The sequence below is a fragment of the Oppia nitens genome, unplaced genomic scaffold, assembly GCF_028296485.1.
Source record: "Oppia nitens isolate AA-2021 unplaced genomic scaffold, nextdenovo-longstitch-racon4-pilon3 scaffold15_pilon_pilon_pilon, whole genome shotgun sequence".
NCBI lineage: Eukaryota > Metazoa > Arthropoda > Arachnida > Sarcoptiformes > Oppiidae > Oppia > Oppia nitens.
This window is the reverse complement of record NW_026533194.1, coordinates 820,001-1,090,000: the sequence shown is the minus strand read 5'-3', so window position 1 is coordinate 1,090,000 and position 270,000 is coordinate 820,001. Positions and strand designations below refer to the sequence as shown.

Here is a 270,000-nt window from a genome sequence, read left to right as displayed (position 1 = left end):
TGGCGGTCCCTGTATTGGTAAGTCGTACTCAAATTGAAACGGTCCGGTATTTCGCCTAAAGTCGTTGTCGTCGAGCTCATCATACATGTCTTCAAATTTGAAACCCTTTCCCGTACCAAATGGATTGGCCGGTGGACCCGGTTTCCAGAACTGCCAACTTTTTGTTCTTACTCTGCCCTTTCGTTCATCATCTAGATATTTAAGATATGCCGGACTTACCTGATATGTCATTTTTATTGTTGTTGTTGTTGTCACCTACCAGTGCTGTCTCTCTAAAGTAAAATCTGTGAATCTTTCTAGAAATTTTTGAATTATTTAATATTTTATTTTTATTTTTTGAATAAAATTTTTATTTTATTCAATTTTATTCAATTCTCCAATTGTTGTATTGTGTAGTTTTGATAATTCATATCATTTTATTAATTGTTCTAAAGTTTTATTAATTTAATTTCTAAATCTGTCTAAACTATCCCATCTCCTACCAAAAACTAACATTTTTTAGTTAATAAAATTACAGGTATTAAATATAGGATAACTACTCTAGTAATATAGTTTTTTAATGTTTTTTTTTTAAAAAAATAAATTGGTAACTGAATACTTTAGTCACAGCACTGGTAGGTTTTTGAAACTAATTTAATCTCTCTCTCTCTCTCTCTCTCTCTCTCTCTCTCTCTCTCTCTCTCTCTCTCTCATTAAAATTTAAAGCAATATATTTATTTTACAATTTGAAAACAATGTGTGTTTTTTCTTTACCTTTTTGTCTGTTTGTTTGTCTCATAGATAGTTGAGTTGATCGGATAGTGTTTGGGCGTCGGGACGATGTAGCGGATCCTGATTTATCATTTGAAGTATCAGATCTTTGAACGGCGTACTAATATTCTGGATATTCTGGAGTAGCATATAAACATTGGTACCCTGGTAGATATTGTTGCCAACTAGACAGTTGACTACACTGGCACCAAGCGAATAGATATCGGTCGGCGGTGTCTCTACAGGTGTTCCCCATTGACCAGCGTTGCCGAACGGATTGCCGTGCGCCTGTACCCATTCGGGTGCCAAGTAGTCCATTGTTCCGCCGGGAAACATTGTTTCCTGCATCGGTTGGTTCTTGTTGTAGACAATGGCAAATCCAAAGTCGCCCAATTTATAGAGCCGTTGACAGCAACTGAAACCGACTTTTTTGTACAAAATATTTTGCGGTTTGATGTCCATATGGACCATATATTGTTCGTAATGTAGATAACAGATCGCTGAAACAATCTGTTTGAGCCAACCTATTGTCTGTTTTTCATTCATGGTATGCGAGCCTCGTATAAAACTATCGATATCGCCGTTACATAACTCCATGAGCATCAATATCCGCGAATAAGGAAATCCAGTTTGCGGATCGGGTATACCTATAAAGTCGACATATTTGACAATGTTTTTATGCTCGATAAACTGTAGCCGTTGCAAATCGGCTAACATTGTATTAACACTATTACGGACGTTACCGAATTGGCTGTTTTTGTAGGTCATCACTTTGCAGGCCAGTCGCAAGTTTTCCCATTTCTGCCAAAACATGATTTTTCTCAGACCATCCTTTTTGAGCTTCTGTCGTGTACGCACTTCCCATACGCTACCAAAACTGCCGGATCCCATCTGACGTACAAACTCTATGTTCTGCCATTGGTCGCTATGTCCTTCATCTTTCACATACTTGAGATGATCGTCCAGTAATGCCTGTCCCATTGGTATAGTTCTTTGGTGATCCCGGCCAATCTTGGTCTGGTCAGTAAATACTTGATCCCAATTTTGTGGAGCATTTGCCATAGTTATGTTGTTGTTGCAGTTTTGGTGATAATGGTATATCTGTACTGACCTGTGATGGCTAGGATTTGTGTGATTTTTTAAATATAAATTTAAAAAGCATTGTTATTATCTTTTTATTTATTTTTTTTAGTTATTATAATTATAAGTACAGCACATGATTTTCCTCAGACCATATGCTACCAAAAGATCCGATTTCCAGTTGTCGTACATTTGCCGTATGTTTTGCCATTGATCTCTAGGTCCTTCATCTTTGACATACTGTACATACTTGAGATGATCGTCCAGTAATGGCTGTCCCCTTGGTGTATGAGTTTATAGTGCTCTAGGCTGCCCTTGCTCTGGTCAGTAAGCACTTGATCCCAATTGATCGGTCCAATTGCCATACTTGTGCTACAGCTGGCTGCTGTGGTTTTTGACTATGAGTTTATTTATTTTTAAATATAATTCAATTTTATATATAATAACTTATATTTTACTGTATAATATTTATTAAACATTTAATAATATGTCTAATTATTGATATGTACTGTATTACCTATTTTAAAATTAAATTAAAATATCATACCTTTTTTTAGTCCTAACCCATTTACATTTGAGCCAACCGGTTGCATACTTGTTCAATGGTCGGCCGGTTTTGTGGATTGATTGCAAGCATATTAATCGCCAAATTGTATAATTCACGGGACAAATGTGGACCTGAGATCATCCGTTTGATAAGCATTGGTGCACTTTCACTACCTCTGGTGAAATTTATTCCGAGTAGACTGTTGGCTACTGTGCCGCCCAACGCATATATATCGCACGCAGACGTATCAACCGGTTGATAAACTGGTTGATCCCAATTGACATTCAATTCGTCCGGATTGAATTCATCTGTACCGGCTCTGACGGCCGAAACCATTGGATCGCCTATGTTATTGTTGTAGCTGATGGCCATACCAAAATCGGTCAGTTTGTAGATCCATTGTTCGATGGGAAGTCCGGCCCGACTCACGTACAGTATGTTCTCAGGTTTGATATCCAGATGAACAGTACGCTTGTCGACGTGCAGATACTGAAGCGCTGAAGCAATTTGTCTTAGCCAGGCTATGGTTTGCGTGTGATTTAAACATATATTTGGTTTTTCATTAGCTATCAAAGCAAATAAATTGCCATTACACAGTTCCATAAGCATCACTACAAAAGCATAAGGAAAGCCAGTCTGTGAGTCGGGTATACCAATGATATCGTAAAATTGGACAATGTTTTCATGTTTCAAATACCTGAGCGCATGCATGTCGGCTAACATGGTTTCCACATTACCTTGCCAATCGTTAGCCCAATTGTGTGGACAGATCATCACTTTACAAGCCAGGCGCATCTTTTTCCAGTTCATCCACGGTCTCGGACCGCTATCAACTTTATGCTGTAAAAGTGTCGGCGCTTCCCATCTGCTACCGGTTCGTCGTTCAGCTGTCACATCCCAAACTGCACCGAAACTTCCTATTTCTAGTTTTTTGAAAAACTGTATATTACGCCACAGTTCACCCGGTCTCTCTTGTTTCAGATACTCGAGCTGAGCATCCGGTAGTGCTTTTGGTTTGTTTATCGCATTCAATTGCGGCCGATTGTGTCGATCAGTGCCCATATCGTTCTCCTCTGTCCATATTTCTGACCAATTGGCCACTGACGGCAATCTAGATGTTTGTGGTCGCACTCCGTCAAGCGGTTGATAATAGTGTTCGGCTCCTTCAGGCAATATTGGCCGCATCACTATTGGCCGCATTGGAGCAAATGGTGTCGGCTGTCTCTCTGATACCGGCCTTCGTGTAAAGTCTGGCAATCGGTACATAGGTTTTCGCGGATCCATTTCTACACCTGTACTTTGTATGCTTTGTTTAACTAATTGTTTGTTCCTATTTGACTATCTATTACTCTTCCTCTAACTCTTTATCTTATCTAATCTGATATGAGTTTTGATTTTGTGTTTTTGGTGTGTTTTTCTGATTTTAATTGAAAATATTTTAATTTTAATTGTTATTCAAAATAAATTGTTTAAACAGCAAAAAAAATATTAATATTAAAAAACAGCGAATATTATTAAAACTGTGAGTTTGCTGTAGTTTTGGTGTGAACTGTGAAGAGTCAGTCATTATATGAATTACTGTATATTATTAATAATATTTTACTAAATGTGAATATTTGAGTGAATTTCCTAAATTGTCATTAACCATGAATTATATCTAAAAAAAATTAACCATCATTTTAGGGAAAGTTAACAAATAAGATAAGAAAAATAGTAGTGAAAGGTTAGGATAGACGAGGAAAACAACTGTAAGAAAGAGATGGAGAGTTGAATCCATGAAGAGAGAGAAAGAGAAATTAAATTACTGTAGTTTCAAAACAGTGCTGTGAGTATACAGATAACAGATACCTTTTATTAAAGTATTATTTATAAATAACAGAAATATATTTATTAAAGAAAAAATCTATCAATTTGTTATATTCAATGCTATTTATACATATATTTTTATGTTTTGATTATTAAAGTATAATTACGAGAGAGAGAGAGAGAGAGAGAGAGAGAGAGAGAGAGAGATTAAATTAGTTTCAAAAACCAACCAGTGCTGTGAGTACAGTATTCAGTTACCAATTTATTAAAGAAAAAATCTATCAATTTACTTTTATTTTCTAAAAAAGCATACTTAACATCTACTGATATTTTTGTTTTAAAAAAAGCATACCATTACTCCTAATCGATTATATATAGTCCAAAATGGCGCACACTTTTTCAATGGTTGGCCTGGCCTGTGGGTCGGTTGCAAGCATCCGTATTGTCATACTATATAGATTACGAGACGGTTCTGGCATACCTATCGTCATTCGTTTGGCCAGAATTGGAGGACTGAGCCGACCATTTTCGAAATCCATATGTCCGAGTATACTGTTGGCTACTGTGGCGCCCAATGCATAGATATCGACAGCGCAAGTGTCAATCGGTTGAGCAACTGGTAGACGACAATTGGCATTCATTTCGTCCGAATTGAATTCTTTGGTACCGGCTTTGACGGCCGACACCATTGGATCGCCTTTGTTGTTGTTGTAGCTGATGGTCATACCGAAATCGGTCAGTTTGTAGATCCATTGATCGATAGGTAGTCCGGGCCGACTAACGTACAGTATGTTCTCAGGTTTGATATCCAAATGAACTGTACGCATGTCGACGTGCAGATACCGGAGCGCTGAGGCAATCTGTTTAAGCCAGGCCACAGTTTGCGTGTTAGTGAAGCAATAATTTGGTTCTTGTTCATCAAGCAAACCATACAAATCTCCATTACACAGATCCATTAGTGTCACCACAAATGCATAGGGAAAGCCAGTCTGCGAGTCGGGTATATTTATGATATCATGAAATTGGACAATATTTTCATGTTTCAAATACCTGAGCGCATGCATGTCGGCCAACATGGTATCGACAATACCTTGACAATTGCCAGCCCAAGTGGGAGGACAGCTCATTACTTTGCAAGCCAGGCGTATCTTTTTCCACAGCAACGAATGTCTCGGACCGCTGTCCACTTTATGCTGGAACAGTGTCGGCGCTTCCCATCTGCTACCGGTTCGTCGTTCGGCTGTCACATCCCAAACCGCACCAAAACCTCCTTCTTGTAGTTTTTTGAAAAACTGTATATTACGCCACAGTTGTCCCGGTCTCTCTTGTTTCAGATACTCGAGCTGAGCATCCGGTAGTGCTTTTGGTTCGTTTAACTCATTTAATTGCGGCTGATTGTGCCGATCGGTGCCCATATCGTTCTCATCTGTCCATATTTCTGACCAATTGGCCACTGACGGCAATCTAGAGGTTTGTGGTCGCACTCCGTCAAGCGGTTGATAATAGTGTTCGGCTCCTCCAGGCAATATTGGCCGCATCACTATTGGCCGCATTGGAGCAAATGGTGTCGGCTGTCTCCCTGATGTCAGCCTTCGTCTAAAGTCTGGCAATCGGTACATAGGTTTTCGCGGATCCATTTCTACACCTGTACTTTGTCCTCTTTGTTTAGCTGATTGGTTGTCCCTATTTGACTGTCTATTCCTAAATCTGTATCTTATCTAACCTTTTGAGTTCTCACTGATCTTTTGTTTCTTTTGTATGAAATTGATTTGACCTTTGATTTTGTCAGACGTTTTTGTGTTTTGTGATTTTAATTGAAAATATTTTAATTTTTTTAGTTATTAACAATTGTTTAGACGGCAAAAAAATATTAACATTAAAAATCAGTGAATATTAGGCTGGACTCCTAATTGTGGGCTTTGTTTTTGTTTGCGCGTGCAGTACAACATTGTATTAAATACATTGATTATATTATGCGCGCGTGAAATAACTCAAAATTATTTATTTATTTTAAGTTATAGACTAATATCTATCATATGTTTAGTTATTTCGATTATTTACTATTCCATCCATTCCCCACAACCCCCCCCCCACACACCACTTCCTAACATCACACCCCACCCCACCACCACCTAAACTAAACCAAACAAAGATATTATAAGACATTTATTGCATTATAAAAACGAAACCCACAATAAGGAGATGAGCCGAATATTAATACTGTATATATATATATATATTTGTATAAAACACAACAGAAGTTACCAGTGCTCGACAATGTAATCCTAAATACATTACATATGAATTATAACCATCAGGTTAGGGAAAGTTAACAAATAAGATAAGAAAAATATTAATGAAAGGTTAGGATAGACGAGGAAAACAACTGTAAGAAAGAGATGGAGAGATGAATCAGATACCAGTGCTCTCTAAATCACTAACCATTTGTTATATTCAGATACATATATTTTTATGTTTTGATTATTAAAGTATAATTACGAGACAGAGAGAGAGAGAGGGAGGGAGAGAGAGAGAGAGAGAGAGAGAGAGAGAGAGAGAGAGAGATTAAAGTAGTTTCAAAAACCTACCAGTGCTGTGAGTACAGTATTCAGTTACCAATTTATTACAGAAAAAATCTATCAATTTACTTTTATTTTTTTAAAAAAAACATATACTTAACATCTACTAGTATTTTTGTTTTTAAAAAAAAATCATACCATTACTCCTAACCCATTACAAGTCGGCTAAAATGGCGCATACTTTTTCAATGGTTGGCCTGGCTCGTGGATCGATTGCAAGCATCTGTATTGTCAAACTATATAGTTTACGATACGGTTCTGGCATACCTATCGTCATCCGTTTGGCAAGAATTGGAGGACTGAGCCGACCTTTCTCGAAAACCATATGTCCGAGTATACTGTTAGCTACTGTGGCGCCCAATGCATAGATATCGACAGCACAAGTGTCAATCGGTTGAGGATCTGGTAGACGACAATTGATAAGCATTTCGTCCGGAATGAACTCTTTGGTACCGGCTTTGACGGCCGAAACCATTGGATCGCCTTTGTTGTTGTTGAAGCTGATAGTCATACCAAAATCGGTTAGTTTGTAGATCCATTGTTCGATGGGTAGTCCGGCCCGACTGATGTACAGTATGTTCTCAGGTTTGATATCCAAATGAACTGTACGCATGTCGACGTGCAGATACCGGAGCGCTGAGGCAATCTGTTTAAGCCAGGCCATAGTTTGCGGGTAAGTGAAGCAATAATTCGGTAATTGATCCGCAAGCAAACTGTACAAATCGCCATTACACAGATCCATCAGTGTCACCACAAATGCATAGGGAAAGCCAGTCTGCGAGTCGGGTATATTAATGATATCATGAAATTGGACAATGTTTTCATGTTTCAAATACCTGAGCGCATGCATGTCGGCCAACATGGTATCGACAATACCTTGGGAAGTGCCAGACAAACTGGGAGGACAGCTCATCACTTTGCAAGCCAGGCGTATCTTTTTCCACAGCAACGAATGTCTCGGACCGCTGTCCACTTTATGCTGGAACAGTGTCGGCGCTTCCCATCTGCTACCGGTTCGTCGTTCGGCTGTCACATCCCAAACGGCACCAAAACCTCCTTCTTGTAGTTTTTTGAAAAACTGTATATTACGCCACAGTTGTCCCGGTCTCTCTTGTTTCAGATACTCGAGCTGAGCATCCGGTAGAGCTTTTGGTTCGTTTAACTCATTCAATTGCGGCTGATTGTGCCGATCGGTGCCCATATCGTTCACTTCTGTCCATATTTCTGACCAATTGTCCACTGAAGGAAATCTAGAGGTTTGTGGTCGCACTCCATCAAGCGGTTGATAATAGTGTTCGGCTCCTTCAGGCAATATTGGTCGCATCACTATTGGCCGCATTGGGGCAAATGGTGTCGGCTGTCTCCCTGATGTCAGCCTTCGTGTAAAGTCTGGCAATCGGTACATAGGTTTTCGCGGATCCATTTCTACACCTATACTTTGTATGCTTTGTTTAACTGACTGGTTGTCCCTATTTGACTGTCTATTCTAAATCTGTATCTTATCTAACCTTTTGAGTTCTTACTGACCTTTTGTTTCTATTGTTTGAAATTGATTTGAACTTTGATTTTGTCAAACGTTTTGGTGTTTTTATGATTTTAATTTGAAAATATTTTAATTTTATTTGTTTTAAACAATTGTTTAGACGACAAAAAATTAACATTAAAAAATCAGTGAATATTAATACTGTATATACTATATTTGTATAAAACACAACAGTATTTGTAAAAAAAAATTACCAGTGCTCGACAATGTAATCCTAAATAAGCTTAAATCTATATTATAGACAGCCATAAAAAAGGTATTATTTTTTATGCAGTTATGCATATATAAAATGTTAGTTTTATTAATTAATTATTATTTAGTTAGGTTATTTTGGGTTGAGTGTGAGGTTAGATTAGGTTAAGTGGTTGGGTAGGTGGGTGGGTAGGTCGGTGGGGATGTGTTTTTGTGGCAAATAATTTTCAACTGGCTGTCTATAATATAGATTTGTTTCTTAACTACAATTACTACTTACTTGTACAGTGAACTGCATACTGGAAAACATTACTATTTATTTTTTTCTAACAATCATACCTACCATCCATCCATTCATTCATTCATTTATTACATCTCAGCCAACCTGTTGCATACCTGTTCAATGTTTGGCCGTTTTTGTGGATCCGAGTCGATCATTTGTAACGTCAAACTGATAAAATTCCTGGTTCTCGATCCATGTTTCTGTTCTTCCAGTCGACTGATAAGTTGCTGATAACTGTTTTCACCACTAGTGAAACGTTTGCCGAGCATACTATTGGCCACTGTTGATCCCAGTGCATAGATATCGCACAATGATGTATCAATCATCGATGGTACAAGATTAAACCAGTTATTGTACATTTCGACCGGATTGTAAGGCATAGTACCGGCTTTGACGGCCGACATCATCGGTTCATCTTTGTTGATGATGTTGTAACTGATAGACATACCGAAATCGCACAGTTTGTAGATCCATTGGTCGATGGGCTGTCCCTTACGACTATTATACAGTATGTTGTCTGGTTTAATGTCCAAATGAACTGTACGCTTATCAATGTGCAGATACCTAACGGCTGATGCAATCTGTAGAAGCCATGCAAACGTTTGCGAATCACTCAGACAACGATCTGGTCTCTGTTTTTTGAGCAAACTGGACAAACTGTCGGTGCATAGATCCATCAGTATCAACACAAACGCATAGGGAAAGCCTGTCTTCGAGTCGGGTATATTAATGATATCGTGAAACTGGACAATGTTTTCATGTTTCAAATACCTGAGCGCATGCATGTCGTCCAACATGGTTTTCACACTATCGTGCCAGTGACTTCCTCTTCTATACGGAGAGCTCATCACCTTACAGGCCAGTCGTATCCGTTTCCATTGCATCCATGGTCTCGGACCGCTGTCCACTACCCGCTGTAAGAGTGTCGGCTGTTGCCACTTGGTATCAGTTCGTCGTTCGGCTACCACATCCCAAACCGTACCGAAACTTCCTTTTTTTAGTTTTTTGAAAAACTGTATATTACGCCACAGTTCACCCGGTCTTTCCTGTTTCAGATACTCGAGCTGAGCATCCGGTAGTGCTTTTGATCTGAATGTGGAATTCAATTCTGGCAGAACATCATAATCGGTGCCCTTATCGTCGTCATCGGTCCATATTTCCGACCAATTGGCCGCTCCCTGTATCGGCCTATTTGGTTTCCACGTTACCTGACGTCGCAACCAACCTGAATCCGGATGATGACCCGGGGCTGTGCCAAACGGTTCGATACCTTCGGGTAAGTCCTGTCTTTGATTCTTAAAGAATCGTTGATATTCTGGATCCAATTGATTTGCCATTTGTTTTGTTGTTCTTTTAGCTGTAGTGTCCGACTAAGTTGTTCTCAAAATTTATTTAATTTACTTAAAATTAATTTAATTTTAATTTAAAAATTATAAAAAAAATAAATTATAAAAGCTAAATAAAAATAATTTTTATGAATAAATGCCATTTTAAATTAAAGTAGAATTTAAAAAAAAAATATTAATTCCTATTGAGAAACACATTTTATAAATAATTTTTTTATGTAGTTTTTTTTGTAACTTAATTTATCACAGTTTGTGAATTGGTATATAATTTCTAAAAAAAAATAAATATTTTTTTACATATTTTTGTTAGCATATATGTTTATAACAACTTATTATTATTATTATTACCTATTTTTATATATAAATCATATCTGTTATGCCTACAAACTATTATCATACCCATTACATGTACTACTACTGTACATTTCAGTCAACCTGTCGCATACTTGTTCAATAGTCGGCCTGTTTTGTGGATCAGTATCGAGCATCTGTATCGTCAAATTGTATAACAATAGCGACGATTTTGGCATACCTGAGATCATACGTTTGTGAAGCATTGGCGGACTAAGATTTCCGTCTACAAAATGTCCGTAACCGTGTCCGAGTATAGTGTTGGCCACTGAGGCGCCCAACGAATAGATATCGCACGCAGAAGTATCGATCGGTCGAGGAACTGATTGATGACAATTGGCATTCATTTCATCGGAATTGTAATCCTCGGTACCGGCTTTGATGGCGGAAATCATTGGATCGTCTACTGAGTTGTTGTAGCTGATGGCCATACCAAAATCGGTCAGTTTATAAATCCATTGATCAATAGGTTGTCCATCACGAATGACGTACAGTATGTTCTTGGGTTTGATATCCAGATGAACAGTACGCTTGTCGACGTGCAGATACCGAAGCGCTGAAGCAATCTGTCTTAGCCAGGCTATGGTTTGCGGGTCAGTAAAGCAAAAATCAGGTTTCTGGTCTTTGAGCAGTTTTAACAAATCGCCATTACATAGATCCATGAGTATCACTACAAACGAATAGGGAAATCCTGTCTGTGAGTCGGGTATACCAATGATATCGTGAAATTGTACAATGTTTTCATGTTTTAAATACCTGAGCGCATGCATGTCGGCCAACATGACTTCCACAATACGATGCCAATGGCCAGCAAATCTGGATGGACAGCTCATCACTTTACAAGCAAGGCGTATCTTTTTCCATTTCATCCACGGTTTCTGACCGCTGTCCACTACATGTTCTAACAGTGTCGGCGGTTCCCATTTGCTACCAGTTCGTCGTTCGACCACTACATCCCAAACTGTACCGAAACTACCTTCGTCTAGACATTTGAAAAACTGTATATTACGCCACAGTTGGCCCGGTCTCTCCTGTTTCAGATACTCGAGCTGAGCATCGGGTAGTGCTTTTGGCAAGTATGACACCGTGAATTGCGGCTGATTGAATCGATCGGTGCCCCAATCGTTGACATCGGTCCATATTTCTGACCAATTGGCCGCTGACGCTGGATTCGGTAATGTAGAAGAGTGTGGTCGCACTCCGTCAGGCGGTCGATAGTAGTATTCGGACTCTTCGGATAATATTGGCGGTATGACTATTGGCCGCATTGGGGCAAATGGTGTCGGCTGTCTCTCTGATACCGGTCTTCGTGTAAAGTCTGGCAATCGGTACATAGGTTTTCGCGGATCCATTTCTACACCTGTACTTTGTATGCTCTGTTTAACTAATTGGTTGTTCCTATTTGACTGTCTATTCCTAACTTTCCTAACTCTTTATCTTATCTAATCTGATCTAAGTTCTGACTGATTTCAATTGATTTTGTCAGACGTTTTTGGTGTGTTTTTTCTGATTTTAATTGAAAATATTTTAATTTTAATTGTTATTCAATATAAATTGTTTAAACGGCAAAAAAAATATTGAATTAAAAAACAACGAATATTATTAATACTGTGTGTTTGCTGTAGGTTTGGTGTGGATAGTCAGTCATAATATTGTAAAGTTATGTAAAATATTACTGTATATTATTAATAGTATTTTACTTAATCTGAATATTTCGGTGAATTTCATGTTTTTTTTTAATAAATACACTACAGTACTACTAATATATTAAATAATTAATTAACTGTAGTGATAAACTAAATTGATAAAATAACATATATTTTAAAAACATATATTTTATATATTATATGTGTTGAAAGTTTGGATGGTTTACTATGTTTTAATGCATTGATTTTACTATTAGCGCATGAAATGAAATAAACTTATTTAATTAAAAAAACAAATAGTAATATAAATACATTAAAACATAGTAAACCATCCAAACTTTCAACACATCCTAACCTCACTCCATCCCATACCATCACCACTTCCTAAACTCACACACCCCACCCAACCTAACCCCAAACTAACCCAAATAAAAAGGTATTATCAATATAATAGTATAGCATATAAAACCAATATTAAAAGCGAAGCCCCCTAAGGTAACTAAAGCCAATATTTTTTTATGTTTAAATTGGTTTGAATTGGTATCTAATTTCTAAAAATGTATTTCTAATTTACTTACTTTATTTTTTTTAGTATACATGTATAACTACTGATTACCTATTTTTAAAAAAAATCATATCTGTTATGCAAACAAACTATTTTGCCATACAAACTGTACATGTACTACATATCAGCTAACCTATCGCATAGTTGTTCAATAGTTGGCCTCTTTTGTGGATCAGCATTGAGCATCTGTATCGTCAAATTGATCAGTTTCCACGACAACGATCCCGGTTGATTTGTGGCCATCCGATTGACTAGTTCTTGAGGACTGAGTTTTCCGTTTATATAATGCAATTGTCCGATTATACTGTTGGCTACTGTGGCGCCCAACGAATAGATATCGCAGGCAGTAGTATCGATCGGTTGAGGAACTGGTTGTTTGCAATTGGCATTCATTTCGTCCGAATTATAATCTTTGGTACCGGCTTTGACGGCCGACACCATTGGATCGCCTTTGTTGTTGTTGTAGCTGATGGCCGTACCAAAATCGGTCAGTTTATAGATCCATTGATCGATGGGTAGTCCGGCCCGACTAACGTACAGTATGTTCTCAGGTTTGATATCCAAATGAACTGTACGCATGTCGACGTGCAGATACCGGAGCGCTGAGGCAATCTGTCTTAGCCAAGCCATGGTTTGCTGGTCAGTGAAACAACAATTTGGTGTCTGCTGTTCGAGTAGACTAAACAAATCGCCATCACACAAATCCATTAGTATCACTATAAAAGCATAGGGAAATCCTGTCTGTGAGTCGGGTATACCAATGATATCGTGAAATTGGACAATGTTTTCATGTTTCAAATACCTGAGCGCAAACATGTCGGCTAACATTATATTCACAATACTGTGCCAATGGCCAGCCCAACTCCTAGGATAGTTCATCACTTTACAAGCAAGGCGTATCTTTTTCCATTTCATCCACGGTCTCCGACCGCTGTCCACTACATGCTCTAACAATGTCGGCGCTTCCCATCTGCTACCGGTTCGTCGTTCGGCTACCACATCCCAAACCGAACCGAAACTTCCTTCTTCTAGTTTTTTGAAAAACTGTATATTACGCCACAGTTCGCCCGGTCTCTCCTGTTTCAGATACTCGAGCTGATCATCCGGTAGGGCTTTTGGTTTTCTTAACGCATTCAATTGCGGCGGATTGAATAGATCGGTACCCATATCGTCCTCATCGGTCCATATTTCTGACCAATTGGCCGCTCCCTGTACCTGTCTTTTTGGTTTCCACGGTAACCATCCTGAATCCTGTTGATGACTTTGGTCTGTGCCAAACGGATTGGTCCCTTCGGGTATGTTTTGTCTTTGGTTTTTCAAAAATCGTTGATATTCTGGATCTAATGGATTTCCCATTTGTTTTGTTGTTCTTGTAGTTGCAATGTCTGACTAATTTTTTAAAATTCTTAACTTTTCATTTACTCTTTAATAAAAAAATAACTCATAATTTTTTTTTAAAATTAAAATTATTTAAACAATTGTTATTTTAGAAAAAAATAAAAAAAAGTTAAACAAAAGTCAAATTTTTTGCTGGTTGTCTATATTATAGATTTAATACAGATATTAGGACTTAAGGAACAAATCTATATTATAGACAGCCAGTAGAAATTTATTTGACCCAAACCCACCCCCACCCATCCAATTACTTCCTAACCTCACACCCACCCCAAACTAACCTAACTAAATGATAATTAAGTAATAAAACTAACATTTTATATATGTATAACTGCATAAAAACAATACTTTTTTGCTGGCTGTCTATAATATAGATTTAAGCCATAAAATGTTAGTTTTATTACTTAATTATTATTTAGTTAGGGTTAGTTTGGGGTGAGTGTGAGGTTAGGAAGTGGTTGGTTGGGTGGATGGGGATGGGTTCATGGCAAATAATTTTCTAATTGCTGTCTATAATCTACTTTTGTTCCATTGGATCATAGAAGAATACCACCATCAATGGATTAATATTAATAATAATAAATAGATAACAAAATGATTTTTTTTTGTTATTGAAGACAATCTGACAAATACCAGTTACGATTGAAATTAATTAATTAATTAGAAAAATTTAATTAAAAAGTATAAACACTATAATATAACAGTTTTCTCAGGTAAATAAATATAGTAAGACAAAACAAAAACAACAACAAAATATAATGACTAATAAAAGTTTTATTACAAAAATTATTGTTGTCATTGAATATATTATAGTTATTTTTGTAAAGTTTTATAATTTTTTTTTGCACGTTTATAGATGTCTACTACTATTATACAACAAAATAATCATTTATTTACAAAACATACAAAACAAAAAACTTTGAAATATAAAAAAGCAAAAAACCATTAATTTTTTATGTATTTATTTATTTATTAGTTATATAAAATAATTTCCTTTAATAAACAACAAACATATTATATACAGTAAACTACAGTTTTTTCCACATTACAGTATATTTTGAATAAAAAGATTTTTTTAAAATGTTAATTCAAAATATTTGTTGTTTGTTTCTATGAAATCAATTAATTGGTTAAAATGTTTGGTTGTTTGTCACGCAAACGGTATTTTTTGCAGACAAGAGCTCCGCCGTCGAGTGGCACAAGACTTCCGGTGACAAACGGTGCCCAACTGTCTGAGGCCAAGAACTCGATGGCTTTGTTGATGTCGTCAACCAATCCGGGCCTTTGTAACGGATATGTCATTTGGCAAAACATTTTCATATCGTCCTGAGTGATGGCAAACTGTTTAATTGTATCAATTAGTGGTGTCAATACAATACCAGGACTGTGGGGGTGGGGGGTGGGTGGTGTAGACAATTGTGACAGTTAATTAGTTAATTAATAATAATTTAGTAAAAATGAAATAAAAAAAACATTTACAGAATAGCATTGACACGAATGCCTTTCGGACCCAATTCCATGGCCAGACATTTGGTGAACATATTGAGACCGCATTTGGATATACCGTACGGACTCCATGTTTTTGCCTTTAATGTTTAATTTTTAATAATTTGTTTAATAATAAATGTTGTAATTAATTGAATAACATATTAATCAATAAATACCGGAATCATTGATGAAATACTCGATATATTAACAATACAGCCTTTGGTCTGTTCGAGATAGGGAATCACCAATGATGTCAATAACACGGCTGACCTTAAATTAGTATTGACTATACCATCAAATAGTTTCATATATTTCAGATCTTTGTTGTTTTCGTCGTCACCGATGTACCCGTGATCTACAATTCCCGCACAGTTAACCAAAATGTTGATTTTACCGAAATGGGCAACAGTTTTGTCGACCAAATGCCGAATCTGACGGTCGTCCAGAACATCGACTACAACTTCGAGAGTTTGTTTGCCAGTGTGTTGTTGTTGTTGTTGTCGGCACTCCTGTGCCACTAATTTGACTTTAGATGAGTCGCGTCCGGTGACCACAACATTGGCTCCCAATTTTGCAAAATAAACGGCAGCTCCGGCACCAATTCCCGAGCTTGAACCTGGATTAAAATATAGATTAATTAATTATTATTTATTGGACATTATTGTTTAATTTTCATTACCTGAAATTAACATTACTTTATCGTTAAAATCATTTTCCGTATTGATATTATTTGAATTCATTTTTTTTTTTGGAAAAAAAACTGTAAGTACTGTCAAAAAAGTTTGTCTGAAAATATAAAGTTTTTATGAAAGTATAAATAATTATTTTTATTAATGTAACCAATATTTTTATATACCATTTTTTAATAAATAAATATTTAATTATTAGTGTGTTTTCCACTTTTGTTTGTTTGTTATTGTTATTTTTATTACATCATATCAAGTATTTAATATTACATTATGTAAATTTATTAATTTTATATAATCATAAATAATAGTCTATTAAAACTATTGAAAGTCTATTTTAAAATAATGTTGTTGTTGTTGAAGTTATTACTCTTAAGGAAAGAGAGAGAGAGAGAGAGAGAGAGAGAGAGAGAGAGAGAGAGAGAGAGAGAGAGAGAGAGAGAGAGAGAGAGAGAGTTATAAATTTTTGTAGTTATAAAGTGTTAGAGAATTTTTGAATTTAGAATATTTTATGTTATAAAATACTACAAAAAATTCTCTGATTATATCAATTAATTAAAATGATATAATAATTAAAATTACTGTATATTTAATATAAAAATTTGATATAAATAACATTTGATTGAATTCATAGAAGAAAAAATTGATTGATTGCAACGTTCAGTTCGCTATTTCAACAATTAATTATTTATCTGACAATAAATATAACCACAAAAAATATGTTAATTGTCTATCAATTTAGAAGATTATAACTAAATATCCTTTTTTTACGATAACTTATCTTTCAATTGTTGCAACTCTTTGTGTGCCAACTCATCCATTATGTTATTTGTAGGCAAATTGAGTCCTTTGTTAACCCATTGTCTGGCAGTTGTCTTTTTTCTTAGTCTACGATAAGTTTTGGCAATCCATAGATAGTTGTCCTTCCAGTTTGGTTTGGATTTGTCGCTATCGAAAAACTTTTGCAACGCCTCCTGATAGGTGGCCTCCGGTATCGGACCGTACAGAGCGCGGGCAATGTTACGCTCGATCCACGACAAAGCGGCCAACTCGTAGGCAAACCGGCCGGCCATGAAGTGCAACATGTGATCGTTTGGGTCCAGCTTATAGGCTAAGTCCAGGTGCTGTTTGAATTTGTGGCCGTATCTGATCTTATCCTTGACACCGACCAATTTGGTTGCCCGTCCCAGTGCTATGCAATACCATTTGTGACTGTCCAGCGATTTTGGGTCCGCCTTAACCGATCGTTTTCCATATTCCAGTGCCTCGAAAGCCAACTGTCTTTGTTGATTGGTTTCGATATCGCTTGAAATACTGAGCAAAAGAGACACTTTGTTCAGTCGCCACAACACTTCGCTATTGTTTTTGTTTGTCTCATTGTTGGTCAGTTCAGCCTTCATGTCGTCATACAGTTTACGTTTACCGTCCAAATCGGTCGCATCTGTGTTTATCGTACGGTCCCATTCCTCGAAGTTTACTGTCATTACTGTAAATAGATTGGTTATGGTTAAGGCACCGGTATGTGGCTATCACACTACAGGCTATAGATGTTCGGCCCGTATATATCACTGAATGTGATGGTGACCTAACACTGTCGGTCTCGTATGTGTGCTCTAGTGTCCGACAATCTAAATAAAATTATTGTTGAAAAATAAAACTTTATCATAAATTTAAAAGTTTTTATTTTATTTAACATTAAAACATCAACAGAGAGGACCATTTGTAGGTTAAAAAGTGAAAATTATTTTTTCGTAACAAGGAATGGGATCAACAAAACAGTTGTGCTGTTGTCTATGCCGGACACCATTTGATGGACCAGTTATCGGCAATAATAATGTGGCCAAACTAGGTGTTAGCGGTGAAAAGCGACAACAATTGGCACACAAACAATGTCTCGTCGATTATCTTCAACACAGTACAGCCGGTATATGTAATGGCATCGGAAGACAGCACTTCCGCATAGTATCAGTTAATCAGAAAAAGACATTCTTCGGCTATCTTTGCAAAAGTAACATCTTTTGGACAATTTTAAGTCTGTTGTCAACCGTACTGACCATTATATGGAGTATCAGAGACGCGCGCCGACAGTTGCTGTTGTTGTTGAATACCTGTCAAATAAGACACGATTTGCTGGCCGTACGTTTCCGGCAAATCGATACCTATTGTCATGTATGGGAAACGGCAATCAAATTGATGCCATTATTGACTATAGTGTTAGCCATCAATACGTTGAGAAACTTTTGGCTTACATTTCAAGAATGGAAACACCAGTGTTTGGTCATTGAATACAAACATAAATAAAAAAAAATGTTTTGTTTTTTTTTGTTTAGTTAATTACTAATAAGTTAATCACAAATTAGTAATTTATGATTAAACAAAATATAAGACAACCTAAAAAAATAAATGAAATTAAGCCCAGATTTTATACGATAAAAATGAATACCAGTATAATAATCATCGCGCGGTACACACACACACACACACACACACATACATACCTACACACACACACACTCACACATATGTATGTAAACGGGTTAACCAACAAACGGTCGGGCGCACTTCGGGTCATACTTTTATGGTACTCTTTAGTAGTTTATTTTTAAAAATATATATTTAAAAAATAAAAATTTCAAAATATAACAATGTTTTTTAAAAAAATAAAAATAAAATCATAGTCAAAAACAACAGTAGCCAGCAGTAGCACAAGTATGGCAATTGGACCGGTCAATTGGGATAAAGTGTTTACTGACCAGAGCAAGGTTGGTCTGGAACATTATAGACGTATACCATATGGACAGCCATTACTGGACGATCATCTCAGGTATGTGAAAGATGAAGGACATAGCGACCAATGGCAGAACATAGAGTTTGTACGTCAATTGGGATCCGGCAGTTTTGGTACCGTATGGGAAGTGACTACACGACAAAAACTGAAAAAGGATGGTCTGAGAAAAATCATGTTTTGGCAGAAATGGGAAAACTTGCGACTGGCCTGCAAAGTGATGACATACTTTTATAACGGTAGAGGTAATATCAGATCCTGTGTGAATATACTGTTGGCAGACATGCAGAGGCTACAGTTTCTCAAACACGACAACATTGTAAAGTATGTCGACTTTATAGGTATACCCGATCCGCTAACTGGATTTCCCTATTCACGGGTATTGATGCTCATGGAGTTGTGTAACGGCGATATCAACAGTTTCATCCGCAGCACAAACTATATGAGTGAAAAGGAAATAGTCAAATGGCTCCGACATATTGCCAAAGCACTTGTCTATCTGCACAATGATAATCGTATGGTTCATCTGGATATCAAACCGCTTAACATTTTGTACAAAAATCGTTTCGGTGGTAAACGGATCTACAAGTTGGGCGACTTTGGATTGGCTATTGCCTACGAACCGGGCCAACCAATGGAAGAGACCAACTTTCCGGGCGGTACAACTGCTTACGTTGCACCCGAATTTTTTCCCGCTCCTGGTCAACGGCACGGTCCGATTGGTCAACTTGGAAAAACAGTAACCACTCCACCGTGCGATATCTATTCAGCAGGTGCCACCGTTGTCAATTGTCTAATAGGTAATACATTCTATCGGGGTAGAAATGCTCGTAACCAACTTCACCAGTTAGCCAGTTCAGTTAGCCCGGAGTTCAGACAGTTGATTGATGAGATGTTAGCCGTAGATCCGCAACAGCGTCCCGACGCCCAAACACTGCTCCACCGAATCAGACAACTATAGAAACAGACAAAACAAACCCCAATAACAACAACAACAAAATAAAAGGTATATATAAAAAGTTTTTAATTTGTAAAAATAAAATGTATTGGTTTTTTTAGATTTGATTTTCATTATATAGTACTAAATATCAATATATCAGTCTATATCAGTAATAGTGATAAATTGATACACAACTACAACAACGGGTTGATGTCAACATACTTATGATGTACTTTCGGCTATCAATATATGTTTGAAACCTCTTATTGGTATGTATACTCTATAATCGCTTATTTTTTTAATATAGAAAAATTACAAATTTTAATTATTTTTTAAGAAAAAAAAACATTATTATCTATTAATTTAAAATTGATAAAAAATTATTTACAACTTTACTTCAAGACAGACAACACTAGCACTAGTAGGTGACAACCAAAAATGACACATGAGGTAAGTCCGGCATATCTAAAATATCTAGAATCTGAACGAAATAGTAGTCGATGGTGGCAGTTCTGGAAACCGGGTCCACCGACTAATCCATTTGGTACCGGAAAGGGTTTCAAATTTGAAGACATGTATGACGAGCTCGACGACAACGACTTTCGGCGAAACACCGGACCGTTTCAATTTGAGTACGACTTACCAATACAGGGACCGCCCAATTGGGATCAATTGTGGCCCGACCAGTCAATGGTTGGCACAGATTACCAGCTGGCGAATGCAAAGGGACTGCCGTTACCCGATCAACAGCTCAGGTATGTTAAAGGCCAGACTCCGGACAATCTGTGGCGTAATATTCAGTTTGTTAGCGAACTAGGATCTGGCGGTTATGGTTCAGTTTGGGAGATAACGGCACTAAAAAATACTGCCCGCAGAGACGGATATTTTAAATGGAGGAATGTTAGGTTGGCCTGCAAAGTGATGCGCTTTACTTCAGGCAGTACTTCTAATTTTCTAAACAGAGTAAAGTCAATGTTGATCGATATGAATCGGCTCCGGCATCTGCGACATAACAACATTGTCCAATTCATTGACATTATAGGTATACCCGATTCGCTGACAGGCTTTCCCTATTCGAGTATATTGATAATGATGGACAAATGCGACGGCGATCTCAACAGTCTTATAGTCAGCCGAGCTATGTCTCAGCAACAAACCATTGCATGGCTCCGACAGATTGCCGAAGCACTACGCTATCTACATGTCGATAAGCGTACGGTTCATTTGGATATCAAACCGGCTAACATACTGTACCAAACTAATGGTGGTCAACCGGTTAATAAATGGCGATACAAATTGGCCGATTTTGGACTGGCCATTGCCTATAAAGAAAATTCCAGTATGAAGTCGAAAGTCAATCGGGGTAGTTTAGTCTACAAAGCACCCGAAATGTCAGATCCACCGATAGCAGTGTACACCCCTTTGTGCGATGTCTATTCACTGGGTGCTACTGTGGCGTGTTGTCTACTCAGTCGACAACAGTATCATCAGATATCATTTCGCCAACAATTAGCACAGTTGCACATCAATCAGCCCAATATGCCGGCCATAACGTCCGTACTCTACAATTTGGTCATCGATATGACCCAAGTGTTTGTCCGGCAGAGAGTAACCATCCAAGAGGTTTGTGACAGAGCGGCACAATTGTAACGACTGTTTTCGCTTATACAGGTATAGTAGTGTATATATTGTGTATATATACCGTATATAGTATAGAATTGAGACATTAGTTAAAACTAATGATAAAATTATTTTTTTTGTTTAAATAATATAATAATATTTTTAATCGCAATTTTTTTTAAATGATTATTTATTGATAATTATAATTATTATTTAGATTTTATTGATTAATAGAAAAAACATTAATCACTGTTTTCAATATCTAAATTTACTGTTATATATTATAATTAGAGTAAAGCCAATACAATACAATAAAATTATTAGTTTGAACTATAATATTAAAAATACGAATATCGTTTAAAAATAATTTAATATAACTAACAATGTATTTTATAATTTTTATTAAAAAAACTCATTGTTAATAAATACAAAAAAGATACAAATAATAAAATTTTAAACAATTATTTAAATTAATACTTATTTTTTAAAAACTATAATATTCAACAAAAAAAAAATAATAAATTCATAGAAACAGACAGACAGACTAATTACAGGACTAGTAAGTAACAGATAATAGACAGACACTAACAAACAAACAAACAAAAAGATGACATATCAGGTAAATAAGATATATTTGCAAAATCTAGAGTCTGAACGACAGGGTCGTAGAGTTCCACCATTGCCGCCAAATGTACATCCGTTTGGCAGCGGAATGGGTTTCAAATTTGAGGACATGTATCACCGGATCAATAAAAACAGCCCCTATCGGCGCCGGTACGGACCGTTTAACGAGTACTGCTTGCCTGTACAGGGACCACCCAATTGGCATCAATTATATGTCGACGAAAGTAAGATTGGCCAGGATTACCAGCTGGCGAATGCAAAGGGACTGCCGTTACCCGATCAACAGCTCAGGTATGTTAAAGGCCAGACTCCGGACAATCTGTGGCGTAATATTAAGTTTGTTCGCGAACTAGGATCTGGCGGTTTTGGTTCAGTTTGGGAAATAACGGCAAAACAAAATAAGGCCCCCAGAGCTGGATATTTTAAATGGAGGAATGTTAGGTTGGCCTGCAAAGTGATGCGCTATACTTCAGGCAGTAGTTCTTTTCGACGCAGAGTAGAGGCAATGTTGACAGATATGAATCAGCTCCGGTATCTACGACACAACAACATTGTCCAATTCATTGACATTATAGGTATACCCGATTCGCAAACAGGTTTTCCCTATTCGAGTATATTGATAATGATGGACAAATGTGACGGCGATCTCAACAGTCTTATAGTCAGCCGAGCTATGTCTCAGCAACAGACCATTGCATGGCTCCGACAGATTGCCGAAGCAGTTCGTTATCTGCACTTCGATGAGATAATGGTTCATTTGGATATCAAACCGGCTAACATACTGTACCAAACTAATGGCGGTAAACCTGTTAATCAATGGCAGTACAAATTGGCCGACTTTGGACTGGCCATTGTCTATATGGACAAATTAGATATGCATTCGAAAGTCAATCGCGGCAGTCCACTCTACAAACCGCCCGAAATGTCAATACCACCTAAAGAAGTTTACACCCCTTTGTGCGATGTCTATTCACTGGGCGCTACTGTGGCCAGTTGTCTACTCGGCCGACCCTATTATAATGGAATAACATTTCGCCAGGAACTACCACAGTTGCACATCAATCAGCCCAATATGCCGGCCATACCGTCAGAACTCTTGAATTTGGTTAACGATATGACCCAAATGTTTGTCTGGCAGAGAGCAACCATCCATGATGTGTGTGCTAGAGTACAACAATTGTAACGACAGTTACAATTTAGATTATATATAAAGTTTATTTTATAGACATTCACTATAAGTAAAGTACATGTAGATGTATACTGTAGTTAAAGTGCTGAATTTGAACATTAGCTATGATTGTGTAATATAGATATTTAAAAAGATATTGTAGTTAAAGTGTAATATAAAAGCATTAAACATCTTTATAATTTGGGGGGTGTGGATGGGGTAGGATGTGGGAGGTTAGGAAGTGATGGTGGGGTGCATGGGGGTTAGATAGTAGTGTGTTAGTTAGGGGTGGTGTGGAATCATATTGTGATTGATATTTTTTTATACATCTAAAGTGAATCAATCGACTGATTTCAAGTGCTTGTAATATTAGTAATACTTTTAATACATTGTTGTAATTTTAATTTAAAAAAATTTTTTCGTCTAAACAATTATTAATAACAATTAAAATTAAACAAAATTTTCAACAAAAATCACAAAATATAAAAAACGTCTGACAAAATCAAATCTATTTCAAGCAAAAGAAACAAAAGGTATGTCAGATTTTAAAGGTTAGATAAGATACAGATTTAGGGATAGACAGTCAAATAGGGACAACCAATCAGTTAAACAAAGCGGACAAAGTACAGGTATAGAAATGGATCCGCGAAAACCTATGTACCGATTGCCAGACTTTAGACGAAGGCTGACATCAGGGAGACAGCCGACACCATTTGCCCCAATGCGGCCAATAGTCATACGGCCAATATTGCCCAAAGGAGCCGCATATTACTATCGACCGCTGGGCGGAGTGAGACCACAATCCTCTAGATTGCCGACTCCAACACTTCGGAGGACACAATCGCTGCCAACTGGGTTGTCCAGAATGGGTAGTGACGAACCACTCAATTCAAGATTGCCTTCACCTCCTGGTTCGCCAATACGACGATATATTTCGACGCCAATAAAGCCAGAGCCGCGAAGATCACTGAGACCTCTAACATTTATGGAGCCGAGAGTCGACTATGACAGCGAAAGTACCTCTGATGACGAAAATGATAACAGATCATTGATTGGTCGCCCGGTTTCTCCAAAACAAGAGTGGGGATCAAACAACAACTGGTCGCCAACGCCTCCTCAATCGCCACGACGATCACCGCCAACACTACCAGCGAACAGACAAGGACCTTCCTGGCCACCAGAGCCAGGGTCGCGAAGATCACTGAGACCTCTAACATTTATGGAGCCGAGAGTCGACTATGACAGCGAAAGTACGTCTGAAGAAGAAGACAACAACAATCGGAAGCCATTGCCACCCAATTCTTTTAAGTTCAGCAGCAGTAGTGGCAGCAATAGTGGAAGAAGTCTGTATCCATCGTCCAGTCCATCGTCGCTAAGTTCAGGGCCTTCATTTTCTGGATTATTCCCGCCAACGCCTCCCAGAACGCCTCCCACTACGACGAGAAGTCGATCGAGATTCAGTCCCAATACATCTATTCAACGCATCGAACCGATACCAGATATGACGTCTTTCGATCGGATCAATCAGTTTGAATCATCGGATCGCCGATCATATCCAATGTCAGACGCATTGCCGCGAGACCGGGGTTACTATGCTGGCCGTGAGTTCGAATCGACTGAATCGCGTAGGTCTCCGTTTTCCAGGTCCAGTGCCGACGCCAGTGGTCAGTCGTCGGGAAGTTCCAGAGCTGGTGGTTTCAGAAACACTTTCCGGCGCATAGGTTCGGCTATTAGAACTCCGTTTAGACGAAGACGTCGTACATATGATATCAACAGCGATAGTCAACAACAACAGCAACAACAACACGAAAGAATGAGTTATCTGAATGAAGAAGAAGAAGAAGGATCACCAAAAGGTAATGTTCCGTTGTGTGGATGCGGACACACATACAATGATTGTAAATGTAGACTCATCTGAAGTATAATCAGTCAGTCATGTATGTATCTGTCTGTGTGTGTGTGTGTGTGTATGTGTGTGTGGACAATGTATATACTGTATCTACCGGTGCGTATCGTCAAAAATATGATTATCAATATTATTATTATTATTTGAATAATATTCATACTTTCAAGTATTCAAAGTAATAAATATTTTAATTGTTGATGACTGAGATGTAAATTAAGTAAATGGTAGGTATGATTGTAAAAATTTGTATGTTTTCTACAGTAGTATGCAATTAAATATACACTAAAGTAAGTGGTAGTTGTAGTTACATAGGCTCTACCATAAGCCTAAAAATCAATTTTAGAAATCAATTAGATATCAATTAAATCTATGATAATTTGTTTGAAATATATATATATATTGATTTTTTAAATATAAAAATGGCAAAATTTTTTATTTTTTCTATTAGTTTAGTTCATCAGTAAGTTTAGACAGACTGAGATCAGGACTTTTTTTCCAACCGCTATGACTACAGTTGTACCCAAAAGACTCGGATGGCGATGGCGTCCTATCTATGGTTAGACTGTTTGCTCGATCCTCGGGTTTTGATAAATATCATAACAATTAAAATTAAAATATTTTCAATTAAAATCACAAAACACAAAAACGTCTGACAAAATCAAAGGTCAAATCAATTTCAAACAAAAAAAAAAGTTTAGACAGAAGTCGAAAGATTAGATAACATACAGATTTAGGAATAGACAGTCAAATAGGGACAACCAATCAGTTAAACAAAGAGGACAAAGTACAGGTGTAGAAATGGATCCGCGAAAACCTATGTACCGATTGCCAGACTTTACACGAAGACCGGCATCAGAGAGACAGCCGACACCATTTGCTCCAATGCGGCCAATAGTGATGCGACCAATATTGCCTGAAGGAGCCGAACACTATTTTCGACCGCCGACGACCCGCGGAATGCGACCGCTGGGCGAAGTGAGACAACAATCCTCTAGATTGCCGACTCCAACGCTTCGGAGGACACAATCGTTGCCAACTGGGTTGTCCAGAATGGGTAGTGACGAACCATTCAGTTCAGATTGGCCTTCACCTCCTGGATCGCCAACGCCTCCGCATTCGCCACGACGATCACCAACAGGTTCACCAACACGACGATTTATTTCCACGCCATTCAAGCCATCAGAGTCAGCGCCGCGAAGAGCACTGAGACCTCTAACATTTATGGAGCAGCCAATCGACAGCGAAAGTACGTCTGAAGACGAAGACAATAACAAATCATTGATTGGTCGCCCGGTTTCTCCAAAACGCAGTTCAAGTAGTTCTAGTTTTGATGTAGAATTGGGATCAATCGACAATAGGGCGCCATCGCCAAGTTGGTCTTCACCGTCCGGATCACGACAAGCGTCGCCACAACGATCATCTTCCAGATCACCACCACGTGATGCGCCACAACAATCTCATTCGGAGCCAACACAGCCAACGAGGCGAAGACCACTGAGACCTCTGACATTTATGGAACCGAGACTCGATTTGGACAGCGAAAGTACGTCTGAAGACGAAGACAATAACAGCTCATTGATTGGTCGCCCGGTTCCTCCAAAATACAGTTCGAGCAGTTCTAGTATAGATGAAAAGAGGGAATCATTCAGAAATAGTACGCCATCGCCACCCGATTCTTTAAACTACATCAGCAGTAGTAGTGAAGGGAGTCTGACTCCATCGTCGTCGTTGACATCCTTGACTTCCCGGTCATCATATTCGCCATCAAATTCTTTTGGGTCGTACAACAGCAGCAGTAGTGGCAGAAGTCTGACTCCATCGTCCAACTCATCGTCGTTGACATCAGTGACTTCTCTCTCTGGATTATCATCAATACGGTCAACGCCCACTACGTCGAGAAGTCGATCGAGAATCAGTTCCAACACATCTATTCAACGCATCGAACCGATACCAGATATGTCATCTTTTGATCGGATCAATCAGTTTGAATCATCGAATCGCCGATCCTATCCAATGCCAGACGCATTGCCGCGAGACCGGGGTTACTATGCTGGTCGTCAGTTTGAATCGACTGAATCGCGTCAATCGCCGTTTTCCCCAAGTGGTCAGTCGTCGAGAAGTTCCAGAGCTGGTGGTTTCAGAAACACTTTACGACGCTTTGGTTCGGCTATTAGAACTCCGTTTAGACGAAGACGTGGTACATATGATATCAACAGTGATAGTCAACAACAACAGAAAAGAATGAGTTATCTGAATGAAGAAGAAGAAGAAGGATCACCAAAAGGTAATGTTCCGTTGTGTGGATGCGGACACACATACAATGATTGTAAATGCAGACTCATCTGAAGTATCTAATCAGTCAGTCATGTATGTATGTGTGTGTGTGTGTGTGTGGACAATGTATATATATACTGTATATACCGGTGCGTATCGTCAAAAATATCAATATTATTATTATTATTTGAATAATATTCATACTTTCAAGTATTCAAAGTATTAAATGTATTAAATTGTTGTCTGAAATGTAAATTAAGTTAATGGTAGGTATGATTGTAAAAATTTGTATGTTTTCTACTATGCAATTAAATATACAGTACAAGTAAGTAGTAGTTGTAGTTACATAGCCTCTACCATAAGCCAAGTAACCCTTAAAATCAATTTTAGAAACCAATTAGATATCAATTAAATCTGTGATAATTTTGTTTGAAATACAGTATATATTTTTTTATAAAAAAAATGGCAAAAATATTAATTTTTTCTTTTAGTTTAGTTTATCAGTAAGTTTAGGCTTAAATTTAATATAGTATTAGATTAGTAGAACTGATATGAATTTTATTACAATTAATAAAATTAAGTACTGTATATATATATATATATATACAGTACAGTAGATATAAATTATCATCTACTGAATCATATTTTCTGATGATAAGCACCGGTATGTTTCTATACATTTGCCAGACACGCATACATGACTACATGATTACATCATCACTCGATACCACAACTGCATAAACAAGGTGTTAGTCGACACCTACACACAAGTTCTCTGCCTTTTGATGATCTTTGTTGTTGTTGTTGAGTTTGTCCACTCGTTGACGAAAACTGTGTTCCCAGCGATGACGGCGGTGGCGATGGTGTCCGCGAATGAGACCCATTTGGTGATTCTTCTTGTATTTCATTCAACGATTTCATTGATATGTTTTCACTAGATATTTGACCATTTCGGCTCGCGCTGCTGCCACCACCGAGGTCGGCACCGCGTCTACGATTACGACTGAAGAATCGTTTGGTCCGCGTACCGAAACGTGAGAGACGTTTACCTAAACTTTTGCGACCGCTGCTAGCCTCTGTATCACTACTGGGCATCGGGAACGGCGCCCGACGAAAGGCTGTTGGTTCGCGCTCGCGATATACACTCTCTTCGGCATCTTTCGGAGCCCAATAAGTATGAAGACCTGACGTTTCAAATCTGTCTATTCGATCGGATGTGGGATCAGTCCAAAAGGGATCTTCTGTGGCCACAGCGTCTGGAAGACGATTTGGTGGATTAGCAGGATTATACTGAAAAGCTCGTTTGCGTGTTTTTTTGCCTACTTTGTCCCACACATCCCATCCCCGCCAACCGCCCCAATATGGATCGCCAGGTATATGTGTGACCTGTCGATGTTCAAGTTGTCCACGACCATGTCCTCTAAACTCTGGCAGATCGGGATCGTATACAAGTTTTGGCGGTTCCCAGAATTCTGTCCGTTTTGGTGTTAAAGATTGAGAAGAAGATCCACCAATCGATGATTTTTTGTCATCTTCTAGAATCCAGGATTCGTCGTCAAAATTCATTATCGGCTCCATAGGTGGTCCCGGCGATGCTCGTGACGGCATTGGTGGTGATCCGGGTGGTGTTCGTGGCTGTTGTGGTGGTCCCACTGATCGTCTTGGTATTAATGGTGGTGTTGGATGTAGAGAAAGCATTCGTTTACCGCGCCATAGTGTTGTGCCTTCATCTGAACTCAAGGATTCTCTATCAATATTATCAGCAATTATTTTCGGCTCCATTGGTTGACTATGTGATAGTCGTGACGAAAGCGCTGGTGATCCGGGAGGTGTTGGTGAATGTTCAGATGGTAACGACATAGTTCGGCGATTCGGCGACGGAAACTGTGTGCCCATCGAACGCCTGGATGGCGACGGAAACTGTGTGCCTAACGAACTCATAGGTGGTGGTGTCCGCACACCAGTTGAACGACCACTATTGCTGTCGTATGATAAAGATCGGGATCTTGTCGGTGATGATGTCCTACTACCAGCAGCTCTATGCCAACTGTCCGATGATGACGATTCGCCACTACCTACAGTTGGAAATCCAGTTGATTGCGATTGTGTTCTTTGTTGAATAGATGGCAACGGCGAAGACTGTGGTCTAAAATACTGTTCGGCTCCGTTGGGCAATATCGGCCGCATTACTATTGGACGCATTGGGCCAAAAGGAGTCGGCTGTCTCTCTGATGACGGCCTTTGTGTAAAGTCTGGCAATCGGTACATAGGTTTTCGCGGATCCATTTCTGCACCTGTACTTTGATTTTGCTGATCTATCTAGAGTTTCTGTTGTTGTTTTTTTTGTATACTAATTCTTTGATGTATTTAATCCTTAATCGCTTGAATTATTGTCTGTTTTTTTTAATACTAACCTCTTGAGTGTAAAACTGTTTTAGTTTTTGTTTTTATGATTTTTTAATTTTAATTTGAAAAACTATTGTTTGGTAATTATTGTTATTTTTTTTATTTCTTTCAAACATTAGAGGTCAACAATAATATTTTTTTTTGTTGATTGTTTGATCGATAAATAAATTGATTTATTTATCCAGTATATAGATAATTGATAAATTTTAAAACTGAAAACATTTTAACCAAAAAAAAAACTTATCATAATTTTAATTATGTTTACCTATTTCATCAATAATTTTACATAAAATATATTATTAATTCAATGCAATTATTTTTTTTTAATATTTTTGATTTGATTAGAACGGTAGGTATTTTTTGAAGATTTGTTTCTATAAGATACTGATATATTTTTTTCATATAAATTTATATATACTATCCAAGTGTTTAAAATATATCGGTGTATTACTAGTTGTCAATGCAATTATTAATTAGAAATATTATTAAAAACTTGTCAAAAATATGTTCAATAGATAATCAATTATGTCATAAATTTTATGATAAAAACTATTTGAATACTTTTGTATAGTTTTTATTATAAATATAAGTCAATTTTATTATACTATTTATTTAACATTTATCCATACAAACCAATTGTAATATCTTTACAATAAATCATTAATTAATTTATAGTACATTTTAAATTAATTTTAAATTAATTTGTATTAATATTACTATTACCTAATGATTAGTGAATTAGAGAGCACTGGTATGTGTTTTAAGCTCTTTACTGTTTTTCTAATCTAACCTAACCTTTCACTACTGTTCTTCTTCTTCATATCGATCATACTGTCCACGTCTTAGGTTACACGACACTGCTTTGATAACCGAACTCATGAGTTGGAATGTATTGTTTTTGTTAGCACCACCACCACTACCTCTTGTACTGACAGACCATTGGTGACTGGGGTCGGGAAACGGCGATCGACGCGATGCAGTCGGTTCGGGATCACGGCGAACATACTGCTGCTGCTGATGATTCACTACTGACCAATCGGCTGACAATTGATACGATCGGCGACCGGACGTTTCAAACTTATTGATCTGACCAAAAGACGACTTTCCCGGTATCGGTTGAATCGGTTGGACTTTATGTTTAGGTATGTCGTGATAGCGTATAACCGAATCGAATCGGACAACCGATCGCTGTTGTGTCGGTCCTATCGAACGAATTGGCGCCGATGGTGGCGACGATGATGTGGACCAACCGTTTATCCACTGGTCAGCCATAGTCAAGTCGGTCGAGCCTGTCGTTGATGATGATGATAATGATAATGATGATGATGGCTGCGACAGTTGCGGCATTCCGTATGGCCACTGTTCTTCTTCTGGCACAACTGGTCTCAATACTAGATAGCTTGGCTTTGGTTTTTGGAGATCCATATCTACCGGTGCTCTAAATGTGTTGTCTCAACTAACTTAATGATAATTTGAAATTAATTTTTATGTATATGTCTTGATCTCAATAATATCCAAATAGTCTGTATACTTATCATAATCTTCTCTATCCTAACCAACTAAGTCTTATGTTTGAAATTTTGTTTTCATAACAAAAAAAAACTTATTTTCAACTGTTGTCACAATGTAGTCATAATGTCATGAAAACATTTTTTTAAAAATCAATTGAATTTTTAAAAATAATTTGTATTATGTATTTTTTCCTATTCCGTTATATTAAACATAAAAAATTATAAATTAAAAAAAATAATAGATTAGTTTATGTATAGTTAGTTAACTGTTTTAGTGCCAATGTTTTCTAAATTAAATATTATTTAATTTTTTTTTTTAAAACTATAACCTAAAACAAATCGGTCGGGAAATCGGAAGGAAAAATTGGCAAAATCGGGAAATTAATTTTTGTTTTGTTTTTTTTTCTTATAATACTAATAATAAATAGTTTATATGTCTAAAAAATCGGTTATATTTGTTAGAAATAATTTATTTTCAGTTTTTAATTGATTATAAAAATGCATTTAGTTTTAGTTTATAAACTACACATTCTTTTATTGATTGAAAAAAATATTCACTAATTGAGTACAGTATTACAGTATATACTGTATGTTTATAATACATATAAAACTACATTTTTAAAGTGTTTTAATTTTTTTTTTAATAAATATCACATTTATTGATATTGGTGGCCATTATTGGGGAAAAAACAACGCAAAAAAACAACAGACAAAAACGTTGTTTTTCTTACGATTATAATGATTGCGACAAAAGTTATGTTCAAATAGGTTCACTAAAGCGCCACCAAAAAAAATTACCATGGAGATTTCTATTTGTAATAGTTCAGTTAGGACAAGTTCAGAAAGTTTATGAAACGACATGAATATATTGTGGATCATTCATCTCAATCAAGTAAACGATCGACTGGTACTATGGATTGGAACAGTCCATCACTGGAAGTAATCATAGATGTAATCGTATTGTGTTATACCATAGAGTATAGCTTCGGTCTCGACTTTCTTTTTGACTATTGTACTATTTTCTGTAAACTAAACAAAAGCTAACATCTATAGTAAACTTAGGCAATTTATTATAATAATTTGCTAGTAATGACAGATTCAACCTTTATACTTTTTAATTAAAAATTTTATTTATTTAATATTGACTAATATATGCAACAACTGATAATAGTTGTTGACAACTATTATCAGTTGTGCTTATTATGCAAAAATTATAAAATATTTTTATAAATATATTTTAATACAAAAATAATAATGATAAGGTTTTTAAATACTTTTTTTTAAAACCTATAATTTACGGGTTTTAGTATACATTATAATACTGTTTTTAATACATAAAATTAATACTATTTGTTATTTTTTTGGGTTTTATTTAAAAAAAACTATTGTTTAAATAATAATACTGTAGTTTATATAATACTATTTTTAGTTAATACTAATTGTATAATTGATTAAGTAGTGATAATACTAAGTGTTATATTACATATTTGTAATACTGTTTGGTGTGTTTGTGTTGTGTATAATAACTACTACTACTATTATTATAACAACTACTACTACTATTACATTATACTACTAATACTGTAATTGTTACCATAAATAATACTATACGGTAAATGAAAACTTTATTGTACTATTGTAATACTGTATTATAATTATAATTATAATTATTATAATTATTATTATTATAATTATTATTATTGTAGTTATTATTATTATGATTATTATTATTATAGTTATGATTATTATTATTAATTATTATTATTAATATTGTAATTAATGAATACAGTCAGGTAAAGACATGCAATTTGATGTCGGTGGCGCCATCTATTGATGGCCACCGACACTAAATATATTACACTAGAGTTGAGAACGGGACTCCCGGTTTCGGTCCCTGCGGGATAAACCAGGAGTCCCGTCCCGAAAGTTAAATTTATACTTAGACGGGATAGCTACCCGGGTAAACCGGATAGTTGTCCCGTCCAACAAATATACACTACTTTTAGAAAAATAATACTAAATAGGGAATATTATTATTTAATGGGGAATAATACTTTTATTTAATGGGAAAATAAGTAAAATAAGTAGAAATACATATAAGTAGTGAACATAATACTGTAATAGACAACACATTTGCACACCACACTATTAGTGTGGAGTGCAAACAAAGAGTTGTCATTCATTAAGTAGGTATAAATACTGCTGTAATTCTCATTGTAAAGCCATTAAGTGTTGAGTTAAGGACTTCGAATAGTCAGCTCTAATACTGTGCTACGGTTTGCATCGAACTGCAAACCCAATACTACAATAGTAATACTGTTATAATACTTATGTAATAATATTTAACAATTATAATACTTAAATAAATAATACTAAATAGGGAATATTATTATTTAATGGGGAATAATACTTTTATTTAATGGGAAAATAAGTAAAATAAGTAGAAATACATATAAGTAGTGAACATAATACTGTAATAGACAACACATTTGCACACCACACTATTAGTGTGGAGTGCAAACAAAGAGTTGTCATTCATTAAGTAGGTATAAATACTGCTGTAATTCTCATTGTAAAGCCATTAAGTGTTGAGTTAAGGACTTCGAATAGTCAGCTCTAATACTGTGCTACGGTTTGCATCGAACTGCAAACCCAATACTACAATAGTAATACTGTTATAATACTTATGTAATAATATTTAACAATTATAATACTTAAATAAATAATACTAAATTTAATACTTGTGTTCACTTAATTGAATTACAACTACTCAACGGTGAGTCATCTGGAGTAAGGCGGCAACTGCCAGTAGGCAGACGCCGCGTTGTGTTCATCGGTTCGTGTGGGGCAGCTTTCAGGCCTCTCTCTCTCTCACCGGTGTAAAACCGGCGACACAACACAATATAATGAAAAAAATAATAATATAAAAAACATTAATATAATATAATATAAAATATATCTGAAAAAATATATGTAATAAATTTTACTGTATATAATGTCTAACATAATAACTACATTATAATAGTTAATTAGTGGTTAAATGGTTTTTTACAGTATTTTTATGTATAATTATATTATTTGTTTGTTTTTAATAGAAAAGTTTATGTGTCTTAAAATAATATAATAAACAAAACAATTGTTTATATTTACAAAAAATAGATTTCTTTAGCTAAACAATTGTTATTTATATTAGAAATATCTTTAAAATTTATTTTGCTCTAAATATTATTTTTGTTAAATTACTTATGATATAATTATTACAACTGCAATGAAATTACTAATTATATGATTATTAAATATTTGGCATTACAATTTTAAAAAAATAATACATTTTATTGTTTGTTAATTTAAATAATTAATTGTCATAAAGTCATTGTTCTTATAAATACTAGCGTTATATTTATATGTTAATTGATTAAAAGTTTTAAAGTGAGTTTTAAAAAAAAATAAATTAATTTTATTTTTTTAATATTTTTATTACATTATCTTTTAAAGTTGTCTGTTTACATATTACTGAAACTAATATTATAACACATTTGTTCATAAGTATGTTAACATTGTATTATGATGAAAAAATAATTTTGTTATTTATTTTAAATAAAAATAGTACTTTTTAAACAATATCGATTAGTTTTATATATCGATTATTGTTAAATATTGATTAGTATTATATATCGATTAGTTTTATATATCGATTATTTTTATATATCGATTAGTTTTATTTATCGATTAATGTTATATATCAATTAGTTTTATATATAGTTAACTTTTCTGTACCGATTAATGAAATGTCGTTATATACACAACTAATATAGAGTATATATTTCAATAAGATTCAATAATATTCAATAATAATTGTCAGGTATGCCGAGTGAAACATACAGTTGCTTAACAATATAAAATAAAATATTTATTTAAAATTTGAAGACGGCTTACAATATAATATTTAATACAAAAATTACTATTGATAACAATAATATAGTGGTATCCTATACTTAACTAAAAGGTTAGGTATATAGGGTGTATAGTAATAGTGGTATACTATGTTAGTCCAACTGAGAGTGATTTGTGTTTGTGTGATGTTTGATTTTGAGCTTTATAATAATATGTTGTATGCTTGTGTAAACATTAATGTCCAATTTTGTATGGTTTATTATCTATATTTTTCTTGTATATACTGGTTTATGGCAATTGTGTTGTATAGATTGTACAATAAGTATATTGTATATGTATTGTATGTGAAATACAGTATATGTATTTATTGTATTTAAATGTGTTATCTATACAGTATATGTATAGTAATATTTTTGTATATAAATGTGTTGATTTCTATACAGTGTATGTATAGTATTGTTGTGTATGTGTCAGTATCTGACATAATTAAGAAATTCACTCAGATATTTATTTACAAAAAAAAAATAATTTTAGCTAAGTTTATGTTGTTATTTAAAATTAAAAGTTTTTTAAAATACATTTTTTTTACTTGAGATCTGTAGTAAATGAATAATAACTGTACAAACAATATATTTTTATTCTTTTAAACTATATCAAAATAAAATAATTTTTAAACTTTGAGGTGTATTAAGCACCGTTATTGTTAAATCATCAACCATATTTATCGTAACTTTATGTCTTAACAATATTGTATTTTGTTACGATTTAATAAAAGTACATTAAATGTACAAATTATGTCTGACGGCCGACAAACCTCAGATTTTTATAAAAGCCGATTAATTAATTTTTGAAGGACAGTATTCGACTATATTATATCAGTAATAACCTCTACATACACAGAAATCGCTTAAATCCCACCGCTGTCACCATATATGATGTAAAGCAGACAGGCTAAGATTTTGATTCTGGTCGCGCAGTGGCCTCTATCACCCTCATCGGTGATATGTCATCATTGATTTTGTTCATTTAAAAGTAATAAATAATTCCGTCGACTACGGTGGCCACTACCTATGGTACTACTACTTAAATAACCTTACGACAATAAATTACGTCCAAAATTACGTAAAGAAATAAAAGGTAACTTATAATTATCTAAAAAAGTCTTTACAACTTCAAATTCTACTGATTTTTAACCTAATTTGACTCGACTTATATATGACTCATCTCCGGTATTCAAGTTGGCTAACATATGTTAGCCAATCAGTTTATTTTTATGTGATTACCGGGACCTTGTGATATAAGTATGTTTTATTTTGTATATATATTTTAATAATTTTTATTTTCTATTATAATTACTTTATCTGTGATAATATTTAGTCCTTTATTAAAATATTATATTATATTAAAAACAATAAAATAGTATAAAACATTAATATTATGATTATAATAACATTTGTAATATAATATATTAAAAAATACCTTTTCAAAGTCATATATAAATATCAAGAATATAAATAATAAAAAAATCATTAAAAATAATAAAAATTAAATTTGTAAAATTACCTTGCACATTTAGTTCTTCAACCTTAACACTTCCCTATAACTCTTCTAAATGAGCATGATAATTTTACATTACAATTAATTAAAATATAAATATATATGTATTCATATAATTGAATACATTTACAATAATTTTATAAAAATACTAAATTTAATTGAAAATAAAAATTTATCTCATCATTTACGATGAGGAAGGCTCTCTTTTTATGCATTATATTGAAAATGCCATAAGTACAGATTAAACGTTTAGGCTGCTTATCCATCCAAATGAATTCCTTGAACGAAATGTCAATAGTTTGCTCTCTAGCGACATCAAAACTCGTCAGCATATCTATAGCCAATTCATCGGTGACAACAATTTAAAACGATAATCGTTGTCTTTCATTTTGCTTTGCAATAATTTTATAATGAATGCTTTTATAATAGATAATAATACCATACGCTATCTATAGAACAATATCTACAATTTGTGATCGGAAAAGCGTAAAGATTTGTGTAATTGAATGATAATACAAAGTGAATGTTGTAATTCACAACATCTTTGTTTTTTTACAGCATAAAAACTTGAGAAATATGTTATTGTCATAGTTGTAATTGTAATGAAAAATGTCTTTAAAATTGAATGGACTATTGATATCTAATATAACAAGTTATCTGTTTTTGAGCTCTTAATATTAACAAACTGGTCGGCATGTGTTTCAAGTGTCTCATACATTGTATTTAATATATTAGCAGTTACAAAGTTATTTAGTGTTGAATGTTATAAATCAGTTATAAAATATATAAAATAAACTTTATTTTTAATAATCAATAAAAATGGGTCCAAGCCAGTCGTTGTATCCTTATTAATTAAAAATCTTATTACACCAGAATCACGTAAAAGCAAACTTATTCGGTTTGTATAAAATTTGTAAAATAGGAATATATTGTATATTTCTGCCGATTTCAAAACAATTCATTGATTTTATAATAAAATAAATATTTAAAAAATAGCTTACCTATTTTCCAGATAAAGGTTGAAAATACCATATTTGTGTTCCAATAAAATCATATCGTTTTCATTTATCTGACCATGATAATTTATCCGGGTCAACTTTTATTAATTTAGAAAAATAGGGTTTATTTTTCTTATTTTTCATTTTAAAAAAATTAAATAATATTTTTTAACTTATATAAAGATATTTTAATAGAGTAATTAGTTTTCAATAGAGAGAGAGAGAGAGAGAGAGAAATATAAGAATAATAAAAAATTTATTTTTAAAGTTTATTTTAATTTATTTTTAAAAAGTTTATTTTAATTTATTTTTTAAATATATATTTATAACAGATATATAGTATAAGAAAGAGAGAGAACAGTGAGAAAGAGACAGAGTGAGAGATAGAGAGGCGATTTCTGTTACGTTGAACGCGCCGGCAATCGAGCGCCCGAAGATTGGCCGAAACTGGTGGTCCGTTTCATCTGGACGCTGGTTTCGGTAGCCGAAGTCAAGAAGGTCATCGAGAGCTTTGTTGACGCGGGTCTCCCCTTCGTCTTTACCGAAATCCGTTCCAACGAGGCTTTTGTTTGGCTCTCCGGGCCCGAGGATGCGGCTATTTGGGAGGTGACCGCTTTGCGGGGCGTCCGCCGCGTTGAGAAAGCCTACGACCGATGTTGGAATATCTAAAACGGGTGGGAAATGTCGACCACTTCATAGATGTCTCTATTTCTCTCTCTCTCTCTTTCTTTAATATACTATATTATTTTCAATACTGTATTATTTTCACACGTTTTGTATCATTTTTCGTATCAATCGCTTTAATAAACGTTATATTTTAACGCTAAATATAAGCGTTTTTATTACCGAAAATATCGGTCACTTTTGGCCGACAATATCAATGTCGAAATGGACATATTACTTGTAATAATTGTTTGCCTGAATTAAACAATAACTGTCCGGTTTGAAGCGATATAACTTAAATTAATAATATAATTAAAACTGGACATTTTCTGGACATTTAAATCTAGCTATTGAATATAACTGTACAAAATCGTCGATTAAATGTAACAAAAAAATAAAATTCACCATAAAATTCTTCTACAAATACAGCTTTGCACTGTTATTTTTTAAAATAAAATTTATTTTTATTACAAGAACACTATACTATGTTACAAATATTTCTTTATTATAATTTATTTTCGTTACAAGAACGCTATACTATGTTATTATAATTTAATAATTAAGCATTTATATAATAAAATAATAAAAATTATCTTTATCTTTATATATTATTTTAATATAATTTATTTTATTACAAGAACACTATACTATGTTATTATAATTTTAAATATTATAATTTAAAACTGTGCGCTTTTGATTTTTTAGTCGACAATTGAACGTCAAAAGTGCAAATCTGTAAGTCGACAAATATATTACATTATTTTAAATACACTGTAATATTTAATACAAGAACGCTATACTATATTATTATAATTTAAAAATTAAAACATTTATATATAATAAAATAATTCAATAAAAAATTTATAAAAGACAAGAACATAATTATTATATTTTTAAAAAATTTTATTACAAGAAATCTACACAATGATCTATATTTTATTTTAGAGAAATGTTAAAAGATTAATTTTATATTTTCTATTTAATTTTTTTATATAAATGAATTTTTAAAGGTATGTATTATTAAGATTCTTTATTAAAAATTATATTTAATTACATTATTTATTATTATTATATATTAGTAATTCTAATTAGTTATTAAAAAAAATAAATTATAGCTTAAAATTTTATAATTAAATTACGTAATTTAAATAATAATTTTTTTTATCTATATTTAAGACTTTATATATGAAATACTTATAAAAACAAATGTTATTGATTTATATATAATATTAATAATACTGTAATAAAAAGATTGTTATAACTGTATAAAAGACAACAATTTTATTATTAGTTATCTATTTAAGACATAAAACACATGAATAGTAATCACATAAATAAAGTTGTGTTGTGTTTACAAAATAAATCATTTTGTAAATAATTTAATAATTTAATATATTATTTATGAAGTGATAACCCCTCGGATTGTTTACAAAACAAACCAATTTTTTTGTTGACAATTATTATATGTTTTTTAAATTCATTGATAAATAAATTATAAATTATTTTTTTGTTTTGATTTGAAAACAATGGTTAAGAGGAAGAAGAAACCAATTACTAAAAGTGATTCATTGATGGCTGACATTGAAGTCAATGATTTGTTTAGTGAATTGTTGGCCGAAAATGAAAGACTTGTTAATGTATTGAATGAATTGAAAAGTTATTTGAAAACAATTCACACGAAATACGAGACAATGATTACCGACGAAGATATTAAACAATGGCAGACATTACAGCAATCAATGGATACAACTGTCGAGGAATACAATAGTAATAATAATGTAAGAGTTAAGCTGAAGAATAAAATTGATTTAAATAGGAAATCAAGTGATGGAAAACAATCGGCAAATAATGATAACAACATTGATGTCAATGAAGAAGACACCAATCAATTGTCTGCACAATCTCTGTGTCAGACAACTATCACCACAAGTGAAGTGTCAAAAACAGAGACAATTCGTAGAAGTAGTCGTAACACAAATAGTAAACCATGCGATGACTATCAGAGACGCAGCCGCCAGCCATACGATTGCCGACACACTGATTGTGGCCAACAGTTTAAACTGAGGTCACAGTTAACTCGTCATTACAGTGAATATCATGCGGACAACGACGACGACGCGTCACCTGAGCACACGTGTCAAGTGTGCGACAAGACATTCAAACTGGCGGTTCAATTGCAACGACACGTGAATAGACATGAAATGAGCCGACGGTCGGCATACAAGTGCTCGGAATGCGGCAGATATTTCACTACTAAGAGAAATCTCGAAAGACACCGACAGACTATACATTTGATTGTTAATGTCGGCCAAACCACTGGTCGTACGCCAGATACCGAACCCGACAGATGCCTGACTGAGTTTACTCAGCAAACGTTTGACCCGAAAACACGAAAATACATTTGTCCCGACAACGGATGTGGATTGCCGTTCAATACGGCCAGAGGTGTCTACAATCACTTTATCGAAACGCACGACACGACCACTACTGACTGTCTACCACTTGATGATAATAATGATGTTTGTAGTAGTGATCGACAACTACTAGTACTGTTGAGGCAAAACAATTTCGATGAGTCGACCGAACGATATTTGTGTCCATTTACCGACTGCGACCGTACGTACGCAACAAATCGTAATCTTAGTCTTCATTTTCAAGCGGTTCACTACAAGCCAAACGATAGACCGTATGTTTGTCGGGTGGCTGACTGTGGTAAGGGATTCAAACGCAAGTATATACTGAAAGAGCATATGAAGACACACGACTCGGATCGGCCGAAAGCCTACCAGTGCTCGCATTGTCCGAAATCCTATTTCAAAGAGTATCAGCTAAGACAGCACATGAGTTTCAGACATCTGAACGAACGTATACTAAAGTGTGCGATCAATGGTTGCGACGAATGGTTTGGTACAACACATCAGCGGGCAGTTCACCGACAGTCGGCCCACAACATGAACTATGCATTGAAATATCCAACTGATCGGCACCGATGCCAGTGGCCTGGCTGTGACTTTACCGGTAACTGTTTGGCAGTTATACGTTATCATACCCGTATACATACTGGTGAACGGCCGTACGGGTGTCAGTGGCCAGAGTGTGACAAACGATTTCGGACTAAAAAAGACTACAATCGTCATTATGTTTGTCATGAAAATCTGAAACCCTATATCTGCCAGTGGCCCGGTTGTGACTATCGGGGCAATTGTAGTGCCAATCTAGTGGTCCACAAAAAGATACATCAAAGACAACAACAACACCTATCAAGTGATACTACAATTATGACAACAATTATCAATCAATAGTTAGAATTAGAAATAATAAAATTTTATAAATGTATTAACCTATTAATATAACTTCAAAAAAAAGTATTCAAATTATGTACAAAATATTTCAAATAACTTTACCGGTAATTAATGTAATTTATTTTAGTTTATTTTGAAAACATTTCATATCGATTGTCATATGAGTGTTGTTTTAATAAGTTTTAAATTATATTACTATATATTTTTATATTGTAATATAAATCAATGACATTTTTTTTTAAAAAGAAAATAATAAATTATATAAATAGTTTACTAATTAAAAATATAATTATTACAGGTATTATCGTGTATTACCGTAAATGAATCTTTTTATGAACCGATAGATTGCCACTACAATTGCCCCGATAGTCACATCCGGGCCATTGGCACACAAATGGCTTCAAATTTTTATGACAAATTTCATGTTTGATTAGATGTTGTTTATTTATGAACCGTTTTTCACATTGTGGCCATTGGCACGGGTACGGCCGTTCACCGGTATGCTTACGTGTATGATTATTCAGATCTGTGGTACACGAACACTTGTAGTCGCAACCGGGCCACTGGCACCGGTGCCTTTCGGGTTGATATGATCGATGATATTTCATATTATGGACAATCATTCGATGTTTGGATCGACTATTATAATTATAGAACAGTTGATCGCAACCATCGATACCGCATCCGATCTTTTTGTGTAGATGTCTGCAATTTATGTGCAGTTTTAGTTGTGAGCTATCAAAGTACGATTTGTCGCATTCCGAGCACTGGTAGGTTTTCTGGCGAATCTTGATGTGCACTCTTTTTGTATGGCCTGTCAGCAGTGGCATCCGTTTGAATGATTTGCCGCAATCGGGCTCCGGGCAGACATATGGCTTACAATCGGGTTTATAGTGGACACTCATAAAATGGTTTTTCAGTGACTGTCGACTACAGAATTTGAGTCCACAGCCGCCAAATGGACATAAATAGCGATCAGATTTGTTGTCGTAATTGTTTTGTTTCAGTAGTTGTAACAGTTGTCGTTCGGAATCATTACTGGTGATAGTATTACCGGTCATATTGTTGTTGTTATTGTTATCAATTTGTAGATAATCTTCAATACTTTCGATGTCGTGAATAGTGTTCATATGATTGTATAGTTTTATGGACGTATCGAATGGCATTCCACACCCGGAATCGGGACATACGTATTGTTTGCTATTCAAGTCATAGTATTTTTGATGAAATACCGATACATATTTGTCGTCGAGTACTAAATCATTACCGATTAGCCGATCATCGCTGGCGCTGTTGGTGTCGGTAGTTGTCGTATACATTAACGGATGAATCACTTTATAATGTTTTCTAAGAGCATCTTTGGTCGACATATATTGTCCGCATTCGGAACATTTGAACATCCGGAACACCTTCTTCTGGTTCATGTCGTGTGTCTTCTCGTGTTTTATCCATTTCTTAATCTCAGTAAATGTCTTGTGGCAGACATAGCACTTGTATTCACTGTTTTTATGACACTGACTGTAATGATGATGTAAATGGGCTTTCATTTTGAACCGTTTGCCGCAATCTTCGTGTCGGCAAACAAACGGTCGGTCATCGGTGGCCATACTATTTGTTTGCACCGACAACAATGATGTCTTCCGATTCTTATCATCGCTGATGATGACGATATCATTTACCGTTTGTTTTATTTTTTCATTTAATTCGCTTTTATTGTGATTTGTTTTGTCAGTTTCAAGACTTACTGCAGTATTGTAGTCATCGATGACTGCAGTGTCCATCCATTTCTGTTGTAATGTTTGCCACCGATTTAAATCTTCGGCGTCAATCAGCTCTTCATATTTCTTGTAAACCAAATTCATCTGATCTTTCATTTCAGTCAAACATTTGTTTGTAAACAACAATTCATTGACGAGTCTGTTGTTTTCAGCGGTCAGTTCATCGAACAGATCCTCGACTTCAATACAAACAACCATTGGATCAATTTTGGTGATAATTTTTTCTTTAAAATAAAATAAATACTTTTCTATAGATATGATATTGTTTTCAATCATTTGTCACATAATTATTGTTTACACAAACATAAACAATACATTTTTTTTGTGGGGGACTTTTCATATATTGAAATACAATATTAATAAAATTAAAAAAAACTATTATTATATTCAATATTATTAAGTAATAAATTAAAGTTATATATAAAAAAAAAATTATAGGCTATAAATAATTTATTAAACAAGTTTTCAACGTAATTAGCAAAAAGCAGATAATTTATTAATTGTAAATATTATTATTTATTTATATGTATGTATTATACAATATAATTTATATGTTAATTTATATACAGTATGTTTAATTTAATTAAAGTTTGATATTATTGTGTGAAAGTAATACTAAATTTATAAATACTATTACTAATAATAATATGATACAAATATACAGTGTATAGAAAAATATAATATAATTAGCTATTAGTTGTTAATGTTGTAGTATTAGCTGATTCTTGTTGTTGTTGTTGTCTTTTATGTATTTTTTTGTGTGCATAATAATTGCTACTACTATTGCCCCGGTATTCACAACCGGGCCATTGACATACATAGGGTTTCAAATTTTTATGACAAATCATATGTTTATCGTAGGCTGCCTTCAAACGAAACTGTTTGTCACACTGTGGCCACTGACACATAAACGGTCGCTCACCGGTATGTATACGCGTATGATCTCTCAGATGGGTAACAGTACCGCACCGATACTCACAGCCGGGCCATTGACACGAATGTTTGTCCGGTAGTTTTCTCAGTGAATACTTCATATTGTGAACAGTCTGTCGATGGACTGTCCGCTGATGTATATTAGTAAACATCGACTGGCAGTCATCGATACCACACTTTATTTTTTCATCCATATGTTTGATATTAAAATGATTGGTTAGATCGCATTCATTGAAGTATGATTTGTCACACTGTGAGCACTGGTAGGATTTGCTACGATTTTCATCGTGTGTTTTCATATGTTTATTCAGTGAACTTCGTTTATTAAATCGATTACCACAGTCAGGATGGGTACAACTGAACGGTTTATAATCGGGTTTATAGTGATTGTTGCGAAAGTGAACCTCAAGACTATGTTTATAGCCGTAACTGCGATCACAGCCGACAAATGGACACAAAAATCGTTGTTTTTGGTCGTCAAACGTACAGTTCTTTAACAGTAGTAATAGTTTGCGATCGGATTCGCGAATCGCCGGTAATATTTGGGTATCATTTTCCTGACAAACTTCCTCATCATCTTCAGTGATGGCGTTTTGTCGATGAATTTCCTGATAGTGTTTGTATAGACTTTTGGCGTTACTGTACGGCAGTCCGCAGCCGACTGCAGGACATATGTATTGTCGGGTTTTCAAATCAAAAGTGTTTTGTCTGAACACAGTGTAACCAAAATCAGATCGTCCGGCATCAGTATCGTCGGTTTGGTCCAGACTATTGTACATCAAATGTATGGTCCGCTGGTGTCGCCTAAGACATAGTTTATTAGCAAAACATTTGTCGCATTCCGAGCACTGGTATGATCGGTGACTGTAGTAATGTGTTCTCAAATGATTTGCCAGATGTGCCTTAATTTTGAATGTCTTTTCACACACATGACAGCTGTTGATGACTGTTGTTGTTGTTGTTGTTGTTGATGATGATGTCTCGTGACATCTGCGTGAGTGTTGATTCAATTGGACTTTCAGTTTAAACCGTTGGCCACAATCCTTGTTTAGGCACTCGTATGGCCGGCTCTTGTAGGCATCACATGACTTATTTGTCTTACGTTTACTAGTCTTGAGTTTTGTCTTCAACTTTGACACTTCACTTGTGGTGATAGTTGTCTGAGACAGAGGTTGTACTGACAATTGATTGGTGTCTTCTTCATTGACATCAATGTTGTTATTATTATTTGCCGATTGTTTTTCATCACTTGATTTCCTATTTAAATCAATTTTATTCTTCAGCTTAACTCTTACATTATTATTACTATTGTATTCCTCGACAGTTGTATCCATTGATTGTTGTAATGTCTGCCACTGTTTCATATCTTCGTCGGTAATCATTGTCTCGTATTTCGTGTAAATTGTTTTCAAATAACTTTTCAATTCATTCAATACATTAACAAGTCTTTCATTTTCGGCCAACAATTCACTAAACAAATCGTTGACTTCAATGTCAGCCATCAATGAATCACTTTTAGTAATTGATTTCTTCTTCCTCTTAACCATTGTTTTCAAAATCAAAACAAAAATAATTTACAATTTATTTATCAATGAATTTAAAAAACACATAATAATTGTCAACAAAAAAATTTGGTTTGTTTTGTAAACATAGCACTTGTTTTTTGAGGGGTTTTCACTTTAGTTACTATTTTGTGACATTTCATCACTTATTTTGCAAAACTTATATTTATTTATTAAAAAATAGTATTATTATTATATATTTTGTTTGATAACTTATCAATGATAAGTAAAGATAAAAATTTTATTAATAATTATTTTATCTATTATATACATACAGTATATACAAATTTAGTTTAATTATAATATATATTTTAAAATAAATATTTTAGTAAATATTAACGAAATAAACTATAAATGAAATAAAATATGCTATAAGACTACTATTATATTGAAAAATTTCAATTTAAAATATAAATATAAATAATAATATATTCATATAAATTTAATATACAATTAGCTATTATTAATTGGTTTTATCTTTATTGTAGTATTAGCTGATTGTTGTTGTTGTTGTTGTCTTTGATGTATCTTTTTGTGTGCATACAGATTGGCACTACTATTGCCCCGATAGTCACAACCGGGCCATTGACATACATATGGCTTGAGATTTTGATGACATATAACGTGTCGTTTGAGACAAGATTTGCTAGAAAATCGTTGTTGACAGTCTGGCCACTCGCACCTGTACGGCCGTTCACCCGTATGCTTACGGTAGTGATTCTTAAGATGACAAGCTGATTGACTACGAATCTCGCAACCGGGCCAGTCACACAAAAAGTTGCCCGGCTTATTACGGTCGGCATATTTCATATGATGTACTTGTTGTCGATGGATTGACCGATGATGGTCACGGGTGAACATTGTTGTACAACCATTTATACCGCACTTAAATTTTTTCTTTAAGTGTATAATATTAATATGTTTGGTTAGATCGCATTTATTTATGTATGCTTTGTCGCATTGTGAGCACTGGTAGTTTTTGGTACGGTTTTCATTGTGTGTATAAATATGTTTATTAAATGTAGCCCTTTTGTCAGTTCGATAATTGCAATCGGGATGCGGACAACTAAACCGTTTGGTGTATGGTTTGTAGTGATAGTTGCGAAAGTGTTCATCAAGCATATGTTTAGTTCGGTAACTTCGGTCGCAGTCAGTAATTGGACACAAAAATCGTTGAGTTTTATGATCAATCGTACAGTTCTTCAACAATAACAATAGTTTCCGATCCGATTCGCAAATATCGGACAACGATTTCCTATTACTTTGCGGATAAACTTTTTCTGCCACTTTGACAGTTCCAGCAATTTGTCGATGAAATTTCCGATAGTGTCTGAATAGTCTCAATGGTGTAGTGTATGGCAGAGCACATCCGACAGCTGGACATATGTACTGTTGGGTTATCGAATCATAGGTTTTTTCTAGAAACAAATCGTCCACATAATAATCAGATAGTCGGTCATCAGGATTACCGGTTTGATTGTTGTGTTGGACACCGCTATGAATTGTCTTGAGTTTTGGCAATTCATTTGTGATGGCAGTTGTCTGCAAATAGAAAATTTCTCCTTCTTCTAATTGATTATCGGTTGAGTCGTCACTGATATCAATCACATTATCATTAGTTTCTGACTTAATTATGTTGTCAATTGAATCCTGTAGTCTGTCATCAGTATTGTCAGCGTATTGATTGTTGTCTTGGATTTCAAACTTCGTGTTACTTTTATGACTTGTCTCGGGTTTTGGCGTTTCATTTGTGGTCAAAGTTAGCATTTCTTCTTCTTCTTCTTTGTCATCTTCATAATTGATTTCCTCATTGTCTTCATTGATATCACAATCATAATCACTATTTTCTGATTGTTTGTCATCAATTGAATCGTTTAGTCCGGATTTGTCATGGATTTGGTTTATATTATCATTAGTTAAACGTTTGGCTTTTGTGTTTTGCCAAAGAGATAGCTTATTGTACAGAAACTTGTTGTACGGCCGGCTCTGGTAGTCATCCAACAGATTACTTGTATTACTATTATTAGTTTTGTCGCTAGAATTTGCTTCTGGCTCTTGAATACTAGTGGTGACAGTCGTCTGACACAGAGGTTGTACTGACAATTGATTGGTGTCTTCTTCATTGACATCAATGTTGTTATTACTATTTGCCGATTGTTTGCCATCAATTGATTCCCGATTTAATTCATTATTTTTCTTCGGTTTAACAACTCTCAGACTATCATTACTATTGTATTCTTCGACAGTTGTATCCATTGATTGTTGTAATGTCTGCCACTGTTTGATGTCTTCGTCGGCAATCATTGTCTCGTATTTCGTGTGAATTGTTTTCAAATAACTTTTCAATTCATTCAATACATTAACAAGTCTTTCATTTTCGGCCAACAATTCACTAAACAAATCGTTGACTTCAATGTTAGCCATCAATGAATCACTTTTAGTAATTGGTTTCTTCTTCCTCTTAACCATTGTTTTCAATCAAAACGAAAATTAATTAACAATTTATTTATCAATGAATTTATAAAAACACATAATAATTGTCAACAAAAATATATGTTATGTTTTGTAAACATAACAATTATTTTTGAGGGGTTTTCAATTCATTTACTATTTTGTGAAATTTCATCACATAGTTTGTAAACTAACAGTAATAATAATTATTTATTATATTAGATATTAAATTATTATATATATATCTTTTAATAAATAAATGTAAAAATTAATAATTATTTTTATCTTTAATATCATTAATATACAAATTTAGTTTAATTATAATATATATTTAAAAATAACTATTTTAGTAGATATTAACCAAATAAACTATAAATTAACAAAAATTATGTTACGGTAAGACTACTACAGTATTAAAATATAATAATTCAATTTATATGAATTTACAGTACAATTAACTATTACCGTAATAATAATAATAATAATAATAGGTTTTGTCTTTATTGTATTATTATTATCTGATTGTTGTTGTTATTATTGTCTTTGATGTATCTTTTTGTGTGCATAATAATTGCTATGACAATTGCCCCGATAGTCACAACCGGGCCATTGACATACATATGGCTTGAGATTTTGATGACATATAACGTGTCGTTTGAGACCAGTTTTGCGTGCAAATCGTTGTTGACAGTCTGGCCACTCGCACCGGTACGGCCGTTCACCCGTGTGCTTGCGGATGTGATCCCTAAGATTGGTATCTGATGTACTACGATAGTCGCAACCGGGCCATTGACATATATACTTGGCCTGCTTAGTGCGGTCGGCATATTTCATATGATGTACTGATTCTCGATGAAGTATCCGACTATGGCAAGTGGTAAACATTGTCGTACAACCATTTATACCACATTTAAACTTTTTCTTTAAGTGTTTAGTATGTATATGTTTGGTTAGATTGGATTTACTTAGGTATGATTTGTCGCATTCTAAGCACTGGTAGTTTTTCGTACGGTTGACATTGTGTATCTCTATATGTATATTATATAAATCTCGTCTATTTGTACGATAATTGCAATCGGGATGCGAACAACTAAACCGTTTGGTGTGTGATTTGTAGTGATTATAGCGAAAGTGTTTCTGAAGAATGTGTTTAGTTCGGTAACTTCGGTCGCAGTCAGTAATTGGACACAAAAATCGTTGGGTTTTATCATCGATCGTACAGTTCTTCAACAATAACAATAGTTTGCTATCGGATTCGCAAATATTGGACAATGATTTCTTATGTTGATTACTTGTATTACTACTAGTCTCGACGTTAGAATCTGCTTCTGGCTCTTGAATACTAGTGGTGACAGTTGTCTGACACAGAGGTTGTGCTGGCAATTGACTGATGTCTTCTTCATTGACATCAATGTTGTTATTATTATTTCCGGATTGTTTGCCATCAGTTGATTCCTTATTTAAATGAATCTCTTTCTTCAGTTTAATAACTCTCAGACTATAATTACTATTGTATTCCTCGACAGTTGTATCCATTGATTGTTGTAATGTCTGCCACTGTTTGATGTCTTCGTCGGCAATCATTGTCTCGTATTTCGTGTGAATTGTTTTCAAATAACTTTTCAATTCATTTAATACATTAACAAGTCTTTCATTTTCGGCCAAAAATTCACTAAACAAATCGTTGACTTCAATGTAAGCCATCGATGAATCACTTTTAGTAATTGGTTTCTTCTTCCTCTTAACCATTGTTTTTAAATCAAAACAAATTAATTAACATTTTATTTATCAATGAATTTAAAAAACACATAATAATTGTCAACAAAAATATATGTTATGTTTTGTAAACATAACAATTATTTTCAGGGGTTTTCACTTTATTTACTATTTTGTATTATTTAATCGCTTATTTGCAAAACAGTATTACAAAAAAATATATATAAAGTTTATATTAAAACAATAATTAACATAAAAATTGTAATTTTCAATCTTTAGATCCATAAAAATTTTATAAATTATTTTTTTTTATTAATATTTATGTATATATTAAAGATACTTATGTTTTTACAGACACTTTATCTTAACTTATTTTAAATTATACACATGTTTTGTGTTTGAAAAAAAATTATTATGTGTACTAATGAATTAAATTGAATAATTAGTGGAAACAATAATCAAAATATTAAATTAGTTGAAACTGAAGTTATATTAAAAATAAATAAATCATTAATTTATTATAAATGAAAAAGAAAATAATAAGTTATTATTATATTATGGTTACGGTATTATTAAGATATCAATCATTTAAAATTTACAATTTGGTACCAATAATAACGAATATTACCGGTAATTATGAAGTTTTATTTATTTATTACAAAATTTAAAACTAATCAGCCGTCGGTATTGTAGTATCAGCTTCTGATTGTTGTTGTTGTTGCTCCTGTTGTTGTTGTCTTTGATGTATCTTTTTGTGTGCATACAGATTGGCACTACAATTGCCCCGATATTGACAGCCGGGCCACTGGCAGACAAATGGTTTTAGATTTTTATGACACGTAACGTGTCGTTTGAGATCAGCTTTCCGTGCAAATCGTTGTTCACAGTCTGTCCACTCGCACTCGTACGGCCGTTCACCAGTATGGATACGGGTATGGTCTCTCAGATCGCCAGTGGACGAACACTTGTAGTCGCAACCGGGCCACTGGCACTGGTGTTTATCGGGTATATACTTTTTGGCGTAATTCATATTGTGTACAGATTTTCGATGAGTAGATCGCTGGTCAAAGTTATAGAATCGGTGATCGCAACCATCGATACCGCATCGGATCATCTTTTTGTTTAGATGTCTGAAATTTGTATGAAGTGTTAGTTCGGCTCTAGTAAAGTATGATTTGTCGCATTCCGAGCATTGGTGGTCTCGCTTACGATTGGCATCGTGTGTTACCCGATGTCGTCGGAGCATAACTTTTGTCTTGAATCCCTTACCGCAATCGGGTTCGGGACAAACAAACGGTTTGCGATCCGGTCGATAGTGCATCCGAATGAAGTGCTGTTCATAGTATTTATTTGTACCGAAATTACTGTCACAGCCGGGATAGGGACAAACAAATCGTTGCGTAGTCTCATCGAAACGATTTTGTTTCATCAGTAGTAACAGTTGCCGATCGGCTTCAGAATTATCGGCTGCGGCGCTGCCAAACACTTGATCGCCGCCTCCGCCACCAACGCCACTGTTGCCGCCATCACTTTGTACTAAACAATCGGCTAAACCTTGTTTGCCGTGAACTTCTTTCATATGATTGTAGAGAGCGGTAGCGTTATTGTACGGCAATCGGCAGCCGGAATCGGGACATATAAACTGTTTGGTTTGCTTATCAAAGTATTTGCGTCTGAATTCGGTCATTTCGTCATTGGATTCGATGACATCCATGGACAGTGATGTATCACCACCGCCGCCTCCGCCGGTTTGTTGGTCATCACCACTACAACCATCAGCGACGCCAACACCACCACCACCACCAGTGGTGATCATAAAGTGCATCTTTTCCAGATGTTTCTTCAGTATCATTCTGCTCGACAAATATTTGTCACATTCAGAACACTTGAACGTCTTCTTTCGCAGCTCATGAGTGGCCAAATGTTTTGTCCATTTGTTGATTTCTGTAAACCGTTTCTGACATACGTCGCACACATACTCGCCGTTCTTATGAAACTTGCCGTAGTGTACATGCAATGCAATCTTCAATTTGAATCGTTGGCCACAGCCCTGTTGTCGGCAAACGTACGGATAGTTTTGTGCATTTCGTACGGCTTTACCCATATGTGTCGTCAAGCGGCTAATGGCCACGTCTTTTGATCGGATAATAGTTGTCGTTTTTATCGTATTGTTGCTGTCGTCCAGCGATTGTTGCAATTGTTTCCATTTAGTCATATCTTCGGCAAATATAAACGGTTCGTATTTCTTGATCAACCAATTCATCTGATCTTTCATTTTGTTAAGCGTTTGGTTTTCATACAACAATTGACTGTTGATATACTGATTGTCTTTATTACTCTTTGATAGTAGTGATGGTGATGATGATGATAAAGTCTTTCGCCGAGTTTTAGTCTTATTATTATTATTATTGGTATTATCATTACCGCCGATGATATGACTAAATGCTTTCTTAATGTCTTGACTTAGATTTCTATTGAATTCTCTGGTCTTCACGTTATTGATCTTCAAGTGACTAAACGAACACATAGTAAATCCGTCGACAGTTGTGTCCACCGATTTCTGTAATGTTTGCCATTGGCTGATATCTTCGGCCTGAATATGTTCTTCATATTTCTTGTGAACCAAATTCATGTGATCCTTCAGTTCGGTCAACAAATTCAGACATTTGTTTGCAAACAACAATTCATTGACCAGTCGTTTGTTTTCGGCCATCAGTTCATCGATTACATCGTCGACATCGATATTATTGTTGTTGTTAGACATGTTGTGGTTTGGATCAGCTGTTGTTTTGACGGTCACCTCTTCTACTGTATTATCCATTTGTTTGGTTTTGTTTTAAATTCATTAATTCAATCAATAAATAAAATAATTATCACTTTATATATCAATCAATCAATCAATGAATTGTTAATACAATTAACACAACATTTAATATAAAATATTTTTTTTTGAATCATTTGTCACAAAATTATTACAGTATTTATATTATAAACATAAACAACACATTTTTTGGGGGGCTTTTCATATATTGAAAAAAAATCAAAACGTTTTGTTTGATTATTAACTTAACAAACTTTAATATAAGTTTATTTATGATTTTATAATAATATTAGTTTTAAAAAACAATATTTTAATCAATAATAATAATTATTACACATTTTGTTTGTTTGATTTCTACTTTAATATTAAATATCAAATATGATTAAAAGAAAAATAAACTAATTAAATAAATTATATAATATAATTAGAAAAAATACTATAATACAATTTATAACAATAATAATAATAATACCGGTACTAATAATAATAACAAATTATGATGATATACCGGTATGTTTTTTATGTACACATTTTGTATGATTAACAATATTTCCATAACAAGTGGCCCGGTATTCACAACCCGGCCATTGGCATCCATAGGGCTTAACATTCAGATGATAGTTATAGTGTTCCCTAAAGTCAGCTCTATTGCGAAATCGTTTGCCACATTCAGGCCAATCGCAACCGTACGGCCGTTCGCCGGTATGTATGCGAGTGTGTAATGCAAGCAATGGTTTTTTTGTTGTCTTGTACTCACACCCGGGCCACTGACACGGATAGTCGCCTAGTGTTACCTTAATCGGTGCGTATTTGAAATTATGAACAGACATCTTGTGTTTTCTTCGTTGCGAATAATTTTTGAATATTTCGTCGCAACCGTCGATATCGCAGCGCAACTGATTGACCAGTGAATGATTGAATCGTCGGTGATTGGCCAGTGTTCTATCGCACAGATACGACTTTCCACATTCCGGGCACCGATAGGTTGGCCGATTGGTGGCGTGTATAGTCTGATGGAGTTTCAGTTTGCATTGGGTTTTGAACGCCTTTCCGCAGTCTGGCTCCTGACAAACGTACGGCGAGTCCGATGAATGCGATAACAAATGCCTTCTCAAATGCTTTCTCTGGATATACTGTTTGTCGCAGCCGTCGTAATGGCAAACATATCGTCGGACCAATCGTTCCTGTTTTCGCCGATGAGATGCCGAGTGTCGGTTCAAACGCTTGATTGTTGCAAACGACTTATTGCAGTCTAAATGATTGCAAACATGTTTTTTCAGTCTGCAGTGAACATCGTAACAATGATTGTATAGTTGTCGCTGAGTTGGGAAGTGTTTGTTGCAATCGGGTTTCGGACATAAATGTTGGCCACTAATCGGATCTAAATTGCCTTTCTTTGCCAACAATAGCCAATTTGGATCGCCATCAGTGGTGGCGGTCTTCTGATCTGCAATTCTTTGACTAACTATTGTCGTTGACTTATCAATTGATTCGCTTTCTTCAATAGTATTACTTATCAGTCTATCGGCGATTGTTTTGTTGACAGTACTTGACGTGTCCTCCGGTTGCCAACAACCGTCGTCATCGTCGTCACCAATGCTGTCCTCCTCAGCCACCACATCATCGGCGTCACAACAATCGGTATCATCTGATATGTCGGCATCACTTTGTGATAAATCTATTGACACTACTTCTGCTGTTTTAACGGCAATTGTCTTAACAGTCTTGACATTAGAAGCTGTAGTCTTCAAATTGGGAACTGCTGTGTGAACTGTTGTACTAGTTGTTGTTGTCGTACACGGATCAGCTAGTGATGAACTGATCTGATCGTTGGATTTATTTACACCACCGATGATGATATGATTAAACGCTTGTCTAATGTTATCAGTTAATTGTCTTTCTTTGCCAATTGTTTTGACTTCAGTTTTATGTCTTGTATTGTTGTTGTTGTTGTGGTCATCAATGGCTGTAATCATTGATTGCTTGAATGATTGCCACTGTTTATACTCTTTGGCTGTAATATAGTCTTCATATTTCTTGTGAATCAATTCCATGTGATCTTTGATTTCATTTAATAAATCTAAACATTTGTTTGTAAACAACAATTCATTGACGAGTCTGTTGTTTTCAGCGGTCAGTTCATCGATCAGATCCTCGACTTCGATGTTAACAACTATTGGATCAGTTTTGGTGATTCTTCTTCTGATTGTTTTACGAACCATTATTTTTCTGTTTTTTTTATAATTTAACAAAATATTTATTGAATTTTTATTTAACCATTTAATTCAATAATAAGCAATAATTAATGATAACATTTATGATATAATGAAAACAATAATATAAAGTAATAATAATAATAATAATAACATACTTTTTTGAGGGATCTTTAATATATTGTATTAAAATAAAATACTGCATTAAATATTGAAGTAAAATGTAATTAAAATTATATTAATTATAAACTAGTTTTACCCGCGCAACATGTATAGTATTGCATACTCTTACTAATTGCTTAACAAAATTCTTTATAATGAGACCTATAGATATACATATACAATAGTCAACTACAATTATAATTCTGATTATAAATGACTATTTTGCTATATTTATGCTATCCATATAAACGTCTATAAAAAAAGTTCGCGCTATTAAAAATTGATGATTTTTTTGCTATAATGTTGTATACATGTACAGTTACAATATATGTAAAAATAAATTTACGCAATCAAGAGAAACGTCTTTGAAACTGTTAAGCAATATTAAAATTTTTTAGTTAAAATGTAGAATACATATGTAGTTAAAATCTAAGTAAAAATAAATTTATGCTATCCATATAAACGTCTATAAAAAAAGTTCGCGCTATTAAAAATTAATGATTTTTTTGTATAATGTTGTATACATGTAAAGTTACAATATATGTAAAAATAAATTTACGCAATCATAAAAAACGTCTTTGAAACTGTTAAGCAATATTAGAATTTTTATTTTTTTAGTTAGATTGTAGAATACATATGTAGTTAAAATCTAAGTAAAAATAAATTTACGCAATCAAGAGAAACGTCTTTGAAACTGTTAAGCAATATTAGAATTTTTTAGTTAAAATGTAGAATACATATGTAGTTAAAATCTAAGTAAAAATAAATTTATGCTATCCATATAAACGTCTATAAAAAAAGTTCGCGCTATTAAAAATTAATGATTTTTTTGTATAATGTATACATGTAAAGTTACAATATATGTAAAAATAAATTTACGCAATCATAAAAAACGTCTTTGAAACTGTTAAGCAATATTAGAATTTTTATTTTTTTAGTTAGATTGTAGAATACATATGTAGTTAAAATCTAAGTAAAAATAAATTTATACTATCCATAAAAACATCTATAAAAAAAGTTCGCGCTATTAAAAATTGATGATTTTTTGGTATAATGTTGTTTACATATACAGTTACAATATATGTAAAAATAAATTTACGCAATCAAGAGAAACGTCTTTAAAACTGCTTATCAATATTTATAATTTTTTATTTTTAGTTATATTGTATAATTCTTATGTAGTTACAATATAATGGAAAATAAATTTATGCTATCAATAAAATCGTCAATAAAAAAAGTTCGCGCTATTAAAATTTGATGATTTTTTAGTATAATGTTGTTTACATATACAGTTACAATATATGTAAAAATAAATTTACGCAATCAAGAGAAACGTCTTTAAAACTGTTATCAATATTTTTAATTTTTAATTTTTAGTTATATTGTATAATTCATATGTAGTTACAATATAATGGAAAATAAATTTATGCTATCAAAAGAAACGTCTTTAAAACTGCTTATCAATATTTAAAATTTTATTTTTTTTATTGTAGAATACATATGTATTTACAATATAAATTAAGACTTGAATCTGATAATTTACGCGTAACACAATCAATAGAAACGTCTTTAAAACTGTTTATCAATATTTATAATTTTTTATATTGTAGAATAGAATACATATGTAGAAACACTCGATTTTTAATATAAACTCGAGATTAATATTGAATAAATATTTACATAAAATACATTTTCATGAAAAAAGATATTGTTTAACATTAATAATTAATAATTAAATATATTTAACAATTCTAATAAATCACGTGATTTAATAAATATTTAATAAACACGTGAATTAAAAATTTAAAAAATACTATTAAAACAGTTTATCTCAAAAACAGTTAATTTTTGTTATTAACAAATTATACTTCGTTTCCTTATCTTATTGGATCTACTAATCATTTATGACCAGTGATATAAATTTAGAGATGGATGACATTGATATGATATCATTGAATTCCGTAGATTTCAATGATGAAGAATTCAATGAAGACAACATAGAAGTGAATCAATTATTTAATGAGATAGAAATGCCTGTTTTTATGGAAATGTCTGATGAATGCAAAGATGAACAGTTTGTTCTCGATGTTCTCAATGAATGTGACAACGGTTTTGATGATGAAGAAGAGTTCGATCATTTGATGTTACAAATGCCAATAAAACAGCTGATCAACTCTTCGATAATGTATTCAAAAGATGTTAACAACAATTCGAATCCCGAGACGACTAAAGCCAGTTCACTACAACTTAATTTGATTTCCGTTAATTTTAATGATGGCATTAAAGAAGATCAACAATTTGTTGAGATCCCAGAGATTGAGATCCCAGAGATTGAGATCCCAGAGATTGAGATCCCAGAGATTGAGATCCCAGAGATTGAGATCCCAGAGATTGAGATCCCAGAGATTGAGATCTTCGAGATTTATATTCCAGAGATTAAGATCCCAGAGAATGAGATCCCAGAGATAGAGTTAATCAATGATAAGTGCCAAAGAGATCAGTTGGTCGACGATGTTACCAATGAATGGGAAAATGGTTTCGAGGATGAGGAAGAGTTTGATAAATTGATGTCAGATATCCAAATACAACATTTGATCAATACGTTTATAATAAATTCAAAAGATGTTAACACCAATTCAAGTCTGGAAACGGTTAAAGACTTTACACAACCACTCGTACAAAATTCGGATCATTTCATAGTTAGTAATGAAATCAATCACCCGTTCAATGAGAAACCCCAAATTTCAATAGAATTAAACCCACCTGTTTGTATGGAATTGTCCGATAATCCGATAACGGATCAGTTGGTGATGGAAGACAACTATGAATGTGATGATTTCGATGATGAAGAAGAATTTGAACATATGCTATCTCTAATTCAGGCTCCTGTCATGATTAATCAGCCCTCAAATATGATGTCATTGTCTCAAATTATGGAGGCCATCAACTCTGATGATGAATGAAGGAAAGCATTACTTAATAGCACATTTATTATATATGAATTCATTATTGTTATTTTTAGTTTATTTTTAGTATTACAATTTCTTTAAAATATTCATTTGTTACAGAATATAATATATATAAATTTTTGTTTCAGTATTTTATTTTAAATTTTTAAAATTAATAAATTGTTTTTATTTAATAATTCGCTACAACATCCACTTTGATTTTAATAATCTAAAAAGTTTATTAGATAATTTACTAAATGTAATAACAATAATTTTATATAAAAATAATTATATAAAATTGTTTTATTTTTTCAATATTGTCGAATACATTTATCAAATGTGACAAAAAAGACATACATACAAAACTATTATTTTAAAGTGTTAACTTTATATATAAAATTATTGCAAATATAATTTATTTTTTATAAAAATTTAATAAATCGCATAATTATTAATAACTATGTTATGATTATTTATTTGATTTTACATTTTTATATATATTTTACGTTAGATAAATAGTAATTAATTTTATCGAAAGAAAATTTTTTAGTTTTTGTGGAATATTATATCATTAACGATTAATAAATTTAAGAATTTTTGTTATTTAAAAATAATTTATTATATAAAAATAGCACGCTTTTTTGCTTGGGTCGCATCCAATCATCACATTTTTGATATTCCTGATAGTGTTGCAACAGGCCATATTGATATTTAAATTATAATTTTTTTAACGCAACAGAATTTAAAACAATTTTGGGAAATATTATAATCTAACAATTGTATAGAAGTGAAAATCTTCTTCAATACTCGGTAAATGCAGTCCCAATCATTTTCATTTTGGTCTCCAAACGTCAAATTAATGTAACGGTTGTGTGGTAATGGCGATGTTACTATAATATTGTGTGGTCTTTTACTCTTGACTAAATTTGGAGTTAACGGGTCAAAATAAAAATCTTGTAAAATAATAATAAAATGTAAAAAAAAATAATATTTATGAATTTTTCGAAGATCTTCATCTAATTCTTTACATTTTTGATGAAATATTCGTATAATAAGATCTTGTCTGTCGTTAGCTGTTTCTCCAGATCCTAATTCTCGTGTGATTTCAGGCCATTTTGGATTGCATGTGAATGTAATAAATAAAGATGGCTTTCCATACTGGGAAACAATTGACATCGCGTCGTGATATTTGAGATTCATAGCTCATAGACATAGCGTTTATTAAATATTTATTAAATTACGCGATTATTAAATATTTATTAAATCACGCGATTTATTAAAATTGTTATGTATTTAATGATAAATAATAAATAAACAAATTATTTTTCTCGTGCAATAATTAAATTAATACAATTTAAAAATTATATAATTTTTGAAAAAATTGAAAATTTTAATACAAATTGAAAATTTTTGCATTTGAGAAAATTTTACAAAAATTTAGCACAGGTAGCTAACCTCCCGGTGCCCTATGACTCATATAATATAGTAAAATGTAATTCCACAATACCTGCCTCTTTGTCCTCAAAATCTACTTGACCTCAATAATCATTTAAAATTTCCCATAGAAATAACATTGCTTTCAATAAAAAATGAAAATAAAACAATACATTTTTACATTTGAATTAAAATATGGTTGTTGATGAAATGTGCACGCATACAGACAGACAGACAGACAAACAAACAGACAAAACAAATGTCTTAAAATGTTATCTTGATGAATAATTTTTAAAAAAATTTAATATAAATTTTAATCATAGAAATTTAATTACCGGTAATTAATTTTTATTTATTGTTATACAATAATAACTTTTTATTTATTTATTTAAATAACTTATTAGCTTTTAAATTTCAAGATTATAAATAAAATATTTTATCAATTATATAAGAAAATTTATCAATTACCGATAATCACATTAAAAAAATTGTTAATTTTATTGCAAAAATAAATTAATATAAAAACTTAATTATCAAATTAGATTATTAATAATATAAACGTTAGAAGTTACTAACCTATAAAAGTTAAAATAAAAAATTTATTAATTTAAAAAACACTATTAAAACATTTTATTTAATATCTTATATTTTCAATATATATTTATAACAAAATGATTTTTCAACAAATATTTCTATATAACACCGGCATCTTTAGCCAATGAATAGAAAATTGTTGTCCGATCATTGAGTAGAGCATCGGGTTCGGCAAACTCGGCTACCCGTCCATTGTTTAGTACTAACACACGATTATAGTCCATAATTGTATTGATTCGGTGAGCAATTGTTAAGATAGTAGAGGACTTGAACTCTTGTTTAATGGTTTGCTGTATGAGTGCATCAGTTTTGACATCGACGGCAGCCGTGGCCTCATCGAGGATAAGGACGCGAGTGTTGCGGAGCAGAGCCCGAGCCAGACATATAAGTTGTCGCTGACCGACACTTAGGTTATCACCCGATTCGGCTACCGAATAGTCGAGTCCCGATCCGCTTGAAATAACAAACTCTTTGAGATGTGAGTGTTCTAACACTGTCCACAATTCTTCATCAGAAAATTTGTCGAACGGATCCAAATTGGAGCGAATGGTTCCCGAAAAGAGTATCGGTTCTTGTGGTATGATTGTCAACCGTGATCTCAACTCATGGAGACCGAGTTTACTGATATCTATGCCATCAATAACAATGCGACCCATTGCTGGCTCAATGAGTCGAAACAGTGCCAAAGTTAGTGACGACTTTCCGGCACCGGTTCGGCCAACTATTCCTATCTGGTGTGAAATAAAATGCATATTATATCATATAATTTATATCTATAGACTACTGTATATCGTATATTACTGTAGATATTAATTATTTTATAATCATTAATACCTTTTCGCCGGAGTTTATATTGACATCAATATTATTGAGTACTAAATCCAATCCTTCCCTATATCGAGTACCGTATCCATCGAAATGCATGTTTCCATTCTCTGGCCACTCTTCGGGTAGTTTTTGGTTTGACTGCCAATCAGCTTCCGGTTCTAGAGAACAGTATTCATCGATTCTTTCGATTGAAACCATATTATTTTCTAACATTGAGAATGTCATAATCAAACCGTTTAGATTTCCTGTTAATGTCAAGGCGTACGACAGGGACAGTCCTATTTGGCCGCCGGTCAGCCGTCCCTTTGATAGTATAGAAAACAGTGCGGCAAAAAGTATTAGACAATTGCTTAATGTTGTCAACCATATCTGTAGCCAACTGTTGGCCACAATATTAGGATAGAAACACATCTGATTGGTATCCACTCGATGATCGGATTCACCGATAAACTGTTGGCCGTAACCATACGCTCTAATACTGGACATACCGTTTAGTGTTTCGCTAAAATGCGAATATATTGGCGATCGGGTTAACGACTCTAATCTATAAAATTATTATATTTAGAAATAATATTATTATTAATATTCAGCAAATTAAATATTTTATTATTTTATTAGTTATTTTTATCTATGATATCAACAACAAAAACAACAAATAAAAATACCGTTTTAGTTGTCTAGAAGTTTTAATGTAAATAATCTATTAAAAAAATTAATTAAAAATTTATATCTATAAATAAAACTAATAATTTATTGTTATTCTAGGCTAACTTACTTGTATTATATAATAAATAACGGGTAGCACTGCTACAGGTATTAAAAACAACGGTGTTTGTATCGATACTGTAATAATTGTGCCAATAATTTGCAATGCATTATCATATAAGCCGCTAAATAAAATTGATAATATTTTTTATTAAATATATTATATAAGTTATAAAAAATATTATTTTTTTAAATAAATAAATTATATCTTGATTTTCCAAAATAAATTATATATATATATTAATATAATGTAAATAATTGAACCTAATATTCATTACTAGTCCTATATCCAAAACATCTATATCGTTGCCAAACCGGTTCATCAAACGGCCCATTGGTGTCGTATCAAAATATTTCATAGGCGCGTGCATTACTGTCGACAACAATTTTGTGTGCAAATTTCGTGAAGCCATTTGACAACCGATAACTAATAACAGTTTGCTAATTGACAAAAATATTGTTGTAAACAATATAATGATGCCATATATACCAACATAATAATAGTTATTATTATTATTATTATTATTATTATTGTCGCCAATAAGATTATTGCTCCAAAGGGACAGCCAAAAACTTGAGCCATACATGAGTATGTTTGTGATAATACCGGTGATTAGGATACCCAACGTATAGTGTCCAACATATTTGGCGTATTTAATATAGATCTGGATGATTAAAATCAGAGATTTATAATATAAAATAATATATAATTATATAAATAAAAATTTACACCAAAAAATTAAATAATTATATATATATAAATAAATAATTATATACATTAAATTTAACTTGACCAATTTGGGCAATTTCTTCATCAATTAATTTGCAATTATTGTCGACAATAGACGTATTATTGATTTCCCGTTCATACCGTTGCAAAATAATTTCCGACTCACTATTATTGTTATTATTATTATCGGGTTCACCAATAATTTTACAATTTATATTATCTACACTATTACTACTGCTATTTGAATTTAAATTGCTATCAACACTATCACAATTAGTAGCATAATATTGTTGTATTAAATCGGAAAAATATCTATTATTTGCCAACAATTCATTGTAAGTGCCAATTGCAGTGATTGATCCGTCTTTGATAACAACTATGCGGTCGACATCGGGTAACATAAATAGTTGATTTGTTACCAAAATACGAGTTTTGTGCCGCAAAATACCAGTTCGCGAATCGAGTACTTGATCTACAATGTGTTTACCCACATGACTGTCCACTGCTGATAACGGGTCGTCTAATAAGTATAGATCGGCACCGGAATATACGGCTCGGGCCAAACTTACTCTTTGTTTTTGACCGCCACTCAAATTGATACCTTTTTCGCCGATCTCTGTTTCATCGGCACCGGGCAATTGTTGTAAATCCTGTTTGAGCGCACAGTTATCTATAACTCTATTATAAAGTTTAGTATTCAACTGTTTTCCAAACAGAATATTCTGTTTGAGTGTCGTATTCTGAATCCATGACTGTTGGGGAACGTATGCTATGCTTATATCTGGCCTAATATTTACGGTACCATCAATTAGATCCATATCACCAAATAGGGCCGATATCAATGAACTCTTACCGGAACCGACATTGCCGACAATGGCCACAAACATGCCGTCCTCGACTGTCATGTTAATATTTTTTAATATGTTTTGTCTAGTAGTAGTAGCACAGGTAGTAGTATTAGTACTCTTATTCCATGAAAACATTGCATTTTCTATATTAATAACTGTTTGTTTATTTGCCATTGTATTAGTTGTTATATAATTTTTATGTTCATCGCAATTCAGGAATCGTTCAATACGTTTAAATGAAACAATTAACTTTATAATTAAATATAATGAATTATTTTATATCAGTATATAAAGTATATTATATTGGTTATGCAATATTAAATACATACAAACGAAAAAGTTAGATAAGCAATGGGCAATGAAAACATGCTTTCACGTAAAAAATTAAACAACGATAACGAGACAAATATTTTTTGGGCACTCAATTGTTTGCCGGTATCACTATTGATGACTTCATAGACACTGTAAGTAATAAACTGGACAACCAATGGACAGCTGAACGACAGGACTATGAATATGACTATTAGGTAACCCATTGTTTGTAATTTTCGTAACTCTTTTCGGCGTATTTTGGTTATGCAGCCCATGAACGCCTCCTCCCAGGCGTACAGCTATTATATATATATATATATACCATAAAGATTAGTAGAAAAAATATAGTTATTGAGAAAAAACATTAAAAAAATTTTTAGTTTAATTTTTTTAGTAATCTGCTTTAGATAAATTGGTATTAATTAATATATATATATATATATTTTTTTTATAATACAATATTACTGTGTCTTTGTGTTTAAGCGGGTGGGTGGGTGATTGGGTGTGTAAATAAAATAATAATAATACTTTTAACACTTTGATTCCGTTGAATATTTGGTTCATTAAATTAATTCTTTTGTCTTTAATTTTCATTTGTTGGCTTTGATTTAGTTTACAAAAATACAGTGCAATTGTATTGATGACTAGTGTGACCACTATAACGGCCAAACCGATAAACGCTGTGACACCCAATTGCACGTATAATAAATACAATGTTATGGCAATCTGTATGGGAGCGGACAACAGTGCTATCAGGTAATGGAGATTATCTGCGAAACAAATGTCAAATTAATTTTATTTTTAAAAAAAATAATGTTTTCAGTAACTCATACCCAAAGAAAAAGTCTGCTTAAAAATTGTGTGTATGTCTCCTCCCACTTATCACGCAAACAGTGTAGTAATAGCTACAGTACAGCAGTAACTGTTACTACACTGTTTGCGTGATAAGTGGGAGGAGACATACACACAACTGCAAAATTGACAGGACCTCTGCTCATACCTAAAAAATAAATAAATACTAACCACTAATTCGTTGGCAATCAATGGCCATCAGATTAATAATTTCTCCGTTAGGTGTTTGCCGTTTGGCACCGTTGCTCAGTACCAATGATTTACGATATATGGCCGATATTAGACACGATCGCATACGTAAACCTTTTTTAATTAATTATATTTTGTTAATCATTTTATCAATTTATTATTATAATAATATTATGTTTAAAAAAACAATAAACATACCAATACTGCCAATATGTTCATTATAATTAGCCAATACAATGGCCACTAAAACATTTACAGTCACTAATAGTATAGTGTATACATAGCCGTGCCATTGAGGCTCGTTAGGGTCTTCAATATAATTAATTATTAAGCTAAAAGTTATTATTTTTAAAATAAAATTTTTAAGTACATAAATTCAATAATAATAATAATTATTATTATTAATAAATTAGTATCATAGTTAAATAATTTATATTGCATGTATATTTAGAATATTTATATTACTCCTATAACCTTGTTTAAAAATATAATTTATTACAGTATTATAAATGACAGTAAATTAACATATAGATTATCTTATACATATATTATATATCAAAAATCCTATTTCAACAAAACTAAAATTAATTTTACTGTAAATTAATATTAATTTAAAAATATATATATATCATATAATCAAAAAATATATATATATAATTCATAAATACTTTAAAATCATTGGCGATGACATTTGCAAACAATTGGATAATAGACACATAATAATTGAGCCAATAATTTTAGGAAAATATAATTTAAAAAGTGTCTTGATCACATTTTTATTTAAATTATTATTATTAGACTTAGTTATAGTGATTTTATAATTTTTCTGAAACCAAAAATTTCTAAAATATTTGTTACTAATGTTTAGACTTTTATCATTAGTAGTTGTAAACTGAACGTCACTATTATTATTATTATTTATGGTTTCGTCTAAATTAAACAAACGTTTGTTGAATAGTTTAAAATTAGTAAAAGTAGTATCAATTTGTCTCAGAGCCCACAGATCATCAAAAATGAGTGTATTTTTCCAGCCCTTCAACAATAGACTGTTCAACCATTGATAAGTGACTTTCAAAGGAAACGATGTCTTATCTTTGGGACACAAGTCGTGTGCGGTGTCGACACAAACAACACCAACATTGTCTTTACCGACACTTTTATCGGGTAGCCGATCGGCAAATAAACAATAAATAAATAGGATTACAGTTAATATATAATTAACACAATATAAGATGAATTCATAGTTTTTTAGTATATCTTGTGTGGCAAACGTGGCCACCGATAGAGCGCCTAATATAGTGTCCAATAGTAGATACAACCAAATCAAACCACCGCTGCTTACAATACCGTAGAGGCGTTGATAATAAAATACCAAACATAATACAAGTCGAGTGATGGTTGTAACAGCAGTGGACAGTATGTAAGCAATGGTGGGACTGTCATCCCATTGATATTTGCGGCACAAACTTAGTATAAGCTCCGACAAGACAATCCCGGTGCTCACTATTACTATAGCTAATCGACTGGTGTTAAAACAGTTCCATTGAATAGTATTTTTATGTGAATTACAGCATTGCTTTAGTAAATACGGTATGTATATCCACATAAATATACAGGGTATCCATGTAATCACTGTATCGATCATACATGAGCTCAGGTATGGCGATGCTGTAAACCACAGAGTACTGGTATCCTATTATTAATTAATATTTAGTTTTCTTTAAAATAATTATAAATTTTAACATAAATGTTAATAAAAAATTAATATTAAATTTATTAATTTTGTATAATAATTATTAGTTTAAATAATTTTTACCAATAGTTTACTGTTGCATATTTTAGCAAACATTGTAATTAAGTTATTAAAAATATAAATTTGATTATTAGTTAAAACTTTATTAATAATAATAGTAATAATGTATAAATTATTACAATTATTTGTTACAAATTTGATTAATTAATTATTATTAACTCTAAATAAATAAATTTGTAATACAATAATTTTTTTGCTTGCTAATAAGTTACTATACAATATAATATTATATGATTTTGCATTTTGAATTTTATAAATTAAAAAAACAAACTGCAATTATTCAACAGAAAAAATTAATTATTTAAAAATAATTAAACAAAATTAATGATTCATTAGACAAGAAAGATGAAAAAATTAATGTTAAAATTATATTTATTTTTATAATATTCAACCAAATTTATATATTTATAAATTAACATTAATAATATTGTATTTAATATAAATATTTATAATAATCAATTGATGAAATAATAATTTATATTTTTATACAGAAAATAACATTTTTAAAAATTTAAATATAAGTCAATATAATATAGAAAGTAATGAATAATATTTAGAAAAAAATTAATTAAATTATTTAACAATATTTATTAATTTTATTTTATTTATTTAGTATAATGAATAATAAATATTTTTTTAATTTTAAAATTTTTGTTTCAAACATATATCTTAATATTGTAATTAAATAAATTGGTAATTTATTATTATCGCTACTGATATTGCTATTTTTTTACTATTGATACATCTATATTACTTATAATAACATTATGGTAATATATTGTTGTGTGTCAGGGATCAGTTGTCTCGCGTGGGTCGGTATGAGACCAACAACCGATAGTAGATCAACAACGGTATCAATTGATCAATCAATAGATGACTCAATTGATTTAGTGATCACTTGAAAGGCATTATATGTGTCAATCAAAATGATGTACAGATCTGCAGTAGTGGTGACCAGAGTGTAGGCCAGGGATCGATCCGTTCGTACTATTGATAACTTTAATGACTTGGAGGGATGGCCAGCGAAATGGTATACTTGGATTGCTGATTGATCAGACAATGCTTGAGATGGATGATAGTGTGGATGTGATGATCGATCTTTGGGGTCTCAGCACTTGAGAACCAATCGTATCGCTTCATTGTCGTCAAGCACTCAATAGCCAATCACAGCTCAGTGTTGGCAACGGTTTTACTGTAGTCGACCTGAGCTGACAATAAAAATAACTGTCACTACTGCCGCACCAGTAGTGCCTAACAATCAGTCCGCACAGGCACTCACTCACTAACTCTTCACATAAACATTACTTTTCAAACATTCAAACATTCAATCACTCAATAAATCAATTAATTATTTCCCGTTATCTTCTGGTGTCCACTCATTACCATTGCTGGCTATCATCGGTACACTCACGCTAAGCAAACATAGCGACCACTTATACCATCAAACCGCTATAGATCCAATGTTTAAGTGAAGACAATAAGTTAGACACAGTTTAGTTACAATACTTTATTATAGTTAACACAATTAAAATAGTAGTTAAAACAATAATTATAAAATGGTATGTAGTTTAAGAGCACATGTATGTGATGAATGCAATGGTGTGTACAGTATAATAACTGGTATGGTGATTAGGATTGCATTGACTGTCTGGTGTACAGCTATTGGTTTGTTTGAATATTAATACAGTTGTATAAATCGAGCACTTGGCGCCAGATAATGGTGTCATTGATCGATCATTCATGGGAAACGGTAGGTATTAAACGATAAAATCAAATAATGAATTCAAAAAATAAGGGATTAAATGCACAAAAAAAATTTAAAAAAATGAAACATTAAAATTAAGGCTAAATAATAATATAAAACGAGTTCCTCAACAATATGATAAATAAAACTAAAAATTAATTTAGTATATATTATATTTTTATACCACTGGGCTATACCATCTATTAATAGTACAATTATATAATTATTAAAAAGATGTTTTTTAAATGTTTAATATCACATAATTAATACATTATAACTAATCAAATATAATAAAATTATATTCAACTATTTCTAATATAAATAAATGAAACATTATTATTTTATTATAATTAGGGGTCGTATATTTATTAAATTCTATCTGATAATAACTGTATTATACTGATATGATTTTTTTAAAATCAAATATTATTGTATTAATATAATATTATGTATAATACAATCTGTATTTTAGTGTGTGAACGATATGTATACTATAAATACAATTATCAATAAATATTGTTGCCTTAGTAATTATTATCTAATAAAAAAATTACTAATAAATTTTTATTATTTAATATTTGACTCAAGATAACACTTTAACATAATAGTTCTGTCTATATACAACCATATTTTATTCAAATGTAAAAATGTATTGTTATAACTTCAATTTTTATTGAAAGCAATATTATTTCTATGGGAAATTTTAAATGATTATTGAGCTGAAGTATATTTTAGGGAAAGTAGGCATGTGCTAAGTAACTATATTTTGATATATGGTATGAGTCACAGAGCACCGGGAGGTAAATTACATGTGCTTGTAAAATTCTCTCAAATACATAAATTTTCAATTTGTATTAAAATTTTAAATTTTTATTCAAAACAATGTTGTTTCTATAGAAATTTTAAATGTTTATTGAGCTCAGGTAGGTTTTAAGGTCAGGAAGGTATTAGTTGTGTAATTACATTTTGCTATTTTGTATAAGTCACACTGAACCGGGAGGTTACTGCTACATTTTTGTATTTTTTCAAATGCAAAAATTTTACCAACTATGATAAATTTTTTTAATTTTTAATTTTTTCAAAGTTATGTTATTTCTATTGAAATTTTTAAATGTTTATTGAGCACCGGTAGGTAAGCGGGACAATAGGCAAGTGCTATGTAACTATATTTTTTATTATATGGTATTAGCTATTATCTGGCACCGGGAGGTTAATTACGTGCTAAAATTTTTGTGAAATTTTTTCAAATGAAAAAATATTCGCAAAAATGATTAACACGAAATGATTTTTAACGTTTATTAAATTTTTTAAGAACATAAAAATCTAAAATTTTTTTAAAACAGACGAATTAATATTTTTTGGTTCCGTAGTTTTGTTAGAATAAGGAGACTATTTAATAGCAAAATACAGAGTTTGTTAATAACGCAAGATTTTTTCATAGACGTTTTCCTGGATAGCCTAAACTGGATTTTACTTATATTATAACTACATGTGTATACTACATTATAGCAAAAAATGAAACATATTTATCAAATCAAATCAAATCAAATCAAATCTTTATTGGCATATCTTTCAACAAAAGCTGATTTACAAAGAAAGCCATAAATAAAATTTACAATAAAATTAACAACAATTTAAATAAAATAAAATAACATAAATATATTTATAAAGTGTTAAAATCAAACTGTTTAAGTTTGTTAATAAATTTTTTAAAATTTATTCCAGTTTTCCACTCCTTTGCAAAATATTGTATTTTTAAGTTAGTTTTTGGTAGCAAAAGGAGGGTTTATATGATGAGAGTCTCTTCCTCTTCGTGATGATGTCCTATCATTATTGAAAGCAAACAATGATTTTGAATATTCAGATCCCAAACCATTTATTGATTTATATATGTAAACAATTGAATGATATTTAATAGAATTATTTATAGAAATCCATTTTAATTTATCAAAAATTGGTCGACTATTTGATAAAAAATCAGAATTAGTTATAATTCTGGCGAATCGTTTTTGTAATTTAATTATTTTATCCAAATGTGATGCATATGTATGACCATAAATTGCTAATCCGTACTCCATTTTAGGCTTAATTATTGATTTATAAATAAAATTTAATGTATTTTCATCTAATATTTTTTTAATCTGTATATAACATTAAATTTTTTGTTTAAATCTTTACATAAATCGTTGATATGTTCTTCGAAAGTAAGTTTGTGGTCAATGATAACCCCAAGAATTTTAGTATAATATACTCTTTTAATTGTTTTCTCATTAATAATAGGATTTATATGTTGTATACTATCCTCTTTTGGGTTTCCAATTAACATATAATTACACTTTTGATAATTTAAAACAAGTATTATTTTTTAACCATTTAGTAATTTCATTTAAATCACTGATAATTTTGTTGTTCAGATCTTTATAATTATTAGCATATATGACAAGAGTTATGTCATCAACAAAAAGATAAAGTTTTCCAAACAAATTAATTTTTGTGATATCAGACATAAATAGATTAAAAAGAAGTGGCGATAAAACAGATCCCTGTCCTACTGATAATGTGTTTATTAGTGGATCCGAAAGTTGATTATTATAACAAACAAATGAATTTCTTGACGATAGATATGATTTGAAATATTTTGTTGTATTTATGTCACAAACTTGACTTAATTTGTTTATTAAAATTTTGTGATCTATTATATCAAATGCAGATTTCAAATCAAATGTTATTAATATTGATTTTTGGCTTTTATTAAGAGAAAAACAAATATCATGTAAAATAGCAACTAATGTATCAATAGTTGAATGTCTTTCTTTAAAACCAAATTGTAATTTAGATAATATATTATTAGTTATGAGATATGATTTAAATGTTTTTTCTATGTGTTTTTCTCATAACTTTCCAATACATGATAACAAACTGATGGGTCTATAATTAATTACTTTATGTTTAATACCATTTTTAAATATAGGGATAACTTTTGGTATTTTCCATGCATTTGGAAAAACTGCAGATTTTATTGAATTATTGACAATTGAAATATGAAAAATTAATGTCATTTTAAACATTTTGATGAAATAGTTGTTTACTCCAAAACAGTCCTTTGATTTTTTAGGTTGAATTTTGTTAACTATATTTAATATATCAGTTTCACCAACAAATGGTAGTTTAAATTTGTTTTCATCATTATATAAGTTATTAATTGTAAATGAATTTTCATTTATGCCATATTCACTGATTATTAAATTTTTTGGTGTTTCAACAAAATGATTGATAAATTTGTTTGCATCTAAATTGTCGTTTAGCTCATTAGTTTTTGCTTTTTTATTAGATTTTGTCGGAACTATTGTTTTAAGTGTTTTCCAGAGCTTAGTTGTATTATTATTACACTTAAGTATTTCATTTTCATAATATTTTTTCTTTTTTAATTTAATTATTTTGTTTTTATGATTTCTTAATTGTTTAAGTTGTAGAAATAAATTATTATTTGAATTATTATTGCTTTTTTCATTTATATAGGTTTTATGAATTTTATTTTATTTATTAATAGCAGTTAAAACATCATTATCTACCCATTTATCAATTTTATTGTTTGTAATTATTTTTGATTTTACGGGTATTTCTTTAATTATTTCATGCAATTTAGTACTTAATGTTAAACAGCATTTGTTTACATCAGTCGAATTGAAATATATTTTTGAAATTTTTTCATTCAGTTTATTAATATCACATTTTTTAAAATTTTGAAATTTATACTGAATTTTTGTTTTGTTTTTGTAAACAAAATTTACTTTTCTTGAAACAAATGTTAATAAATGATCACTAAATGTAATGTCAATAACACCAGAATTTGAAATATTTGATACTTTATTAGTATATTTAATAGGGCGAAACTTTATATTGACGTTTTTCTGAAGAAATTAGATATCTTAATTGTCCAGTAATTCTAACCATTTATAATCTTTTAAGACTTTCAATTGTGGTTTACAATTCTATATATCATTATCATTCAGTTTGTTAATAAGTCATGCTTGGATATGATTGGAAACAAATTTGGCAGTCATTCAAAATTTCTTATGAATATTTATAAAATTAGTAAAAGATTGCACGACTATACATGTTACGCGGGTAAAACTAGTAAATGCTAATATTTAATTTTATAAAAATTTAGTAATAAAATAATAATAACAAATAATATATAAAATTATAAATAATAACAAATAATATATAAAATTATAATTAATAAAAAATAATATATAAAATTATAAATAATAACAAATAACTTAGTGTTTTATTTTTTGTTTCAAATATTTATTTGTTAATAATAATAATACTAATAATAATAATTTGTTTCACCATTAATTATAAATATTATATATTCAATATAAATTAAAATTTACTTTTATAGTAAATTACAACAACAACAACAAAAATATGTTAAAATTGCGTACAATTAGAAAAAAACAAATGGCCTTCAATAGGTATTTGAATGGCCAAATGGATGACTTGAATCCTATTTCAATTATCAATCAACTACACAGTAATTCAACCTGGACAATTAACCAAACCTATCCAAATGGTAGGGAATGGATAATAACATTGACGATACCCGATTGGGTATTCAAATTTTCGGCTACCGTTACCGATAAGGAACAGGGCAAACAAGATATAGCCAGTCAAGCCCTGTCAGTTATGCGCCAGCGATACATTGATTTTGTTAGCAAATCGACTAAACAGATACAGGATGATCATTGTCGACAATTTCAGTTGCCTAGTAAACCGTTTGCTAATAAACTTGGTAATAGTGTGGTGGAAAAATATACTAGCTTATTTAATCTAAAAGACAGTGATGTTATAGCGGCAATTGTGGTGACCGATAGTAGTAGTAGTAGTCAACAATCAAACAAATCAATAGATATTGTATGTATGGCTAGCGGTACTAAACATGTTAAACGTGAAAGTTTAATGACAGCACGCGATGGACGTGCACTGGTGGTCGACTGTCACGCAGAGATTCTTGTCAAACGCGCGTTCAGACGCTATTTATACCAACAGATTAAATGTGTTAAAAATAATAACACAATAACAGGTTAGTTACTAACTTAGTAGTAGTAGTATTACTGTTAATTAAAATGATTTTGTTGGTATTTGTTTTTTTAAATATATGATTTTTTTGTTAAATAATAAAAATAAATTAAATATTCAACTAGATCAAACAATTATTATTGAAAAACAACTAAATAATGAAAACCGGTATAGACTCAAGTCAACAATTGGTGTACATTTATTTATAAGCAAGGCACCGTGCGGTGATGCAAGTGTGTTCAATCAGTCAACCAAGGTTATTTATTGTTATTTTAGCTAGATTAGATGCTAGTATATGTAAAATTAATTTGTATTATATTGTATTTATTTTAGGCATAATCAATATTTTAATCTAGTATGTAATTTTTTTTATCTAAAAAATCAATTTTTCAGCTGTTAGATGATCACCCGGAAAAAAAATCGCGAGCTTTATTGAGAGCCAAAATAGAGGCCGGTATGGCAGCTATACCGACAAAAAATATCCAAGGTCGATTTGCTATTATGTCCTGTTCAGATAAAATTGCCGTTTGGAGTGTTTGCGGCATTCAAGTACAGTATTCAATATTTAATATACATATCTATTATATATATATATATATATATATAAATTATGCTAATTTTTATTCAATATAAATAACCATGATAATTTGATATGTAAATAATTAAAAAAATTTCTATGATCTCACTCACTCACTCACTCACTAAACTAATCAGGGATCATTATTAAGCCAGTTTATCGATGAACCAATTTATCTAAAATCGATTATTATGCCTGAATTTAATATGCAAGATGCAAAACGTGCATTCTATAATCGATATAATTATAATGGCAATAACATTGATAATAATTTGAATAATGGTTACAAACTTAACAAAACACCATTGGCTAAATGTAATTTAAAAAATAAAAAGGTACTGTATTATTTTAAAAATTTATTATATATATATATCATAGATAATATATTAAATATCGATATAATAGTAATAATAATAATAATAATTTTAGTTTAACAAAACATCAAATTATTCGTTTGTATGGATTAAAGATATTCCCGTTGAAGAAATAGATCCACACACTGGTCTCATACGACACACTGGACAGCCGTCATGTTTGTCCAAACAATCACTTTATGTCGAGTACTGTTCGGTTATTAACAACATAACCGACCGTCAAATGAGTTATGAATTGTATAAAAAACAATCGCTAGACTATTGTTCGGCTAAAACACAATGTATAAAAACATTGGAAAACAACAATTTTGGACCATGGATACATTTAGATGATCAATTGGATCAGGTTTAATTAAGTCAATTATATATATATATATATATTTAATTATTATTAAAATCTAAATTCTAAAATAATAACTATACTATAAATAATAATTAAATAATAACTTTAAAAATTATTATTAAGTTTAATAATAATAATATTATTATTATATTAAAATATTGAATATAAATTAAATGTTTTATACGTTTTGCTACTCTATTAATGTATAACTTTACTACATATTGTATTATATATGTATGTATTATAATTAAATTTAAGAAACATAAAATTAAATTCATATAATTATTTAGTAAAATTCTACTGTATATTACATAAAATAATGAAATTTATATAACACCGGCATCTCTGGCCAATGAGTAGAAAATTGTTGTCCGATCATTGAGTAGAGCATCGGGTTCGGCAAACTCGGCTACCCGTCCATTGTTTAGTACTAACACACGATTATAATCCATAATTGTATTGATTCGGTGAGCAATTGTTAAGATAGTACAGGACTTGAACTCTTGTTTAATGGTTTGCTGTATAAGTGCATCAGTTTCGACATCGACGGCAGCCGTGGCCTCATCGAGGATAAGGACGCGAGTGTTGCGGAGCAGAGCCCGAGCCAGACATATAAGTTGTCGCTGACCAACACTTAGGTTATCACCCGATTCGGCTATTGAATAGTCGAGTCCCGATCTGCTCGACATAACAAACCCTTTGAGATGTGAGTGTTCTAATACTGTCCACAATTCTTCATCAGAAAACTTGTCGAACGGATCCAAATTAGAGCGAATGGTTCCCGAAAAGAGTATCGGTTCTTGTGGTATGATTGTCAACCGTGATCTCAACTCATGGAGACCGAGTTTACTGATATCTATGCCATCAATAACAATGCGACCCATTGCTGGCTCAATGAGCCGAAACAGTGCCAAAGTTAGTGACGACTTTCCGGCACCGGTTCGGCCAACTATTCCTATCTGTACCCATAAAACGCTAATTAAATATATATATTTATATTGAATATAAGTTTATTAATAATACCTTTTCACCGGAATTTATATTGAGTTCAATATTATTGAGCACTAAATCTAATCCTTCCCGATATCGAGTACCGTATCCATCGAAATGCATTTTTCCTTTTTCTGGCCAATTTTCGGACAATTTTTCGTTTGACTGCCAATTGGCTTCCGATTCTAAACAACAGTACTCATTGATCCTTTCAACCGAAACCATATTGTTTTCTAACTGTGCAAAAGCTCTAATCAATTCACCAAAATTGGCTGTCATTGTTATAGCATACGACAGGGATAGTCCTATTTGGCCGCCGGTAAGCCGTCCTTTCGATAGGATGGCAAACAGTGCGGCAAATAGTATCAGAAAATTGCTTAGTGTTGTCAACCATATCTGTAGCCAACTGTAGGCAATAATGTTTGGAAAGAGACACATCTGATTGCTGTCCACTCGACTATCAAAGACATCGATAAACTGTTGGCCGTAGCCGTAGGCTCTAATACTGGACACACCGTTCAGTGTTTCGCTAAAATTTGAATATATTGGCGATCGGGTTAACGACTCTAATCTATTTTTAAAAATTATTTTAAATTTAGATAAAGAATCAATTTTTTAAAATATCAATAATTTATACCTTTTTAGTTGTCGTGAAGTTTTAATATAAATAATCTATTTTAAAAAAAATAATTAAAAATCTATAGCTATAAAATTCATGTACTGTATATTAAATAATAGTTTATTGTTATTTTATTTATTAAACAAACTAACCTGTATTATATAATAGAAAACTGGTACCAATGCTACCGGTATTAAAAACAATGGTGTCTGTATCGATACGATAATAATTGTGCCAATAATTTGCAATACATTATCAGATAAGATGCTATTAAATGTATAAAATATTTATATAATTAATTTAATAGTCTATTAATAAAAAACTTTTTCAAAAAAAAATTTAATTAACTAAATTTAAACTAAATGATAATTACTTGATTGTCATCGGTAGGCCTGAATCTAAAACATCAATATCATTGCCAAATCGGTTCATCAAACGGCCCACTGGTGTCGTATCAAAGTAGCCCATAGGCGCGTGCATTACGCACTTTAACAGTGTTTTATGTAAAATACCCGATGCCCTGAGGCACCCGTTGACCATCAGCAATTTGGTAATTGCCAAAAATATTGTCGTACCCAATATAATGGCACCGAAAATGGACAGATAATAAAAGTTGGTGTCGGTATCAATATGACTGCTCCATAGGGACAGCCAAAAACTGGAGCCATACATGAGTACATTAGATATAATACTAGCAATTATGATGCCCAGCGTATAGAGTCCCATATATTTAGCATAATTAATATAGATCTGGATGATATTGTTATAGAAAATATTGACATACAATAGATTTATAATACAATACACACACACATATATATATATATATATATATATATATATATACTTATATCAAAACATACTAACAAATAAATTTTTTAGATGCACCCTAAAATTAATACATAATATACTGCATATAACATCTACATACATAGTGCCAAAAATCCAAATTTCTTTCCCGTACTGTAATATAAATCTATATAAAATTTTCCCTACTCAGTGCCAGAATTACCAATTTTAGACATCAATCATTACATAACATAGTATAAATAGTATAATATTGTAGTGATTTCTGGCACCAACGCATCACTAAAATATTCCCATACACCCTTGAAAATTTATATTGATGCGACCGAGACTATAAAACCCCAAGTATTCTCAATGATTTTATCATTGAGATACTGGTAGTCAATTGGCATAGACTAGTACTGCTAAGAGCCGTTAGCAGATCAGTTCTCTCCCCTTCTGGTTCGACCCCCTTCTCTGATATGGTCCGTATACTTGGATGTATACCTCGTATTGATGTCATTTTAAAATAAAGCCTTTTGGATTTCTAATGTAAGTGTTTAATTTTATTGTCTTCTACCCTTTTCTAAGCGACCTAAATCCGTGGGTTCCCGCGTCGGGAGCTCCAGTATCGTAAAGGTCCCTTCTTATCTACATTAAGGTGAGATGACTGGCCATCGGATCCGCCGTGTCGGGGGATCTGGTCGGTTATGTTGTCAAGCCTTCCCGCGTATAGCTAATGGACGGAACCGCCGTGTCGGGGGTTCCGGTCCAGTTATGTAACCTTACCAAACCATACCCTATGATGGTTAGCCATCGGATCTGTCGTGTCGAGAGATCTGTACGGCTACGCTGTCCTTCTCCCTTACCTCCTTTGACCTATACTTAGTTATTGTTGGTATAGACTACTATATGTGTCATATGGAAGTCTCCGACATCCCCGAGATTGTACCAGGCCGCCGAAGGCTCTGCCCGATTTTTCGGCGATAGTCCTACGTTTTAGTGAAACAGTTGTAGTTTTGTCGGTTCTAAGTGTTATTTAACACTAATAGTCTGACCTCAAAATACAATTTACTAGGTGATCCACTAGTTGCTGTCTACGTGACAATAGCACTAGTTTTGTTGATTGTTGTAATTATCGGCTGTTTGAGTGAATGTGTGTGTGAATGCATAGCAGTGGATTTCTCGAGTACATATGTGCTTTCGCTAACCTAGTTGGGAAATGCATAGTTACTATTCGATACTGACTGACTAGGCAGGCCAATGGTCCCAAGAGGGTTCCGGTCTCCCGATCGCGTGATTGTGTGTTAATAGCCGATAACGGACACTGAGTTTAAGACCGTTAACATACGCTCCTCAATAGTGATCCGAGAGTATAGTTAAGGTTTGCCTTAACTTTATGAGTCTATAGTCACCTTCGGGATTGACTGACCCGGTATAAATAAATATTTGGACACCTAATAGTTTATTGTTGTTACATATGCACTGTTCTTACAATATCACGGCCAATAACCTATCGGTGATGACAATTGACCCCAGAGACGACATAGTTATGTCTGACCAGATTTAACTGAATACCGTATGTGAGATAATAGAAATGTTACGATAATTATGTAATACTGTCGGCAATCTGTCGGTCATGTATTGTCTTTATCGTACTTGAGTGTATGATGTGTTTGTATAGATTTATGTTAATTTATGTTATCGGTGACTCTCCGGCGATGCATTCGTTGACCGATGCGGCGGCGGTTGTGTACGCGACACCGCTTGCTGTAGTTAATGAGCGCCTTATCATTGACGCCACCACACATACAATTTTGTCTAATATAGTCCTTGTCTATGTATGTTAGTTGAGTGTAATTTTGTTGTCTATTGTTATGATATACAGTAAAGGGTTTTATTTGAGGGGAGATAACACATAAGTGCTAAAATAAACAAAAACAGATTAGCTTAAAAATATGCATACATATACATTAATACACATTTATATATTAATAATAAAAAAACTTAAGGAAAATAAGCAAATATCATATGACTATATGATATGTATTTAATTCTTTGACAAAAACAATACTTTAAATGTGTTTAATCTATTTTATTGTTTTTATTTTATGTATAAAATTTTGTATACTTAATATTTTTTTATGTTGTATATAATAAATTATTGTTTAGTTATATGTTTTGCCTCATTTAGAACCCTCTAATATACAGTACAGATTAGTAGTTCAGTGATAGTCACCGTAACACAGGTTTCGGGTGTTATCACATTTCACCGACGAGTGTCGGGTAGGGTTTAACTAGTGTTTAAACGCCTTTATTTAGTGCCGGGTAGGCACGGCTGGAGAGACATAGATGGGTTAGATTCCCCCTGAGATTGCTTGTGACGGTCTCATGGTTATGTCATCAGAGTCAGAGGACTCTGATTTATAGTTTGGCCACAGGGTTGGTCAACGGGTATAGCATTACTTATCCTATAGTGGGTATTTGAATAGACTATACGCCGGTTTTACCGACGGTAGTACCGAGTGATGGTACTGACCCTTAGACTCAGTCTTACTAGTAGATTGGGTATTGAGTTGCATGTTTTGGTTAGAGGGAGGCTTTGAGGCTTCTCTCGTTGGCAATTATTGGTAGGGCCCGACCAGTTAGTCAATCGTTATGTTTTAGTTACTAGTTTATAATTGCGACAAGACATTTGTTGTCATTGAGTAATGTCGGTTTTTGTTTGTTTTAGCGCAAGTGTTGCGGCTAGCCAGCCATTGTATGGATGCTGATAACACTGTATCGTCCTGTCTTCAGTATACTATAGTTGTGTCACGTGTAGTGAGTGACCAAACTAGTAAAATAGTTTTTACTGGTCTCAGAGCTTCTGACCAGACCCGAGTGGTACAGACTTCGAGTCTTAACTCTCAAAACAATGAGTCTGTCTTAACATTGAATAGTGTTTCGTTTGATAGTAAAGGTCAAATTGAATTAAATAATCTCAGGACCAGAGATAATACCTTTTATATAATTGGTCCGCAAAGTAGTAATGTCTTAATTTACGATCAATCAGACATAGATTGTATTAATAATTGTGTAGTAAAAGCTAATATTGTGCCCAATGTACAATTAAGACAACCTAAACCACTACAGGAGTACTGTGCCAATAGTGGCGGCCATTCCAGTGGTTTACGTGAAATCATTGCATGGAAAGTGAAGCGAGTAACTCACCCCAAAAATTCTCATGAAACATCTAAATAATCAACACTTTCCAGATATAAATGGCAATGCTATTAAAATAATATTGAAACGGTATAGAAATAGGATATATTATAGTTATAACAGTAATGATAAAATCTACTCATTACAATATATGTTTTTTAAAAATGCGTAGAAAATTTAGTTATATTAAAAAAATAAATAATATATTACTTATAAATATAGTAAATATTTATAATCTATATACATTAAATTTAACTTGACCAATTTGGACAATTTCCTCATCAATTAATTTGCTATTATTGTTGTCAACAATATATTTATCTTTGGTTTCCGATTCAAATCGTTTTACAATAATTTTGGACTTATTATTATTATTATTATCGTTTTTGTCAATACTTTTACAATTTGTATCTCTATTATAAATATTATTATAAATATTAGTATTATTATTATTATCACTGTTTGAATAATATTGTTGTATTAAATCGGAAAAATATTTATTATTTGCTAGCAATTCATCGTAAGTCCCAATAGAAGTGATTGATCCGTCTTTGATAACAACTATGCGGTCGACATCGGGTAACATAAATAGTTGATTTGTTACCAAAATTCGGGTTTTGTGCCGCAAAATACCAGTTCGCGAATCGAGTACTTGATCTACAATGTGTTTACCCACATGACTGTCCACTGCTGATAACGGGTCGTCTAATAAGTATAGATCGGCACCGGAATATACGGCTCGGGCCAAACTTACTCTTTGTTTTTGACCTCCACTCAAATTAATACCCTTTTCGCCGATCTCTGTTTCATCGGCACCGGGCAACTGTTGTAAATCCTGTTTGAGCGCACAGTTATCTATAACTCTATTATAAAGTTTAGTATTCAACTGTTTCCCGAACAGAATATTCTGTTTGAGTGTCGTATTCTGAATCCACGACTGTTGGGGAACGTATGCTATGCTTATATCTGGTCTAATATTGACGGTACCATCAATTAGATCCATATCGCCGAATAGGGCCGATATCAATGAACTCTTGCCGGAGCCAACATTGCCGACAATGGCCACAAATATGCCGTCCTCGACAGTCAAATTAATTTTATTTAATATGGGTTTTGTATTACCGATTGCACAGTTAGTAGTATTAGTATTATCCCACGAAAATGTTGCATTTTCTACATTAATAACTGTTGTATTGTTTAACATTGTATTGTTTTTTCTAACATAATTTCGGTGTTCATTGCAATTTAAGAATCGTTCAATACGTTTAAACGATACAATTATCTGTAAATTCAATAATAATATTAATAATAAATTAAAACAAAATAATTAATTTAAATATAATTTTTAAAATATAATTTTCTATATACAGAATAACTACAGTATATATACAGTTAGTGTATTATATATATATATATAATTTTAAACAATACATACTATAGAATATTTTTTGAACAAACATTATTGTCATTATTATCGGTATTTTTGTGGATATAAATATATTTATATATTATTTAATTATTTACATTAGTATTAGTATTATTATTATTATTATTACAAAAAATATTATTAAATTTTTATCTAACATTACCATTGATAAACTGAAAAATCCATATGGAAATGTAGACCAGGTTTCGCGTAAAAAATTAAACAATGATAACGAAACAAATATTTTTTGAGCATTTAATTGGTTGGTAGTATTGATGGCTACATAAGTACAATAAGTGACAAACTGGACAACCAGTGGACTGGCCAATGATAGGGATGTAAATACAACCATTAGATAACCAATTGATTGTATTTTTAGTAACTCTTTTCGGCGGATTTTGTTTATCCAAATCATAAACGCCTCCTCCCAGGCGTACAACTGATTATATGATTTATAGATTAGTATCAATATTATAGTATACATAAAACATAACTTTTATGGACAAAAAAATAATTTGTAAATTTGTTTAATTTATATTTAATAATAATAATAAAAATATTTTTATATAATTAATTTACTTTTAAAACTTTGATTCCGTTAAATATTTGATTGATTAAATTGATTCTCTTATCTTTTAATAACATTTGTTGACTTTGAATGCCTTTAGAAAATAACATAAGAAATAAATTGATGACTAGTGTGACCACTATAACGGCCAAACCGATAAACGCTGTGACACCCAATTGTACGTATAGTAAATACAATGTTAAGGCAATCTGAATGGGAGCGGTTATCAGTGCTACAATGGCATGAAGATTATCTAAAAAAATAAATAAAACAATAGTGTAATATATATAATAAAAACCGATTAAACAAATAATAAGTTTCAAGTAGTAATCAGTTTCCACAACTAAACATTATATGATATTTTTAAAAAAGAAAATAATAATAAATTGGTAAACATTTTTTCATATTTTAGTTTATTGTATCAAAATGTCTATTAAATATACCAAACTCTAGATACTAACCATTAATTCGTTGGCAATCAATGGCCATCAGATTAATAATTTCTCCGTTAGGTGTTTGCCGTTTGGCACCGTTGCTCAGTACCAATGATTTGCGATATATGGCCGATATTAGACACGATCGCACACGTAAAGCTTAAACAAACAATTTATATCAATTTATAGGTATAATTAATAAAAAATAATAATAATTATATGTAATAATTTTTCGTTATGAGAAATCATACAAACGGTGCAAATATGTTCGTTATAATTAGATTGTATAATAGCTACTAAAACATCGACAGTCACCAATAGTATGGCGTATACATAACCGTGCCATTGTGGATCATCAATGTTATCAATATAATTAATTATCAAGCTAGAATTAAATTTGTAGAAATATTAGAGTAAAATATTAATATATAGAAATACATAGTTTTTTTTGTAAAACATTAATATTTTATTATTTACTGTACTCTTATAAGTAAATAACTAGAAATGCAATTTTTATTAGATTTGTTTTTTTAAGTATACATTTATATATAATATTATATAATATTTTCACGAAAAATAATAATAATAAAATGATTTTTTTTTAAAAATATATACAGTATATGTAATATAATTATTGCTAATAAATAAAACGCTGATTTATAAAATAAAACCATAAAAATCAAATGTACAGTAATTGACATATACTTAATATATATATTAGAAAATCAATTGATTTTTTTGCAATTTAATTAGTTAAATATAAATTAATGTTTAATTAATAAAAAAATTCACAATAAATAAATAAATATTTATAATTAAGTTTTTAAATTTTTAAATGTGTAAATTGAATTAATAATTATTATATATTTAATTTTAAATTAATGTTTAAAAACGCAAACACATTTAACAATAATTATTACAATACAAGTACTGATTGTACTAAATATATATATATATATATATTATTTAATTTAATACTAATTATTTTAGATAAATATAAAAAAAAGTTTACACATACTTTAAAATCATTGGTGATGCCATTTGCAAACAACTGGATAATATATTTAATATAACTGAACCAATTATTTTGGGAAAATAAATTTTAAAAATCACCATAACCAAATTTCTATTATCATTGATTTTCGTAATATTGATTTTATTTTTACTGAACCAAAAATTTTCAAAATATTTGTTACCTAAGTTTGGATTTTTATCGTAAATACTTTTAAACCTAATATCATTACTATTACTATCAAATACTGTAGTATCTAATTGAAGCCAATGTTTGCTAAATAGTTTAAAGTTTACAAAAGTGGTGTCAATAGGTCTCAGAGCCCACAGATCGTCAAATATAAGTGTCTTTTTCCAGCCCTTCAACAATAGACTGTTCAGCCATTGATAGGTGACTTTCAAAGGAAACGATGTCTTATCTTTGGGACACAAGTCGTGTTTGGTGTCGACACCAACAACACCAACATTGTCTTTACAGACACTTTTATCGGGTAACCGATCGGCAAATAAACAATAAATAAATAGGATTACAGTTAACATATAATTAACACAATATAAGATGAATTCATAGTTTTTTAGTATATTTTGTGTGGCAAACGTGGCCACCGATAGAGCGCCTAAAATAGTGTCCAATAGTAAGTACAGCCAAATCAAACCACCGCTGCTTACAATACCGTAGAGACGTTGATAATAAAATATCAGACATATTATAAGTCGGCTGACGGTTGTAACAGCAGTGGACAGTATGTAAGCAATGGTGGGACTGTCATCCCATTGATATTTGCGGCACAAACTTAATATGAGCTCCGATAGGGCAATACATGTGCTCACTAGGACTATAGCTAACCGACTGGTATTATAACAGTTCCATTGAATAATATTTCTACAAGAATTACAGCATTGCCAACATAGGTATGGTATGTATAGCAATATAAATATACAGGGTATCCATGTAATCAATGTGTCGATCATACATGAGCTTAGATATGGCGATGCTGTAAACCACAGAGTACTGGTATTCTATGAATGAAAAAAATATTAAATTAATTGATAATTAATGATAAAATTAATTTAAAATTTATATTATTAGTAATTTTTAATAATTTATATATATATATATACAGTATATTAATATATATTAAAAGTAATTTTTACAAATAGCTCACTGTTGCAAATTTTATCAAACATTTCTAATTAAATTTCTAACTAAATAATAATATAGTTTTTTTAATATAAAATTAGTAAAAATAAATAAATGCATATTTATAATTATTGCATGGTAATAATTATCTAGTATAATAAATATACAATATTTATAAATTATCTACATGATTCAGCAATACAACAATTACTGTAAACTTTGTATAAAATTAATACAGTATAAACTTTATGTAAATTCATGTAAACTTCATGTAAATGAAAATATAAATTAATAAAATTTATTATAATATCTGATGATTTATACTTAAAATAAATATATAATTTATTTTTATTTGATTTTATATTTTTATAATTTTCTAACAAAATTATTAACAATTAATAAATTATTTACCGGTAAATATAAACAATTTATTTCAATTATTAAAACCTATATAACTATATATATATATACGGTATTATAATAATAACAACTATAAATAAATTTAAACATAAAAAACATTGTTTAAGTTAATTTTGAATCATTATACTGTCGACAGTAGGTCTTTCCCAATTCAAACGTACTGATCATTATAGCACAGGCAGGCGCCACACGCATCAGTCGAGGAGTAATGCCGGTAAAGACGCCGCGCGCACCCGTTTCCCGATATATGTGCGCCAATAAAGCACTAGTTCTATAGACACCACCGGCACCACCACCACTTGTAGAGCCCATTTCAATCTGCCGATGAGTTTTGACGACATCAAACGGATGAGTAACTATGGCGGCTACTGTTCCGGCACTGGCACCGCATATAAAGCTAACCGGAACAGTAGGTTCTACCGGTGAACCAAAAGCGTGTTGTTTCATCGTTTCATAGACTGCCCAATAGATTGATGAAAACGGAGCGTCACGTAGTATAGTGGCAGTGATACCGGTCCATAGGGAACGATAGCCCTGTACTCTAATCATATGTCTGAGTGCTAGGGCCAGCTCACCGTAGGTGAACAGTTGACTTTGCATTTTGGTTTTGATCATTTCAAGTGGACTGATAATAACAGCGGCCAGTGTTCGGGCCACACTGCCGGCAACTATCGGCACCCATAACGGTTGATAACGATTGATATAACCGAACTGTTTGTTGAGATGCACTCGAAACAGATCATAGCTGGTAAAGTAGACACCCATTCCCGGTATAACCATAGCTCTAGTAGTAATTGATTGTAAAAAAAAATCAACAAAAAAAAGTAGACATAAGTCAACACAACTTCAGATGGAAATGTATGCTAACATACAGTGTCGGCGGGAGTCCACTCCATAATGAGGTCAGACCTTCCGTACGACTCATTTTGATAAACATTTTCTTTTGAAATAAAAAAATTAAAAAAAAAATCCAAAAATCAGACCAATTTTTTTTGGATGTCATATACAGTGACTATCAATACAAACAAAAGTTTGACCAAATTGTCTGCCATTTCCTACGCCACCGGCGCTACCGATTGGCCGAGTATTGGTTGTTGACTGTCTGACTGATGATTGGTTGTTGTTCATCAATGACTCCTTTTGTTGGGCCTGTATTCGTGTCTTCACCACATCCAGAGGTGTGACTAATAAAAAAATATAAAATAATAAAATCTGAGATTAGTTTTAAAAAAAATAAATTTCGGTATTTACTGACCGCACAGTGCCGTTACCGTTGCGCCGATACACGAACTCATCAGCCGCTGGACAGGTGTAAGACTTGATTCGGATTTCATTGCAACCGCTGCTGATGACGACGACCCGTCGGCGGTACTAATAATTATCGGTAATTTTGTGGCCATATTTTTCAGGATGTCGACATTTAAAATCTTTTTAAACAACTGTTTATGTGATCACCACCACCAGCAACAACAACAATGATCTGCTCTTTAATTAAAATACAAAAATCAGTATCACTTTAATTGATTATAACTGATCTCCAGAAACAAGTTTTTAGACCAAATGATAATCACATTATTATTATTAGTTTATTATTATTGATATAATAAATGACAAAACATTTTGATTGCATCAGTGTATTGAACAGTTTAAATATCATTCACATACAACGTTACACTAAGATAATGTGTGTGTGTGTGTGTATGAAACTAAAGCTAGAATTACAATAGTAAGTCAATCATATTATTTAAGTGTAAGGGGCTATAAATATGTGTAATCAATGTCCCCCACAGTCATTATTGTCATTCAAAATACATTACTGTTCACATAAAACGTATCTTTAAATACTGTATATACTGTACCGGTATATGCAATGTGTTTACAAATGTGTTATTAAATTATTATTAAATTTATAATATTTTTGTTGACATTTGTTGTGATTATTATCATTGAAACAAACAAACAAATTGACCGAAACTTAATTATAATCTATAAAAAAAATGTTTTATTGTCTAAACTGTTTGCGGAACCGATTACGAAGTTTTGTTGGCATCAATACATCTCTAAGACAATTGTCTGTGTCTTCTTCTTCTTTATCGTCTTCGTCGTCGACGACTTCCGTAAACGAGTTGGTGGCCAACAACGACAACTTTACTATTGACCAATTGCTAGACATACCGGAGCGCGACTTTGTAGCCGTCGATATCAACACATTTAGCGATGTGATCGTTGATTACAGCAGTGGTGGCGTCGGCGGCGGCAGCGGTTGTAGCAGCGATTTTATCAAACGACGCGTACAACTCATTATCAGCGAATACGAGTACAAGAAGCTGACCGACGGCCGAGTGCCCAGAGAGTTGACTGACCAACATATGCGCGAACTATTGGATTTGGACAACAGTGCCGAACGGTGTCGTCAGTTGCAGTTCTGGGGCTGCATTGAGATCAAGCGACTCAAGACTAGACATATACGGGCTATGAAAGCCCAGTCGTCGTTGTCGTGTCCAACGGTTTATGAGAAAAAGCCGATCGGCATTTTCGGCGATAGCAGCGGCAGCGGCGAAGAACAGTTAGTTTACGGCCCATACCGTAACGGTCTGTTCCAGTTCTTTAATCGTTCGGCTGTCAAACGATTGCGCGCTCATTGCATGAGACGGGCGGCAATGTTTGGGCCGCGAGTGGTCATCGATTTGGACTTTGATCGCTATATGAAGGCCCGTGAATCCAGACTACTGCTAAAACAGTTAAACTTTCTCTATAACTATAATCTAATGGAAACTAAAGAGCCGTTTGATTTGCATTTTGTGAATTGCAATTCAGATGAACTATCGATTCGTGAGATGCATCGGTACTTACCGAATGCCAGTTCCCGGAATTTTTGGGCTACATTTCACTATAACAAGTCCTATACGGATATATTTCCGAAAGAACGTCTGGTCTATTTGAGTCCTCATTCGGATTCAGTGCTTCGGGAGGTCAGCGACGACGATATCTACATAATTGGCGGTATTATAGACAAGTCGTACATCGAACCGATATCGCAGATCAAGGCCCGCGAAGATGGTATACGTTCGGCCAAATTGCCGCTAACCGAGACAGTCAAGTGGCAAAAGGGGACATTGAATTTGTGTATCAATCAGGTGTTGGCCATACTTCACGATTGGAAAATTACTGGTAATTGGGAGCTAGCGATCAAACGCAATGTGCCGTCGAGGAAATGGATGTCGACGACGACGATAGACGATAATGATATTATCGACAACAAAAAGTTAATGCAATTGAAAACTAGTTTATATGTTTGACACAATATGACTGATGAATTTAAATCAATATTATTTATATGTAAAATATATTTTTTTTTTTAATACCATAAGTAATAATTACCGTAAAAAAATAAATACAACAATTTTTTATGAACATTCATATGTTTTTTTTCTTCAAATTATCTTTTATAGTGCACCGGTAGTCATAAACCGGGCGGCTAATGACACAAATGTGGTTTGAGGTTAAGGTGGACTACCATATGATTATTTAGTGCACTCTCTCGATAACAAACAAACAAAATAAATAAAACTTTTTGGTTAATAAAATGATTTTAAATGTTTTCTTAACCAATTTCTTTTTTGTTTATAATTTTTTTTTGTGTATTTGTTTTGTTTGAATTTATTACATTTGTATCTATGAATATTAAAGTTGTATACCGGTACTTATAGTTAAATTATTTGATATCATTTGAAACGTTTAATATTTGTGTATGTGTGTGTATGTGTGTGTGTGTGTGTGTGTGTGTGTGTGTGTGTGTGTGTGTGTGTGTGTGTGTGTGTGTGTGTGTGTGTGTGTGTGTGTGTGTGTGTGTGTGTGTGTGTGTGTGTGTGTGTGTGTGTGTGAAATGTTATAAATAAAAATGATAATTATGTAAAGATATGAGTATTAAAAATATTTAATATACTGAAAGTATTTTTTGAAAAATAAAATATCGGTACTTATATATTTCATTTAACAAAAAACATGATATTTAAAATATTAAATAATTAATATTTTTTTGTTAATACAATTCGTTAAAATTATTAAATATATCTTAAGTATCTAATTTTAATATTCATAAATATTAACAAAATTAATATCAAATACTAATAAAAAATAATTAATAAATTATATTAAAATACAAAAAAGTAATTGAAATAATTTTTTCTTAGATTAAGCAAAAATAATTACTAAAGTCATTTTAATAAATATAAAGTTTATTAATTTGTTTTAATAGATGATAGCTATATAAAAAACACAAACAAAATATTCACAAAAAATAGATAAAATAAATAATAATTATTATATTCATTGATTTGTTCAATTGATTTTTCTTAGAAATGTATTGCAAATAATATAACACTTAAACGATATAAATAAATATATGCAAAAATATGGTTATGAGTTAGTCATACAATCATTTAATTATCAAATTTATCAGAAAAACAGTTTAGACGTTTAGGGGAATTACGCGTGAAAATCAAATGCAATTTTAAATAAATAAATAAATTTTACATTAATATTAATTTTTAAAAATCGTTATTTTCATTTAAATTCAATAACGATAAACAAAATTCGTTAAATAAAACAAACAAAAATACATCAACTGTTTGATCCACAAGAAGTGATACAAACAAACTACTAATCAATCAATAAAAATGGCAAACATTCCAAAACTATTATATCGAAAGCCAGGAATACTTCGATCCGTTTACGGAAAGGAAGAGATTGGGCTCAGAGATCAAGAGTTTGAGTCAATTGTTCAACAAAAAGATCTGAAAACAAATGAACCGATTATTGTGGCGGAAGTGTTTGGAACACCAGGAGTACAGACAAGACAACCGCCAATCAATTATTTCGATCAATTGATACAAATTACAGGACAAGTAGAAGTCAATGATGAGGTCATTCATGGGTTTGTCATATGTTGGTACGAAAAGGACAATAAACAACTTATAATTATTGATTCCTCGACACTCATACCACAAGTAGAACACATATATCAGATGCGAGATTCAGTATTTCCAGTACTGATAACACCAAACCATCGCCCGCTAACAAGATTTCCCGAGGGCTACACTACAGGCATATATCTCGCACTCATGAAATCAAAACGAATTAAGACTGACACTCGGAATGTCCTTATTTTTGAAAGCCGTACTAAGATTAAAAAAGCCAACTGTTCGACACTTGAGGCAAATTTGATTTGTTTTATTCAATCGACAGTTAAAAAACGGTCGAATGTTCTGGTAATCAATTACCTGTTGGATGGCTACGACCAGTCAGTTATCGGTATACACGCGGCACTCAATCAGCCAATTGATCAAATGATTACCACCGAATTTGATCGAATACCCGATTATAATCACCGATTGACTAATCGCTATATGTTTCTCGTCGGCAACGATGGCTATCTATGTATTAATGAAGTCTTGGATTCAATGAAATATAACAATTCTTTGCTTAAAGAGAACACTTATTTCTGTTGCGACGGTAGCCTAGAATTGACAAATATATTAGCCGTTAAATTTATATTTACTAGATTTATAAGAACCACACCCTATCGGAAAACTATTCATATTATACCCGAAGGCGTACAATATATAAATATCTTACGAAAGGATTGTCAACCACTAAACACCGGCCAATTAAAGTCATATATATACGGCTGGTATACTGTATCAGATTATGCCCCAAAAGTACTTGAATTGGATTCAATACAATTGTACACTGATTTGTTAGGTCAACCAAATCCAGTTCATTCATATCAACCGGTGATGGTATTGGCCGATATCAACGATGCTTTGATCTATGAACATAAGTTCAACAACCAAGTGGTCGGCCATTTGCTGTTCTCTCTATCGACCAATCATTGCGACACCAGTTTATTTTTTGACATTTTCATGGTTTTCATTTGTTTAGACGAAACAAATTGGTCGACAGCCACTACATTGTATCAATTGGTCGGTGAATGTTCGGTAAATTATCAGAAATCGTGGATCAAAAACCAATTGAATGCACCGATGATCTGCTATTTTGATAAAAATACTAATCAAAAGCCAGCTGTAAATCTAATTGATTTGACTGCCAATCAATTGAATCGATGGAAACCGAGATTAGATAAACCATTTACAGTATTTGCCTTAACTACGAATTGGCGGACAATATTTTTGCCGTTTATCAATACAACACCAATCAATGGTTGGCTCAATGTTGGCGTCAATTTGGTTGAACGTCAACGAAGTATTGAAGTATTTGGTTTACAATTACCCAATGACTACGGCGTAACTCAAAAGAAACAACGGGTCTAATGATGATTATTCATATGTAGAGAGTATTTAGTTTGTCATATATTTTCATTGTATAAACATTTTGATTTTAAAAACTAATATTTGTCTGTTTCTTAATATACTTAAAGCTTGGTTTTAATACAACACTATTGAACGGTTGGCGTAAAGTTGGCTTTTTACTCTTCAGTTGTCTTTATTGGAGACACAAATCAAAAAGTATGACAAAACAAAAACAATGATTTTATGTAAAAATTTTATTCAGAAATTTTTATTAAAAAAAATCTTCAGTTCAATAATTGTCGAATTCTTTCGTCATTATTATTGTCATTATTATTGTTTACATTTGATTTCGGCGTCGATTTACTTAACAATTGTCTCACTTTTTCATTTGAATCCACTTTTTTGATTTCAGTCGCGACAATACTTTTCTGCTTTGTTTTTGTCTGTTTTTTTTTATTTTAGTGGTGACAACACTTTTCTGCTTAAGTTTTGTCTGTTTTTTCATTACGGGATTCACTTCTTTCTTATTTTCAATTTTATTATTCTTCTTCTTCTTTGGATTTGTGGACACAATCTTCTTAAAGTTGATGACATTCATCTGAATTTGTTGTCCGCCATTATTCTTCGGTTTATCGACAGTTGTTTTGTTTTCATTTTTAAACACGTCTTCCATTCGCTTTTGAATGACTGAAAAATTTTCTGGTTTTTGATCGTCGGTTTGAATGTCGACTTTCTTCTAGATGTCAACCATTTGTATTACTTTTTTATCAAAATATATGGCAAAACCAAATCATCGGTAGACCCGATGTTTTTTTAGAGTTACGCCGTAATCATTGGAAAATTTTAAACCAAACACTTGAATACCTCGTAGACGTTCAGCCAAATTGACGCCAATATTAACCCAACCATTGACTGGTGTTGTATTGATAAACGGCAAAAAAAATTGTCCGCCAATTGTTAGTTAAGGCAAAAGCTGGAAATGGTTTATCTAATCTCTGTTTCCATCGATTCAATTGGTCGGCAGTTAAATCAATAAGATTTACAGTTGGCTTTTGTTTAGAGCAATTGTCAAAATAGGAGATCACCGGTGCATTCAATTGATTGGCTGTTAAATCAATTAGATTTACAGTTGGCTTTTTGTTAGAGTTTTTATCTGAATAGAAGATCTTCGGTGCTCTCAATTGGTTTTTGATCTCCGATTGCTTATACTGTACCGAACATTGACCGACAAATTGATACAATGTAGTGGCTGTCGACCAATTAGTTTCGTCTAAACAAATGAAAACCATGAATACTGAATCTCGCATTTCGGTAATTATTTTTGTAATTTGATCTAGTTTATTATTTATAACTTTTTAGTATTTGTTATTAATTTTATATTCATTATGAATATTAAAATTAGATACTTAAGATATTATATTTAATAATTTTAACGAATTGTATTATTAAAAAATATTATATATTTAAAATTATAAATATCATGTTTGTTTGTTAAATTAAATATAAGTACCGATAATTTTATTTATCATTTTTAACTGAATAAATGTATAGCATAATTGATAATAACTTAAAAATAATAATTTATTAATACAAATATGCAAACAAAACAAACAAATAATACTAATTTCTGAAATCTGAAATGTTTTACAATCAAAATATATGGCAAAACCAAAGCATCATTAGACCCGTTGTTTCTTTTGAGTTCCGTAATCATTGGGAAATTGCAAACCAAGCGCTCGAATAAGTCGTTGACGTTCAGCCAAATTGACGCCAACATTAAGCCACCGATTGATTGGTGTTGTATTGATAAACGGCAAAAACATTGTCCGCCAAAGGGTAAGTATGCCAAAAGCTGGATAAGGTTTATCTAATCTCGGTTTCCATCGATTCAATTGGTCGGCAGTTAAATCAATAAGATTTACAGTTGGCTTTTTGTTAGAGTTTTTATCTGAATAGAAGATCTTCGGTGCTCTCAATTGGTTATTGTTCTCCGATTGCTGATACTGTACCGAACATTCACCGACCAATTGATACAATGTAGTGGCTGTCGACCAATTAGTTTCGTCTAAACAAATGAAAACCATGAAAATGTCGTAAAATAAACTGTGGCTGCAATAACTGTACGATAGAGAGAACAGTATGTGGCCGACCACTTGTTTGTTGAACTTGTATTCATAGATCAAAGCATCGTTGATGTCCATCAATACCATTACCGGTTGATATGAATGAACTGGAATTTGTTGTCCTAACAAATCAGTGGACAATTGTATTGAATCCAATTCGAGTACTTTTGGTGGACAATCTGATACAATATACTGGCCGATTATGTATGACTTTAATTGGTCGCAATTGACAGCATGACGAACAAGATATATATATTGTACGCCTTCGGGTATAATATGAATAGTTTTCTGGTAGGGTATGTTTGGCCTAAATCCAGTCAAATCATATTTACCGTCGAATAGATTTCTCAGATCTAATCTACCGTCGCAACAGAAATAGGTGTTCTCTTTAAGCAAAGAGTTGATATATTTCTTTGATTCCCAGCATTCGTTAATAAAGAGGTAACCATCGTTGCCGACGACAAACAAATAGCGATCACTCAATCGGTGATTCCAATCGGGTATTCGATCAAATTCGGTGGTAATCTTTTGATTGATTGGCTGATTGAGTGCCGCGTGTATACCGATAACTGACTCTCGGTATCCATCCAACAGATAATTGATAACTAGAGCACTCGTTCGTTGTTTAACTGCCGATTGAATAAAACAATACAAATTTGCTGAATGAAAACAATTGGTTTTTAAAATCTCAGTACGACTTTCAAAAATAAGGACATCCCGAGTGTCAGTCTTAGTTAGTTTTGATTTCATGAGTACGAGATATATGCCTATAGTGTAGCCCTCGGGGAAACTTGTTAGCGGCTGTTGGTCTTTAGTCATCAGTACTGGAAATACTGAATCACGCATCTGATAGATATGATCTATTTGTGGTACGAATGTCGAGGAATCAATGATTAAAATTTTATTGTCTTCTTCGTACCAACATATGACAGTTCCATGAATGACCTCATCATTGACTTCTACTTGTCCTGTAATTTGTATCAATTGATCGAAATAATTGATTGGCGGTTGTCTTGTCTGTACTCCTGGTGTTCCAAACACTTCCGACACAATAATCGGTTCATTTGTTTTCAGATCTTTTTGTTGAACAGTTGACTCAAACTCTTGATCTCTGAGCCCAATCTGTTCTCTTCCGTAAACCGATCGAAGTATTCCTGGCTTTCGATATAATAGTTTTGGATAGTTTGCCATTTTGATTGATTTGTTGTTTGTTTGTCTCACTTCTTGTGGATCAAACAATTAATGTATTTTTTGTTTGTTTTGTTTATTGAATTTTATTTGTCGTTTATTTAAACGAAATATTGAAAGAATAATAATTTTTAAAAAAATATTTTTATTTATATATTGATTTTCACGCGCGTATTGTTTAAACTGATTTATCATCAGATGATTGTGTGACCAACTCATGACCATATTTATTGCATATATTTATTAATATCGTTTAAATGTTATATATTTGTCGCACAGATAAGTCAAAAATGAAAATTTGCATTACATTTAAAAAAAACAAACAAAATGACTTCAATATAATTATTATTATTTATTTCATCTATTTTTTGTGAATATTTTGTTTTGTTTTTTTAATATATCGCTACCATCTATGAAGACTGATATTGTATTGACTAATTGATAATAACTAAAAAATAATCTAAATTTCTGAAATCAAATTGTTTTACAATCAAAATATATGGCAAAACCAAATCATCATTAGACCCGTTGTCTCTTTTGAGTTACGCCGTAATCATTGGGAAATTGTAAACCAAACAATTGAATACCTCGTAGACGTTCAGCCAAATTGACGCCAACATTAAGCCAACGATTGATTGTTGTTGTATTGATAATCGGCAAAAATATTGTCCGCCAATTGTTAGTTAAGGCAAATGCTGGATAATTTTTTACTACTGTCGGTCTCCACTGATTCAATTGATCGGCAGTTAAATCAATAAGATTTTTTACAGTTGGCTTTTTAATAGATTTTTTATCACAATATAAGATTGTCGGAGCATTCAATTGGTTTGTGAACTCCCATTGCTTATACTGTACCGAACATTCACCGATCAATTGATACAATGTAGTGACTTTCGACCAATTAGTTTCGTCTAAACAAATGAAAACCATAAAATCGTCCGAAAATAAATAGTGGTCGCAATGATTGTACGATAGAGAGAACAGTAAGTGACCGACCACTTGATTTTTGAACTGGTATTCATAGATCAAAGCATCGTTGATATCGGCCAATACCATCACCGGTTGATATGAATGAACTGGATTTTGTTGGCCTAACAAATCAGTGGACAGTTGTATTGAATCAAATTCGAGTACTTTTGGATTATAATCCGATACAGTATTTCGGCCGAATATGTATGACTTTAATTGGTCACAATTGACTGCATGACGAATAAGATATATAAATTGAATGCCTTCGGGTATAATCTGAATAGTTTTCTGGTAGGGTATGTTTCCGACATATTTAGTCAAATCAAATATACCGCCGAATAGATCTCTAATCTACCGTCGCAACAGAAATAGGTGTCATCTTTAAGCAAAGAAGTGATATATTTCTCAGACCAGCGTTCATTAATACATAGGTAACCATCGTTGCCGATGAGAAACATATACCGATTAGTTAAACGGTGGTTCCAATCGGGTGTTCGGTCCAATTGGGTGGTTATCTTTTGATCAATTGGCTTATTGAGTGCCGCGTGTAGACCGATAACTGACTGGTCGTAGCCATCCAACAGGTACTTATAGTTATTTGATATCATTTGAAAAGTTTAATGTTTGTGTGTGTGTGTGTGTGTGTTAAATGAAATAAATAAAGATATCGATAATTCAACTTTTAAAAAATATAAACCTTTTAAATGAGTCAATAATGAAAATTTGCAAACATTTTGCAAAAAAAAACAATTAAATAAATCAATGAGACTTCAATATAATAATAATTATTATTTATTTCAACTATTTTTTGTGAATATTTTGTTTTGTTTTTTTTAATATCGCTATCATCTATTAAAACAAATAAACAAAATAAACTTTTTAATTATTTAATATTATAAATATCATGTACAGTATGCGTGTTAAATGAAATATAAGTACTGATAATTTTATTTATTTTTTAAACTTTTCAGTATATTAAATATTTTTAATACTCATATCTTATTAAACATATTTATCATTTTTAACTAAATGAATATATTAGATAATTGATAATAACTAAAAAATAATGATTTATTAATACAAATATGCAAACAAAACAAACAAATAATAATAATTTCTGAAATCAAAATGTTTTACAATCAAAATATATGGCAAAACCAAATCATCATTAGACCCGTTGTTTCTTTTGAGTAAACTTGTAATCATTGGGAAATTGCAAACCAAGCTCTTGAATATGTCGTAGACGTTCAGCCAAATTGACGCCAACATTAAGCCAACGATTGATTGGTGTTGTATTGATAAACGGCAAAAAAATTGTCCGCCAATAGCCAAGTAAGGCAAAAGCTGGAAAAGGTTTATCTAATCTCGGTTTCCATCGATTCAATTGGTCGGCAGTTAAATCAATAAGATTTATAGTTGGTTTTTGTTTAGAGTTTTTTTCCAAATAGAAAATCTTCGGTGAATTCAATTGGTTTTTGATCTCAGATTGAGAATACTCTACCGAACATTCACCGACCAATTGATACATTGTAGTGGCTGTCGACCAATTGGTTTCGTCTAAACAAATGAAAACCATGAAGATGTCCGAAAATTTTCTGGGATCGCAATGATTGTACGTTAGAGAGAACAATAAGTGACCGACCATTTGGTTGTTGGACTTGTATTCATAGATCAAAGCATCGTTTATATCGGCCAATACCATCACCGGTTGATATGAATGAACTGGATTTGGTTGGCCTAACAAATCATTGGTCAGTTGTATTGAATCCAATTCGAGTACTTTTGACTCATAATCGGATACAGTATACCAACCGTATATGTATGACTTTAATTGGTCGCTATTGAGTACTCGACGAATAATACATATATATTGAACGCCTTCGGGAATAATATGAATAGTTTTCCGATAGGGTATGTTTGTCATAAATCCAGTCAAATCAAATTTAGCGGCGAAAACATTTGTCAGAAATATGCTGCCATCGCAACAGATACAGGTATTCTCTTTAAGCAAAGAATTGCAATATTTCTTTGGGTCCCAGAATTCATTAATACATAGGTAGCCATCGTTGCCGACGAGAAACATATAGCGATTAGTTAATTGATAATTCCAATCGGTTATTCGATCAAATTCGGTGGTAATTTTTTGATCAATTGGCTGATTAAGTGCCGCGTGTAGACCGATAACTGACTGGTCGTAGCCATCCAACAGATAATTGATTAATTGAACGCTCGACCGTTTTTTAACTATCGATTGAATAAAACAAATCAAATTTGCGGCATATGTTGAACAGTTGGCTTTTTTAATCTCAGTACGGCTTTCAAAAATAAGGACACTCCGAGTGTCAGTCTTATTTTGTTTTGATTTCATGATTGCGAGATATATGCCTGTAGTGTAACCCTCGGGAAAACTTGGTAGCGGCTGATGGTTTGGTGTCATCAGTACTGGAAATACTGAATCTCGCATCTGATATATATGTTCTACTTGTGGTACGAATGTCGAGGAGTTAATGATTATAACTTTATTGTCCTTTTCATACCAACATATGACAGATCCATGAATTACCTGATCATTGACTTCAACTTGTTTTGTAATTTCTATCAATTGATCGAAATAATTGATTGGCGGTTGTCTTCTTTGTACTCCTGGTGTTCCAAACACTTCCGCCACAATAATCGGTTCGTTTGTTTGCAGATGTTTTTGCTGAACAGTTGACTGAAACTCTTGATCTCTGAGCCCAATCTCTTCCCTTCCGTAAACCGATCGAAGTATTCCTGGTTTTCGATATAATAGTTTTGGATTGTTTGACATTTTTATTTATTGGTTGTTTTTCTCACTTTTTGTGTATCAAACAGTTAATGTATTTTTGTTTGTTTTGTTTATTGAATTTTGTTTGTCATTTATTTAAACTGAAACTCTGAAAGAATAACGATTTAAAATAAATATTTTTGTTTATATATTGAATACTGCATTTGATTTTCACGCGCGTATTGTTTAAACTGATTGTCTGATAAATTTATCATAAGATGATTGTGTGACCAACTCGTGACCATATTATTTGCATATATTTATTAATTCCGTTTATGTGTCAAAAAAATATTCAATAACTTTAATATAATTCTTATTATTTATTATATCTATTTTTTGTGAATATTTTGTTTTGTTTTATTTATATCGCTATCATCTATGAAAACAAACAAACAAATCTTTTTAGTTATTACTATAAGTATATTAATAATTATTGCTTAATCTAAGATAAAATGATTTCAATTATTTTGATATTTTAATCCAATTTATTATATTTATACTTAGTATTTGTTATAAATTTTATATTATTAAAGAATATTTAGTAATTTTAACGAATTGTATTATTATAAAATATTTGATATTTTATTTGATAATTTATATGTTTTTTCAAATTGTATATTGAAAATGATGGCAAACATGAAAAATATAAGTTATAATCGCGGATCGATTTCACGACAGTTCACCCGACGGTACGATTTGCCCGATGGCTGTAAACTTAAGGAGACGTGAGTCTTAAGACAAATAGTGTGCTTACTATTGACATATTAAAAATATTTTTTATTTTTTACTGAATATTACAAAATTAATAATAACTAAAATCAGTTATTAATATAAATACTGTATTACTAACAAAAAAGACTAATAATATCTAAAATCAAAATGTTTTATTAACAAAAATTAAATGCACAATACTTTATATATAGTATAACTAATCATTAGACTCGTTGTTTCTTTAGAGTTATGCCGTAATCATTGGGAAATTGTAAACCAAACGCTTGAATAACTCGTTGACGTTCAGCCAAATTGACGCCAACATTAAGCCAACCGTTCACTGGTGTTGTATTGATAAACGGCAAAAAAATTGTCCGCCAATTGTTAGTTAAGGCAAAAACTGGCAAAGGTTTATCTAATCTCTGTTTCCATCGATTCAATTGGTCGGCAGTTAAATCAATAAGATTTACAGTTGGCTTTTGTTTAGAGCAATTGTCAAAATAGGAGATCACCGGTGCATTCAATTGGTTTTTGATTTTAATTGACCGCAATCTAGTGGTCGACAATCATAACGAATGAGATTTATATATTGTACGCCTTCTGGTATAATATGAATAGTCTTTCGGTAGGGTATGTCTACGACACCATTAGTTAATAAAATTTTATAGCCGTTTAGATTTACGAGATCTAAATATCCGTCACATAAGAAATATGTGTTTTCTTTAAGTAAAGAATTGGTAAAATTGTTTGAACTCCAGTTTTCGCTGATACAGAGGTAACCATCGTTGCCGACGAAAAACATATATCGATTAGTCAATCGGTGATTCCAATCGGGCATTCGATCAAATTCTATGGTTATCTTTTGATCGATTGGCTGATTGAGTGCCGCGAGTAGACCGATAACTGACTGGTCGTAGCCGTCCAACAAGTAAGTGATTGAACGAGCACCCGATCTTTTTTTTACTACCGATTTAACAAAACAAATCAAAGCTGCCGCATGTGTCGTACAGTTGACTTTGGTATGTCTGTACGGAACAAATCTATATTATAGACAGCCATTATAAAATTATTTGCCCCAAACCCACCCCCACACATCCAACCACTTCCTAACCTCACACCCATCCCAAACTAACCTAACTAAATAAATATTAATAATAAAACTAACATTTTATATCTGTATAACTACCTAAAAAATAGTACATTTTTGCTGGCTGTCTATAATATAGATTTAAGCCGTCTGTACGACTGTTAAAAACAATGACAGTCCGATTTTCAATCTTAATACGTTTTGATATCATGAGTCCAAGATATATGCCTCTAGTGTAGCCGTCGGGAAATTCAAGTAGCGGCTGATGGTTTGGTGTCATCAGTACTGGAAATACTGAATCATGCATAAGATTGTGATCCAAGATCGTGTTCCAAACACTTCCGCCACAATAATCGGTTCGTTTGTTTGCAGATTTCTTTGTTGAACATTTGACATAAACTCTTGATCTCTGAGCCCAATCTCTTCCCTTCCGTAAACCGATCGAAGTATTCCTGGCTTTCGATATAAGGGTATTGTATAGTATAACAAGTGATTTAACTAAAACAACATCTCATAACACTATAAGTGATTGGCTTAACTTTTGTCGAGAAGTGGTATTTGATTGGGTCGAAAAATATCAATCAGTTGATCTCTTAGGAGGAGAAGGTAGTATATGATACATATTTAATTATGCACGTTACCTAAACCTAATTATAATGGTAATACCAAACTGATAGTGTATTAGTGTTTGCTCTGTTACCTAACCTGGAGTTCCGACCGCAACCTAAACCTAATTATAATGGTAATACCAAACTCATAGTGTATTAGTGTTTGCTCTGTTACCTAACCTGGAGTTCCGACCGCAACCTAAACCTAATTATAATGGTAATACCAAACTCATAGTGTATTAGTGTTTGCTCTGTTACCTAACCTGGAGTTCCGACCGCAACCTAAACCTAATTATAATGGTAATACCAAACTCATAGTGTATTAGTGTTTGCTCTGTTACCTAACCTGGAGTTCCGACCGCAACCTAAACCTAATTATAATGATAATATTTTGATAACTTTTAATTCAGGAGTTGTCGTAGAAATTGACGAAACAAAAGTTGGTAAAAGAAAGTACAATAGAGGTCGACTAGTTGATGGGACGTGGATTTTAGGTTTAGTTGAGATTCAAATAGGAGCTAATTGTCGACGTGGAGGTAGATTTCGTTTAGAAATATGTCCCCTAAATAAAAGAGATGCCGACACTCTTTTACCTTTGATACGTAAGCATGTAAAAATTGGGACAACTATTGTGTCTGACTGTTGGGCTGGATATTATAGACTAACAGACAATGGTATAAATGATAGATAAAACATATTATTAAGTTAATTAATTTTTTAATTTTTAGGTTTTGTCCATTTTACTGTGAATCATTCGAAAGAGTTTGTCAATTCACATACCGGTGCAAACACACAGACCATTGAATCTCAATGGAGAGCTATGAAACGCAATCTTTTAAGAGGGGGTATACCACAAGATAACCTTTATCTACATTTAGCCGAATATCTTTGGCGCCGACACGTACTTCACAACAATTTAGATAATTTTATTTTTTTTATTGATTGTATAAAACAATTATACAACCCTTTAATGTAATTTTAATTACAGTATATACAGGTATATATATATTAATTTGCAATGTAAAATATTATTTCATAATAATATATTTATATTTAATAAAATCTATTGTAATTAACGCGATATTTGTATATTTAACTTTAAAATTGTATTAAATATTAATCGCGTGAACAACAAGTGGCAGCTATACTATACAACAGCCCGATATAATAGTTTTGGAATGTTTGACATTTTGATTGATTGGTTGTTTGTCTCACAACTTGTGTATCAAATAGTTAATGTATTGTTTGTTTGTTTTGTTAATTGAATGTTGTCTATCATTTATTTAAACTAAATTCTAAAAAATAACGACTTTTACAAAATAATTAAATAGTACTCATTTGAGATTAAATAAATCAAATCAAATTTGATTTTAACGCGCGTATTGTTTAAACTGATTATCTGATAAATTTTATCATCAGATAATTGTATGACCAAATGGTCACCTTTGCATATATTTATTAATATCGTTTAAGTGTATATATAATTAAAAAATGAAAATTTGCAGTACTTTTCTAAAAAAACAATTAAACAAATCAATGACTTCAATATAATTAATTATTATTATTTATTTCAACAATTTTTGTGAATATTTTGTTTTTTGATATCTCTATCATCTATGAAAACAATGAAAAAAATGATTTGAATTATTTTTGTATTTTAATCCACTTTATTATTTTGCTTTTGAAATGCTTTTGTAATATAAAGTCTCGCTTTTCTAACAATTGTTTTCTAAAATTTAATTCAAAACTCAAAACTCATTTCTAGTTTAAACAAATCCTTAAAAGTTTCTTAAAATGTCTTTAATATTAATTGTTTTATTAATTTCGATGGGATTTTCATCAGTTGTGTCCAAAAGTCAAACAAATACCAACAGAAACACATTGATTATGATTTTGTCAATTGTTTTGATCGTTGCGTTGACTCTTCTCGTTGTTTTGCTTTTCGTTTATTGTTTTTGTCTGAAGAAAAAACGTATTTATAAAAAACTATTTGAATATATCTATTGATTGTAATTATATTTTTTAGGAAAAGTCGCGAACAAAACACAAACACAAAGTCCTATAAATGGCAAAAGTGAAGAAAATGTAATACAAATGGTTGACATCGAGAAGAAAGTCGACATTCAAACCGACGATCAAAAACCAGAAAATTTTTCAGTCATTCAAAAGCGAATGGAAGACGTGTTTAAAAAAGAAAACAAAACACCTGTCGATAAACCGCCGAATAAAGGCGGACAACGAATTCAGATGAATGTCATCAACTTTAAGAAGATTGTGTCCACAAATCCAAAGAAGAATAAAATTGAAGAGAAGAATAAAAATGAAAAGAAGAATAAAATTGAAAATAAGAAAGAAGTGAATCCCGTAATGAAAAAACAGACAAAAATAAAGCAGAAAAGTGTTGTCACCACTGAAATCAAAAAACAGAAAAGTATTGTCACCAATGAAATAAAAAAAGTGGATTCAAATGAAAAAGTGAGACAATTGTTAAGTAAATCGACGCCTAAATCAAATGTAAACAATAATAATGACAATAATAATGACGAAAGAGTTCGGCAATTATTGAACTGAAGATTTTTTTTTATAAAAATTTCTGAATAAAATTTTTTTTCATAAAATCATTGTTTTTGTTTTGTCATACTTTTTGATTTGTGTCTCCAATAAAGACAACTGAAGAGCCAAATCCAACTGTTCAATAGTGTTGTATTAAAGCCAACCTTTAAGTATTAATATATTAAATATATTTAATATTAATATCTTTTTAAGTGACAATATTTTTTTTATTAATTTATTAATTCCGTTTAAGTGTTATATATTTGTCGTACAGATTAATCAAAAATGTAAATATCATGTACAGTATGCGTATTAAATGAAATACCGATAATTTTATTTATTTTTTAAACCTTTCAGTATATTAAATATTTTTAATACACATATCTTATTAAACATATTTATCATTTTTAACTAAATAAATATATTACATAATTGATAATAACTAAAAAATAATGATTTATTAATACAAATATGCAAACAAAACAAACAAAAAATTTCTGAAATCTGAAATGTTTTACAATCAAAATATATGGCAAAACCAAATCATCATTAGACCCGTTGTCTCTTTTGAGTTACGCCGTAATCATTGGGAAATTGTAAACCAAGCGTTTGAATAAATCGTTGACGTTTAGCCAAATTGACGCCAACATTACGCCAACCATTGATTGGTGTTGTATTGATAAACGGCAAAAATATTGTCCGCCAATAGCTAGTTATGGCAAAAGCTGGCATAGGTTTATCTAATCTCGGTTTCCACCGATTCAATTGGTCGACAGTTAATTCAATAAGATTTACAGCCGGCTTGTGTTTCGAGTAATTGCTAAAATAGAAGATATTCGGTGCAATCAATTGGTTTTTGATCCTCGATTGCGGATACTCTACCGTACATTGACCGACCAATTGATACAATGTAGTGGCTGTCGACCAATTAGTTTCGTCTAAACAAATGAAAACCATGAAAATCTCGAAAAATAAACTGAAGTCGCAATGATTGTGCGATAGAGAGAACAGTAAGTGACCGACCATTTGGTTGTTGAACTTGTGTTCATAGATCAGAGCATCATTTATGTCCATCAATATCATCACCGGTTGATATGAATGAACTGGATTAGGTTGGCCTAACAAATCAGTGGACAATTGTATTGAATCCAATTCAAGTACTTTTGGATGAAAATCCGATACAGTATACCAGCCGTATATGTATGTCTTTAATTGGTCGCAATTGACAGCATGACGAACAAGATATATATATTGAACGCCTTCGGGTATAATCAGAATGATTTTCCTGTAGGGTATGTCTGCCATATAATGAGTCAAATCATATTTACTGCCGAATAGATTGGTCAGCTCTACGATACCGTCGCAACAGAAACAGGTGTTCTCTTTAAGCAAAGAGTTGATGTGTTTCTTTGAAGCCCAGCATTCATTAATACATAGGTAGCCATCGTTGCCGACGAGAAACATATAGCGATTAGTCAATCGCTGATTCCAATCGGGTATTCGATCAAATTCGGTGGTAATAATTTCATCCATTGGCAGATTGTGTGCCGCGTGTATACCGATAACTGACTGGTCGTAGCCATCCAACATGTAATCGATTACTAGACCACCCGATCGATTTTTATCTACCGTTCGTATTAAACAAAATAAATTTGCCGCATGTGTCGTACAGTTGGCTTTTTTAGTCTCAGTAGGGCTTTCAAAAATAAGGACATCCAGAGTGACAGTCTTATTTATTTTTGATTTCATGACAGCGAGATATATGCCTGTAGTGTAGCCCTCGGATAAACTTAGTAGCGGCCGATGGTTTCGTGTCATTAGTACTGGAAATATTGAATCTCGCATCTGATATATATGTTCTACTTGTGGCACAAATGTCGACGAATCAATGATTATAACTATTCTGTCTTTTTCGTACCAACATATGACAGATCCATGAACGACCTCATCATTGACTTCTACTTGTCCTGTAATTTGTATCAATTGATCGAAATAATTGATTGGCGGTTGTCTTCTTTGTACTCCTGGTGTTCCAAACACTTCCGCCACAATAATCGGTTCGTTTGTTTGCAGATCTTTTTGTTGAACAGTTGACTGAAACTCTTGATCTTTGAGACCAATCTCTTCCCTTCCGTAAACCGATCGAAGTATTCTTGGCTTTCGATATAATAGTTTTGGATTGTTTGTCATTTTGATTGATTGATTGTTTGTCTCACTTCTTGTGTATCAAACAGTCTATTTTGTTTATTGAATTTTATTTGTCATTTATTTAAACGAAATAGTGAACGAATAACGTTTTTTTATAAAAAAAAACATTTAAATATTAATGTAATAATTTAATAATATTTTTTAGTATTATTTTTATTTATTTATTGAATATTGCATTTGATTTTCACGCGCTTATTGTCTAAACTGATATGATGTATGATTGTGAGACCACGAGTTTATTAATAATTATCTTAATAGCTTAATCTTAATTTAAAAAATGATTTCAATTATTTTTGTATTTTAATCCAATTTATTATAAATTCCCAATAAATTCCCAATAAATTCCCATTAAATTCACACAAGATATTACAATATTTAAAAAATGAAGTTTTACATAATATATATATATGATAATAAGGACTACTTTAATTACTTGTTTTTAGTATTTAATTAAATAGTTAGTGTTGTTGTCTTAAAATTAATGATATTGTACTGTATTTATTATTACGTCTTAAAAAATTAAATTGTAATTTAGTTAAGTTTATTAGTAATTATTATACTATCTGAAAAATACAGATCAATTTGTTTATTACTAAGCATAAACAATTATTATAAATTTATAAAATAAAAATATATATATCAATATTTTTTTAATTGGTGGTTATTTATTAAGGGACTATCCACCCTTGAGATGACCCAACTTTTTCAGTGTTTATCAAGTTTTTATTTATTTATTTTGTTAAGATAAGTTATTTATTTATATTAAAACTCAATTAGTATTTATATCTTTGTTTAAAACTAAAATTTACATTAATCAAAAAAGTAGGGGCCCACTAACTTTTTGGTTTTAGGCCAGGGAAGTAAAACCTCAAATTCTCGAACTCAGGGGGGTAAGATGGCCTTACCCCCACCCCTTTTCGCAACCCTAATATATATATATATATATTTAGTATTTATTATTTTTATATTATTTTGTAACGGGAATGGTTTTAAGGGTTATATAAGGTTGGTCCCGTTAATACGGTCCGAATAATCGGATACCGTGAATATATAATGTAATGGATATCACTGCAGAGGTAATGCGCGTAATTTATGTTTGGGTAGTTTATAGGACATTTCACGGGTGTCAAGTAATCATTGGATGACCCTCTCGGGCTCACTGACCACTGCTCAAAGCTTATATGCGCGTAAAACCTATATCGGATCTCATGGAAGTTCACCGTATTAACGGAACACTTTCCAATCAATACAGTTAGGCTGTAGTAGGTATTAATGGTAGACGTTATTTGACATATATAACATGACATTATATAACATAATAATAGTTTAAATAAAGAAATACGATAATTGTTTAACTAGAATAATATTAAAGAAGTCTTTTAAATATGATTTTAAACCGAATGTGTCTGTAGTTAACTTGTAATATAATATAAACAATGTATTATAAGTTATAATAAATTAAGGACATATTGATTTTAATTGTGTTGTTAAGTGTACAATAGATTGTATTGTCCTGTATGTATACATTGCTATTATGTGTCATTAGATATAAATAATTTTTAATTAGTTAGGATATAGTAATATTGATGAACGTATCGGAGTATTTGCGATAAGTATATATGTCCTGTGGTTGTGTTGCGGGAACTTTATTGAAGCGGTTATGTGTTGTTTGTATGGACGGCTTTGATGGCGTAGACGAGACTTAAGCATAATAGTGTGCCGACTATTGACATATTAAAAATATTAGTTATTTGGGAACAAATCTATATTATAGACAGCCATTAGAAAATTATTTGCCCCAAACCCACCCCCACACACATCTAACCACTTCCTAACCTCACACCCATCCCAAACTAACCTAACTAAATAAGAATTAATAATAAAACTAACATTTTATATCTGTATAACTACCTAAAAAAACAGTATATTTTTGCTGGCTATCTATAATATAGATTTAAGCCGTTATTTGTTACTGAATATTATAAAATTAATAATAAATAAAATTATTTATTAATATAAATACTTTCTTACAAACAAAATAGACTAATAATAACTAAAATCAAAATGTTTTATTAACAAAAAAATAAATGCACAATACATATGATATACTGTATATATATCTACCGATATATAAGTATAACTAATTAGTAGACCCGTTGTTTCTTTACTGTTATGCCGTAATCTTTGGGAAATTGTAAACCAAACGCTTGAATAACTCGTTGACGTTCAGCCAAATTGACGCCAACATTAAGCCAACCGTTCACTGGTGTTGTATTGATAAACGGCAAAAAAATTGTCCGCCAATTGTTAGTTAAGACAAATGCTGGAAAAGGCTTATCTAATCTCGGTTTCCATCGATTCAATTGGTCGGCAGTTAAGTTACAAACATTTACAGTTGGCTTTTGTTTAGAGCAATTGTCAAAATAGGAGATCACCGGTGCATTCAATTGTGTTTTGATCCACGAATTCTGATACCTTATCGTACATTCACCGACCAATTGATACAATGCAGTGGCAGTCGACCAATTGGTTTCGTCTAAACAGATGAATACAATAAAAATGTCTTCAAAGTAATTGTAGTCGTAATGATTGTACGATAGAGAGAACAATAAGTGACCGACAATTTGGTTGTTGGACTTGTATTCATAGATCAAAGCATCGTTGATATCGGCCAATACCATCACCGGTTGATAATCATGAACTGGATTTGGTTGGTCTAACAAATCATTGGACAGTTGTAATGAATCCAATTCGAGTACTTTTGGCTCACTATCCGATACAGTATACCAACCAATTATATATGACTTTAATTGACCGCAATCTAGTTGTCGACAATCATTACGAATAAGATTTATATATTGTATACCTTCTGGTATAATATGAATAGTCTTTCTGTAGGGTATGTCTACGACACCATTAGTTAATACAATTTTATAGTAGTTTAGATTTACGAGATCTAAATATCCGTCACACAAGAAATAGGTGTTCTCTTTAAGTAAAGAATTGGTAAAATTGTTTGAACTCCAGATTTCGCTGATACAGAGGTAGCCATCGTTGCCGACGAGAAACATATATCGATTAGTCAAACGGTGATTCCAATCGGGCATTCGATCAAATTCGATGGTAATCTTTTGATCAATTGGCTGATTGAGTGCCGCGAGTAGACCGATAACTGACTGGTCGTAGCCGTCCAACAAGTAAGTGATTGAACGAGCACCCGATCTTTTTTTTACTACCGATTTAACAAAACAAATCAAAGCTGCCGCATGTGTCGTACAGTTGACTTTTGGTATGTTAATGGACAGTCCGATTTTCAATCTTAATACGTTTTGATATCATGAGTCCAAGATATATGCCTCTAGAGTAGCCTTCGGGAAATTCAAGTAACGGCTGATGGTTTTGTGTCATCAGTACTGGAAATACTGAATCTCGCATCTGATATATATGTTCTACTTGTGGTACGAGTGTCGATGAATCAATTATTATAACTTTATTGTCTTTTTCGTACCAACATATGACAGACCCATGAATGACCTGATCATTGACTTCCACTTGTTTTGTAATTTGTATCAATTGATCGAAATAATTGATTGGCGGTTCTCTTGTCTGCACTCCTGGTGTCCCAAACACTTCTGCAACAATAATCGGTTCGTTTGTTTTCAGATCTTTTTGTTGAACAGTTGACAGAAACTCTTGATCTCTGAGCCCAATCTGTTCTCTTCCGTAAACCGATCGAAGTATTTCTGGCTTTCGATATAATATTTTCTGAATGTTTGCCATTTTTATTGATTGGTTGTTATTTTTTGTGGATCAAACAGTTTGTTCTGTTTAACGAATTTTGTTTATCGTTTATTTAAATGAAATTCTGAAAAATAACGATTTTTACAAAATAAATATTAATGTAATCATTTGAGATTAAATAAATCAAATTTATTTATTTATTGAATATTGCATATGATTTTCACGCGCGTATTGTCTAAACTGATTGTCTGATAAATTTATTATCAAATGATTGTATGACCAAATTGTGACCAATTCTTTGCATATATTTATTAATATCATTAAAGTGTTATATATAAGTAAAAAAATGAAAATTTGAATTACATTTCTAAATAAACAATTAATAATAATTATATTGAAGTCATTGTTTTTTTTAATTGTTTATTTAGAATTATTATATTATATTATATATTAGAATTATTTAGATTAAAATACAAAAATAATTGAAATCATTTTTTCTTAGATTAAGCAATAATTATTAATAAAAATCATTTTATTAACTAAAAAGTTTATTTTGTTTGTGTGTTTTGATAGATAATATTAAAAATAAACAAAATATTAACAAAAAAATAAATAATAATAATTATATTGAAGTCATTGTTTTTTTTTATTTATTTTTATTAACAAAAAAAATGATAAACTGTACTAAACATATGATATATAAGTATAACTAATCAGTTAATCCGTGGTTACTTCACTGTCCTATGAATTACGCCGTAATCTTTTAATCCAACGGATCATTTGAAGTGTTTTCATTTAGAAACTGTAAGTAAAGATGAAGACATTTCTTGAACTAATAGTTTGTTGCCATTTGTTTGTCTTTTGTCTTCAGATCCATTTGATATGATTGTGTGATATGTTTGATAAGAAGTATAGTCTCGAAGTATAGATTTGGACGCATTTCGGCAATTTTATGGCAATACATGACAATTGGTCTTACGATTTGGACAAAAATTATTGTCCGCGAATTGAAACACGCGCTCCCGTCGTTTGGTCACCGATTTAGTGACCAGTTTTACGAAAAAAAACTGATGACTCGATTCGGAACAAATTCGATGACGACTTTATTAAGATTTGCTTTCATTTCGGCAGTCTTTGACGGATCAGTTTCGCGCGATTGGACACAGATTTAGACGGAATGGTTACTCTTTCTTATGAAAACTCTTGTGTTTTTCTTGTTTTCATTTTCCTCAGTTCTCAGTAAATGAAATGCTTTTGTAATATAAAGTCTCGCTTTTCTAACAATTGTTTAACATTTAAAATCAAATTCAAAACTCATTTCAAGTCCTGAAGACAAATATTTTTTAAAAAATGTCTTTAATATCAATTGTTTTATTAATTTCGATGGGATTTTCATCAGTTGTGGCCAAAAGTCAAACAAATACCAACAGAAACACATTGATTATGATTTTGTCAATTGTTCTGATCGTTGCGTTGACTCTTCTCGTTGTTTTGCTTTTCGTTTATTGTTTTTGTCTGAAGAAAAAACGTATTTATAATTAAAAAAAATTATTTGAAAATATCTATTGATTGTAATTATATTTTTTTAAAGAAAAAGTCGCGAACAAAACACAAACACAAAGTCCTATAAATGGCAAAAGTGAAGAAAATGTAATACAAATGGTTGACATCGAGAAGAAAGTCGACATTCAAACCGACGATCAAAAACCAGAAAATTTTTCAGTCATTCAAAAGCGAATGGAAGACGTGTTTAAAAAAGAAAACAAAACACCTGTCGATAAACCGCCGAATAAAGGCGGACAACGAATTCAGATGAATGTCATCAACTTTAAGAAGATTGTGTCCACAAATCCAAAGAAGAACAATAAAATTGAAAAGAAGAATAAAATTGAAAACAAGAATAAAATTGAAAATAAGAAAGAAGTGAATCCCGTAATGAAAAAACAGACAAAAATAAAGCATAAAAGTGTTGTCACCACTGAAATCAAAAAACAGAAAAGTATTGTCACCAATGAAATAAAAAAAGTGGATTCAAATGAAAAAGTGAGACAATTGTTAAGTAAATCGACGCCGAAATCAAATGTAAACAATAATAATGACAATAATAATGACGAAAGAGTTCGACAATTATTAAACTGAAGAGTTTTTTTTAATAAAAATTTCTGAATAAAATTTTTACATAAAATCATTGTTTTTTTTGTCTGACTTTTTGATTTGTGTCTCCAATAAAGACAACTGAAGAGCCAAAGCCAACTTTACGCCAACCGTTCAATAGTTGTATTAAAGCCAACATTTAAGTATTAATATATTAAATATCTTTTTAAATATATTTATCATTTTTATATAAATAAATATATAAAATAATTAATAATAAAAACGAAAAAATAATGATTTATTAATACAAATAGTAAAAAAACAGACAAATAATAGTTTTTTAGAATCAAAATGTTTATACAATCATAATATATGACAAACTAAATACTCTATACATATGTCTAATCATTAGTAGACCCGATGTTTCTTTTGAGTTACGCCGTAATCATTGGGTAACTTTAAATCAAACAATTGAATACCTCGTAGACGTTCAGCCAAATTGACGCCAACATTACGCCACCGATTGATTGGTGTTGTATTGATAATCGGCAAAAACATTGTCCGCCAATTGTTAATGGAAGCAAAAACAGGCAATCTTTTACTAGATTTCTGTCTCCATTGATTCAATTGGTCGGCAGTTAAATCAATAGGATTTACAGTTGGCTTTTGGTCAGATTTTTTATCTAAATAGAAGATCTTCGGTGCTCTCAATTGGTTTTTGATTTCCGATTGTTGATACTCTACAGAACATTCACCGACAAATTGATATAATGTAGTGACTGTCGACCAATTAGTTTCGTCTAAACAAATGAAAACCATGAAAATGTCGAAAAATAAATTGTTGTCACAACGATTATACAATAGAGAGAACAGTATGTGACCGACCACTTGGTTGTTGGACTTGTATTCGTAGATCAAAGCATCATTGATGTCCATCAATACCATAACCGGTTGATATGAATGAACTGGATTTGGTTGTCCTAATAAATCAGTGATCAATTGTATTGAATCCAATTCAAGTACTTTTGGATGATAATCCGATACAGTATACCAGCCGTATATGTATGTCTTTAATTGGTCGCAATTGACAGCATGACGAACAAGATATATATATTGTACGCCTTCGGGTATAATCATAATAGTGTTTCGGTAGGGTACCCGAGCGACCCATTTAGTCAACTCAAATTTACCGCCGAATAGATTTGTCAATTCTAGACTACCGTCGCAACAGAAACAGGTGTTCTCTTTAAGCAAAGAATTGATGTGTTTTATTGAAGCCCAGCATTGATTAATACATAGGTAACCATCGTTGCCAACGATAAACAAATAGCGATGAGTCAATCGTTGATTCTTATCGGGTATTCGATCAAATTCGGTGGTAATAATTTGATCCATTGACTGATTATGTGCCGCGTGTATACCGATAACTGACTGTTTGTAGCCATCCAACAGGTAATCGATTACTAGAGCACCCGACTGTTTTTTAACTGTCGATTGAATAAAACAAAATAAATATGCCACATGTGTCGAACAGTTGGCTTTTTTAATCTCAGTAGGGCTTTCATAAATAAGGACACTCCGAGTGTCAGTCTTATTTATTTTTGATTTCATAAGTGCGAGATATATGCCTGTAGTGTAGCCCTCAGGAAAAGTTGGTAGCGGCCGATGGTTTTTAGTCATCAGTACTGGAAATACTGAATCTCGCATCTGATATATATGTTCTACTTGTGGTACGAGTGTCGAGGAATCAATGATTATAACTTTATTGTCATTTTCGAACCAACATATGACAGATCCATGAATGACCTCATCATTGTCTTCTACTTGACCTATAATTTGTATCAATTGATCGAAATAATTGATTGGCGGTTGTCTTCTTTGTATTCCTGGTGTTCCAAACACTTCCGCCATAATAATCGGTTCGTTTGTTTGCTGATCTTTTGACTGATCTCTGAGCCCAATCTCTTCCTTCCCGTAAACCGATCGAAGTATTCTTGGCTTTCGATATAATAGTTTTGGATTGTTTGCCATTTTTGTTGATTGATTGGTTGTTTGTCTCACTTCTTTTGGATCAAACAGTCTGTTTTGTTTATTGAATTTTGCTTATCGTTTATTTAAACAAAATACTAAAAGAATAATGATTTAATTTTTTTTTAAAAATATTAATGTAATAATTTAATAATATTTTTTAGTATTATTTTTATTTAATTATTGAATACTGCATTTGATTTTCACGAGCGTATTGTTTTAACTGATGATTATGATTAAATTTATCATCAGATGATTATGAGACCAACTCGTAATCATATTTATTTCATATATTTATTAATATCGTGTGTGTGTAGTGTATATATATATTTGTCGTAGAATTTACAGAAAATAAACTTTTTTTTATTTATTAAAATGGATTTATTAATAATTATTGCTTAATCTAAGAAAAAATGATTTCAATTATTTATGTATATTAATCTAATTTTTTATTTATATTTTTTAGTATTTGTTATTAATTTTAAATTATTTATGAATATTAAAGTTTATTGAATTATTAAATAATATTTAGTAATTTTAACAAATTTTTTTTTATATATCAAAATATTCATTTGTTTTTTCAAATTGTATATTGAAAATGATGGCAAACATAAAAAATATAAGTTATAATCGCTAATGGATTGCACGACAGTTCACCCGACGATACGCTTTGCCCGATGGCTGTAAACTTGAGGAGATGTGGAGGAATGCGGTCTTAAGCCAAATAGTGTGCTCACTATTGACATATTAAAAATATTTATCATTTTATACTGAATATTAAAAAATTAATAATAACTAAAATCAGTTATTAATATAAATACTGTATTGCTAACAAAAAAAACTAATAATATCTAAAATCAAAATGTTTTATTAACAAAAAATAAATGCTTTATATGATATATTAATACTTTATATATACAGTAATCGTTAGACTCGTTGTTTCTTTAGAGTTATGCCGTAATCATTGGGAAATTGTAAACTAAACACTTGAATAACTCGTTGACGTTCAGCCAAATTGACGCCAACATTAAGCCAACCGTTCATTTGTGTTGTATTGATAAACGGCAAAAAAATTGTCCGCCAATTGTTAGTTAAGGCAAAAGCTGGAAAAGGTTTATCTTATCTCGGTTTCCATCGATTCAATTGGTCGGCAGTTAATTCAATAAGATTTACAGTTGGCTTTTGATTAGAGTAATTGTCAAAATAGGAGATCACCGGTGCATTCAATTGTGTTTTGATCCACGAATTCTGATACCTTACCGTACATTCACCGACCAATTGATACAATGCAGTGGCAGTCGACCAATTGGTTTCGTCTAAACAGATGAATACAATGAAAATGTCTTCAAAGTAATTGTAGTCGTAATGATTGTACGATAGAGAGAACAATAAGTGACCGACAATTTGGTTTTTGGACTTGTATTCATAGATCAAAGCATCGTTGATATCGGCCAATACCATCACCGGTTGATATGAATGAACTGGATTTGGTTGGCCTAACAAATCATTGGACAGTTGTATTGAATCCAATTCGAGTACTTTTGACTCACAATCCGATACAGTATACCAACCAATTATATATGATTTTAATTGACCGCAATCTAGTGGCTGACAATCATTACGAATGATATTTATATATTGTACGCCTTCTGGTATAATATGAATAGTCTTTCTGTAGGCTATGTTTACGACACCATTAGTTAATAAAATTTTATAGCCGTTTAGATTTACGAGATCTAAATATCCGTCGCACAAGAAATATGTGTTTTCTTTAAGTAAAGAATTTGTAAAATTGTTTGAACTCCAGATTTCGCTGATACAGAGGTAACCATCGTTGCCGACGAGAAACATATATCTATTAGTCAATCGGTGATTCCAATCGGGCATTCGATCAAATTCGATGGTTATCTTTTGATCGATTGGCTGATTGAGTGCCGCGAATAGACCGATAACTGACTGGTCGTAGCTGTTCAACAAGTAAGTGATTGAACGAGCACCCGATCTTTTTTTTACTACCGATTTAACAAAACAAATCAAAGCTGCCGCATGTGTCGTACAGTTGACTTTTGGTATGTCTGTACGACTGTTAAAAACAAGGACAGTCCGATTTTCAATCTTAATACGTTTTGATATCATGAGTCCAAGATATATGCCTCTAGAGTAGCCTTCGGGAAATTCAAGTAACGGCTGATGGTTTTGTGTCATCAGTACTGGAAATACTGAATCACGCATCAGATATGTTATTATTTGGGGGGCTTTTGATGCCAGTGTCGAGGAATCAATGATTATAAGTTGTTTATTGTCTTTTTCGTACCAACATATGACAGACCCATGAATGACCTGATCCTTGACTTTCACTTGTCCTGTAATTTCTATCAATTGATCGAAATAATTGATTGGCGGTTGTCTTGTTTGTACTCCTGGTGTCCCAAACACTTCCGCCACAATAATCGGTTCGTTTGTTTGCAGATTTCTTTGTTGAACAATTGACTGAAACTCTTGATCTCTGAGCCCAATCTCTTCCCTTCCATAAACCGATCGAAGTATGGCTAATCCGGAGTTTACGCACATTAAAAAAAATTGATTTTTTTCAACAGATAATTGTTAATTATGATCTAAAAAACATATATCCATCAAAATTATTGCGCGGAAACACCTAAAACCTAACTAAAATCTAATCTAAATACCTGAGCTCTCATAACATAATTCTACACTAATTATAAATAAAATAATATTAAACAAACATAAAGCGCGTGAATATAATTAACATTTATAACATTGATAATAAAATAGTATTATTGTCATTTCTTTAAAATACTTTTAAAAACACTAGTTGTCCACGCGGAACATATAACCATCTAATTTTATAGAATTTATAAATTAATTGAACCACAATAATAATGATTTTAAAACATAAATCGAATATATGAATGTTATTTAACGTGACAAACACTGATTCCGTAACCCAAGTACTGTATAGATTAGGTTAGGTTACCATTGAAAATTAGGTTAGGTTGCGCTTCGAACACCAGGTTAGGTAACGCGACAAACACTGATTCCGTAACCCAAGTACTGTATAGATTAGGTTAGGTTACCATTGAAAATTAGGTTAGGTTGCGCTTCGAACACCAGGTTAGGTAACGCGACAAACTGATTCCGTAACCCAAGTACTGTATAGATTAGGTTAGGTTACCATTGAAAATTAGGTTAGGTTGCGCTTCGAACACCAGGTTAGGTAACGCGACAAACACTGATTCCGTAACCCAAGTACTGTATAGATTAGGTTAGGTTACCATTGAAAATTAGGTTAGGTTGCGCTTCGAACACCAGGTTAGGTAACGCGACAAACACTGATTCCGTAACCCAAGTACTGTATAAATTAGGTTAGGTTACCATTGAAAATTAGGTTAGGTTGCGCTTCGAACACCAGGTTAGGTAACGCGACAAACACTGATTCCGTAACCCAAGTACTGTATAAATTAGGTTAGGTTACCATTGAAAATTAGGTTAGGTTGCGGATCGAACACCAGGTTAGGTAACCATTGAATAGGTTACCATTGAAAATTAGGTTAGGTTACCATTGAAAATTAGGTTAGGTTACCATTGAAAATTAGGTTAGGTTACTGATCGAACACAGGATAGGTAACGCGACAAACACTGATTCGGTAACCCTAGTACTGTATAGATTAGGTTAGGTTAGGTTCAAAATTGAAATAACATTGCTTTAAATTAAAATTGAAAATATATCAATAATTTTTTGGGTTTGTATTAAAATATTGTTTTTGGGGAAATGTGACAGACATACAAAAATCCAGATTATTATCTTAAAGTATTATCTTGATAGTCATTGACAACAATATTATTTTATTAGTTATTATAAATGTTTATATAGATCTCGCGCTTTACAATTGATTAATATTAACTTTTTTATAATTAGTGTATAATTATGTTATGAGAGCTCAGGTATTTAAATTAGATTTTAGTTAGGTTTTAGGTGTTTCCGCGCAATAATTTTGATGGATATATGTTTTTTAGATCATAATTAACTAATTTCTGTTAAAAAAAATCAATTTTTTCTAATGTGCGTAAACTCCGTATAGGCCCGAAGTATTCCTGGCTTTCGATATAATAGTTTTGGAATGTTTGACATTTTGATTGATTGGTTGTTTGTCTCACTTCTTGTGGATCAAACAGTTTGTTTTGTTTTTTGAATTTTTTTTATCGTTTATTTAAACGAAATTCTAAAAAATAACGATTTTTACAAAATAATTAAATAGTACTCATTTGATATTAAATAAATCAAATTTATTTATTTATTGAATTTTGCATTTGATTTTCACGCGCATATTGTCTAAACTGATTGTCTGACTGATGATTGTGTGACCAACTCGTGACCATATTTATTGCATATATTTATTAATATCGTTTAAGTGTATATATAAATCAAAAATGAAAATTTACATTACTTTTCTCAAAAACAATTTCTAAGAAAACAATTAAACAAATCAATGATCTCAATATAATTATTATTATTTATTATTTTCTATTTTTTGTGAATATTTTGTTTTGTTTTTCATCTATGAAAACAAACAAACAAAATAAACTTTTTAGTTAATAAAATGATTTTATAAATAATTATTTTTGTATTTTAATCAAATTTATTATTTATATTTTTTTAGTATTTGTCATTAATTTTACATTATTTATGAATATTTATAGAATATTTAGTAATTTTAACGAATGTATTATTAAATTTTTTTTTGATAAACATTTATATGTTTTTTCAAATTGTATATTGAAAATGATGGCAAACATGAAAAATAAGTTATAATAGCGGATCGATTTCACGACAGATCACCCGACGGTACGATGGCTGTTAAACAGTTGTATTGAACGTGTGGTTCCCATCGCTATCATCGTAGTAGACAAACAAACAAATAGACTAAATAATAATATCTAAAATCAAAATTTTTTTTTAACAAAAAATAAATGATAAACTAAATGCACTAAACATATGATATAAGTATAACTAATCAGTTAATCCGTGGTTACTTCACTGTCCTATGAGTTACGCCGTAATCTTTTAATCCAACGGATCATTTGAAGCGTTTGATTTACAAACTGTATGTAAAGATGAAGACATCTCTTGAACTTTTAAAGAAAAAGTCGCGAACAAAACACAAACACAAAGTCCTATAAATGGCAAAAGTGAAGAAAATGTAATACAAATGGTTGACATCGAGAAGAAAGTCGACATTCAAACCGACGATCAAAAACCAGAAAATTTTTCAGTCATTCAAAAGCGAATGGAAGACGTGTTTAAAAAAGAAAACAAAACACCTGTCGATAAACAGCAGAATAAAGGCGGACAACGAATTCAGATGAATGTCATCAACTTTAAGAAGATTGTGTCCACAAATCCAAAGAAGAACAATAAAATTGAAAAGAAGAATAAAATTGAAAACAAGAATAAAATTGAAAATAAGAAAGAAGTGAATCCCGTAATGAAAAAACAGACAAAAATAAAGCATAAAAGTGTTGTCACCACTGAAATCAAAAAACAGAAAAGTATTGTTACGACTGAAGTCAAAAAAGTGGATTCAAATGAAAAAGTGAGACAAACAACGTTATAGCAGCCCAGTGGCTCAATGAGCTGGCGAGTCGTCCTCACGATCGGAGGATTGTGAGTTCGATTCTCGCTTGGGTAGCAGTGTTTATTGTGCGGCACTAAGCTTTAAATGCTATACTTTCATTACGTACTAACAGTACTGGAAGAATACCAGTTGTATAACTGAATCCAGTACTGTATAAACATCCGAATTGAATTAATTGAATTGTTAAGTAAATCGACGCCGAAATCAAATGTAAACAATAATAATGACAATAATAATGACAATAATAATGACGAAAGAGTGCGACAATTATTGAACTGAAGAGTTTTTTTTAATAAAAATTTCTGAATAAAATATTTTTTCATAAAATCATTGTTTTTGTTTTGTCTGACTTTTTGATTTGTGTCTCCAATAAAGACAACTGAAGAGCCAAATCCAACTGTTCAATATTGTTGTATTAAAGCCAACCTTTAAGTATTAATATATTAAATATATTTAATATTAATATCTTTTTAAGTGACAATATTTTTTTATTAATTTATTAATTCCGTTTAAGTGTTATATATTTGTCGTACAGATTAATCAAAAATGTAAATATCATGTACAGTATGCGTATTAAATGAAATACCGATAATTTTATTTATTTTTTAAACCTTTCAGTATATTAAATATTTTATCTTTTATTTAATTTAATTAATAAATTTATCTTATTAAACATATTTATCATTTTTAACTAAATAAATATATTACATAATTGATAATAACTAAAAAATAATGATTTATTAATACAAATATGCAAACAAAACAAACAAAAAATTTCTGAAATCTGAAATGTTTTACAATCAAAATATATGGCAAAACCAAATCATCATTAGACCCGTTGTCTCTTTTGAGTTACGCCGTAATCATTGGGAAATTGTAAACCAAGCGTTTGAATAAATCGTTGACGTTTAGCCAAATTGACGCCAACATTACGCCAACCATTGATTGGTGTTGTATTGATAAACGGCAAAAATATTGTCCGCCAATAGCTAGTTATGGCAAAAGCTGGCATAGGTTTATCTAATCTCGGTTTCCACCGATTCAATTGGTCGACAGTTAATTCAATAAGATTTACAGCCGGCTTGTGTTTCGAGTAATTGCTAAAATAGAAGATATTCGGTGCAATCAATTGGTTTTTGATCCTCGATTGCGGATACTCTACCGTACATTGACCGACCAATTGATACAATGTAGTGGGTGTCGACCAATTAGTTTCGTCTAAACAAATGAAAACCATGAAAACCTCGAAAAATAAACTGAAGTCGCAATGATTGTGCGATAGAGAGAACAGTAAGTGACCGACCATTTGGTTGTTGGACTTGTGTTCATAGATCAGAGCATCATTTATGTCCATCAATATCATCACCGGTTGATATGAATGAACTGGATTAGGTTGGCCTAACAAATCAGTGGACAATTGTATTGAATCCAATTCAAGTACTTTTGGATGAAAATCCGATACAGTATACCAGCCGTATATGTATGTCGTTAATTGGTCGCAATTGACAGCATGACGAACAAGATATATATATTGAACGCCTTCGGGTATAATCAGAATGATTTTCCTGTAGGGTATGTCTGCCATATAATGAGTCAAATCATATTTACTGCCGAATAGATTGGTCAGCTCTACGATACCGTCGCAACAGAAACAGGTGTTCTCTTTAAGCAAAGAGTTGATGTGTTTCTTTGAAGCCCAGCATTCATTAATACATAGGTAGCCATCGTTGCCGACGAGAAACATATAGCGATTAGTTAATCGCTGATTCCATTCGATCAAATTCGGTGGTAATAATTTTTGGCAGATTATGTGCCGCGTGTATACCGATAACTGACTGGTCGTAGCCATCCAACATGTAATCGATTACTAGACCCCCCGACCGATTTTTATCTACCGTTCGTATTAAACAAAATAAATTTGCCGCATGTGTCATACAGTTGGCTTTTTTAGTCTCAGTAGGGCTTTCAAAAATAAGGACATCCAGAGTGACAGACTTATTTATTTTTGATTTCATGACAGCGAGATATATGCCTGTAGTGTAGACCTCGGATAAACTTAGTAGCGGCCGATGGTTTCGTGTCATTAGTACTGGAAATATTGAATCTCGCATCTGATATATATGTTCTACTTGTGGCACAAATGTCGACGAATCAATGATTATAACTATTCTGTCTTTTTCGTACCAACATATGACAGATCCATGAATGACCTCATCATTGACTTCTACTTGTCCTGTAATTTGTATCAATTGATCGAAATAATTGATTGGCGGTTGTCTTCTTTGTACTCCTGGTGTTCCAAACACTTCCGCCACAATAATCGGTTCGTTTGTTTGCAGATCTTTTTGTTGAACAGTTGACTGAAACTCTTGATCTTTGAGACCAATCTCTTCCCTTCCGTAAACCGATCGAAGTATTCTTGGCTTTCGATATAATAGTTTTGGATTGTTTGTCATTTTGATTGATTGATTGTTTGTCTCACTTCTTGTGTATCAAACAGTCTATTTTGTTTATACAATTTTATTTGTCGTTTATTTAAACGAAATAGTGAACGAATAACGTTTTTTTTAAAAAAAACATTTAAATATTAATGTAATTATAAATATTGTAAATATTATTTTTTAGTATTATTTATATTTATTTATTGAATACTGCATTTGATTTTCACTCGCTTATTGTCTGACTTATAACTGATATGATGTATGATTGTGAGACCACGATTTTATTAATAATTATCTTAATAGCTTAATCTTAATCTAAAAAAATGATTTCAATTATTTTTGTATTTTAATCCAATTTATTATAAATTCCCAATAAATTCCCAATAAATTCCCAATAAATTCCCAATAAATTCCCAATAAATTCCCAATAAATTCCCAATAAATTCCCATTAAATTCACACAAGATATTACAATATTTAAAAAATGAAGTTTTACATTATATATATATTAATAAGTACTACTTTAATTACTTGTTTTTAGTATTTAATTAAATAGTTACAGTGTTGTTATGTTAAAATTAATGATATTGTACTGTATTTATTATTACGTCTTAAAAAATTAAATTGTAATTTAGTTAAGTTTATTAGTAATTATTATACTATCTGAAAAATACAGATCAATTTGTTTATTACTAAGCATAAACAATTATTATAAATTTATAAAATAAAAATATATATATCAATATTTTTTTAATTGGTGGTTATTTATTAAGGGACTATCCACCCTTGAGATGACCCAACTCTAGATGGTTTTTTCAGTGTTTAACAAGTTTTTATTTATTTATTTTGTTAAGATAAGTTATTTATTTATATTAAAACTCAATTAGTATTTATATCTTTGTTTAAAACTAAAATTTACATTAATCAGAAAAGTAGGGGCCCCCTAACTTTTTGGTTTTAGGCCAGGGAAGTAAAACCTCAAATTCTCGAACTCAGGGGGGGGGGGTAAGATGGCCTTACCCCCACCCCTTTTCGCAACCCTGATATATATATATATATATATTTAGTATTTATTATTTATTATTTTTATATTATTTTGTAACGGGAATGGTTTTAAGGGTTATATAAGGTTGGTCCCGTTAATACGGTCCGAATAATCGGATACCGTGAATATATAATATAATGGATATCACTGTAGAGGTAATTTATGTTTGGGTAGTTTATAGGACATTTCACGGGACATGTCAAGTAATCATTGGATGACCCTCTCGGGCTCACTGACCACTGCTCAATGCTTATATGCACGTAAAACCTATATCGGATCTCATGGAAGTTCACCGTATTAACGGAACACTTTCCAATCAATACAGTTAGGCTGTAGTAGGTATTAATGGTAGACGTTATTTGACATATATAACATGACATTATATAACATAATAATAGTTTAAATAAAGAATATAAAGAAAATAATTGTTTAACTAGAATAATATTAAAGAAGTCTTTTAAATATGATTTTAAACCGAATGTGTCTGTAGTTAACTTGTAATATAATATAAACAATGTATTATAAGTTATAATAAATTAAGGACATATTGATTTTAATTGTGTTGTTAAGTGTACAATAGATTGTATTGTCCTGTATGTATACATTGCTATTATGTGTCATTAGATATAAATAATTTTTAATTAGTTAGGATATAGTAATATTGATGAACGTATCGGAGTATTTGCGATAAGTATATATGTCCTGTGGTTGTGTTGCGGGAACTTTATTGAAGCGGTTATGTGTTGTTTGTATGGACGGCTTTGATGGCGTAGACGAGACTTAAGCATAATAGTGTGCCGACTATTGACATATTAAAAATATTAGTTATTTGGGAACAAATCTATATTATAGACAGCCATTAGAAAATTATTTGCCCCAAACCCACCCCCACACATCTAACCACTTCCTAAACTCACACCCATCCCAAACTAACCTAACTAAATAAGAATTAATAATAAAACTAACATTTTATATCTGTATAACTACCTAAAAAACAGTATATTTTTGCTGGCTATCTATAATATAGATTTAAGCCGTTATTTGTTACTGAATATTATAAAATTAATAATAAATAAAATTATTTATTAATATAAATACTTTCTTACAAACAAAATAGACTAATAATAACTAAAATCAAAATGTTTTATTAACAAAAAAATAAATGCACAATACATATGATATACTGTATATACATCTACCGATATATAAGTATAACTAATTAGTAGACCCGTTGTTTCTTTACTGTTATGCCGTAATCTTTGGGAAATTGTAAACCAAACGCTTGAATAACTCGTTGACGTTCAGCCAAATTGACGCCAACATTAAGCCAACCGTTCACTGGTGTTGTATTGATAAACGGCAAAAAAATTGTCCGCCAATTGTTAGTTAAGACAAATGCTGGAAAAGGCTTATCTAATCTCGGTTTCCATCGATTCAATTGGTCGGCAGTTAAGTTACAAACATTTACAGTTGGCTTTTGTTTAGAGCAATTGTCAAAATAGGAGATCACCGGTGCATTCAATTGTGTTTTGATCCACGAATTCTGATACCTTATCGTACATTCACCGACCAATTGATACAATGCAGTGGCAGTCGACCAATTGGTTTCGTCTAAACAGATGAATACAATAAAAATGTCTTCAAAGTAATTGTAGTCGTAATGATTGTACGATAGAGAGAACAATAAGTGACCGACAATTTGGTTGTTGGACTTGTATTCATAGATCAAAGCATCGTTGATATCGGCCAATACCATCACCGGTTGATAATCATGAACTGGATTTGGTTGGTCTAACAAATCATTGGACAGTTGTAATGAATCCAATTCGAGTACTTTTGGCTCACTATCCGATACAGTATACCAACCAATTATATATGACTTTAATTGACCGCAATCTAGTTGTCGACAATCATTACGAATAAGATTTATATATTGTATACCTTCTGGTATAATATGAATAGTCTTTCTGTAGGGTATGTCTACGACACCATTAGTTAATACAATTTTATAGTAGTTTAGATTTACGAGATCTAAATATCCGTCGCACAAGAAATATGTGTTTTCTTTAAGTAAAGAATTGGTAAAATTGTTTGAACTCCAGATTTCGCTGATACAGAGGTAACCATCGTTGCCGACGAGAAACATATATCTATTAGTCAATCGGTGATTCCAATCGGGCATTCGATCAAATTCGATGGTTAACTTTTGATCGATTGGCTGATTGAGTGCCGCGAGTAGACCGATAACTGACTGGTCGTAGCCGTTCAACAAGTAAGTGATTGAACGAGCACCCGATCTTTTTTTTACTACCGATTTAACAAAACAAATCAAAGCTGCCGCATGTGTCGTACAGTTGACTTTTGGTATGTCTGTACGACTGTTAAAAACAAGGACAGTCCGATTTTCAATCTTAATACGTTTTGATATCATGAGTCCAAGATATATGCCTCTAGAGTAGCCTTCGGGAAATTCAAGTAACGGCTGATGGTTTTGTGTCATCAGTACTGGAAATACTGAATCACGCATCAGATATGTTATTATTTGGGGGGCTTTTGATGCCAGTGTCGAGGAATCTATGATTATAAGTTGTTTATTGTCTTTTTCGTACCAACATATGACAGACCCATGAATGACCTGATCCTTGACTTTCACTTGTCCTGTAATTTCTATCAATTGATCGAAATAATTGATTGGCGGTTGTCTTGTTTGTACTCCTGGTGTCCCAAACACTTCCGCCACAATAATCGGTTCGTTTGTTTGCAGATTTCTTTGTTGAACAATTGACTGAAATTCTTGATCTCTGAGCCCAATCTCTTCCCTTCCGTAAACCGATCGAAGTATTCCTGGCTTTCGATATAATAGTTTTGGATTGTTTGACATTTTGATTGATTGGTTGTTTGTCTCACTTCTTGTGGATCAAACAGTTTGTTTTGTTTTTTGAATTTTTTTATCGTTTATTTAAACGAAATTCTAAAAATAACGATTTTTACAAAATAATTAAATAGTACTCATTTGATATTAAATAAATCAAATTTATTTATTTATTGAATTTTGCATTTGATTTTCACGCGCTTATTGTCTAAACTGATTGTCTGACTGATGATTGTGTGACCAACTCGTGACCATATTTATTGCATATATTTATTAATATCGTTTAAGTGTATATATAAATCAAAAATGAAAATTTACATTACTTTTCTCAAAAACAATTTCTAAGAAAACAATTAAACAAATCAATGATCTCAATATAATTATTATTAATTATTGTTATCTATTTTTTTGTGAATATTTTGTTTTGTTTTTCATCTATGAAAACAAACAAACAAAATAAACTTTTTAGTTAATAAAATGATTTTATAAATAATTATTTTTGTATTTTAATCCAATTTATTATTTATATTTTTTTTAGTATTTGTCATTAATTTTACATTATTTATGAATATTTATAGAATATTTAGTAATTTTAACGAATTGTATTATTAAAATTTTTTTGATAAACATTTATATGTTTTTTTCAAATTGTATATTGAAAATGATGGCAAACATTAAAAATAAGTTATAATCGCGGATCGGTTCATCTGACAGTTCTGACGGTTCAACTGACCCGACAGTTCACCTGACGTTACGATTAGCCCGATGGCTGTTAAACAGTGGTATTGAACGTGTGGTTCCCATCGCTATCACCGAAGGAGACAAACAAATAGACTAAATAATAATAATAATAATATCTAAAATCAAAATGTTTTTATTAACAAAAAAAATGATAAACTGTACTAAACATATAATATATAAGTATAACTAATCAGTTAATCCGTGGTTACTTCACTGTCCTATGAATTACGCCGTAATCTTTTAATCCAACGGATCATTTGAAGTGTTTTCATTTAGAAACTGTAAGTAAAGATGAAGACATCTCTTGAACTAATAGTTTGTTTGTCTTTTGTCTTCAGATCCATTTGATATGATTGTGTGATATGTTTGATAAGAAGTATAGTCTCGAAGTATAGATTTGGACGCATTTCGGCAATTTTTTGGCAATACATGACAATTGGTCTTACATTTTGGACAAAAATTATTGTCCGCGAATTGAAACACGCGCTCCCGTCGTTTGGTCACCGATTTAGTTACCAGTTTTACGAAAAAAAAACTGATGACTCGATTCGGAACAAATTCGACGACGACTTTATTAAGATTTGCTTTCATTTCGGCAGTCTTTGTCGGATCAGTTTCGCGCGATTGGACACAGATTTAGACGGAATGGTTACTCTTTCTTATGAAAACTCTTGTTTCTCTTGTTTTCATTTTCCTCAGTTCTCAGTAAATGAAATGCTTTTGTAATATAAAGTCTCGCTTTTCTAACAATTGTTTAACATTTAAAATCAAATTCAAAACTCATTTCAAGTCCTGAAGACAAATCCTTTAAAAAAATGTCTTTAATATCAATTGTTTTATTAATTTCGATGGGATTTTCATCAGTTGTGGCCAAAAGTCAAACAAATACCAACAGAAACACATTGATTATGATTTTATCAATTGTTCTGATCGTTGCGTTGACTCTTCTCGTTGTTTTGCTTTTCGTTTATTGTTTTTGTCTGAAGAAAAAACGTATTTATAATTAAAAAAAAACTATTTGAATATATCTATTGATTGTAATTATATTTTTTTAAAGAAAAAGTCGCGAACAAAACACAAACACAAAGTCCTATAAATGGCAAAAGTGAAGAAAATGTAATACAAATGGTTGACATCGAGAAGAAAGTCGACATTCAAACCAACGATCAAAAACCAGAAAATTTTTCAGTCATTCAAAAGCGAATGGAAGACGTGTTTAAAAAAGAAAACAAAACACCTGTCGATAAACAGCAGAATAAAGGCGGACAACGAATTCAGATGAATGTCATCAACTTTAAGAAGATTGTGTCAACAAATCCAAAGAAGAACAATAAAATTGAAAAGAAGAATAAAATTGAAAACAAGAATAAAATTGAAAATAAGAAAGAAGTGAATCTCGTAATGAAAAAACAGACAAAAATAAAGCAGAAAAGTGTTGTCACCACTGAAATAAAAAAACAGAAAAGTATTGTCACCAATGAAATCAAAAAAGTGGATTCAAATGAAAAAGTGAGACAATTGTTAAGTAAATCGACGCCGAAATCAAATGTAAACAATAATAATGACAATAATAATGACGAAAGAGTTCGACAATTATTGAACTGAAGATTTTTTAATAAAAATTTCTGAATAAAATTTTTTTGCATAAAATAATTGTTTTTTTTTGTCTGACTTTTTGATTTGTGTCTCCAATAAAGACAACTGAAGAGCCAAATCCAACTTTACGCCAACCGTTCAATAGTGTTGTATTAAAGCCAACATTTAAGTATATTAAATATATTTAATATTCATATCTTTTTAAATATATTTATCATTTTTATATAAATAAATATATAAAATAATTAATAATAACAACGAAAAAATAATGATTTATTAATACAAATAGTAAAAAAAACAGACAAATAATAGTTTTTTAGAATCAAAATGTTTATACAATCATAATATATGACAAACTAAATACTCTATACATATGTCTAATCATTAGTAGACCCGATGTTTCTTTTGAGTTACGCCGTAATCATTGGGTAACTTTAAATCAAACAATTGAATACCTCGTAGACGTTCAGCCAAATTGACGCCAACATTACGCCACCGATTGATTGGTGTTGTATTGATAATCGGCAAAAACATTGTCCGCCAATTGTTAATGGAAGCAAAAACAGGCAATCTTTTACTAGATTTCTGTCTCCATTGATTCAATTGGTCGGCAGTTAAATCAATAGGATTTACAGTTGGCTTTTGGTCAGATTTTTTATCTAAATAGAAGATCTTCGGTGCTCTCAATTGGTTTTTGATTTCCGATTGTTGATACTCTACAGAACATTCACCGACAAATTGATATAATGTAGTGACTGTCGACCAATTAGTTTCGTCTAAACAAATGAAAACCATGAAAATGTCGAAAAATAAATTGTTGTCACAACGATTATACAATAGAGAGAACAGTATGTGACCGACCACTTGGTTGTTGGACTTGTATTCGTAGATCAAAGCATCATTGATGTCCATCAATACCATAACCGGTTGATATGAATGAACTGGATTTGGTTGTCCTAATAAATCAGTGATCAATTGTATTGAATCCAATTCAAGTACTTTTGGATGATAATCCGATACAGTATACCAGCCGTATATGTATGTCTTTAATTGGTCGCAATTGACAGCATGACGAACAAGATATATATATTGTACGCCTTCGGGTATAATCATAATAGTGTTTCGGTAGGGTACCCGAGCGACCCATTTAGTCAACTCAAATTTACCGCCGAATAGATTTGTCAATTCTAGACTACCGTCGCAACAGAAACAGGTGTTCTCTTTAAGCAAAGAATTGATGTGTTTTATTGAAGCCCAGCATTGATTAATACATAGGTAACCATCGTTGCCAACGATAAACAAATAGCGATGAGTCAATCGTTGATTCTTATCGGGTATTCGATCAAATTCGGTGGTAATAATTTGATCCATTGACTGATTATGTGCCGCGTGTATACCGATAACTGACTGTTTGTAGCCATCCAACAGGTAATCGATTACTAGAGCACCCGACTGTTTTTTAACTGTCGATTGAATAAAACAAAATAAATATGCCACATGTGTCGAACAGTTGGCTTTTTTAATCTCAGTAGGGCTTTCATAAATAAGGACACTCCGAGTGTCAGTCTTATTTATTTTTGATTTCATAAGTGCGAGATATATGCCTGTAGTGTAGCCCTCAGGAAAAGTTGGTAGCGGCCGATGGTTTTTAGTCATCAGTACTGGAAATACTGAATCTCGCATCTGATATATATGTTCTACTTGTGGTACGAGTGTCGAGGAATCAATGATTATAACTTTATTGTCATTTTCGAACCAACATATGACAGATCCATGAATGACCTCATCATTGTCTTCTACTTGACCTATAATTTGTATCAATTGATCGAAATAATTGATTGGCGGTTGTCTTCTTTGTATTCCTGGTGTTCCAAACACTTCCGCCATAATAATCGGTTCGTTTGTTTGCTGATCTTTTGACTGATCTCTGAGCCCAATCTCTTCCTTCCCGTAAACCGATCGAAGTATTCTTGGCTTTCGATATAATAGTTTTGGATTGTTTGCCATTTTGATTGATTGGTTGTTTGTCTCACTTCTTTTGGATCAAACAGTCTGTTTTGTTTATTGAATTTTGCTTATCGTTTATTTAAACAAAATACTAAAAGAATAACGATTTAATTTTTTAAAAAAAATATTAATGTAATAATTTAATAATATTTTTTAGTATTATTTTTATTTAATTATTGAATACTGCATTTGATTTTCACGCGCGTATTGTTTTAACTGATTGTCTGATAAATCAGATGATTTTGAGACCAACTCGTAATCATATTTATTTCATATATTTATTAATATCGTGTGTGTGTAGTGTATATATATATTTGTCGGACTAACTTACAGAAAATAAACTTTTTTTTATTTATTAAAATGGATTTATTAATAATTATTGCTTAATCTAAGCAAAAAATGATTTCAATTATTTATGTATATTAATCTAATTTTTTATTTATATTTTTTAGTATTTGTTATTAATTTTAAATTATTTATGAATATTAAAGTTTATTGAATTATTAAATAATATTTAGTAATTTTAACAAATTTTTTTTATATATCAAAACATTCATTTGTTTTTTCAAATTGTATATTGAAAATGATGGCAAACATAAAAAATATAAGTTATAATCGCTAATGGATTGCACGACAGTTCACCCGACGATACGCTTTGCCCGATGGCTGTAAACTTGAGGAGATGTGGAGGAATGCTGTCTTAAGCCAAATAGTGTGCTCACTATTGACATATTAAAAATATTTATCATTTTATACTGAATATTAAAAAATTAATAATAACTAAAATCAGTTATTAATATAAATACTGTATTGCTAACAAAAAAGACTAATAATATCTAAAATCAAAATGTTTTATTAACAAAAATTAAATGCTTTATATATACAGTAATCGTTAGACTCGTTGTTTCTTTAGAGTTATGCCGTAATCATTGGGAAATTGTAAACCAAACGCTTGAATAACTCGTTGACGTTCAGCCAAATTGACGCCAACATTAAGCCAACCGTTCACTTGTGTTGTATTGATAAACGGCAAAAAAATTGTCCGCCAATTGTTAGTTAAGGCAAAAGCTGGAAAAGGTTTATCTAATCTCGGTTTCCATCGATTCAATTGGTCGGCAGTTAATTCAATAAGATTTACAGTTGGCTTTTGATTAGAGTAATTGTCAAAATAGGAGATCACCGGTGCATTCAATTGTGTTTTGATCCACGAATTCTGATACCTTACCGTACATTCACCGACCAATTGATACAATGCAGTGGCAGTCGACCAATTGGTTTCGTCTAAACAGATGAATACAATGAAAATGTCTTCAAAGTAATTGTAGTCGTAATGATTGTACGATAGAGAGAACAATAAGTGACCGACAATTTGGTTTTTGGACTTGTATTCATAGATCAAAGCATCGTTGATATCGGCCAATACCATCACCGGTTGATATGAATGAACTGGATTTGGTTGGCCTAACAAATCATTGGACAGTTCTATTGAATCCAATTCGAGTACTTTTGACTCACAATCCGATACAGTATACCAACCAATTATATATGATTTTAATTGACCGCAATCTAGTGGCTGACAATCATTACGAATGATATTTATATATTGTACGCCTTCTGGTATAATATGAATAGTCTTTCGGTAGGCTATGTTTACGACACCATTAGTTAATAAAATTTTATAGCCGTTTAGATTTACGAGATCTAAATATCCGTCGCACAAGAAATATGTGTTTTCTTTAAGTAAAGAATTTGTAAAATTGTTTGAACTCCAGATTTCGCTGATACAGAGGTAACCATCGTTGCCGACGAGAAACATATATCTATTAGTCAATCGGTGATTCCAATCGGGCATTCGATCAAATTCGATGGTTAACTTTTGATCGATTGGCTGATTGAGTGCCGCGAGTAGACCGATAACTGACTGGTCGTAGCTGTTCAACAAGTAAGTGATTGAACGAGCACCCGATCTTTTTTTTACTACCGATTTAACAAAACAAATCAAAGCTGCCGCATGTGTCGTACAGTTGACTTTTGGTATGTCTGTACGACTGTTAAAAACAATGACAGTCCGATTTTCAATCTTAATACGTTTTGATATCATGAGTCCAAGATATATGCCTCTAGAGTAGCCTTCGGGAAATTCAAGTAACGGCTGATGGTTTTGTGTCATCAGTACTGGAAATACTGAATCACGCATCAGATATGTTATTATTTGGGGGGCTTTTGATGCCAGTGTCGAGGAATCAATGATTATAAGTTGTTTATTGTCTTTTTCGTACCAACATATGACAGACCCATGAATGACCTGATCCTTGACTTTCACTTGTCCTGTAATTTCTATCAATTGATCGAAATAATTGATTGGCGGTTGTCTTGTCTGTACTCCTGGTGTTCCAAACACTTCCGCCACAATAATCGGTTCGTTTGTTTGCAGATTTCTTTGTTGAACAATTGACTGAAACTCTTGATCTCTGAGCCCAATCTCTTCCCTTCGTAAACCGATCGAAGTATTCCTGGCTTTCGATATAATAGTTTTGGAATGTTTGACATTTTGATTGATTGGTTGTTTGTCTCACTTCTTGTGGATCAAACAGTTTGTTTTGTTTTTTGAATTTTTTTTATCGTTTATTTAAACGAAATTCTAAAAAATAACGATTTTTACAAAATAATTAAATAGTACTCATTTGATATTAAATAAATCAAATTTATTTATTTATTGAATTTTGCATTTGATTTTCACGCGCTTATTGTCTAAACTGATTGTCTGACTGATGATTGTGTGACCAACTCGTGACCATATTTATTGCATATATTTATTAATATCGTTTAAGTGTATATATAAATCAAAAATGAAAATTTACATTACTTTTCTCAAAAACAATTTCTAAGAAAACAATTAAACAAATCAATGATCTCAATATAATTATTATTAATTATTGTTATCTATTTTTTTGTGAATATTTTGTTTTGTTTTTCATCTATGAAAACAAACAAACAAAATAAACTTTTTAGTTAATAAAATGATTTTATAAATAATTATTTTTGTATTTTAATCCAATTTATTATTTATATTTTTTTAGTATTTGTCATTAATTTTACATTATTTATGAATATTTATAGAATATTTAGTAATTTTAACGAATTGTATTATTAAAATTTTTTTGAATTAGAATTAAAATTTATATGTTATTTTCAAATTGTATATTGAAAATGATGGCAAACATGAAAAATAAGTTATAATCGCGGATCGATTGCCCGACAGTTCACCTAACGGTACGATTTGCCCGATGGCTGTTAAACAGTGGTATTGAACGTGTGGTTCCCATCGCTATCACCGAAGGAGACAAACAAATAGACTAAATAATAATAATATCTAAAATCAAAATGTTTTTATTAACAAAAAAATGATAAACTGTACTAAACATATGATATAAGTATAACTAATCAGTTAATCCGTGGTTACTTCACTGTCCTATGAGTTACGCCGTAATCTTTTAATCCAACGGATCATTTGAAGCGTTTGATTTACAAACTGTATGTAAAGATGAAGACATCTCTTGAACTAATAGTTTGTTGCCATTTGTTTGTCTTTTGTCTTCACATCCATTTGATATGATTGTGTGATATGTTTGATAAGACAAAGTCTCGAAGTATATAGATTTGGACGCAATTTATGGCAATACATAACTAATTGGCGAAAATTGTTTTCAGTCTTACGATTTGGACAAATATTCGTCAAATTGATGTCCGCGAATTGAAACACACGCTCACATCCTTTGGTTACCGATTTAGTGACCAGTTTTACGAAAAACTAATGACTCGACAAATCATACATTTCGACGACTTTGCATTCATTTGCAGTCTTTGACGGATAAGTTTCGCCGATTGGACACAGATTTAAACGAAATGGTTACTCATTCTTATGAAAACTCTTGTGTTTCTCTTGTCTTTTAAATTCAGTTCTTAGTAAATGAAATGCTTTTGTAATATAAAGTCTCGCTTTTCTAACAATTGTTTACACATTTAATTCAAAATTCAAAACTCATTTCAAGTTTAAACAAATCCTTAAAAGTGTCTTAAAATGTCTTTAATATTAATTGTTTTATTAATTTCGATGGGATTTTCATCAGTTGTGGCCAAAAGTCAAACAAATACCAACAGAAACACATTGATTATGATTTTGTCAATTGTTCTGATCGTTGCGTTGACTCTTCTCGTTGTTTTGCTTTTCGTTTATTGTTTTTGTCTGAAGAAAAAACGTATTTATAATTAAAAAAAACTATTTGAAAATATCTATTGATTGTAATTATATTTTTTTAAAGAAAAAGTCGCGAACAAAACACAAACACAAAGTCCTATAAATGGCAAAAGTGAAGAAAATGTAATACAAATGGTTGACATCGAGAAGAAAGTCGACATTCAAACCGACGATCAAAAACCAGAAAATTTTTCAGTCATTCAAAAGCGAATGGAAGACGTGTTTAAAAAAGAAAACAAAACACCTGTCGATAAACCGCCGAATAAAGGCGGACAACGAATTCAGATGAATGTCATCAACTTTAAGAAGATTGTGTCCACAAATCCAAAGAAGAACAATAAAATTGAAAAGAAGAATAAAATTGAAAACAAGAATAAAATTGAAAATAAGAAAGAAGTGAATCCCGTAATGAAAAAACAGACAAAAATAAAGCAGAAAAGTGTTGTCACCACTGAAATCAAAAAACAGAAAAGTATTGTCACCAATGAAATCAAAAAAGTGGATTCAAATGAAAAAGTGAGACAATTGTTAAGTAAATCGACGCCGAAATCAAATGTAAACAATAATAATGACAATAATAATGACAATAATAATGACAATAATAATGACGAAAGAGTTCGACAATTATTGAACTGAAGAGTTTTTTTTAATAAAAATTTCTGAATAAAATTTTTACATAAAATCATTGTTTTTTTTGTCTGACTTTTTGATTTGTGTCTCCAATAAAGACAACTGAAGAGCCAAAGCCAACCTTTAAGTATATAAAATATATTTAATACTCCTATCTTTTTAAACGTATTTATCATATTTATATAAATAAATATATAAAATAATTGATAATAACGAAAAAATAATGATTTATTAATACAAATAGTAAAAAAACAGACAAATAATAGTTTTTAAAAATCAAAATGTTTATACAATCATAATATATGACAAACACTGGCGACAAGTTTTCCGTKAAGTTAGACGTTAGTCATTTCAAACCCGAAGAAATTAAAGTCAAGACTATTGGCAATTGTGTTGAAATTCATGGTAAACACGAAGAAAGAAGTGATAGTCACGGATGGATTGCACGAGAGTTCACCCGACGGTATGTTTTGCCCGATGGATGCAAAGCCGAGGAAGTAATGTCGAGTCTTAAGCCGAATGGTGTGCTGACTATTGAGGCTAAGAAAGAACAGTTGCCACCAATCAGTGGTGTTGAACGTGTGGTTCCCATCGCTATCACCGAAGGAGACAAACAAAAAACTTTTTGGTTATTAAAATGATTTCAATTATTTCAATATTTCTTAACCAATTTCTTAACCAATTTCTTATTATTTTATTTTATATTTGTTTTGTTAGTATTTATTGCATTTGTATTTATGAATAATAAAGTTGTATATTTATAGTTATTTTAACGAATGGTATTATTTAAAAAATATTAATTATTTTATATCGTTTTAAACGTTTAATGTTTATATGTATGTGTTATGTAAATGTAATAAATAAATGTACTAATATACATGTATTAAACTTTTAAAAAACAATATTTTAAATGAGTTATTAAAAATTTTTTAACACTCTTAATCCCGACAAATATTACAAAATTAATAATAATAACTAAAATAATTTTTTAATATAAATACTGTAATTTCTAAAATCAAAATGTTTTATTAATTTAATTAAATGATAAACTAAATGTACTAAACATATGATATAAGTATAACTAATCAGTTAAACCACTGGTTTCTTCTCTGGCATATGAGTTACGCCGTAATCTTCGGGAAATTGGAAACCAAACGTTTGAATAACACGTTGACGTTCAGCCAAATTGACGCCAATATTATGCCAATCATTGACTGCTGTTGTATTGATAATCGGCAAATAAAAATTGCGCCAATTTTCAGTGAAAGCAAAAACCGGTAAACGTTTACCATATGTTTGTCGCCACCGATTCAATTGGTCGGCAGTTAATTCAATAAGATTTACAGTTGACTTTTGTTTAGAGTAATTGTCAAAATAGGAGATCATCGGAGCATTAAATACTGTTTTTATCCACGATTTCTGATACTTTACCGTACATTCACCGACCAATTGATACAATGTAGAGGCGGTCGACCAATTGGTTTCGTCCAAACAGATGAATACAATGAAATTGTCTATAAAGTAATTGTTGTCGTAATGATTGTACGATAGAGAGAACAACAAGTGACCGACCACTTCTTGGTTTTTGGACTTGTGTTCATAGATCAAAGCATCGTTGATATCGGCCAATGCCATCACCGGTTGATATGAATGAACTGGATTTGGTTGACCTAACAAATCAGCGGACAGTTGTATTGAATCCAATTCGAGTACTTTTGGGTCATAATCCGATACAGTATACCAGCCGTATATGTATGACTTTAATTGGCYGGTATTTAGTRGTTGACAATCCTTACGCAAGATATTTAAATATTGTACGCCTTCTGGTATAATATGAATAGTCTTTCGGTAGGGTATGTTTACGACCGTATTAGTCAAYAAAAATTTACCGGCGAATAGATTTACGAGATCTAAACATCCGTCACACAAGAAATAGGTGTTCTCTTTAAGTAAAGAATTAATATAATTCTTTGAACTCCAGTTTTCGCTGATACAGAGGTAGCCATCGTTGCCGACGAGAAACATATATCGATTAGTCAATCGGTGATTCCAATCGGGCATTCGATCAAATTCGATGGTTAACTTTTGATCAATTGGCTGATTGAGTGCCGCGWGTAGACCGATAACTGACTGTTGATAACCATCTAACAGGTAAGTGATTAAACGAGCACCCGACCGTTTTTTAATTACCGATTGAACAAAACAAATCAAAGCTGCCGCATGAGTCGTACAGTTGACTTTTGGTATGTCTGTACGACTGTTAAAAACAAGGACAGTCCGATTTTCAATCTTATTTCGTTTTGATTTTATGAGTGCGATATATATGCCTGTAGTGTAGCCCTCAGGAAATTCAAGAAGCGGCTGATAGTTTGGTGTCATTAGTACTGGAAATACTGAATCACGCATCARATATGTTATTATTTGGGGAGCTTTTGATGCCAGTGTCGAGGAATCAATGATTATAATTTGTTTGTTGTCTTTTTCGTACCAACATATGACAGACCCATGAATRACCTGATCATTGACTTTCACTTGTCCTGTAATTTCTATCAATTTATCGAAATAATTGTTTGGCGGTTGTCTTGTCTGTACTCCTGGTGTCCCAAACACTTCCGCCACAATAATCGGTTCGTTTGTTTGAAAGTTTTTTTGTTGAACAGTTGACTGAAACTCTTGATCTCTGAGTCCAATCACTTCCCTTCCGTAAACCGATCGAAGTATTCCTGGCTTTCGATATAATAGTTTTGGAATGTTTGACATTTTGATTGATTGATTAGTTGTTTATTTGTCTCACTTCTTGTGGATCAAATAGTTCTTGTATTTTGTTTGTTTTGTTTATTGAATTTTATTTTTCGTTTATTTAAACTAAATACTGAAATATAACGATTTAAAAATAATAACTAAATATTACTGTAATAATACTGTAATAAAAAATAATATTTTTTTAGTATTAATTTTTTTTTATTTATTGAATACTTTTTTGATTTSATATTTGATTTTCACGCGCGTATTGTCTAAACTGATTGTCTGATTGTATGACTACATCGGTGATCATATTCTTTGCATATATTATAAAAGTTTTGTTTTGTCACAATATATTAATATCTCATTCATAAATAATATATATATTATTTATTTATTTAAAAATAATTAATAATAGCAARAGAGAGAGAGAGAGAGAGAGAGAGAGAGAGAGAGAGAGAGAGAGAGAGAGAGAGAGATAGCGGGTTAGATAATAAGTAGGTTAAAGTGTGTGTGAGATACAAAAATTAAAAAAAAGTAAAATTAAATAATTGTATGTTTTATTTGTAATTTTGATAAAATAAAAATATATTACTTTTTAAGTCGCATAATAAAATGTGAATGAACTACTAGTATTTATTACTRTAGTTACTATCGTTTAAGTGTTTTATGTACAGATAAGTCAAAAATGAAAATTTGCATCACATTTAAAAAAAAATCAATTGATAGTAACTAAAAAATAATGATTAAAACAAACAAATAATAGTTTTTAAAATCAAAATGTTTATACAATGAAAATATATGACAAACTAAATACTCTCTACATATGAATAATCATCAGTAGATTATTATTTATATTTTTTTAGTATTTGTTATTAATTTTATATTAATTATGAATATTATAATTAGATACTTAAGTTATATTTAATAATGAATTGTATTATTAAAAAATATAAATTATTTAATATTGTAAATATCATGTTTGTGTGTTAAATRTAAAATACTGTATAAGTAGTGATAATTTTATATTTTTAAAAACCTTTAAGTATATTAAATAATTTTAATACTCATATTTTAACTAAATAAATATATAACATAATTGATAATAACTAAAAATAATGATTTATTAATACAAATAGTATAAACAAAACAAACWAATAATAGATTTTTAAAATCAAAATCTTTATACAATGAAAATATATGACAAACTAAATACTCTCTACATATGAATAATCATCATTAGACCCGTTGTTTCTTTTGAGTTATGCATAAACATTGGGTAATTTTAAACCAAATCGTTCAATATTTCGTTGACGTTCAACCAAATTGACGCCAACATTACGCCACCGATAGATTGGTGTTTTATTGATAATCGGCAAAAACATTGTCCGCCAATTGTTAATTAAGGCAAAAGCTGGATGATTTTTGACTACTGTCGGTCTCCACTGATTCAATTGATCGGCAGTTAAATCAATAAGATTTACACATGGCTTTTTATTAGAATCTTTATGAAAATAGTAGATCATTGGTGGACTCAATTGGTTTTTGATCCACGATTGCTGATAATTTACCGAACATTCACCGACCAATTGATACAATGTAGTGGCTGTCGACCAATTTGTTTCGTCTAAACAAATGAAAACCATGAAAATGTCAAAAAATAAATTGTTGTCACAACGATTGGTCGATAGAGAGAACAGTAAGTGACCGACCACTTTGTTTTTGAACTTGTGCTCATAGATCAAAGCATCGTTGATATCGGCCAATACCATCACCGGTTGATATGAATGAACTGGATTTGGTTGGCCTAACAAATCAGTGGACAATTGTATTGAATCCAATTCAAGTACTTTTGGGCAATACTCCGATACAGTATACCAGCCGTATATGTATGACTTTAATTGGCCGGTATTTAATGGTTGACAATCCTTACGCAAGATGTTTATATATTGTACGCCTTCGGGTATAATATGAATAGTTTTCCGATAGGGTGTGTTTCTTATAAATCTAGTCAAATCAAATATACCGCCGAATAGATTTGTCAGCTCTAAACTGCCATCGCAACAGAAATAAGTACTCTCTTTAAGCAAAGAATTGTTAGATTTCTTTGAATCCAAGTATTCACTAATACATAGGTAGCCATCGTTGCCGACGAGAAACATATAGCGATCAGTTAATCGGTAATTATAATCGGGTATTCGATCAAATTGGGTGGTAATCATTTGATCCATCGGCTGATTGAATGCCGCGTGTATACCGATAACTGACTGGTCGTAGCCATCTAACAGGTATTTGATTACWATAGAACATGACCGYTTTTTAATTGTCGATTGAATAAAACACATTAAAATTGCCGAATGTGTCGAACAGTTAGCTTTTTTAATGTCAGTACTTCTTTCAAAAATAAGGACACTTCGAGTGTCAGTCTTAATTCGTTTTGATTCCATGAGTGCGAGATATATGCCTATTGTGTAGCCCTCAGGAAAATTTATTAGCGGGCGATGGTTTGGTGTCATCAGTACTGGAAATACTGAATCTCGCATCTGATATATRTGTTCTACTTGTGGTACGAGTGTCGAGGAATCAATGATTATAAGTTGTTTATTGTCTTTTTCATACAAACATATGACAGACTCATGAATGACCTGATCATTGACTTCCACTTGTTTTGTAATTTGTATCAATTGATCGAAATAATTGATAGGCGTTTGTCTTCTTTCTATTCCTGGTGTCCCAAACACTTCCGCCACAATAATCGGTTCATTTGTTTGCAGATCTTTTTGCTGAACTGTTGACTGAAACTCTTGATCTCTGAGTCCAATCTCTTCCCTTCCGTAAACCGATCGAAGTATTCCTGGCTTTCGATATAATAGTTTTGGATAGTTTGCCATTTTTATTGATTGATTGGTTGTTTATTTGTCTCACTTCTTGTGGATCAAATAGTTAATGTATTTTTGTTTGTTTTGTTTATTGATGTTTTTTGTCGTTTATTTAAACGAAATACTGAAAAAATAACGATTTAAAAAAAAATAAATATTAATGTAATTTGAAATTTGAAAATCAATGAAATTTATTTATTTATTGAAAATTGCATTTGATTTTCACGAGTAATACGTTTAAACTGATTGTATGACTAACTCATAACAAGTGTTATATTATTTGCATTATATTGAACAAACAATTAAACAAATCAATGACTTTATTGTTATTTTGTTTTTGTTTTAAAGTTTATTGATGTTTTTTGTCGTTTATACTGAAAAAATAACGATTAAAAAAAAAATATTAATGTAATTTGAAATTTGAAAATCAATGAAATTTATCAATTTATAACAATCTATTTTTGTGAATATTTTGATTTGTTTTTTTTATATCGCTATCATCTATGAAAACAAACAAACAAAATAATCTTTTTAGTTTTTAATATGAGTTTATTAATAATTATTGCTTAATCTAAGAAAAAATAATTTCAATTATTTTTTTTTGTATTTTAATCTAATTTATTATTTATATATTTTTAGTATTTGTTATTAATTTTATATTATTTATGAATATTAAAGTTAGATATTTAAGATATATTTATTATATTTATTGTTTTGACGTATCCTTTGTCGTTCAAAATAAAATAATAATGTTTTAGATGTTATAAATTACCGATAATTATATATTTATAACCACATACAGTATATTTTTTATATTTTTAATACTCATATCTTATTAAACATATTATTTTTTAATTGAATAAATATATTAAAAAATTGATAATAACTAAAAAAAATATTGATTTATTAATAAAAATAATGCAAACAAAACAAACAAATAATAATTTATGAAATCTGAAATCTGAAATGTTTTACAACCAATATATATGACAAACCAAATACACTATACATATGATATATATATTGTATCAGTTCTTCTCTGGCTTTTGAAATACACCGTAATCTTTGGGAAATTTGAAATCAAATATTTGAATAAGTCGTTGACGTTCAGGCAAATTGACGCCAACATTAAGCCAACCATTGACTGGTGTTGTATTGATAAACGGCAAATATATTTGCAGCCAATTGTTAATATATGCAAAATATGTTAGTTTTTTAACGTTTTTTCGCCACCGATTCGATAGTTCAGTACTTAATTCAATCATTTTAACAGATGGCTTAGTTTGAGAGAATTGGTCAAAATAGATAATCTTCGGAGCAGTCAGTTGTGATCTAATCCACGATTGTTGATACTGAACCCTACATTCGCCGACCAATTGATACAATGAAGTAGAAGTCGACCAATTGGTTTCGTCTAAACAGATGAATACAATGATAATGTCTTCGAAGTAATTTTTGTCGTTATGAGTGTGCGATAGAGAGAACAGTATGTGACCGACCACTTCTTGGTTGTTGGGCTTTTTGAATTCATAGATCAATGCATCGTTGATATCGGCCAATATCATCACCGGTTGATAATCATGAACTGGATTTGGTTGGTCTAACAAATCAGCGGAAAGTTGTATTGAATCCAATTCAAGTACTTTTGGGTCATAATCCGACACAAAATACCAGCCGTATATGTATGACTTTATTTGATCGGTATTTAATGATTGACAATCATTACGCATGATATGAATATATTGTACGCCTTCGGGTATTATATGAATAGTTTTCCGATAGGGTATGTTTGGGATCCATTGAATCAAATCAAATTTACCGGCGAATGTATTTACGAGATCTAAATATCCGTCGCACAAGAAATAGGTGTTCTCTTTAAGTAAAGAATTGGTAAAATTGTTTGAACTCCAGTTTTCGCTGATACAGAGGTAACCATCGTTGCCGACGAGAAACATATATCGATTAGTCAATCGGTGATTCCAATCGGGCATTCGATCAAATTCGATGGTTATCTTTTGATCGATTGGCTGATTGAGTGCCGCGTGTAGACCGATAACTGACTGTTGATAACCATCTAACAGGTAAGTGATTAGACGAGCACCCGATCGTTTTTTTATTATCGATTGAACAAAACAAATCAAAGCTGCCGCATGAGTCGTACAGTTGACTTTTGGTATGTCTGTACGACTGTTAAAAACAAGGACAGTCCGATTTTCAATCTTAATTCGTTTTGATTTTATGAGTGCGAGATATATGCCTGTAGTGTAGCCCTCAGGAAATTCAAGAAGCGGCTGATAGTTTGGTGTCATTAGTACTGGAAATACTGAATCACGCATCAGATATGTTATTATTTGGGGGGCTTTTGATGCCAGTGTCGTGGAATCAATGATTATAATTTGTTTTTTGTCTCTTTCGTACCAACATACGACAGATCCATGAATAACCTGATCATTGACTTTCACTTGTCCTGTAATTTCTATCAATTTATCGAAATAATTGATTGGCGGTTGTCTTGTCTGTACTCCTGGTGTTCCAAACATTTCCGCCACAATAATCGGTTCGTTTGTTTGCAGATTTCTTTGTTGAACAGTTGACTCAAACTCATGATCTCTGAGTCCAATCACTTCCCTTCCGTAAACCGATCGAAGTATTCCTGGTTTTCGATATAATAGTTTTGGAATGTTTGCCATTTTGATTGATTGATTAGTTGTTTATTTGTCTCACTTCTTGTGGATCAAATAGTTCTTGAATTTTGTTTGTTTTGTTTATTGAATTTTATTTTTCGTTTATTAAAACGAAATACTGAAATATAACGATTTAAAAAAAATTAAATATTGCTGTAATAATACTGTAATAAAAAATAATATTTTTTAGTATTCATTTCATTTATTTATTGAATACTGCATTTGATTTTCACGCGCGTATTGTTTAAACTGATTGTCTGATTGTATGACAAACTTGTGATCATATTCTTTGTATATATCAAAAAAAGTTTTCTTTTGTAAAAATAACAATCCATTACTATCTAATGAATAATATACTATAATATATACAGTATATTATCACTGCATATATTAAAATAGTTTTGTGTTTTGAATATATAGATCCAGCATTGTTTGGATCCAGCAATATATTAATATCTCATCCATAAATAATATTTATATAAAATTATATTAAAATTTATTTATTTATTAATCTATTTAACTTATATATTTAAAAAATAATTAATAATAACAAGAGAGAGAGAGAGAGAGAGAGAGAGAGAGAGAGAGAGAGAGAGAGAGAGCGGGTTAGATAATAAGTAGGTGAAAGTGAGTGTGAGAAAGTAAAATTAAATAATTGTATGTTTTATTTGTAATTTTGATAAAATAAAAATATATCGTTTCATATATTTGTTGTACAGATAAGTCAAAAATGAAAATTTGCATTACATTTTTAAAAAAATCAATTGATAATAACTAAAAAATAATGATTAAAACAAACAAACAATAGTTTTTTAAAATCAAAATGTTTATACAATGAAAATATATGACAAACTAAATACTCTCTACATATTTATATCATTAGACCCGTTGTTTCTTTTGAGTTACGCCATAAAAATTGGGTAATTTTAAACTAAACACTTCAATATTTCGTTGACGTTCAGCCAAATTGACGCCTACATTAAGCCAACCATTGATTGGTGTTGTATTGATAAACGGCAAAAAATTTGTCCGCCAATTGTTAGTTAAGGCAAAAGCTGGAAAAGGTTTATCTAATCTCGGTTTCCATCGATTCAATTGGTCGGCAGTTAATTCAATAAGATTTACACAAGGCTTTTGATTAGAATTTTTATCAAAATAGTAGATCATTGGTGGACTCATTTGGTTTTTGATCCACGATTGCTGATAATTTACCGAACATTCACCGACCAATTGATACAATGTAGTGGCTGTCGACCAATTAGTTTCGTCTAAACAAATGAAAACCATGAAAATGTCAAAAAATAAATTGTTGTCACAATGATTGGTCGATAGAGAGAACAGTAAGTGACCGACCACTTGGTTTTTGAACTTGTATTCGTAGATCAAAGCATCGTTGATATCGACCAATACCATCATCGGTTGATATGAATGAACTGGAATGGGTTGGCCTAACAAATCAGTGGACAATTGTATTGAATCCAATTCAAGTACTTTTGGGATATAATCCGATACAGTATACCAACCAATTATATATGACTTTAATTGAACGGTATTTAGTGGTTGACAATCCTTACGATAGATATTTATATATTGTACGCCTTCGGGTATAATATGAATAGTTTTCCGATAGGGTATGTTTCTTATAAATCTAGTCAAATCAAATTTACCGCCGAATAGATTAGTCAGTTCTAAGCAACCGTCGCAACAGAAATAAGTCCTCTCTTTAAGCAAAGAATTGTTAAATTTCTTTGAATCCAAGTATTCATTAATACATAGATAGCCATCGTTGCCGATGAGAAACATATAGCGATTAGTCAATCGGTGATCATAATCGGGTATTCGATCAAATTGGGTGGTAATCATTTGATCAATTGGCTGATTGAGTGCCGCGTGTATACCGATAACTGACTGGTCGTAGCCATCTAACAGGTATTTGATTACAATAGCACATGACCGTTTTTTAATTGTCGATTGAATAAAACACATTAAATTTGCCGAATGTGTCGAACAGTTAGCTTTTTTAATCTCAGTAGGGCTTTCATAAATAAGAACACTCCGAGTGTCAGTATTAATTAGTTTTGATTTCATGAGTGCGAGATATATGCCTGTTGTGTAGCCCTCGGGAAAACTTGTTAGCTGGCGATGGTTTGGTGTCATCAGTACTGGAAATACTGAATCTCGCATCAGATATATATGTTCTACTTGTGGTATGAGTGTCGAGGAATCAATTATTATAAGTTGTTTTTTGTCTTTTTCGTACCAACATATGACAGACCCATGAATGACCTGATCATTGACTTGTATTTGTCCTGTAATTTGTATCAATTGATCGAAATAATTGATTGGCGGTTGTCTTGTTTGTATTCCTGGTGTCCCAAACACTTTCGCCACAATAATCGGTTCATTTGTTTGCAGATCTTTTTGCTGAACAGTTGACTCAAATTCTTGATCTCTGAGCCCAATCTCTTCCCTTCCGTAAACCGATCGAAGTATTCCTGGCTTTCGATATAATAGTTTTGGATTGTTTGCCATTTTTATTGATTGATTGGTTGTTTGTTTGTATCACTTCTTGTGGATCAAATAGTTAATGTATTTTTGTTTGTTTTGTTTATTGATGTTTTTTGTCGTTTATTTAAACGAAATACTGAAAAAATAACGATTTAAAAGGCTGTTCAATAGTATAGCTCCCACTTGTTGAGCACGCGATTATTATTTCCATATATTTATATGTATTTTAATTTAGTTTAGGTTAGGTTAGGTCACGTGCGATTTTTTAAATTTAACGTTAAAACTGTATTAAATAATAATCGCGTGCTCAACAAGTGGGAGCTATACTATAGAATCCCATTTAAAAAAAATAAATATTAATGTAATTTGAAATTCGAAAATCAATGAAATTTATTTATTTATTAAAAATTACATTTGATTTTCACGAGTAATACGTTTTGTATGACTAACTCATAACAAGTGTTATATTATTTGCATTATATTTCTATAAGAAAAAACAATTAAACAAATCAATGACTTTCAATATAATATTCCTGGCTTTCGATGTAATAGTTTTGGATTGTTTGCCATTTTGATCGTTTGGTTGTTTGTCTCACTTCTTGTGGATCAAACTGTTTGTTTTGTTTATTGAATTTTGTTTGTCATTTATTTAAACAAAATACAGTAAAGAATAACGATTTAACGATATTTTTAAATATTAATGTAATTAATTGAGAATTAAATTAATGAAATAATATTTATTTTATTTATTGAATAATGCATTTGATTTTCACGCGTGTATTGTCTAAACTGATTGTATGACAGCTCGTGACCATATTGTTTGCATATATTTATTAATATCGTTATATAGTGTTATATATATGTCATACAGATTAGTCAAAAATGTAAATTTGCATTACATTTAAAAAAACTTCAAATTAAACAATGATATAAATGATTATAAATGTATTTTATAAGGACTCACATTGTTAACTGATTTGATTCACTTATATATATTCACTTATATTACTGGTTAGTTTAGTTTAGGTTAGTTTAGTATTGTTAGGTTAGGTGAGTCCTTATAAAATACATTTATTCACAAATTAATTATTTCATAATATCATAATTATTATTTATTTCATCTATTTTTGTGAATATTTTGTTTTTATTTTTTATATCGCAATCATCTATGAAAACAAACAAAGAAAAATCGAGGAATCAATGATTATAACTTTATTGTCTTTTTCTTACCAACGTATGACAGATCCATGAATGACCTGATCATTGACTTCTACTTGTCCTGTAATTTGTATCAATTGATCGAAATAATTGATTGGCGGTTGTCTTGTCTGTACTCCTGGTGTTCCAAACACTTCCGCCACAATAATCGGTTCGTTTGTTTTCAGATCTTTTTGTTGAACAGTTGACTGAAACTCTTGATCTCTGAATCCAATCTCTTCCCTTTCATAAACCTTACGAATTCAATTGAATAAATACTGTATATTAAAAAATTGATAATAACTAAAATGTATGCTTTGTCGTTCAAAATAAAATGTTTTAGATGTTATAAATAAAATTACCGATAATTATATATTTATAACCACATACAGTATATTTTTTATATTTTTAATACTCATATCTTATTAAACATATTATTTTTTAATTGAATAAATATATTTAAAAAATGATAATAACCAAAAAAATATAATGATTTATTAATAAAAATAATGCAAACTTAACAAATAAATAATAATTTATGAAATCTGAAATGTTTTACAATCAAAATATATGACAAACCAAATACACTATACATATGATATATATATATATATTGTATATAATATATAACCCATCAGTTCTTCTCTGGCTTTTGAAATACACCGTAATCTTTGGGAAATTTGAAATCAAATATTTGAATAAGTCGTTGACGTTCAGGCAAATTGACGCCAACATTAAGCCAACCATTGACTGGTGTTGTATTGATAAACGGCAAATATATTTGCAGCCAATTGTTAATATATGCAAAATATGTTAGTTTTTTAACGTTTTTTCGCCACCGATTCGATAGTTCAGTACTTAATTCAATCATATTAACAGATGGCTTAGTTTGAGAGTTTTGGTCAAAATAGATAATCTTCGGAGCAGTCAGTTGTGATCTAATCCACGATTGTTGATACTGAACCCTACATTCACCGACAATTTGATACAATGAAGTAGAAGTCGACCAATTGGTTTCGTCTAAACAGATGAATACAATGATAATGTCTTCGAAGTAATTTTTGTCGTTATGAGTGTGCGATAGAGAGAACAGTATGTGACCGACCACTTCTTGGTTGTTGGGCTTTTGGAATTCATAGATCAATGCATCGTTGATATCGGCCAATATCATCACCGGTTGATAATCATGAACTGGATTTGGTTGATCTAACAAATCAGCGGACAGTTGTATTGAATCTAATTCGAGTACTTTTGGGTCATAATCCGATACAGTATACCAGCCGTATATGTATGACTTTATTTGATCGGTATTTAATGATTGACAATCATTACGCATGATATGAATATATTGTACGCCTTCGGGTATTATATGAATAGTTTTCCGATAGGGTATGTTTGGGATCCATTGAATCAAATCAAATTTACCGGCGAATGTATTTACGAGATCTAAATATCCGTCGCACAAGAAATAGGTGTTCTCTTTAAGTAAAGAATTGGTATAACTGTTTGAACTCCAGTTTTCGCTGATACAGAGGTAGCCATCGTTGCCGACGAGAAACATATATCGATTAGTCAATCGGTGATTCCAATCGGGCATTCGATCAAATTCGATGGTAATCTTTTGATCAATTGGCTGATTGAGTGCCGCGTGTAGACCGATAACTGACTGTTGATATCCATYTAATAGATAAGTGATTAAACGAGCACCCGATCGTTTTTTAATTATCGATTGAACATAACAAATCAAATTTGCCGAATGTGTTGAACAGACAGTTTTTTTAATATCTTTACGATTGTTTACGATAAGGACAGTCCTATTTTCAATCGGAATTTTTATGCATCTCATGAGACCAAGAAATATGCCTGTAGTGTAGTCCCTGGGAAAACATGCTAACGGCTGATGGTTTTTAGTCATCAGTACTGGAAATATGGAATCACGCATCAGATATGTCAGAATTTGTGGTGCTTTTGATGACAGTGTCGACGAATCAATTTTTATAAGTTTTTGTTTTGTGTCCTTTTCGTACCAACAAATCAGAGATCCATGAATGACCTCATCATTGACTTTCACTTGTCCTGTAATTTCTATCAATCGATCGAAATAATTGATTGGCGGTTGTCTTCTTTGTACTCCTGGTGTTCCAAACACTTCCGACACAATAATCGGTTCGTTTGTTTGAAAGTTTCTTTGTTGAACAGTTAACTCAAACTCTTGATCTCTGAGTCCAATCTCTTCCCTTCCGTAAACCGATCGAAGTATTCCTGGCTTTCGATATAATAGTTTTGGAATGTTTGCCATTTTTATTGATTGAATGTTTGTTTGTCTCACTTCTTGTGGATCAAATAGTTCTTGTATTTTGTTTATAGAATTTTGTTTGTCGTTTATTTAAATGAAATACTGATACAAAATAATTAAATATAACTATAATCATAATTTAATTAATGAAATAATATTGAATATCTATTTGAATACTGCATTTGATTTTCACGCGCGTATTGTCTAAACTAATTGTCTGATAAATTTATCATCAGATTATTGTGTGATCATATTTTTGCATATATTTATTAACATTTATATTAACATACAAGAGTTATTTGTCAAGTTTTGGCAACATTTGGCAACATTGACTTCTACTTGTCSTGTAATTTGTATCAATTGATCGAAATAATTGATTGGCGGTTGTCTTGTCTGTACTCCTGGTGTTCCAAACACTTCCGCCACAATAATCGGTTCATTTGTTTTCAGATCTTTTTGTTGAACAGTTGACTGAAACTCTTGATCTCTGAGCCCAATCTCTTCCTTCCCGTAAACCGATCGAAGTATTCWTGGCTTTCGATATAATAGTTTTGGATTGTTTGCCATTTTTRTTGATTGAWTGGTTGTTTGTTTGTCTCACTWCTTGTGGATCAAAAGTTAATTTATTTGTTCACATTTGTAAACAATGACTTCAATATAATAATTATTATTTATTTCATCTATTTTTTTGTGAATATTTTGTTTGTGTTTTTTATATCGCTATCATTTACAGTATGAAAACAAATAAACAAACTAAACTTTTTAAAATGAAATGACAATTTAAAATTAAAATGATTTTATTAATTATTATTTATTCATCTAAAAAAAAAATTATTTCAATTAATTTTTGTATTTTAATATAATTTATTATTTATTTTTTTTAGTATTTGATATTAATTTTGTTAATATTTATGATTGTTGATGATGAAATTAGATAATTAAGATATATTTAATAATTTTAATGAATTRTATTATTAAAGAAATATTAATTATTTAATATTCTAAWTATCATATTTGTGTGTTAAATGAAATATATAAGTACCGATAATTTTATTTTTTTTAGAAAATCTTTCAGTATATTAAATATTTTTAATCTTATATCTTTTTAAATATATTTATAATTTTTATATAAATAAATATATAACATAAATGATAATAACTAGAAAATAATGTTTTATTAATATAAATAAGTTGGTAAACAAAACAAACAWATAATAGTTTTTTAAAATGAAAATATATGACAAACCAAATACTYTATACATATSTCTAATCATYAGTAGACCCGATGTTTCTTTTGAGTTACGCCGTAATCATTGGGTAACTTTAAACCAAACACTTCAATACATTTATGACGTTCAGCCAAATTGACGCCAACATTAAGCCAACAATTGATTGGCGTTGTATTGATAATCGGCAAAAATATTGTCCGCCAATTTTCAATGGAGGCAAAATCAGGCAAAGGTTTATCTAATCTCGGTCTCCACCGATTCAATTGATCAGCAGTTAAATCAATTAGATTTACAGCTGGTTTTAGATAAGATTTTTTATCTAAAAATAAGATCTTYGGTGCATTCAATTGGTTTTGGATTCTCGATTGCTTATACTCTGCCGAACATTGACCGACAAATTGATACAAAGTAGTGGCTGTCGACCAATTAGTTTCGTCTAAACAAATGAAAACCATGAAAATGTCGTAAAATAAATAGTGGTCGCAATGATTGTACGATAGAGAGAACAGTAAGTGACCGAYCAATTGGTTGTTGAACTTGTATTCATAGATCAAAGMATCGTTGATATCGGCCAATAACATCATCGGTTTATATGAATGAACTGGATTTGATTGGCCTAACAAATCAGTGGACAATTGTATTGAATCCAATTCAAGTACTTTTGGGCAATAATCCGATACAGTATACCAGCCGTATATGTATGACTTTAATTGGCAATTGGGTGCTAAACGAATAAGATATATATATTGAACGCCTTCGGGTATAATCAGAATAGTTTTCCTGTAAGATATGTCTGTTTTAAATCTGATTAAATCAARTTTACCGCCGAAGACATTTCTCAGTTCTAATCTACCGTCGCAACAGAAATAGGTGTTCTCTTTAAGCAAAGAATTGAAATATTTCTTCTGTGAAGTTGATTCCCACCATTCGTTAATACATAGGTAACCATCGTTGCCGACGAGAAACAAATAGCGATCACTCAATCGGTGATTCCAATCGGGTATTCTTTCAAATTCGGTGGTAATAATTTTATTAATTGACTGATTCAGTGACGCGTGTATACCGATAACTGACTGGTCGTAGCCATCCAACAGGTAATCGATTACAAACACGAGACCGATTTTTAACTATAGATTGAATAAAACAAATCAAATTTGCCGCATGTGTCGAACAGTTGACATTTGATATGTCTGTACCGTAGTTAAAAATCTGGACAGTCCTATTTTCAATCTTATTTTGTTTGGATTTTATGAGTCCAAGATATATGCCTGAAGTGTAGCCGTCGGGAAATTCAAGTAGCGGCTGATGGTTTGCTGTCATCAGTACTGGAAATATTGAATCTCGCATCTGATATATATGTTCGGCTAAAGTTCGTTATATGTAACCCATTTGTTGTTGAAATTTCACGCTCGCTGTTATAACCATAAAGTTTATGACAAATGCTATCAATTACTTTAGGTTAGGTTAGGTTAGGTTGGGGTGGGTGTAGAGGTTAGGAAGTGGCGTATGTGGAGGGATGGAACGGGAGGTGAGGGCTGGTATGTAAAACTTGTTAAATTGTCATTTTAATAGCGTTTAAAACTTGAACAACAAATGGGTTACATATACCGATTCTGTTCCATATGTTCTACTTGTGGTACGAGTGTCGAGGAATCAATGATTATAAGTTGTTTATTGTCTTTTTCGTTCCAACATATGACAGACCCATGAATGACCTGATCATTGACTTCTACTTGTCGTGTAATTTGTATCAATTGATCGAAATAATTGATTGGCGGTTGTCTTGTTTGTACTCCTGGTGTCCCAAACACTTCCGCCACAATAATCGGTTCATTTGTTTTCAGATCTTTTTGTTGAACAGTTGACTGAAACTCTTGATCTCTGAGTCCAATCTCTTCCCTTCCGTAAACCGATCGAAGTATTCCTGGCTTTCGATATAATAGTTTTGGATTGTTTGCCATTTTTATTGATTGATTGGTTGTTTGTTTGACTCACTTCTTGTGGATCAAATAGTTCTTGTATTTTGTTTGTTTGTTTTGTTTATTGAATTTTGTTTATCGTTTATTTAAACAAAATACTGAAAAAATTACGATTTTTACAAAATTTAACTCAAATCATAATTTAATTAATGATATAATATTGAATTTCTATTTGAATACTGCTTTTGATTTTCACGCGCGTATTGTCTAAACTGATTGTCTGATAAATTTTATCATCAGATGATTGTGTGACCAACTCGTGAYCATATTTTTTGCATATATTTATTTATATCGTTTAAATAATTTTGTGATTTGTTAGCGAAAGCACCGGAATATTCGTGAAGTCGATCGGCGTTTCAATGCTTTGAATACCGCTTTGCAATCAAATGTATGGTATGTTAGGCAAAGAAATATCGAGAACTCAGTGAAGGTTAAGCAGTGAAGTGTGCGTACAATACATACAATTAAAACGTTAACTTTTCTATACATTTCTAGAAAATTTTGGTTTCACTGCAAAACACTATATAAGTCTTGCAGTGAAAGCAATGCGAGTATCGATTGAAACAAATTTTCAGTAAAACTATAAAACTTTTAGTACACTATAAAAGCTATATAACAATAATACTGTATTTCTCATTGAATTTGTGATTATATTAATTGCAATTAAATAATAATGTCTTTGAATCTGTATTTGCCGTATCGCTCGGCTGTTTGTCGCCGAAATCAACAATTGTTTGATTGGCCGCAGAGTTTGTTTGGTTTTGATTTACATGAGTTGGACGACCACTGGAACCGATCAATGAGTCAAATGAATCAAATTGCTGGATCATCACAAGTGTCCAACACTGGCGATAAGTTTTCAGTTAAGTTAGACGTCAGTCACTTTAAACCAGAAGAAATTGAAGTCAAAACTATTGGCAATAGTATTCAAATTCATGGCAAACACGAAGAAAGAAGTGATACTCACGGATGGATTGCACGAGAGTTCACCCGACGGTACGCTTTGCCCGATGGCTGCAAAGCCGAGGACGTGATATCAAGTCTTAAGCCGAATGGTGTGCTAACTATTGAGGCCACGAAAGAACAGTTGCCACCAATCAGTGGTGTTGAACGTGTGGTTCCCATCGCTATTACCGAAGGAGACAAACAATAAATTAGGTTTTTTGGTCATTAAAATTATTTTATTCAAAATATTTGATTTATTTGTTTATCAATTATTTAATTGATTTAAAACTATTATAATCAATAACATATAAACTGTATTACTTTATAATATTAAAATTAGTTTACTTCATGTATTACTAATCTGATATATTTTTTTTAATTAATAAAATAAATTTAAAAATAAATAAAAGTTTATCTAATTTTTAGAAATAAATTTATATAATTGTGATTTTTTTATTTGTAATATATATAAAAAAAATCTAAATATTTAATTATTAAATAATAATCATATGATATATTTATATAGAAAAATATTATATATTGATTTTTACTCTAATTACATAAAAATTTTTATAAGTATTATTTTTAAAACATTACATAATATCATTTAAATATGTAAATTATTAAAAAAATGTTTGTAATAGTAATTTGTATATATATTTTTTTAAAAATACCATAAGTGAAAAAATATTCCAATTGAACATGGTACTTTCCTAGAAATGGTTTATTGGTATATATTTAAAAAAAATTACTATACATTTTCATTGTAAAATTGTCTTAATAATTGTTGTATGTATTAATTAATCGCATAGTAAATTGCAATAGTCTATGATTTAGTATTAATTGAATTTAACATTGAATTAATGTATAAACAAATATATAGTAAACAAATGTAAATATTATTTATGAATACACAGTATATTAGACTAATATTATATGAGTAATGTTTGTCGAGTATTGAGTAGAATATTGGAGAACATGTTATGCATTGATATTTTATAGTAATTTTTTGAAAATAATTAAATAGCTTATAAACTATAAGTTATATAATATTATATACATTTAAAAAAAATTACTATATATTTTCATTATAAAATTATCAATAATTGTTTTAATGAATGTATTAATTAATCTCATAGTAAATCGCAATAGTCTATGATATAGTGTAGCATTGAATTACTGTATAAACAAATATATAGTAAACACATATACAGTATATGAATACTGTTTGCGAGTATTGAGTAGAATATTGGAGAACATGTTATGCATTGATATGTTGTGAGAGAGTGTGTAATGCAATGGAATATTCCACTCATTACTCGATTCGCAATACAATACATATATAAAGCAATTAAGTTATAGACTATTATTAACAGTAATAGCAGTCAAACTATAGTTTGAAATTTTTTGAATAAAGTTATCAATAAATTGTTTCATATATATTGTCTCATAACTAATATTGTGATTATAATTATTGTTTTAAAATAATGGCTTTGGATATGTTTTTTCCGTATCGTTCAGCTGTTAGACGACGATATCCATCGGATTTGTTTGATTGGCCGCAGAGTATGTTTGGACAACACTTTGGTCTCGATTGTCGTGATTTTGATCAATCAATGAGTCAATTGAATCAACTCTCGGGATCATCACATGTGGCCAACACTGGCGACAAGTTTTCCGTGAAGTTAGACGTCAGTCATTTCAAACCCGAAGAAATTGAAGTCAAAACTATTGGCAATTATGTTGAAATTCATGGCAAACACGAAGAAAGAAGTGATAGTCACGGATGGATTTCACGAGAGTTTACCCGACGCTATGTTTTGCCCGATGGATGCAAAGCCGAGGACGTGATGTCAAGTCTTAAGCCGAATGGTGTGCTGACTATTGAGGCTAAGAAAGAACAGTTGCCACCAATCAGTGGTGTTGAACGTGTGGTTCCCATCGCTATTACCGATGAAGAAAAACAAACAAAATAAACATTTTGATCAATGATTTAAACTTTAATTTTTTGATAATTATATTTTAATCCGATTAATTAACAATTATTTGTTTGTATTTGTTTTAAAGTTAATATTATAAATAAATTAGTAATTACAATTATTAAAACTGGTTGTATTGAAAACAACATTAACTGTTTTCAAATATAATATTTTTTTTGTATCTTTTAAAAATTTATTATGATTATTAATTACATAATATTATAATGTTATGATATCTTATTATTAAAAGTTTTATATTTAAATAAAATTTCTTTCTTATGTTTATTGTTATCGTGTTTTATTGTTACTAAAATTAATTATGCATTTATTTAATCAAATACTGTATATTAATTTCATTCAACAAATGAGAACCTGTAGGCCATGACAAGCACTGGAATATTCCATGATATTTGAATACCAGTGCTCAGGTATACTACTATAATATACTATATGATACTATATCTATGCATATATAATATAAACATTAGTTTATGGTATACTTATGTATTATATAATATAGTATTGATTGTTGTTTCTAGAAATCATGTTTTACTCGACAAACAACACAATGTTACTAATGTTTTGACGGCAATGTTTAATATTATTGTGACCTTGATACTATAAATATATACAGAAATATATTTATATCTATATAACTATTAAAAACTGTGCAAAATGTTATTACTATTAAACTATATAAATACAATTAACAACTAATTAGTATAAAATAAGTATTAATTTTAGATTATTATAAATATCAATGTAATTAATTTTATTGTCAATAATTAAATAAATATTAAATATAAATAAGATATATATATTAAAATACATAGTTATTAAAATAATTATATTATTATTAAAAAAAAAATATTTAATAATTTCAAATTTATACAAAATATTAGTAAAAAAATGGTTTTCAATAGTTAAATGATTGGTCAATAATATTTGATGGGAACCGTTCGTTCCGCTACCAAAACTGACGGTTGTTTCAGCTGTTTGTTGGCCTCAATAATCAGCCAACCGTTCGGTAAAAGACTGGACACTACGTTCTCGGGATAGTAGCCATCGGGCAGAGCGTAGCGGCGGTTGAACTCACGTACGTCTGGCCATCTGTGGTCCGACTTTTTGCTGTTACTATTATTTCGGTTGTGTTTGCAATGAATTTGCACACACGAGCCAACTGTTTTGACCTCAATCTCGTCGGGTTTATATTTACTGACGTCTAACTGTATGACAAACTTATTATTGTTGTTGTCGTCATCATCATCGGTGCCAGTGTTGGTCACAACTCCCGATTGTTTAGGCATCGATTGTCGCCACAGATCGTGATAATCGCGATCGACGGTGTCGGGCATATTCTGTGGCCAATAAGAAAAATGTGGCGAACCATAGATGGAAAGCTGATCCATTTGAAAGTTTTGAACTACTTATAAATTACAAACAAATTTAATGATATCTGAAAATATTATATGAAAATATTTCATCAAAATAATTTATAACTATGCTATTGGAGTGTAAGTTGCAATTTATATACAGTTTACCAATAATTTTTTTTGTTGTATAACCGTATTGCGCACTGATAGTAAAAAACAGGTACATTATTGTTAAATAAATATCTCTTACAGCTATATTAAATACCTGAGCTCACACTCATATTACTGTGACTAATCAAAAAAAATATAAATATGTTAGAAAAATAATAAATTATATTTCATAACTGTTGTATATCACGTTTACATATATACAGTATATATATATATATATATATATATATATATATATATTTAAAAAAACAAACAATACTTTAACTACCGGTAAACAACACTAGGACCTTGAATAATAACACAAATAAATCACATATTGAATAAAATTTAAAACTAAAAAAAAAAAAGATTTTAAAACATAAAAAGTTATTCAATAAATAAAACACACAAAAATATGGTCACGATTTGGTTCATTGGCGACGGGCCTCAAAAATTTTTTTGACAGATTTTGACAATTGGCGGACTACGGATGTTTTTTTGGCCGATTATCAATACAATACCCGTGTTGAATGGTTGGCCCAATGTTGGCGTCAATTTGGCTGACCCTAAACGATAGTTATTCAAATGTTTGGCTTATAATTTCCCAATTATTATGGCATAACTCATAGGCCAGAGAAGATATACCACGGATCAACTGTTGATTATACTTATAAATACAGTATATTTATAGTGTATTTGGTTTGTTTAAAACATTTTGATTTTAGAAATTACTATTATTAGTATTATTACTCTAGTTTTTCATGTTTACATATTTTTTATTATTATTAATAATAATATTATTTTTTATTTATTATCAATTTTGAAAAAAATATTTATTTTATTAAAAAAATATGTTTATCAAGATATGTTTATTAAAAAAATATTAAATATACTACAAGTTTTTTAAAAGTACAATTATCAGTACTTTTATTTATGGCATTTAACACACACACACACATTAAACTTTCAAAATTATATTTATTAAATAATTAATATTTTTTTAATTATACAATTAGTTAAAATAACTAAATACAGTATAAATATATAACTTGAATATTCATAAATAATGTAATATTAAAAACAAATAGCAAAAATAATAAATTCGATTAAAATACAGAAATAATTGAAAACTTTTTTTTTTTTTAGATTAAGAAATAATTATTAATAAATCCATTTTCATGAACAAAATGTTTATTTTAATTGTTTGTCTCCTTCGGTAATAGCGATGGGAACCACACGTTCAACACCACTGATTGGTGGCAACTGTTCTTTCTTAGCCTCAATAGTCAGCACACCATTCGGCTTAAGACTTGATATCACTTCTTCGGCTTTGCAGCCATCGGGCAAAACATAACGTCTGGTAAACTCTCGTGTTATATTGATAATACCCTTATATTTGGGTTAGTTTTGTGATATGTGGGTGGGTGTGTTAGGTTAGGTGATGGGATGGGATGGGATGGGATGGGATGGGATGGGATGGGATGGGATGGGATGGGATGGGATGGGATGGGATGGGATGGGATGGGATGGGATGGGATGGGATGGGATGGGATGGGATGGGATGGGATGGGATGGGATGGGATGGGATGGGATGGGATGGGATGGGATGGGATGGGATGGGATGGGATGGGATGGGATGGGATGGGATGGGATGGGATGGGATGGGATGGGATGGGATGGGATGGGGGATGGGATGGGATGGGATGGGATGGGATGGGATGGGATGGGATGGGATGGGATGGGATGGGATGGGATGGGATGGGATGGGATGGGATGGGATGGGATGGGATGGGATGGGATGGGATGGGATGGGATGGGATAGGGTTAGGGTTAGATTGTAGAGAAAGTTAAGATGGTTTGCTATGTTTTAATGTATTTATATTAGTATTTGTTTTTTAATTGAATAAATTAAGTTCATTTCACGCGCTAATAGTTAAATCAATAAATATAACGATGTATTGGGAAATGCAATACAGTAACAGAATACTATTTTCTATATCACGTGTTATATTAATTTAAATTTCTAAAAATTAATTTTTAGCCGGTATTTTATTTTGATTATCAAATAAAAAGTAAGACAAACAACAACAATCAAAATGGCAGACAATCAAAAAGTATTACATCAAAAGCCAGGAATACTTCGATCGGTTTACGGAAGAGAACAGATTGGGCTCAGAGATCAAGAGTTTGAGTCAACTGTTCAACAAAAAGATCTGAAAACAAATGAACCGATTATTGTGGCGGAAGTGTTTGGAACACCAGGAGTACAAAGAAGACAACAGCCAATCAATTATTTCGATCAATTGATACAAATTACAGGACAAGTAGAAGTCAATGATGAGGTTATTCATGGATCTCTCATTTGTTGGTACAATAAATACTACTCGAGAGTCATACTCTTGGATTCCTCGACACTGGTATCACAAGTACCCGAAATGGTAACATATTTGATGGTTGATTCAGTATTCCCAGTAGTGATGACACAAAACCATCAGCCACTACAAAAATATCCCGATGACTACAGTAGAGGTATCTATTTGGTACTTATCTCATCAGATAAAAAACAAAATCAGTCACAATCTCAGAGTGTCTATATTGTCGACAGTCCTACAAATATAACACGTATCGATTGTCCGACTTATGCGGCAAAATTGGTTATTATTCTGAGAATGATAGATGAAAAACGGTCGTTAAATCGTGGAATTCATTTTATATTGGATGGCTATGACCAGACAGTTAGCGGTATACACGCGGCACTTAATCAGCCAATGGATCAAAAGATAACCAAACAAATTGATCGAATCCCTGCTTGGAATCACCGTTTGTCCAATCGATATATGTTTCTCGTCGGCAACGATGGTTACCTCTGTATAGGCGAACAGTTGGAGTCAAAGAAATATCGAAACTCATTGATTAAAGAGAACACCTATTTTTGTTGTGACGGATTCGTTGATCTACAAAATGTGTTCAGAGCTAGTGTTCCTCTGGGAAAGTGGGAAAAAAGCGTACCCTATCGTAACATTTGTATTATTATACCCGAAGGCGTACAATATATAAATCTGGTTCTTTACGATTGCCGGCCACTCGATTGCGGCCAATTGACATCATTTATACACGGCTTTTACTATGTATCGGATTTAGTAATGAAAATACTTGAATTGGATTCAATACAACTGTCTAATGATCTGTTAGGCCAAACAAATCCCGTATTTCCAATTGAACCGGTGATGGTATTGGCCGATATCAACGACTGTCTGATCTATGAATACCTGGACAACAATGTAGTGGTCGGTCACTTAGTGTTTTCACTAACGCGCAGTAATATCGAAAAAAATTATTTAGACGATTGTTTTGCTGTATTCATCTGTTTAGACGAAACCAATTGGTCAGTTGGCCATACATTATATCAATTGGTTGGCCTATGTTTCGTAAACTACAACAAAAAATGGATTTCCACACAACTTAATCCACCAAAGATTTGCTTTCACAACAAAGAATACAAGATTAGTATAAATATAATAAGTTTAACTCATACCCAATGGATTCATTGGAAAAGTTCATATAATTATCCAGCATTTACCTACATTGACAACTGGAGGTCAAAATTGTTGCCGACAATCAATACGACACCGTTGAGCGGTTGGCACAATGTGGGCGTCAATTTGGCCAATCGTTACCGATGTATTCAAGAGCATAACCTAAACTTTCCTAAAAGTTATGGCTCCACTTACAGCTCAAAATTATAGCTCAAAATATTTCATTTTCAGTTAATAGTCTAAAACAGTATATTATATATTTAGTTTGTCATTTAGTTTGTCATTTAGTTTGTCATTTAGTTTGTCATTTAGTTTGTCATTTAGTCTTTGAATAATCAATAATATATTAAAAAATTAATTTTTATAATTCATTATATAATAATCATTTCAAAAGTCAAATTAATTCAATGATCAAAATTTTTTTATTTATTTGTTTGTCTCCTTCGGTAATAGCGATGGAAACCATACGTTCAATACCACTGATTGGTGGCAACTGTTATGTCGTGTCCTCAATACGACAATCGAGACCAAAGTGTTGTCCAAACATACTCTGCGGCCAATCAAACAAATCCGATGGATATCGTCGTCTAACAGCTGAACGATACGGAAAAAACATATCCAAAGCAATTAATTATTTTAAAGCAATAATTATAATCACAATATTAGTTATGAGACAATATATATGAAACAATTTATTGATAACTTTATTAAAAAAGTTTTATTTGAAAACTTATTTCAAACTATAGTTTGACTGCTATTACTGTTAATAATAGTCTATAACTTAATTGCTTTATATATGTATTGTATTGCGAATCGAGTAATGAGTGGAATATTTCATTGCATTACACACTCTCTCACAACATATCAATGCATAACATGTTCTCCAATATTCTACTCAATACTCGACAAACAGTATTCATATACTGTATATGTGTTTACTATTAATATATATTTGATGAATAATTATTACTAAACCTTTTAGAAATTGTTTACTATTTGGTTAAATATAAATTTAATTATTTAAGAAAATTATTAATTTTAAAAATAAAAAGTGTACATACATTTTATTTTTGTTTTTATATAAAATTAATAATAATTTTACTAAATTACATACTGTATATGCAAAATGTAATAATAACAGCATTTAAGACTTATTTGTTGTTTAATGATAATGATATAACAAATATAAATTTAAAACAACAATAGATAATGAAAACTACATATAAAATCACACAACAAATCACTTTTAATATTGTATTTATATGCTATACAATTATATTGATAATACATTTATATTTGTGTTAGTTTGGTTGTATGTGGGCGGGTGTGTTAGGTTAGAAAGTGGTGATGGATGGGATGGGATGGGATGGGATGGGATGGGATGGGATGGGATGGGATGGGATGGGATGGGATGGGATGGGATGGGATGGGATGGGATGGGATGGGATGGGATGGGATGGGATGGGATGGGATGGGATGGGATGGGATGGGATGGGATGGAGTAGAGTTAGATTGTAGAGAAAGATATGGTGGTTTGCTATGATTTAATGTTTTTRTATTAGTATTTGTTTTTTAATTGAATAAATTAAGTTCATTTCACGCGCTAATAGTTAAATCAATGCATATACCGATGCATTGGGAAATGCAATACAGTTACCCTATTGTCTATATCACGTGTTATATTAATTATAGTCATAATTTGAATTTCAAAAAATTATTTTCATCCGGTATTTTATTTTGATAGACAAAAAAAACAACAACCAATCAAAATGGCAGTCAATCAAAAAGTATTACATCGAAAGCCAGGAATACTTCGATCGGTTTACGGAAGAGAACAGATTGGGCTCAGAGATCAAGAGTTTGAGTCAAATGTTCAACAAAAAGATATGAAAACAAACGAACCGATTATTGTGGCGGAAGTGTTTGGAACACCAGGAGTACARACAAGACAACCGCCAATCAATTATTTCGATCAATTGATACAAATTACAGGACAAGTAGAAGTCAATGATGAGGTTATTCAGGGATCTCTCATTTGTTGGTACAATAAATACTACTCGAAAGTCATACTCTTGGATTCCTCGACACTTGTATCACAAATACCCGAAATGGTAACATATTTGATGGTTGATTCAGTATTTCCAGTACTGATGACAAAAGATCATCAGCCACTACAAGAATATCCCGATGACTACACTATAGGTATCTATTTGGGACTTATCTCATATGAAAAAACACAAAATCAGTCACAATCTCAGAGTGTCTATATTGTTGACAGTCCTACAAATATAACACGAGTCGACTGTCAGACATATGCGGCAACTCTGACTTGTATTATGAGAATAGCAGCCAAAAAACGATCGGGTAATCGTGTAATTCATTACATATTGGATGGCTATGACCAGACAGTGACCGGTCTATACGCGGCAATTAATCAGCCAATGAATGACAAGATTACCGCCGAAATTGATCGAATCCCTGCTTGGAATCACCGATTGACTAATAGATATATGTTTCTCGTCGGCAACGATGGTTACCTCTGTATCAGCGAAAAGTGGGATTCAAACAAATATCTAAATTCATTGATTAAAGAGAACACCTATTTATGTTCAGACGGTTTCGTTGATATGGCAAATGTGTTCAGCGTTAGTGTTCCTCTGGGAAAGACTGTAAAAAACGTATCTTATTCTAACATTTGTCTTATTATACCCGAAGGCGTACAATATATAAATCTTGTTCGTTACGATTGCCGGCCACACGATTGCGGACAATTGACATCATATATTCACGGCTTTTACTATGTATCGGATTTAGAAATAAAATCAATTAAATTGGATTCAATACAACTGTCCAATGATCTGTTAGGCCAAACAACTCCTGTATTTCCAATCGAACCGGTGATGCCTTTGGCCGATATCAACGACTATCTGTTCTATGAATACCTGGACAACAATGTATTGGTCGGTCACTTACTGTTCTCATTAATGAAGAGTGATTGCGAAAAAAATTATTTAGACGATAGTTTTGCTGTATTCATCTGTTTAGACGAAACCAATTGGTCAGATGGCCTTACATTATATCAATTGGTTGGCCAATGTTTCGTAACCTACAGCAGAAAATGGATTTCCACTAAACTTAATCCACCGTTGATTTGTTTTCTAAACAAACAATCCGTAATTGGTATCAATATATTAAAATTAACTCAAAACCAATATTTTCAATGGAAACTGAAAAATGTGTTAAAGYATCCAGCATTTGGCAACATTGACAACTGGCGGTCAAAATTTTTGCCGACAATCAATACGACACCGTTGAAGGGTTGGCACAATGTGGGCGTCAATTTGCTCAATCGTTACCGATGTATTCAAGATTATAGGATCAGCTTTCCTAAATAATATGGCTCCAATGTATAGAAATTTTATTGTTTTGTCATTTATTTGTCAAATAAATTATATATCGGTTTACAAATTTTGTATCATTAAATTAAGTGTATAATTAAAATGTAAAAAATAATAYAAAAAAATAACTGATAAATTGAATTAGATATACTATAAATCAGAACTTTGTATATATTATTCAAAATAAACAATAATATTTTAGAAAATTAATTTTTATAAATTATTATATAATTATCATTTTAAAAGTCAAATTAATTCAATAATCAAAATGTTTATTTTGTTTGTTTTTCTTCATCGGTAATAGCGATGGGAACCACACATTCAACACCACTGATTGGTGGCAACTGTTCTTTCTTAGCCTCAATAGTCAGCACACCATTCGGCTTAAGACTCGACATCACGTCCTCAGGTTTACAGCCATCGGGCAATGCGTACCGTCGGGTGAACTCTCGTGCAATCCATCCGTAACTATCACTTCTTTCTTCATGTTTGCCATGAATTTCAACATAATTGCCAATAGTCTTGACTTCAATTTCTTCGGGTTTGAAATGACTGACGTCTAACTTCACTGAAAACTTGTCGCCAGTATTGGCTACATATCCCGAGAGCTGATTCAATTGACTCAATGATCGGTCAAAATCACGACAATCGAGACCAAAGTGTTGTCCAAACATACTCTGCGGCCAATCAAACAAATCCGATGGATATCGTCGTCTAACAGCTGAACGATACGGAAAAAACATATCCAAAGCCATTATTTTAAAGCAATAATTATAATCACAATATTAGTTATGAGACAATACAGTATATGAAACAATTTATTGATAACTTTATTCAAAAAAAGTTTTATTTGAAAACTTATTTCAAACTATAGTATGACTGCTATTACTGTTAATAATAATAGTCTATAACTTAATTGCTTTATATATGTATTGTATTGCGAATCGAGAAATGAATGGAATATTCCATTGCATTACACACTCTCTCACAACATATCAATGCATAACATGTTCTCCAATATTCTACTCAATACTCGACAAACAGTATTCATATACTGTATATGTGTTTACTTTATATATTTAATAATAATAATTACTAAACCTWTTAGAAATTGTTTACTATTTGGTTAAATATAAATTAAATTATTTAAGAAAATTTCTAATTTTATAAATAAAATTTTTTAATTCACTTTAATTTGATTTTATATGCAAAATGTAATAATAACAGAATCTGACAATCAGTACTTAAATGATATAATAATAAATAACTAATACAATAGATTAGATTAAGTTAACATTTGTATTACCCAGGTTAGGTTACATGAAATTTATATCAATATTTTTTTACGCTTAAATTTATATACTTTTATATTAGTAATTATAATAAATACATATAAATAGCACTTATGAAATACAATTAATTTGATATTATTAATATATAGTTTTTATATGCTATACAATTATATTGATAATAACCCTTATATTTGGATTATTATGGGGGTAGGGTATGTGAGGTTAAGTAGTGGTGATGGGATGGGATGGGGTTAGGATGTAGTGAAATTTTGGATGGTTTGCTAAGTTTTAATGTATTTATATTATTATTTGTTTTTTACAAATAAATTCAATAAATTTAGTTTATTTCACGCTCTAATAAATAAATCAATGCATATACCGATGCATTTCAATTTAAAATGAAATACTGTTACCGATGCCCTATTGTTTATCTCACGTGTTATATTAGTTATAGTCATAATTTTTAAAAAATTAATATTTTTATTCAGTATTTTGATTTAAAAAAAATAAGACAAACAACAACCAATCAAAATGGCAGACAATGAAAAAGTATTACATATTAAGCCAAGAATATTTCGATCGGTTTACGGAAGAGAACAGATTGGGCTCAGAGATCAAGAGTTTCAGTCAACTGTTCAACAAAAAGATCTGCAAACAGAAGAACCGATTATTGTGGCGGAAGTGTTTGGAACACCAGGAGTACAGACAAAACAACCGCCAATCAATTATTTCGATCAATTGATACAAATTACAGGACAAGTAGAAGTCAATGAACAGGTCATTCAGGGATCTCTGATTTGTTGGTACAATAAATACTACTCGAAAGTCATACTCTTGGATTYYTCAGAACTGGTATCACAAATACCCGAAATGGTAAGACATTTTTTGGTTGATTCAGTATTTCCAGTACTGATGACACAAAACCATCAGCCACTACAAGAATATCCCGATGACTACAGTAGAGGTATCTATTTGGGACTTATCTCAGCAGAAATAAAACAMAAACAKTCASAATCTCAGARTGTCTCTATTGTTGACAGTCCTGCAAATATAAAACTAGTCAACTGTCGGACATATGCCGCAGATTTGGTTTGCATTGTGAGAATGGCAGCCGAAAAACGGTCGGGTAATCGTGTAATTCATTACATATTGGATGGCTATGTCAAGCCCATGACCGGTCTACACGCGGGACTCAATCAGTCAATGAATGACAAGATTACCGCCGAAATTGATCGAATCCCTGCTTGGAATCATCGTTTGTCCAAACGATATATGTTTCTCGTCGGAAACGATGGTTACCTCTGTATCAGCGAAAATTGGGGTTCAAATAAATATCAAAATTCATTGATTAAAGAGAACACCTATTTGTGTTGTGACGGATTCGTTGATCTAACAAATGTGTTYAGAGCTTATGTTCCTCTGGGAAAGTGGGTTAGAAACATACCCTATCGTAACATTTGTCTTATTATACCCGAAGGCGTACAATATATAAGTCTCGTTCGTTACGATTGCCGACAACTCTATAGCGGCCAATTGAAATCATATATACACGGCTTTTACTATGTATCGGATTTAGAAATAAAAATACTTGAATTGGATTCAATACAACTGTCCAATGATTTGTTAGGCCAAACAAATCCCGTATTTTCAATTGAACCGGTAATGGCATTGGCCGATATCAACGACTGTCTGATCTATGAATACCGTAACAACCAAAAACTGGTCGGTCACTTACTGTTCTCTCTAATGCGCAATAATTGCGAAAAAATTTATTTCGGCGACGATTTTGCTGTATTCGTCTGTTTAGACGAAACCAATTGGTCAGCTGGTMATACATTATATCAATTGGTTGGCCAATGTTTCGTAAACTACAACAAAGGATGGATTTCCACACAACTGAGTTCACCAGCGATTCGTTTTACAAACAAAAAATCCGATATTAATATCAAAATGTTAAGACTAAGTCAAAAGAAATTATATCAATGGAGAGCCAGAAAAACGGGAAATGTTCCGGTCTATGGTCACATCGACAACTGGCGGTCAAGATTTTTGCCGACAATCAATACGACACCGTTGAGCGGTTGGCACAATGTGGGCGTCAATTTGGCCAATCGTTACCGATGTATTCAAGATTATGGATTAAACTTTCCTAAAAGTTATGGTTCCGCTTATACCMTCTGATGTATAGAAAACCACTTATTAACTGATTTTAGTCTTTTTTTTTAGTTAATAGTCTTAAGTACTATATAYTATATTTAGTTTGTCATTTATTTGTCAAATAAATTATATATTGGTTTACATATTTGTATCATTAAATCAATTGTATAATTAAAAGGTAAAAATAATACAAAAAAACTATTAACTGATTTAGATATACTATACATCAGTACTTAGTATATATCTGATTATATTTGAATATAATTACTACTAAATTACTACTATTACAATGTTTATAAATAATTAATATAATTATATTATATACAACATAATTATATGTTTACTTTGCGTTTATAAAAAAATATTAACTTATTTAAAAAAAATTACTGACATTTAAAAATATAAATACATTTAATCAGATTTTTATCAACAGTTATTATTTTATACTAAATATAATAATTTAATTTAATAATAAACTACAAATTATGTACATAATTGTCCAGATATACCATAAAACATGACACATTGTTTATTAAATTATGTTTTAATTATTATTAAAAAAACCCTGGACATTTTAAATAATGATTAATTATTAAAACATTGTGTTATTCGTACAATAAATAAATGTTTTCAATACAAAGTTTACATTACAAACAAACATAAACTTTAAAATGCCCTTAAATTTAAATAGAAATTCACGTGTTTCTAGTTATAGCCATAATTTATTTTTTAAAATATATTTTTATCCAGTATTTTGATTTACAAAAAAAAGTAATACAAACAACAACCAATCAAAATGGCAAACAATCAAAAATTATTACATCGAAAGCCAGGAATACTTCGATCGGTTTACGGAAGAGAACAGATTGGGCTCAGAGATCAAGAGTTTGAGTCAACTGTTCAACAAAAAGATATGAAAACAAATGAACCGATTATTGTGGCGGAAGTGTTTGGAACACCAGGAGTACAGACAAGACAACCGCCAATCAATTATTTCGATCAATTGATACAAATTACAGGACAAGTAGAAGTCAATGAAGAGGTCATTCATGGATCTCTGATTTGTTGGTACAATAAATACTACTCTCGACTCGTACTATTGGATTCCTCGACACTGGTATCACAAGTACCCGAAATGGTAACATATTTGATGGTTGATTCAGTATTTCCAGTACTGATGACACAAAACCATCAGCCGCTACAAGTATTTCCCGATAAATACAGTAGAGGTATCTATTTGGGACTTATGGAAGCAGGAAAAAAACAAATACAGTTACAATCTCAGAGTGTCTTTATTGTAGACAGTCCTACAAATATAACACGAGTCGACTGTCAGACATATGCGGCAAATTTAATGTGTATTATTAAAACGTCACTCGAAAAACGGTCGGGTTATAAAATAGTTAATTACCTATTGGATGGCTATGACCAGATAATTATCGGTCTACACGCGGCACTCAATCAGCCAATTGATCAAAAGAAAACCACCGAAATTGATCGAATCCCTGCTTGGAATCACCGTTTGTCCAATCGATATATGTTTATCGTCGGCAACGATGGTAATCTGTGTATCAACGAAGCATTGGGTCCAAGCAGTTATCAAAACTCATTGATCAAAGAGAACACCTGTTTCTGCTGTGACGGAAGCTTTGACGTAACAAATGTGTTCAAAGCTTATCTAATTCTGGGAAAGAGGATAGAAAACATACCCTATCGTAACATTTGTGTTATCATTCCCGAAGGCGTACAATATATAAATATTGTTCGCCACGATTGCCTCGATTGCGGCCAATTGACATCATATATTCACGGCTATTACTATGTATCGGATTTAGAAATGAAAATACTTGAATTGGATTCAATACAACTGTCCAATGATTTGTTAGGCCAAACAAATACCATATTTCCATTTGAACCGGTGATGGTATTGGCCGATATCAACGACCATATGTTCTATGAGTATCGTAACAACAATGTAGTGGTCGGTCACATACTGTTCTCTCTAATGAGCAATATTTCCGAAAGATATTATTTCTACGATAGTTTTGCTGTATTCATCTGTTTAGACGAAACCAATTGGTCAGTTGGCCATACATTATATCAATTTGTTGGCCAATGTTTCGTAAAGTACAGCAAAAAGTGGATTTCCAATCAACTAAGTGCACCAACGATTACTTTTATAAACAAAGCATCTAAAATTGGTACCATAAGGTTAACTCAAACCCAATTACAACAATGGAGAGCCAAACAAACGGGACTTATTCCAGTCTTCGGTCACCTCGACAACTGGCGGTCAAAGTTTTTGCCGACAATCAATACGACACCGTTGAGCGGTTGGCACAATGTGGGCGTCAATCTGGCCAATCGTTACCGATGGATTAAAGAGCATGACCTAAACTTTCCGTAAAGTTATGGCTCCACTATTACAGTCTGAAGTATAGAAAACCACTTATTAACTGATTTTTTAGACTTTTTTCAGTTAATAGTCTTAAGTTTTATATATATACAAATAATATTTAATTTGTCATTTAGTTTGTCAAATAAAATATATACCGGTTTACATATTTGTATCATTAAATCAAGTGTATAATTAAAGTGTAAAAAATAATACAAAAAAAATATAAACTGATAAATTGAATTAGATATACTATACATCAGTACTTAATGAATATCATTTAAAAATTATTTTACTACATCAATAATATAGTATAAAATTAATTTTTAAGATTAATTATATATTTATCAAATTATCAAATTCATTCAATGATCTAAATGTTTTATTTTGTTTGTTTGTCTCCTTCGGTGATAGCGATGGGAACCACACGTTCAACACCACTGATTGGTGGCAACTGTTCTTTCGTGGCCTCAAATAGTCAGCAAACCATTCGGCTTAAGACTCGACCTCAGGTTTACAGAAAAAAGCGTACCGACGGGTAAACTCTCGTACAAACCATTTGTGACTATCACTTCTTCGTGTTTGCCATGAATTTACTATATTTTTGATTAAATTGTAATAATTGCTAAAATGTTATTAGATATTGTGTATTACTATACGGTTAACAATTAATTTATTACTAATATTTTTTATTTTTAAAATCAAGAAAATACATATAATTTACACAATAAATTAATTAATTGATATCACAACTGACAAGTGCGTGAAAATCAAATGACATAAATAGCATCATTAATAGCAAATTAAGTACAACTATTGTTTTTTCTCACGTTTTATATTAGTTATAGTCATAATTTGAATAAAAAAAAATATAAGATAAAATAAGACAAACAGCAAACAATAAAAATGGCAGAAATTCAAAAAGTATTACATAGAAAGCCAGGAATACTTCGATCGGTTTACGGAAGAGAACAGATTGGGCTCAGAGATCAAGAGTTTGAGTTAACTGTTCAACAAAAAGATCTGAAAACAAATGAACCGATTATTGTGGTGGAAGTGTTTGGAACAGAAGGAGTACAAAGAAGACAACCGCCAATCAATTATTTCGATCAATTGATACAAATTACAGGACAAGTAGAAGTCAATGATGAGGTTATTCATGGATCTCTGATTTGTTGGTACAATAAATACTACTCGAAAGTCATACTCTTGGATTCCTCGACACTTGTATCACAAATACCCGAAATGGTAACATATTTGATGGTTGATTCAGTATTTCCAGTACTGATGACAAAAGATCATCAGCCACTACAAGAATATCCCGATGACTACACTATAGGTATCTATTTGGGACTTATCTCATATGAAAAAACACAAAATCAGTCACAATATCAGAGTGTCTATATTGTTTATATGCGTATATATACGACACCGTTGAGTGGTTGGCAAAATATTGGCGTCATTTTGGCCAATCGTTACCGATGTATTCAAGATTATGGCTTAAACTTTCCTAAAAATTATGGCTCCACTTATAGCTCTACAGCTCAAGTATAGAAACCAATCATTAACTGGATGTCTTGTCTTTTTTTCAGTTAATAGTCTCAATCAGTATATTATATATTTTATTTAGTTTGCCATTTATTTTGTCAAATAAATTATATATCAGTTTATATATTTGTATCATTAAATCAATTGTATAATTAAAGTGAAAAAGATAATACAAAAAACTGATAATTACTGAAATACTCAAAAATTGAAAACTCAAAAACATCAGTACTTTGCATTTTATAACATTTACTTTTTAATTTTTGTTATATTTATAAACATTTATTTAAAAATATATACAGTATTATACAGTATTCACAGTATAACTATTATTTAGTTATTTAGTGATTATTAGAGTATTTACAATAGAAATCAATGCAATGTTTTTATTCAGTCAATACAAATCAATAAGTAATTGGATTTCATTTGAAACTTTCAGTAATAAAATTTTAAAAGTGATTTTGAATAATAATAAATTTAAAAACATAATAATAAAACAAATCAACAAAAATAGATCAAATAAATGATAATAATATTAAAGTTGATTTGTTTGATCATTTATAAGTTAAATAATAATATTTATATATGAAAATAGTATGCCACGAGTTAAACATACAATCATCTGATGATTAACTTAATCTAACAATTAGTTTAGACAATCGGCGCGAGAAAATCAAATGCAGTAATAAAATAGATTAATACTAAACAATATTATTTGTGTGATTATCTCATGTGATTGTCTTAATAGTAGTAGTATTTTAGTTCAAATAACAAATCAGTATTTTTTTATCAGTATTTAGTTAATATAAACGACAAATAAAAACTGAACAATAAAAATAAACAAAACAAACTGTTTGATCCACAAGAAGTGAGACAAACAAACAACTAATCAATCAATAAAAATGGCAAACATTCCAAAACTATTACATCGAAACCCAAGAATACTTCGATCGGTTTACGGAAGAGAAGAGATTGGGCTCAGAGATCAAGAGTTTCAGTCAACTGTTCAACAAAGAAATCTTCAAACAAACGAACCGATTATTGTGGCGGAAGTGTTTGGAACACCAGGAGTACAGACAAGACAACCGCCAATCAATTATTTCGATCAATTGATACAAATTACAGGACAAATAGAATTCAGTTCTCAGTTCGTTCACGAGTCTGTCATATGTTGGTACGAAAAGGACAATAAAAAACTTATAATCATTGATTCGACGACACTCCCGGCACATATACATCAAATATATCAGATGCGTGATTCAGTATTTCCAGTACTGCTGACTCAAAACTCTAAAAGACTCCATCAGCCGCTACTATATTTTCCCGAAGACTTCACTAAAGGTGGAATATATCTCGTACTGATAAAATCTAAAACTAAAACCATTGAAAATCGAACTGTCCTTATATATAACAGTCGTAAAGACATACCAAAAGTCGACTGTTCGACATATGCGGCAGATTTGGTTTGTTTTGTTCAATCGGTAAAACCAAAACGATCGGGTCCTCGTCTTATAAAATGCCTGATAGATGGCTATAACCAGTTGGTAAGCGGTATACACGCGCCACTCAATCAGCCAATCGATCAAAAGCTAACCATCGAAATTGATAGAATACCCGATTGGAATCACCGATTGAGTAATAGATTTATGTTTATCGTCGGCAACGATGGCTATCTCTGTATCAATGAATGCTGGTCTTCAACCATATATTACAATACTCTGCTTAAAGAGAACACCTATTTCTTGTGCGACGGAATCATAGATCTTGTAAATGTCTTCGGAGTTAAACTCGATCTGAGAGTATGGATATCCAAGTGTAGCAAATCCTACAGTAAGTCTATTAATATTATACCGGAAGGCATACAATATATATCAATCAATTGTAACGATTGTCGTGAACTCGATTGCGGCCAATTGAAGTCATACATATTAGGATGGTACTATCTACCTGAATTTGATACAAAAGTACTATCATTGGATCCAATACAACTGTCCAATGATCTGTCAGGCCAATCAGATCCAGTTAATGATTATCAACCGGTAATGGTATTGGCAGATATCAACGATGCTTTGATCTATGAATACCAGTTCAACAGTCAAGTGGTCGGTCACATACTGTTCTCTCTATCGTCAAACCATTACGAAAAAAAATTATTCAGAGACACTTTCAGTGTATTTATCTGTTTAGACGAAACCAATTGGTCGACCGACTATGCATTGTATCAAATGGTCGGCGAATGTTCGGTAAAGTATCAGAAAGAGTGGATTCCAATACAATTGGATGCACCGAAAATCGACTTTTATTCTGAAAAATGGAATCTTATTAAATTAACTGACGACCAATTGAACCGATGGCGGCTAACCTCTAAAAGATTTACAGATTTTGCTTTATATGATATTTGGCGGAAATTTTTTTTGCCGATTATCAATACAACACCAGTTAACGGCTGGCGTAATGTTGGCGTCAATTTGGCTGAACGTCAACGAGTTATTCAATCGATTGGTTTACAATTTCCCAAAGATTACGGCGTAAGTCAATGGGTAGAAAAGAAACCACGGGTTCACTGATTAGTATACATATCATATGTTTAGTTTATGTTGGTTTGTCATGTATTTTAGTTGTAAATTATAATTTTGATTTTAGAAATTATTATTATTATTATTAGTTTGTTTTGTTTCAATATTTGTTTTAATAAATTTTTTTTAGTTATTATTAATTATGAAATATTTTTATTCGTAAAAATGATAAATATGTTTAATAAAATTAAAAATATTAATTATAAGGAAAGTTTTTTTTAAAACACAATTATAGCTACCTTTTTTATTTATTACATTTAACACACATATAGATAAACATAGATATAAACTGAATATGTATTTAATATATATATATACTGTATATATATGATTATATTAACTACAAAATATTGTTTACTATGCGGTTAACAATTATTAATTTATTTAAGAAAATTACTTTTTATTTGATTACTTTTTGATTTTATTTTGAGATTTAATTTTATAATGTAAATCAGGTTTAAAGAAATGTTAAATATTAAAAAAAAACTAATGAATACTATAATTTCAATTGAATACAACTGTCCAAATGATCAGTTAAGCCAAACAAATCCCTGTATTTCCAATTGAACCGGTGATGGCATTGAGCGATATATTAACGACTATCTACTCTATGGACAACAATGTATTGGTCGGTCACATATCATACTGTTCTCTCTAATGGACAATCTTTGCGAAAGAAATTATTTTAACGATACTTTTGCTGATACTTCATCTGTTTAGACGAAACCAATTGTTTACTTATAGCTAAATCACTTATTAGTAAACTGATTATTACAATAGAAATGTTTTCTATCAGTCAAATACAAATCAATAACTAATTGGGTTTCATTTGAAACTTTCAGTAATAAAATTTTAAAAGTGATAAATAATAAAACAAAAATAGATACAAATAAATGATAATAATATTTAAGTTATTTTGTTTTAAAAAAAACTCAATGCTAAGAGATTATAAGAAAATATATTATTATTTATAAGTTAAATGATATCAATAAATATATGCAAATAATATGCAACTAAACATACAATCATCTGATGATTAAATTAATCTAACAATTAGTTTAGACAATAGGCGCGAGAAATGCTTCTAATGTTGTATTAAAATAAATTAATACTAAACAATATTATTTGTGTGATTATCTCAAGTGATTGTCTTAATAGTATAGTATTTAAATTCAAATAACAAATCAGTATTTTTTTAAAACAGTATTCAATACAATAACAAACATTCAATAAACAAAACAAACAGTTTGATCCACAAGAAGTGACACAAACATACAACTAATCAATCAAAATGGCAAACATTCAAAAAGTATTACATCGAAAGCCAGGAATACTTCGATCGGTTTACGGAAGAGAACAGAATGGGCTCAGAGATCAAGAATTTGAGTCAACTGTTCAACAAAAAGATCTGAAAACAAATGAACCGATTATTGTGGCGGAAGTGTTTGGAACACCAGGAGTACAGAAAAGACAACCGACAATCAATTATTTCGATCAATTGATACAAATTACAGGACAAGTAGAAGTCAATGATGATGTCATTCATGGATCTCTCATTTGTTGGTACAATAAATACTACTCGAGACTCATACTCTTGGATTCCTCGACACTGGTATCACAAGTACCCGAAATGGTAACATATTTGATGGTTGATTCGGTATTCCCAGTACTTATGACACAAAACCATCAGCCACTACCAGTATTTCCCGATGGTTACAGTAGAGGTTTCTATTTGGGACTTATGTCAGACAAACAAAAACATAGACAATCTCAGAGTGTCTTTATTGTTGACAGTCCTACAAATACAACACTAGTCGACTGTCAGACATATGCGGCAGATTTGGTTTGTATTGTGAGAATGGCAGCAGAAAAACGGTCGGGTAATCGTATAATTCGTTTTATATTGGATGGCTATGACCAGACAGTGACCGGTCTGTACGCGGCACTCAATCAGCCAATGGATCAAAAGATAACAACAGAATTAGATCGAATCCCTGCTTGGAATCACCGTTTGTCTAATCGATATATGTTTCTCGTCGGCAACGATGGTTACCTCTGTATCAGTGAGCAGTGGGATTCAAACAAAAGTCAAAACTCATTGATTAAAGAGAACACCTATTTGTGTTGTCACGGATTCTTTAATCTAAATAATGTGTTCAAAGCTAATGTTCCTCTGGGAAAGTGGGAAACAAATATACCCTATCGTAACAGTTTTCTTATTATACCCGAAGGCGTACAATATATGAATCTCGTTCGTTACGATTGCCGGCCACTCGATTGCGGCCAATTGACATCATATATACACGGTTTTTACTATGTATCGGATTTAGAAATAAAAATTCTTGAATTGGATTCAATACAACTGTCCAATGATCTGTTAGGCCAAACAAATCCCGTATTTCCAATTGAACCGGTGATGGCATTGGCCGATATCAGCGACTGTCTGCTCTATGAATACCGTGACAACAATGTAGTACTCGGTCACATAATCTTCTCATTAATTCACAATATTTCCGAAAAAAATTATTTCAACGAAACTTTTGCTGTATTCATGTGTTTAGACGAAACCAATTGGTCAGCTGGTCATACATTATATCAATTGGTTGGCCAATGTTTTGTAAGTTACAACAAAAAGTGGATTTCCAATCAACTTAGTTCAGCATCGGTTAGATTTATAAGCAATGATCCTAGACTTGGTATCATAAAGTTAACTCAAACCCAATTACAACAATGGAGAGCCAAACAAACTGGACTTATTCCAGTCTTCGGTCACATCGACAACTGGCGGTCAAGATTTTTGCCGATAATCAATACTACACCGTTGAGAGAGTGGCACAATGTGGGCGTCAATTTGGCCGATCGTTACCGATGTATTCAAGATTATAACTTAATTTTTCCTAAAAGTTATGGCTCTACTATCGGCCTAAAGTATAGAAAACCACGTATTAACTGATTTTTTTAGTCTTTTTTCACTTAATAGTCATAAGTTTTTTTTATAAAGTATTTAATTTGTCATTCAGTTTGTCAAATAAAATATATTATGGTTTAAATATTTCTCTCATTAATTCAAGTATATAATTAAAGTGAAAAAGATAATAAAAAAAACTAATAACAGATAATAATTGAATTAGATATACTGTACATCAGTACTTAGTGTATATCTTTGAAAATTTTTTATTAATACATCAATAATATAGTATAAAATTCATTTTTAAAATTCATTATATAATTATCAAATTATATGTCAAATTAATCCAATGATCAAAATATTTTATTTTGTTTGTTTATCTTCTTCGGTAATAGCGATGGGAACCACACGTTCAACACCACTGATTGGTGGCCTTTCGTGACCTCAATAGTCAGCACTCCATTCGGCTTAAGATTCGACATCACGTCTCCTCAGGTCTACTGCCATCGGGTAAAGCGTACCGTCGGGTGAACTTTCGTGCAATCCATCCGTGAGTATCACTTCTTTCTTCGTGTTTGCCATGAATTTGAATACTATTGCCAATAGTTTTGACTTCAATTTCTTCTGGTTTGAAATGACTGACATCTAACTTTACCGAAAACTTATCGCCAGTGTTGGCCACTTGTGATGATCCAGAAATTTGATTCAATTGATTCATTGATCGGTTCCAGTGGTCGTCCAACTCATGTAAATCAAAACCAAACAACCTCTGCGGCCAATCAAACAAATCCGATGGATATCGTCGTCTAACAGCTGAGCGATACGGCAAATACAGATTCAAAGACATTATTATTTAAAAATAGCAATAATTATAATCACAAATTCAATGATAAATACAGTATTATTATTGTTATATAGCTTTTAGAGAGTACTAAAAGTTTCAATCGATACTCGCATTGCTTTCACTGTAAGCCTTATAATATTATATAGTGTTTTGCAGTGAAACCAGAATTTTAATGGAAATGTATAGAAAAGTTAACGTTTTAATTGTATGTATTGTACGCACACTTCACTGCTTAACCTTCACTGAGTTCTCGATATTTCTTTGCCTAACATACCATACATTTGACTGCAAAGCAATTTATAAGTTAAATGATATATATATATATGCAAATAATATGCCACGAGTTGAACATACAATCATCTGATGATTAACTTAATCTAACAATTAGTTTAGACAATCGGCGCGAGAAAATCAAATACAGTATTAAAATAGATTAATATTAAACAATATTATTTGTAATTATCTCATGTGATTGTCTTAATAGTATGATATTTAAATTCAAAAATTTAATATCAATATTTTTTTTATTAATATTCAATAAACAAAACAGACTGTTTGATCCACAAACTAATCAACCAAAATGGCAAACATTCAAAAAGAATTACATCGAAAGCCAGGAATACTTCGATCGGTTTACGGAAGAGAACAGATTGGGCTCAGAGATCAAGAGTTTGAGTCAACTGTTCAACAAAAAGATCTGAAAACAAATGAACCGATTATTGTGGCGGAAGTGTTTGGGACACCAGGAGTACAGACAAGACAACCGCCAATCAATTATTTCGATCAATTGATACAAATTACAAAACAAGTGGAAGTCAATGATAAGGTCATTCATGGATCTCTGATTTGTTGGTACAATAAATACTACTCGAAACTAGTAGTCTTGGATTCTTCTACACTGGTATCACAAGTACCCGAAATAGTAACATATTTGATGATTGATTCAGTATTTCCAGTACTGATGACACAAAACCATCAGCCACTACAAGAATATCCCGATAAATACAGTAGAGGTATCTATTTGGGACTTATCTCAGCAGAACAAAAACAAAAACAGACACAATCTCAGAGTGTTTTTATTGTCGACAGTCCTACAAATATAACACGAGTCGACTGTCAGACATATGCGGCAGATTTGGTTTGTATTCTGAGAATGGCAGACGAAAAACGGTCGGCTAATCGTGTAATTCATTACATATTGGATGGCTATGACCAGACAGTGACCGGTCTGCACGCGGCACTCAATCAGCCAATGGAAGACAAGATAACCATCGAAATTGATCGAATTCCTGCTTGGATTCATCGTTTGTCCAATCGATATATGTTTTTCGTCGGCAACGATGGTTACCTCTGTATCAGCGAAAGGTGGGATTCAAACAAATATCAAAACTCATTGATTAAAGAGAATACCTATTTTTGTTGTGACGGATTCGTTAATCTAAATAATGTGTTCAGAGCTAATGTTCCTCTGGGAAAGTGGGAAACAAATATACCCTATCGTAACATTTGTCTTATTATACCCGAAGGCGTACAATATATAGATCTCATTCGCAAAGATTGCCGGCCACTCTATAGCGGCCAATTGACATCATATATTCACGGCTTTTACTATGTATCGGATTTAGAAATAAAAATACTTGAATTGGATTCAATACAACTATCCAATGATCTGTTAGGCCAAACAAATCCCGTATTTCCAATTGAACCGGTGATGGCATTGGCCGATATCAGCGACTGTCTGCTCTATGAATACCGTAACAACAATGTATTGGTCGGTCACTTACTGTTCTCTCTAATGCACAATCTTTGCGAAAAAAATTATTTCAACGACACTTTTGCTGTATTCATCTGTTTAAACGAAAGCAATTGGTCAGCTGGCCATACATTATATCAATTGGTTGGCCTATGTTTCGTAAAGTACAACAAAAAATGGATTTCCACACAACTAACTGCACCATCGATTGGCTATATAATCAATAAATCCAGAATTGGTATCAATTTAGTAAAGATAAGTCACAAAAAATGGCTTAAATGGAAACTTAAAGTTTCGTCAAAGTTTCCAGCATTCAGTGACACTTACAATTGGCGATTAAAATTTTTGCCGACAATCAATACGACACCGTTAAGCGGTTGGCATAATGTGGGCGTCAATTTGGCCGATCGTTACCGAGCTATTCAGGAATATGGGATCAAATTTCCAGAAAATTATGGCTCCGCTTACAACTACTAGATTGTATATAAACCACTCATAAACTGGATATTTCTTTATATATACAGTCACTATATATTATGTTTGAAACTTTCAATAAACAAACTTTAAAAGTGATTTTGAATAATAATAAATTTAAAAAATAAACCTAATTAAACATACCAACAAAAATCGATAAAATAAATGATTATAATGTTTAAGTTACTGTTGATTTGTTGGTATTTTGGAAATATAAATAAATTATTTTTTATAACATTATTATTGTTGATATACAGTATAGTTATTCATAAACTAGAATATAGTAATTATAATGTATGGTATTATTGATTTTATTTATTATGATAAAAAAACGATTAAATTTTTAAAATTGAGAATATTTAAATGTTTTATAAAATATTTTCATATACTTTATATACTTATAATATTACTTTATATTAAATACAATGCTTTAAATACTTTAATTATTATCAATGTGTTTACAATTGAATTAGAAAAAATATTCTCATAGTTTTATTTTATTTATTAAGTTTTTTTGTAATACTATTATACAAATAAGATACAAATATATAAATAATTATAATTATTTAATAATTATCAGTTTTTAAAAATTTTATTCAACATTTTATTATATCATAGTTTAATATAATTTTATTTTTAGTCTTAAATTTATTTATTAACAATTATAACATAAAGTTCAAAGTTTGATTAACAGTAGATTTAAATGTATTAATTTAAATAACAATAACTTGATTTTTGTAATTTATATAAATATTATATAATTTTATTATAATATAACACAAGTATGAATATTGTTGACTAAAACTGATGACAGATATGCCGATCCACATACCAATAGTACAACCGATTTCATAGTCCAAAGATATCCATAGCTAACTGTTCAGTGATTTGTGGCTCTAATGAGTGTTTCGGTATTATATTGATCTCAGTATAGTTAGTGAATCCCGAAGTTTATTTGTGTCAATTGGGAGGACTTATGAGTATGTTTTGGGGATACAGTTGTTATTTATTAATAGTATCACTAATTGAGTAATAAAATCAAGTTTAATATTTTCAAAACTTTCAAAACTCAAACAAAACTGGATATAGTTATGAAATTTTAGACCAAATATTAAAACAAATATTATATATACGACTAAATCCGTCAAACTGTTGCTGTCAGATACTGACACATACAAACAGTACTATACATATACTGTATAGATAACACATACCAAACTATGTTATACATATACTGTATAGACATTAATACACTATTATATACATATACTATATTTTGCATATAAATACATATACAATATACTTACTGTACACAACATATACAACACAAATGCTATACCAGTAAATACAAGTTAAATATAGATAACAAACATACAAAATAAAATTAGAAAACTTTTCCACTAAAATACAAATAAACAAAATTGTAATTATATAGAAATATACAGAGAGAAAAACAAACACACAAAAACTTCTAGAACTTATAGAAACAAAGTTCACATTTTGGTTAACATATAAATACAGCACAAAATGTGAACACAAATCACTCTCAGTTGGACTACCATCCCAGCTCTTAGTCACCCAGTCTTACAGTCCACTAAGTATAGTATAGTATACCACTATTACTATACACCCGATAATGCCTAACCATTTAGTTATAGTATAGGATACCACTATACTATATATTATTGTATTAATAGTAATTTTTTATATAAATATTATATTGTAAGCCCTCATCAAATTTTGAATAAAGAATTTATTTTATATTGTTAAGYAACTGTATGTTTCACTCGGCATACCTGACATTGCCGACAACGACTACAGCCAGTAATCAGTGTTTAGATTCAATACACACACCATTTGATAATAAATAATATAAATATATGGATAATTAACTCTAATAATAATAATAATAAACAATACTATTGTTTGAAATTATCTCATGTGATTGAGTAGATTTTTAAATTTTTTAAAATGATTATTTTTTTAGTTTATACAACTATTAAACAACTATATATTATCTAATTATTAACAATTATATATATATTATTAAACGACTTGAAAACATTCAGTTAAACAAACCAAACAAAATACAAGAACTGTTTGAACTAAACAACAAGTGAGACAAACAATCAATCAATCAATCAAAATGACAGACAATTCAAAAATATTATCCACTTTTTGCTTTCACTGGCTATTGGCGGACAAAGTTTTTGCCGTTTATCAATACAACACCAGTCAATGGTTGGCTTAATGTTGGCGTCAATTTGGCTGAACGTCAACGTGTTATTCAAACGTTTGGTTTACAATTTCCCAATGATTACGGCTTAACTAAAAAGCAATACAAGAAACCATGAGTTAAATGATTGGATGCTTATACTGTATTAAACTGTTTATCATATGTATAGTCTATTTGGGTTTGTCATGTATTTTGTTTGAACAAAATAAAAACATTTTTTKATTTTAGAAGTTATTATTATTATTATTATTATTATAATTAAAATATCCTCTGAATGTTGTTTATTTATTTATCACATATCATATAACTATTACATTAAAACACATATTAATTTCAAACTTAAATTTATTTAGATATTCATTTGTAATCTGAATTCAAATAAATCTAAATCAGATTATAAATAATAAAATAATAATCCTTTTAGTTGACTACCATTTAGTTACCTTTTTTTGTTTTTTGGTTATGACTCTCACCTAACTCGTAGTTTTACTGACTATCACTTTCTTCGGGTATGGTATCCAAGTCCTGATCGATAAACATACGAAAATCTTTTCTATAGATTTGTGGATCCGATGATTCTTCTGGTATGGTTAGCATTGGAGCAATGGATCTAACCGGACGGATAGGAGTCGGCCAAACTTCATTGATTGGACGATGACGACGTCCTGGTTGTTGCCGTCGTTGTTGTTGTTGTTGTTGTCCTCCTCTGGACTTAACATCAGTGATCGGCGATCGATTTTCTCGCGTTAGAATGCGTAGACGGGGTGATGGAGATCGTCTCGACTCAGCTCCTCTTTGTGGTGATGATGGCATACGTGGTCTCGGTGTCGGTAGACGTGGCCTTGGTACCGGCGAACGTGGCCTTTGTGCCGGTGGTGAAGGTGGCCTTGGTGTTTGGCTTCGTATATATCTTGATGCACTTTCTGGTAATGGAGCAAATTGACGGAATGGTGGTTCCGACCATTCCATTGGTGGCGGTTGTACTTCTTCTACAGTAAATGGGCTATATTGTTGTCCGATTGTAGGAACCCAGGGAGGTTGATCAGTAGGTATAGATGGAAGCATATAAGTAGTCCTTTGATAGCCGTAACGACGTTGGTCTTGTGCCGTAGGATCCGGTAGAGGTCTCAGAAGTCCAGATTCATCTCTTGGACCTAATGTTGGAGATTCAGAACTAACTGGTGGCTGCTGTCCGTAAACATCCATTCCTTGAGACCCATAACCAGCTGATGCCTGTGGATAACCACCCAATGCAGGTGGTTGAGACGTAAAAGCACCCGGTTGTGGATAATTTGGTGTCTGATATCCGAAACTACTTGGATCAAAACTGGGACCCGGTTGATGAAATGTGGGCATACCTTGTCCCTGAAATGGAGGCATACCTTGTCCTTGAAATGGGGGCATACCTTGTCCCTGAAATGGGGGCATTCCTTGTCCTTGAAATGTGGGCATACCTTGTCCTTGAAATGGGGGCATACCTTGTCCCTGAAATGAGGGTAAACCTTGTCCCTGAAATGTGGGCATACCTTGTCCCTGAAATGGGGGTAAACCTTGTCCTTGAAATGTGGGCATACCTTGTCCCTGAAATGGGGGAAAACCTACTTCTGGCATATACAATGGAGGACCATGTAATGCAAGCATTTGATCTCTCTGTTGCATCTCCAGTAATGTGGGAACACCCTCTGCCATATACAAGGGAGGCCCGTGTTGTTCAGGAGGCAGATGATGGGTTTGGTATGGAATCTGTGACTGTTCCCAGAATTGATTTGATGTCTGTAGCCGAGGACGATACGATCCACGTTGACCTCTACCTCTAGATCTACCTCTACTTCTATTTGGTCTATTGTATGCCATTTTGTTTTGTTGTTGATTTGATTTTGAACTTTAAATCGATCTGAAATTTAGTCTTAAGATCAGCTAATGATGTGATGCAAAACTGTTTCGACAATTCAATTAAATGACTTTTAATTGAATTTTGATTTTAAAGATAAAGTTTTTATAKATTTTTAAAAATCTATTTTTCATTGTTGTCTTAATGTATTTATTAATGTAAAATATATTTTATTATTTGCAAATATTTTTTGAACGAATGATAAAATTTTCAAAATTTTTTTGTTGTAAAAATTTATTAATATTTTAATTGTGTTTTAGATTAGATTAAATAGTTTCGTTTGATCAGATTGACCGGTGCATGGGTTAAGTTAGTTTAATATATTATATTAAAATACTTAATTTTATAATTATGACAAAACAATTATGCAATTATACTGTATATTAAAACATATGCTTATAAGTGTTATTTGACACTTATTGAACACGTACTCACACGTGTTAAGTACAGTATAATGTATTAGACATTAATCCACTTAAACAATGTCCCTAATACTTGGTCACACAAAACTATCAATAAAAATAAATCAAATAATAATAATATTGAATTCAATAATTTGTTTATTTTTTTAAAGATAATTTTTAATAAATGAATCATATTTGAAGTTAAATAATATCAATAAATATCTGATATAAAAATTAACTAACAATCAGTTTAGAAATTCGTATTAAATCCACATTTTGATTTTAGAAATTATTATTATTAATAATAAAAAATATACTGAAATTTGAATACTGATATTTGAGTTATAAATACTGTACTATTATCCATATTTATCAAATAAGATATAACACTCACATAAACACATATTGAATTCAAAATTTACGCTAACTTTTATTGACTAGTATTTACAATATTATAACTATGAAAACAATCCGCGCGTGAAAATTAAATGCAGTATTCAATAGATAAATAATAATATATATGTAATAAAGTACTGTATTAAACAATATTATTTCTCATGTGATTAAAGTATTATTTTTAAAATTATTTTTAATCAGTATTTTTATCAGTTTTATCGTTAATTTTTTATTTTTTATATTTAATAGTAAACGACAACAAAAATAAACAAAATACAAGAACTGTTTGATCCACAAGAAGTGAGACAAACAACCAATCAATCAATAAAAATGGAAAAAATTCCTAAACTATTATATCGAAAGCAAGAAACACTTCGATCGGTTTACGGAAGAGAACAGATTGGGCTCAGAGATCAAGAGTTTCAGTCAACTGTTCAACAAAAAGATCAGAAAACAAATGAACCGATTATTGTGGCGGAAGTGTTTGGAACACCAGGAGTACAGAAAAGACAACCGACAGTCAATTATTTCTATCAATTGACACAAATTACAAAACAAGTGGAAATCAATGATGAGGTCATTCATGGATCTGTCATATGTTGGTACGAAAAAGACATCAAACAACTTATAATTATTGATTCCTCGACACTGTCATCAATAGCCCCACAAATTATAACATATCAGATGCGTGATTCAGTATTTCCAGTACTGATGACTCAAAACCAACAGCCGCTACCAGAACTTCCCGACGACTATACTACAGGCTTATATCTCGGACTCATGAAAGCCAAACAAAATACGATTGAAAATCGGACTGTCCTTGTTTTTAACAGTCGTACAGACATACGAAAAGCCAACTGTACGACACATGCGGCAAATTTGATTTGTTTTGTTAAATCGGTAATTAAAAAACGGTCGGGTTCTCGTTTAATCACTTACCTGTTGGATGGATACAACCAGTCAGTTATCGGTCTACACGCGGCACTCAATCAGCCAATTGATCAAAAGATAACCATTGAATTTGATAGAATGCCCGATTGGAATCACCGATTGACTAATAGATATATGTTTCTCGTCGGCAACGATGGTTACCTCTGTATCAGCGAAAACTATTTTTCAAACATTTATATGAATTCTTTACTTAAAGAGAACACCTATTTCTTGTGCGACGGATGTTTAGATCTCGTTAATCTATTCGCCGGTAAATTTGATTTGACTAAATTGGTCGCAAACATACCCTATCGGAAAACTATTCATATTATACCCGAAGGCGTACAGTATATGCATATCATGCGTAATGATTGTCAACCATTAAATACCGACCAATTAAAGTCATACATATACGGCTGGTATTTTGTATCGGATTATGACCCAAAAGTACTTGAATTGGATTCAATACAACTATCCAAAGATTTGTTAGACCAACCAAATCCTSTTYATGATTATCAACCGGTGATGATATTGGCCGATATMAACGATGCTTTGATCTATGAATACGAGTACAAGAAACAAGTGGTCGGTCACATACTGTTCTCTCTATCGGCTAATCATTACGACAAGAATTACTTCGACGACATTTTCGTTGTATTYATCTGTTTAGACGAATCCAATTGGTCGACATCYGCTTCATTGTATCAATTGGTCGGTGAATGTACGGTACAGTATCGACATTCGGGTAGCAAAACACAATTGAATGCACCGACGGTCTTCTTTTGCGGTCAACATTCACAAAATTCTACTATAAATCTAATTGAATTAAATGCCGATCAATTGGTTCGGTGGCAACCGGTCGTTGGACATCCGCTTTTTGCTTTCTCTGGCAATTGGCGGACAAAGTTTTTGCCGTTTATCAATACAACACCAGTGAACGGTTGGCTCAATGTTGGCGTCAATTTGGCTGAACGTAAACGAATTATTCTAGCGTTTGGTTTACAATTACCCGATGATTATGGCGTAACTAAAAAACAACGGGTCAAATGATTGGATACTTGTATAMCGGTATCTAATCGGTGTCTAATATGTACAGTCTATTTATGTTTGTCATGTATTTTGATTGCAAAATATTATTATTTAGTCATGTATTTWGTGTTTGTACTTTACTTGCAATTAATAAATCATTACTTTTTTGTTAAGTTATTATTAATTATGTTATATTTATTTTATTTARTTWAAAAAATTAAAGTATCTTTAATAAGTTTATTTTAGTTTTATTTAYTTAAAAATATACTTAAAGCTGTTTATAGRCAMAAATACTTTTATTTAAATAYATTATCATATAACATTCAMATAAACAKATATTATTTTCAAAATTATATTTATCATCTAAATAAACTATTGTAGTTTTATTTTGCAATTATAACTGTAAATCATAACTAGAATTTTAACTATAATAATGGTAATTATAACAAAATATATATATAGACTTAGATAACTATAATAGTTATAATTAAAGTAAAGAAAGTATAAATCAAAAAATCAAWTCAATTCAATAACCAAACTGTTTATTCTGTTTCTCTCCTTCGGTGATAGCGATGGGAACCACACGTTCAACACCACTGATTGGTGGCAACTGTTCTTTCTTAGYYTCAATAGTCAGCACACCATTCGGCTTAAGACTCGACATCACGTCCTCGGCTTTGCATCCATCGGGCAAAACATAACGTCTGGTAAACTCTCGTGCAATCCATCCGTGACTATCACTTCTTTCTTCGTGTTTGCCATGAATTTCAATATAATTGCCAATAGTTTTGACTTCAATTTCTTCGGGTTTGAAATGACTGACGTCTAACTTCACGGAAAACTTGTCGCCAGTGTTGGCTACATATCCCGAGAGTTGATTCAATTGACTCAATGATCGGTCAAAATCACGACAATCGAGACCAAAGTGTTGTCCAAACATACTCTGCGGCCAATCAAACAAATCCGATGGATATCGTCGTCTAACAGCTGAACGATACGGAAAAAACATATCCAAAGCCATTATTTTAAAGCAATAATTATAATCACAATATTAGTTATGAGACAATATATATGAAACAATTTATTGATAACTTTATTAAAAAAGTTTTATTTGAAAACTTATTTCAAATTATAGTTTGACTGCTATTACTGTTAATAATAGTCTATAACTTAATTGCTTTATATATGTATTGTATTGCGAATCGAGTAATGAGTGGAATATTCCATTGCATTACACACTCTCTCACAACATATCAATGCATAACATGTTCTCCAATATTCTACTCAATACTCGCAAACAGTATTCATATACTGTATATGTGTTTACTATATATTTGTTTATACAGTAATTCAATGCTACACTATATCATAGACTATTGCGATTTACTATGAGATTAATTAATACATTCATTAAAACAATTATTGATAATTTTATAATGAAAATGTATAGTAATTTTTTTTTTTAAAAAATGTATATAATATTATATAACTTATAGTTTATAAGCTATTTAATTATTTTCAAAAAAATTTACTATAAAATATCATAAAACATTTCTAGAAAAGTTCAATTGGCATATTTTTTCACTTATGATATTTTTAAAAAAAATATATATATATATAGAAATTACCATTTTCTAACAATTTACATATACATATCTAAACTTATCTAAAGTATTGTGACCGTGGATGAGATACACAGTCACGGTCTGGCGCCGGCAGCTATTACGACGATCCCATCCATTCCGGTAACAATGGATTATCAAGTAATGACAATCAACTTTCCAGACATAGTTGTGACTCAATGAGCAAAGATTATATTTTGTGAACCGCGCGATGGCTATGGAATTGAKWGGTCTGTTTGAATTGGAACAAGTGGTTCAACAATACCATCAATGGTTCAATGAATTCAYTCAACGTTCCCGTAAAAGCTCTGCGATCTGCGCCTATGGTATCGACTGGCGGGTCATTTAGGARCCGAACCCCATTGGYTGCCAAACATTCAGGATTGCTTCCAACGATTGTTTGCAATACCCGCWCMACTGTTCGGAAATTATCAGATTATCCATCGTCTCGAACAGGTATGGAATTTCAGTTTACTCGTTCCCAATGAACAACAATAGGAACGTAAGGTTTTTTACACTATTTTCTCTATGTTCCTAAAAAAATAAACTTAAAAAAAAATTTTTTAAAATAAAAAAAAATTCAAATTTTTTTTTATTAATTATTGGACACCATTTTGTTTAYTTTCCTGAAAAATAAACTTAAAAAATAAAAAAAAATTATAAAAACACAAAAAATTGTGWAGCTGAACGTGGATTCGAACCTATGTCCTCGTGGGACAGACAGACCGACAGAMAGACTTATAGAATGCATATACGTATTCCTTTCAGGAATTCGTGAAAATACTGTATWATACAGAGTATTAAACCTGTTATTAAAATATTGTATAATATTTAGAGTATTTTTAATTAATTAATAAACTGTCATAAGTTATAATAAAATAGACTTTTAAACAAATTTGAAAATATAAAATTATGCTTAAGTCTAGATTATAAGTAAAACAAAAATTCTTTAGCAAAATATACTTTTTGAAAAAAATAAAAAGTTAAACAATAGGTTAATTCAAATGATACAAAAAAACAGTTTTATTGAAAAAAATAATTGGCTTAAATGTAACTTATATTATAGACAGTCAGCAAAAAAAAAGTATAGATCAATGACTTTTGATTGCACTGTTTTACTTGTGTTTTACAATTAYTAATTTTTTAGTTTTTTCGATTTTCCCGCCCGTCCTGTGMMTTCCGAACCTGTTTTTATATATACTCTCTTTTTATGTTTTTCTGCCGAATAAATCCTGATATGTGTAGTCATTAGTTGAACTTTCTGTTCCTGTTGTTGTTCATTGGGAACGAGTAAACCGAAATTCCATACCTGTTCGAGACGATGGATAATCTGATATTTACCGAACAGTGGTGCGGGTATTGCAAACAATCGTTGGGCGCAGAGCTGAATGTTTGGCAGCAACTGTGGTTCGGCTCCTAAATGACCGGCCAGACGATACCATAGGCGCAGATCGCAGAGCTCACGGGAACGTTGAATGAATTCATTGAACCATTGATGGTATTGTCCAATCACTTGATCCAATTCAAATAGACCTCTCAATTCCATAGCCATCGCGCGGTAAACAGTTGACTAGCGTTTACTCTATCGATATACTCATTGATTCTGTTCATCAATTGTTGGACATTCTGAATGTCAATATCTGGTGTCTGTTCGACATCTTCTGGAAGAAGTGGTTGCCTGAATGGATCCAATGGATTATTAAGCGGCAAATAATTCATGTCTTCTCTGTAAACGATAGAAATCTTGTAGATTTTGTCTGATCTCATAGCTCTACCAATTTGTACCATAAATTGATTTCCAAATCTATAGATATTGTTATAGGTAGTCACTGCCATTTCAATGCTATACTGATTGGTGTTTTAAGGCTATAATTATTTCAATACAAAAATGATTTTTGTTTGTGTTTAAATTTACTAAAGTGAATTTAACACAACGCTTAGTTTTATTTTTATTTAAATAATTATATTTGCAAACCAAGGTTTGCTTAATACTAAAATCTAGAATTCACTTTTAAAAATGCATTTAAGTGTTATACAGAAAAGTAAATAGTAAACACCTACTTTTAAGCAAAGTTTTATTTTATTTTTATTTAGTATTTCACTGTTAAAATAATGCATTGAAATGTTATACAGAACAGTGAGTAGTAAACTCCTACTTTTAAGCAAAGTTTTATTTTATTTTTACTCTGTATTTCACAGTTAAAATAATGTATTGAAATGTTATACAGAAAAATGAATAGTTTACGCCCAGGGATTAAAGCTGACTCAATACGACCTGATTATTTCTCACGTACACTTTAGTATAAATAGAGGTGTCTCTCAGACACCAAAATGGGTTCTCTTCTGAGATCAGTTCTCAGTTCTCTTCGGAGATCTCTTCGGAGTTCTCTGGGAGTACTACAATGTATAACTGTTTATAAGATGAAATAAAAGTATTTGCATATTACTTTGGGTGTATTACTTACTCGTCGCGGCTGGTGGTCTTGGATTGCGTCATGGATTACACTATCGATGTTATACTGATGAAAGCTGACCGCAAGAAAGATTACATCATGGATAACATTATCGATTGAGTCATGGAAGTACACCATGGATTACGTCATGGATGGTATTATGGATCACATATGGCTTCACTACAGGCCCATTGGTCCTACAGGCYCAACAGTCCTATAKGATACAGTTAACATAAAGGATAGCAATCGAACGCCGCGTCGATGGGAGTCGTCCACTTATTACGTAAGCGAATACTATATAGAAGGGAACTCCGGTACTGTGTCCGCTACACGGTAGGATCTGACTGGTCCGACCAAAGACTAGTGTTGACACGTGATGACGTTGAGTAAACCTTATCATTGAGTAACCTATTATAGGCTATGCAAAAGTAAGCGCTATGATAGGTTAACTCAGATATAGTAATAAGTCACAAGACACATTGGTCAACCATTACACTGACCACCTGGTCCACTGACCAAGGTCAGAGGTCGAAGGTCAGAGGTCAGAGGTCAGAGGTCAGAGGTCAGAGGTCAGAGGTCAGAGGTCAGAGGTCAGAGGTCAGAGGTCAAGGTCACATGTCCAAGGTCAAGGTCACTCGTTCAAGGTCAAGGTCACTCGTCCAAGGTCAAGGTCACACGTCCAAGGTCAAGGTCACACGTCCAAGGTCAAGGTCACCTATACAAGGTCAAGGTCATCGATAACTGGAAATCGGGTTTTATGTACTGATGACAATGGTACATGTTGGAGACCAGTAGGACAAGTGGTTATGGAGATATCAAGGAAAACATGTTTACCAAACAGACCTTAAAACTAGACTTGAGATTGTGTACCAATCAATTGGATATCCGTACGGTAGTATTATACGGATAGTTTATGCAAGGAACAGCATAAACTAAAACAGTCGGTCGACTAAATACTACACAAGACAACACATAGCTTTGTACACAACCAGTGATAGGAGATCCGCTCGCTCCTTAAGCCACATACCGTTACAGTTAATAATGCTGGTACGTGCAGGGCAACGTAAGGGCTTAATCTTTAAGTAATAGTAGGGTTTACATCACGGGTTAATGAACACTCATAGAGTGTTCACATATAAAATAGACCCGTGATAACCCCACTTCCCTTGCATTTGGTGGCAGCGATGGTGGATGCGAATCACCACAAAAATAAACCAAATGACTTACATTTGTTGGCAACGTTGAAAGATACGAAACTAAAGACGTATAAACCAAATGTTCCTTACATTTGGTGCAGCAGCGAAAAAAATACGCTGCGTTTGATGACACAATTGGAGAATTTGAAGTTACACAAATTAAAAGCATCTAAAGACTGGTTCATCGTTTCGAATATAATGACTACTATTTATTTTCAAAACGTATGAAACTAATAATAATGTAACTTGTAAAACTTAAATTCAAGTTAATGATGAGATCAACTTAACCCGACTGGCGCTGAGTCCGAGCCATATGGCTTTGGGCGTAGCTGGTTATACATATACTAAACTTACAAACTGTAATGTGTCGAATGCACTGATTAATGCACATTTGGAAATTGAAACACCGTTTTAAGACAGAAAAAAAGCTTAATAAATAGTAAAGAGAATCACTAAGCGATGAAATCAAATGTCCCCTACATTTGGTGGCAGCGTTGGAGGATTTCGAATACCCAAAAGAAACAATATGCATATACCAAATGTCCTTTACATTTGGTGAAAACAGTGGAGGATACGAAATTTCACAAATAAACTAAAATTGAAAAAACCAAATGTGCCTTACATTTGGTGGCAGCAGTGGAGGATGCGATATTCCACAAAAAAAACACAACACGCTTAACCACATGTTCCTTACACTTGGTTACATCGTTGGAGGATACGAAATCCTAAAAGAAACAAAATACGTTTTAACCTAATGTTGCTTACATTTGGTGGAAGCAGTGGAGGATGCAAATTTCCACAAAATACAAATTGATGGATTCACCGATATGTTATACAAACTACTGAAATGAACTAACCAATTATCCGAATAATACGTAATTACTAGACGTATAAACCAAAAGTCACTCGCATTTGGTGACAGTACTAAAGAATTTGAATAAAAGAGATTAACATAACCAGACTGGCGCTGAGTCCGAGCCATATGGCTTTGGGCGTAGCTGGTATATACATACACTGAACTTCAACCTTTCGTCGTGGATCGAATATACTGATTAAAGCACATTGGTAATTTTTAAACCGTTTACATAATTTGGTTAAATCAGTATAGCTATACATTTAGTATATCGGTTATACATTCACGTATGTTATCGGACACATAGTTTATGACAAAACGCTAGTCTATGGGACGTGAGGCATAGTTCTATTGCACTCCCAAAATACAAAGCAAAGTAATCATAAACTATAGAACTCTATTGTAGTGGCCGATAGCGCTGTGTATACATGTATCACTGCTTATATTCAACACATTATACTGAACTGATAAACAATTTTATGTACTCAATGCTCATTTAAACGCATGAGCATCAAGATGAAGCCAACACCTAACAACCACACTACGTTAAAACATAAGTAATTATTTTAATAATGGCTGACGATAACGATACCATACAACTTGTCATGAGAATAGTAAATGTAGACACGAATGCTACGAAGCCATCTACTGGTATATCAACGAAAACTACATTTCACGTACTAGTTAATTTGGACCTGCTCTTATTTGGACTTGATGTTGGTATACGACTTGGTTTAACTGTAAACTTCAGCAGTCGTAACGTTACCGCTCGCATTATGTAAACATAGACGTGTTTTCACACAGCACGACACAGACATTTGAAGAATTCTAGTTGTTAAGCACAAGATTATTACGGTTTCGCAATTTGACTCAGTCCTTACCGCCGACATTAAAATGAATACGACGTGATTGTAAAAATGATTCGAGAGGAGGCAAAGGACGTAAAATTAAGAATAGCCAGTGCTTTCCTGGTTATTATGGTATCAAAGAAAGACGGTGGAGAACAATTAAGCATAAATTATAGAAGACAACGATATTGCTATAGATGACAAATTGCGGATGACGAATCACTGAAGTGTTAGACCGCCTTAAGGCGCTCGTTATTTTAAAACACTTGATGTGACTTGGGGTTACTGGCATATCGAAATGGTTCAGACGTCTTAACAGATTTTGGCACACATAAAAACCATAATGAATATCTGCTGACATATTAGATAGTAAGATACGTGAAGAAAAACTAACATTAAAGAAAAAAGCTAAACATTTTACATCATTAACAAAGAAAGGTATTACATTTCTTTGGGATCAAAACACGAAAAAACATTCAAAATACAATGAATGGGATTCAAAAGAGAAATAAAAGAAGCTTCATCAGACGAGATTTAATAGAAGAAGATAATCATGATTATTAAGAGATTTTAAAAGACAAATCCTAAAAGATTAACATGACAATGAGTATTCCGGAACTCAATTAGGATTTTATGACATGGAAAATTAAAAAGTTTTGAACTCACTGTGTAGTCAATCATAAGTTATTAAATAACTGAGTCATGTCAGTTAAATGAAGAAATGCTGCAGCTGATGGATACCACTTATTATTTGAAATAATCGGAGCTGATATATTGGGCCGTCCCTCCGAAATGGAATTTCAAAACAGAAGATTTTAATGATTGACAAAATTAAAAAAAAATGAAGACAGTGATGAAGTGTGCAAACCTAGTATAGTAAAATGGTTTGTTGATGAAGTTCTGACGTGATATGGCGCCATAACGATAATACAGTTGGTCAGATACTTCATTGGAGATTTCATAAGAAATCTTAGTTCCTCCATTTGTATACAACACCATATAATTGCTGAAAATATTTTAAATTGGGTTTTGCAATTTTTATCGATATATGGATGTGAAGACTAGTACCAAAAAACGTATTTTAATAAAGTCCGCGTGTATTTGCTTTTGGTACTACGACTTGGAGGATGGAAGAAAATTGGTTCAAGGAAAATAATGAATGCGTTTAACGATGATAAATCCCGTTATAGCGCTGACATCGCGATGTTTTATATAAGGAGTAGATTTGGTGTCTCTACACAATCCTTAAAGTCAGGTCTTAGTACCTATTATGGAACCAATTTGTAGGCCTATACATGATTAAGAAGCGGCAAATTTAAACACCCTGAAAATGACAATTAAGAAAATAATTTAATTGTGTCGATCGACGTGTTTTCTATGCAATTACAGAATATTGAGAAGAATAGATCGCCGATAGAGGCAATTCAATGAGACTTAAATTTAATTTAACATTGACAACTTGAAGATGACAATTATGAATATAATTGTGTCGATCGACGAGACTTAAAATGGAATAGCAAAACATTAAGAAGAATAGATCGCCGATAGAGGCAATTCAATGAGATATAGATTTCACATGACATAGAAACCATGATGATGATAAATAAGAAAAATAATTAATTATGTCACTCGACGTGCTTTGCAATGCAATTACAGAACATTAAGATGAATAGAACGCCGATAGAGGCAATTCAATGAGATATAATGAGAATATAACAAGTGATCACTATTTAGAATTCTAAGTTATATAAGATAAGTTAAAAATGTTATGAAAATGAATTTGTTATAGGAATCATTTGTTAGAGAAGTCAGTACATTAATACATTTCTAGGCCTAGTAAAATGTATAATCGTACACAACTTTAAACTATTTGATTTGTTAAAACTATAACGTGTTTAGTAAAAATTAAATTTAGATTATTAATAATTAAATTTAAAGTTAGAGATAAAGAGATAATTGTTAACATTAGTTGTTAATTAAAAAATGTTATTAAGAAATAATAATAAATAATAATGGTCAACCAAACGACATCCTTGGCAGATATGGGTCAAGAATCAAGCACAAGAAGCCAACGCTTAATTCAAAATCGTATTACAGATGATTTCTGTTATTTGGCTAAACCATTTAAAGCAACTAAAATGAAGTTTAATAATCCAAGAATATATGTTAATGGATATTTGAAAATTTATTAAATTCATAAAATTGGATAAAGATTTTACAGTTATAATTTTTGAAAAATAAAAAGGTGAATACGTTATAATCGAAGACTTGAAGATAACTGCAAAATTAGTCTAAGACAAATTAGCAATTTAAAGAAATTGGTATCCAATACCGAATATAGTCGATTTATTATGAATGTCGATACGAAGACCACTAATTAATCAACGTAGTCCACTTTTATAGACTGATTGAAGCATAATTTAAAGAATCCAAAAACAGTTTCAACAACAAGAAGTTTTAGTGTACATTGGTATACACATTGAATATAGTTAGTTTATTATGAAATGGATAAACCGATAAGAAGCTGAAGATGATTAGAAGAAATCGAATATTACATTTGTTGATAATGTTTTTGATGTTGATCAACTAAAAATAAGATTATGAAGAAATAAAGAACGTTGACGATCATACGGACATCGATAAAAATTAATTATAATACAAGTTAGAATTTAGATATTCTAAATTTATTTTTATAATGCATGATTTTTTTTAGTTAATGGGTTTTTATAATAAGTTTATAAAAATTATTTGTAAACTAATGTGTACATGAGGTATAGTTATAAACCAGACGTAATTACCTAATTACGCATCTGAGGACAGATGCAGACTTGAAGGGGCGGAAGTGTTATAGGTAGTCACTGCCATTTCAATGCTATACTGATTGGTGTTTTAAGGCTATAATTATTTCAATACAAAAATGATTTTTGTTTGTGTTTAAATTTACTAAAGTGAATTTAACACAACGCTTAGTTTTATTTTTATTTAAATAATTATATTTGCAAACCAAGGTTTGCTTAATACTAAAATCTAGAATTCACTTTTAAAAATGCATTTAAGTGTTATACAGAAAAGTAAATAGTAAACACCTACTTTTAAGCAAAGTTTTATTTTATTTTTATTTAGTATTTCACTGTTAAAATAATGCATTGAAATGTTATACAGAACAGTGAGTAGTAAACTCCTACTTTTAAGCAAAGTTTTATTTTATTTTTACTCTGTATTTCACAGTTAAAATAATGTATTGAAATGTTATACAGAAAAATGAATAGTTTACGCCCAGGGATTAAAGCTGACTCAATACGACCTGATTATTTCTCACGTACACTTTAGTATAAATAGAGGTGTCTCTCAGACACCAAAATGGGTTCTCTTCTGAGATCAGTTCTCAGTTCTCTTCGGAGATCTCTTCGGAGTTCTCTGGGAGTACTACAATGTATAACTGTTTATAAGATGAAATAAAAGTATTTGCATATTACTTTGGGTGTATTACTTACTCGTCGCGGCTGGTGGTCTTGGATTGCGTCATGGATTACACTATCGATGTTATACTGATGAAAGCTGACCGCAAGAAAGATTACATCATGGATAACATTATCGATTGAGTCATGGAAGTACACCATGGATTACGTCATGGATGGTATTATGGATCACATATGGCTTCACTACAGGCCCATTGGTCCTACAGGCTCAACAGTCCTATAGGATACAGTTAACATAAAGGATAGCAATCGAACGCCGCGTCGATGGGAGTCGTCCACTTATTACGTAAGCGAATACTATATAGAAGGGAACTCCGGTACTGTGTCCGCTACACGGTAGGATCTGACTGGTCCGACCAAAGACTAGTGTTGACACGTGATGACGTTGAGTAAACCTTATCATTGAGTAACCTATTATAGGCTATGCAAAAGTAAGCGCTATGATAGGTTAACTCAGATATAGTAATAAGTCACAAGACACATTGGTCAACCGTTACACTGACCACCTGGTCCACTGACCAAGGTCAGAGGTCGAAGGTCAGAGGTCAGAGGTCAGAGGTCAGAGGTCAGAGGTCAGAGGTCAGAGGTCAGAGGTCAGAGGTCAGAGGTCAGAGGTCAGAGGTCAAGGTCACATGTCCAAGGTCAAGGTCACTCGTTCAAGGTCAAGGTCACTCGTCCAAGGTCAAGGTCACACGTCCAAGGTCAAGGTCACACGTCCAAGGTCAAGGTCACCTATACAAGGTCAAGGTCATCGATAACTGGAAATCGGGTTTTATGTACTGATGACAATGGTACATGTTGGAGACCAGTAGGACAAGTGGTTATGGAGATATCAAGGAAAACATGTTTACCAAACAGACCTTAAAACTAGACTTGAGATTGTGTACCAATCAATTGGATATCCGTACGGTAGTATTATACGGATAGTTTATGCAAGGAACAGCATAAACTAAAACAGTCGGTCGACTAAATACTACACAAGACAACACATAGCTTTGTACACAACCAGTGATAGGAGATCCGCTCGCTCCTTAAGCCACATACCGTTACAGTTAATAATGCTGGTACGTGCAGGGCAACGTAAGGGCTTAATCTTTAAGTAATAGTAGGGTTTACATCACGGGTTAATGAACACTCATAGAGTGTTCACATATAAAATAGACCCGTGATAACCCCACTTCCCTTGCAATATGTCGTCTGAAATTGTTGGCAGTTTCATCGTTGACATCGTTGCCATTACACCATTGAAACAAACGGAAAGCCAATATTGCGATTTTATGGGCAGACCAGACCAATCTGTAGACCAATGACTTTTGGTTATCACGGCTTACACATTGGTTGCGTAGCTCTACTGCTGTCGGCTCGTCTATGGCTGACAGATACAGACCTTCYTCAGTGATCTCTATCTGTGCCTGTGGTCCACTAAACCTATGTATGCCGTATGAGAACATTGCTATATAACTAATTTGTGGGTACCAGCACTCAACCGGATACCACTGTTGTTGACCGTTATTGTCGTAATCGACTTGTCGGACGCCGACTCTGTAGTCATCGCCTAATAGGACGCTTCTTCTGCCGTTCCAATCAATGATATTTACTGGATAACTAGTTCCGGCAATTGCTAACCGTTGTTGCCCTACTTGTTCCATATTGATCCATGGATTTCCCTGACCATCGGCCGCATGTTCCCGTACRCCKACTACTGGTTCAGTAAGAATAGGTGTAATCGCATTCCAAATGGTTGTAATCTGTTGTTCGTTTGGCATAATCGCCACTTCTKGTTGTTGTTGTTGCTGCTGTTGATGTGGTTCAGCCATTGTATTCTCAAAATGATATTCTTGTGGTCAATGAATGTAATTGTCTGGTGTTTGTGATAACTCTTGTAGTTTTTTTTGTCTTCTATTTTGTGTTCACTTCTTATAATCTATTGTTTAACTTTTTTAATTTTCTCAAAAAATTCTAAAATTTAGAATTGTTTTTGATTTAAAAAAAACAATTAGTCTTTTATATTTAAATTTATATATTTATTAATTATTATTTTCAAAAAACAGCCAATTTTTTMAAAAATAATTTTCTGTTTTATTTCAGTAGTCTATGGAAAATATTTACCGGCCATACAGTGAAAGTGTACCGGATATCTGGTTGCCAAACGAAAAGCCAATATTGCTATTCTATGGGCACACAAAACAAACCTATAGATCAATGACTTTTTAATTGCCATGACTTACACATTGATCGTCTATGATATACAGATACTGACTGTTTTGATGATTGATCTCCAGCTGAACCTATTGTCCAGTGAATCTGTGTATACCTTATATGAGAAAAGCGCATAAATATTAAAGTCAWCGTAAGTGCCATCAAACGGATGCCACTGTCGTCGACCGTTATTATCGTAATCGACAGGTCGGCCGCGGATTCTGCAAATTGTTGCCTAATCTGGCTGTTCTGATACCAACATTATGTATGACATTAATTRGATGACTATTTATGGCTTAAATTTATATTATAGATAGCCAGCAAAAAAAAGTATTGTTTTTATACAGTTATACATATATAAAATGTTAGTTAGTTTTATTACTTAATTATTATTTAGTTACGGTTAGTTTGGGAGTGAGTGTGAGGTTAGGAAGTGGGTGGGGATGGATTTGGGGCAAATAATTTTCTACTGGCAGTCTATAATCTACATTTGTTCCAAATAATTAATAAAATATTTTTTTTAAATGAAAAGAGTTATAATTTTTTGAAAAAAATTAAAAGTTAAGCAAAAGTTTATGTAAAATGAACACCAATTAGAAGACAAAAAAAATACTACAAGAGTTATCACAAACATCTAACCATTACATTCATAGACCACAAGCAAATCATTTGGGAAAACAATGGCTGAACCACATCATCAACAACAACAACAAGTGGATGTACTGCCAAACCAASAACAAATTATAGCCATTTTGCATGAGATTACTCCTATTCTCACTGAACCGGTAGTAGGCGTACGGGAACATGATGTCGATGGTCAGGGAAATCAATGGATCAATATGGGACAAGCAGGGCAGCAACGTTTGGCAATCGCTGGAAATAGTTATCCAATAAATATCATTGATTTTAACGGAAACAAAAGCGTCCGATTAGGCAACAATTGCAGAGTCCGTCCYCGACCTGTCGATTACGACAATAACGGTGAWCGACAGTGGTATCCGATTGAGATAGCAGTAACACAACATTGTCACTATTTTCCTCAATTTTCGTATGGTATACACAGATTCAGTGGACCACAGTCTCAGTTGGAGATCAATGAAAACGATCAGTATTTGTATATCATAGACGAGCCGACAGCTGTAGAACTACGCAACCAATGTGTAAGTCATGGCAATCAAAAGTCATTGATCTATAGGTTTGTTTTGTGTGCCCATAGAATAGCAATATTGGCTTTTCGTTTATACCAATGGTGTGATGGCAACGATGTCAACGATGAAGATGTCAATAGTTTCAGACGACGTGTCTATAGATTKGGAAATCAATTTATAGTACAAATTGGTAGAGCTGTTCAATCAGACATAATCTACAAGATTTCAATCGTTCAAAGAGAAGCCATGGATTATTTGCCGATAAATAATCCTTTAGATCCATTCAGGCAACCGCTTCTTCCCGAAGATGTCAATCAGGCACCGGAAATCGACATTCAGAATGTCCAACAAGTGATGGACAGAATCAATGAGTACATCGAAAGAGTAAACGCTAGTCAACTGTTTACCCGAAACTGGGAACAGACTTTCAACGAGATGGCCAGTCAACAGACATCATTGCCAATACCAAACCTAGCGATGGGTCAAGTGGTCAATCAGATGATCCGTCTAACAAATCAACCGGAATTCATTGTATTGTGTGTTTTATATACCGGTACACAAAATGAATTAAGGTTTATAATCCGTTCGACAGCGTTTGCCGACGTTACTCAACAGGATTACTATTTATCAGAGGTTCCCGGTTGGGACTCATTGCTTCTCGAGCGACGAGGAGGACGAAGCCGCTATCCGGTACACAGTCACGGTCTGGCCGGCAGCTATCAGGATCCCATCCGAGGCGGGAACAATGGATTTCAAGTAATGACAATCAACTTTCCCGATGTTGTTGGACTCAATGAGCGAAGATTGTATTTTGTGAACCGCGCGATGGCTATGGAATTGAGAGGTCTGTTTGAATTGGAACAAGTGGTTCAACAATACCATCAATGGTTTATTGAATTCATTCAACGTTCCCGTGAGCTCTGCGATCTGCGTCTATGGTATCGTCTGGCGGGTGAGTTAGGAGCCGAACCCCATTGGCTGCCAAACATTCAGGATTGCTTCCAACGATTGTTTGCAATACCCGCACCACTGTTCGGTAAATATCAGATTATCCATCGTCTCGAACAGGTATGGAATTTCAGTTTACTCGTTGCCAATGAACAACAACAGGAACGTAAGGTTCAACTAATGAAACCAAGTAAAGCTACTTACAAGACTGAATCAGTTAAAAAACAGGTATCAAAAAACACAGAACCAGGAACTTCGGGAGCTTCGGGAGCGTCGGGAACGTCGGGATCGGCGAAAAAACAAAAAACAAAGTAAATGGAAAACAGAACTAACAGTACTGATAGTCGTACTGTTAGTAATGATTCAATCAATTGAAAAGTAATTAAAAAAAATTAGATAGAAATATAACATCAGTTTTAAGGTATAAAAATATTGTAAAATTATTTACAACTATATATATAAAATTGTATTATAGAGAGTAAAAGATTTACTTTCAACAAGAGAGCCATAAATGTATTTATTATATAAACTTATTGTTGAATTTAAACTATTGATAAAAATTTACTGAGTTTTTTATTATAAATAAATACAGTAGTTTACAGTAAAGTTTTGAAATAGAAATTAAATAATATTTAAACAAATTATAGTTTTAAATTAATTAAATAATTGATAAACAAATAAATAAATCAAATATTTTGTATAAAATATAGTTTCAATGATTTAAAAAAAACAAATTTATTGTTTCTCTCCTTCGGTGATAGCGATGGGAACCACACGTTCAACACCACTGATTGGTGGCAACTGTTCTTTCTTAGCCTCAATAGTCAGAACACCATTCGGCTTAAGACTCGATATCACGTCCTCAGGTTTACAGCCATCGGGCAATGCGTACCGTCGGGTAAACTCTCGTGCAATCCATCCGTGACTATCACTTCTTTCTTCATGTTTGCCATGAATTTGAATACTATTGCCAATAGTTTTGACTTCAATTTCTTCGGGTTTGAAATGACTGACATCTAACTTAACGGAAAACTTATCGCCAGTGTTGGCCACTTGTGATGATCCAGAAATTTGATTCAATTGACTCATTGATCGGTTCCAGTGGTCGTCCAATTCATGTAAATCCAAATCAAACAACCTCTGCGGCCAATCAAACAATTGTTGATTTCGGCGACAAACAGGTGAACGATACGGCAAATACAGATTCAAAGACATTATTATTTAATTGCAATTAATATAATCACAAATTCAATATTAAATACAGTATTATTGTTATATAGCTTTAGAGAGGTATTAAAATTTTTGTAGTTTTARAGAAAACTTGTTTCAATCGATACTCGCATTGCTTTCACTGCAAGACTTATATAGTGTTTTGCAGTGAAACCAGAATTTTCTTTAAATGTATAGAAAATTCTAGACTTTGATTGTATGTATTGTACGCACACTTCACTGCTTAACGTTGACTGAGTTCTAGATATTTCTCTGCCAAACATACTATACATTTGACATACAATACAGTATATTGAGAGCTCAGGTATGCATTTATTATCAGTTAAATGACATAATATTACTGTACTTAACTATAAATGAAAATAAAGTTTTTAAATATATTTTAAAAAATACAACAACAGAAACAAAAGGAAAATTCTTGAAGAAATTAAAAATAAATATTTTTTAATAAACTAAATAATATTGTATTAAAAAATAGTTTTTTTACTAAAATATAAATTCTATTATAATAAATGCAATTTTTAAACAATTACTACAGTATTATAACTATTATTAGTTTATAATTATTATTTCATTATTATATTGTCGTTCAGTGATTATTAAAGTAGAAATCAATGCAATGTTTTTTCATTTAGTCAATACAAATCAAAATAAGTAATTGGGTTTCAATTTTGATACTTTTTAAAACTTTCAGTAAATATTTTAACTTATAAATGATATCAATAAATACTTGTATAAATATATTAAAATAGTATATAACGAGTTAATACACACAATCATCTGATRATTAACTTAGTCTAGCAATCAGTTTAGTTTTTATAAGTATTTCATTTATATAGTAAAAGACCAAAAAAAAAAAAAAAWAAATTCAATAAACAAAATACAAYAATAGTTTTTTAAAATAATTTATTTTATTAAATTTATCATAATAGCAATATTAATTACATAAATTAAGTCTATTATAATATTATAATATAATACAATATCTGCTTATGATTATAATAGTTAAACAAATTATAGTTTTGAATCAATTAAATAATTGATAAACAAATAAATAAATCAAATATTTTGAATAAAATTTAGTTTCAATGACCAAAAATAATAAATTTATTGTTTGTCTCCTTCGGTGATAGCGATGGGAACCACACGTTCAACACCACTGATTGGTGGCAACTGTTCTTTCTTAGCCTCAATAGTCAGCACACCATTCGGCTTAAGACTCGATATCACGTCCTCGGCTTTGCATCCATCGGGCAAAGCGTACCGTCGGGTGAACTCTCGTGCAATCCATCCGTGACTATCACTTCTTTCTTCATGTTTTCCATGAATTTGAATACTATTGCCAATAGTTTTGACTTCAATTTCTTCGGGTTTGAAATGATTGACATCTAACTTAACGGAATACTTATCGCCAGTGTTGGCCACTTGTGAGGATCCAGAAATTTGATTCATTTGACTCATGGATCGGTTCCAGTGGTCGTCCAAATCATGTAAATCCAAATCAAACAACCTCTGCGGCCAATCAAACAAATTCGATGGATATCGWCGGCTAACAGTTGAACGATACGGCAAATACAGATTCAAAGACATTATTATTTAATTGCAATTAATATAATCACAAATTCAATGATAAATACAGTATTATTGTTATTATATAGCTTTTAGAGAGTACTAAAAGTTTTGTAGTTTTACTGAAAACTTGTTTCAATCGATACTCGCATTGTTTTCACTGCAAGACTTATATAGTGTTTTGCAGTGAAACCAGAATTTTCTAGAAATGAATAGAAAAGTTAACGTTTTATTTGTATGTATTGTACGCACACTTCACTGCTTAACCTTCACTGAGTTCTCGATATTTCTTTGGTATACTTTTGACTGCAAAGCGGTATTCAAAGCATTGAAACGCCGATAGACTTCACGAACATTCCGGTACTTTCGCTAACAAATCACTAAATACTATATATTGAGAGCTCAGGTATGCATTGCATTGCAGTTAAAAAGTTTTATCTTAATATTAATATAACTTTGAAAACAGTTATTTCAAAACTTTTTTAAAAGTAATTGATTTATATGTCTATATTTGTGAACAATTATTGTATTAAAAGACAGAAATGTTTGTCAATTTATTAGTTCCGTATAAACGCCGATATACTGACTGTTGGGATGATTTGTTTTCGGTGGACATCAATGATTGGTTTGATGTCAATGAAAGAGTAACTCCGAAAAAGAGAGTCAAACGTTTAGCGTCCGGTGACCTGAAACCAAACACTACATCATTACAAGTAATGGCCAACAATGACAACAAGTTTATGGTTCGTCTCGATTGCAATCACTTCCGACCYGAAGAGCTTGAGGTCAAAACTAATGGCAAATTTGTTACAATTCACGGCAAACACGAGGAAAGAGAGGACAATAACGGATGGATTGCCCGCGAGTTTACCCGACGTTACGCATTGCCCGACAATTGCGACGACTCTACTATCACATCGAATATTAACACGAAAGGTGTCCTCACTATTGAGGCCAACAAAAAGTCGAAAGACATCGGAGAAAATCAACGAAATATTTCGGTTAATGTAATCAATGATAGTGAAGAAGACAATGGCTATGAAAGCGAAGACAACATTAAAAACAAAAACAACAATAACTTGAAGACTACAACAATAACCAAAGTCGAGGAATAAATTTATATTTTTTAAATTGAGTTGAGTGGCCGTTGATCAGGCGGCCAATAACTCGGGTTCGGTTAAGTATACGAAATAAGTACACGTTTTTATATGAAAGCAAACGATTTTATTAAATATAAAATATGCGACTAAACGCTGTGAAAGCTAAACGACTACTACTGTTGCGGAAACGGTAGAGTCGTTGAAATAATGCAATGCTGCCGCTTATGATGTTGTGTTGAGCGCCAGCTGTTAACACACTCCCCGGCCGCGAAACTGCGTATATTGTCCGAATTTTGCGACCTTCGGGTAATGCGATCACGTACATCAATCGGTGATGTGTTTCGGTGATTACGGTCTTGTTTATCATCAAACCGTCGTTGTTTGTCTTGTGGTAGACGTCCAATCGGTGTCACAGGTGGTCGTATTAGTGGATGTTTCTTTTCGGTGTGATTTGTGATATCACGCTTAACGGTGAACAAACCAATCTGTGGTATTCGCGGACTACTGCCGGAACACCCAAACGATTTGTTATGCGATTTGATCGGCTCCTGTCGTCGACATTGACGTTTCCAATGATATTCGGTGAAACCGTGTCGAAGACATCGAGGACAAGGAGTCGGCGGTATGTCATACTTACGATTGTCTTTACGATTTATGTGATTGTTTTCGGTGACAATACCGACTTTTTTGACTGTCATATGTGCGACTTTCGGTTTATTCGAGATATGTCGTTGACTTCGCAGGCGCACAGTTGTCTTCATTTCTGCGATGTCGAGTCCAACGAGAACATCGTACGCGATATCCATTACGTGAATCGTTACGTATTCGGTGTGTCCGTCCATTTGAATCTTAACGTTGACGACACCGAGTGTATACTTATCGCCGGCGATGGTACCTACTTTGGTCTTATGTCGCGCGTCGGGTCGGAGTTTCATTTGTTTTGCGACATCCTTCGATAAGATAGTAATGTCGGCACCATTATCGATGAAAGCTCTTACGGGTTTGTCATTTATACGTATGTCTCGATATCGTTCAGTATGCGAGACAGCGTTTACCACTGGATCGGGATTTATCGGTTCTGTTCTCGGACATACGCGCATCCAGTGATATTCGGTTATGCCGTGTCGTCGGCATCGTGGACATGGAGTCAGTGGCCTATCATTGTTACATTTCTGTCGCTTTTTCCAATGATTACGTTTCGGTTGGCCGTCTTCATCGTCGATAGCGTTAACGTTAAAACTTTTATTTCTTTTTCGTGTCTCTTCGACGAGAAGCGCTATCTGTAGCCATTCTTGAGGCGTTGTTGGTCGTTGACAGGCAATCAGCGGCCTGTAGTAGTCGGGCATACCTTTGGTTAATAGACCTATCTGTTGGTCGTCGGAGGCGCGCGCTTCATCCAGAAGGCGGCGCATTTCGTGATAGTACGTGAGTACGCTTTCATTAGCTTTGAGTTTTCGGTCGGAGGCTTCAACAAGACCGTGACCAACCATACGACCAAAACGCGCAATCATAAGAGATCGGCATTCGGCCCAGGTCAGGTTTGGAAGTTTTCGGGCGACTTCACGACAATACCAACTGAAGGCATCGCCGGTCAAGTGCTTGGCGAGCGCAAGCAGCCTCTCGTAGTCGTTATAAGCGTATGTCAATGCGGTGAAGCCATCGAGCCATTCGTCGATAGGAGTTACGGAGGAACCGCCTATAAATGGTTCACATAATTTCGATGCGTGTTTTACGGTACTATGCGGTCCTGTTGTTAAGGTATCGGCATCGGAGTCCAATCTCTGTACGCTTGTAGTCGATAAACTCGATGCCGTATTGCGATTGTTAATCACATTTCGTGCGGCGGCGGCCACTTGTGCAGCTCTGGTCAGCGTTGCCAGACGTTGTGCTAACCCATCCTGTGTCGGGTCGTTAGTCATATCGCGGGTCAATGCTTCCAAGTCTGAAGCGATTGACGACAAGTCTTCATTCGTGTCTTCGGAAATCGGGTTGAGTCCGTTCGCACCCGTCGTTACGTTCAGGTCGTTACTGAACGGCGGTAGTGTTCGGCCACTACGTAACTGTTGAGACATCGTTGTCTTCGTATCGTTTTTCTAAAACGCTTTATTAACGAAAAAACCGTTGAATCGATGAGAGCCGTTAAGGCGACAAAAAACCGTTGTTTTTTGAATTCAAAAGTGTCGGTGAGTAGGTCGTCGAAGTCGATTTACTTTCGATATCCGCGTGGTAAGTATCTCAGTCGACTGCGCCAATTGAGTTGAGTGGCCGTTGATCAGGCGGCCAATAACTCGGGTTCGGTTAAGTATACGAAATAAGTACACGTTTTTATATGAAAGCAAACGATTTTATTAAATATAAAATATGCGACTAAACGCTGTGAAAGCTAAACGACTACTACTGTTGCGGAAACGGTAGAGTCGTTGAAATAATGCAATGCTGCCGCTTATGATGTTGTGTTGAGCGCCAGCTGTTAACACAAAATATTGTATATAATTATAAAAATTTTTCATTTTATTTATTTCATAATTAAATTATATAATTATTGATTTTTCAAATTTATTCATATTGTATTATTGTATATTTATACTTGTATTATACAGTAACTCAATAAAATTTTTAGCATTTCTACTATAAATAACAATAATATTTATATYTAAAATAACTTAATATTATAAATTATAATTATATAAAAATTAAATATAACATTGTATATTTAAAAATAACAACAATAAAATAACAATTAAAAAATAATTTTATTCAAATACTGTATATATATATATATATATATATATATATATATATATATAAATTACACACAAATAATATCGGTAGTAATTGTTTTTTTTTATAAATTAGTATATGAATTCAATTGCTAATAATAATATGATATATWATTATTAAAATAAAAAAGTTCAACAAACAGTGTCTGGTTAGTTAATCGATATAAATTATATAATTTTAATTTTAATTATTTATTTTTTATATCCTATAACTTATAAATGATAATTAAGCTAAAATATAATAATAAATTATATTCCATAACTATTATTATTTTATACYACATTTACATATTAATAAAATACTACCGGTAAACACTATGACCTGGAATAAACACAAATCAAATATATAGAGAGTATAGAAAATGCAATCATAAATAATTTCAATTACATTATTATAATACTTGTATTGACTGTGTGTTTGATTAAATGACTACTCTTTTAATTAGATATTTTGATTTTAATAGATTAATAAAACTTGTAATAAACATGTAGTTAATTAGATGTTTTGTAAAAATGAGAACGGTAAAATTATTATATATCTATATGACACTGATACTATTTGTAATCTTTTATTACAAATTAATTATTTATTAACTTTTATAATTTAATGTTTTATAGAATTTATTATTTAATTACTAAAATTAATTATTAAATAGTAATTATATTTTAATTTCTATCTATTTCTATAGTTTTTTTTGTTTTTCCTATTTTGCAAACTTTTTTTTGCTAAAACTAATTTTATAACAAAAAATAGGCGTTATTTGTCTTTATAAATGGTGTGGTTTTTTAAAACTATTTTTTAATTTTTTTTATCAATTGATATATACTAGTAATAATCTTTATGTAATTTCAGTAAAAATCAAAATATAATATAAATATATAAAATGATTATAATATATAAAATGATTATAATATATAAAATTATCTAAATATTTATTTATTATTCAATTAAGTTTTAAAAAATTCACTATTAATTATATTAATTTATTTCTAAAAATTAAATAAACTTTTACTTGTTTTTAAATTTATTTTATTAGTTCAAAAATCTTATTCAGATTAGTAATACATGAAGTAAACTAATTTTAATATTATAATGTAATGTTATGATTATAATAGTATTATATATTGAAATACTAAAATATAATAATAAATTATAAATAAAGAACTTATAAATGAAAAAATCAAATCAAWTCAATTCAATGACCAAAATGTTTATTCTGTTTGTTTGTCTCCTTCGGTGATAGCGATGGGAACCACACGTTCAACACCACTGATTGGTGGCAACTGTTCTTTCTTAGCCTCAATAGTCAGCACACCATTCGGCTTAAGACTTGATATCACGTCATCAGGTTTACAGCCATCGGGCAAAGTGTACCGTCGGGTGAACTCTCGTGCAATCCATCCGTGATTATCACTTCTTTCTTCATGTTTGCCATGAATTTGAATACTATTGCCAATAGTCTTGACTTCAATTTCTTCGGGTTTGAAATGACTGACGTCTAACTTTACCGAAAAGTTATCGCCGGTGTTGGCCACTTGTGATGATCCAGAAATTTGATTCAATTGACTCATTGATCGGTTCCAGTGGTCGTCCAATTCATGTAAATCCAAATCAAACAACCTCTGCGGCCAATCAAACAAATGTTGATTTCGGCGACAAACAGATGAACGATACGGCAAATATATCAAAGACATTATTATTTAATTGCAATTAATATAATCACAAATTCAATGATAAATACAGTATTATTGTTATTATATAGCTTTTAGAGAGTACTAAAAGTTTTGTAGTTTTACTGAAAACTTGTTTCAATTGATACTCGCATTGCTTTCACTGCAAGACTTATATAGTGTTTTGCAGTGAAACCAGAATTTTCTAGAAATGCATAGAAAAGTCTAGACTTTGATTGTATGTATTGTACGCACACTTCACTGCTTAACGTTGACTGAGTTCTCGATATTTCTCTGTTCAAACATACTATGCATTTGACATACAATACAGTATATTGAGAGCTCAGGTATGTATTAATTATCAGTTAAACYATATAATATTGATAAATAATATTATATTAAAAAAATGTTTTTATTTACTATAATACAAATTTTATTAAAATAAATGCAATGCAATTTATAACAATAATTACTTAATTTTTTTGTAATAATATTTATAAACATTGATTTAAAATATAGATATTATATACAAGATTTACAATATTATAACTAAGTTTTGTTATATAAAGTATATAAACTCATAAATTATAATTAAAAATATTATTATATTGCCTTTCAGTGATTATTTACAATAGAAATCAATGAAATGTTTTTTATTCAGTCAATACAAACAAATTTGTTATTCAGTTTCAATTTTGAAACTTTCGGTAAATATTTTAACTTATAAATGATATTAATAAATATATGCCAATAATAGGCCACTAATTGAACACACAATCATCTGATGATTAAATTACATCTAATAATTTCGTTTATATAGTAAACGACAAAAAAAGTAAATAAATCAAAATACAATAAAAGTTTATATTAAAATATATTAATTTAATAAATTATATTAATTTTTAAAAGTTAATTTTATTAATTTTATCAGAATATTAATTACATATTAATAAATTTAATATTATATTATAATAGAGGATTATTAATTCAAAAAATATATCAGATTAGTAATCAGTAAACTAATTTTAATATTATAAAGTAATAAAGTATATGTTATTATTTGTTATTATTATTAATAGTTAAACAAATTATAGTTTTAAATCAATTGAATAATTGATAAACAAATCAACCAAAAAAACAAATTTATTGTTTGTCTCCTTCGGTGATAGCGATGGGAACCACACGTTCAACACCACTGATTGGTGGCAACTGTTCTTTCTTGGCCTCAATAGTCAGCACACCATTCGGCTTAAGACTCGACATCACTTCCTCGGCTTTGCAGCCATCGGGCAAAGCGTACCGTCGGGTGAACTCTCGTGCAATCCATCCGTGACTATCACTTCTTTCTTCGTGTTTGCCATGAATTTGAATACTATTGCCAATAGTCTTGACTTCAATTTCTTCGGGTTTGAAATGACTAACGTCTAACTTTACCGAAAACTTATCGCCAGTATTGGCCACTTGTGATGATCCAGAAATTTGATTCAATTGACTCATTGATCGGTTCCAGTGGTCGTCCAATTCATTTAAATCCAAATCAAACAAACTCTGCGGCCAATCAAACAAATGTTGATTTCGGCGAAAAACAGACGAGCGATACGGCAAAAACAGATTCAAAGCCATTATTATTTAATTGCAATAATTATAATCACAAATTCAATGTATTATTGTTGTGGATATGTATCAAAAGTATTATTGTTATATAGCTTTTATAGTGTACTAAAAGTTTTGTAGTTTAACAGAAAATTTGTTTCAATCGATACTCGCATTGCTTTTACTGCAAGACTTATATAGTGTTTTGCAGTGAAACCAGAATTTTCTAGAAATGTATAGAAAAGTTAACGTTTTAATTGTATGTATTGTACGCACACTTCACTGCTTAACCTTCACTGAGTTCTCGATATTTCTTTGCCTAACATACCATACATTTGACTGCAAAGCGGTATTCAAAGCATTGAAACGCCGATAGACTTCACGAACATTCCGGTGCTTTCGCTAACAAATCACAAAATACTATATATTGAGAGCTCAGGTATGCATTGCATTGCAGTTAAAAAGTTTTATCTTAATATTAATATAACTTTGAAAACAGTTATTTCAAAACTTTTTTTTAAAAGTAATTGATTTATATATCTATATTTGTAAACAATTACTGTATTAAAAGACAGAAATGTTTGTCAATTTATTAGTTCCGTATAAACGCCGATACACTGACTGTTGGGATGATTTGTTTTCGGTGGACATCAATGATTGGTTTGATGTCAATGAAAGAGTAACTCCGAAAAAGAGAGTCAAACGTTTAGCGGTCGATGACCTGAAACCAAACACTACATCATTACAAGTAATGGCTAACAATGACAACAAGTTTATGGTTCGTCTCGATTGTAATCATTTCCGACCCGAAGAGCTTGAGGTCAAAACTAATGGCAAATTTGTTACAATTCACGGCAAACACGAGGAAAGAGAGGACAATAACGGATGGATTGCCCGTGAGTTTACCCGACGGTACGCATTGCCTGACAATTGCGACGACTCTACTATCACATCGAATATTAACCCGAAAGGTGTCCTCACTATTGAAGCCATGAAAAAGTCGAAAGACATCGGAAAAAATCAACGAAATATTTCGGTTAATGTCATCAATGATACTGAAGAAGACAATGGCTATGAAAGCGAAGACAACATTAAAAACAACAACAACAATAACTTGAAGACTACAACAATAACCAAAGTCGAGGAATAAATTACTAATAATTTATTATTTTAAAAATATTTTATATAATTATAATAATTACTTAATTTTTCATTTTATTTATTTCATAATTAAATTATAAGATTATTGATATTTACTCATATTGTATATATAATAACAAAATAAAACATATTAGAAAAGAAATAAATATTTTTTTTAAATGTTGTTTTAAATAAATTTATGTAAAACAATAATTTGTTTATTTCTTTAATAATTAACTAAATTTTATTCATATATTACACACAAATACTCTAAATATCGGTTGTAATTGTTTTTAATAAAAATATTTTCAATGAATTCAATTGTTGATAACGAGAAATATGATTTGATATTATAAATTCAAAGTTTTCAAACAAACAGTTAGTGTTAGTGTCAGTCAATCAATTGGTCAAACAATCGGTCAAACAGTCGGTCAAACAGTCGGTCAAACAGTCGGTCAGCCATTAGGGTAACAACCAGAAGAACAAGAAGAAGAACAGATAGTAGTAGTAATACATAGTCTTTGTTGTTGACCACACAGTCAGTCATACTGTACTAACAAGAAGAGAGACCACAGCCATATCAACAAACAAAAGAGACAAACAATGGTTTCATCAGATTTTTACAAACAAAACAGTGACACAAGATTTCTATTGCATTTTGTGACCAGAAAATCAATCGACAGGTTTGGTATGTGTTTGTGCGGTATTGTCACTGTCTACTGTCTGTACAAACATCTTGATGGACATCCGATGCCAGTGGATCCGACAAAAGGATGGCAAGTGTGACGACGACGACAAGGCCAACGACGTCGGTGGTGGTGATGATGGTGTGTCTGTCCTATCATTCTTCTAGTACTTGTAGTAGTAGTAGTGGTGGTTAATAGAGAGCCACAAAAAAAACTCAAGAAGTAATTATCTGAAACATTTCAAATGATATTTCAATCAAATAAAAAAAACCATTTGTTTAGAAAACAATTGATTTTGAATTTATTGTTTTTTTGTTGTTGATTACAATTTTACTTTTTTAAATTACTAATTAATATATAATTTAAAAATATATTTATATAAAAATTTTTGGCTATAATTAGAACTTATTATAAAATTTTTTTTATAGATTAGTTTCTTAGTTAATCTTATTTATTAAAATAACTAAAAAATAAATAAATAAAGTTTAGATGAGTATTATGAGATCAAATTATCAACTAAGTTGATATAAATTATGAATATTATATAAATATACATTAAATTAGTTGATTATTATTTGAGCAAAAATTGTTTTTTTTCAAAAAATTATAAATTTAATTTTTCCGAATATACAGTATAAACTAATTAATACAAAACAATTTAATATATATATATATAGCAATAGCAAATATAATCTATCGTTTTAATTTTATATAAAATTTACAATATTATATACTACGGTATAAGTACAGTAACAATTGATATTGTTTTGAGAAATTATATAACATTAATATTATTATTATTATTACATATATTTATGCTAATTATTGATTGTATAATCAGATCTTTGAACTTATTTCTAAACTTGAAAGACATCGACAATCAAGACTAACAAACAAAATTAAAAAATAAAATAAAATATATTTATTATAACTTTTCATTTCAAATTTCAGTTCAATTCGGGTGACAAATATTGATCTAATATTTTGAAAAATAAATATAATAAAAAAAACAAATAAAAACTTTTAATAATAAACAACTCTATTAATAAAAAGTAAAACATATAAATCAGAAAAAAATTATTATTGTATATTTTGCTTACCGTAATAGTCACACACATATAGACAGACATACATAGAAATACAGTCAATACAATACTACGGTAAGTATAATAATACTTGTGAAATGTAAAACTAAAAAAACAAAAAAAAAAACTAAATACAACAAAAAATAATTACCAGTAAATCATTAAATACTGAGAAAGATTTTACAGTATAGTATATAAGGCAGTCATACAATCATATATAATAAGTTAAAATTTATTTTTAAAAAGGGAAAGTCATACCCTTTTTGTTTTGTTTTGTTTGTTTAATGTCTGTCCACTGTTTCACTTAACGGGTCGGTAAATTCAAATGGACGACAAAAATTTGTAGGCATTTTCGTAGAGCGAAAAATGAAAAGCCGTAACCAGTGCGGCCTTCACTAGACTAGGAGTTAGACCCTTATAGAAGGCAAGCATCCGTTCCTGGCGTAYAATCTGAACAATACAGTCGACCAGACCTTTATAGGTGGCCACTGCGCCGAAACCGCGACGCGAATTCTGAAAACCTTCGACTTGTAGTCGTTTTTTAATCAAATCAAGCGGATAGACAGTCAGTTTGGCTAACAGTCCGGAAATGGCACCGCAGACAAAGGTTTTCTCAAAATGTATCCACGAGTTGTGTGTCTGATGATCGGGATCGTCATCTTCGGTTAGTTTTATCAATTTGTTTATCGAACTCTTTTCGGATATGTTATCAAATAGATTGTAGACCGTATTGTAGACCGTAAACTGCATRCCAGTGTACGGTGCAATCTGGACGAGTGTCGGAACCAAACCGCGAAACAGTCCGCGTAGACCTTCGCGGCCAACAATCATGCGAAAGGCGTGCGGTGTTGAGCGATAAGTACGCGGTTCGGACTGCGCTATCAAACGCGTTCGGATCACATCTAGTGGATGGGCGGCCAGTGTGGCACTGAAGCCGGCCATCGATCCGCAGAGAAAGTGTACGGTGTGTTGATGTCGGCGAGCAAATTCCCGTTGGCGGTCACTGTCCATAAGCCACGAACGATTCATGGCTTCGGTGTACAACTCGAACGATGAAAACTGTATCATACCGTAGACGGCGGACAACGCTTGGGCACAGAGATGGGCCTTCCAGAGGGCTCGGAAACCTTCTTCGGCTACAATTGTGCGGACGGCGTGCGGTATCGACCGGTATTTCGATGATACACTGTGTCGGCGAATCGGTTCCAGTTGTAATTGAAATCGTATTTTAATGATATCCARCGGTTGACAAATAAAACGAGTGGCGCAACCGCTAACAGCACCGGCAGTCGCGTGACGCCACGTAACGCCCGACGGTTGCCACTTCTTGTCCGGACGTGTCTTAGCCGACGGATTGAAACCAATCATTGTTTAGTTTGTATGACTACTACTACTACTACTACAATAACAAGTGGTCAGTTCAACGGCTAATGTCGATATCACACGGCTTTTCAATTTGTTTGTCACCACTTTTGTTGACCAAATCTTCGGTAAATGCGRTGGACATCAGTGACCACTCTTCTCTCAATCTCTCTCTCGATTGCAAATCTTGTTGTTGTTGTTGTGGATCAGTTCATTTGATTTATTAATATATGGATAATATGTTATGTTATATAATATATCAGTGATTATCCATATGATTACAAATTCAATAAAAAATAATTATTTTAATTTTATATTCAATTGTTTTCAAGTGATAATAAACATATAGTAAAAGTCAATAATAATTATAAATAAAATGTTTTCAAATTAATTTTAACTATAAGGCGTTGTTCACATATTATACTTGATCGGCCAAAGCGAACTTTTTGCGAACGAGGGGGAGGGGGGGGGTAAAAGTCTATTCGAAATGAATTTAAGGGGGTAAACTTAATCCTTTGATAAACGATTTAATAACTAATTTTGAATAAATATATGACTTTTGAATAATATTAATTTATTTTATTATTTGATTATTTTAAAAGTGAAAATAATTTTATAAAATATTCATTTAAATGATGGGGGGAGTTAAGGACCTAAAAGTCAATAATAATTATAAATAAAATGTTTTCAAATGTGTTTTTGAATTTCAATGCCATTKACTATAATATACTGTAATAATTACAGTWCAGTACAGTAATAGACATTGACAGTGTATTAAAAAAACTGTTTAATTATATTCAAAACCAAAACAACAATGGCCGCCCACTAACACAGTAGTGTATGTATATATGCGCGCAATATTAGTGTTTAATGCTTAAAGTAGCAGAGTTTTACAAAGCATTATTAGTTATTATACATACTAGCTTATTTGTATGTATATATATTAAGTGTAATCTATGATAAATCTATGTGCTTGTGTGGTGCGTCTACTATTGTTTTGGTATTGAATATAATTGAACAGTTTTACTATATCAGTACTACTGATTCATTAGTGATTGTATTGTTATCTATTGGCTAAACATAACATTTATTATTATTATATTATTATTATTATTAAGTATAAAATATTTTCAATAGACTTCATAATATTATTAAACAATTATTATTACAGTAATAGGATATACAGTTTACATAAAATATTAAAAACACATATTATTATTATTATTATAAATATTTATAGTATCATTACTATACTACCTGTACTATACAGTGTACAATATAAGCAAATATCTAATATACTGTAATTAATAATTAGTTAAAAACTTTTTAAAATTTAATTTGCAATATATTAAACATCCCCCACAAATAAATACAGTGTTATTATTATTATTATTATTGTTATTAAAAATCATTGCATAAAAATTGTTGTCAATTATTATTATTATCTAAAAAAATGTTAATCAATTAATTAATTCAATGGTAAATAAATAAATAGTGATAATTATTTACTGAATAAAAACAAACACACAAAATGGTACGGAAGACCAAAAGTATCACCAAAACTGATCCAATGATTATCATTGAAGTCGAGGATCTGTTCGATGAACTGACGGCTGAAAACAACAGACTCGTCAATGAGTTGTTGTTTGCAAACAATTGTTTGAATTTATTGAWTGAATTGAAAAGTTATTTACAGATAATTCACGCGAAATACAAGACAATGATTGCTGAAGAAGACGTCAAACAGTGGCAGAGATTACAAGAATCAGTGGACACGACTGTTGAAGAATACAATCAAAGCAAAACAAGACTGAAAGCAATAGAAAATACTGTTAATCGCGAGTCAAATGATGACAAACTATACAAGTCTTCAGCTGACAYCACAAGTAATTGTTTGTCGTCGTCGACAACAACAGTGAAATCAATATCCAAGAAGAGGTCTCATACGATCAATAAATCTAAACTCAACGACAATAGTCGGCCATACGTTTGCCGACACACGGATTGCGGCAAACGTTTCAAACTGAAGAGTCATCTGTCGTTACACACGTCGACAGTACACAACACAAACGTSAGGACACACACGTGTCACGTGTGCCACAAGTCGTTCAAAGCCCGTAAACTTCTTGCCGATCATCTGATGATACACGACGTCAATCGTATGAAATACCAGTGCCCCGAATGCGGCAAATTGTTGTCGACAATGAAATATCTGCGAATACATCAACGATCAGTTCATTCGCTAGACATTACCGACCAGACTAACGATGACCACTTACCCGATGCAGTCAAACCTGATCACGAATTGGCCCGTATGTGTCAAAACAATTACGACCAGAAAACCCAACAGTACTACTGTCCCGATCGGGGCTGTCGTAAACCCTATGCACAGTTGTGGCGTCTGTACAATCATTTTAAGTCAACACATCCCGAACTGCAGTCAACAATATCAGTTGATGACTGCAATCTGCAGACGACGACRACGACAACTATTGTCGACGACACCAATAATTCGAGCGGTGATCGAAAATCAGATGAAATACTTCTATTGTTGTTAAAACAAAACAATTTCGACGAACAACAGCAACGCTATTTGTGTCCATTTCCCGGCTGTGATCGCAAGTATGTAGAAAATCGTGGCCTACAGTTGCACTTTGAGGTCTCTCACTATAAACCCGAATGCAAACCGTTTGTCTGTCGACAGTGCGGAATGGGATTCAAACGAAACTGTATGCTTAAGGAACACATGAAGACACACGAACTGAATCGTCAGAAGACATTCCAATGTCCTGAATGTGATAAATCGTTTTACAAAGGATTTGATCTGAAACGACACGAACGTACCAAACATTCCAATGGAGCGGCATTTAAGTGCGGTATCGATGACTGTCAGGAAATGTTTGCCACTGTTCATCAGCGAAGACTACATCGTCAGTCAGTGCACAACAAAAAGTATGCGTTAAACTATAAACCCGATAAACATTTGTGTCAGTGGCCTGGCTGTGACTACCGGTGCGGTAGTACTACTCAGCTGAACAATCATACCCGAATACATACGGGTGAACGACCGTATGTTTGTCAATGGCCACAGTGTGACAAACGATTTCGGCTGAAGATTGGCTACGATAGGCATCAGATATGTCATGAAAATTTGAAACCCTATGCCTGTCAATGGCCCGGTTGTGACTATAGGGGCAATACTGCCATCAACTGTCACGTTCATCAAAAGATACATCAAAGACAACAACAACAACAAGTGATTAGTTAATAATTAAAATTTATGTTTTTTTAATTGATGTATACATACATACCCAGTACAATTAATTTATTAATTAAAAACCGGTAATTTTTATTTTATTATTATAATTTTATATATTGTTAAATTTGTTTATTATTATTATATTATACCAGTTATTGTTTATCATAAATATATTGTTTTTTATATCAAATTTTTTAATTAAAATTTTTAATTTATTAAATACCTATTTKTTGTTATTTGTGTTTATTTCTAATAAAAATAAAGTTGTGAGTAAAAAAATATGTGATGAAAAAATAAATACGATATACAGTAAGCAAAATAATAAATTATGTATTTTTTAGAAATATTAAACCATTTATAATAATATAAATAAATTATTAAAGTTTATATAAATCCAAATATTTAATTGCATATTCAAATTATTTTTATCAATTTATATTTAAATCTATATTTAATATTACTAATATTATAATAATTTAGATTTTTTTAAAAATTGTATTATATTAGTAGAATTATTTTTACTAAAAATTAGTTATATTAATATTATTGTAAAAATAATTGATTWAAAAAATTATTTAGCATACAATRCATAAACAAAATGACAACCATTTGATAAAACCATTTATAWTTTTTTTTTTGTTATATAAYATTATTTACACTGTATAATATTTAAAATATATTGTTTAAGTAATTTTATTTATTTATTTATTTTGTACAAATAGTAAAATAAATGCTAATAATAATAAAAAATTATTTTTAAAAAATGTCGWKAAAACATAGTTAACAAAAAATAGATATTTAATTTATTTTTTCATATATGTGTAAATATTTTTTTATATGGCTATATATTTTATAATAATAAWTTTTTTGATAAAAAAATACATGCATAGCATACATAATTTTAAGACAATAATATTTACAATACAGTTATTTTGCTAACAATTATTAACAATAATTAGACGCACCTGAATGTACTGTTATTATTATCAGCACAGGTAAGGTATCACCAAATCCGGGTGCGGTATAATCAACAAATTAAAACAAAACAGTATTTGTTTATATATATATATAGCATTATACCAGTTAATAATATTTGATAAACTAATTATATTATTATTATTATAMTGTATATGTTATTCACAAATTTTATATAAATTATATGATTATAAACTAMTATGATAACAAGTCATAAAACTTTATTTATATGTATGATTTGTGATAACTTTATACAGTATTTTGCAGACATCTATAAAAAAGTTGTGTCTAATATCATAACAAAAGTATAGTATAGTATAATAATACAGTAGAAATACAGTTAAAAAAAGTAGAAATTTTTTTTATTATATTTATAGTGAATTGTTAATAAATAAATAAATTATACAAATATACAACAAATATATAGCCAGTATTTTTTTMATAGTAAGTTATGTAAAATATTTTTATCAAAAAAAAAACAAACAAATTATTTTCATTTATTTAATTTATCTAAATTTTATAATTAATTTAAACTAATCTATAAAAATATATATATATTTATAACAAACTTAGTGAATAAAGTATTATTGTACTTATATTAAAATATTAATATAAATAATCAGTACTATCTATTGTACTGTACATGAAATTTTATTTATTTATATACTGTATATAAAGTAATAATAATAATAAAGTTATGAATGATTTGTTAACTAAGTTTTTGTTATGTAATAAAATACCGGAAACCATTAAATTAGATATTAAACTATTGCACTGTACGGGCAATAATGTATGGTTTGTTACCAGTGCTGACCAATGCTATGTATTGGGCGATAATATGTGCGGCGAACTCGGTTTGGGTCATAAATTACCGGTTAATGAACCCCAAGTTGTACGGGAATTGTGTTCAATTGAGTGCCAAAAATTTATTATCGGAACCGACTTTGGACTGTGTCTGACAAGTGACCAACAGATATATAGCTGGGGGTCTGACAGCTATAAACAATTGGGTAGACATACCTGCCATATGTACAGTAAACCTGCTAACATACCGTTCCTTTCGGATAAATCCATTACGGATATTGCTTCAGGTTTTCTACATTCACTGGCACTTACCAGTGATGGCCGTGTCTATGGATGGGGTGATAACCGGTGGGGTCAGGTAGGATGCGGTCAAAGATTGGATCGGATTAGACGACCCAGTTGTCTAATATTTCCGCCAAATACTTGTATCAAATCAATCAGTTGTATCAATTGGTGTTCACTTGCCATAACAGCCGACGGTCTGGTATATTGTGGCGGTTGGACTAAACACAAACAATTTCGCGATAAAACTAGACTTAACTTTCACTTACTGGCGCTCATACCTAATATCAGTGACATTAAGTCACTTTCAATTGTTTATTTAGGTTTGTTTTCATATAATTAATAACTTATATAATACTAGCTATATATTATACTTAATAACTAAATTTATATTATATTTTTATTCAATAATTGATATACTTTTTATAAATGATATTATTAAATATTATTAAATTTTATTAAATTAAATCAACAAAATCTCATTTCAATTGATTTATATTCTAATAATTTGTTAATAATAGTAATAATAATAATAATTATTATTATTCATTTGTTATACATAGGACCTGATTATTATACATTGTTTTTGAATTTTAATGGACAAGTATTTCTCAATGACTTTGATATACTAAAACCAATTGATAACCGAATAATTATCAGTACTGGAGTCAAACAATTGTTTGGTCACTATGTCTATAAAAATGACAATAGATTTTATGAAATAATTTATAATAAAAATGATCAGGATCATCATCATCATCATCATTTTAAATTATCCATGATGTTAAATTTTACAAATTTTTCCGATTTATTTGCTTGTAGACATGGCTTAACTATTGAAACAATTAATCTATCCATGTATATGATAAATAAATCCATAAATATTGCTTATAAATTTTATATGAAATTTACTATTCAATATCAAATATCATCAGGTAGATATGGCAATGTATATTGTGTCCTTGATAAGATTACTAAAAAATTTATGGCTATCAAAGAGATAATTGTTGGTAAGTAAATGTAAATTTTTTTTTAAAAAAAATAATAATAATTAACATTTATTATTGATATACATTTTATTATTATTATTATTTTAAATACAAAGATAATAATAATAGCGGCTCTTATAAAATCAAACGTGAAGTCAGACAACTGTTTAGACTTCGGTCACCATTTGTTGTCCGATGTTATGACGCCTGGTTTGAGTTGAAAAACAATAGACTATACATTCAAATGGAGTTATTGTCGCAAACGCTCAGAAATGTCATCGATATGAAGGCAAAGACATTTCATAGACAACAACAACAACCGACAAAACCCATGGATCCGATCGAGTATTATATTTCAAGTCATCTGATGCTAGAGTTATGCGAATGCGTTGAATATTTGCATACAAGACATCCAAAGGTTATTCATCGGGATCTCAAACCTGCAAACATACTTATCAGTGATAATCCTATTTGTAATAATAATAATAATAATAGTTTGAATCGTTTTGTTAAATTGGGTGACTTTGGTTTGGCCACTGATCACAATCACCATCATTTGACAACTAATCGACATCAAGATAGTCATACACAATGTGTCGGAACGTTAGCATATATGGCACCGGAAGTTATATATTCAGGAAAATATAATGAATTCAGTGATATCTATAGTTTAGGTTTAATATGTAAAGAACTTTTCGATATCAATCCATTTAAGTAAATAACAAATAATAATAAGTTTATTAATATATTGTATATAATTAAAATTTTATGTATATTTTTTGTTGTTGTCGTTGTATTTATTGTTATCAAATAGCTCTAAAATCACCATGGACAATTACATTAAGACGCCCATGCTCAATTATGTTGACAATTTGATTGTTTTATTGGACTCAATGATTGAAATTAATAACATATACCGTCGACCCTCCAGTACTTATATAATAGCAAATAGTAATAAATGGATGTTTGATAAGAAATTTTTAGACAAAAATCAATCAAATTATAAACAAATTTTTACTAATATTACTAATAATAATAATAACAATAATAATTTTTTTAGAAATTTTCTAAAATGTAAAATTAATTATCAAATGAAGTAAAATTACTAATAAATATTTTTTTACTTATTTTTTATTAATTCAAAAAATATTATTTTTTTATCAATATCCAATAATAATATAGATCAATTAWATGTTTTTTTTAAATAAAAAATATTATTAAATAGTATTATTGTTTTAAAATTAGATAATATAATACTAAAGACTAATTTTATATAATTATCTTAAGTATATAAAAAATATTATTTATATAATTAGCAATTTATAATTTTATAACAACAGTCATTAATCAATATGTGTCAAAATTTACTGAAAAATATATTAAATTAAATACAATTAGATAATCAAATAATTACTGAATATTGTTTGAAAAGAAAATAATTTGCATAATAAAAAATATTTATAAAAAAAAATTATTTTATTTTTTTTTGTAAAAAAGTGTACAAAAGGWTATGATWATTTTATTTAAAATTTTTATTATTAATCAATTAAATATTTTAAATAATAATAATAGAAAAATAATAATTMTTGATTGTTTGAATTGATTGATTGAAATATTTATTTATTTATTTATTTAAAAACTATAATTATATTAAGAATATAATTTTATTATATAGAAATTATTACAAAAAAATATCATAGCAATTATGTAATTATTATTAAAAAATAAACTCAACTATTGTTAAAAAAATTTACAAACACGCAAACTATAAATATATACCTGTATATAAAAAAATTACACACTATATAAACGATTAAATAATAKTTATTATTTTAAAAACCTAAAATGAAAAAACTATGAAAKTTAACATTATTTTGTCAACATTGTGGATATGTATGCTAGGTATGTATTGTATTTTTTATAAATCATATATATTATTATCATTTAGATATCATTTTGCTTAGATTTTATCTAAATTAGTTAAACATATATATATATATWTAWATTTATAATTTAAAATAATAWTAATAATAATACTGTATATCTGATTAGTACATCAATCACTGGGATCGGTATCATGCAAAAGACCTACCCTTCCCTGTGGTAGCAGCTGTTGTAATCTCTGTATAAATATGTGTTTTACTGATGTCAACGACAAAAGCWCKTGTATAAGATGTCGCGACCGTTTAGGCAATCCTACCAACTGTCCTAAAACAACACTGTGCTCGACCAGAGGATAGTTGTATTTGGGGGGAAAGGGATGCAATTATAATAAAACATAATATATATAACAATAATATCTATCATCCATRATATTAATAGCAATAGTRYWGTTAAATAATTGATCAAAAAAATGGTTAACTAAAACAATTTTCTAAATAAAATATTTTCATAATAATATRAATTTAAAAAAAATTTTTTTTTTTAAATTGATTATAGACTTGATTTAATTGATTAAATATTGTTAATTTATTTAAAAGTGAATTTTTATACAATATAACTAATTATTTTTTTATATATATTTAAATATAATACAATAATTTTCAATAATTTTATTTGTTGTAAATAGTTATAAATTACAGAATTATAGACAATTTATTTTTTTTAATAATRTATATAATTTCTAACAATAAAACTAAAAATCTTTTAAAATATTAATTAATTAATACAATGCAAAACATATTTGATAACAACTCAATAATAATTTCTAACATTAGTTGTAAAAACAAATTATAACAATAGATAAATAATATATAAAAATTATTAATTATTAAAAACTAGTTAAAATATCAATAAAATAAATAAATACAATGGAAATCATATTGCTAACAATTCCATACAATTATGAATATTAATCGGAAACAAATTATAACAATTATACAAATGTGATTAAATAAATAACATTTTAACATTAAACTAATAAAAAGGTATTATGATAAAACTAACTGTAGTTTTCAGTCATAAATAAGTAAACTTTATTACACTTTATTAATGCAGTACATATTAAAATTAATTATTAAAAAATTTGTTAAAAATAAATTAAATTTAATCAAWTTAYWGTTTGCATAATATGTTAGTATGCAATTATTTGATAATTAAATATTTATAACAAAAAAAACACAATTCAATTTAATAATAATTARAATTAATTCATTATAAACACATATATTATAATAATGATATTGTATTTATAAAATACAGTTTTTTATAATTGTTTATAAAAAAATATATACAGTATATACACAATGAATTTATTTATTTTAAAAACAAACGCTATATAATAATTAATTAAWTCATTAAAAATATATACTGTATATAATTTATTAATAATAAAAACAAAAATATAATTAATGATAATTTTTTTTATAAAAAAAACTATAATATTGTTATAATTAAAAAATAATTAGCCGAACAAGCTAATAAAAATTTATACACTCTATGACTGTTTATTGGAAACATATCCATACAATAGAAACCAATGTCAGGACCTGATAGTTTTTCAATAAATGCTATTAATTTTAATTTTGTACATGGTRATTTATATTGATAATTAATTGATGATGATGATAAATAGTACATTGATGACAATGGTTTATGTGCAACTTGGATTAGTCTAGTTAGTTGAAAACTGATGGCTAAAACTGCTGCTAGAAATATTATGGAAAATATCATAAAATAATAGCGCATAATATCTATAGTATCATGGTGATGTGACATATAAATTAATAGTTCAATAGTCAATGATGCTATATAATAGCAAACTGGTAACAAATATTTGAATATATTGTTAACATTATGACACAATTTTTCAATAAAACAATGTTCATTGATTGCCAACGATTTTAATTGTATTAGTACTGTATAATTGTTACGTAATTTTAGTGAGTTTTCAATGTTTTTATTGATTGATGAAAATCTGAGTCTCAAATAAAATGTTAGAAATATAAGTAGAAATGCAAAATAATTGGTACTATAAATCAATTGTCTAATAGTTATATAACAAATAATATTCCAAATTAAATACCAAACTATTGAATAAATTGATAAATAATTTGAACAATAATAACCAGTTGATACTAAATGCAATAATATAATTGGCCATGCTAAATTATTAAATGGTCTATGTAAATATTTAAAATAATACAATAATATTTTACTAAATTTTTGCYTATAAGATTTATCTAAAAAATTATACTGATTAATTTTGTTCATAATTAAATAGCTTATGATAAATATATAATATTTTCGATACMATTCACTAATATTAATAATTAATACAATAGTTARGGCAACGAATACTAATAAACTAATAAAACTAGAAAATACAGCTGTATTTGTTAGATATGGTATCATATTATACATGAAAATATAATTTGAATATTTTTTTGATATAGCAATTATGGCAAATCTTAACATAAATATAAATGTTATGAWTCGATAAATTAATATACGTTTAATTCGTCGGCTATTCAATGGMCGATCAAAATAGTAGTCATCACTMGTTGGATATATTGTTACATAATTTTCATACAAAAACTGGTCCAACAGTTTAAATGATTGTTTAATAAGATTGTTATGATTGGTGCCATTAAATACAAATTCATTATTTTTAATTTTTAGCAATTTGTTCATTATTAATAATTAGTTTTATTTGATATCAATATATTATTTTTATTAATWTATACTGTATTTAAAAATTTTAAGCTTAATTTGTTAATAAATTAAATATTATAGATTAACAGATTTAAAAAATAATATTAAAATAAGTACAATTTTTTCCAATTATTTTTAATATATTTATGTTTTAATTAAAAAATATATTGTATTTTAACTTTCACTCTAAATATAATTTTTTATATAAATATATAATTATATTRTTTAKTAGTCAAATAAATRCTATTTATATTTTATAATTTTCTACTGTATTCAATGAATAATAAAAAAATACTGTAATTACAATAAATCATAATAATTGTTATTATAAGTGCAATATTATTACAAATAACTTTTACATAATTATAACAAAGCTATAAAATATGATATAMAGTATAGCYAATAATATACAGGTATTTAAATATAATTTATAATCTATATTATAGATTCTATAATATACTTAAATATATACTATAAATTTAAAGAGTATTATTTAACCTAAATAAATAAAAACAAAAATTTAATTTATTATTTTAATATGATTATGCATATTATTTGTTTAAAACTATATCAATTCTTAGAAATAATTTATCATATTAATATCATAATAAAAAAAATATTTTTTATTTCTATAAATTTTTTTTTWATAATTTAWAATTATTGAATTTCATTAGTTATATATAACTTATAATATTTTATAAAACTTTTATTTAAATATTAGTTTATAATATWATAGTTGTTATGACAATCCAATGTRAAACAAACTTTTGTAAAAAAAAGTTGRAAAAAACAAATTAAATRTTTTTTTTGTATTAGTTATCAACAGTTATTATTGAYATTTAAATTATTTGTTAAAAGTTTTRTTTTTGTTATGATAATTGTARACAYAATTTAAAAATTTWAATCTGATAGCAAATGTAGTTAATAAAGTATATTAAAACTTAAAATGGATAAATTATTGTAAAAATTGTAACAATAATATAAATATAATGTTAATTTTATTATTAATATATTAAATCAATAATAAATTAATAGTCTAAATGTTTTAAAAAATAGTTGTTTTTATTTTATAATATACTAATTTTATATTTTTGAATTTGAATTTTCTAAATACAATACTTATTTACTAATTTTTTATGAACTAAATTGTTATTTTTCATAAATAATTATAGATTATTAGAAAATTAATGTTTATTGTAATCATTGTATAGATTACTTATTATATCATTTACTTCAATTAAATTGTTATCACATACAGTATATATATATATATATATAATATAAACATATATATTTACATTTCCTAAAAACAATATTTTATTTATTTGTTAATACAATTTTACTAATCAGATAATAATTAACGTATATATATTTATCTAATGTGTGATATGATGTGATAAAAATGACAATAAACTATAAATAATTTTGTTTTTTTCATATGAATAATATTTATAGGACTCGGGTATTGTTGTTGCTATGCCTGTGCTCATCATCTCAATGTTACAATTAAATTACAGTACATACCGTTCCTCTCTCTCTCTCTCTCTCTCTCTCTCTCTCTCTCTCTCTCCCCTCATATTGTAGTATCATTTTGTTTTTCATATATTAAAAATATATAACATTTAATTAGTACTAAATTTTTAGGAAACAACATGTTTTTTAAAAATAATTGTTTTATTGAATTAGTAGTAGTAGTAGTAGTTATTGATAGCAATTATTTTAGTAGTAATTATCCAAATTAATTATCATCATTGAGTTGTTATCAAATTACAATATAATTGATAGAATTTTTTTTTGTTTTTTTTCTAAAATAAAAGCATATAAACATATTTAGCATAATTATTATTAGAAAATAATTGTATAACAAAACAATAATTTTGTTGTAATTAGTTATTGYATATTTAGTTTTAAATTGTTTTTTAAAATTTTACTTTTAAAAAAAGTAACTTAAAAATTAATTAATTATATATAATTTATACTATAAAACAATACACATGTATTAATTAAACTACAATTGTATTTTATAGACAAATGTAATTTTTTAGTCAATGATAAAAATAAACAATTAGCAAATTTRTGTCAATATAAAATGAACTATAATCWATTATAAGTTTATCATGGYACATTTTTAAAAATAAATTAATAAATAATCACTAATGTAAATGTACTGTACGTGMATTTTCAAAAAATAAAATAAAATAATAATAGGTACTTGTGCTAGATTGTTTTTTTGAATTTATCATTATTGTATATACATATACATTGATAAAACAATATTRCTATATTAATTAAATTTATTTATTTTATTTGTCTAGCTAAGTTATTTATTATATAACTATTTTTTYAATTGATAAAATAAACAAATTTATATTTTATTTGCATAATAACTAATCATTTAATTAGCTGTTATTTATAACTTCCTTGTATATATATATAATTTATTTTGATATAATTTTGTACTAATATTATACAATAAGTCTAATGTTATATAACCTACTATACCTAAACCTACACGTGCTTAATATGATAAATATTAGGGAATATTCCACTTATAAAAATGATTTAATCCGATAATTAAAAAAATTAATTAAATACTTATCATAGATTACATATCATACATACATTTTAATATATATATATATATAAAAATTAATAAATTAAAATAAAGCAATAATATTCATATAATATATTTTCTATTTTTTTATCAAATTGGTTTAAGATAAAAAAGTATGGAAAATTTTAGTTTTTATTGAAAAAATAATCTTAAAAATTGAAACAAACAATTTTTGTTAAATTGAAATTAAGTAAAACTATTTATTTAATCATAACAATTTAAGAAATTTTTTTACAAACAGTAGGTTAAAAAAATACTTATTAAAAATAGAAAGTTATTTTTGGTAAACAAAGTTTTAAAAAATTATTATTATTATTAATATTATTGCAAAATAATTTATAGCTAGTTTATACCAGATCCCAAATAGTGTTTACGTCAATGATTTAATTTTTGTTATCAATTATTAGATTTTTATATTAATTAAACAAATTATTTATAATATTTTTGTTGTTTATTTCCGTTTAGTTTAAGCAATTTTATTTTATATAAACAATCTAATAAATTATAATAGATTTATTCATTTTTCTAATAATTTTTTTTATATAATTTATTTATTTCATTTCATTGACAACTAACTAAACATATGCTAAACATTGAAATTTACAAAAAAATAAATAAAAATAAAATAACAATAATAATAATTATTTTATTATAAATATTCTAAATAAATGTTTTCCAAATAAAAAAAGTTTATTTTAAATACATATAAATATTTAACTTTTAATATGTTTTTTAATAAATAATGTTAATATGTTTGTATGTATTACAAAATTTTTTATTTATTAAACAAATGTTTGATAACAATTTTTTTAAAAATTAATTAAATTAAATCAATATCTATATGTTTTTTTGATATACACTATATGTATACATAAAATCTACACTCAATAGTCACGAGGTTTTGATTCATGAAAAACCACACATTTTATTATCAMTTGATTTAWTGATAATATACATATTTTTTCTAAATAAAAATAAATTTATATCTATTATACATCGATAAATTTTAAATAACATTAAAATAATTAAAATTATAATGAACCTATTTTTAAATAAATATTTACCAAATTAATAAACACAATAAAATGACTAATTTTTAAAAATATGATAAAACATTTAATTTAATTATAAAATTTAATAATTTATAAAAATAATATTGATTTTATAGTTTATCAATAATTATTAGTTAAAAAATTTATAAAAAATAATATTATTTTATAACTAGTATATATTGTACTTTATATCTACTAATAATTTGTTAAATAATTATGGAGCCATTAATTATAAACATTTTTATTAATTAATTAATTAATTTGTAGAAAAGAAAAAAATTTTGTATATAAAATTTACATCAAAATTACGTGACAAAAAAAGCCATCAAACTTTTGTCTTTCAAAATTTAATACATAAATATATATTATTTGCAAATAAAACAGATATGTATTAATATATACATATATAAAGTGTATAGTATTTTGCATTGATATTTAAGTTGACTAACATGTTATATGTCTCGTATATCGTAAACTATAAAGTTTTTAGTGATATATCTACAGTGTATATACAGTATATAAATTTAATTATATTATTAACAGTAATTAAAATTAATAAACTATAGTACAGTATATTATTATTATTATTAACAGTCAGTCAGTCATAGAGTACAGTCATACTGTGTTTTTCTATACTAGAGTAGTAGAGAGTGAGTCCCTCTTTATCTAATCAAATATATATATATATATATATATCGACTTTTAATATACAGTATATACTATATATATAGTCAAACAAATAGACTTTTTAAAAGATATAATTTTTCAGTATATTATTGCAAAAACAAATAACTGTTTCGTTGATTAGAGAAACGAAACGCCAATCAATGTTTGCATTTTTCAAGAAGACTGACTAACTATTTAGTAATAAATATATTATTATTATTATTGAATTTATTTTCACATAGATATAGATATTGATAGTTATTATTATTATTAATAATTTGGTTTGTTATCTCTCTCTCTCTCATAATTTTAGAAAAATACAGAAACATTTTTAATTGCAAAAAACCTACAGTCATATACAGTACAATATATATATCATATATAATAATAATAATAATTTATATAAAACTTTCCGCTATTGAGTTGATTGAGTGATCGATCACTGATCAGTATTTTTGTTGTGTGTGTGTATGCTATATAAGTAGTGTCCATATCTCACATAAACCTCATAAACAGTTTGGGGTATTACCTACCAGTCCTCTCTCTCACACTGTATTTAAATCACTACTACTACTAGTTATTAATGTTTTGCCTAATTATTATATTTGTGCAAAAAAATTACTCAACTTGTAATAATAAATTTAAATTATTTACTTAAAGTAATTAATATATAATAAATTTTTTTTGGTGTATAATAATTTAATTAATTAATTTAATTAAATTAATTAACTAAAATAATTTCGTCTATGCATCCGAAATCAGATGATTTAATGAATACAATTATTAACAGAAGTGCTACTAAAGTATTAAGAGTCGAGAGTTTAAAAAATCGCAAAAAGTAAATCTCGTTTTATTTTAAACGATATTTGTAATAATTTTTTTAAAAAATTATAATTATTATTACTAATATAACTATTAAATTTCAAATTGAATTCAAACTTGAAAATTTAATTTTTTTTTAAAAAAACTTATATATATATAACGCTATCGATACCTATACCTTTTGAGCAAAAAAAAAATTATAAGCCTAAATTATTAAGTAAAACACTTTTTATATACAATAATAAACCTATTTGTGTTTAAAAAAACCCTTACCTACTACTACTACTACTACTACTACTACTGTTCAAAAAAAACATGTTGTTCCTCATGGCTTATAATTTTGCACTTCATATATCGATAGCCTCGATAGCCATCGACTTTGTGTTGGCTGTCGGCGCCCTATTAACCGGCACTTCATCGTCCAACTGTGCCTTTGCCGTCGACTGTCTATTAGACGTATTTTCCAATGCCATACTGGTCTGGCGTTTCTATGGCGATTCAAACGGTCGACCGACACCACCACCGCCGGTSCCGGAAAAGTCATCACTGTTGGCCAGTTTTGACCGACAYCCACAGTTTCAGTTGTCCGGTAACCAATCGCCGGCCATACARCGYAAAGAGTTGTTGGCCTGTCTCGGTTTGGGCATAATGTTTATACTATCCGGTGTCATAGTGATAGGCAAGTCGGCCTGGGATCTGGTCTCAGCCGATGAGGTCATCGATCTCGAGCCCGATGTAAGTCATTGTTTTATTATTATTATTATTTCTAATCGTCTAAAAAAAATTGTTTTACTATTTATAAATGTTTATTATTTAATTTATGCTATATTTTAATATAATTATTTTTTAAAAAATATTTTCTAAAAATTATTTTTCCATTTTTTTATTTGTGTTTTATATAGTAATAATAATAATAATCTGTAAGTTTTTTGTTGTTTATGCAAAACATGTAATTAAATGTATATATATATAAATATTGTTATATRTATGTATATTACTGTCCCTATATATTTGTATTATGTTTTTTTTGTTAATAATTTTTGTTTTTTCWTATAATTTATACATTATTTTTCTTAATTTTTTAGATGAATGGTTTGCCGGGTATACTACACGTAACATCGGTAGCATTTGTGATATGCGGTCTGTTAGCTTTGGGAAAATACATGCTATACAAACATATGAACTCCCAGTCCATGTATTTAGAATGTAAGTTATTATTTAAATAAAAAAAAACATTAAATTAGTTAATCAAATAATAATTTTCAAGTGATAGATACCAGTAGTTATTTTTCCTCAATTTACTTACAATCTATTATTATTATTATGCTATTGCTCTCTATCTAAGCAACAATAATTATTATTATAGGATAGCAATGTGTACTGTAAATACATACGAAAGAACTTTCTAGATTTTATTGGAAAGTTTATTTAGTAATTTTCTCCACTCCACATATCTGTTTATTTATCTATCGTTGAAAATATTAAATATTATCATTCATCTGATTGATATCAAAATTATTGTTATTTGTTTTCTCAGATAATCCAGAATTTTCGCATATATATATATAATTGTATTAATTATTATTTATGTTTTGATAATTATGTTTTGATATCAATTTGATATCAATTTTATTTGAAAGCTATATAAATTCAGACTATAGATTGAGTTATTATTTGATAATAAAAACCAAATTATTGACACATTTATTTCTATTGATATTTTTATTATATATATTATATATAAAAATGATATCTAATATATGCTTTAATGATTTATTTTCAAATATATAGCTATAAATTCATGGATCTCATCGATACTAGCGCTGGTAATAGTGATCAGTACAATGATTATCCAATACGACAACAATCTATGGATATTGGATCCGATTGTGTCGATAGTATTCTCAGTTTTTATGATCGTCTACGGCGTCTATAATATACGTAAATCGGATACAGCTTTAAGGGTTAACCGGGAAAGTTATGGCTGCTATAAGAAACCAATACAATTGAATCGCAAACGAGTCGAGTATATAATGATTCCGTAGGCCTGTGCTGAGCTGCTGATGATGATAACCGCACCCAATCATACCATCATATATATAGGCTTTTATATCTATATATTTAGTCAACATTTTTTAAATAATATTTTTTAGTGACAAACAAATAATTCACACACAAAAAAAAATATATATATCATTATCACTAAACATTTATCAGTTATCAAAATATATATCTATACATTATTTGTTAATACATATATAATTAATAACAAAATACATTAATACATTGAAATATGTTTATATTAAACAGCATTGAAATTAATAGTTATTTTTTCTACTAAATAATTAGTCAATATTAATAATAATCTGATATATATTTTATTTTTATTATAAATTATTTTGTTTTTTTATTTATCAATCAATTATCAAATATGTTTTTAATGATTTTTTTTATAATTATTTATATGATATATATCTATTTATCTCTATATATAATTTTGTATTATTTTTATTATATATATTTTTTAGTGAAAACATTTTTTTGTTATTTTATTTGAATCAATGATAAATATTTATTAGAAAATTGTAATATTAGATAAAAAAAACATTTTTATATAAATATTTAGCTAATACTTTTGATAAAAATTTATATTAATACTCAAATTGTAATTTAACTAATAATATAGTAGATTATAATTATATAAATTATTTAACACACATTTAGTTTTAATTTATTATAATATTATTGTGATTTTGTGTTTAAATTTATATATAAAAAAATACAATTAAAATTATTAGCAAATTGTWTAATCAAATAAATAAAAATTGAAAAAATGTAATTAAAATGATTTTTTTAAATAAATAATACTATTAATAATTTTTAATTACTAATAAAWAAAATAATAAAACAAATTTAGATTTTAAAGAATTATTTTTTTTAGGTTTTATTTCATCATAAGAAAACATAAGAGTGTATACAATATATATATATATATAGATCTCTAAAAAAATATATATCAAACTTAACAAACAATAATATTTTTATATATAAAAAATGGATCACAATTTTGGGAGATGAATGAGTGATTAAACAAAAACATAAAAAATATTTTTTTTTTAAATAAAAATATTSATTAGTTTTGTTTTAAACACTCAAATTGAGAATTAAAAACAACAAYAAAAAAAACTATTTTTAAAACATGAAATCATATATAAAAAAAAGGATAACTCTTTCTCTCTTTTCAGACAATTATAAGTCAACGATAAAAACTACCGAAGCTTTTGTTGTTGTTGTTGTTGCTGTTAGACTTTGCCGGCCAACAAAGCGGGTGCGGCGAGACCGTGACCGGCCAAACCRTAACCGTGTCCGGTGGMCAAAACGGCGGGTGCGGCGGCAATACCGTGACCGTAGCTGGTGGTGTAGGCACGAGCGCCGAGGATGGCCGGGGCGTGAGCTACTGAACGGACAATGGGTGCTGAAGCGTAACCGTGCGAGTAGACAGCGGGGGCACTATGCACGACGGCTGGGTGAGCAACACGGGTGGCATAGCTGGTGGCAATGCCGTGTCCGACAGCTACTGGTGCGGCGGCGTAACCGTGACCGGCAAGACCATAGCCGTTACCGACAAGTCCAATGCYGTTACCGACAAGACCATAGCCGTTACCGGCGAGACCATAGCCATGGCTGGCGATGACTGGTGCGTCATAAGCGGCGTACGAGACGGCTGCCGGTGGGACGGCAACGGCCAGACCGAGAAGAGCGGACAAAACGATCTGATGAATGGGTTAGTGTGTGTGTGTGTGTGTGTGTGGGGGGGAAGGGTATCCAAGTGGTCGTACCAACAAAAAAAACAAGAGTACAGGGATTAGCAATTAGTCACATATAAAAAATAGTTATAATAATAATAATATCCAGTGATGTATATATTCATACCAATGAGTTCATTGTTGTTGCGTTTGGGAAGTGATTGGCAAAGTTTGCACAAAAAAATTAAACTGAAAGTTTGAAATTTGCTTTAAAAACTTTTTGGATAATTTTTTCTAAGCTAACGGTGCTCTTTATATACTAAATTTTTTTCGCTTTTTCTCTCCCAATCCTTGGAGTAATTATAYTACTAAAACACTGGCCAGTCGTGTAAGAGGTAGAGAGAGAGAGAGAGAGAGAGAGAGAGAGAGAGAGAGAGAGAGAGAGAGAGWGAGWGAGTGAGTGAGAGTGAGGAGGGAGAGGAAAGTTGGGTTACAAATACATATCTGAGTGCATAATACCTGACTTCAAGACATTTTTCGGCTAATCCTTGAAATCCCTTTTCTTTTCTTTTATTACTRTATATTATGTTATTGTATTAATAAAGAAAAAAATAAATTATTTATTTTTAAATATTAAATAACATTAAAATAATATTGTAATTAGTGTTTTGTTTAATATAAAAATATATTTAAAAAAAATTGCTTATATTATTGACTTTGAAATTTATTTATTTTTTTGTTTTTCGAGGACTCATGTTTTGTGGTATTATTATTACTTGCCTAACGGTGTTATCATAGGGCGGGTGTGTGAGTGACTGAGTGAGTAAATGATTGAATAAGTATATGTATATATTATATATTTAGATGTATGTATATAAGCTAAACAAACAATTATGAGCCCTAATTRCCCGGTGCTATAGATATTAATATCAGATTCATATATATATATATATATATACTGTATATACATATTTTGAAAAAAAATAATTTGGTTATACTATTTTATATGTATGCTATTTTCAAGTTTACACAATCGATGCCTTTATTTTTTTAATTATTATTGAATATTACTATTAAATTATTATTTTAAAGATTTAAKACATTATAGACACTAATAAACTCAAGGAAAACAATTGAATTAATTAATTCAACATTAAATCAAACAGATTAGACAAACTTAATTGTATTAATTAATAAATGTTGTTTTTWAAAAAATATTGTAATATAATAAATTTCAAAATATGGTTAACAAAAAAATAAACTATTGATTTTTATCAATTAAAATATTTATCAAATATAAAAAATATTTTTTTTATTAAAATAATAAATTCTGGACAATAATCTAGAGCACAGGTAGGTATATCTAATAAATCTAATAATTTTATAATATACTTAGGGTAGCACCCAATACATAAAAATGGCATAAATAATTTGCTTAATGTTTTAGGGGGGAGAGATTGATTATAAGCAATAGTTTAGTTTAGGAAATGATTTATTAAATTATTATTTTGTTTAAAACTTTTTATTTAATATATAAGTATAATATTAWTTTTTTTWATTTTGGTTTTATCAAAATTATTTATCCATAAAATTGACATTAATAAACAAATAGCTTATAATTTTTTTTATTATGCTAAAAGTATTTTAAYAAAAATTGCTATTTTATTATWTCATTTAATGTTTATTAGTTGATAAATTTTATATAGTTTATTAAATTAAATTAATACAATAATTACAAACAAATAAAGAAAAACAAGTTTTTATTAAATATTTTTTTTATTAACCTTTTATTTGACATTTTTTAGACATAGACTACCTATACCTCTAGGGATAGGTTGCTAACGTTTCCTTTAAAAAAATCATATAACTTTTCCAYACATTATATATATATATATACTGTAAATACTGTATCAATACATGTCGTATCTATTTTTAAATYAAATGTTTTGTTAATTATTCAAAATTACAATTATAATTACAATKATATTTATGATAAATAWATAWATATATATATATATATATATATATATATATATATATATATATATATATATATATATATATATCGTATTACTAAACATTTACTGTTATTMTGATAAGATTTTATATATTAATAAATAATATATCTTAAGATATAAATGCAATTTTTGAAAAATACTGTATAATATACTGTATTATTTGATTTTAATATCAAATTATTATTGTTTGCCACACAAATATACCCCCTAACAAAAAAAAAGTCCATTAATTTTTAGTAGTACATTGTAGTAGTAATTTATATGACTATGATATCCAAAATTATGATAATAAATATGTGAAACGTGTTTTCGTTTAGTTAATCAAAAATAATAATAAAAATCCCATGTATTTAATGATCATTTTTGTTGTTGTTTTATATATTAATGTATAAAAATGTTGAAACCATGTGTTTTGTCCGATAATTGGCGTATAAAGTCAATGTCATTTCAATGAATAATCATATACTGTATAATATAATAATAATAAACACTGTATTCACAATATTTTGTATTAYAATAGATTAAAATTATACTAAATAAACAATTTATCATTTTTTTGACTCTCTCTCTCTCTCTCTCTCTCTCTCTCTCTCTCTCTCTCTCTCTCTAAGTAATACATTTGTAGATATATTGTACATAGTATGTACTACATACCTATCATATGATGATGATAATAATTGTTAATGATAAAAAAATACTATTATTTATTTTAGATTAAAACTATTACATTTAAACAATTCACAAAAAAACTGTATAAGCAGTTACAAGTTATGATTATATAGTTTTTAAAAATACAAAAAATAAATAAATAGATTATCTATGAATCATAGATATTGAATATATTAGATAAAAAAATAGAAAAATTAATTTCATCAAAAATAAGATTCATGAAAATCAAATTACATAATTTTTTATAATTTATTATTTTCAAGTGTATCAATTTATTTTATTATTATTTTTTTAATTTTTTTTTTGAGTWACAAGWTTATTAATCCATCAAAATTTTCATTACATTATTGTAAATGTTTATATATATTATATATTATTTCTATTATCTAACCATTTAGCTCAAGGATTATAATATAAATAATCTCTAAACTCATATAGTTTACAATATATATATATATATAAACTATTATTATTATTATTGAAATTAACTTATAACATATAATAGATATTATATCATGAACTGTATAATTAATTATAAAAATTTATTTGTCTATAGAAAATATGTTTTTATTGTTTTATTTTCAAAAAAAAAAATTATATGTATAGTATATTTAGTTTTTACAAACAAAAAAACTTTATATATATATATTGCATATATATATATATATATAAACTAAGTTTACGTAGGTTTATAATGAAATAATTAATTTTTAGTAGACCTTAAAAAATTGGTCAAGATTTTGGTTAATAATATATATATAAATATTTTTTAAAAATAATAATAWTTATCAATAGATTTTTAAAATATATATATATATAAGTATTGTTATTATTATAGTGATATTATTTTAACGATTATTACGATAGCATTTTATTTATTTAATGATTTATTGCTATTTGTTTGTTGTTTTTTGCCAATTGTTTTTTCTAGTAAAATGTGTTGCAAATAATTTATTTTAAATAATAACAAAATTTTTGTTATTGAATAATATTTTTGTTATTTTACTAAATAAATAAATACTAATAATTATGTATTAATTTCTTATAATTATAGACACGATAATTATAAAACTACAATAATTTTATTAACAAATTTTTTCAATAACTATTTACTGTTTAATTTAAATTTTTTTATTTATTTATAATTATCATCATCATTATTATTATTGGCAATAATTAAAATTAAACAAAATGTATTGAATTTAACAAAAAAATACATTTACATTATACCCTAAAAAAATTATATCTAGAAATCAAGAAAAAATGATATTAAAACAAAAATTAGGAAATAATAATATTATTATTACTAATAATAATTAAATATTCAAACCTTGATTTTTATTTCTTATCTAAATATTGCATCTAATATAACAATAATTGTTTTAAAGTTTTTATATATATATATACAGTATTAATATTATTACATTGTATATACATTTTTTTGTTTGTTAATTTTATTTAAATTGTTTAAGTTTATATATAATATATACAGTATATATATACTGTATATATATTTGTCATTGACTTTGAGCAATTATTTTAAAAAAATTAAATTTGGGAAGATACTGTACTTTATTATGTTAATGTGTTAAATATATAGTAAAAAATAATATTATACAAAAATGATAAAGTATATTTTAGCAATTATTATTGCATATTAAAATATTTATTAATGTATTAAAATACAATAAAATAACATTTTTAATGATTTGTAAATTGTAATGTGTAAGGATATAAATTTAACTATAATTATCTGGTAATTTAAGACAACTATTAACAAACATACAAAAAAATGTAAATTACAGTTAAAATTAACAATAGTTAATGTAATCTTAAATAAATATACATAATTTTTTKAWTTTTATCATARGACTAAATCTAAAACATAMACTAATTATATTATTATATTGTAYTTAATATATCATAATATATAAATAAAATATATATWGTTAATTAGCACTAATTTTATTTTATTTCAATTTAATTAATATAAAAKACAGCTTTTTATTTAAAAAAAATATTTAATTTCAAATATTGATTGATTATCGAAAAATATTTACAATTTTTTAAWTAKTTATTATTATAATAATCATTGATWATATTAATAATATATATTTTTACTAATCAAATAAACATTTATAAAAAAATTTCCACAATAAATAATATAAAAACAAACAATTGCTACAATAATTTGAGTAATTTTATAGAAAAAATTATTATATAAATTTTATTAAACTGCTATTTAAGTTATTAAATTATTTTTAAATATTAAAATACATWTATACAATATATAAAACTGTTTRMAATCATAAAATTAATAAAAATTTAAAATATAAWSTAAATTATYACAAAATTKYAAATATTAATTTTTAAATTATGACTTTAYTTTTAATACAGCTTATTTAAACATTACAAAATTATATTTATATATTTTTTTACATTTATAAAAATTTATTGACAAATAAATTTATCATTAATTTATTAGATTTTTTTCTATATTGATAACAAATATTGATAAATAATGATTTTTATATATATATATATTTCTAATTAAATTCAGACCCTATGATTAATTGCTAAAATTAAACAATTTATTTATAAATAAAACTTACTAAAAATCATATGTCAATTTGTTATATAATAAATATTGAATTTCAAAACATAAACTTATCAAATAAATTATAAACTTATATACTTTGAATTTTGGTTTACAATTAAATTTATTAACTAATTTTATTTTCTAATAAATATTTTATAAACAGTTTATTTTTATATTAAATAATAATAGTTATTATTATTATTATTACCTTGTTACAAATCTAATATAGCAAATAATTTATAAGTATTTTTGTTGGCTAAAAAATGTTCAAGTACATATAATTTATTTAAACTGTAGATGGGGCTCAATAATATACACTGTATTGATGGTAACTATTTATAGTATTTATAGATACAGTACTAATACATGGTTTCTATACCTGTATACAGTATATTACTGGTATATTGCATAATAGTCTATACATTTACAAAATGTGTAAACTTAACATGTACATTAATACAGTACATTCAAGTACACATAAATAAACAAAACATTCARCAAMAAAAAAATTATATATAATAAAATTWTTATCAACCCATCATTTTTGTAAAAAATACAAAATTAATAATAATAATAAAAAAATTGTATCATTAATGTGACATAATTTATATCATATACAAAAAAAAGTAGTAGTATCCAGTATCAAAATGTGATAATACACAATACTAAACACGTGTGTTTAAATGTATGTGTGATTAAATCAAATCAAATAAAAAATGTACTAGTAACTTTTTTTAATTTTTTGAATCATGTGTACTAATAATGCTGATCATATATAATCATATATATATATATATATATTTTATAAATTAAAATATCTAGCTTATTATAATAAACATCATGTGACATTTTAATAATKTATATATAATAAAAAGTTAATCATTWTTAAAATTAATTATAATAATTATTTTATATTTTTAGTTTTGTTTAGTAATATATTTTCAAAAATAACTAGTTTTATATCATATACTGTTTGACAGTTTATATAACATATATATATAATATGTTTGTTTAAAAATTAAATCCTTGAATCGTATTAATGGCTGTCAAAATATAATATGTTTAGTTATATTGAATTATAATTTATAAATGATCATGCTACAATTTTTGTGATTTTTTTAGTAAACTAAAATTACTAAAAAAAATTTTTTTTCACAATCTGTGTGTGTGTTTATAATGTCAATCATTTTTCAAATATATATATCTATTAATTTTTTTAATATCACAATATATTAATATTATGCAGTATTTGTAGCTAAAAGTAAAAGTTTATGGTTTATATAAAATATTATTATTATTATTATTTTTATAAATATTATTTGTTTATAAATACAGTATTATATCTCTCATCGATATATATATATATATATATATATATATATATATATTTGTTATCATAATTATTATTAAATAAGACACTTAACAACATAGCAATTATGAGATGAAATTTGTTTAGTTTAATATTAAAAAAATTATTTTGTTATTTCCTCATAGYGTACGACACAAAATATAATMGACTTATTATTATTGAATTAATTAATTAATTAATTAATTAATGATTTATATGAAAAACTAATGTATTCATAGATTTATGTTTTAAACAAATAATAATCTAATAAAAATTTTATTTATATTTTCATTTGATTATTATATATATATAATTATTTATAGTTTTGTAAAATATAATACAGTATATGGCAATAAAATTAATTGCAAAAAAAGTTATTTTATAAATAAATATTTTTAAATATTGCAAAACATAATAATAATGTCTCCGAAAATTAAATCAAAATCAAAAACCAGTGATTATAATAATAAAATTAATAATAATAATAGTAATAATGTTTTAAAATACTATCAATGGTCGATATTTTTAACCTTATTTATTGGTTATGCATTTTATGCCTACAATCGCAAAAGTGTATCCCTGGCTATGCCGGAGCTCATGAGGAATGGCCTACAAAAAAGTGATGCAGGCATGTGTGTGCTAATACAACAAACTAAATAAATAAATCATTAATTAATATTTTATTATATCAATATTTTTTTTAAAAAAATAAATAAATAGTATTTAAGATATAATTATTATTTTCAAAGTTATATTTATTGCTAAACTGTAGTATAATTTTTATTGCCAAACATTTAATTTTTTTTATTTGTGCAATGAATTTATCTAATTTTTTTGCTGTAAATATGTATCAGATTTTTTTTTAAAAAATAAGATTTATTTTTTTAGTTAATTGTTATATATATATTTATATATATATATATATATATATATATATATATATATATACAGTAAAGTTTGTATAAACACTTATTACTAAATTTGTTAATTAGTTGTTTTTTTGATCAAAATAATCAAATTATTGAGAAATATTAATAAATTGATATAATATTTATTGATTATCATTGAAATTCCCAAATGATATAAAACAGTAATAATAATAATAATAATGAGTGATTGAGTTTCACTTTTATGATATAAAAATGTTTTTTAGCGATATTTRTGATATAATTTTATCAATTGTTTTTTGTGTGCACTTTAATGTATTATAACACAAAAATATCAATTTATTAGCAAAAAAAATGAGGTTAAAATTAATACTCAATTTATTTTCTATCACTATAATTGTTTAGTAATACAGTGTAATAATACAATTAGACAGACAAACAAACAAAATCATTATTTAAAGAAATTGCTAAAAAAATTGTTTMAACAAAAAAAATCCTTGAAATGTTGAGAAAAAAATATATTTAATCCGATTTTTTTAGACTATTTATTTATTTATTACACAATTATTTTTATTTTATCTCACATATACTATCACTTGTTATCTATTAATAAATAATAATACCCGTGAAACAAAAAATATATTAAATTATTAATAAGCTTATATATATACTTGTATATAAAATTTATATGAAATTTATATTTAAAAAAATAATCGATTTTGAATCATTTTTTTAGATCATTTTTATATACAAGCATTTATTATGTAATAACAACTTTCAGATTTTTAAAACCGGGTATTATTATTATTATTACTATTCAGGTATTATTATTATACAATAATAATAGCATATCAATTATAATTTTCACWAAATATTCAACTAATATCTGGCRATAAAAATTATACCAATATTTTTTTCAATGCTATTACAATTTGATTAAAATTTATTTAGAATATATATATATATATATATATATATATGCTATAGTAAATAAAACAATTTTCAAAAATAATTTAATATTTAATTAAATTATAATCAAWCGAATATATTATAACTTTAATTTACAAAAAAAAAAAACATTTTTCAAACATTTATWAATTTTTTTTAAAAATAATTTCTTTAATTAAAACTATTTATAAACATATTTTTTAGGACTCATAGTTAGCTCACAAAACATAGCCTACGCTATCAGCAAATTCATTGGTGGCGTACTATCCGATCGGCTGTCCTCACGTCTATTGTTTTCATCGGGACTCATATTGTCGGGTTTGGCTACACTTTTGTTCGCCAATTCGGACACAATCACCGTATTTACGGCCCTGTGGTTTGTCAATGGACTGGCCCAGGGATTCGGTTGGCCGGCCTGTGCCAAAGTATTGCGCCAATGGTTTGCGCCGTCACAGTTCGGCACCTTCTGGTCACTATTGTCGGCATCGGCCAACATATCGGGCGGTTTATCGCCATTTGTCGCGGCTTTTATCATATTGAATTACGGCTGGCGGGCCAGTCTACTGGCAGCCGGCACATTGTCCATCGGTATGGGCGCTATAGCTGCTGTTACTGTTGTCAATCGACCCGAAGATGCGGGACTTGAACCGGTTGTCGCTCAGCAAAGTAAAACTGACAACAAAACTAAAGGTATTATTCAATATTACGATAATTTTTTTTAAAAAAAGATCTCAAAAATACAATTTTAAAACTATTTGTCAGATAAAAACTCAGACAAACAAAGTTGGACAGACCTATTGAACAGTCCGTTTCTATGGCTGATCAGTGTGTCCTATATGAGTGTATTCGCTTCGAAGACCAGTGCCGTCGATTGGGGCCAAATGTATCTGATTGAGGACAGACATCACACACAATTGATAGGTATGTACTGTATTTCTCAGRTTGGGAAAGCCATGTAAACTATACTGTATTTCCCTAACTATTTCATTAACACACAMACAAACACACCGTTAGGCTCATCGTTTACCAGCAGTGTCGAGTCGGGCGGCTTTTTTGGCGGATCACTGGCCGGCTATCTGACCGATCTGATGCTTCGGCGGCATATATCTAAARCCAGTAGTAGTAGTAGTCAAAAGTCGCGGTCATCATCGTTGACGCCGTCCAACGCCCGAATGCCGATCGCCATTGCAATGATGACAGTCGTCGGCGTWTGTCTTCATTTGTTACAATTCTATGTCACCGAACAGTCGTCTCAGTTGATGATAACGTCGGTCGGCTTTGTATTAGGCGCCTGTCTGTACGGTCCGATTGCCATATTCGGTGTCGTAGCCTCTGAGTCAGCTCCGCAACATCTGAGCGGCACATCCCATGCCATCGTAGCTCTGGCCGCAAACGGTAATCTAAACTCTTTGTTTTAAAAATTATATTTTAATAATTGATTGTTTGTTTCTTTGTCGGGTCGGTTACGACACACACACACACACACAGTCGGTGCYATTGTTTCGGGTCTACCGTTCAGTCTATTAGCCAAACATTATAACTGGTCGGCAATATTCTTCTTACTCGAAATTYTAACTTTTTTCACTGTCTTATTGATGATCGTCGGCCGTAATATACCCGCAAGTATTGGTAAACATAGTAAACAATTATAAAAATTAKATTTTTTTTAAATAAAAAAAWAATGTKTTTCTAATTTCAATATAACATCCCTTAGACAGTACTGTATAAACACATTATATTTTAGATCAATTGAAACAAATTGTTTTTTTAAAAATTAATAATTTATTTTATAAGTTATGGATTTTTAAATACTTTTTATAATTAGTGTTTTAATATAACAAATTCCCATGACATATTTCGACAATAATTGWACAAAATGTATCYTGTTACAATTACCATRWTATAATTAGTCTAAATAATATTATATTGTGAATTTATTTTATTTTTTTTTTTGTTGAAAAATAATTTCTCAATTAATAGAATGTTTAGTTATTTTTTAGTTTAAAAATATTAATTTTTTTAATTGTTAATTATGGTAATAGTTTTTTTATATAAAAAAATCACTATAAATATCTAGACTCTAGTTACTAAAAAAATACAACAAAAATTATTAAAAACTACTATAAAAAATCAATTTTTATTTTATTTTTTGGGAATGACTACATTGTTGTTGTTTTTTTTTATTAATTAATTACTGTTTTAATTAATACTAAACCGTATTTACAGCTATAAGTTATATATAATATAGTATACATTATATAATTATATAACATATATATTTGACAAATTTAACAAATATATTCATAATACTGTTCATAACTGTTTAAAACTATTTTTCTTTGTCAACATTATTATTATTTWWWAAAAAAATAATAGAGTATTTTGCAAAATTAAAATAAAATTRTTAACTTWAAAATTAAAAACATATATTATATTATTATACGGTAATTATATTAAGGTAAATCTAAAACAAACAAACAAACAAACAAACAAATTAAATAAATAAAAATTACTTGTATAACACTATTAGAAATAATAATAATAATTAATAAAATTATAAAATCAACCGCTCCTTGAGTGGTAATACAGGTAATTGTGAGACACACACACACACAMAAATTATCTTGATAATTTTGTACCCATAAGTTAAAAATTATTTTTTTAAAAAAACATATCAAAAAATGTCATGTATTATATACGGTAAGCATACCGCAAAAAAATATATATATATATAAAAGCTCCTAAAAATATAATACAAAATAATTACCAACTGTTTTTTTTGAGATAAACATACGGAAAAAATTACTTTAAAAATAATTTTTTTTGTTTTGTTTTAAAAATACTAATAAAATTTAAAACTCAATAAACTCTTTATATCGCATAAAATCGGCGATTAGTTGCGGTATGAGATCCGTCCTAAACAATCGCAATACGTAGTCATTCAAATTGGTTGACTCGCGGCGCCGATAGTATATACGAATCAAATGTTTCAGTGGAAGTGGTCGACAAAAGTATTGATTAACTCTTAGAAATTCATCTAAATTCGGATATTTGTCCAATACTTTTGACACTTTGTACATATCATCGCTGTATAGCTTGTCGTCATCGGAACAGTTGACAACCACCGATGATTGGTTGTGACTATTGATATGATTAACATTAATATTATTATTATTGGACCAACTATTGTGATGATCAATGAGACTCTTTTTGAAATCAAATCCATAGAGTAGTAGCAATCGTAGCGAATCCGTGTCCAATTCGTTGAGCACATCGGGTTTCAGTCGGCGATCAAAATCGGCAAAATTGCCGCTAATTAACAACATTATCACAAATTTRCGACAATTRTCGCGCTTGACATCGCCAGTAGTGTCAATACGCTTGAGTCGCGATACGGCTCGTCCGCACCAATAGTCCGGYAATTCTCTGAATACAACTGACCGCCGAAATTCAGATTTTTGWACTAAAAACCAGATGTACTGAAACTGCCARTCAATACGCGAGTCGATTGAACACAATTTGATGGCCACATTGTGTACGAGTAGTTTCATAATGTTATCGTACTTTTCATTGATGGTAAAGTCTGCGCCCAAACGTATTAAATCGTCGGTAATCATACGGGCATCGGCCAGTTGGCCACGAAATCGACTAAGCGTTTGTACAAATTTCATCAATAGGTTGATCCGTATGCGAAAAACAAGATTATGACTGTCGTCGACAAAACTGTGTAAAACTGTTACSGATTTTAGTGATCCGGCAAACAGTTTCAACGATCGTACGGCCAGTGCTGGTCGCCGATTGAATATCTCRTCGTAGATCAGTTCGCTGAGTTCGGCATCGGGCGAGCGGTCAAACATTTGGTGTATGTCTTCAATGGTCATCCGATTCATTACAACATCAACGATGTGGCCGTCGGCCAACAGTCGGTCCATTATTATTAYTATTATTATGATATATCCTATCGATCAGCTGTTTTGCGKTCAAACAKTAATGATAATATAGTGGTCACACWATTGACTGYCAGACCCGATCGGTTGACAATAATTTGAAATAAATAATATTATAATTGTTTTGTTTTGTTATTTATTTATATTTTTTTAAACATTTGTTTCAATATATTGTTTRGTATTTATTATTATTTATTTATWACGAGAGAGAGAGAGAGAGAGGACCAACTCATAAACACTATTACAAATAAWATACAATATTAARTGCTCCCCCATTCCAAATATATAATTTATACATTCATTATACCCAATATTGTTTATCTAAGTTGACACACCCATAGATTTGTCCCCCGATTGACAATAATATGTATATAACTATTACGTTAGTTCTMTGTAAYGTTGTTTTTGAAATGAAGAGTGTATGAAACATGTTTAATGATTAGTACCAATAGATGCCGTATAGTGTCGACCAATCAGTGATCACTATTGATAGCCAATCGGAACGCGTTTCGAAACTTTTCTATTAATTTTTTTAGTCAACTCTTAATCATTAATGAATTAATTGTTTTTRTTTTTTTCGGTCAAACAATCAATGAATCAATTAATGAAAAAGTGGTCAAAAAAMTAAGTTTATTTCATYCGCCGATTAATTCACACAACTGGACACCAAAACCGCGACCGATGGCCACCAACGAAAAAAAGAYCGAACGAATCGTTTACATTGATTTGGACGCCGAGTCCGAGCCCGAGGACAATAACGATGATCACTGCCGACTGGTCATCGACGAAGAGGCCACTAGCGATGACTTTCGGCAAACGTTTGGTTTGGCCATCGATGAGATGCCATTGTCGTCGGCGTCCGACAACGATCTGTACATTGAAGAACTGTCGTCAATGGCCTACCAGAACGTGATGGGCATCGGCGGCGACGGTAACGGCACTGACTTTACCGTTACAGACATGGACTGGGAACTGATCGACGACTTTCTTATCGATGAATTTGTTGAATACTATCTTCTAGACTATGAAGTACTCAAAACAGTGTCCGAAGCATTGGATCAAGTGATAGATGATTGAAATTATTTTTGTTTTTTATAAATTAAAATTAATTRTTTTTGTTTTTTTAATGACAATAATTGTTAATTAATTGTGATTTTAAATATTTATTGTTTTTCTTATAATTACCGGTATTTTTGTTGTTGTTTTGGTTCATTTATTTCATTAACTATTATAATATTTAATTTAAATTTTCTTTAAAAAAATGAATTTTGTTAGATTTTAGTGTTTTTATAATTATTATTATTACTAAAAAWAATAATAATATAAAGTTTATAAAACTTTTTTTGTTTTGTTTATTATTTATTTCACACTATTTTCATGCGCTATTATTTTTTAAGTGTAAATAYATGTAAAATATAAAAATATTTATTAAAATAMAATAATGTTTTTTTTTGTCATTAATTTAGTTATTTATTATATTAATTGATTTAATTCATTAATTTTTTATTATTATTAATATTATAATATTTCAAAAGAAATAATTTTTTTTTTTTATAGATTTTCAAATATAATAGTATTTAATATTTCAAAATTGGCGCAAATAGTTTGGTTTTACAGTAATAATTATATGGCAAACAATTGGGACACATAAACGTTAGTGTATGTTGAGCTTAACAATACATAGAAAAAGTACTAAATGTTCGACAGATAATTTGTTATCATTATAGAGTACATAAGTTATATATAAAATAGAGAACAAACAAACATAAAAAAGGCCAAAATCATCAACTGTTTGTTTGAAACCAATGTATGTATATATGGTATGTGTGTTTTAGGCTAATCGTATTGATTGAGCGATAAAAAAAAATGGTTTATTATATCACTACCACTACTACTACTACTACAGTATTACACATAGAAAAACACATAGAGTTTAATGTAATGTAAATGTAATAAACATTTTGTGTTAAATAGTTTATATGATAGTATACTGTGGTATATATAATATCATTGTGTGTTAACTCAAATGTAAACAACCGTTTGTTTTAAAAAATTWAAAAATAATTGTTATTTTTTAATAGAAGATATCAATTGTTTTATTTGTGTGTTTTGTTGGGCAATGTTTGCCACAGATTTATTGGTCGCCGAAGACATTGATTATTATTATCAACGGAAGACAGATTCATAGGAACCGATAGAGAGAGAGAGAGAGAAAGAGAGGACAACAGTGTGACGGACTGTGAGTGAGTGAGTGTATCGCTAGAGTGWGTGAGAGAGAGAGCGAGAGAGAGAGAGAGAGAGTCACGGTTAGGACACAGACCTACTTGTAGTGGTGGATGTGTTTAAAGTGATTGTCGATTATCTACTAAAAGGTGTGTCCACTACTGCTACTACTAGAGCCACTGTCGCCRCTCCCGTTACCGCCACTAATACCGCCACTGTTACCGCCGCYGCCGCCACTKCAACGACAGCAGCCGCAGCCGCCGCCGCCACGACCGCTGTACTAACAACGGCCAGTGATTACTATTATCGATATCCAMCYAATTGTTATAGTGTTACCGCTGCTGCCACAACCGCCGCCGCCGTCATCCAATCAACCGATGTGCGTGCAATGACCTCACGGGCGACCGACTCCTGTGGTCACGCGTCGTCAACAGCCATATTGCGCGAAGAGAACAATCATTTGAAATCGGATTTAAAAACATTTAAACAATTGTTTTATTTGTTTAGTGAACGACACGCCGAGTGTGTTAAATATATTAAGACACTGAAGACAGTTAACCAACGATTATTGAAACGTTTGCCACACGAAGACAATACATTGAACCGATTGGAAGAGATCAACTGCGAGAACCAGTTGCTTAAGTTTGATAAACAGATTGACACCGTTCAGCAACAGTTGATTATGAATAAGAGTGTCCACAGTAGGTGTCCATTGATTTATATCCTTAATATTTTTGATATTTTCCGGTCATTTGAATTTTTTTAATTAACTATTAATTAATTAGTTATTATTATTATTATTATTAATCAACTGATGATTTTCTTTTTCCCCCAAAATAAAAATATATAAATTGGTGACCAGTTATGAGTGTCCGGTTTTTATGTGATATATATRTATATATAGTATCTATTAATCTTTTTTTTAGCTGATCTTTCAATTGATTATTTTTTTTGGTGATCAGTTTAACACTGTCTTTCAAATCACTTTCTTCACACACCATACGATCCAATTGGTGACCTGTTATGAGTGCCTTTAATTTTATAATTGATGTGATAATAATAATAGTATATAAATATATTTAAAATAAGTGTTTTATTTATTACTGATTATATTGTTTGTTGTTGTTGTTGWTGWTGTTGTCTTTTAAAGTTAAGATAATACTTGATTGCATGTATTTCTAGCCCAAACAAGCGGACAACTGTTGGACAAAGCAATACACAGGTGTATTACCGGTAAATTACCGGCGGACGGCACCAGCAATAGCCACCAGCATCACAGTGCACCTCCTCCGCCGCCAAACGGCAAATATCGGTGCGAATACTTTGGCTGCAATCAGTGGTTTGCCCGAAAAGACCTGATGGACAGTCATCTGAGATTACATACKTCAATGCAGGAGGCGATAGCCTACGACCAGAATGATCAACAAAACGCTGGCCAACGTATCAATGAAATCATATTTGTGCCACAAATGGAGTTGGAGGTCATTGAGTATAATAACAATAATAATAACGGCACTCATAACGGTAACTACCAGTTTMTCCCCCGTCCCCCTCTCCCACCCAATCCCATCAACAATGTATTCCCACCCCCTTTTCCATATCACTATTGAGTGGTCAATCAATTGGTACACCAATTAATATGTTRCCATTTARTTTTTAGTTACCAAATATTATTATTAACTCAAAGATTTTTAGTTATTTTTTTTATTGTTGTTGTTGTTATAGAKATAATTATCGGTAATGTTTGAATACCCGATATAATTGAGTTGATTGACCACAAAATGACTTATTAAATTTTTATTAATTGTTTTTTTTAAGAAAATTTATAACAAAACTAATGATATATATATAATCCATAYAATTAATGATAAAAAAATTTTAATCAATTTTTCCTCCCATTCCTMTCTCTCTCTCTCTCTCTCTCTCTCTCTCTCTCTCTCTATCTATCTATCTATTTATTTCACAACTGTTTCCAATTTACAGAATCTCTGTCGTACACAAACAGTACATCCAATGACAGCAATAGTCACAATCGTAACGGCAATAACAGCGCCAACAAAGCACAGATTGCGTGCGACATATGCGGCAAAAATTTTAGCAAACAGTACATCCAATCGCACCGCCGCTCGCATACGGGTGTCAAACCATACAAGTGTTCGTACACTGGTTGCGAACGTACGTTCACACAGTCTTCATCGCGAAACTATCACGAAAAGACTTACCACCGAATAGACAAATATCCGCTAAAATGCTATTATAGTAACTGCGAAAAGTCGTTCAGTCGTCAAATCGATCTCCAGAAGCATCTGACGCATCAYAACGGCGGCTCCGGTAATAGCGGTGGCGGAATGTTGCCGTTCAGTGCCAGTTCGCTGATCGCTCCGACCGTCAGTGACCAGCAATTGAAACGTCACACCACTCGACGACTGCGACGAGTGCCGCACCGGTCCGGCAAACATGGCTGTCCTCATTGCGGTTAGTATTTCATACGATTTCTATCGGTAGACAGTTATCTTTAATTAACTCATTTCCCCCTCAAAAAAACAGGTAAAACCTTTGCACATAAGGTTGCCCTCAGACAGCATGAGGTGATCCACGGAAGCAAACAGTTTGTCTGTCATTTTCCTGAGTGTCAATACGCCTCCTACTGGAAGCAGAATCTATCGCTACATTTGCGAAGACATCACAACCAACTGCACGACTAACAACAACAACAACACTTCCTAATACATAGCATACATACCATACCTAAACAACACAACAAACCATTATAAGTATATTATTATTATTATTATTACAAAAGAGATTTGTTTTTACCGTAAAATTACACATTTTTTAAAATTATAATATAATATACTATAGTACCGAAAAAAACAATTCAATTTTGTTAATTCATTAATAAGCATTACATTATAAAAAAAATATTTATCACAAAAAAATGATATGCGATATTACAAATTTGCAATTAATATATTAACTTAACGTATATTATATTATTTAGTTATTGTTTAATTTTCACACATTATTATTCTTATTMTTATTATTATTATAAATAATTAATTAATTTGATTATTATTAATTGTATCGACATTTTTTTTGACATACATTAGATATTATAAATATTGTAATAAAAAAATAATAATAATAATGATAACAATGATTGCAATTTTTTTGTAAAACTCTAGGATTATTACATTGATTACAAAAAAAGACTTAACATTGTATAACATATACAGTATATAAATATATAATACATTATTATATAATGTCTATGTCTCTCAATATATTATAACATTATATATATTTACAAAATGAGAAAAACAAACAAACAAATTGAAATTATTTAATATATATAATATTATCGTTTATTTAGTTTTTAGTTTGCAAAATGTATATTTAAAAATATATTTATATATATTGAATGATTTATTATTATCATTATATGTGTGGTATTTATATATATTGTCCATTTAATTATTATTAGTAAAAAAATATATGTTTTGTTTTTTTTGCAAAAAACTTATTTATAAAACATTATTATTATTATTATGCTAACTAATTATAGTACCTATGATRATAATAATAATAATAATAAAAACACACACACAAATAATATTTGTTTTAATTTCATAAATCAATGTATAATTTATATATAACTTATGTAATGCCAAAACAATTTATGTAAACATTTTTAAAAATATATTTATGACGACTATTATTGCATTTATTATATATATAAATATTATGATAATTAGTGTAATTTATTGTGAATATTATTATTATATTACTAATTGTTTTATATTTTATGATATAATATATATATATATATATATATATTATATCATATATTTATAACAAGCAAACAAACAAAAAACTTTTAAAATATTTATTTAAATAATTTGATAGTAAAAACAATTGTAACCAAAATTTTTTATATTACATATTATTATTATTATTATTGAAAAAATAGTAGGAATGGGATTTATAAAAAATAAACAAACAAAACACACATAAAAAACAATATTAATTATTATTATTATTAATATATGTAGACTTGAGCTTTGATTATATTATCGATTATTTAATAAATAAAATTATCACTCAATTCAAAAAAATGATTTTCCAAAATTGATTTATTATCACATTTTTATTATAAAAAACAAACAAACAAAACATTTAAAATGTAATCATATTTATTAAAATAATAAAAATAAAATAAATTGGATAAAAAATAATTGTTTTCTAAATATTAAAGTATCAATAAATTTAATTAATTAATTAATTGGTTTAATATTTSAATAAAAATAATGTTTTGGTTTGTAATGTCCGGTAAATTAATGATAGATTTTTTTCGTGTCCTAATTTTTACGTCTATTAATTTATATTAATAATAATTAAAATAAATAAACAACTATATAGTTTTAAACAATTATATATATATATATATATTTATTTATTTAAAAAAATACCTTTTTATTAATTATTAAAAATAAAAAATATTAGTTTTTAAATTTTCGATAACATCTATGATATCATTGATAACTGTTATTGACTTTTGTATCATAAATAGTAAATCGTTTAGTGTTTCGTTAATATAATGACGCGAATCAATGATAGTCTGAGACCAGTCTAATAGTAATATTAATATTATATATATATATATATAAAAAATAAATAAATAAATAAAAACAAATATATTTATTTAAGAAAATAAATATTTATAAATAAATAATTTTTACTATACCATTGTTTTGTGTAATTGGTTTGCTTAATACGGAAAAAAATAATAAATATCAAAAATATTAATAATTAGATTCATATTTATTTATTTATTTATAATAATAATAATGAATTAAATATATATTAACTATATATATTATAGTAAATAATAATTTACTATTAACTATATGAAAATTTTTAGCAAAAAAAAGTATATTTAATATTTACCTATTAATAATTGATTTTAAATAATTTCCATTTATAAATGTTTTATCAAACAGTATTTGATTTGATATGATATCTAATTTAAAAATGAAATAAAATTTATTAATTCATTATTAATATTCAAATTTAATTATTTTACAGTTATATTACAAGTTATAAAAATTATTAATTTTAATAATTAATACAAACCTTTGTCGTTGAAATTTTTTTCACTTTTCAGATCATATTTTGATAAACAAACATTCATTTGTATTAARTTAAAAATTAATCYAAAAAACATATATTTATAAATCATTTTATTAATTATAATATTCATAAATCCTAATAATTAGAAACTAATATTTAAAAATAWTTTGATTTTATTTTAAAATTTTATATTTCAATTTAATGTAAATGTTTTAATATATATTCAGTATATATATATATWTATAAACTTTTCTAAATATCATTTAGTTTATTATATTATAMCTGTTTTAATGATTTATTTATATACTGTATTTAACTTTAATATTAGTGTTTTTAATTTTCTAGATTACCTGTAGATATATAGTGTATTATAAAATACTTTAAAATCTTTTAAAATATAAATACTATAGTAATATACCATGGGTATTTTAAGTGAAATTATTTGTCTAATTATCATCAACTAGGTAAAGTTAATTAAATCTGAATTTATTTATTTTATAGATTTAAAAATTTATTATTTTTATTAAATATTTTGTTAACTTATGTATAACAATTTTTTTTCTTATTTATACTAAATTAATGTATAAATTATTATTAATGATTAAATATAGTTAAAAAACAAATAGCTAAACATTTTTGATATATAATATGATATTAATTAAAATTTGCAATTAATATATTAAATTGAATGTATATTATATTATTTAGCTATTGTTTAATTTTCACACATATAATAATAATAATAATAAATAATTAATTAATTTGTTTATTATTAATTGTATCGATTTTTTTTGGCCATACATTAGATATTAWAAATATTTTATCAAATAAAGTTATYACTCAATTCAATTACTAAATAATTTTATAAATTTATTTCATGTTTAAAAAAAATAATAATAAATACAGTAAATATAAAAATGTTGTATAAAAGTAAAAATATTATTACTGTATTTAAAAAGTGAAAATAAATTAATTAAATATAAATTCAATAATTTCCGGTAAGGCATCAACAAAGATATATAAGCCTTCAATTGCTTCAACCATTGTTTTTATAATATTTAAATTTTCTTTCATTTTGTTGCCAATGTATTTAAAATGTTTTACAAAAAACTTAGTCCAGGAGTTTTCATCTAATATTAAATAGAATWTTTAATTAWAAAAAATGTGAGAAATTATATAAATATTTTAAAAAAATATATTTTTTTTTGTCAATATTTATGATAATTTTATTATCTTTTTAATAAAATATTTAAAATATTAGATTAATAAATTAGGTAAAAATTTTAAAAATTTATTAATAACTACATAATAATAGCGTTTATTTAGTTTATGCAAAACTATTTTTATTTAATACACACTAAAAAATGATTTTATTAATTGATATGTATTTAATAAATACTAATAATTAAAGTATTAATTAACTTTTTAGTCAATAAAAATATTTAAAACTTTTTATTATTTTATTCTAAAATAAATCTATAATTCATTTCCAAATATTCCATCTCCTATTTCTAAAATATTATTTATAATTATCATTATTCGGCTAAAATAATAGACAATATTATCATAAATAGTGACAATTTGTTGCAAATAATCGCGGATTGATTTAAACCAAGTGTTTTTGTCTAATTATTAAAAAATATTATTACTATTATAACTAGTAGTTTAGTTATTAATATTATAATATATAATAAATTTAAAAAAATATATAAATACCATTTGATTGATTTGTTGGTGCACTAAATGCCACGATTGCGGTCAAAATTTTTATAATAAAAACAATATAAAAATATATGAAATTARTTTTATAATTAAAAATTTAATGATTATGAGAAATGATTTGTAAAAATAAATAAAATATAAAATTTATAATTYTATTTCTTTWTATAGTAAAAAATTTAGGGGAAAAATAAATTATAAATACCTATTAATAGTAGATTTAAAATAATTTCCATTAWTTTTTGTTTTATGAGWAGATATTTCGTTTGATATAATATCTAAGTTAAAGAAAATTACAAAATATTAWTAAATTTTTATTATACAKTAAATTATATATTAATATAAAACAATACAAACCCSTGTCTTCTAAAAATGTTTCACTTTTTAGAGCATATTTTGAAATACAAACATTTGTTTGTATTAAATAACTAAATAGTATTAAAWATATATAATATTGAGAAATCATATTATAAAAAATATACTTTATTATTATTATTATTATATTATCAATAATAATATTAGTGTACAATAATAAATGTATATTAAAAGTTAAAATAAATTATTTGTTTGATTTTATATATCGATGTAAATATATTATTAAAAATATTGTAAACTTTATTAGTATATTTATAGTATACAGTATTATATTATACCTGTTTGTGTGATATATGTATTTATTTATTTAACTTAAATATTAGTTTTTAATTTATTTTTATATTATCTGTTTATGTATAGTATATACAATATATAAGTTTTGACATTTTATATTTAAATAGACAAATATATAAAGATCTTAAGATATATAAAATTTTTAATAATTTATATTAGTAAATTATAATATTATTTTAATGTAAATATACAATAATTTTAAGTACTATTTATTTTTAAACTACATTACTATATATGATTTTAATACTAATTATAATTATTTATTTTCTGGTTTACAATGCATAAAAATATTTTAAAAATTTTATACTCAATATTCATATACTGTATGTATAGTAAACTATATATATATATATTTTTTTAATTATATTAATAATCTACTATAGTTATTATAATATTAAGATTAAGAAAATGAAATTATTTTATATTATTTTATTTAAACCTATGAAAAAAATACAAATATTATTATAACAAAAATCTCAATTATACTTGTAATAACATTTATGAATCATAAATAGGCCGAGAGCATTTGAGACTCATCGGCTCATATTAGTTCTAAATGTGTTAGAGTCAGATTATGACATTTTATTTTGAAAAAAAAATATTGTTGAGATCCAAAGTTAAAATTGCGTTTTAAATGGCATTTTTATCATTATGTGATAAATTAGTTTCACTACCATAACAATATTTATTTTTAAAATAAAAATTTCAACTCTATGATTGGATTTTCTCAAATGCTCTCGGCCTATGTTTATGATATATGAATAAATAAAATTTAGTATTATTATTATATTCAATATTTATTTAAAAATATTGTTAACATTATTATACAGTAATAATGTATAGTAAATATACACTAAATAATAATAATTTTAATATTTTTTCTTTAATTATTTTTATTGTATAGTAAATGATAACAAATCTATCTGTCCAGTGTTGGCCAGTAATGTTATGGTCGCCAACATGTAGTCAGACATTTGTTTAACGTATCAAATGAGTTGTTTTTATAAGCGAAACAATAATCCAAATATCTATAGCATCGGCGGTCGACTTCGCTATACGACCACCGTTTCATTAGCTGTCTATCCATACATAAATAGTCAATACTTATAGGATCCGTACAATACCGGGGTTTTGGTTGACGCCACCAACTGTCTGGCGAACCCGACTGTAGTTGAGGTGGACTTTTCAGTCGACCTCTTTCGCTAAACTTTGGCGTACGTATGAGTTTCCATATCTGGGCATCGGTTAGGCCATTGCTGCTGTTGTTGTTGTTGGGCACAAGTATGGGTACCCATATGGTACGRTAGCCGGGCGCCATCATTGGATGTATGTYTGCCGATATTATTGGATGGACAGTCAACRGTGTCGATGACGTTGTTGTTGTTGTTGGCATTGAGTCCGCCATCGTATATGACATRAATGGCACCGATTGGGAYTGATTTGYTGATACAGTAGTATTAGTAGTAGGTATTGCWGTCTYAGRTWTTGGTTTARTAGGACTAKTAGTAGTAWTAGTAAAGGTTGTTGTTKTTGGAGGAGGAGGTGTGGTAATTGGTGTTATTGTTATGTCGAAAGTAAACATCTCCTCCGGTATGGTTATGCCRTCATCGGCAGCGTCTTCCAGAAGCCGCGCAAACTTGGATTTTGKTGACGATATCGTATCCAAAGTATTTCTAGTAGTAGTAGTAGTAGTAGTAGTAGTAGTAGTAGTAGTAGTAGTAGTAGTAGTAGTAGTAGTAGTAGAAGAAGTGTTAGAAGAAGTGGTAGAAGGAGTGGTAGAAGRAGTGGTAGTAGTAGTAGTAGTAGAAGAAGGAGTAGTATAAGTGGTGGAGTTGGAGGACGAGTAGGATGTGGTGAWGCCTATTGTTGTTGTTGTTATTGTTGTACTGTCCATTATGGGAACGGTAGTCATTATGGTGTTGTAGTYGATAATTGTGAAATTTTCACTAACTTTTGTTTGGTTATCATTGATAATTGTTAGTAAATTTTGYTGTAAATCAGTARTGACTTTGTCTGTACTATCAGTTACATTAGTAGTTGTTATTTCTGGTGGTGTTGTTGTTGTTGTCGTTGATGGCGTTATCATATCTATACTAATCGCAGGTAAAGCATGTGTTGTTGTTGTTAACAGTGATTGATTAGTTATCGTCAGTGGATCTGTTGTATCAAAAATGATTTCCTCTATTATCGGTATAATTGGCATAATTGGTGATACAGTATAACTGTTAGGCATATTCATTGTATACCCCATGTAATTACTATTAGTATTATTATTGGTAGTAATGTTAATCTCAGTTAATATAGTGTCGTTTGTGATTATTTTTGGCCATTTTGTTGTTGATGATGATAATGTTGTCRATGATAATAATGAAGTATTATTATCAGTATTAGTTGGTATAACTGTTAGATTTTTAAAAGTAACATTTTTGTTTGTAGAAGTTGTAAAAGTARTAGTAGTAAAAGTAGTAGTAGTGGTAGGAACGGTAGTTGTAGTAGTAGTAGTAGTAGTAGTAGTRGTAGGAGTAGTACTAGTGGTAGTGGTAGGAGTAGTAGTAGTAGGAACGGTAGTAGTAGTAGGTAGKGGTAGRAGTAGTAGTACTAGTAGTGGTAGGAGTAGTAGTAGTAGGAACGGTACTAGTGGTAGGAGTAGTAGTAGTAGGAACGGTASTGGTAGTGGTAGGAGTAGTAGTAGTAGGAACGGTACTAGTGGTAGTGGTAGGAGTAGTAGTACTAGTAGTGGTAGGAGTAGTAGTAGTAGGAACGGTACTAGTGGTAGGAGTAGTAGTACTAGCAGTACTTTTCCGACCAGTAGTAGTAGTTGTAGGAACGGTAGTTGTAGTAGTAGTAGTAGTGATAGGAATAGGAGTAGTAATAGTGGTAGGAGTAGTAGTAATAATAGGTGTAGTAGTAGTAGGACTACTGGTAGTAGTACTAGTTGTACTAGGACTATTAATAGTAGTAGTAATAGTATTAGTTGTCGGCATAGTTAGTGTTGTTGGTGTCTTAGTGGTCATAATATTAGTCGATAATATGGTTGTCATCTGACTCGGAGTSTGTGAATAGGTTGTAAACATTACCGAATTTGTTGAATTAGTCGTAACTGATAACAGTATATCACTACTATTGACAACTGATTTATTCAGATTATGYAATTGATGGCCATCATCATCRTCATCAWCATCATCAACATCAYTGGCCATAATAGTAGATACAACACCGGTTTGGTTATTATTRGTGGTTACCGATCSATGACTAGCATTGGCCACAATAACTACTGATTGCTGTCTACTGGCCGGTTGTTCATAGATTTTGAGCATCAGTTTCCTATCAAACTCCAGCCTATCGATTGTCTTTGACTTTTCTGTYATTGGTKTTGAAGTAGTAGTAGTAGTAGTACTGGTAGTTGTTGTAGTAGTAGTAGTATTAGTGGTAATACTCGGTAACTCTCGCTTATATTCATTGGGATCATTGCCCGTAAAACCTGTTGTATTGAACARTGATGTCCATAGACTGAAATCCGGTCGTTTCCGATAACTATTGCCGTTATGATAGCTGTCGTTGTTATCATTGATGTCTTCCCTAATGTCGTCATCGATATCTTCGTAGACTTCTTTAGATAAGCAATTGATAGCAATATGTTGTTGATTAAGAAACAGTGGTATCACTAATAATACTATTACTACTACTAATAATAAAATATTTAGCAATTGATTATTATTTTTGTTGTTATTATAGTTAAACATRTTTTTTATTAATTAAAAAAATATAATTAATTTATTACGTAAATAATTATTTTTAAATTTTTTTTGTAATATATATTTTTATATTATATAAGTAAAAACAGTGTTTAATKATTGAATRTAGTATATGTAAAATGCAGTTATAATTATAGTAAWTTTTTTMATATATATATATATATAAAGTTATATCATATTATATTATATAAGAAAAAATTCTAGACATAATAGTTAAAATAATTTTTTATTGTTGTTTTTTTAATAAATGTAAAATAAAACCATTAATGAATTGAAATTGAATATGTTATTCAATTTCTAAGTTTTTTTACACAGAAAAATCATTTATAAAATTGAAATTATTTAATAATAACATATACAATATATACTAAAAAATATACTTTATATCAATATATATATACTGTATATTGTWKTAGTGYTTTACAGTAAATAAACACTAATTTTAAAATATTTACATATTTTCACTTATATTAGACATTAATAAAAATTATAATATTTCTAGTTTATAATCTACAAAAATAATTGAAAATTTTATACTGAATATTAATAAATATATAGTATATTTTAATATTAAACTTTAATTTTTGTTTTTATCTATATTAGTAAACAATTATTTTATGTGTATTTATTTATTTTAATGATTAAGAAAATATAATTATTTATTATATTTTATCTAAACCTATGAAGATATAAAAATATTATAATAAAAATCTCAATTATAATAACATTTATGATACTTATTAGTTAKTTATTGTTTAATTTTCACACATTATTATTATTATAAATATTGTATAGCATATACAGTATATATATATATAATTCATTATTATATAATGTCTATGTCTCTCAATATATTATAACATTATATATATATTAACAAAATRAGAAAAACAARCAAACAAATTGAAATTATTTAATATATATATAATATTATCGTTTATTTAGTTTTTAGTTTGCAAAAYGTATATTTAAAAATATTTATATWTATATATTGAATGKTTTATTATTATCATTATATGTGTGGTATTTATATATATTGTCCATTTAATTATTAATAGTAAATAAATATGTTTTGTTTTTTTTTGTAAAAAACTTATTTATAAAACTTATTATTATTAATATGCTAACTAATTATAGTACCTATGATGATGATAATAATAATTAAAAACACACACAAATAATTATTTCATAAATCAATGTATAACATTTTATAATAATATAAATAAATTGAATAAAAAATAATTGTTATAATATTTGAAAAAAATATATATTTATAATGACTAAATCAAATGATTATTTTTTTGTGTCCATTATTATTATTTATAAAAATAATAATAATTTGTTATAATTTATAAATATAATATATACATATATATTAATTGTTATATTTAAAAATCAAAACAAACAAACATTTTGACACTTTTAAAATATTTTTTTAAATATTTTAATATAAGTAAAAACCAATCATTACACAGTTATCAACAATCATTTGAGACCAGGATTTTGCATCTAATATTAAACAATTATTATTATTGAAAAATAGTAGGATAATTTATAAAAAATTAATAAATAAAACACACATAAAAAACAATATTAATTATTATTATTATTAATATATGTAGACTAATAGTCAGTTATTATTATATTATGGATTAWTTAATAAATAAAATTATCACTCAATTTTTCAAAATGATTTTTATTATTTCTTACATTTAAAATGYTATCATATTTATTAAAAAATAATATTTGATATATAAATAAAATAAATGAATTAAAATTGGATAAAATAATTGTTTRAAWAATAATTATAAAAAATCTGTTTATCTTTTATCCAAATCTATTAAAAATGTCAACTAATTCTTGGCTTATATTTTTGACAAATTTGTCAAAACTGTCCGTCATTTYTGATGCTTTTTTCAACAAAAATATTATGTCTGAAATTGTGTCGTGAATTATATTTTCGTAAGAAATAAGAGTTTGCGACCAATTTTGTATGTCTAATAAATATTTTTTTAAATTATATATATATATATATATAGTATAATATAATTTATACRTTAATACATAAATATWATAATTATTGTAATTTTCTTTAATAAAAATAAATTATCAATTTATTAGCTAAAAATAAGGTAAAATAAATACTAATATATTTTTTAAWTTCTCTATTTTTTAAAAAATATTAATTAATAAAAATAATTAAATACCTTTATCTTTAATGTCTTCAATCGGCGCACTAATAGTCAAATATACAGTCAAACAAATAAAATTAAAATAAAAWAATTGTWWATAAATTTCATAATTAAAAAATGTGAATATTTGATAAAATATATTTGAAATAATATTTTTGAAAAAAATATAAAATATGATATGATATAAAATATATATAAATCTATTACTTTTATAGTAAATAAWTCAGYAAAAAAATATATTATTTTTACYTATTAATAGTWAATTTTAAATAATTTCCATCAATTTTTTAGTTGAAACTTCATTAGATAAGATATCTATTAATTTATAATTAAATAAATAAAATWWAATTTAATAGTTCATTAAAAATATATTCAYAATATTTAAAAWTACAGTACAAACCCATRTCTTTWAAAATATTTTCACTTTTAAGCGCATATTTTGATATAACAAACACATGTTTGTATAATATAACAAATTATTCCAATAAATATATAATATTTATAAAACATTTTATCAAAAAAATATAAAAATCTYTATAAATTATTATAATAAGTTAATTACTAAAAGTTAAAAAAATWAAATTTTGTTTAGTTTTATATATACTTTATATCAATATATATATATATATATATATATATATATATATATACTGTAGTATTGTTTTACTKTAAATAAACACTAATTTTAAAATATTTACATATTTTCACTTATATTAGACATTAATAAAAATTATAATATTTCWARTTTATAATYTACAAAAATATTTGAAAATTTTATACTAAATATTAATAAATGTATATTATATTATAATATTAATCTTTAATTTTTGTTTTTATCTATATTAGTAAACWATTATTTTATGTGTATTTATTTATTTTAATGATTAAGAAAATATAATTATTTATTATATTTTATCTAAACCTATGAAAATATASAAATATTATTATAAAAATCTCAATTATAATAACATTTRTGATAAATAAATAAATAATTAAAAAAATATATTTAGTGTTTAATATTTAACATTATTATAATATGTATAATAAATAATATACTTGTTTTAACTACAATTTATAATACACTAAATAATAATTATTTTTGTTTTAATTTTGTTAAAAATATTTTTATTGTATAGTATTTATAAGGGTAACAGTAATCCAAATATCTATTACATTTTTTTGTCAACTTTTAATTTATATTATTAAAAATGATTTTTAATAAAATTATAACTAACTTTTATAATCATTAATATTCAATTGAATTTTTAACTATTATATTTTAACATAATTTTAACATAATTCTAACATAATTTTAACATAATTTTATAATAATAATAAATGTTATTTTTTGTGTGGAAATAAAATTCTATATATTACATAAAAATTAAATTATTATAAAWTATTWTTAGATAATTATAWAATTAAARTACTATTTATTAAATAAAYTAYATATATATTATAGGATTTATAGAAATAATTTTTGTTATATTWCTCAAAWWATTTTTATAATAATATTAAAAATATAATTAGATAATACTTTATAATTCTCATATAATATTTTTWWWAAAAATTTATAATGAGAATAATTTATTGTAWCTTAAGTTACTAATTTTATAAAATTAATTTTTAAATATTTTTGCTATTTTCGGTATAAATAATTTGATATTAATATAATTTTTATTGAAAATGTTATGAAATAGATTATCTMAAAATTTTCTAAGTATGTAATATAATATTGCAAATTTCAATTAAAATTAAGCAATATTAGATTTTCATACAATATATCTCAAATAATTTGAATTAGAAATAATGTTAGATTTTTATAATTTTTGTTTTTAATAAAAATTATATCAAGATATTATTATTTACTAATAAATACCATCTATTAGTATTACAACTATAATTTTTTAGACATTTCAAAATAATATAATAAATAAATATAATTATAATAAATTATTTTTAATAAAAAACTTAATTAAATAATTTTAATAACATATAATCAATTATTTAGTAAAAATAAACTTTTTAATCACAATATCAATAACAAAATACAGTTTTATTTGTTATTTATTTACATTTAGATATAAAAAAAACTATTAAAAATTATTTTTAATAAATTATTAATACTGTATAAATAAAATTAATAAAATTAAAATCACATAAAAATTATTTTACACATATTTTTTTAAAATCAAAAATAAAAATTTAATATCTCTGTTGATTTTGACTTAAATTATTATCATTAACTGTAATCGTATTGTTGTTGTTATTATTTTTATTTAAGTTATTATTATTATTATTATTTGGATTATTTTSTAACTCTTTTTCAATTTGCCATTCATTATAATCGCCAAACAATTTCCAAACACCTAATCCCAGAAACAATACAAGTATTAGGTCGCCGACTACGGCCATACCGATGACCACCGATTGATTGTCTAACTGGTACTGTATGTGTAGACCAACCAATGTATTGAAGACAATGGTAAAGATAATTGTGGTCACTATTAACAATATATCACGTAATAGTTTGTTACAYAACATTATAATTAAACAAAAATATGTTAACAAAGTTTTATTGTTAATTATATCACTTAATTATTTTTTAAAAAAATCTAATAATTTATTAGTTGTTTTAATTATTTTGTTTGATTGTTTAAATCCATTAAAATAATATTTATTTTGACGCACAACCAGTTAATAGTATGATATTATTTTGTTATATAAATTGAATTTTAAGACAATTTATTTTATGATATTATTATTATTATTTATAACTGGGTTTAACATTTTAACAATTATATACATATGTATATAATTGAATGTTATTTAATACAATTTGATATATGACATCAATGCGGTTATGTTATAGTAGACATGGATTACCTACACATATASACATATATATATATAAAAAATAATATATAATAATTATAATACCTGTGCTCTATATTATAAAGTCAATATCAATATCATATCACTCATTGCTTAGAAATTTATTTATAATTTATCAGATAATATAAGCACAATAAATAAATAAATACTGTATATAATATATATATATACTATAAATATTATTATTATCTAATCTATTGTAGTTTTAATAAATACCTGYAATTTTTTTTATTAATCACAAACACTATATTTATTTAATAAATATTTATTTCATTGAAAACATTTGCAAATATTTTATTGTAAAATAAATACAAATATTTAACAATCAATATTGTATTAATATATATATATATATATATATATATGATGTATAAATATCTAAAATAATTAAATAATTAATGTCTTATGTTAAATATCATTATAATAAAYTCAATATTATAGWTTTATATTGTTAATATAGAAAATATTTAACAAATATTGCTTATCATTAAAAAACAAATGCAATTTATATTAATATATTTATTATTGTCATTGTTTACAATCTACAATAATAATAAGTATAATAGATTTTTCTACAATATTTTTGTAGTTATTATAAAAATTAATTTCATTATTTTTTATCTATTCATAGATAAAATATTTAATAATATAGTTTATTATATTTAAAAAAAATTGTTGAATACAATATTTATTTATTTTATTTTAACAGTCAAATTATGTAAAATTTTATTCAATAAATACTAGTGTATAATATCAAAAAATATTTAATGTAAAGTTATAAATAYACTSGTAAAATAAAACTTATTTTTWTATACMGTATTTATTGATTTTATTGATTATTTTTTTATTATTATTATTATATTTCAATATATATTTTTGGTCAATAAAATCTATTTTATATTGATCAATAAATTAAATAGATTGATTTTATTTTATTGGCAAATTAGATTATCATTGCTCAATCCTAAATATATACTTGATCAATCAACTATTATTTTTTATTGTAAGAGAGAGAGAGAGAGAGAGAGAGAGAGAGAGAGAGAGAGATTGTTTAGTTAAGCAACACATCAATTGTAACATTAAAATACAATATCAATAAATTAAGTCAAAAAAGTTATTGAGACAAATGATTATTATTTTTAGTATACAATATATTGATTAAATTATATTTAATATATTATGTAATATATTATTATTATAAAAAAACCGTAAAMAGTTAACTAAACAGTCAATAATTTAATTAAAAATATAGATTTATTATTTTTTTATTACGAAAAAATATTTTGCATATTCAGTAAATAAYTTAATTTTTTAAAAATGTATATTTAAAATAAARTATAGAAAATAAAAAACAAACAAAACAAAATTTAAAATAAAATTCAAATTATATATCTCGGAGTTTAATAAAATTGTTGAATTATTTATTTTTTAAAAATAACAATTTTATTGCAACTTGTTTTCAATTGCATTTAGTTACTGATWAGTATAAAACTAACTTTAAATTAAATAACATAAGTATATGCAAAAAAATTAATTRAATTAAATTTTCTAAAATTTTAAATATAAATTTTCTACTAATTCAGATTTTCTTATTYAATAAAAGTTAAAAATTTTAATTTATTTGTTTTTTTTAAAAAAGATATAATACTGTTTATGTTTAATTTAATTAATACTTTTTTAATAATTTAAAAACAAYATATATACTATCAATCAATGGATTAGTTAGTTTAATAACGTTGCTAATAATTTTTTACAATAATTATAATATATTATCACAAAAATTTTAAACAAATATAWTTCAAATCTTTATTTTATTATAATAAATAATATTTGTTTGTTAATAATAATAATAATAATAATAAGTTATTTGGCATACATTATTTTATAATCATTTTTTTAATAAAAAAAAGAGTTATAATGATTAATCAATTCTAACACATTTTRTATTATAAATATATATATATATATATAATTCAGGCAACAAATGTATCAAGGTTTTTTTATTTAAATTTTTTTACATACATATAAATTATGAAAAAACAAAATAATAATTTAATATAACATAAATTAATAATAATAAAACATATATTATATATTTTTTATTTTTAAGTTATATTTKTTGTTTGTTTGTGTGTTTGTATCTATCAATTTGTGAATCTAAACTCTAAACAATATAATGATGAGCCCCTAGAGTTTTGAATCATAAATCGATAGATTATTATACAATTTATATATACATCAATAATAATAATAATAATAATAATAATAATAATAATAGTTATTTAATAAATATTATTATTATTACAATATTTTTTTATTAAACAAAGACAAAAATTACAATTGAAATTTTTTTAGACACAACTTTACCAATTAAAGTACAGTATTAATGAAATTAATATATAAATAAATATATTATTATATAATWWTTTTACACAAATTATATGTACTATATATCTATATATATACAAAATATTATATATATTTATTAAAAAAATTTATATTATACATATTATTTTTTTTTTGTCARTCAATTAGCAAATTTTTAGTGTTCAAAATTATAATTAGCTAACATTATAGTTATACTGATTTTTATTTTTAAAAATTACARTAATTAATATAATAAACAATGTACTGWACTATATAAATTTATATAATGTATTAATAATATAAAATAATATAGTTAACAAATTTTTAAAAAATTGTTATAATATAATAATTATTAATTAATTATCTTTCTATTTATTTATATAGAAAAATAAAATACAGTCACTACTACAGTAATACTGTATATATATAGATAATATTAATATATATTWTTTTTTTAATTAATTAATTAATTAAATTATGGAAGATATCATATTTTCAGTATAATTTTAAATATTTTTTATAGGCCTATTGTTACCCCATAAAAAATAACATATTAATTCAAATACTACTTTATTATAGATAATTATCTACTTATAAACTAATATTTTGTTTTTTTAGTCAAATTGAGGCCAGGTAGTTTATTAATGGGTAAAATACCATTAGTGAATAAAAACTATWTGAATGAATGAATGGATGAATAATAGGTCTCATATCTGTTCATACAATACATGATTTTGTAATTCATTGGCCAGTTGTGTCTTAACAACTGATGAGCCATCGCTCGAGTCTAGCAAATAGGTAACACTGGTAGCCCTTTCACGCATRGCATCGGCCACGTG

At 29.9% G+C, this 270,000-nt stretch overlaps 50 protein-coding genes across 52 annotated transcripts in view; 24 read left to right on the top strand and 26 right to left on the bottom strand.

The window, feature by feature from the left end:
- Window positions 1-231, bottom strand: part of LOC128964944 (uncharacterized) — a 1,194-nt gene extending 963 nt beyond the window's left edge. The window contains exon 1 of the mRNA XM_054311600.1: window positions 1-231. This exon is cut by the window's left edge and continues 963 nt beyond it. Within this exon, the coding sequence (XP_054167575.1) occupies window positions 1-231 (231 nt within the window).
- Window positions 232-774: 543 nt separating this feature from the next.
- On the bottom strand, window positions 775-1,812 carry LOC128964943 (striated muscle-specific serine/threonine-protein kinase-like). The gene has a single exon (XM_054311599.1). It carries the CDS (start codon window positions 1,810-1,812, stop codon window positions 775-777), a length of 1,038 nt encoding a protein of 345 aa, XP_054167574.1.
- A 336-nt stretch (window positions 1,813-2,148) lies between these two features.
- Window positions 2,149-3,673, bottom strand: LOC128963047 (probable serine/threonine-protein kinase fhkA). The gene is made up of 2 exons (XM_054309505.1): window positions 2,378-3,673; window positions 2,149-2,228 (listed from the first exon to the last, which is right to left on the bottom strand). Exon 1 carries the CDS (start codon window positions 3,659-3,661, stop codon window positions 2,399-2,401), a length of 1,263 nt encoding a protein of 420 aa, XP_054165480.1. The 5' UTR covers window positions 3,662-3,673; the 3' UTR covers window positions 2,149-2,228; window positions 2,378-2,398.
- Window positions 3,674-3,771: 98 nt separating this feature from the next.
- LOC128963035 (uncharacterized) lies at window positions 3,772-5,993 on the bottom strand. Its single transcript, XM_054309494.1, has 2 exons — window positions 4,536-5,993; window positions 3,772-3,794 (listed from the first exon to the last, which is right to left on the bottom strand). The coding sequence occupies exon 1, from the start codon at window positions 5,818-5,820 to the stop codon at window positions 4,552-4,554; it is 1,269 nt and encodes a 422-aa protein (XP_054165469.1). The 5' UTR covers window positions 5,821-5,993; the 3' UTR covers window positions 3,772-3,794; window positions 4,536-4,551.
- A 923-nt stretch (window positions 5,994-6,916) lies between these two features.
- On the bottom strand, window positions 6,917-8,185 carry LOC128964942 (aurora/IPL1-related protein kinase 2-like). Its single transcript, XM_054311598.1, has one exon. It carries the CDS (start codon window positions 8,183-8,185, stop codon window positions 6,917-6,919), a length of 1,269 nt encoding a protein of 422 aa, XP_054167573.1.
- A 4,620-nt stretch (window positions 8,186-12,805) lies between these two features.
- Window positions 12,806-14,044, bottom strand: LOC128964941 (probable serine/threonine-protein kinase DDB_G0279405). The gene has a single exon (XM_054311597.1). The coding sequence runs from the start codon at window positions 14,042-14,044 to the stop codon at window positions 12,806-12,808; it is 1,239 nt and encodes a 412-aa protein (XP_054167572.1).
- Window positions 14,045-15,205: 1,161 nt separating this feature from the next.
- Window positions 15,206-16,311, bottom strand: LOC128964940 (uncharacterized oxidoreductase SSP0419-like). Its single transcript, XM_054311595.1, has 4 exons — window positions 16,251-16,311; window positions 15,748-16,187; window positions 15,563-15,669; window positions 15,206-15,467 (listed from the first exon to the last, which is right to left on the bottom strand). Exons 1-4 carry the CDS (start codon window positions 16,309-16,311, stop codon window positions 15,206-15,208), a joined length of 870 nt encoding a protein of 289 aa, XP_054167570.1.
- Window positions 16,312-17,024: 713 nt separating this feature from the next.
- On the bottom strand, window positions 17,025-17,741 carry LOC128964939 (regulator of microtubule dynamics protein 2-like). Its single transcript, XM_054311594.1, has one exon. It carries the CDS (start codon window positions 17,739-17,741, stop codon window positions 17,025-17,027), a length of 717 nt encoding a protein of 238 aa, XP_054167569.1.
- Window positions 17,742-18,968: 1,227 nt separating this feature from the next.
- On the top strand, window positions 18,969-20,003 carry LOC128964938 (uncharacterized). Its single transcript, XM_054311593.1, has one exon. It carries the CDS (start codon window positions 18,969-18,971, stop codon window positions 20,001-20,003), a length of 1,035 nt encoding a protein of 344 aa, XP_054167568.1.
- Window positions 20,004-20,420: 417 nt separating this feature from the next.
- LOC128964936 (probable serine/threonine-protein kinase fhkB) lies at window positions 20,421-21,632 on the top strand. Its single transcript, XM_054311592.1, has one exon. It carries the CDS (start codon window positions 20,421-20,423, stop codon window positions 21,630-21,632), a length of 1,212 nt encoding a protein of 403 aa, XP_054167567.1.
- A 577-nt stretch (window positions 21,633-22,209) lies between these two features.
- Window positions 22,210-23,409, top strand: LOC128964935 (uncharacterized). Its single transcript, XM_054311591.1, has one exon. The coding sequence runs from the start codon at window positions 22,210-22,212 to the stop codon at window positions 23,407-23,409; it is 1,200 nt and encodes a 399-aa protein (XP_054167566.1).
- A 622-nt stretch (window positions 23,410-24,031) lies between these two features.
- Window positions 24,032-25,312, top strand: LOC128964934 (serine/arginine repetitive matrix protein 1-like). The gene has a single exon (XM_054311590.1). It carries the CDS (start codon window positions 24,032-24,034, stop codon window positions 25,310-25,312), a length of 1,281 nt encoding a protein of 426 aa, XP_054167565.1.
- A 786-nt stretch (window positions 25,313-26,098) lies between these two features.
- On the top strand, window positions 26,099-27,646 carry LOC128964933 (uncharacterized). Its single transcript, XM_054311589.1, has one exon. It carries the CDS (start codon window positions 26,099-26,101, stop codon window positions 27,644-27,646), a length of 1,548 nt encoding a protein of 515 aa, XP_054167564.1.
- A 3,135-nt stretch (window positions 27,647-30,781) lies between these two features.
- Window positions 30,782-31,561, bottom strand: LOC128964932 (uncharacterized). The gene is made up of 2 exons (XM_054311588.1): window positions 31,512-31,561; window positions 30,782-31,440 (listed from the first exon to the last, which is right to left on the bottom strand). The coding sequence occupies exon 2, from the start codon at window positions 31,403-31,405 to the stop codon at window positions 30,782-30,784; it is 624 nt and encodes a 207-aa protein (XP_054167563.1). The 5' UTR covers window positions 31,406-31,440; window positions 31,512-31,561.
- Window positions 31,562-40,109: 8,548 nt separating this feature from the next.
- On the top strand, window positions 40,110-42,411 carry LOC128963011 (zinc finger protein 585B-like). The gene is made up of 2 exons (XM_054309479.1): window positions 40,110-41,621; window positions 42,340-42,411. The coding sequence occupies exons 1-2, from the start codon at window positions 40,130-40,132 to the stop codon at window positions 42,354-42,356; spliced, it is 1,509 nt and encodes a 502-aa protein (XP_054165454.1). The 5' UTR covers window positions 40,110-40,129; the 3' UTR covers window positions 42,357-42,411.
- A 232-nt stretch (window positions 42,412-42,643) lies between these two features.
- Window positions 42,644-43,881, bottom strand: LOC128964931 (zinc finger protein 665-like). Its single transcript, XM_054311587.1, has 2 exons — window positions 42,840-43,881; window positions 42,644-42,780 (listed from the first exon to the last, which is right to left on the bottom strand). Exons 1-2 carry the CDS (start codon window positions 43,879-43,881, stop codon window positions 42,644-42,646), a joined length of 1,179 nt encoding a protein of 392 aa, XP_054167562.1.
- A 488-nt stretch (window positions 43,882-44,369) lies between these two features.
- LOC128964930 (zinc finger protein 615-like) lies at window positions 44,370-46,170 on the bottom strand. The gene has a single exon (XM_054311586.1). The coding sequence runs from the start codon at window positions 46,161-46,163 to the stop codon at window positions 44,370-44,372; it is 1,794 nt and encodes a 597-aa protein (XP_054167561.1). The 5' UTR covers window positions 46,164-46,170.
- Window positions 46,171-46,631: 461 nt separating this feature from the next.
- LOC128964929 (zinc finger protein 436-like) lies at window positions 46,632-48,699 on the bottom strand. The gene has a single exon (XM_054311584.1). It carries the CDS (start codon window positions 48,645-48,647, stop codon window positions 46,632-46,634), a length of 2,016 nt encoding a protein of 671 aa, XP_054167559.1. The 5' UTR covers window positions 48,648-48,699.
- Window positions 48,700-49,155: 456 nt separating this feature from the next.
- On the bottom strand, window positions 49,156-55,388 carry LOC128964928 (zinc finger protein 91-like). Its single transcript, XM_054311583.1, has 3 exons — window positions 53,675-55,388; window positions 51,017-53,177; window positions 49,156-50,247 (listed from the first exon to the last, which is right to left on the bottom strand). Exons 1-3 carry the CDS (start codon window positions 55,386-55,388, stop codon window positions 49,164-49,166), a joined length of 4,959 nt encoding a protein of 1,652 aa, XP_054167558.1. The 3' UTR covers window positions 49,156-49,163.
- Window positions 55,389-60,615: 5,227 nt separating this feature from the next.
- On the bottom strand, window positions 60,616-67,994 carry LOC128964927 (multidrug resistance-associated protein 1-like). The gene is made up of 12 exons (XM_054311582.1): window positions 67,891-67,994; window positions 65,240-65,373; window positions 65,024-65,155; window positions 64,529-64,770; window positions 64,088-64,299; window positions 63,065-63,761; window positions 62,696-62,775; window positions 62,375-62,551; window positions 62,121-62,235; window positions 62,011-62,045; window positions 61,352-61,889; window positions 60,616-61,248 (listed from the first exon to the last, which is right to left on the bottom strand). Exons 1-12 carry the CDS (start codon window positions 67,992-67,994, stop codon window positions 60,616-60,618), a joined length of 3,099 nt encoding a protein of 1,032 aa, XP_054167557.1.
- A 5,071-nt stretch (window positions 67,995-73,065) lies between these two features.
- LOC128964925 (double-stranded RNA-specific editase Adar-like) lies at window positions 73,066-74,986 on the top strand. The gene is made up of 4 exons (XM_054311581.1): window positions 73,066-73,687; window positions 73,809-73,939; window positions 74,077-74,232; window positions 74,690-74,986. Exons 1-4 carry the CDS (start codon window positions 73,066-73,068, stop codon window positions 74,984-74,986), a joined length of 1,206 nt encoding a protein of 401 aa, XP_054167556.1.
- A 317-nt stretch (window positions 74,987-75,303) lies between these two features.
- LOC128964924 (multidrug resistance-associated protein 1-like) lies at window positions 75,304-84,987 on the bottom strand. The gene is made up of 10 exons (XM_054311580.1): window positions 84,201-84,987; window positions 83,032-83,163; window positions 82,725-82,823; window positions 82,308-82,441; window positions 81,058-81,858; window positions 76,960-77,336; window positions 76,739-76,853; window positions 76,605-76,639; window positions 76,001-76,538; window positions 75,304-75,936 (listed from the first exon to the last, which is right to left on the bottom strand). The coding sequence occupies exons 1-10, from the start codon at window positions 84,985-84,987 to the stop codon at window positions 75,304-75,306; spliced, it is 3,651 nt and encodes a 1,216-aa protein (XP_054167555.1).
- Window positions 84,988-85,635: 648 nt separating this feature from the next.
- LOC128964174 (probable mitochondrial glutathione transporter SLC25A40) lies at window positions 85,636-87,209 on the bottom strand. Its single transcript, XM_054310736.1, has 4 exons — window positions 86,832-87,209; window positions 86,603-86,760; window positions 86,449-86,516; window positions 85,636-86,360 (listed from the first exon to the last, which is right to left on the bottom strand). The coding sequence occupies exons 1-4, from the start codon at window positions 86,974-86,976 to the stop codon at window positions 85,679-85,681; spliced, it is 1,053 nt and encodes a 350-aa protein (XP_054166711.1). The 5' UTR covers window positions 86,977-87,209; the 3' UTR covers window positions 85,636-85,678.
- A 364-nt stretch (window positions 87,210-87,573) lies between these two features.
- On the top strand, window positions 87,574-88,875 carry LOC128964923 (mitochondrial ribonuclease P protein 1 homolog). Its single transcript, XM_054311579.1, has one exon. It carries the CDS (start codon window positions 87,574-87,576, stop codon window positions 88,873-88,875), a length of 1,302 nt encoding a protein of 433 aa, XP_054167554.1.
- Window positions 88,876-90,144: 1,269 nt separating this feature from the next.
- LOC128964046 (uncharacterized) lies at window positions 90,145-92,051 on the top strand. Its single transcript, XM_054310608.1, has 2 exons — window positions 90,145-91,931; window positions 92,016-92,051. The coding sequence occupies exon 1, from the start codon at window positions 90,256-90,258 to the stop codon at window positions 91,906-91,908; it is 1,653 nt and encodes a 550-aa protein (XP_054166583.1). The 5' UTR covers window positions 90,145-90,255; the 3' UTR covers window positions 91,909-91,931; window positions 92,016-92,051.
- Window positions 92,052-103,206: 11,155 nt separating this feature from the next.
- LOC128964922 (flap endonuclease 1-like) lies at window positions 103,207-103,950 on the top strand. Its single transcript, XM_054311578.1, has 2 exons — window positions 103,207-103,351; window positions 103,406-103,950. The coding sequence occupies exons 1-2, from the start codon at window positions 103,207-103,209 to the stop codon at window positions 103,948-103,950; spliced, it is 690 nt and encodes a 229-aa protein (XP_054167553.1).
- A 7,250-nt stretch (window positions 103,951-111,200) lies between these two features.
- Window positions 111,201-112,178, top strand: LOC128964921 (uncharacterized protein MAL8P1.12-like). Its single transcript, XM_054311577.1, has 3 exons — window positions 111,201-111,409; window positions 111,473-111,999; window positions 112,113-112,178. The coding sequence occupies exons 1-3, from the start codon at window positions 111,232-111,234 to the stop codon at window positions 112,176-112,178; spliced, it is 771 nt and encodes a 256-aa protein (XP_054167552.1). The 5' UTR covers window positions 111,201-111,231.
- Window positions 112,179-127,603: 15,425 nt separating this feature from the next.
- LOC128964920 (uncharacterized protein MAL8P1.12-like) lies at window positions 127,604-128,360 on the top strand. Its single transcript, XM_054311576.1, has 2 exons — window positions 127,604-127,748; window positions 127,813-128,360. Exons 1-2 carry the CDS (start codon window positions 127,604-127,606, stop codon window positions 128,358-128,360), a joined length of 693 nt encoding a protein of 230 aa, XP_054167551.1.
- A 6,112-nt stretch (window positions 128,361-134,472) lies between these two features.
- LOC128964919 (uncharacterized) lies at window positions 134,473-135,352 on the top strand. The gene is made up of 3 exons (XM_054311575.1): window positions 134,473-134,617; window positions 134,681-135,148; window positions 135,345-135,352. Exons 1-3 carry the CDS (start codon window positions 134,473-134,475, stop codon window positions 135,350-135,352), a joined length of 621 nt encoding a protein of 206 aa, XP_054167550.1.
- A 196-nt stretch (window positions 135,353-135,548) lies between these two features.
- LOC128964918 (alpha-crystallin B chain-like) lies at window positions 135,549-136,339 on the top strand. The gene is made up of 2 exons (XM_054311573.1): window positions 135,549-135,874; window positions 136,336-136,339. The coding sequence occupies exons 1-2, from the start codon at window positions 135,549-135,551 to the stop codon at window positions 136,337-136,339; spliced, it is 330 nt and encodes a 109-aa protein (XP_054167548.1).
- Window positions 136,340-153,319: 16,980 nt separating this feature from the next.
- LOC128964917 (alpha-crystallin B chain-like) lies at window positions 153,320-153,913 on the top strand. Its single transcript, XM_054311572.1, has one exon. The coding sequence runs from the start codon at window positions 153,434-153,436 to the stop codon at window positions 153,911-153,913; it is 480 nt and encodes a 159-aa protein (XP_054167547.1). The 5' UTR covers window positions 153,320-153,433.
- Window positions 153,914-155,021: 1,108 nt separating this feature from the next.
- On the top strand, window positions 155,022-155,809 carry LOC128964220 (alpha-crystallin B chain-like). Its single transcript, XM_054310786.1, has one exon. It carries the CDS (start codon window positions 155,193-155,195, stop codon window positions 155,679-155,681), a length of 489 nt encoding a protein of 162 aa, XP_054166761.1. The 5' UTR covers window positions 155,022-155,192; the 3' UTR covers window positions 155,682-155,809.
- A 773-nt stretch (window positions 155,810-156,582) lies between these two features.
- On the bottom strand, window positions 156,583-157,234 carry LOC128964241 (heat shock protein beta-6-like). The gene is made up of 2 exons (XM_054310809.1): window positions 157,226-157,234; window positions 156,583-157,107 (listed from the first exon to the last, which is right to left on the bottom strand). Exon 2 carries the CDS (start codon window positions 157,091-157,093, stop codon window positions 156,620-156,622), a length of 474 nt encoding a protein of 157 aa, XP_054166784.1. The 5' UTR covers window positions 157,094-157,107; window positions 157,226-157,234; the 3' UTR covers window positions 156,583-156,619.
- A 7,179-nt stretch (window positions 157,235-164,413) lies between these two features.
- Window positions 164,414-164,919, bottom strand: LOC128964916 (alpha-crystallin B chain-like). The gene has a single exon (XM_054311571.1). It carries the CDS (start codon window positions 164,894-164,896, stop codon window positions 164,414-164,416), a length of 483 nt encoding a protein of 160 aa, XP_054167546.1. The 5' UTR covers window positions 164,897-164,919.
- Window positions 164,920-177,495: 12,576 nt separating this feature from the next.
- On the bottom strand, window positions 177,496-177,861 carry LOC128964914 (alpha-crystallin A chain-like). Its single transcript, XM_054311570.1, has one exon. The coding sequence runs from the start codon at window positions 177,859-177,861 to the stop codon at window positions 177,496-177,498; it is 366 nt and encodes a 121-aa protein (XP_054167545.1).
- A 4,881-nt stretch (window positions 177,862-182,742) lies between these two features.
- On the bottom strand, window positions 182,743-184,298 carry LOC128964101 (uncharacterized). Its single transcript, XM_054310662.1, has one exon. It carries the CDS (start codon window positions 184,173-184,175, stop codon window positions 182,808-182,810), a length of 1,368 nt encoding a protein of 455 aa, XP_054166637.1. The 5' UTR covers window positions 184,176-184,298; the 3' UTR covers window positions 182,743-182,807.
- A 3,199-nt stretch (window positions 184,299-187,497) lies between these two features.
- Window positions 187,498-188,056, bottom strand: LOC128964913 (alpha-crystallin B chain-like). Its single transcript, XM_054311569.1, has one exon. The coding sequence runs from the start codon at window positions 187,990-187,992 to the stop codon at window positions 187,498-187,500; it is 495 nt and encodes a 164-aa protein (XP_054167544.1). The 5' UTR covers window positions 187,993-188,056.
- Window positions 188,057-202,452: 14,396 nt separating this feature from the next.
- Window positions 202,453-203,074, bottom strand: LOC128964912 (alpha-crystallin B chain-like). The gene has a single exon (XM_054311568.1). It carries the CDS (start codon window positions 202,930-202,932, stop codon window positions 202,453-202,455), a length of 480 nt encoding a protein of 159 aa, XP_054167543.1. The 5' UTR covers window positions 202,933-203,074.
- Window positions 203,075-204,054: 980 nt separating this feature from the next.
- LOC128964911 (alpha-crystallin A chain-like) lies at window positions 204,055-204,656 on the bottom strand. The gene has a single exon (XM_054311567.1). The coding sequence runs from the start codon at window positions 204,535-204,537 to the stop codon at window positions 204,055-204,057; it is 483 nt and encodes a 160-aa protein (XP_054167542.1). The 5' UTR covers window positions 204,538-204,656.
- A 402-nt stretch (window positions 204,657-205,058) lies between these two features.
- LOC128964910 (alpha-crystallin A chain-like) lies at window positions 205,059-205,631 on the top strand. Its single transcript, XM_054311566.1, has one exon. The coding sequence runs from the start codon at window positions 205,059-205,061 to the stop codon at window positions 205,629-205,631; it is 573 nt and encodes a 190-aa protein (XP_054167541.1).
- Window positions 205,632-209,608: 3,977 nt separating this feature from the next.
- Window positions 209,609-210,225, bottom strand: LOC128964909 (alpha-crystallin B chain-like). Its single transcript, XM_054311565.1, has one exon. It carries the CDS (start codon window positions 210,089-210,091, stop codon window positions 209,609-209,611), a length of 483 nt encoding a protein of 160 aa, XP_054167540.1. The 5' UTR covers window positions 210,092-210,225.
- Window positions 210,226-211,164: 939 nt separating this feature from the next.
- On the bottom strand, window positions 211,165-211,826 carry LOC128964230 (heat shock protein beta-1-like). The gene has a single exon (XM_054310799.1). It carries the CDS (start codon window positions 211,688-211,690, stop codon window positions 211,211-211,213), a length of 480 nt encoding a protein of 159 aa, XP_054166774.1. The 5' UTR covers window positions 211,691-211,826; the 3' UTR covers window positions 211,165-211,210.
- A 190-nt stretch (window positions 211,827-212,016) lies between these two features.
- Window positions 212,017-212,810, top strand: LOC128964908 (alpha-crystallin A chain-like). The gene is made up of 2 exons (XM_054311564.1): window positions 212,017-212,099; window positions 212,232-212,810. Exon 2 carries the CDS (start codon window positions 212,238-212,240, stop codon window positions 212,808-212,810), a length of 573 nt encoding a protein of 190 aa, XP_054167539.1. The 5' UTR covers window positions 212,017-212,099; window positions 212,232-212,237.
- A 1,608-nt stretch (window positions 212,811-214,418) lies between these two features.
- On the bottom strand, window positions 214,419-216,273 carry LOC128964184 (mitochondrial thiamine pyrophosphate carrier-like). 2 transcript variants are annotated; one of them, XM_054310745.1, is made up of 3 exons: window positions 214,830-216,273; window positions 214,587-214,677; window positions 214,419-214,462 (listed from the first exon to the last, which is right to left on the bottom strand). In XM_054310745.1, exon 1 carries the CDS (start codon window positions 215,937-215,939, stop codon window positions 214,893-214,895), a length of 1,047 nt encoding a protein of 348 aa, XP_054166720.1. In that variant the 5' UTR covers window positions 215,940-216,273; the 3' UTR covers window positions 214,419-214,462; window positions 214,587-214,677; window positions 214,830-214,892. The 2 variants fall into 2 exon arrangements, with proteins under 2 accessions (XP_054166720.1, XP_054166728.1); XM_054310753.1 differs by lacking the exon at window positions 214,587-214,677 and having other exon boundaries at window positions 214,444-214,462.
- A 1,060-nt stretch (window positions 216,274-217,333) lies between these two features.
- On the top strand, window positions 217,334-219,272 carry LOC128964024 (zinc finger protein 624-like). Its single transcript, XM_054310586.1, has one exon. The coding sequence runs from the start codon at window positions 217,465-217,467 to the stop codon at window positions 219,199-219,201; it is 1,737 nt and encodes a 578-aa protein (XP_054166561.1). The 5' UTR covers window positions 217,334-217,464; the 3' UTR covers window positions 219,202-219,272.
- A 1,592-nt stretch (window positions 219,273-220,864) lies between these two features.
- On the top strand, window positions 220,865-222,086 carry LOC128964907 (RCC1 and BTB domain-containing protein 2-like). The gene is made up of 2 exons (XM_054311561.1): window positions 220,865-221,576; window positions 222,076-222,086. The coding sequence occupies exons 1-2, from the start codon at window positions 220,865-220,867 to the stop codon at window positions 222,084-222,086; spliced, it is 723 nt and encodes a 240-aa protein (XP_054167536.1).
- Window positions 222,087-222,486: 400 nt separating this feature from the next.
- LOC128964906 (uncharacterized) lies at window positions 222,487-222,960 on the top strand. Its single transcript, XM_054311560.1, has one exon. It carries the CDS (start codon window positions 222,487-222,489, stop codon window positions 222,958-222,960), a length of 474 nt encoding a protein of 157 aa, XP_054167535.1.
- A 9,298-nt stretch (window positions 222,961-232,258) lies between these two features.
- On the top strand, window positions 232,259-234,220 carry LOC128964201 (transmembrane protein 163-like). The gene is made up of 3 exons (XM_054310765.1): window positions 232,259-232,784; window positions 233,135-233,255; window positions 233,841-234,220. The coding sequence occupies exons 1-3, from the start codon at window positions 232,365-232,367 to the stop codon at window positions 234,092-234,094; spliced, it is 795 nt and encodes a 264-aa protein (XP_054166740.1). The 5' UTR covers window positions 232,259-232,364; the 3' UTR covers window positions 234,095-234,220.
- A 1,341-nt stretch (window positions 234,221-235,561) lies between these two features.
- On the top strand, window positions 235,562-245,916 carry LOC128964899 (glucose-6-phosphate exchanger SLC37A4-like). Its single transcript, XM_054311559.1, has 6 exons — window positions 235,562-235,833; window positions 242,918-243,057; window positions 244,469-244,954; window positions 245,027-245,185; window positions 245,279-245,659; window positions 245,753-245,916. The coding sequence occupies exons 1-6, from the start codon at window positions 235,562-235,564 to the stop codon at window positions 245,914-245,916; spliced, it is 1,602 nt and encodes a 533-aa protein (XP_054167534.1).
- A 4,240-nt stretch (window positions 245,917-250,156) lies between these two features.
- Window positions 250,157-253,220, top strand: LOC128964123 (zinc finger protein 235-like). 2 transcript variants are annotated; one of them, XM_054310692.1, is made up of 5 exons: window positions 250,159-250,239; window positions 250,344-251,135; window positions 251,617-251,958; window positions 252,418-252,909; window positions 252,982-253,220. In XM_054310692.1, the coding sequence occupies exons 2-5, from the start codon at window positions 250,823-250,825 to the stop codon at window positions 253,137-253,139; spliced, it is 1,305 nt and encodes a 434-aa protein (XP_054166667.1). In that variant the 5' UTR covers window positions 250,159-250,239; window positions 250,344-250,822; the 3' UTR covers window positions 253,140-253,220. The 2 variants fall into 2 exon arrangements, with proteins under 2 accessions (XP_054166660.1, XP_054166667.1); XM_054310685.1 differs by having other exon boundaries at window positions 250,157-251,135.
- Window positions 253,221-270,000: the final 16,780 nt, after the last annotated feature.

Bases quoted from the DNA above. Each gene is read 5' to 3' on its own strand.
- LOC128964938 (XM_054311593.1), top strand. From the start codon at position 18,969: ATGGCAATTGGACCGGTCAATTGGGATAAAGTGTTTACTGACCAGAGC.
- LOC128964929 (XM_054311584.1), bottom strand. From the start codon at position 48,647: ATGGTTAAGAGGAAGAAGAAACCAATTACTAAAAGTGATTCATTGATG.
- LOC128964909 (XM_054311565.1), bottom strand. From the start codon at position 210,091: ATGTCTTTGATATATTTGCCGTATCGTTCATCTGTTTGTCGCCGAAAT.
- LOC128964930 (XM_054311586.1), bottom strand. From the start codon at position 46,163: ATGGTTAAGAGGAAGAAGAAATCAATTACTAAAAGTGATTCATTGATG.
- LOC128964939 (XM_054311594.1), bottom strand. From the start codon at position 17,741: ATGACAGTAAACTTCGAGGAATGGGACCGTACGATAAACACAGATGCG.
- LOC128964923 (XM_054311579.1), top strand. From the start codon at position 87,574: ATGTTTTATTGTCTAAACTGTTTGCGGAACCGATTACGAAGTTTTGTT.
- LOC128963047 (XM_054309505.1), bottom strand. From the start codon at position 3,661: ATGGATCCGCGAAAACCTATGTACCGATTGCCAGACTTTACACGAAGG.
- LOC128964941 (XM_054311597.1), bottom strand. From the start codon at position 14,044: ATGGGAAATCCATTAGATCCAGAATATCAACGATTTTTGAAAAACCAA.
- LOC128964916 (XM_054311571.1), bottom strand. From the start codon at position 164,896: ATGGCTTTGGATATGTTTTTTCCGTATCGTTCAGCTGTTAGACGACGA.
- LOC128964931 (XM_054311587.1), bottom strand. From the start codon at position 43,881: ATGGTTGTTTGTATTGAAGTCGAGGATCTGTTCGATGAACTGACCGCT. The intron at 42,781-42,839 runs GTAGTCGACAGT...CCCGATTGTAAG, and splicing joins CGGCTGTGGACTCAAATTCT to CCATATGTCTGCCCGGAGCC.
- LOC128964942 (XM_054311598.1), bottom strand. From the start codon at position 8,185: ATGGATCCGCGAAAACCTATGTACCGATTGCCAGACTTTACACGAAGG.
- LOC128964241 (XM_054310809.1), bottom strand. From the start codon at position 157,093: ATGGATCAGCTTTCCATCTATGGTTCGCCACATTTTTCTTATTGGCCA.
- LOC128964920 (XM_054311576.1), top strand. From the start codon at position 127,604: ATGGGATTTTCATCAGTTGTGGCCAAAAGTCAAACAAATACCAACAGA. The intron at 127,749-127,812 runs GTATTTATAATT...ATTTTTTTAAAG, and splicing joins TTTTTGTCTGAAGAAAAAAC to AAAAAGTCGCGAACAAAACA.
- LOC128964927 (XM_054311582.1), bottom strand. From the start codon at position 67,994: ATGAAGCGATACGATTGGTTCTCAAGTGCTGAGACCCCAAAGATCGAT. The intron at 64,300-64,528 runs GTATTATTATTA...TATATATAATAG, and splicing joins ACGGAATCAAAGTGTTAAAA to CTGTACGCCTGGGAGGAGGC. The intron at 62,236-62,374 runs GTTCAATTATTT...AATTTTATTTAG, and splicing joins GGACTAGTAATGAATATTAG to CGGCTTATATGATAATGCAT.
- LOC128964935 (XM_054311591.1), top strand. From the start codon at position 22,210: ATGACATATCAGGTAAATAAGATATATTTGCAAAATCTAGAGTCTGAA.
- LOC128964174 (XM_054310736.1), bottom strand. From the start codon at position 86,976: ATGGCCACAAAATTACCGATAATTATTAGTACCGCCGACGGGTCGTCG. The intron at 86,761-86,831 runs GTCAGTAAATAC...TTTTTTTATTAG, and splicing joins AACGGTAACGGCACTGTGCG to TCACACCTCTGGATGTGGTG. The intron at 86,361-86,448 runs GTATGTTAGCAT...AATTACTACTAG, and splicing joins AGTGGACTCCCGCCGACACT to AGCTATGGTTATACCGGGAA.
- LOC128964230 (XM_054310799.1), bottom strand. From the start codon at position 211,690: ATGGCTTTGAATCTGTTTTTGCCGTATCGCTCGTCTGTTTTTCGCCGA.
- LOC128964932 (XM_054311588.1), bottom strand. From the start codon at position 31,405: ATGGATCTCCAAAAACCAAAGCCAAGCTATCTAGTATTGAGACCAGTT.
- LOC128964940 (XM_054311595.1), bottom strand. From the start codon at position 16,311: ATGAATTCAAATAATATCAATACGGAAAATGATTTTAACGATAAAGTA. The intron at 16,188-16,250 runs GTAATGAAAATT...ATTTTAATCCAG, and splicing joins TAAAGTAATGTTAATTTCAG to GTTCAAGCTCGGGAATTGGT. The intron at 15,468-15,562 runs GTAAATGTTTTT...CCACCCCCACAG, and splicing joins ATTCGTGTCAATGCTATTCT to TCCTGGTATTGTATTGACAC.
- LOC128964928 (XM_054311583.1), bottom strand. From the start codon at position 55,388: ATGGTTCGTAAAACAATCAGAAGAAGAATCACCAAAACTGATCCAATA. The intron at 53,178-53,674 runs GTATATCATCAT...GAATTTAAAACA, and splicing joins TGTACATAAAAAACATACCG to AAACCAAACAAATGGATAAT. The intron at 50,248-51,016 runs GTTTTAAATTTT...TGAATTGAAAAG, and splicing joins ACAATACCGACGGCTGATTA to TTATTTGAAAACAATTCACA.
- LOC128964220 (XM_054310786.1), top strand. From the start codon at position 155,193: ATGGCTTTGGATATGTTTTTTCCGTATCGTTCAGCTGTTAGACGACGA.
- LOC128964936 (XM_054311592.1), top strand. From the start codon at position 20,421: ATGACACATGAGGTAAGTCCGGCATATCTAAAATATCTAGAATCTGAA.
- LOC128964922 (XM_054311578.1), top strand. From the start codon at position 103,207: ATGGGATTTTCATCAGTTGTGTCCAAAAGTCAAACAAATACCAACAGA. The intron at 103,352-103,405 runs GTATTTATAAAA...TATATTTTTTAG, and splicing joins TTTTTGTCTGAAGAAAAAAC to GAAAAGTCGCGAACAAAACA.
- LOC128964907 (XM_054311561.1), top strand. From the start codon at position 220,865: ATGAATGATTTGTTAACTAAGTTTTTGTTATGTAATAAAATACCGGAA.
- LOC128964908 (XM_054311564.1), top strand. From the start codon at position 212,238: ATGTTTGTCAATTTATTAGTTCCGTATAAACGCCGATACACTGACTGT.
- LOC128964046 (XM_054310608.1), top strand. From the start codon at position 90,256: ATGGCAAACATTCCAAAACTATTATATCGAAAGCCAGGAATACTTCGA.
- LOC128964943 (XM_054311599.1), bottom strand. From the start codon at position 1,812: ATGGCAAATGCTCCACAAAATTGGGATCAAGTATTTACTGACCAGACC.
- LOC128964101 (XM_054310662.1), bottom strand. From the start codon at position 184,175: ATGGCATACAATAGACCAAATAGAAGTAGAGGTAGATCTAGAGGTAGA.
- LOC128964925 (XM_054311581.1), top strand. From the start codon at position 73,066: ATGGCCTTCAATAGGTATTTGAATGGCCAAATGGATGACTTGAATCCT. The intron at 73,688-73,808 runs GTTAGTTACTAA...ATATTCAACTAG, and splicing joins AAATAATAACACAATAACAG to ATCAAACAATTATTATTGAA. The intron at 73,940-74,076 runs GTTATTTATTGT...TCAATTTTTCAG, and splicing joins TGTTCAATCAGTCAACCAAG to CTGTTAGATGATCACCCGGA.
- LOC128964924 (XM_054311580.1), bottom strand. From the start codon at position 84,987: ATGATCGACACATTGATTACATGGATACCCTGTATATTTATATTGCTA. The intron at 82,824-83,031 runs GTTAGTATCTAG...TTATTTTTTTAG, and splicing joins TGATTGCCAACGAATTAATG to ATAATCTTCATGCCATTGTA. The intron at 76,854-76,959 runs GTAATTATCATT...TACATTTAATAG, and splicing joins GGCCTACCGATGACAATCAA to CATCTTATCTGATAATGTAT.
- LOC128963035 (XM_054309494.1), bottom strand. From the start codon at position 5,820: ATGGATCCGCGAAAACCTATGTACCGATTGCCAGACTTTAGACGAAGG.
- LOC128964921 (XM_054311577.1), top strand. From the start codon at position 111,232: ATGTCTTTAATATCAATTGTTTTATTAATTTCGATGGGATTTTCATCA. The intron at 111,410-111,472 runs GTATTTATAATT...ATTTTTTTAAAG, and splicing joins TTTTTGTCTGAAGAAAAAAC to AAAAAGTCGCGAACAAAACA. The intron at 112,000-112,112 runs GTTCGACAATTA...TCTCCAATAAAG, and splicing joins ACAATAATAATGACGAAAGA to ACAACTGAAGAGCCAAAGCC.
- LOC128964917 (XM_054311572.1), top strand. From the start codon at position 153,434: ATGTCTTTGAATCTGTATTTGCCGTATCGCTCGGCTGTTTGTCGCCGA.
- LOC128964914 (XM_054311570.1), bottom strand. From the start codon at position 177,861: ATGTCTTTGAATCTGTATTTGCCGTATCGCTCAGCTGTTAGACGACGA.
- LOC128964933 (XM_054311589.1), top strand. From the start codon at position 26,099: ATGGATCCGCGAAAACCTATGTACCGATTGCCAGACTTTACACGAAGA.
- LOC128964912 (XM_054311568.1), bottom strand. From the start codon at position 202,932: ATGTCTTTGAATCTGTATTTGCCGTATCGTTCACCTGTTTGTCGCCGA.
- LOC128964934 (XM_054311590.1), top strand. From the start codon at position 24,032: ATGGATCCGCGAAAACCTATGTACCGATTGCCAGACTTTAGACGAAGG.
- LOC128964919 (XM_054311575.1), top strand. From the start codon at position 134,473: ATGGGATTTTCATCAGTTGTGGCCAAAAGTCAAACAAATACCAACAGA. The intron at 134,618-134,680 runs GTATTTATAATT...ATTTTTTTAAAG, and splicing joins TTTTTGTCTGAAGAAAAAAC to AAAAAGTCGCGAACAAAACA.
- LOC128964906 (XM_054311560.1), top strand. From the start codon at position 222,487: ATGGAGTTATTGTCGCAAACGCTCAGAAATGTCATCGATATGAAGGCA.
- LOC128963011 (XM_054309479.1), top strand. From the start codon at position 40,130: ATGGTTAAGAGGAAGAAGAAACCAATTACTAAAAGTGATTCATTGATG.